General features: G+C 43.4%; 1 long non-coding RNA gene across 1 annotated transcript; it reads right to left on the minus strand.

Moving 5' to 3' along the window:
- Window positions 1-38,382: 38,382 nt before the first annotated feature.
- On the minus strand, window positions 38,383-206,068 carry LOC144822636 (uncharacterized). Its single transcript, XR_013608657.1, has 2 exons — window positions 204,847-206,068; window positions 38,383-40,662 (listed from the first exon to the last, which is right to left on the minus strand). It is a non-coding gene; the product is annotated as an uncharacterized LOC144822636 (long non-coding RNA).
- Window positions 206,069-288,358: the final 82,290 nt, after the last annotated feature.

Below are 288,358 nucleotides of genomic sequence, written 5' to 3' on the forward strand. Positions count from 1 at the left end.
GGCTAGATCAAGATCACGCAAGACATTATAAGACTTCCCCGTATGAACTGTTTTGCATATTCCTTTTTATAACTCTGTTTTTAGCTTACATATGAATTCGATTGATATAAAACTGTTTAATTGCGTTTTACTTGTATATACATGTTTTTATTCTCTTTGTATGATTTTTAACTAAATGGAATAAAGATTATTTGACTGACAGGAAATTAACAAAAAAATAATAATAATAATAATTTTTGAATGAGCAATCACACAGTCAGGCAGCTTGATGGATTGTCCACTCACAAGTATGAGAGAGTGGCACTGTTATGTAATTGACAGGGGAATACTGTGCACAGCGATAGGCTTTGTCAACTTATACTGTGCTTTGACACTTTAGCATAAATGTCGGGATCCCTGTATTAGGTTTCTCATCTAAATTCTCGTAGGGCACTCCTTTTGGGCTACCTTGATCCTTTCTTATGGGCCCACACTCGGGTTTCCCATATTATTTCAGCCTTTTCCGCCTCCGCCATCCTCCTTGTACTTGATGGCATTGGGACACAGTCCCTGAATGACTTATACCTTTCTCCCGTTTTCTTGGGTATTTTCCAATTTATTACAGAGATTCCTGGACGTAGGTTTATATCTATAATGCACATCTTTACCTCGTAGCCTTATACCTAACTATATCGTTACGCTTGATTATATTTTTATATATGTTTATCTTTTGTGCATCACGTGCCCAGCACTCTGCCTTTGCAGCTCACACTGGGAGTCTGTAGTAATTTAGAATACCCAACATACACGCTTACGTGATTCTAGCCACCGCAAGAGTCTCTAGTTTTCAGAGGACTTATTATCGTTCGTTACGCCTAACGAGTTAGCCGCGCAAGCCGCAGGGATGACGTAATTTGACAAGCTCGTACTGACGTCGGTTTTTCATCCCAGACCTGACGTCCATTCACTATCTGAGAGTTATGGTCTAGTAGTTTAATGACACTCAAGTATAAAAATACTTCCGGTTCATGCCAACGTTACCCCGGGATTGTTTCACAGACGTCAGGCTGGAAGAACATGTACAGACGAATTGTAAGTTTCTCGTTACCGCCAGAGATTTCTGCCCTGTTTCCTAATATGTTGGCACCTTGCCTTTTGGCTTCTTGGTACTTACTTCACTTCGCTTGCCTTTTCTATAGAATTTCGGACAGCACATACACTTGCTGCACCAGGAATGATCCGGGTGTAGAGGGGCCAGGTAAGGCCTACCACGTGGGCTAATTACTAACAAATAAACGACACGGACTCTAGTTGTAGGTTAGCCGGAAAGACCCCGAGCGGTCTTCCGCATGTTTATATATACCTCGGCGCGAGCCCGCCCCGAGGTTGTGCGTGCGTGCGTGCGTGGGGGAAAAGGATACATTGTGTGTGAGAGCCCGGGTGGCTCTCTACATCCCTCCTTCATTTTAGTCTCTCGCTGCCAGCACGTTCTCAGACTCATGTTCAGGGGGATGACCAAGCAAAGTCCATCAACCGCTGGCTAGGCCTCGGATTAGGCCTCAGGCTGTAGCGTTGGCTCCGGGTCAATGGCAGTTCGACAACCCCGACCGGGGTTGTCCTTGGACCTCCACTCGCCTCTTCGGTCATTGGCTGACTCCGCCCAACGTCGGGGCCTGGTGGCATTGGCCGCGGCGGAGTGTCCTCTCGTGGCGGGGCAGGCACCGTACTAGGAGAACTGTCAAAGTCCATATCCTCCGGGTCTCCTGGTTCCATTCTCCCTGCTCCCGGATGCCCAGCGGCCGTGCCAGTCACCTTCTTGAAACATGATACGTTTCTCGTCACAGTTTGGCCTTCTCTCCTTGCTGTAATCATGGTTCCTTGCATTCGTTCCACTATCCACACTTCGGGTTCAAAGGGAGTTCGAAACTTCCACTCTGGGTGACGATCTTTGACAATGACCGCGCCCCCTTCACGGATGGTCGGTTCCTTGGCGTGACGGTGCATACTTGCTTTGATGTTAGTAGCTTGTCTTCGGGCCTGTGTGGCCTCGGCGTCCCTCTCTTCCGGCACCCACGTGCTCGCAGTGGGGATGCCATCTCTTGGAGCTCGTTTGAACAGTACAGTACATGGGAGGGGGCACATTTGGTCGTTGAGTGGGGCGTCTGACGGTAGGCTCCGAGGAACTGGTCCAGGGCAGTCTCTGGGTCTTCCCCATTGTCTACTGCTATCCTGAGAGCTCTATTTAATGTTCGCATCAGCCTCTCCACTTCCCCGTTGGCTTGGGGCCACAGCGGGGTGATTTTCCTGTGCCTGATCCGGAGGGCCTCCAGGTATGACTGGAACTCTCTCCCTTGAAAGGGGGGTCCGTTGTCGGACTTGATTTCTTCGGGGAGCCCCATTGTGGCGAACACGCGGTTTAAAACCTTCTTGACCTGCGGCAATGCGGTGGACGCTATGACCTCCACGACTGGGAACTTTGAGAAGGAATCAACTAGCACCAGCATGTGCCGTCCGTCCGGGAAGCTGCCAAAGTCTATGCTGAGTTGAGCCCACAGCGCCTGGGGTGCTTCTTCAGTGAGGACGGGCGCTGGGGCAGGCTCTCCGCCGGTGATCGTGCAGGCATGGCAGGACCGTATCATCGCCTCCACTTGGCTGTCCATCGCTGGAAACCACACCTTACTCCTGAGGCGAGCTTTTGTCTTGGCCATGCCTTGGTGGCCTACGTGTGCTAGGCTCAGAGCTCGTTGTTGAAGGATTTCCGGCATGACAATGAGATGTCCTCGTAGCACCACTCCATCGTCTCCGACACTCAGTTCACTGCGTACTTGCCACAGCTGTTGCCTGGCGTGACTCACTTCCGGTCTGAGGCAGGAGGCGCCGTCGAGAAAATGAGCCCAGCGATTACCCTCGAGGGCCTGTCGGACCTTCACCAAAGTCTCATCCTCTGCAGTGGCGTCCCTGATTTCCTTGAGCGACATGTTCTCAGGGCACGCTGCCTGCGTGACCATGTGGACGATTTCCTCCACTTCTTCTCCGTCTTCGGCGAGGGGCTGCGGTGGGACGACATCTGGATGTTGTGACAGGTAGTCGGCGGGGTTGTGTGCTCCTGGCCGGAATACCACTTTGAATCTGTAGCCCTGCAGCTGGACAGCCCATCGTTCGATGCGCGGGGGAGCCAGTCGTGACGTCCCTGCGAAGAGGGGCAGAAGAGGCTTGTGGTCTGTGACCACCGTGAATTCCTGCCCACAGAGGTAGAGGTGAAAGTGCTGGCACGCCCATTTGATGGCCAGGGCTTCTCGTTCAATTTGGGCGTACCTGGTCTCGGTGTCTGACAGGGCCTTGCTGGCGTAGGCAACCGGCTTCCACTCTTCTGGCCCGTATTCTTGTAACAGAACAGCTCCCAACCCTACTGGACTGGCGTCGACGATCAACTCGGTCCGCCGGCGTGGCTGGAAGTAGGCCATAGTGGTATTGTCCAGAAGACTGGCTTTGATGGTCTGGAACGCTTTGTTAGTGGCTGCAGTCCAGTTCCGCAATGGCGGTCAGATTCGGGATGAACCGGCCACAGTAGGTGGCCATGCCCAAGAAGCTGCGCACTTCAGTTTGAGTCCGCGGGGTGCTGGCTGCTTTGATGGCTTCCGCCTTCTTGGGATCAACTTTCAGGCCTTCCCTCGTAAATGTGTAGCCGAAGAAATCCACTGACTCTTGATAGAATGCGCACTTGGCTCGGTGTAAAGTTAGGCCGCTGTCGGCAAGCCTTTGCAGGGTCGCCCTTAAATTGGCGTGGTGTTCTTCGAGGGTTGTGGAGTACACCAGGATGTCATCACTCAGGTTGATCACCCCTCGTAGGCCAGATAGCACCTCGCGAATGGCGTTTTGAAAGACTTCGGCTGCCGATGAGACACCGAAGCTGAGCCGGGTGTAGCGACGCAGCCCCACGTGCGTCGAAAAGGTGGTGATGTATCTGCTAGCTGGCTCTAACTCGAGCTGGTGATATCCTGAGTTGAGGTCCAGCTTAGAGAACCACTTCGCCCCGTTGAGGTCTGCTATGATGTCGTCCATAGTAGGGGTGATGTGCCTTTCGCGTTTGACAGCGGTGTTGGGGAGCCTCATGTCCACGCACAGACGGATGGCTCCAGGCTGCTTCGGCTTGGGGGCGACCACCAGTGGGGAGACCCAGGGTGTCGGGCCCGACACTTTCTCGATTACCCCCAGTTCTTCAAGTTTGCGAAGCTCCTCCTCCACTTGAGGCCTGAGGTTGAAAGGCACTCGCCGGTGCCTGAGAGCAACGGGCTTGACGGTTGCGTCGATGTGCAGCTTAAATTTCTTTCCTTTAAGCTTGCCGAGGCCCTTGAACAGTTCCGGGAAGTCTTTTAACATGAAGTCTGCGTGAGCTTGGTGCACTTGGTTGGCGAAGAATACCAGTCCCAGGTCCTCTGCCGTGTGGCAGCTCAGGAGGGTGCCCTTCTTGCCCTCGGTGATGTGAAACTTGGTTATTGTGGAGTACTCTCCGTTGACTACGGTGGTTTGGATCACTCCTCGAAGAGGCATGGGTTCAGTCCCTCCATAGGTGTAGATTCGTGCTGCGGACGGTGCCAATGTTGGCTTCGGGGACATCCTCTCGTACTGGTCCGAGTCCATGACATTCACGGACGCTCCTGTATCGATCAGCGCATTGACACTCGTCCCATCTACCGAGACGGAACACATGGGAGGTGGTCTTCTTTTCGTGGATGCCCGGCTCACATAGGAGATGACATACACTTTGTCGTCTTCATCGTCTTCGTACCTGGGCCGGCGGTCTTGTGCTTCGGTGTCAGGAGGGGGCCTCTCCTGGTCGAGCGACAGCTGTCGGACGCGCTGGGTTACTGTCCTGGCACGCGGGCCTGCTGATCGGAACTTCCCTCCCCGGCAGACGGCGGCAAAATGATTTAGATGCCCGCACTTGAGGCACGTCTTGCCCTTGGCGCCACACGTGGCGGTGGCAGGGTGGTCGTCACCGCAGTATCCGCATTGGTTGCCTCGTGGTGGGCCACTTCGCTGCTTCGCTGGTGTGAAACGTCTGTGGATCGCGTCCACTCGTTCTTCTTTGATGGTCGGGGCTCTTGCAGCGGGTGAGGCGATCACCGGGGTGCGCAGTGCCACCTCCATCTCCTCTGCTCGGGCATCAGACAGTTCATGCGATCTGGCCAGGATGAGAATCTCGTCGAGCGAAATCCCAGGTTGTCTGAGGATCAGCTTCCTCAGCAGCTTCGACTTGCACCCGACGATGATTTGATCCCTGATTTCATCCCGGGGGTTGGTAAACGGGCATGTGCTCGCAAGTCGCCGGAGTCGAGTGTAGTACATGTCGACTGATTCGGAGTCCATCTGCCAGGCGCGTTTGAACTTGAACTTTTCAAAGTCATTGTTAAGCTGGGGATCGAAATGTGCATTGAGGGCCGCGACAGCGGCATCATAGTTATCCTCGGGCCCAGTGTTAGGGAGCGACTCGAACAGATCATAAATCTCTTGCCCTCCATATAGAATGAGGAGCGACCTCTTCACCGTCCCATCCGTTTCTCTGGTGCCCTTGAAGTATAAATTGAGGCGTCCGACCCACGCCCTCCAGCGGATCGCTGCTGTCGCCGGGTCTGCAGATTCGCTGAACGGCGGGATGGGCGCTGCGCCAGTGTGCTGATGTGCGTGAGGCGCCGGTAGGGGAGGTCCCATTGGGGCCTGGGCTCCAGCTTGGCCTTGAACCAGTGGCTGCGCTGCGGGCACGACTGGCGGTGGCTGGACTGCTTGCTGCGGGGGCTGGCCTGCCCCGTCTTGGGCCGCCCCCGTCGGATTCAGGCTCATGGTGTGGCGTCACTCAGGCTGTTCTGGTGCTTTCCGGAGACGGTGTAAGGCAAGGCCGAGGTTCGTGGACGCGCCACGTGTCGAGGCGCCGTGAGGCCTGATACAAAGGAGGCGGCTGTGGAGTGTGTAGGGCACTTGGAGCACCTGGTGGTGTCAGGTTCCTGGCAAGAGTATTTGCGTTTGCCAATGCTTGTTTGGCTGCAGACGTGTTGCTCTCCCCCTTCCTTGCGTTTGCCAATGCTTGTTTGGCTGCAGATGTTTTGTTCGTCTCCTCCCTTTAATTAAAGTTGCTGACTTCCGGAGTCAACTGGGCAGGTCGCGGGCCACGCAGTGCAGCGGAGGTGTCTGGAGCGTAGCGAGGGCAGGCGTGGAGCGGGTGGGGCAGGCGCGGTGCTCCGCGCGTTTGCGCGCTTGCTCCCGAAGGGGAGGCGGGTCCGTTGCAGGCCGCCGTCACGTGGGGCGTCCCCGGTCCCTCTGAAAGCCTGCGGCCGGCAGGCGCTCTTCCTCCGCGCTGGTTGCCGAGAGGAGGCAAGGCGGGGACCGCGCAGGCGGGGCAGACGTCACACTCACCCGCAGGACCCTGCAGCAGCACGCCAACCTCACGAGTCCCGCCGGCTGAAGGCGCTCCCTCGCGGGAGACGCGTGGGCGGGTCTCGTCCGGAGGGGGAAACGGCACACCACGGCGGGTGGGCACCGCGGCCTGAGACAGGCAGCACAGCTGGTCGGAGGCACCGGGCACACGTGGGAAGATAGCCGGCCTCGTCGCCAATGTAGAGGGGCCAGGTAAGGCCTACCACGTGGGCTAATTACTAACAAATAAACGACACGGACTCTAGTTGTAGGTTAGCCGGAAAGACCCCGAGCGGTCTTCCGCATGTTTATATATACCTCGGCGCGAGCCCGCCCCGAGGTTGTGCGTGCGTGCGTGGGGGAAAAGGATACATTGTGTGTGAGAGCCCGGGTGGCTCTCTACATCGGGGTCATTATCCTTTTTCTCTAATGTGAGTTTTTGGTGCTTTAATTTACTTAGCTTAAGTCACACAGGGTTTTTTAATTACATTGTTTGTAAGAATTGTCCCCCCTTTTTTGTTCACACTTGATACTTAGGTATTAATTGCGGTGGCAACACACAGCCGAGCACCCGTACTGGCGTTTAGACCTGCAATATATTTGGATTAGGTGAGGTAACTGTATTTACATGGTGTACCTTCTTTGCAGTTTTGGCTACTGTTTGAAGAGTGCAGTTTTCGATGGGATGAGAGTTCCTTTACAATTATGATAGAGATTACTAAATATTTACTTTACTTGAATCCCACTGAACACTATTTTGTTTGTTCGTACACTGTTAGAGTGTTAAACTCGCTCATCTTGGGGCTATAGAGGTGGTGTCTTTCTTGGATGTTATTTTTAATCATCTTTCGTGGCCTCATCTCTGAAATAGCATCTGACCTTATCCACCCATCCCCCTTACGTGTAACAATACACGCCATCGCTGGTGCCTTACTGACTAGGTACCTTCATACAGCCCCACAAAGTGCATGTGTCTGTGTTTTCTTTACATCGCCTTGACACACCTTTCCTCTTTCTCTTAAATCCCTGCAGTTCAATTGCACACCAAAGCGATCTCCCTCACTTACAGGAAGCTAAGTAATAATTTACCAGACTCATTTGCACAACTAAAGGAGAAATGGGATGGTGATTTGGGGGTCATAGAGGATGAGGATTGGAGGCAGGTGCTAATGTCTTCCAGGGAGGCTGCCATCACACTTAGATGCCACCTTGTTCAACTTCGTGTTTTTCATCGATCACATATGACTGGAATCACTCTAGCAAGGATAGGGACCAAAACTGACGATCACTGTTTCAAGGGCTGTGGGCAACCTGCCACCTTTTATCACCTGATATGGGGCTGCCCAGCGATACAAAGCCGATGGGGTCGAATCACAACACATATGCATTCTGCCCTAGGGAATTCTGACTCCGAGGTTGATCCTGCTCAACATCTGGGAGGCGACAGATTTAACTGAAACGGAACAGCAGCTATATGACGTTGGGCTTCACACTATTTAAATGATAAAATTGCCAGGGGGTGGGGTGGAGTCAAGCCACCGGAAGTCTCAGTGTGCAATAGGGTGAAGGATAAATGTATGATAGCCGAGAAGGAAGTATTTATCGCTAGGGGGTGCCCGAAGAAATGGGAAAAGAAGTGGTCAAAATGGAATCTGTACAAAGGAGATATTTGCGTGTCACCACTGTTAGAGTTAGAAGTGCGGAGGACTGGGAATGGAGCACAAACCATTTAAAGTATACTTTTGCCTGAACTGAGTTTATCTATGTCAATAATAATATGTGATGTAATGGGATTATCAGCACATGAGTGAAATGTCTGTCATTCTTGTTAAATAAATAAAAATATTTTAAAAAAAAAAAAATCCCTGCAGTTCGTATTTTTACTCTTGTCAGGCAACTGCCCCATCAATATTGATCAGACCCTACTGGGTTGGAATTATCACCGGCTTTGGGGTAAGGATTTACTTTGGGATGGCCAATAATTTTTACTATTTACCTAAGACGTTTGACATTAGAATACTCATCCCCTTTTTGTTTCTTTCCTCCCACCTCCCCTCTCCCCCCTTTTACTACCTCCCTATCCTATTTCTGTTATCTTAGATACCACAGACTTTGAATTCAGCCACAAAGGTACCCGTTCTTTTTCGTAAGACTTGTCGGGCACTCCCGTTGTAGATTTAACACAGGAAATAAATTGTTTAATTCCATGTATATAGTGGACACATGCATGAATCGGCCTACTTCTTCCTTAATTTTGGTGTCATTATCATGCAGGACCTTTCACGAGATATACCTACATACTTTAGGTTTAACAATGTGATCTTCATGAAAGTGTGCGCGATATGTATATATATATTTTTTTAAATCAGATATTCATGTGTGACACTTAGGGGCTCATTAGGATGGCGGGCGGGCTTGGCCCGCCCGCCATTCTATCGGAAATCGGGACCGTCCGGCCTAAGGGCGGGGGTCCCGCATGCACCATTAGGATGTACCCGCCACAGTGGCGGGCACATCCTGTATTTATAGTATTGTGGCGGGCGGAGCTCTTTGCTCCGCCCGCCACAATACTAAAAATGCTTTGCATCATTTACATAATAAAAGCGGCAGGCACCGCGCAGTGCCTGCCGCTTTGATTATGCAAATGCAGGGTGGTACCCCCCCGTGTGCCACCCCCCTTGGGTCTTCACTCTGGGGGCCCACAGGGGGCCCCCAGAGTGAACACCGCCTGCCTTTCCGTGGCAGCATTGCCGCCACGGAAAGGCATTGCACTCTTGCCATTGTAATATGGCTGGCGGTGTCTCATAGACACTGCCACCATATTAATCATTTTCCGCCCCGGCCGCAATGCGACCGGGGCGGAAAAGTGGCGGGCGGTGTTTTGCTCCGCCGTGGACCTCCCCGCCATTCTAATATGGCGGGGGGGAATACAAGGAAGGATGGCGGGCGGATTGCCCCCGCCAGGCTGGCGGTGGCTACCGCCAGCCTGGCGAGGGCAATCCGCCCGCCATCCTAATGGACCCCTTAATTTGAGTATCAAAGAAAGCATTGAGTAGTTCACTTCACCACTTGTTGTGGGTTGTATTATATTGTTTTTAATTGGTTTCCACGCGTGTTGGGTGATGTTTGGACTCTTCACAATTGTGAGAAGTTGCAGCTTGCAATATGTTTTGATTCTATACCTTTGTTCGCAGGTCATCCTTTGTATCATTCCCAGCCCTGAAGAGTTGGAGTACTCTGTTTCTCTGACGAAACACATGTCGGCTGGCTGTTGTCTTTCTGTTTGATGACCAATTAAAGAATTCAAGAACAACGACGTTGGATTGGGGCCATTTGCTTCTACATTACGTCTACCCAATGTATTACTTGACTGTATGAGTGCACGGGACTGTTGCTATACCACAACACAATCATATTGCGTTTTAGCCCAATAGGCCCAGCCATTTGCCCCATACTCATTCGTATTTGGCCGGACACCCCCATGCCTCATATATCAGCTTTTCCTGCACTGCTCACCAATTCAGTCCTCTGCGTCAATGGGACACCGTGGGGGGGAGGCAAGTCTCTTCCATCTTGCCGCTATGTCTTGCTTGGCCACTATGGTGGCCATGCCCAAAAATGCTTTATCGTGCTCCTATGCCTTCTAGCAATAGTAGGACCAGAGGAGTGAGTTTGACCTCCCATCCCAGGGCCCCACTTAGTACACTCACTACATCCGCACAGTATTTCGCTAATGCTATGCAGACCCAAGTCATGTGCTAAAAGTCTGCGGGTGTCTCTGCAAACCGTGGTCAACTTGGAGTCTGGGGGTATCCCTCTCGGTGCAGCCTGGTTGGGGTGAGGTATGTGAAGTGGAGATAGCAAAGTTGGATCAGCCTCAGCCTGGATGAGATAGTGATCACGCGGATGGCCATGAGGGCGTCCCACCAGTCTTCATCGTCCACGGGCCCCAACCATTGCTTCCATTGAGCCCACAGGTGATCTAGTGACATAGGGAATTGTTGACAAGAGACCTGTAGATGTGGGACATCCCGCCTCCCCAGGTCACCCATAAGGAGTTTGGCTTCCAATGGGCTGAATTCAGTAAGTGTAGTACCCTCAGGAATGCGCAGAATAATGACATGCCGGAGCTGTAGGGATTTATAAAACTGAGTGGAGTTAAGAGAGTATAGGCCTTGCGAGTCCTGAAAGGTGAGCAGGTGACTCCCGACCAAAGATCACCAATCTGTGTAATGCCAATAAGATCCCACTTCTGGAACCCCTCTAGCACTGCCACTTTCCCCATCCATATGCCACGCCTCAAAGGTGTCTGGAGTATGGGGTTAGAATCTCAGTGGGTGTAGCGCACCACTGAGCACCACGCAAGGAGGTACGCTCAAGTCACTGCTGGGATAGCATGGGGGATTGGCGAACCATAGAGCATTGCTTGGATCTGCGAGAACCCCAGGTTCCTCAGTTCTAGCTGGTAGCCGGATGCAACCATCCCCTGGAGAACCAATCATTGATCACTTGGAGGCGCTTTGCAATATAATAAAGGAAAAGGTTGGCCATACACATCCCACCATCATATGCGGCTTTTTGGCAGCGGGTCAAATCCATCCATAGCCTTGAGTTACCCCAGAGAAACGTTGTGGACATTTTGTCTAGGGTATAAAACAGGTGGGACAGGAGATGGAGCGGCATATTCTGCAGTACATAGAAGAATCGGGGGAGTACCATCATCTTTTAAAAGGCAATTTTCCCCAGCGGGTTCAAGGGGACAGCCTGCCATTTACGGAGGTCCTCCTCGGTTTTCTTTAGTAACAGAGTAAGGTTGAGGGACCAGGTGAGTTCCTATGTGAAGTGCCACTCAGTTCCCCAGGTAGCGAGAACTGAGGCATCTAATCAGGATTTCTGATTGCCATGCCACACAATAGCGAGAGACATGTAGGGGCACCAGAATCGATTTGGACGGGTTGAGCCTTAGACCTGATGCTTCACCAAAGAGTTGCAGGATAGCGAGGCAACAGGGACTTGTACAAGTGGTGTCTGCCATGAACAAAAGAATATTGTTTGCATAGAGGGTGATGCCCTATACGTGAGAGGCGTTCCTTTGCCATCCTTGGACTTGGGCATCACATCTTATCATTTGGGCTAGTGGTTCTATCTCTAGGGTGAAAAGAAGGGGGGATGGGGCAGCCCTGTCTCGTTCCGCGACGGGGTGGGAAGCCTTCTGAGAGGATCCTATTGATCAAGACTCGAGCCGACGGATTGGAGTATAGCACTCACACAAGCCCTTGAAAGTATGGGCCAAAGCTCGCCCTGACCAGCACAACTTCCAAGTATTGCCAGTCCACTGTATCAAAAGCTTTCTCTAAGTCTTTCTGTAGCAAGGCCAGGTAAGGTGGAAGGAGGTGACCGTGGGCCAGTGCCACATGCAGGCACCTTGTACAACAAAGGGTCATGAACCCACACTGATAGGGATGTATTAAGGTGGCGAGTGCTTGTTTGAGATGGGCAGCTTGGATTGTGGCATAGATTTTGACCTCGGTGTTAATGAGTGAGATCAGATGGTAGTCCAAGTAGGCGGATGAGGGAGGCGCTCTAGGGATGACAATGATCTTGGCCACATCGACGTCCTTCGGAAAGGTTCTTCCTTCCACCGCTTCTCCGTACAGATCATGAACCCATGGTGTCAAGATCTCCTTGAACACCGAGTAATACTCCACTGGATAGCCATCAGGACCTTTCCTGCTACTTTCGCCAAGATGGCCTGGTCTATCTCTTACCGCGAGATGGGTTGATCAAGCAGTTGGATGTTAGCCCCCGCTAACTGCAGGAGCGGTACGTCTCGTGAGAAATCAGAATTGTGCTCTGAGTCTGGAGTTGAGGTCATTGATTAAAGACACCTATGATATACAGCGAAGGTCTGAGCGATGGTAGGTGAAGCTTGCTGGGTGCAGGCCTCCGCATCCACAATTTTAGAAAATTATCCGATTGGCCAGAGGGCGAGATGCCAGCCAGTACAGGGCTTGACATTTTTGTTCCCCCCGTTGTAGACTTGGGCTGTAGAATACCTCCACATTTGATTAGCCAATTCTAGGGAGACGTGAGAAATTTCTTCGCGCAGGAGCGCAAGCTGATGGGACTCGGTGTCCCTGTCCGTTACGTCCGTGGCCTGCTCCAGCCGGAGGGCACAGGCCTCCAGTTGAGAAAGGTTCTCTTCACAGGCCAGGTATTTCTTTCTTTTAGCGAAACCTTTGAGAGTGGCCTTAACAGCCGCCCACAGCATGCCAGGTGAACTGACCATGCTCTCATTGCGTTGGAAGTATTGCCTGAGCTCTACGTTTAGTGCCTTTCTATATTCCTTATCCTAAAGGAAGCAGGCATTGAGTTGCCATATGAGGTGCAACATGCCCGAGGGGTCCCCCAGGCGGAGGAGTAGAGGCGAGTGTTTGAATACTCACGACTGTGCGACATTCTGGAAACGGGCATGAAAATCTAATCAATGCGCAAGTGGATATGATGGGCAACGGAGGTGTGAGTGTATTGGCATAGAATGGGATTCCATGTTCTCCATACATCAGGGTGAGGTGTGGCACAGCAGCCAGGAAGGCTGACTCCAGAGCACGTGGTTCACGGTTCAATCACTGGCGGCAGCTCAGCTCAGCACCATGTGATTCTGAGCAATAGCTTGCTTAATCTACCCGACAGCCCCAGCGCCTTGAGACCCATAAGGGTGATTAGTTTGCGCTTTACAAATACTGAGTTGTTGTTATTACCGCCTAAGCAAAACTTAAAGGCCCATTCCAAGAGCTGCTTGGCGCCCGTACGTCAGCAATGGGAGGGGGCCCGGTAGTGGCACACGCAGTGTTCATAACTGCATTAAAGTTGCCCCGAGGGCTCGAGGATTGTCAGGAGTTTAAAAAACCGAGACCAGGTTGATCGTATGTCCCCCCATATTCTTCGCAAGAGCCAGGAAGCGTCCCAGGGGATCTTTAATGTGTTGGGTGACCACAAAAGAAAAAGAGTGGTGCAGAAGGATTGCCACATCTCGAGAGCCTCGTGTGAATCCAGCATGGAATACGCTATCATACCCTTGGTGTGCTAGGAATGGGCATTGGTTACCTAGGAGATGGGTTTCCTGCAGCATTAGGGCACCAAAAATGGATCTCTGTGAATATTTCAGATCCGGTCTAAGAGCCTGTTGACATTCCAGGAAAGGATGTGAAAGGGCTCCAGGTCAAAGTGGGACGACGCCATAGTTACTATTGATAGAGAGAGTGTGGTTGCTTATCTGTGACGCCCGTGGGTCCTTGGGTGTCAGATCTCTGAGATGGGAGCAGTGGCACCTCCATTTTTTACGGTCAGTGAGTGAATGGTACGGAAGTGTTGTGTCAAGTGCCATGGACAACTGGAAGAAAGCCAATAACATGAAAACAAATTCCCACACAATCCCCTCAACCAACCCTCCTCCCCATACTTCTTCACTCGAAGCATCTGTCACCCTAAAAGTAAAAACAAAAACAGAAGCAACTAGAGGGATTTAAGAACAGAGTGTTGGACACCTCCATGTTGTAGGATTTGGAGAGTTTAAAGAGTCTGGGAATGTCTATGGTTGTAGAGGCGGGCGTGAGCTCTCGTCTGCTACTTCCAGGAGCTTCACCTCAGATTGCCGGACTTTGGGAGAGATCTGTGTCCCCCTATCTATCCACATGAGATTGTCCTTGAGGTGTCCACCTGGCTCCAGCTCCCACAAGAGTCTGCTGCATGGCCCCATCTTCACAGGGGATTCTGGCGTGCTCCTTTTGGCCTCTTGATGACGAAGAAGCTTTTCTACAGGCATTGCGTCCACGACGGGAGCGTGTGCATATCCTCTGAGGTTTAGTAGCTCCTTCCGTTGCGATATTGAGATGCGCCCGCGTGTGAGGATGAAGAAGGAGTGCTTCCCAGGGTGAGAGGACATTCCTCCGTGGCCCAGGTCCAATCCGCCTCAGGGGGGTTGAAAAAGTAGCATTTATTGTTGAAGATCACTCTGAGTTGGGCCGGGAACAGGAGCCGATATGGAAGATTGAGAGCATGCAGTTTTTGCTTGACCACGTTGTAGGATCTTCGCTGCACCTGTACCTCTCTAGTGTAATCAGGGAAGATCATCACCTTACTTCCCTGTCAGGAGAGGTAAGGATGAGATAGGAGCTCCTGCAGAATGGCATTTCTGTCCTTAAATTTGAGGAAGCGTGCTATGATTGGCCTGTGTAGGACCCCCGGCAGTGGTTTAGGCTAGAGGGTTCGATGTGCCCATTCCACAACCATGTTGAGAGGTGGTCACAGGGCATCTATGTCTTGATCCAGGTCCCCATGAAGGCAGCGGCCTGCGCGTGTTCCGTTCCTTCCGCGATGCCCACAAACAAAGACTGTTCCAGCAGGAACGATTTTCAGAATTCTCTGCCCACATATGGAGCTCAGCTGTGTGGGATAAGAGCCGTGATACCTGTCCCTTCATTGTTGCTACGTCGTCTTCCACGGTGGATAGGCGGTATTCGACATCCGAGATTCTGGCTGTGGCATTGCGGAATGTTTTCTCTGTCTGTAGACATTCAATGTGCTGCTACAAATCGAGAAGCAAATATTTCAATTGATAAATTGAAGATAGGTGTTTTTAAAATATCTTTTTAATTGTTTTAATAAAATGGAATGTAATGTATAATTGGTATTGAGAATTCTTTCCATTGGGTTAAGTGCCTTTTGTGGTTCTACTTATAGCAAGGGGGTGAGTAAAGTTGAAGCATGATGAATATGTGGTTTTAACAAGAGATATTGGTGTGTGGAGTGAAAGTGATATGGTTTTATATAAAAAAAAATTCAGAGCAGACATAAGGATCCACCAAGGGTACACTTTTGTTTAATCATTGTGACTTACCCAGTTCCCTTCTGGTTAAAGGGTGACTCTCTATTGTTATTTCTTTGCTTTTCCAGCTCAGGACAATTCCTTGACTGTCCTCTAGTTCCAGCTCACACTGATGCCATTCTGGAAAGGAAAGCTAGACAACTGCAGCAGCAAAATGGGGTGTGAAAGCAGAGGTAGCATATGAATAAAGCTATCTATCTATCTATCTATCTATCTATCTATCTATCTATCTATCTATCTATCTATCTATCTATCTATCTATCTATCTATCTATCCATCCCCATTCCCCACATTGAAGGAATGGCATGCCCCTTGTTGAAAGTCACAGGAGTTTTTTGATGTTGCTTAGTTCAGTGGTACAAGATCTTCTTTTGACCAAGAGGTGATGGTGAAAACAACAGGAAAGATTCTCTTGCCCATAAATCTGAAAGTTACTTAGCTTTCTAGTTTCTTAATTATAGCCATGAATACTTGTATATTTATGAACATACTTTTAACATTCATATAAATCAAATAAATAATAATGAAGATATACTGGGTGAGTATTAAATCAAAAGGACAGTGTTTCTAAAAACGGCTGGTCAGTTCTAGTGTAAGATATAGGGGGGTTAAAAGAATGGAGCTAGGTTTGTGAACCTGTTGTAGCAGCCTTGGAGAATACACCATCTTACTTACTAGTTCCTCACAGTAACATAGGAAGGGAAGGAAACATTCTGTGCGGATGGGGCCTAATCTAAAACAAGACAAATCTTAAAATTATCCAAAAATGGAAAAATCGCACATTTGATGAAAATGGATTAATATTAGTTTTCATTCGCGAATTCAATGATATTCTACATGCATGTCTATATTATATATTTATAAAGTCTTTTGCGATCAACAGCAATAAAACAGCTTGAACTAAAATAATCAGTGTTTTATTTTACATTTGTGAGAAATGGGGCTGTTGGTTAAGGGTGGTGTGAACCTTTCTCAAGCAACATCCACAATACTTGCCAGGACGAACCACAAAAAGTCACTAAATTTACATGTGCTTAACCTTCGGGCAGCTTGGCACAAAAGCAGTCAGGTTTAACTTAGAAGCAATGTGTAAAGTGTTTATACAGCACACAAACAATAATAAAGTGAAAATATAACACAAGAAAAAATCCCAGACCAATTAGAAAAATAGAATAAAATGTAATAAATTATTTGGCAACAGAATGACATAAATCCAATTAGTAGAACCGGTGATATGCAGTTTAAAATACTTAAGCTAAATAAAGTACCTAAAAGCCACTCAGGGTTATCTGGTCGTGCGAGATCAGGTGAAAGTCACAAGTTTAGGCCGACTTCTCAAATCCTGTGCAAAGAGTCCAGTGTGTGATGAAGGAGTCCACGAGAAGCAGGTGGTCGTCGCTATAGCGCAAACAGCAGGGCGGGCGTTGAGGGCAGTTGCCCCTAGCACAAAGATTCAGTCGGACATTGCAGACATGTGTTGCCGCTGCTTTGCATTGGTGGTCACTGTGGCCATTGCTGCTGTGGCATGAAGTGCAGGTCGCACATTGCTGATCATCGCTTGCGTTTATGGTAGCCCAAAGAGTTAGGTTCACAAGAGCTTCGCATTGGTGGTCAGCTTGGGCAGCAAGATCTTGGCATGAACGGGCCCGTTTCGTGGTCGCAAACAGCCCAAAACGTAATGATTTCTCCCTTTGTTCCAGGAGGAGATCAACTGATGCCACACTACGGGTCCAAAACCTGGTAGGGATCTTGTGCGGATCAGGAACTCACTCCAGCAGAGTCTGGAATGTCCTGCCTCACTGCCCTGGACCCAGGATTTCTGGAGTCACAATGGCCTACTGTGAAGTTCTTTGTGTGTGTGCTGAGGCAGTGTTTTTGAAGTGCAAGTTGGGCTGTGCATAGCTTCGTCTCCCACCCTGCTTGGATGGCTCATCCTGCCAACACCCAGTCCCTCTATTATGTGGCTGTCTGGGAAGAATACACAAAGGCCAACTACACCTAGTCATGTGAACCAGGAACAGGCTGCAGGCACCGAATGGTTGGAAAGGAAAATGCCAACTTTCTAAAAGTTGCCTTTTCAGAATTGTGATTTTAAATCTGACTTTCCCATTAAAGGGGGTTTTAAATAACAATTCTTTAGACACCAAACATAATATTCCTACTTGTGCCCAAGCAAAAGTTAGCACTTATTTAACGTAAAATGGTAACCCAGCATTATCGTATGGAGAGGTAGGACTCACAATAGTGAAAACGAATTTATGAGTTTTTCACTCTCAGGAGATGTAAGACTTGAAAATACATATCAAACTTTTTAAATACACTGCGCCGTGTCCTATGGACTGGTAAAACACCTTTACAATGCAACTTTAATTCCGCATACCTTCACTCCGCATACCATTACAACGAAAGTACCATTACTCCACAATACTATTTTAACGCATGCCATTACATCTTATATGCTTTTACCACGCATGCTTTTACAACGAAATTCGTTGTAAAAGTATGAATGGTAAAAGCATATGTTTTTAATATTTAAGTTTAAGGTAAGTATATGGTTTTAGTCTGGGGTGTTGGGGTATATGTTTTAGGGGTTCAGGGGTATTTTAAGGGTGGGTTTGGGTTATGGGGTACAGGGTTTTTTTTAGGGTTCAAGGATAGGTTTGAGCTTTTGGGTACAGGGGTATTTTTAGGGTTCAGGGCTAGGTTTGGGTTTTGGGGTACAGGGGTATTTTTAGGGTTCAGGGCTAGGTTTGGGTTTTGGGATACAGGGGTATTTTTAGGGTTCAGGGCTAGGTTTGGGCTTTGGGGTACAGGGGTGGTTTTAGGGTTCAGGGCTAGGTGTGGGTTATGGTGTACAGGGGTATTTTTTAGGGTTCAGGGCTAGGTTTGGGTTTTGGGGTACAGGGGTATTTTTAGGGTTCAGGGCCAGGTTTAGGTTATGGGGTACATGGGTATTTTTAGGGTTCAGGGCTAGGTTTGGGTTTTAGGGTACAGGGGTATTTTTAGGGTTCGGGACAACGTTTGGGTTTTGGGGTCCAGGGGTATTTTTAGGGTTCAGGGCTATGTTTGGGTTTGGGGTACAGGGGTATTTTTAGGGTTCAGGGCTAGGTTTGGGTTTTGGGGTACATGGGTATTTTTAGGGTCAGGATGGGTTAGTGTTTAAGGGTGCTGGGGTATTTTAGGGAGTAAGGGTGGGTTATGATTATGGGGTGCAGGGGTATTTAAAGGGACTAGGGTGGGATTCGTTTTTAGGGTGTAAAGGGAAATTAAAAAATTAAAAATAAATTAATATATATAATAATATAAATAGGTAATATTAATATATATATATATATATATATATATATATATATATACATATAAATAATACAATTTAATTTTTATTTTTTATTTTAACAACAAAAAAGTATATATATATATATATATATGAAGGTCCGTACACAAAATAACACACGCTCTCAGTGACAGCCAAAGTAACACCAACAGCAAAGGTCCAAGGGTGTTTAATCGTCTGCTACATGTTTCGGCTTCTCACAAGCCTTGATCACGCAAACATTACATGGTGCACCGTGAATAAGTAAACAAACATGGTGCTCGAAATAGGACTGCAAATTAGTAAGGTGGCAGACATCTTGTAAGGGCTAAATCATGCTAATCCAAAAAAAAAAAGACCTGGTAAAGTGCTGTACTCAATACAAACAACGTAATATCCACCAATAGTACAATCATAATAAAATAATTAAAGAAATGCATGAAAATACATTGGTAATAATTGGTGGCGTCCAAATCAAATAAAGCTTGCGACGTTCAGCGCAAATATCATATAATTGTTACTGGAGAAATGTCAAATATAGATGCGCTTAGGCAAGCAAAAAAGCCCTGTGAAAATAAGTCACGGACAACTGTCCGAAACGGAATTAACCCGTGCTGTCTCTGCCAATTAAAGAGACAGCACCATGGAGGTAAATGGTACGGTGTACCTCAGTTCAAGGTGACACAGTGAAAGCATGCGGATCATAGGCAAGTGCCCGTGTGTATAAAGAACTCGGAACAGATAGGCCGAGCAAAAATAAGCTGCTATACAAATAAAGATACTTGCAGGGCGTAGCAGCAGTCCCAGGTGAAAAGGGAGTGGAAATCTGGTAATTGTTCATGCCCAGTGCTCACAAGGCAGTCCGTGATGTGTCCCGTTATGCCCAAGTGGGCGTGCTCTTAAAAGTATAGGCAGGAAAAGTGACTGAAGTGCCCAGGGAAAGTGCTGTGAAGGGCTAGTTTCCAAAAGTGCTCTGTAAAAAAGAGAGAAAACAAGATTAAAATCAAACGTGACACATCATGTACACATGTTATTAAACAGGTTCCAGCAACACGTAAGAAGGTACAGTACAAGAACTCAACGGGCAAGACTACAGAATTACAGATAATCATCTTTCAGGTGTACAGCAAGTTCCTCATCGTGATTCAGTCTTTCTTTTCGAGCCTTAATGTCCTCCTCGTAGTTCTTCAGGCGGTCTTTCATATCTCCGACCAGTTTCTTGACGTTCTCCTCGTCTGCATGTTTGCTGATTTCCTCCATTAACTCCGCAATTTCTTTTAATAGACCATCTCTGTCCAGCCACGCATATTTCACCAGAATCTCCAGCATTTTTCTGGAACTATTGGCAGAGTTGACTGACCATTCAGCCAGCATGTCAGGATTAGGTGCTTCGTAGGTCGGGGTAATAAAGATGCGAAGCCCCCTTGGTACCATCTCTTGCTCTATGTAATTCTGTAGAGAGGTTGCCTCCCACCACTTCGAGATTTCTCCTCTCTTTAATTTCTCCAGTTTATTTATTTTCTCTTTCATAGTTTGCGGCAGATCTTTTTGAGCCACAGTAGCGGTAGGGGTCGCCTTCTTAGTTCTAGTAAGAAAAAGCAGAAACATCAGGGACTTGTGTGTCCACAGTGACATCACGGTGTATTCTGACAGCCATGACATTGGCCTCAAGGGATTTTTTCCTTGTGGTCACTGCAAGGCGTGTCGTTACAGCACTTCAATCATGAAGGTTACACACAATGGGGTGACAAAAGAAATCAAGCAATTTCTTACATGCAGTACTATGTTTGTTATTTACGTCATTGTGTGTCCGTGCGGACTTTGGTATATTGGGAGTACTACCGCCCCTGCCAAAAAACGCATTCTTGAACACTACCGTGCCATTATACACAAGGATATAAAATATCCTGTGGCCAGACATTTCTCTGAACATCATTTTTCCAATCCCTCATTGATGAAATTCTTCATCTTAGAACAAGTTATCAGGAACCCCAGGGGCGGGAACAGATTACTGAAATTGAGACAGACTGAGTCAAAATACATCATTTCCTTCTGTACCAAGGCACCGGGGGGACTGAATCACGATGAGGAACTTGCTGTACACCTGAAAGATGATTATCTGTAATTCTGTAGTCTTGCCCGTTGAGTTCTTGTACTGTACCTTCTTACGTGTTGCTGGAACCTGTTTAATAACATGTGTACATGATGTGTCACGTTTGATTTTAATCTTGTTTTCTCTCTTTTTTACAGAGCACTTTTGGAAACTAGCCCTTCACAGCACTTTCCCTGGGCACTTCAGTCACTTTTCCTGCCTATACTTTTAAGAGCACGCCCACTTGGGCATAACGGGACACATCACGGACTGCCTTGTGAGCACTGGGCATGAACAATTACCAGATTTCCACTCCCTTTTCACCTGGGACTGCTGCTACGCCCTGCAAGTATCTTTATTTGTATAGCAGCTTATTTTTGCTCGGCCTATCTGTTCCGAGTTCTTTATACACACGGGCACTTGCCTATGATCCGCATGCTTTCACTGTGTCACCTTGAACTGAGGTACACCGTACCATTTACCTCCATGGTGCTGTCTCTTTAATTGGCAGAGACAGCACGGGTTAATTCCGTTTCGGACAGTTGTCCGTGACTTATTTTCACAGGGCTTTTTTGCTTGCCGAAGCGCATCTATATTTGACATTTCTCCAGTAACAATTATATGATATTTGCGCTGAACGTCGCAAGCTTCATTTGATTTGGACGCCACCAATTATTACCAATGTATTTTCATGCATTTCTTTAATTATTTTATTATGATTGTACTATTGGTGGATATTACGTTGTTTGTATTGAGTACAGCACTTTACCAGGTCTTTTTTTGGATTAGCATGGTTTAGCCCTTACAAGATGTCTGCCACCTTACTAATTTGCAGTCCTATTTCGAGCACCATGTTTGTTTACTTATTCACGGTGCACCATGTAATGTTTGCGTGATCAAGGCTTGTGAGAAGCCGAAACATGTAGCAGACGATTAAACACCCTTGGACCTTTGCTGTTGGTGTTACTTTGGCTGTCACTGAGAGCGTGTGTTATTTTGTGTACGGACCTTCATTAAATTTCCGGCGTGCTCGACCGGAGTACACGCCACCTCCCGAGGGGCCCCAGGCAATTTTCAGAGCAACTCGTGATTTTGAATATATATATATATATATATATATTTTGTTTTGTTTATAAAGTACTTTTACTAAGTATATGACTTCATCACACATGCATTTGCGTTGTAATGGCATGTGCGATAAAGTCATATGCATTGTAAAAGTTTGAGGAATTATGGCTTTGCGGAGTAATTGTCCCGCATTGTAAAAAATGTGGAGTGATGGTATGCGGGATGAAGGAATGCGGGATAACATCATATATTCCTATGGGCTATACCGGGCCTACCTTAGGGGTGAAAGCATTCAAGAGCTGCTCAAGTGGACGTGTTTTAGTAGTACTTTCATATAATGCTAATTGAGCTGTGAAATAGCAGGACTTGATGTCATCTGATTTACCAACTTATACCAGGCCAGTCACATTTAATTTGCCCAGAAATGAAGCAGGCAGATTATTATTCAGATTTGTATTGTATTAGGAAAGCAAATGCCATCAAACACTATTGCTATAGAAAGGGGTGAACGTGAATTAGATCCTATGTTATGTATTCATTCCCTTCTGTAATAAATCAAATTGTGATTGAAATTAATTTGTGTGAAAAAACAAATTGATTGATTGATAATGAAGTGTGAATCAATTTATCACAACAATAACATATGTGTTTATCAAATTGAAATCCAGCAACAACCACCATCTACTTTGGAATATGGTACATTGGTTTTGTTTTGAAGCTGATTTGCAAGTTGCTTTATGGAACAAAAATCACTCAGCCCTAGTCCTGTTATTGTAGTATACAATTTTAAACATAATTAGGAAGGATGCCATGTCCACTATCTCACAATGTTGTTAGCAATCGTTTAAGCCTGGTTCCATGCCAAATGGCTCTGCACTGCAGGCTGTTATGGGTGAAGAGATCCATTTTCTGAAAGCATTGGGATCAAGAGCCAGAAAGCCCTGGAAAGATGTTGAGTATTTATTATTTATACAAGTGGTAAGAGATTAATCCTAAATATTGTGTTGCAATCAGTGACTGTCATCAGAAGAACAGTGAAGGCTGAAGAATAGAAAGAAAAGTTGGAATACCGCGGATGGCAAATGTTTATTACATCAGACAGCAGCTGCTAACTACCATCATGTGTTAAATATTGCCATTTAAAGATGGAGAAAGTACCACCTGGTGGCAAATTCTTGATGCCTAGTCATTTAAAAGAAGGAAAAATTACTGTAGGTGGTACCATATGCTGCTGAAAGAAATTGCATTACTTCCAGAGATCCACTCAAGCTTAGATATACGCTGCTCTTAAGATGAGTTTCTTTTCAATTAACTACAGTTAAATAGGTTGGTGTACCATCTTGCTTTAGTAATCACTGTAGGCCTAATGTTGACATTGGTGAGCAATCTGCCAGGTTGGTGGCAGTGCTTTCCACGATACACCAGTGGAGGGCTGCCCATCCCATTTTTAGTTTCTTGCCATGCAGGTGTGCAAAAGAAACAATTGATGGACGGAATGCTGGACAATACAAACATTCACCCCCAGTCACAAGGATCTGGGTTAAATCCATCATTCTTTTGCTCACCCCACCACCCCAGTTTGGACCCAGCCATTTGCAACTCAGTCTTGACCCTGCTACTTTTAGGAACAGTCCAGCCCGAACTGCCAAGCCAGGTCCTCCCTGCACCGGAAACAAGCATCCTGGGACCGGTTTCAGGGCATCACCCTTCATCGGCCAGGCAAGCTTGAATACAGTGGTGTAGTGAGCCCTGGACCCATGTCTGGGCATACCCTTCCCACTTAGGGTGACATATGCAAAAGAAATTATTGATGGACGGAATGCTGGACAATGCATATATTTACCCCCAGTCACAAGGATCTGGGTTAAATCCATCATTCTTTTGCTCACCACACCACCCAATGCAGGTGTGGCTGTCTTGGGTGAAAACTGTCTATGAAGTCAGGTCTACCCTGTTGGCATGGTGGAACTGCTGTCACAAATGTGAGTACTGGAAATGTACCCCCCAAAACAGGGTCATTTCCCAAACCCACAGTAGAAATGTCCTTGGCATAGCTAGAGTTTTCTTTTGTGGCACACCTGGTATATTTTGAATGTTTTCTCTGTAAAACCACAAATGATTACAATGCATTTTGCACTACAGTGGCGCCACTGGAAATGATGGTGGATACCCGACCTTTGAGTAAGCAAAGGAGCATGTATTTCAAAGTGTCCCAAGACCACTCAAAACAGTACGTGCCTGTTGTTGAATAATTACTGATTCTTAATATGAAAATTGATGTTCCTTTATTGGCAGCACGATGTACATCTTGATCTCAGCAGAGTCCAGCATAAACTGAACTCCAACTGTGAAACAATAACAAGTTCCCATCCATATGGAACATGGAACACCATTAAAGAAAAACATGTTCCATGCAGTGGCATGTGACCATTAGTCATACTCTTAAAGATACACTGCTCTTATAAATGAAAATATAACACATCTCCCTTATTACAAAAAATACCTAGAAATAGTTATACATAAAATGCAATGTGAAAACTATATAGACTTATACATAAAATGCAATGTAAAATATACTATATAAGAAAAAAAAAACTCTATACACAATCAGCATATCTTTTAGGTAAATTGATGGTACGCCTTGCATCTTTGACCCTGTAAACAACATAATCATTTTATCCACATCTCTATTCCTGTCATAATGAACCCTGTCGTAATTATTAAACATGGGGCATTTGGCCAATCTTTTGACATTCCAAATTCTGCCATCTTGAGTCATAACACTATTCGTAAATACTTGTTTTATTTCAATGGGCTCACTAAACTTGTCAGAACCTTTGGCTAATAAACCCACTTGAAAATGTTGTGTTTTAGCATTCCATGTTTTATCATACCACATTTTTGTCTTCAATTGCTTACTTTCCACACGTTTAGCAATGTCATCAACATTCTCTTTATCAGACAACAATGCATTATTACATTTCTCCTTTAACCACCAGGGTAAAACTTTTGTTGCAGGATTGCGACCTTTAAAAAGTTTAAAAGGGCTCACCTCCATAGTGGTATGAGGCGTAATGCGATAAGTCCATAATCGTTCTCTTAAAGCACTTACCCAATTCGCTCCACACTTGACAGATTCTACAATGAAATTCTTCAGCACACGATTGAATCTCTCCACCTGACCATTCTCATGCGGTTCATATAAAGAAGTTTACCTGTGAATAATATTGCATTCTTTGAGAAAATTAGCCATTTCTACAGATGTTAATTGGACACCATTATCAGTAACCATTACAGATGGGCAACCTTTCCTAGTGAAAATTTATTTAAAGAAATTAATTACTGCCTCAGTGGTAGCTTTGGGAACAAACTTTACTTCAGGCCATTTGGAATGGTAATCGACAATCACTAAAGCATAACGTGAGGACTATGGTAGTATGTGGAAGGGACCTGAAATATCAAACACGATTTTTTCCCACGGTTTGGATGGCCACTTGACAATTTTGAGCGGTGGTGTAATTACCTTCAACATCCTTTCGCTTGATACACACTCTTGACACTCTCTAACAGTTCTATCAATAAACCTGTCAATCCCGGGCCACCAAAAATAGGATTTAACCAAGCGTTTCATGGAAGATATACCAGGATGAGTTTCATGTGCAATTTGTAGTATGATCCCTTACATATCCACCGGAGGAATACATTTTCCTGACTTGAAAATAAAACCACTTTCCAACTCTAATTCCTCTAATACATTATAAAATGGTAACAGTTCTGACTTAATCTTATCTTTGTTTGGCCATCCATTTTTAATATAACTCACAAGTTCTTCCCACTTGGAATCCTTCTGCACACATTCCTGCCAATGCGATTCAGTAATACTTTGGAATTTTTCTTGTAAAACGTCCTGAGTAGTCAACACAAAATCACACTCATTTTTCACACTAACTTCATTCTGATTGCACAGAAGACGTGACAAACAATCAGCGGTAAAAAAAATTTTTTTCCAGGAACATACACAGTGACGAAATTATATTCCTGTAACCTTAACGTCAGTCTGGCAATCCTAGCTGTGGAATTCCACCCACTTCCAACAGACAAAATATTAATTAAAGGTTTATGGTCTGTCCTGAGTGTAAATTTGGAACCCCACACATATAATCTAAAATGTTCGATTGCCCAAACACAAGCAAGCAGTTCCCTTTCTATCACCGCATATTTGCGTTCACACTCATTAAGAGTCCTTGAGGCAAATGCCACATTCCATTCATCGTTTCCTTCCTTCTGTGAAAGTACATTACCTAAACCATACAAACTGGCGTCCACCGTGATTATGCATTCTTTGTTGATGCAAAAAGGTTTGAGTGTAGGGGAATGTACAATATCATATTTAATTTCATCAAAAGCCTGTTGCCTGTTGCCCTAGCCCTAGCCTGTTGTTGCGAATCAGTCCATTCATACTCTACACCATGCCTTAATAATTTTCTTAAAGGTTCCATTTTAGTTGCAAAATGTATCACAAACTTGCTGTGGTATTCGCACATACCAGCAAATAAAAGGAGTTGATCTTAAGTTGTGGGAGTGGGAGCCTTAATAATAGCCTCCACATTGGATGTTTTAGGAATACCTCCCCTGCCAGACAGTGTGAGACCCAAATATTCAACTGATTCCTGAACAAGTTTACATGTGTGTGCTTTCAGGGTTAAACCACTACTTGCTAATCTCTTGCACACTTCTTGAAAATGTCTTTCATGTTCCACTGAATCTTTTGAGAAAACTAAAATATCGTCCTGAAAACATTTAACATACATGTCAAGTTGTCTGAAAATATGAAACATTATTCTTTGAAACACAGACGCCGCTGACGCTAGACCAAACAGCATGCGTATGTACTGAAAAAAAACCTTGTGGTGTTATAAATGCTGTGAGTTTCCTAGACTCTTCAATTAATTCAATTTGATGGTAGGCCGATCTGAGATCTAATGTTGAAATTTTTTTTGCACCATCTAAAAGTGTAACTAACTCATTGATGTTTGGCAATGGGTGACAATCAATAACGATGTTAGCATTTAAAGCTCTTAGATCTACACATAACCTTAATTTGTGGTCCGGTTATCTTACCAAAACTATGGGAGATACCCATTCTGATGATTCTATGGGCTCAATGATGCCCTCATTAATTAAGTCTTTTAACATAGTTTTAAGTTCTTCTCTGATATTGATTGATACACCTCTAAGTTTTTGTACCACAGGGGTATGATTTTTCTTTAAAACATGTTATGTGAGAAATTTTTAAGCTTCCCCAACCTTTCACTGAAAACTGAACTGAAAAATTTAATGAGATTACATCCTTTTTCAACATCCGTGATATTTCCACAAGTGGAAGCCTCAACCACCGAAACTGTACCCATTAAACTATCATCACAGAGGGATGCAGGATCTTTAGAACGAGGATTTAACAGGATTCCTAATTTCCATTGGTCATACCACCCTAACACATTGACTCCTTTGAGAGATATGTACAGCTTGATGTTGGCCTTCCTGTTTTTAAAATGAATTTCCACCTGAAAAAAAACAATAATGTCAGCATTCTTCCATATGGTTTAACATTTTAGAATTTGCTAAAGTGTTAACAAAATAATCTTGAGAAATATTGGTACACGGAGACCAGGAATCCACCATAAGAGACAACTCAATCTCACATACCCTGAACGTGCACTTTGGTGACTTGAAATGTAACTTAGTATGATTATTTGCAATAGATACCACAAAACCTTTTTCATTAGTACAGTCAACATCCTTAACATTATTTACATTTTCTTCCTATAGCAAGGACACAGCACCCTTCCTATGTAGTTGAGGGCATCTATCTCTACACATGTTGCTAAAAAGACCAATTCTTTTACAGAAATTGCACTCTCTTTTCAATGCCGGACTACCTGAAAATGAAGAATAATGAGACTTATTTCCGCATCTGTAACACATCCCCTGGAAATTGAAAGTATAATTTGTTTTCTGTAGTGAAAATTGTTTAGGTCTATTGAAAATTGGACCTCCCTACTGATTGAGAAGACTCTTGTTTAATCTCTTGTTTGTGTTTGATAACACAAATTTCTTCTTCAGTATTTTTCTTTTCTGTGTTGCTCCTAATAGTGTTCATCCAAAGATCAGACTGCTCTTGTGCTTTTGCTATGGCAATAGTCTCACTTAAATTCGGATCACCCATGACCCACAGTTTGTCTTGAATTTTTATACATTTCACATGAACAATGATCTGATCACGTATCATTTCATCTGTCATTGTGCCAAAAATTGCGGTGTATACTTAAAGACCTTAAAAATGTCAAAAAAATCATCGAAAGATTCATCATCCTTTTGTTTTCTAGTGTAGAATTTGAACGATTGAGCGCAATGCTTACACTTGGCTTAAATTTCTTTTCAAGTCTCGCTAAAGCCTCTGTATACACATTCATGGAATCTCCTCCTCTTTCACTCTGTGAAGTTATCTGGGGTAGGGATCTGACAATTACTTGACCCTCTGAACCAAGACATTGCAGAAGAATACTTTTTTTTCTTTCAGAACTCATTTTTTCACCATCAATAGCTTTCATGTAAGTCACAAATTCTTCCTTCCACCTTGTCCATGGCATAGGTGGATCACCTTTAACCTGAAGGAACTTTGCAGGAGAATCAAATTGGATTTTATACATTTAGTATTAATCCACAGTGAAAATAAGACACAAAAAATGTGAATGGTGTAGTTTAAACTTCATTAAACGATGAGGAAATAGAAAATAAGTACTTATTTCAGAGTGAATGAGAATTTCTAACCCAAAAATAACATACTGAACTGTAGGAATGTTTAAGAGAACTGTTTGAACCTCTTAAGCGTTGTACTCATAACAAAAGTATTTGAGGAATAAAAAAAACGTGTACTCAGACACTTATTGACCCAGTTTCATTGAAATTCCACCGTATAATTAGGATTCATTAAAATGGCACGCATCGTTGTTAAAATGATTGGCACACATCCGTGTTAAAATAATCTGTACTTACTTTCTCCTAACAATAACAGCCCGAAAATATAAGGAGCAGCGCTGGAAACTAATTCGTTCGGTAACCCCGGAAACCGAACTAAACAAAAAAACCAAAATGGCCAATGGGCGTGTGACGTATCACGTGAGAAGCGTGATGATGCTGCACTCGTCACAGCGTCGGCAAGAATTCAAGAAGAACGTTGGGGCTGAAAGGTATTTAGATTTGAAATGTAAACATGTCGTACTATGCCAATAGTTGCCGCTTGAAAAGACTGTGCATGCGGCTTGAATGCTTCGTTCCAGAAATCAATTAAAATGCGCTGAAACAATAGAAATCCATCATAACAGTTTCTTCCAGCGCATACGCTAAGTTCTTAAATGCGAAGTGCTTCAAACCATAATCATACGTGATTTAAATCAAATATATGTAGTTCCAGGTACCGCCGCAGGTGCAATCAAGGCACTATTACAAAATCTCTCAGCCGCAGGTACAATCAAAGTACTTTTGTAAAGTTTTACATACCATCTGAAGGTCGCTGAAAATGTAGAAAATAGTTGGGTTCAGGCCCCACTGAATCTCGTGCTGCACCGTGGTGATTTCCCTTGTCGCCAAAATTGTTGAATAATTACTGATTCTTAATATGAAAATTGATGTTCCTTTATGGCAGCACGATGTACATCTTGATTTCAGCAGAGTCCAGCATAAACTGAACTCCAACTGAGAAACAATAACAAGTTCCCATCCATATGGAACATGGAACACCATTAAAGAGAAACATGTCGCATGCAGTGGCATGTGACCATTAGTCATACTCTTAAAGATACACTGCTCTTATAAATGAAAATATAACACCTGTCTACAAAAAGAATATAATATCTTAAACTCAAAGGAAACACCCCCGCACTTCTTCCCTGAAAGTATTTGTTGCTCATAACATTGGGGCCTTACCTAACTACAACAATGGCTCTGGGCTAGCAGCCGCCCTTTGTATAAACAATTTGTAATTAGACCGATGTACCCCTATGGGAAACAAAAGTACTGGCCGTTAACTATGGCACGTGGATTACGTCTAATGTTTAAAATTTTCAAAATGATCCACAAGTTGCAACTAACACCTGGTGGTGACCTTTATGGAATTATTTGCAAGTCACAGTGGGTTGTTTGCTCTCCTCCGATTGTTGCAGCAACTCATTGTTGCAGATTGCACTGGCTGATTGTCTGTCAGTGTCATCTTTTTTTGTCACCCAAACTGCTTTGGGAGGGACTGACCTTCTGGGCTTGTTAATGTCTTCTTTACTGCCATCCCAATGGTTGGTCGCCAGTGGAGGCTTTGGGATGAGTGGAGTTATGTGATCTTGGGTGACGAAGACGATTGCCACAATCTTTCCTTTCTTCCGCCCAGTCCCAAGCCCCTACTAGTGTGTTGAAGAAGAAAGATTTCCTTGAAAATGTACCTTCAATTTTGCTGGAATCATTGGAATATTGTCCATTTGTTAGGCTCCCAGTTTCTGCTTTTCTGCCAGGAATGCACATTGCTTTGCTACGCGGCGGTAATCGGGAAATATCTTTATTTCATTGTATTGTAGATGGGGTGCTCTCTTCTTTCTGGTGACTCTAAGAATCCTTTCTCTATCTGCGTAGTTTAGAAAGCCGATTAAAATTGAAAGTGCCAGTGCCCCAAGGTGCTGGGAGGTCAGCATCAGGCCCAATGTGCAAGCTCCACACGGAAACATTTAGGTCCTCTGACAGTCAGTGATGAATTACACTAGTTTTAAGCCCTCTACTGCTTCGGGGAGTCCCACTACTCAAGGTTATATTTAATTCCTCTACTCTGTTTTCCAGTTGTCGGACCATAGATGAGCTCAGATACTCTTTCATTCATAACACAGGTTATAACTTATGTTGTGGAGATCTCCCCCCACTGGCTCGGTAACCTAATCAATCACAATGCATAAGTCCTGTCTGATTAGGGACATATCAATCTTTATTTCATAAATTTTTCCTATTTAAGGAGCATCTGTCTCTTTAAATTGCCTGCAAGATGGCCTCTCCAGAGAACACTGACAGATCTCCAGTACCCAAGCTGGCGGGATCAGGGAGCCCAACCTGCATAGTTACCTCAACCTTTGCACGTTTTTCAATCTTTGTGTCTTGATGGCTCACTGGGGCTTTATCTTTTACCACTCTGACACTGGTGCAGGTTGCAGACTTATGTGCTTATGGGGCCCGCGTGTGTGCATGTAGCACAACTACCTGCACACAAGTAGGCCCCTACATCCATCACTGATGCACCTTTGTAATATTATGGAGGAGTTCAACATAGCCCTCCCATTAAATGTCATACGTTGCCTCTGCTCATTGTCAATCAATCAATCAATCAGTACTTGTTAAGTGCGACTACACACCCGTGAGGGTCTCAAACCGATGGGGGTGGGGGGATGCAGGTACAACTGGGCACTGCAGTTCAGTCAAAGTGGCAGGTCTTGAGATTCTTCCTGAATTGGGTCAGCGACGGGGATAGCCTGAGGTGGAGAAGCAGGGTATTCCAGGTTTTGGTGGCACAATAGCAAAAGGATCTTCGTCCAGTCCTGGTCTTGCAGATCTGAGGGACGGTGGCAAAGGCCAGTTGGCCGAAGCGGACGTGTCTGGTAGGTACGTGAATGAGAGGCGGTGGTTCAGGTATGCTGGTCCGACGTTGTGGAGGGCTTTGTAGGCATGTGTGAAGAGCTTGAAGGTGACTTTTTTGTTGACTGGGAGCCAATTGAGTTCTCGTAGACATTTGGAGATGTGGCTGCAGTGGGGGATGTTGAGGACGAGTCTGGCTGCGGCGCTTTGAATGTTCTGTAGTTTCCTGAGGAGTTTCTGGGTAATGCATGTGTAGAGTGCCTTGCCATATTCAGGTTTGCTGCTGATGAGTGTGTGGGTGAACGTCTTTGTGGCCTTAGTGGGGATCCATCTGAAGGTCTTTCAAAGCAGGCGAAGAGTGTGGAAGCATGATGAGGAGATGGTGTTGATCTGGCAGTTCATAGTGAGTGAGGAGTCCAGTATGATGCTGAGGTTTTAAGTGTGGTCCATGGGTGTGGGGGGGGTTTCTAACATGGCGGGCCACCAGGAGTCTTCCCAAGCAGAGGTGTTGGGCCCCAGGATGAGGACGTTGGTCTTGTTCGAGTTGACCTTATGGCAGCTGTCTCTCATCCAGGTGGCGATGACCTTCATCCTGTAGTGAAAGTTGTTACTTGTGAGTGTGGGCTCATTGGTGAGGGAGAGGATCAGCTGGGTGTCATCGGTGTAAGAGACGATGTTGAGGGGGCCACGTAGATGTTGAAAAGGGAGGGGCTCAGGGAAGAGCCTTTGGGTACTACACAGCTGAATTCTGTGGGTTCTAGGAGGAACGGTGGTAGCCTGACTCGCTGTGTTCTACTAGTGAGGAAGAAACAGATGCAGACCAGGGCTTTGTCATTGATGCCAACGTTGTGGAGTCTCTTGCTTAGGGTATGGTTCGAAGGCGGTGTCAAAGGTGACCAAGAGGTCCAGGAGGATGAGGGTTGCTGTTTCTCCCTGGTCGAGGAGTGAGTGGATGAAATCAGTGGTTGCTTCGAAAGCCAGATTGATCTGTCCAGGACGTGGTTGGCTTCAATGAACTTGGAGAGTTTGCGGTTAATGGCCTTCTCTATGACCTTGGCTGGGAAGAGGAGCAGGGAGATGAGTCTGAAATTGTTTAGGTCTGTCGGGTCGACAGACAGTTTCTTCAGCAGGTGAATGCTTTAGTGTGATCAAGGTAGAACGATAACGCTCTTTTTGGGTCCAGACGGTGGAGATGTTCTTCTTCTTTAGAAGGATGCGGAGGAGCATAGAAGGTGGGCAAGGTGACAGATTGCCCTAGGTGGAAAGGTGTCACCACCTTAGGTAGAACAGAAGCCCTAGTGTGGAGCACTACTTTATCTGGAAAGACGGTCAGGTCAGGTAAGGACTCTGATAGAGCCTGCAATTCGCTCACCCTCCTGGCTGAAGTTATTGCCACTAAGAAGGCTGTTTTGACAGTAAGCAGCCGGAGGGGACAATCATTCAGTGGTTCGAAAGGTGCACTCATCAAAGAGGTGAGAACCAAGTTAAAGTTCCACTGGGGCATGATAAAAAGTGAAGGGAGAAAAAAATGAGTAAGCCCCTTCAGAAATCTATGTACAATAGTACATTTAAAAAGTGATGGTTGATCTGGCAACCGTAAAAAAGCAGAAAGGACCAAAAGGTAAACCTTTAGAGCTCCTAGAGCAGAGCCCTGTTGAGCCAAAGAGAGAATGAAAAGAAGAATGCCGGAAAGGGAGGCAGACAGGGGGTCAACAGATCGTTCTGTACAATATTTTCAAAAACATTTGCCATCGGCAGGCGTATACCAATTTTGTAGAGGGACGCCTGGCTGCCAGAATAACTTCACAGACTTCGGGAGGAAGGTCAAAAGCTGTCAGATGTCACCATTCAATCTCGACACAAGGAGGCAGAGGGTGGACACTTTCCGATGGAGAACCCTCCCCTTCTGCTGTGATAGAAGATCCTCCCAAAGGGGCAGGCTGATCGGAGAATCAATGTTCATCTGCAAAAGCTTGGATACCAAACTCTCCATGCCCAGTCCAGAGGTACAACAGTGACTTAGGCCTGGTTGCTCTTGATTGTCTTGAGCACTCTGGACAGGTGTGGTATGGGTGGAAAGGCATACAGGAGGCCTGTGCTTCACTCAAGTTGAAAAGCGTTTCAAAGTAAGAGCTGCCTTGAAAACTCCAATGTGCAAAACTGCTGGCATTGCTAATTCTCTTTGGCGGTGAACAGATCTAACCAAGGCTCTCCCCACTGTTGAAAGAGACCCTGTGCAACATCCAGATTGAGACACCACTCGTGATCTGCTAGGCATTGACGACTGAGTTCATCCACCCTGGCATTCAGAGAACCGGCCAAGTGTTGAACCACCAGGGATATGCCCTGTTATTCTAGCCACATGATGGTAGTGTAGTCTGTGAACACTTAAGCTAGACTTCCCTTGAAGCATGGTAAGACCAGTGCCAATTGGATTGTACAACACTCCAAGTTGATGTGGAGGCCGCTTCCGCCAGAGACCAGAGTCTTCTGATCTGCACTTCGCCCAGATGGCTGCCCCATTCCAGAAGCATCAATCACCACTGTGAGATCTGGGTGAGGAAGGAAGAAGGGTCTGCCTCTGACCCAATCACTGTTTGTCAACCACCACTGCAGATCTTTTACAGTGCCCTCCAATATCTGAACGAGGTCGGTGAGATTCCCCTGATGCTGCGCCCATTGGAACTTCAGCCTCCACTACAGTGCCATCTGGCATGATCTACCAACAGGATGCAGGAGGCCATGAGGCCCAGCAGCCTCAAAGTCATTCTCACCAAAATCCAAGATAGAGGCTGAAACATCAGTATCATAGCATGGATATCTTGGTCTCGCAACTTGGGAGGATAAGCCCAAAACTGCACTGTGTCCAGAACTGCTCCGATGAATGGGAGCATCAGAGAGGGAGTCAGGTGTGATTTTGGCACATTGATAGTGAACCCAAGTGAATACAGGATGTTCGCCTAAGTCTAGAGGTGGGAGAAGACTGCTTGGAACGAGCCTGCCTTCAACAACCTGTTGTCGAGATAGGGGAAGATCGGATCCCCTGATCTCTGCAGGTGGGTTGCGGTCACTGCCATCACCTTGGTGAACAACCAAGGGCCACTGGTGATGCCGAAGGGGAGCACGCTAAACTGAAAGTACTTGTGGGCCACCGTGAAGTGCAGGTAGCAGCGATGGGCAGGCACGACAGCAATATGGAAACAAGCATCCTGCAAGTCCAATGGTACCATCCAGTCTCGAGTTTCCAGGCTAGACAGGGCCTGAGCAAGAGTGAGCATCTTGAACTTTTCTTTTCTGAGTAAATAGTTGAAGGCTCTGAGGTTGAGGATAGGAAGAAGACCTCCATCCTTCGTTGGAACCAGAAAATAGCGGGAATAGCAGCCACAGCCTATTTCTGGCCCGAGAACCCTCTCTGTAGCTCCCTTTGGCTAAGAGAGTTTTGACTTCCTCCTGAAATAAGGTAAGGTGATCCTTCATCAGCCGATAGTAAGTTGTAGGCATGGAGGGCGGGATAGACTCAAAGGGGAGGGAGCAGCCCCTTCAGACTATTTGCAAAACCCACCTGTCCAAGGTGATATACCGCCAGTGGTGGAGGTGATGGCATATCCTGCCACTAACTGGACGCCCATGATCTGGGAGGATTGGACTAAGAAGGTTTGGAGGCGTAGAGGGAGGGGGTTGTGGCCTGACCTGACTTCTGGCCTTCTGACCTGCGGGTTCAGGATGAACCGCACCCACAGCCAGGCACAAGTTGCAAAACTTGTGTGGTCCTTTGGCTGGGGTAGGGCTGGCGCAGTTGGAAGCCCCTTCCGTAGCCACAAAAGGAGAGCCCCAGCGGACGCAGGCTATGATGACATTGAGAGGCCCAAGGGCTTGACTGTAGCCTGCTACTCCTTAAAGCGCTCTAGCACTGTGCCCTCCCTGTCTCTGAAGAGACAAGAGCGACCAAAGGGCATGTCCATAACGTTACCGTGGACATCCCCTAAAAAGCCAGATGTTCTTTGCCCGGGGTACCACCGAGCAGCCACCGTGATGAAATTGCTCTGCCCAGCACATCTGTCGTGTCTAGGGCACAGCATATGGCAAACTTTACTGCATCTCTCTCATGGGCAACAGCCTGGGAAAGGACAGCCCAGCCTCCTCCAGAACTTGTGGCAGCACTTGCGCAACCATTTCCCCTAGCGAATGGGAATAATGGCCTAAGAGGCATGCAGTGTTTACCAACCGCAATGCTAGGCTGGTGGAAGAGAAGAGCTTCCTACCAAAGCTGTCCAGCCTTTTGCATTCCCTATTCGGGGGTGTGTGACAGGGAACGCGCCATGGGGAGTAGAGACTTTGACCACCAAGCTCTAGGAAAGCTGGGTATCCGGAAAAAGGGCAATGGCAGCGGGTGAAAGTTCTGTTCACAGGAGCCCCTTAGCTGGGCTTGGACAGGTGCCCAGTAAAACATCTGTCAATGACTCCTAAATGGCAGCAAGGGTTCCAAGGTGGAGACACCAGGCTGCAGGACCTCTGTCAAGTCATTGGTCTTGACCGCCACTGAAGGAAGCTGCAGATCCAAGCGCACCACCCCTACATCCCTACGCACCACCATTGCAAAGGAAGGCCCCTCCTCCATAGCCAGGTTAGGAGGAGACAACATGCCAGGGTTTGGGGAGGTGTTCAACCCACTGGCATCACCCAGGTCCTCATACCAGTCCACTTCCTCATTGAATAGTTGGATCCTGCTGCCCCTCTCTTCAATCTTAATCGAGTTCTAGCCCCTCAGAATAAGGCACAGGTCATGACATGGAGCCCAACCGTTCAGTCAGCGCCGGACTTGGCGTCGGTGGGCGCCCAGCCGGCTCCATGTCATCCAGAACGATGATGGGGGTGCGGTGTCGGTTGGCGCCAGCAACATCAAGGGTCTTGGTGTCGGATGCGGTGTTGGGGAAGGTCGAAGTGATATGACCAGTGCCAGTCCGGATCCAGGAACGGATCCAAGAAGAGCCCGTGGCGCTGGGCTGGAGCTGAAGTCGTCACACCCACTGGATCTCCTTCCACAGACCCTGTGGGGCACGAAGGCGAGCTGGCATGGTCAAGCCACCCAAATATGGTGCGCATGGCATCATCGAATTCCTTTAACTGGGCGGGGGTTGTTCCTAGCCCGGTAAAGGGAGGGAAACACAGAGCCAACCCAGGGACCTTCTCTGCAGAGCAGGGCCTTAGACGCTGGGACTCCTGCGTCTCGTCAGGTGACGGATGGGCCAAAGTCAAAGCATGCTTCGACTTCTTATGATTTTTTTGATTTGGTGCATCTTACCTGACCTTGACGACTTCAAGTGGGAGGAAGAAGATTTCAATCACCCGGGGCAGTGTCGGACCTTTCTCACGATCGAGAACCGGAGTGGGAGCGAGATCTCTGGGGTGATTTCTGCGGTGGCGGCTCGCTAGCAGTTTTAGGGACCGCTCCCTTAAAGCTTACGGTGCCACGGCCTGGCAGTCATAGAAGAACATTGGATAGCATTCAAAGACATACCAGATGGGGGTCAGTGACCGCACGGTTTGAACCCAGAGGTCTTCTTATTGGACATCCTACGCACTAAAAACGTCGACAAAAAGTTGAAAAACATCTGTGAAAAAGTGACAGGGGGTAGCTCTCTTCGACAGCTCTGCGCTAGTTGGCGCGGAAAGAAAAGAACTGACATCAGTGCGCCTAGGAAGTGCCTATATAGACAACGCGGACATCATAATGACGGCGAACCCGCCACCTACGACGTCATGCGGAGTTGACCTATGCCACCTATTGGCACACAAGGGTACTGCTATCAAAAATCTTTTTGGATCCAGCCTGACGTTAAGTAAAGGAACATGCATCTAGATGCCTCTATCAGATACATCTGTCATTTGTATCAAGCCATGACCAGCCTCCATTCCCTGCAGTCCCAAGATCTAATTTCTCCCTGCCTTCAGGTCTTGCTCAGGCACTCTGAAGGCATACCCCTGCAGCCTAACTCTGAGACCATCCCACTCAGGTCTGGATGCCACACGCCCATACAACAGGTCACTGTTGCAACCTACAACAGGTCACAGCTGCAAGTATGTCGTGCATCCCCCAATTCAAACCTCTTCTACGGCCAACACCACCAGCCGAGATAACTGGCCACCTGCTGCTGTGAAGCTGCTTCCCCTGGCCTCCTCCTAGTGCACCCCTTAGAATCTGGATGGCATCAAATAGCACCGACAGGTGAGCCAGATAGTACCACTTGCCTAAGTGAGAATACATTTGATGTTTTAAAGTTTATTTGCCTGAATGTTGGCAGATGTTGGGGATATGTATTGGAGATGAATTATCTCACGCCCGCCATCTTCATGTGTTGGCCAGGTCCCCCACCCTTAATTGGTTCGTTAGTCCAATACCCTTTCTGATAGCAGAACACCCTCCCAATTGATCTTCTCCATGGCAGAGACATCAGGAACTCTTACCATCTTTAACGCTGTTGCCACTGAATTCAAAGTGAGGCAGAGGAATCCAGAGGTCGGGAAATGGGACATCCTTCAATTTTATGCCACATTTGCCGTTAGAGCTCACCCCTAAATCAGGCCTTGTACAATTATTTCTATCAATGAAACACTCCTGATGTTAAGCATGCCTTTTGAATATACTCCAGTGGCCACTGGTGCCTACAGGACTGACTGCAGACAGAAATGTATGCTTTGCTTTTGTACTGTGCTTTTGAAGGCAAACTCAAACCAAACACTGACATTAAATTGGGCTGTCAATATTTATGTACATATGCCTGAGCTACAATATGCAGAGCAAGCTCAGCTGCTATTTATTTAGCTCTCACAAAGAATTTTAAGTTCCAGAAAAGAAGCTGAGGATAAAAGAATGCCCAGATTTAGGTACATCCACATATACGGCAATAAACACATTCTAAAGCATTAACAGTTAAACAGTGATATTCAAGTAAACAGTGACAACTATAGTTTCCCGCAAAATATTTATTTCTACACTTTTACACTAACATTGGAAAAGTATGTTTTCATTTTAGATATAATGGTACGCCTACACAAACAAAATCTAGCTCAGAAACAAATAAGCACCTGTCCTGCACAGATAAAGATACCCTTGTTTGGTTAAGAATAAAGGCAACACAACCTTACATCACACTGAGTTGCTTCCGTATGCAGGTTTCATTTTTGGACTGATGCCTGGTACCGTAACAGTGCTTGCTTCAGACTGCATCGTACAAACCGTGTTGGAAAACGACAATATTCACATAGAGGCCATGATACCCTTAACAACATCACCTTCAATAACAAAACAAAAAAATCTGAAATAAGTGTTTGAACCCCAGAACCACCCTACTATATTATTGTTTATCTTTGATTTGAGACTTAAAGGTTTTTTGTGAAAATCAATATATACAGTCACTGCCGACTTCATAAAGGCTTGGCATTAGCAAGAGGTTAAAGATCCCGTCTAAGAAATGCCAACTGGTGTAATGGTTACACAGAAGATTTAGCTCCAATGTGCATTAGCATGCGTTTTGGCAACCTGTAGCAGGAGTTGTAATATAATTCAGGGATCATATCAAGTCTGAGCGGTACAGAATGAATGACCTGCATAGGCACCTAATTCCTTCTTTTTCTATCTTCTATGGGACCACCAGTGATCTGATGGCACAGCAGTATGCACAGGGCTTTACCACATATTCTCGTAGGCCTGTGTTAACTGTTTGCCATAGCTATATGAGCAGTAATGTGTAATCAGGAATGGACTGCCCATGATGGATACAAGGAACACACCTGCAGGACCCGAAGAAGGTGCCTGTATTGAGGGATACAGGTCTGCAGAATCCTCAGCTAATCCACTCATGAGAGAGCAATACACAATTGTCTCAAAGGCACATACATGGTTTGCTGCTGCAGAAGAAAAATAAGTTTCACAATACTGTGTTAATAAGTATTAGAATATTTCAGAAGTTTTTCTTTAGAACTACAAGTAAACCCTGGGCGCTTTTTATATACTATAGTTAGAAAATTGTGCTGTTAATAATGAAAGATTTGGACCCCTTTAGAAAGATTGTGAGTCGGTTGGGAACACTTACTGCAGCGCCCTAGAGAGGGTCAGGCGGCTCACTCGGTGCAGCACGTAGTGTATATTAAGCGATTTTTAAGATCTGGTCTACGTTCCTTGTGGTCGATTATCCAGATGTACAGCCTATGGATGCGCTTTTGTAATCTGTAACACTGCACATTGGCTGCTACCAAACTCCTTATGATGTGCAATTATTTTTCAAATATATTGTGGGCATTAAGTAAGCAGTCATCGTCTGTATTTAGACCTTCAGGTTTTACTGTATGTAACATCAACGAAGCAGGTCTTGATATTACAATGAAGCATGATAGCTAATGAATTGTGATCTACTCTTTGGTGCTTTGATTATTGTGCACATCAAAACTGCTGTTTTACTTCAGTGCAGTAATTGTAGGATGTGTGGCAGATTCACACTGAACTTCTTTGTTTCGATACACGCAGCAGACGCACTCAAAATCATTGCTGGTCACAAGTGACACTGGACTCGTCAGTTGTGCCTACTCTTTTGAAAATACTAACGCCCCCTTCTCTGGTTCATATGAAAAACTAATACAACTTTTTTACCCAGTGTTCCAGACCTATCACTTGCACAATTTCCTCATTGGGAATAGGTTTTAACTTATACTGGTGCTTATACCCATATTAAGTTAGTTCTGATGTTGATTGTGGTACAGCTTTGTGGCCAACAGTTACAGACAACACAGCACATAGTCCTTCAGTTCATGGTACATCACTCTCTATAAAGGGGATGTCGCTGTATTTACTGTCATTCTCTGCCCATTGTTTTACTGCAGTGTCTACAATCTCCTCAGAGAGACGGTGTGCATAGTCGAGCAGCACTGGGTCTGGTGCTAAGGATTCACTTTTATTCTCTTCCTTGTCGGACACCACCAAAGCCGCAGTTTCTTCTGGGAGCTTGTCGTTGCTCGTTTGTGTCTTTTCATTTTGGGTGGCGTTCTGAACTGTGTAAGTTTGCTTGGACTTTATGCATCCCATACTATAGTAACATGGGGTAGCATCAAAGAGTAATTCAGCAGTATCCGCTGAGAGAAGTTCATATAATCTCCACTAGAGGTGATACGGTTCCTCGGCTCTTTCCGGTGGGTAGGGACCTCTTAACAACCCAAGCACCATACACTTGGCGAAGTTTTCACACTGAGCGCCACCTGCCAAAAGAAACGAAAAAGAATGATTTCTCTGGTGTTCTGCACGGATTACGTTATATTCTGTGCTACAGCATAGCCCATAAATTGCACAGTCAACATTCACAAACCAGTTGTTAAAAATGCAGATTTTACTTTCAGTGAGATTATCTAAGTCTAAGGGGCATATTAGCAAGAACCTCGTTAAAATTAACACCGTATTAGCGGCAGGAAACTGCCGCTAAAACTGCTATAATGGGCTTGCTAATATGCGTTATAGAATTCCAAAAAAAGCCCAGGTTAGATGTCCTGCACATCTAACCTGGGCTTCTATTGGAATTCTATAACACATATTAACAAGCCCATTATTGTCGTTTTAGCAGCAGTTTCCTGCCGCTAAAAACGGCGATAATTTTAACAAGGTTCTTGCTAATATGCCCCTAAGTTTCTAAATAAAAAGTGGAGAGCTCAGTGACCGGTGAGCAGTGAGTTCCAAGGAGGTCTAATTCATAAGAAAAGAAGGCATTTGAATTAAGGAGCAACTATTTAAGAATGACCAATGATTAATATCTTTCACTAACTGTGTAACATCTTCCCTGTAACACGTAAGTTGGCCCCCAGCACAAAGCCTTTTTTTTCCCTGTGCTTTATTTGTATGTGTATAAAAAACATAAATAAATTTTTTTTTTAAAGAAATATATTGCTGATAACTAGGCCTGGGTGGTGAACTTCGCTCCGTTCGTGGAGTTTGCAGAGATTTCTGCAGTTCGCACTCCGCGGAGCTCATGGAGTGCAGAAAACTCTGCTTTGCGATGTGCAGAGGAGTTTTTTCCCTGAGCGGCAGGAATAACAGCACAAACTGCAGTTCGCACTGCACTACGCCACTCGCGTAACTTCACTGAGGTTTTTTGTAACTTCGCAGAGTTCCGCGTAGCAAAACTATGCTCAGGCACTATCTATAGCAAGACCCACGGATTTAGCTCGTACTACTTCTTATTTGTATTGTCTCTAGGACCATTCACTAATTTATTCATTCATTCAGCACTGCATGTAGCTTTTCATCCATTAAAGAGCAGTACTATGTTTAGAGCAGAGTACTGGCAAAATCTGTATGGGTATTTAGGGCGAGGTGAGATTTGAAATTCAATATTCCTAAATGATTATTCTTTAAGCTGCGGGTCCTGAAATGGTCCTTATAGCCTTATGAATAGCTGGAGGGAGAACCCTTAAGAGAGTAGAGGGTTAATATAATCTAAGCCATACCACTGCTGCAACAATCAATAACAAATCACATTTAAATGTATAGCCTCCTTCAACATAATCATTCCTTTACTGCCCTGTATATGGAAGCTTCAGATGGAAGCTTCAGAAGGATTTCCAAACATGGCATTTTTCCTGAAGACAGAGTATGACATTCTTTGTATCTTGCATTTCTAAGAATTGTTTCAAGGAAGCGACCCCAAAGATAGCGCAAACAAAGAGAAATACAATAAAAGTAAAGATAATTTGTTAATCCATAATGAACTGCATGTGCCCCGTGTATAATATATTTATACCCTGATATACCCTCACAGTTCTACTTTCAGTTCCATTACTGAAGGCGTGGAGTCGTCAGAAACAAAAAGGCAAACTGTCCCTGTGCACAAGTCTCTATATTGTTCGTTTCGAATTCGATATGGATTCGTTTGCTTCGCTTTTTAACATCAATTACCATGATGGAGCAAAAAGTGAGGCAAATGACACAATGGCCATTGTTCCTTTTTTGGGAAAATGAATCCACTCATACAGAATATAAACCCATTTCTCCTTCAGCCCTAGCATTTAAGGTATTTGTCTCATACCTTACACCCGAAAGAACCTTTGATAAAGATTATTACCACTGCTAATGCAATCGTCATTTCCCAGAGTGAGTTAGCAAGGGATGCAAGCAACCCCCTGGACGTGTGGAATTGGAAGGCTAACTGGAAACGTATACAGGTGTTCTAGGTGAAGTTTCAGAACACCTAGTTATTTTCAAAAGTAAACCGAAGATCTCTTTCAAGAGTTCCTCATCACATTTGGAATGTTCAGGCCAAACTCCAGATTTTCTCTCTGCTTCTGCTGGGTGTAAGCATCCAGCAACTCAAAGCAAGCATTATCTATTAACAAACACAACAAATAGACAGTAGATAAAGTGAAAATAATTAGCGTCCTAACTGCTGGGCTTATCCTCCCCCCACCCCCCCAACTCTGAGGTTTTTTTTGGCTATTTGAGGTAGTTTGCACATAAGGCTCTATAACTTTGTTCCACGCAAGGTATCCACATCAAATCTGCGTTCTTTTTAGGTCGAGAATTCGAGACCACTTATATATACTTTAGTATATACTTGTATACTTTAGTATATACTTGTATGTGTATGTACTTTGTGGGCTCTGGAGATCAGCCCTAGGACTTGTCTGCTTCCGCTTAGGGACTTTGTTTTCTGTTCAACTGCCTCTATTTACCTGTCTTGATAGAAAACGACCAGCAGAGGTCAGTAAAATACCAGAATTGCTTAGCATTCTCTAGATTCCAGTTCATAGAAATGGTCTCCCACGAGCACCCGTAGACAATATTTTTTTCAAATCTTGTATTTTCAGTGATATGACAACCGAAGGTCCTGATTTTATAATAAAAACAGAGCTTTGGACTATACCATTTCCTGCTGAAAGGCAATATTTCTCTCCATGTGTTCCCATACCTGGCTTGTCACGCAGTTTGTGCTTACTTTCCCTCCATGTTATAGAAGAATACAGTTTGTGCTTACTTTCCCTCCATGTTATAGAAGAATACATGTTTCAGCACCCAGGCTAATGTGCTCCATAGCTAAATACATATAAGGTTCCAAAGGTGAGACCAATTGCATTGCAAATGCATGTTTTCCTGAGGATTCTAAAGGTACCCAGGGTATGTGAATTCCCAGAGGGGCGAGAGGGAGGAGTGTGGAGTAAATAGCCAATATATAGCTACATTTTGTTTTTTGAGGGAAAATAGGAAAAATGTGCACCAAATTCTGCAGTGTCTGGTTTTTCCCCTAAAAATGCCATCAGCGAACGGTTTGCTGTGCTAAAGCCACCACCTTCCCAGCTTTCAGAAACATGCAAAGCTGAATCAAAAAACCTAGGGCTTCACTTATAAGGAAGTGGCATAGGGCAATGCCGCAAATCTTCTTGCTCCGCTGCCCTACGCCAATGTGGATGGCCAGGAATGTACCCTATTTATGCAAAAAAGTGCATTCCTGTCCTTTCTGCATGTGTTGGCGCAGAATTTGCTGCCTTGTGCCAATGTAGGCATCCTTGCACTATGGTGCAAGGAATCTTCTGTTGCAGGCAGTATTGTTTTTGTGCAGGAAGGGGCACCTTTCTGCATAAAAACAATGGAAAGAGGGGGTTTCTTCTTTCCATGTGTGCTGCATATTACAGCACACATGGAAAGAGGAAAAAACGAGGGAAAATAAAAATATTTCTCCTTATTATGCCTGGTCTGGGGAAGCATAAAGATTTCGCGCGGTCCCAGGTTTATGTGATTAAGTAAATCTGGGGCCGCACCAAAATCCATGGGTGTTGCGTGTGAAAACCCACTGCAACACCCATGGATGACTCCTTGATGCAGAGTAAGGCAAGGCAGCGACTTGTGCTGCTTTGTCTTACTCCATATCTATGAGGCCATGGAGAGCCACGCAGAGTGGTTTTGCATCACCTCATAGATATGATTGAGAGGCTTGCACCACCAGAGCATCAGAAAAAACTATGCTTAAGTGACGTTCCAGCCGTGCAAGCCTCTCATAAAAAAGCTCCAACATTTTTTACCACAGTTGTGGCACTTTTCAAAGAGGTAGCCCATTTTTCTTATTTTTTTGTGCTTTCATCCTACTTCAATGCAAGTCATTACGAGGGCACTCCCATTGATCTCAGTTTGATCCGTTCTTGGTGCGAGCAATAGGCCCAGCCACACAAGCGGCACAGTGTTATTATCAGCAGAAGTGGGGCAATGCTGGGTGTTAGGAATTTTGTGTATTCCAGCGGATTCCAGACGTTTCCATCACATAAATGTAAGTAAAATGTGTGATTTCAAGCAAACTCTGAGATTTGCTGGGCATTGTGGGTTAGAAAACCTTGTGGGATTCATGCAAGGCACACCACATTAGAATCACCTGGCTGCTAGTTTAAAAAAATGTCTGTGGTTAGTAGGTTTCCATGGGAGGCAGCCGTGCACAGACCCATATCCCACAGCAATCCCTAGCTAATCTCTCCACAGAGCACTTTAGGGATTTTTGTTTCAAGGTCTCTTGGCCTACCCACATAAGTGAGGTACAGTTTTTATCGGGAGACCCGGAGAAATGTTGTGTAGTAGGAAATGTGTGGCTCCCCGAAGATTCCAGAAGCTTTTCTCACAGAAATTTGAGGAATATGTGTGTTTTTAGCCAATGTTTGAGGTATAAAGGGCATTGTGGTTAAGAAAATGGTGTGGTATGCATGCGAAACCAGATGTCTAGTTTCGGAACTGTCTGGGTCTGGTCGGTTTTTACAGGTGGCACCCAAACCCAAAACGTACAGAAATTCCCCATTGCAAGTGGGATAATATGGGAGTTAGCCATACTCTCCCGACCCATATGTAAAATAACTCCAGAAAGATTCAAATGTCCTCTTGCTTGCCATTGGGATGGAAGCTTTAGTCTGCAGAGGAACAGAAAGACTTTTGAGGTTTTAGGGGTGAGGGTGTCACCTGATATTAGGATGGGCAAGACCTACCCAATTATTTTATGAAAAAATATATGCTCCTGCCATACAGTGGGCCTTCTGCCCCCAGGGGCTAATTGGGGGGCACGCCTTCTTTCTGCCCCTTTTGGGGACGGGTGTGGCCAATGCCAGAGTGCAACACTCACACCACTTTCTCTTGCCCCAAAGACAAACTCCCTGGTGTCAGGTGGAACCCCCCGAACCTTCACTGACGTCTAGTGGACTTTCTGCCCCCCTTAATGGGGCAGATCAGGGATATTTAACCCATCTGTTTCCCAGTGGGGGCAGAAAGACTGCTGCCCCATTTATCTGGGGTGGGGGCATGGCCATGCCCATGCTGGGCAGCCTCCATCTCTATATTTTACTTTTTAAATCCCTGGGCTCTAGTGGTTTTTCTGCCCCTGACACCACCGCAGAGCAGATCAGGGAATAATTACCCCATCTGCCCTGGGAGGATATAAATACTTTTGCTCCATTTAGCTAGGGTGGGGGCATAGCCATGCCCATGGTGGGCAGTCCCCACCCCTATATTAAAAAACAACAACTTTCCCTGGCATCTAGAGGGCTATCTGTCCTCACCGGAGGGAAGAGTGAGGTAATTACACTCATCTGGCCCCAGAGGAGGCAGAAAGACAGTTGCCTCATTTACTTGGGGTGGGGCATGGCCATGCCCATGCTGGGCAACCCCAGTCCTCTATTTGTTTAAAAATAAACTTTCCCTAGCGTCTACTGGGCTTTTTGCCTCCTGGGGGGAGGAAGACTGTTGCCCAAATTATATGGGGTGGGGGCATTGGCATGCCCATGCTCGACAGCCACGACCCCTATATTTAAAATAAATATCCCTTGCATTTAGTGGGCTTTGTGCCCCATCCCCCAGGAGGAAGATTTGGGATAATTACTCATTTCCCCCTCCTGGGGGGGGGGGGGGGGGGGGAAAGACTGTTGAACCATTTAATTGTGTTGTGGACATGGCCATGTCCATTGATGACTATATTGTTTTAAATAAACTTTCCCTGGCGTCTTGTGGGAATTCTGCCTCCCAGGGGAGCTAGAAAGACTGTTTCCTAGGAGTGAGGGAATGGCCATGCCCATGCTGGACAGCCCCCATCCCTATATTTTAAAAAGAATCCCTTGCATCTAGTGGGCTTTCTGCCATACGGGGGCAGTTCGGGGGAAATTACGCATCTGCCCTACCCCAGGGAGGCAGAAATTATGTTGCACCATTTAGTTGGTGTGGGGGCATAGCCATGCCCATGGAGGGCATCCCCCACCTATATATTTTTTGAAAAATAAACTTTCCCTGGCATCTAGTGGGCTTTCTGCCCCTGCCCCTGCCCCTTGGCCCCATGGGAGGTAGAAAGACTGTTGCCCTATTTACTTAAGATGGGGGTATAGCCATGCCCATGGTCGGCAGCCCCCCACTCGTATATTTGTTTAAAAATAAACTTTCCCTGGAATCTAGTAGCCTTTTTGATTCCCATGGGTGGCAGAAAGACGCTTGCCTCAGTTATACGGGGCCAAGCCCATCCCTGATGACCCCCAATCCTATATTTAAAAAAAATGTAATTCCTGGTTTAATGGGCTCCCTTCCCCCCTCCCACCCAGGGGTGGGTCGGGGGTAATTACAAAAATAGTGCTGCCCCATTCACTTGGGCTGCCTATGCTGCGCAGTCCCCACACCATATTTGATTAAAAAAATCATGCCATGCCCTTTGTCGACAATAGCTGACAGACGCACTGGGAAGTTGTTTGGCCGACAGCCGCACTTAAGAGGTAATTGATTTAGTTAAAGTCAGAGGGACCACCTGGGCGGGAATTTGAGTCTTTGGGATGTGGTGAAATAGTCTGAAAAATATTTATGGCCGAGATGTACAAATTTTTCATGCAAGACAGCAGAGTATCCAAATTAGCTGCACTGCGCTGCACGAAATGGAAATCACAGCGCACAGCCATATCTGTTAAGATTAGCCAAATACCGCTGTCACTTCTTCTACTGGGGCACAGGCTGTCTTCTGTCACGCCCAGCCAAACAATATGGCGCACTATTGAGAGTTTTCTGTCCAGTGTAGAATTTGTATTGCAAGCATCCCCTTCTGGTACAAATTTCTATCCATGTACAGCAGCAAAAGGCTCAGATGCATTGGACGCAAGTTGTGCACTGCACTACAGCTGCAATGTGTTGTTTTTGGGTCTTTTAAACTAAACATGTTATACTTGTTTGCACCCGCTTCTACTAGATGTTAGTTTTGGATGCAAATCGCAGTCTGACTGTTTTAGTAGATTGGGCTCTGTGTCACTGTGCATTGCCTTGCATCTCTTCCAGTCACGTTAGCACCGGAGGAGCGATAGTGAGGTACTACTGTGTGTCTGAATCAAAGTCACATTGGCTTGCAAGTATACACTGTACAATTGGGACTGGCCTTTGCCTTCATGGTCTGAGACACATTTATGGGCCTCTGACACCAGGATCAGTGCCGTAAGATGGTAGCCGATGAGGGATCAATATGGTTAGGAGGATCTCTGCAGTGGCGGGAGATAAAGTGCCTCTTAAAGCTGATGCTGAGGACATTGGATGCTTTGGATATCGGCTTTCTGTGGGTACTTCATAAATGATTGGCTGATTTGGCACACAAACGGCGAACAATGCATTTAAATTGTCTCATGGCGCTTCTTTGCTTGTTACTGTTGGGCCGAATTATAGTTATATTTTTAAAATGTAAGAAAAAATATACGTTAGAATCAGGACTTTACCAAATTGATTTCAGACTCAAAAATACATAAACATATACCAAAAATATGGGCATGTTGATGTGGTCACAATGGGAATCTTACATTTATACTTCCACTTCCTTTGGGCCTAAAGTGAGATACTATCAGGAATACCCAGACTTCTTCCAATTACTAGCCCTATATTTCTTATCTCCCAAAACCTTTATTTCTGGAGACTTTCATAACAGGATCAATTTTCTACGAGCAAATAAGCAAAAAACGTAATTGTTCACATGGCCCTTTTTATCGACACTCCCCCAAGAGTCACATATTCTAAGTATTTTGTACAAATAACCATACCTGCACTGTGCAATGTGGCTCCACTACCACGGTTTGGCCACCAACCTAATGGTAATTGAAACCAAGAACCAACACCACTGTACACTACAAAATATTAAACTGGAAAATGTCAAAGCACATTTGATCATTTGCCCATGTCCTCAAACAACAACGCCCATAAACACTTGTATGAGCCCTAAACACCAACAACAAAACCCACTTTACACCTTTACAGATCACAGCCCAATTAAATCTAAGAAAAACGCAAAATAAGGCCAAAAAGAAGTGTTAAATAATGACAAAGCATTCCCCAAAAGGTGAATGATTGCTGGAACACCTGGGCCAAAAACCCAGATGCCTAAGATAAGCCAATATGCAAATGGTACAACAGGGGTATATAATAAGATATGCATTTGACAAACCATTATATGCTGCAAAGCTTTCTAGTACGATAATTAACAAAACCTCTGAGCAAGGTTTTTTCCATGTAAAAACTGATGACATTTGAGAGTAATTAGAGCTAATAGTTTGGCGCTCCTGTGACCACTTACCTTGAGCACTATGCCAACTTGGTATAACTTTGGGTGGGGGTGGGTCGTATCGGGCAAGATGGCTGATCAGAGCTGAAATCCCATAGCTTCGACGGCCCTCCGAGCACTCTGTTAAAATCTTGTTCTGCGCAGCGGCATCGCCCATTGTTATTAGCTGGTCTGAACCTGCACGCTGATTTGCTACTTGGAGAAGCTGAGGCTGGCGCTTGTGGAACATGTGGAAACCTTTTATTGTTATATTGGGTGAGAGGCCCGGGTAGCTTGTTGTGCAGAAAATGGCGCCAGTGTACTTGAATCTGCGGTGCGGCCGTCAATGAAATTGTGTATCATCTATGGGTGGGATTGCTGTTGGGCGTCAAAACCTTGAGGAGGATAATAACCTGAAAGGCACAGCTCCTGTTGCTGTCCAGATGGGGCGGAGGTGAGAGTGACCGTGTGACCGTGTTGAGTCGCTGTGTACTATGCAGAGTGGACCAATCCAGACACAAAAGAAGTCTCTGATTTGTTGCTGGAGAGGACAGATCGGGATCCTGGAAGAACGCACTGGGTGGAGGTCAAATGAGCTCCACAGAACATGGAGAAGGCAGGTGAGGGGGACAGAAAGGGACATGTCTAGGGTGACCAACTGGCATTGGTGCAAATTCAGGACAGTGAGTGTAAAAATTCAGGACAAAGGGTCAAAATTCAGGACACAAATTCAGGACAGGAGGTCAAAATTCAGGACAGAACTTCAGGACAATAGGTACGTTTTACAGCGTTTTACAGACACATCAGAGGTCGCGCAATAGTATATAAGTAAGACCAGCCATTTCCAAACATATTCAACCATTTGCAAACCTATCCATCATGTATCCTTCCATCTATCATTTCACTCATCCATCCCTTCATCCATCCCCTCATCCATCCTTTCACTCATCCTCCATTATCCATCCATCCATCCACCCTTTCACCCTATCCATCTGTACACTTATCCATCCACTCTTCAGCCATCCATCTATTCACTCATCCATTCAGCCATTTACCCTTTCACCAATCCAGCCATCCTTTCACTTACTAATCCTTCCACCCATCCACTCTTTTAGTCATCCATCCATCCTCCCTTTCTCTCTCCATCGACCCTTTCACTTAGCCATCCTTCCATCCATCCATCCACCCACCCATCCATCCATCTACTCATCCACTCATGAATCCATCCATTGACCCTATCACTCATCCATCTATCATTTCACTCCTTCACACATATATTCATCCTTTTGTCCATCTACCCTCCCTTTCACTCACTAATCCATGCTTACATCCACCCTTTCACTCATACGTCCATTCATTCACCCTTGCACTTATCAATCCATCAATCCATCCATCATTTCACTCATCCACCTACCCACCCATCATCCACCCAACCACTCACCCACCCACCCATCCATCCTTTCACCCACCCACCATCCAATCCACTGATCCATCCTTTCACCCACCCACCATCCACCCACCCACTCATCCATCCATCCATCCTTTCACCCACACACTCATCATCCATCCATCCTTTCACCCACCCACTCATCATCCATCCATCCATCCTTTCACCCACCATCCATCCATCCTTTCACCCACCCATCATCCATCCATCCGTCCTTCACCTCATCATCCATCCATCCTTCCCCTCATCATCCATCCATCCTTTTCCCTCATCATCTATCCATCGATCCTTCTACCTACCCACTCATCATCCATCCATCCTTCCCCTCATCATCCATCCATCCTTTCACCCACCCCCTCATCATCCATCCACCCTTCCCCTCATCATCCATCCATCCACCCTTCCCCTCATCATCCATCCTTTCACTCACCCCCTCATCATCCATCCATCCATCCATCCATACATCCTTCCCCTCATCATCCATCCTTCCCCTCATCATCCATCCATCCTTTCACCCACCCATCCATCCTTCCCCTCATCCATCCATCCCCTCATCCATCCTTCCCCTCATCCATGCATCCTTCCTTCCCCTCATCCATCCACTCATCCAACAATCCTTCCCCCTCATCCATCCTTCCCCTCATCCATCCATCCTTCCCCTCATCCATCCTTCCTTTCATCCATCATCCATCCTTCCCCTCACCCATCCATCCATCCCATCCATGTATCCTTCCCCTCATCCATCCTTCCCCTCCATCCATCCATCCATCCATCCATCTCCTCATCCATCATCCTTCCCCTCATCCATCTTTCCCCTCATCCATCATCCAGCTACCCTTCCACCCATACATCCAGCTATTTACATTTTCTCTCCATCCTTCCCCTCACTCATCAATCCATCCATCCTCTCTCATTATACATGTATTCAATCTTTTATTCATCCATTCACCCTTTCACTAATTCATCCCGCCATTCAACCATCCCTTCACTTACTTACTCGCCCACCTTTCCATATTAATTTTGAGCTGAGCCCTTTTGAGAAGAGGCCCATCAAGAACTTCACCCTCGCTGCAGGGGCCGTTCCAGGACTGGGACAGAAGCCACCCAGGGCGGAGACAGGATCCACCACAGGGGGGGACAAGAGCCATCACAGGCGGGGTGGACTGGAGCCACAACATGGGGGGACAGGAGCCATCACAGGCGGGGGTGGACTGGAGCCACAACATGGGGGGACAGGAGCCATCACAGGCGGGGGTGGACTGGAGCCACCACATGGGGGGACAAGAGCCATCACTGAGGGGAGGGCAGGAGCCATCACAGGAGAGGGAACAGGATCCACCAGGGTGGGCACAGGGGTGGGCATGAAGTATTCTAGTATCATCTTGGGCTCCTCGCCCCCTCATGCACAAGACAACGAGAAGACAGGCTCTCTGTCCAAAATGCCACCCCCCACGGTGATGTACAGTACTTACAGGAAATACTATAAGAGAACTGATTGAACTGATTGTCCTCCATACTTTGTTAATCAGTGTGGGTGCGATTGTGCCATTTCTTTATTGTATTACATTATAGACTGCATGTTTGAAGAACCGAGGTTTGCTTACAATTTAGTGACAGTAATTAAGCTCGGTGAAGAGAAGCACATGCTGCCTCGGTGTAATCAGGGGTGTAATCTGGCCGAGTCTAGGATGTTTGGGGCCCTTGGTAGAAATGGAATGTGTGAGCCCCCTCTAAATAGCAGAGAAATGATGCATGATTCAGGGCTGTTTGCATGTGAATAGATGTCGCATCTTCTGAAGCTGCAGCCCCTCCCTCTCAGTCACCTTCGAAGCACACAGGTCATCAAGGGCTGGAGGTGTGAGGGTTGCCATCCCGCTGTGCCTCTCCAATGCTGCTGGGTATCTGAAGAGCTTTGGTGCAGCATCGGAGTGAAGAAGGGAGGTGGGTGCAAGCTGTGCCGGCTTTAGGGTGGGGCAACCGGTGCCCTGTTAAAATGACGGACAAATGGCGTCCGTTAAAGAATCCTTCACGGACAACGGAGAGACGGCCGAAATTACGGACTGTCCGTGAAATTTACGGACGGTTGGTCACCCTAGACATGGCAGGTAAAAGAAACACTTCCCGTAGCTGGGAAGATTGTCCCTCAACTCCAGAAGGGTACCCGGTGGAGCAGACCATTTAGGGAACACTGAGGATCCACTGTGTCTGGAGTACTGGTGTAGTAGGGATGAGCGGTGAAATGGGAACTATAGTAGAAATGCTAAACACACTGGGGCAGATTTACAAGCCCCTTGGCTACCAGTACGTCACTTTTTGTGTCGCACTTACAGAGCGTTTCTTTGCCCCATATTTACAAGGACAGGAAAAGCCATGCAGGGCGGCTTTTCCTATCCTTGTAAATATGGCCCCTTTACACGCAGCACTTTGCGTGAAAGGGGCGTTCCATGGGTGTTGCTGTGGGTGTTCCCACACAACACCCATGGAACCAGACACATTTCCAGATTTACGAGAAATCGTAAACCTGGAAATGCGTCAGTTTGCTATAGCACCCTAAGGGTGGCATAGACAGGCGCAACGATGAGAAATATTTTCATTTATCTTCTTTTTTTTCTCTTTCAATGCGTGCTGCATTCTACAGCATGCATTGAAAGAGGAAAATGCCTGTAGTGATTGTTTTTGTGCAGGAAGGTGCCCCTACCTGCACAAAAAACAATTTCCCCATGGCGCAGGCATCCTTGCACCCTGGTGCAAGGGTGCCAGCGCCTGCGCATGGCAGCTGTTTATGCACCAGTGCAGGGGAGAGCACAGGAATGCGACATATCATTGTAGATTTGTTGCATTCCTGTGCTCTGAAAGTGCTGCAGCGTTGAGCAGCCAAAGGGCTTGCGGTGCCGCGCTGCGGCACTTTCTTGTAGATCTGCCCTCCTGTATTCTTCAAAGGAGGCTCCGGTATAATCTCTGCCAAAGCCATGTACTGCTGTCAGTGTAATGGGCACCTGGAAGACAGTGCTAAGTGGTGACTACCGCAAACCAGAAAAGATAGAGGGTTTATTGGCATGTGAAATATGAATGCACGAGCTGCTGTTACTGCTCCTTAGTACTGTGCCACCTAGCGGGGGAGCGATCTGTACATCAGAACTGCTGGGCATTCATACTCAACTGAGAATGTTATGGATTAATAGAAAGATGGTGAAAACCAAGGCCAATAAACAATGCAGAGCAATCCAAACTTCACTGGCATGGAAGAGATAAGTGCATAATAAGCAAGCATCTCAAGGAGCAAGCAAAGTTAATTGGAGGAGCCATAGATGGCATATATCCTGAAGGCTATTTCCTCTTCCGCATTGCTCTTGTACATAAGATCAACCCTATCTCAGTGGAAATTATCTTCCTCCGAGCGGATTTAAAGAAAGTGATGGAAAAGACTAAGGTGGATATGGAGAATGTTGAAGGTGAAGGAAATGCATGTAAACGTCATAAAATAGGCAGAATGCCCCTGCAAGGAATTGTGAAATGATTCCAGCAAGAATGGATATTTGAGACATTAAAACATTGTTTTCAATTGAAAAAGCTCATCATATGTCCGTGCCCTAACCTAGACCTGGCTCCCTGCTGAGAGCAACAATACCTCAATTTCTGCATTTTTCAGACAGAGATGAGATCTTGCAGGTAACACATGCTGGTAACAATGGCCACCATGAAGGAGCAATGATTTAAGTATTCCCCTATTAGACACAGAAGTTCCAATGATTGAGGAAATGCTTTGATGCTGTGAGTGAAAAGTAGACTACATGACGAAAATCTGAAATACATGATGCTTTTAACACCAAAATGAAAGTATTTGAGGATAGCACCAGGCATGGAACATGTTAGATGGGTGGGAAAGACTCGTCTAACCTGTAGAGGAAACAGTTGTCCAATTGGAGTGACACAGGGTGAGGTAGAACTGGTTCCGGAGGAAATTGTAGGAGAGAACAACAGAGAATGTGTGGAAGTCGGACATAGACTTAGGGCCTTATTCTGATGCGGGTTGGAAAGCTTCCCGACTGAATCGGGTTGGAAATGGTTTCCAACCCACTTGGATCGGGAGAGTCCGACCGACGGAGTACAGTGCATCCGGATGTTTCCAGGTACTATTTGGTTGGACTCCCATTGACTTCAATGGGAGCATATGTTCCTAACCGCATCATAATTGGGCCCTGGGTAGTTCCCGATCCGATTTGGAAGATGCAAATGCCTTTAGGAGGCCTTCCTAACTGCATCAGAATCAGGCCGTAGGTGGGAATGCTTTCCTAACCGCATCAGAATCAGGCCCGGAGTGTTGATCACTTTGATCTAAATAGGAGTGTGGAACCCCTTGGTGTCTGCTAGAGATAGTGAGTGCCTCTCCCCTTTGATGTAACAAAAGGTCCCTGTATCGTACATGAGATAATAATGCTGCATATGAGTCCCCAAGCTAGAGTGTTGACATGCACAATAATCAAGGAGTTCCCAGAATAGAATGGACTACTAAGATATGACCATAGTAGAAATCTAAAGTTTACAATATTACGAAATACATAATAAAGTGGCACATGCTTTGTCGTACATTAAGGAAACCTTGAAAACTCACATAAATCTATTCTGTTGTACAGGTGCCGGTCAGCCAACATACAAATATTTAAATAATAAATTACAACCACGCTAGAAATGCATGCAAACTCTTCGAGGCAACCCAACATGATATACCAGGCTCAAATTTTGAAGGAGCCAAAACCATGGGTCCATGTGTGTCCGTTCTAAGAATATTCAGCGCCTCAGCACAGTGAATAACACCCAGTTGGCAGCAAATCGGAACAATCTACTTAGAGCAAGATAAAATATACATAGGACAGAAGAATAAAAAATGTGCCTCGGGTTTGCCAACTAACGGGTAAGAAGGGCAATCTCCTGAATCACCTTTAGTTTCCCTTCCATTCAGCAGGCAGTGAAATTAAAGGAAGGAAGCCAATTCTAAAACGAAAGTACAAGGTTTTAGCTTTATGGGGGCGTGATCATGTCTATATAGTGTTTGTATTCGGGTGCACACTTGTGTGTTAGAAACTGGTCTAGCAAACCCTCAGGAGGAGGATCACGCCAAATTTTCATACCGATATAACATCTTAATCTGGGCACTCACTGTGTGCGGGTTACAAAGGCTTGAATAATTCAGTGTAGGGCACATCCCCATACCCAGCTGGACAGTTGTATTTATTTGGCCAATTAGATAGCTGACAGGGCTGAAATATAAACAAAACTCACATTGAGTTGTTGTCCAAAGATTGACGGAATGGAAACATAAACTCCAAAGGACCAAGAAAGATTAACTGGAACAATATCTCCTCTTATTGTAACATGGTAGACTGAATAACTCGGGCAGCGCGTTCTCAAATGAGCACATGAGATTGAATCTCCCTGACAACGTGTCCTAGCAGGAATAGTCTGTATATGGAAGCAGTGGGAGATAAGGATGTGGATTGTCAGGATCAACAACATAAAGAAAAGGACAAAGCACATGAGGAGAGATGCCATCTTGGAGTGGTGTTCTTAGTACTGAAGAACAGATCGACTAGATCAAGGAGCATGGGTCAGTATTATTGGATGACAAAATGCAAATACAAAATGGAATTCCATGAAGATACAGCAGCAGGAACCATGAATTGTATGGCGTATGGAAAGATTCCATTGTCATAGTCTACTGTATAGAACAAATCACGGTCAAGGGGTGAGTTGATATACTTGGATAATACAATGCAATTACAAAACATGTAAGGGCATATTACCAAAACACAGAAAAGCAATAATAGAAGCCATCAATTGCATGGAGTGCAAAAAGCTTACATTGTCATAGTTTATAGTGTAGAACCAACCATATGTCATGAGAAAATGAGGAATTCAGACAACATTGACAAATAAAACCAAATAGTATTGAAGGATGCAGAAGTATTAGTGGGGATGCTTAGATTAGTGAATTTCATTAATGTTAAGTATTCAAACCTCGAGAACCTTTTTTGAATTATGGGCAATGTTAGAAATGGGATTTCAAGTTGGCTAGGGCATGCGACAAAGCCAGGCAGAAACCACCACTCTAGTCAGGGCAAGGGAGTTACACGCTGAAGATAACCCCTGCTCACCCACCCCCTTGGTAGCTTGGCACGAGCAGTCAAGCCTATCCCAGAGGCAATGTGTAAATCGTTTGTGCAACACACACACACAGCAGCAACACCACAAAAGAAACCCCACACAAGGTTATATAAAAATAGCCTTTGTATTATCCAAAACACATTTGAATCTTAATCACACAATGTACACTGTGCCAACTGGCACTAGGCAATATTTACATTGGATTATATATACATGACAGGGCCCATTGGGTGGCTGTCAGAACCTTTAGAAAGTACTAGTAACACACGAAAAACACAACCAGTAACTACTGGCAGAATACTGTACTCAGCATTAGCATGGGTAACATAAACATGTTATGTCTGCATCACAATTAGGCATAAAACACATTGTGCCTGAACTTCCTAAGCATAAACACATTACGCAATAGGCAGTACAAGCATACACACATTATGCAATAATCATATTAGGTATCACCATAAAAATGACCCCCAGGCCAACTGGCCTTTCACTGGGGCTCAAAATGCCCTCTGTCCAGAATGTCAGGGCTTACTGCTGGGTACCCAATTAGCCCTCTGGCTGCAAAAGCAAAGTGCGCATTGCCCTGGGGCAGAGGAGTGTATCTCACTCCTATCATGAATACCAAAATTCCCCTGTGTGGCAGCTGCCCGCTCTCTCTCGCGGTGCAGCTGGAATTCAGGCCTTGGCTCCACTGTGCCTCCTGGGTCCCCACTGGGACTTTCCAACAATTGTGCCCAACGTGACAGCTGCTCGCACTTATGCGGGGCAGCTGTGATTAGGAAGCCTGGCACCAACTCGGCCTTTTGAGCCCCCATGCCGGGACTCTCACAAGAATTGCCCCTGAGAGAAAATAAGCACAGGCACCACGGTGCCTCAGGGAGCGCAAACACGGCTCCGGTTTGCCCCCACTCACCGGGGTGTCTCAGGACTCCTCCCGTCTTCTACTGGGCCACCGCGGGGGAAAGGCACCGACATGTGCATCGGTCACGCCTGTGGCCACTGGAGCCCGCGAGGCTCCCACTCCGTTGTTGGCCACCCAATACAGCAACACGCGGGGCTCTCCTCAGCTCATGGGAGCCCTGCTCAGCAACAGGCCATAACTTTGCCTGTTCTTCCCGTCGGCCGCGCTGCCATAGGCAGCCTCCTTCTGTTGGCCTCACCCAGAGTTAGGCAGCTGGCCTGGCTCTCTGGTCGCGTTGCGGCGGCTCTCCGTTTCGGGTCGGGCCGCGACGGTGATTCCTCTTCCTCACAAGTGCGGGGTGGGCACCCGCCATAAAATATGCATAAATGCGAGGTGGGCGCCCGCTAAAGGAGCAGAAACGTGGGGTGCTCCCGCTATAAAGTAAGCATAAATGCGAGGTGAGCTCCAGCAAAAAGCCAGCAATTTGGGGGAATCCCCACGTCGGCATTCCCTCGTAACATATCACAGCTCCGTGCTGCGAAGCTCCAGCACTCTTCCAGGAGCATAAATTCAGCACTCACGAGGTGCGAAGAGCCACAGCTCCAGCAAGCAAAGTTCTAGGGGAACAGGGTTGGGCCCAGTCAGGCCAGCTCACAGAGCCCTCAAGCAGGGAGGCAGTCCCTTGTGGTGATTCTTCCTGGAGCCCAGCAGCAGCAGGGCCCCTCAGCAAAAGGAAGCACAACATTTTCATGGGGTGTCAGCCCCAATATTTATACCCATATTTGCTTTGTCAGCCCTGACACAGGGCTTGAGGGAACCAGCCTAAATTGGTTCCAGGGTTTTTTGGAGCAGTTTGTTGACAAGGCTCCTCTTCCCCTTTGTCAGGTGGGGGCTCATCATCAGTCACACCACAGGGGGTCAGAGCCAGCATTCACATAGGCAGGAACAGCCCTATTCAGGCACAGGGGACTACTCCAAATGCAGATGACCTATTCAGCCTAGTGCTCACTCACCCTGCCTTCCCGGGAGCCACACACAGCTCACCAGCCCCTGTCACTCCAAAACATCCAATCCACATCAGGCAGGCAGACACAAAGCACACAGAAATGCCAACTTCTAAAAGTGGCATTTCCAAAATAGGTATAATAAATCTGCGCACACCATTGTGTAGCATTTATTATCACTATTCCAAATATACCAAACTTGACCACGCTGCTCATCTCATATCAGGAATTACCACTGAAGCACTTATCAGGAAACCCCTAACGCATTCCCATGAGAGGGCACCCTCACAGCAGTGAGAAACCAAAATGACTGTTTGTCACTACCAGGACATGTCACACACTTAAGGTACACTTACCTTTTACCTACAATGCACCCTGCCCACAGGACTAGCTAGGGCCTACCTTAGGGGTGACTGGCATGCAGTAAAAGGGGGGTCACAGTCATGGCACACACTTTAGGTGTCTCGTCACAGCGGCAGTCACACTGCGTGCACATGCCCTGCAATGGCAGAGGCCTGAGACAGGTTTGAAAGGCTACTTTCGTAGGTGGCGCAATCAACCCTGCAAGCCCACCAGTAGCAGTTAATTTTCTGGCGCTGGGTATCTGAGATACCACTTTACAAGGGACTGACAGGTAAATTAAATATGCTAAACAGGTGTCGACTAATCTTACCATATTTATCACAGAGAGCACACGCACTTTACACTGAACAGCAGTGTTAAAGTGCCCAGAGCCGTAAAACCACCAACACAATGTCAGAAAAAAAGCTAGGAGGATGGCAAATTTGGGCAAAATGGGCCAAGTCCAACAGGCAACATTTATATTACAGGTGTTCTTGGTGTTTTGGTATTTAAAAGAACCTCATTATGGCTGAGGAAACAGCTTTTTTCTCCTGCCTTTGTAATCTGAAGTATACCTCTTTAAATCTGTTTCGCAGGGTCGCCTTTCAAAGGCAAATAATGTTCTGTATTTGCCAATTGGTGAAGAACTTCCATCCTATAGTAAGTATGATTCATAATCACAATACCACCACCTTTGTCGGCTGAATAAATGATATGTCCTTGTTATTTTTTCAAAGACATACGTGCCAATCTTTCCATTTTGGTTACGTTGTAATATTGAGCAAACCCTGTATATATCCTCCTGTTGGGGGAAGTTCTACATAGTAAATTAATTGGCATATTAAAGATGTTTCTGAGTGAGACATATTTGTAAAGCAAGCAACTAAGGGGGTGTTTAGACCCTGTCACCTGATACATCTTTTATGCTGAACTATTCTGTCTTTTATTTTTTGGGTAGTCTGGCCTATCTAGATATGGTTGCAGGGCACTTGATGGCATAGATGACATTTGACGCATTACAGTTCATGAATTCTTTAAGTGTGTGTGTGATATTGTTATCCTCAACTGTTTTTGTGTCTATGGTTTGGTAGCATACAGATCAGTTGCAACATTTGTAATGACCTACAGTGCGAGGCAGGCCCAATAAAACAGCTACGGGGCCTGAACTGGTTTCCATGACATGGCAGTGACCAGATGGTCCCTTACATTTCTACCTCTATGGAAGGAGAAAAGCATAGGATCATTAACTAGTCCACTACTCCTTAGAATGTTCCAATGTTTTTAACCATTTTGAGATTTTGTTAGATGATGCTGGACTGAACGCAGCAACACATGCTATGGAGGCAGTGGCCTTGTGGGTTTTGGGGTGAGCAAAGTCTTCCTTGAGCAATACTGTGATGATTTGAGTGAGCAGGATATGAAATGTTTGGGATAGTCTCTTTCTTGAGGTGTTTTAGATAGAGTAGCTGCCTCTCTAACTTAAACACTCCTCGATTTGCAGTTTCTGTGAATCCTGAGAAATTGCCCATCCTGCAATTATCCCGATGCCACAGGGGTGAAAACTTGTGCAAGATAAAAGGGTATTACATTCAGTTGGCTTTCTATATAAATTTGCTCTAGTTTGGCTTCATGTATCTGAATAGTTAAGTCAAGAAGGGGAAGCGGGGTGTCACTGAAGTTATAGGTAAAATGTAAGTGTGCCTGACAATTGTTTAACCATGTCATGAAATATGTGAAGTCAGTAATGCTGCCCCTCCAGATCATGATAATGTCATCTATATAGGGTTTCCATTGCCTAATATGGGTGTGGAGAGGTGTGTTTTGATGTATAATTATTTGATTCTCAAAATTATCTACGTAAATAGTTGCAAAATTGGGAGCAAAGTATACTCCCATTGATACACTTTTGCATTGTGGGTAGAATGTATTTTTGAAATGAACTTGTTTTCTGAAGGCAATTTCTAAGAGTGACGTAAGAAAAGGAATAGGGACCAGGTGTGAACTGGGTCTGTTATCCCATCTGGAAGCAATTATATATAATCCTTCCTTTTGTGGACTATTAGCGTAGAGTGATTTAAGATTTCATTCTACCAGAAGATCTTGCAGTAGGTCAAATTCAAAGTCCTCAATCTGAAATATCAAATCCATACTACCCCTTACATATATTCTAGTGGGAAGAACTAAGTATTTGATAAAAAGGTCAACATATTTTTCTATTGGTTTTAAAATAGAATCACATTCAGATACAATTGGTCTTCCTGGTTGGTTGGTCGTACTTTTGTGAATGTTGGCAACATATAGATTACAGGTGTTTTGGTATTTAAGAGAAACTCATTATGGTTATGGAAACAGCTCTTTTCTCCTGTCTTTGTACTTTGAAGTATACTTCTTTGAATATGTTTCCTAGGGTCACCTTTCAAAGGCAAATAATGTTCTGTATTTGCCACTTGGTAAAGAACTTACGTCCTATAGTTAGCATGATTCATAATCACAACACCACCACCTTTGTCGGCTGATTTAATGATATGTCCTTGTTATTATTTCAAAGAAATAAGTGCCTATCTTTCCATTTTGGGTTTGCTGTAATATTTGAATGTGTCTTTTAGTTTAGCTATATCATTAAGGACCAATTATTCAAATGTAAGTACCTCTCTTGGCATGGAGGGGCTGAGAGGGTGGAAAGTAGAAGGTGTAAGGTGGACGTAAGCCGGTACTATTGATGGAGCGAGATTTAGAAATAATAAATAAAAGTTTCCATCACTGTATCAACGCTTGGTGAATGTTATGTGGCTCTGACAATTTCGGACAAGGCCAAGGCCAGGAACCGGCAGGAGGAACATTTGATAACTTTGCATCCGAGGAAGCCAAATGACATGATGACAATTTTATGCAGAAAATGTTGCAACCTGAGGAAGCTTCGTTGTTCGAATGTTAGAGACAATGGACTCTAAGAAAGTGACGGAACTGATATTTTGAAAAATGAGGTGACACGTCGCCTGTCACTTCTAATCCATTGGGACTCCGAGTTTGTAGAAAAGTATTTCTTTTACTAAGATTAGTTTAGCGTAGAAAGGTATAAAAACCCATTCCCCGTGGAAGGGTTATGCTACTTGCTTGCTGCTGCTTTTGCTGACCTTTGGATGAGGGTGTCGTGCTGATGGACTTCTCTTGGAGCACGTAAGAGCCCTTAAAGACTTTACCTTTATTTTCATTTATTTAGTATAGTTAGGGACTTAGGTTTTGGAAAATGCCAAACTAATAATTTCAATTGCAAATAATAAACTTTTAAATATCATGATGCTATTGATTTACTTGCAATGATTCTAATAAAATGCATTAATAAAGATTTACAAATTACAAATCCAAAATAAATACCTAATAAAAATCTTACTTTAGAAATCAAGCTGGTCTTGTTATTTCATGAGTTTAGGTTATCATTAGTTAGATTCTATTGCCATAAGTGGCTTAATAATTAGTGGGGTTTATTGAATAATGATTTTCATTTACCGCGGTTGTATATAAATGTATATAATTTGTGAATAGGTTTATTAAGCCACATGATTCAGTTGGTCAAAATATGTCATGTATGATTAATGGGCCTTGGGTTTAATTTTATTTCATCGGGTATTCTACGGAGTTGGGTAGTGTAGTTTATGACATATTTCTTATAGGCCGCTGGATCAATTACCTTGGTAGCAGATTTGATGGTTGCTATGGTAACCAACATATAATATGGTAGTTATATAGGATCGATGTCTAACATATGTTGAGTCCGTTTTCGTGCTATATGTAAGGTTTTTTCCAGCAGCGTGAAAATTCCTTGTTGTACCGGTACAAATTAGTGTGATGAGAAGGTAGTCACACAGCACATTTGATCTGTTTCAGAGTAGTGGTATCGCCGTGTATCACAAGTGTTGTCGCCGTGCAACACAAGTTAGGGTTAGGAGTGAGTGTTGTATAGTGAGGATTATCTAAGAAATTTGAGCAGCATGAGTATAGGGACAATGAGCCTGTTGTAAAACTCACTGTGATAAAAGTAATAGTATATATTCGAACTTGAGTGAAGGGTAAGATAACGCCGCTTATTTTACTAACGGTGCATGATATCTATAAACAGGTGAGAGTCCTGTACGGATTTCATGTGTGTTTGATTAGGGATATTTTCCGTTTGAAAGTGTGTAATTGTTTTGTAATGGTGTTCAAGTTAAACTTTGAATTGTCACTTGGATGTGGATTCAGAGGGAAACAAGTTCATTATTACTTGTTTGAAGGGTAGAGTAAAGAGGTTACTTTATCGGCAGATGTATATTCTGTGAGAATAGCGTCGTCTATTCCACGCATAGAATTCTTGTATGATCGAAATTCTATCACTTTATTAGAGAAACAGACAGAGGAGTCTTTCTTGTGGTTGTTAAATTAATTTTCATTAAAAAGGCGTTCTTAAAATGGCGCTGTGAAAAGTTTTGTGAAGGAGGGGTGAGCGCTGAGAGTGAGACTCGAGAAACCACAGCAGTTGTGTACGTCACACGGTTCGCGCAGTGATTGGGTAGCATACGTCACAGGCTGTATTCTGATTGGCTATCGTAACTCTGACGTGCTGTAAGCTGATTGGTTCTTTGAGAAAGAACAATTTCTATTCGATGAGCAAGGTAGTGACGTAGCTCAACTCTGATTGGCTTGTTGGTGTGTTTCGCGCACGGATTGGCTAGTGTTACGGAACATCCAGGAAATATTTTTTCCGATTATTTCCACTAATTGGATTTGATTTGAAATATGAGTTATTATTTTAAACATGTTGAGAAAAAGCCTACTATGCTTCAGAAGTTAACATTTTTTATTTCACCTGACAAGAAAATAAAAACGCGAGGTGGTAAATTACTTCATAAATACAAAACACCTGCAGCGTATATGGAAGGTGAATATGGATATCATACTGTTTTGTGGTTTGATGTCTGGAAGCATTATACTAAGGACGATGGTGTTTTGACTTGGCCAGAAGATGGTTCATTTAATATAAAAAAATTAAGAAATTTGAGAGAAAAGATGAACGCTCTTGTACCAAATCAAGACCTACTCAATTTGAAGCTTTAGTTGAATGGGAAGATGAAATGTTTCAACTACAAAGAGAAGTGAGTGGTATTAAAAGACCTCCGAAAATATCAAGCTATAGACGAGAGACGCATGAAGATAGAATGCGTATGTGGAGACAGGGACACATGTGTGATGGGCTCTACCTAATTAGAGAAATGGTTTTAGGATCTCCTGGTGAAAAAAGATCTGAAAAGAAAAATAACGTAGTCATAGAAAGTGAATCTGAAGATGCAGTTTTAGAAGAATAAAAGGAATGAACCTTTGAGACCTCCTCGATCATGGTCTACTCCGATGGTTTCTACTGAAACCACACCAAGTGCACCTCCGATTAATGAATCATGCAAATTATACCCAAATAATTCTGAATCATTTGAAACTTCAGAAAGATTAGAAACAGGAACTAATGCTGATGTTTATATTGGAGGTAAACATTTTTCGATATTTCCAAAGGAAAGGGAAGCACCAAAAGTTTTAATAAGAGAAAATAGAGATGAGGAAGTTGTAAATACTTCAGAATAATTACGATCAAAGGAAGAATTAATTCGACAAATTACTAAAGGCATGGAAGCTGTGACAGTTCCAGTAACGATTGGTCCTGTTCAGCCTGTTTTTTGATCAGAAAGAAAATAACAGGACAAGTTTAGCAATTCCTTTAAATGCAGAAGTTCAAAAAGTTGCTGAAAAATTTTATTCGTATTTATCTGAAATTAATCATGAGAAAACAAAAATGCCTGATTTAACTTTCAATGAAGGTTCTTTTAACAAATCACCAATGGGTGCAGAATCTGATGCTGAAACTTCTGAAAGAAGAGGGTTAAGTCCAAAACTTGATGTTGCAAAATTAAAAGCACATTTAGAGGAGTTAATAATTGGCACAATTGGTTCTGACAGTCTAAAATTTTATCGTGATGATGATTTATTGTTCATCTGCAAGAGTATTCAGTGGAAAACAAAAAAATAAATATGATCAGTTGGAAGAACTGGCAGCAGAACTTGAAATTGATTTAAGCAGACAAAAGAGTTTTGGAAAGCATTACAGATTAGATTTTACAGAAAAAGACATTGAGAACTTGAACTCAATGGGAAGAATAATGCATATAAAGGATTTGATTGTTTACATCAAAAAATTAGGAGAATTGAGCAAATGGAGAGTTAAGGGGACAAGAAAGAAGGAGGATGAAAAATTAGAGAAATTATCCAAACAATTTCCAATGAGAGAAATTGCAGGTGGAGGTTATGTTCATGTCCCTTGGTCGAGACAAGATATTTTACTTTTCACTAATGATTTTCCAAGACTGAGAGAAAAACCTGTTGAATGGTATCGACAAGTAGACAGATTTATCAAAGTCTCAAAAGTTTTGTGGATAGATCTGGATGGATTTTTTGACTTCGTTGTTCCATCAGATCTCTGGACAGAATGTAAAATTGCTATAGGTTGGCCAAAAGAGGAACCGGAGCGAATTAAAGAAACAGGTGCTCCAGCTCCAATAGTAATGGACTTTTATGATAAAGTGATTTATTGGTTAAAACAAAAAATTGCCCCAAAAGAAGTTGACTGGGTTAAAATAGACCGAACGAATCAGGAACCAAAAGAGTCAGTTCATTCATTTTATGAAAGGTTACTGTTGGTTTTCAAACAATACAGTGGCTATGAAAAATTAGATGAAAAGGATATGAGCCATTTGATTTACAGATTTGTTTATGGTCTTAGACCAGATGTTGGAGAAATGATCAGGAATAATATTGTCGGATGGCAATCGCTTTCAGTTGACGATATCCTGAGAAAAGCAAAATACTGTAGTGATGAATTAGAAGTCAAACAAAATAAGTTGAAAGAGAAGGCGATGTGGGCACAAGTGAAAGTAGCGGAGCAACAAATTGCCAGTCTTGAAAATAAAAATGCAAATTTTATTCAAAATCAGAATCAAAATCAGGGACAAGGAAAATTTAAATTTAATAATAATAAAAGATATAATGCTAAAGTTGAAGATTTGAAACAGAAATCGCCTTGTTTTAATTGCGGCGAAATTGGACACTGGAAGAGTGAGTGTAAAAACCCACCCAGGAATTTTAAAAATCCATTGTTAAACCCACAGATGCAGAACGATGTTGATCTGCAGCAACAGCTACGATTGCAGCGTAAACTGAATGACCTGAGTCTTCAGCGACAGCTACAAAATCAATTGATTCAGCAGCAGAATCAAATTCCACAACCTCCCTTTCCTAATTCTGGGGGAAGTCAAAAATATAATCCAAGTGTGGGATTTGAAGGAGATGAACAGGTAATAAGGACTCAAAGACAAATTGTGCAGAATGCTTCAGGACAGTTTTTGTTAACAGAAAATCAAGGAAGTGATTCTGATGACTACTTCTGACGGTGCCCGAGAGAGGGGGAAGAGTGTGTGATTGGAGCCACTTTTGAGGTTGACCAGTCTGGTCCATTTGTAAATGGGAAAGTTAATGATGTAGACATCACTTTTCTAGTGGACACTGGTGCTACCCGTTCTACTGTTAGATCAGTGGAAGTTGAAAACCTACCTATCTCTGGGGAAACCATCCAAGTAGTTGGAGTAAGTAATCAACAAATTAAAACTGACTTAACTGATCCGGTGCAAGTTGAGATTGGAAATTTTAAAGACAAGCACAGATTTGTGGTTTGTAATAGCAGTCCAGTGAATTTGCTAGGGAGAGATATATTGTGCAAGATGAATTGTAGAATATATTGTTCTCCTGAAGGAGTTGAATTACAAACAATGGAGGAAGATGGTTTATATAGAATGACTATGATTTTAGTGGAAACAGGAGAATCTAAATTGTTTCCTGCATTTGAAAAAGAAAAATTACCTGAAGAACTAAAAGATACAGTTAAAGCTGAGATTTGGGATTTGACTGGAAATGAGATGGGTCTGATGAAACATATCGATCCAGTTAAAGTTTCGTTGAAGCAGGGAATAGAATTTCCAAACATTCCTCAGTACAAAATGAAAGCAGAAACCATAGAGGGTGTTATTCCAGTGATTGAAAAATTCATTAAACAAGGTGTTTTAAAAGAAATTGAGAGCAGCCCTTGTAATTCACCGATTATGGGAATTAAAAAATCTAATGGAACATATAGAATTGTTCAAGATTCGAGAAAGATTAATCAGATTGTCGTTCCATGTTGTCCAGTTGTTCCAAACCCAGCTGTAATTTTATATCAGATTCCACATGATGCTGAATGGTATACCGTCATTGGTGCAGAATTCCTCAAGGGTATACAGAGAGTCCTTCTATATTTAATGAGTTGTTGAAGAAATCTTTAGAAGATCTAAATCTACCTGGCAGATCGACATTAGTGCAGTACATTGATGATCTACTAATTGCAGCAAAGACAAGGGAAAATTGTGTGACAGACACAATTGTACTTTTAAATCATCTAGCAGATGAGGGACATAAAGTGTCTCCTGCAAAATTGCAGTTTTGTAAACAGGAAGTGAAATACCTTATTCATAGAATTGCAAAAGGAATAAGACAGGTGACAATTGAAAGAATTAAAATGATTCAAGCAATGCAACCTCCAAGAACACAAAGACAGGTCAGAATGTTTCTAGGAATGGTTGGTTACTGTCGACAATGGATAAGTGGATTTTCAGTAATTGCGAAACCACTACAGAAATTGACTAAGTCAGATGTAAAAGATCCAATTGTCCTTAATGAATCTGAGTTGGAAGCTTTTGAAAATTTAAAGAGAAGTTTATGTGAAGCTCCAGCTCTAGGCATGCCGAATTATGAAAAAGATTTTGAACTATATTGCAGTGAGAGAGAAGGATGTGCATTGTCTGTGTTAATTCAAGACATGGGAACTTGAGAAAACCCATTGCATATTTTTCAGCAGTTCTTGATCCTGTTGCAAAAGCCTTACCAGGTTGCTTAAAAGCAGTTGCAGCAACAAGTGTTAGTTTAGAGCAGAGTGAAGGGATCATAATGGGGTTTCCTGTAAAAGTATATGTTCCCCGGTCAGTTGAAATACTCCTAACAAGGAGTAAAACTCAACATTTGACTAGTAATAGGTTGACAAAATATGAGAAAATTATTCTAGGAGCAGATAATATTTCTATTGCAAGATGTGTGAATTTGAATCCCTCTACATTATTACCTGATTCAGAAATTATTGATGAAATTGATGTGGAGCATGAATGCTTGGATGTTATGGAATACTGTACCAAGCCAAGGCAAGATATTAAAGATGAACCTTTGCCTGAATCAGATTTTGTCTACTTTGTAGATGGCTCCTGTTTAAGGTCAGAGGGAGGTGTTTTAAAGGCGGCATATTCAGTCTGTACAGTTGCAGATGTAGAAGAAGCATCATGTCTTGAAGGAATTCGTTCAGCACAGGTGGCTGAATTGATTGCTTTAATTCGTGCCTGTGAAATATCAAAGGATTTGAGAGTCACCATAATAACTGATAGCCAGTATGGGTACGGAGTTGTGCATGATTATGGACAGCTCTGGTCTCAGAGAGGCTATTTAACTTCAGCAGGATCTCCAATTAAAAATGCGGTATTTATTAAAAGACTAATCGATGGCATACAGTTACCAAAAGAAATTGCTGTCGTAAAGTGTGCAGCTCACAAAAAAGGTGAGGATTTTATCACTAAAGGCAATGCTTATGCAGATGAGACGGCAAAGTATTGCGCAAGAAATGGTCGTGCATTTAATCGGGAAAAGAGTAAAGAACGTGATTCGAATTCATTAATGCTAACTACAGTGGTTGAAACATGGCAGGAAATCAGAGATTTACAAAATGAAGCTGATGATGAGGAGAAAGACACATGGTTAAAGGCAGAATGTAGACCACGAGATGAGGATGGAGTTTGGACTTACAAAGATGGAAGAGTGGTTTTACCTAATTGTATGATTGCTGACATGGCTAGATTGTATCATGGCCCTGGTCATATTGGAAGAGATTCTATGATCAGATTTTTTAAAGAGACATGGTTTAATACCAAATTCAGAACTATTGCAGAGTCTCTTTGTCAGAGGTGTTTAACTTGCCAACAAATGAACACAAACAGGAAATCAGTTGTAGGTACTGGAATCATAGGTCGGGAGGGTGGCCCTTTCACCAGATTACAAATGGATTTCATTGAAATGCCCTTACACAATTGTTTAAAATATGTTTTAGTGATTGTGTGTTTGTTTTCAAGATGGGTGCAGGCTTTTCCAACACGTCATTGTGATTCGATAACAGTGGCGAAATTGCTTCTTCGAGAAATTATCCCAAGATACGGTTTCCCTGTCACTATTGAGAGTGATGGAGGGGGACATTTTGATAATAAACTTTTGAAATTGATCTGTGAAGCTTTGCATATTGAGCAGAAAATACACTGTGCATACAGACCAGAGGCATCTGGGGTAGTTGAGCAAATTAATGGAACAATCAATAACAGGATTGGAAAAATGTGTCTAGATACAGGTATGAAGTGGACAGATGCTCTTCCACTTGTTTTAATGTCTCTGAGAAGTATACCTGATAAAAAGACAGGTCTGAGTCCTCATGAAATTCTTATGGGCAGAGTCATGAGACAAGCTTTTGTACCAGTGGGAAAATTGTTGAGCATTAATGACAGTGCTATTTTGGAATATTGCAAAAGACTATCTGACATAGTGACCTCTGTGTCTAATCAGGTGGGAACAGAAGTACAATCGAATGACAAAGTACAGACACATGATTTGAGGCCTGGAGATTGGGTCAGAACAAAAGTACATCGAAGAAGAAATTGTCTAGTTCCAAGGTGGCAGAAAGCTAGACAGATAATTTTGGTAACAACGAATGCAGTGAAGTGTAAAGGATTGAAAAGGTGGATACATCCCAGTCAAACTATTCCAATTCCTACTCCTGAAAACTCAGATGAAGAGAGTGATTCTACGGATGATTCAGATTCTAAAGTAGAAGGTGAAAGAATTCCAGATTCTGAAGATCGACAGAGAAGTCGACATCTGGAAAATTTGCAAGTGAATGGAGACTTGAGTAGAAAAGATTTGGAAATCATTGAAATAGACTCTGAAAGTGATGAAGAACTGCTAAAAAGGAAATCAGTAGAAGAGTCTGTCAAGAAAGTAAATGGAGTAAAGACAACTGAAAATTTTGAAGACAGAGAAGCTGAATCAATAGAAATTTCTGACCAGGAGAGTATCAAAAAGCAGGAAACGATCTCTGGAAGAAGGAACGGGATACCAGAAACTGGGAAGCTGAAGGTAATTGAAGAAGAGAATGAAGATGAATTGCCAAGTACCAGTGATGGAAGACTAAGTATAGTTCCTAACAGAGTGAGACTGCCGATTAGAAAAGTTCCTGAGTCAAGAATAGAAATTTCTGACAGCAATTCCGAAGAAAGTGTTGTGGATGGTCAAGAAGGAAGAGTGAGGAAAAGATCTTGGAAAACTGAAACAAACATAGCAGAACCGAAAAGAAAGATCTTGAGAAAAGGAGAATCATGGCCAAGTGAAAATGGAGGATTGAGAGTCAGGTTAATAAAAAAGTCAAAGGAGCAGGTGAACGAAATCACTAGTCAAAAAGAACCTGAAAAGAAAGTTGAAAAAGGGAGGAAAATAGAAGTAGTGACTAGAAAGACTAAAAGAATTTTGAGACCTAATCAGAAATATAAATCTCCTGAGTGGACATATCTGATTATTCCTCCTGTTATCGAAATAAACAGCAGTAGTCAGGAGGAGGTTGAGGAAATTAGTGACAATGATTGAAGTACCAATCTGGTAAAAATGTATTGGTTTTTGTTTTTGGCATAAGGCTGAAGATATTGTGTTAGGTGACACAAGGTTGAAGAAAATTTGCTTAGATGGAAATTAACTTGTGACATAAGGTCGAAGAAAAGTTGTTAAAGGATAATAATAAAAAAAAAAAAAAAAAAAGGGGGGTATATATTTTAGTCTGAAATTTAGATAATTTTAAAATGTTGTTTTCTTTTTATTACCTCTTTGAGATAAGATTTTCTTTTCAAAGATGCCTTATGTTATGGAACGGAGTACTTCAAAATGTTCCATTTTCAAGAAATGCTGTAAGATGACTCTGGTGTGCGTGCTCATGTTAATTCTGCTCTGGTTAGTTTTGGCTGTTGTCATTCCTTTTGAAATTAGTATAGATTTACATAAAGTTAACATGACAAGCAAAGTTTCAGTTGGTCAAAACAAACATAGTGCAACAGATATAGCTAAGAAAGTAATTGATCACAAACCTGAAATTCATCAGGATAAATCTGTTAGTGATTTTTCAAGCAATTCATTCTCAAGGCTTTTAGGAGAATATGTTAAAGTAATGGGCGTCTAAGATTGCTACGTCTGTGTAAAATTACCTGCTTCTGTTTCTGAGGGAGTAACATATAATATGCTTCCTCTCACATATGGGATAACTTGTAGTGTGTTAGCTAGCTTATTTTATCAGACTGGTCGTTTAGAATATTATTATTCAAATGTTGATGAAATTTTTGCGAATTTAAAAATTGAGAGTGCTTTGAATAAACATAAAAAAGCTAAACAGATGAGGGAATTCTTTTTAGTTACTAATGAACTCACTTATGAGTATGCTTACAAGAATAATTTAACCTGCAAATTAAGAGCTGAAGAAAAATCTTTTCTGAATCTTGTTGAAGAGAGAAGAGCAATCTATAAGAGAAATGAAATAGTCAAACAGACTAAATCTAAATTCTGGCAAAAAGAGGATGAGAAGCTTAATGGCAAGACTTTTGATAATGTTGCAATTCACATAGACAAACCAATTAGTGGTAAGCTTTGCATTAGAAGGGATAATACACTTTTTGATAATTATTTTGTAGGAGCTAGTAACTGTGAGGACACTTATCAAATCATGGGAGGTTGGGGATTCAAAGGTGGCAAAGATCCAATTTTTCCTGGGATTTATTTTATTTGTGGTGACAAAGCTTATTATAATCTTCCGGACCATTGGTACGGGACATGTTTTGTTGGGCTTGTTTTTCCAAAGATATTTCATGTTGATAGAAATGCAGAAGGATTATTTGAAATCAGTAACCACGCAAACAGATATAAAAGAGAAAGCTTTTCAGAAATTTTGGGAGATATTTTTGAAGCAGTAATACCTTTAGTAGGTATAACCTTGAATGCAGGAAGGATCAGAAAATTATCCACAATTGTTGACAGATTGTCAACTGACACAGCAGATGGTTTCCAATTAGTGAATGTTGAGGTCATCGCAATTAGATCTATGGTGATGCAAGATCGCCTTGCGTTAGACATACTCCTGGCAAAAGAGGGAGGAGTTTGTGGTATTTTACATGTTCAGCACTGCTGTACTTACATTCCCGATGAAAGTAAGAATATTGAGATGTATATCAAAAACATCACAGAAATGCACTCAGAAATAGTTCCATTAGAAGAAGATAATTCTTCAGAGCGACTTTCAAAAAGATTCCAAGCTATTAACACCTGGTTTCAAGAAATTGGTGGTTCAGTTCTTGGCAAGATTTTAACACCTTTGTTTGTAATAATATTTATAATAGTTTTGACAAAAATTTGTTGTATGTTACACAAGAGAAAGAAACACATGAAGGAAAAGAAACAAATTTATAAGATCAAAAAGGAACAGGAAAAGGAAATTGAGTTACAAGAATTACATAGAGTTCAATATGACAGTTGCAAAGATTTTGCAGAGACAAACGTTTAGAAATACTAATACAAATGAATTCGAACCATTTTCGGTTAGTCAAATTTTTCTAAATTTTGGGTGTGGTGTGGTGATTTGTTAATCACCAGATGAGGGAGTTGATGGAGCGAGATTTAGAAATAATTTTATTTCAACTCGTGAAGTCACACTTCCATAATGAAAAATAATTCTACTAATGTTTGGTGCTGTGTTTGTATTAATTCAACCTAGATTTAAGTCTCATTACACGCGGGATATTAACATGTGTGCTCATAAACGTGCATTATTGTTGCATCTTTTTGTTCGTGCAAAATAATAAATTAATACTGTCTATTTGTCATGTTATAACTAATTGCTGCTGTTTTAAAAGTAGCATGTGCTTGTTTTGCTTTCCCTGTGTATGTGGTGTTACTCTATTCTCTATAGGTGCATAAAGGATTTCGATGGATTAATGAAGACTGGTAGATATAAATGCTGCTTTATTTGTTTGCTTCAGCTAGGTAATTTAGACTAATGGGTTAATCATTAGCAATGGTGGGTGGCAACAGAACAAACTATATTTCTCGCATTAATTATTCTTTTGTGTTTGTTTATATAATAGTTACCGATAAAATGGCTGCTTTGGGCCTAGTTTACTCGTGTCTGCTAAAATTCTGCACGGAGCAAGAAAAAGTCCATTCTGAGAAAAAGTTTCCATCACTGTATCAACGCTTGGTGAATGTTATGTGGCTCTGAAAATTTCCTTGTCGGGCAAGGCCAAGGCCAGGAACCGGCAGGAGGAACATTTGATAACTTTGCATCCGAGGAAGCCAAATGACATGATGACAATTTTATGCAGAAAATGTTGCAACCTGAGGAAGCTTCGTTGTTCGAATGTTAGAGACAATGGACTCTAAGAAAGTGACGGAACTGATATTTTGAAAAATGAGGTGACACGTCGCCTGTCACTTCTAATCCAATGGGACTCCGAGTTTGTAGAAAAGTATTTCTTTTACTAAGATTAGTTTAGCGTAGAAAGGTATACAAACCCATTCCCCGTGGAAGGGTTATGCTACTTGCTTGCTGCTGCTTTTGCTGACCTTTGGATGAGGGTGTCGTGCTGATGGACTTCTCTTGGAGCACGTAAGAGCCCTTAAAGACTTTACCTTTATTTTCATTTATTTAGTATAGTTAGGGACTTAGGTTTTGGAAAATGCCAAACTAATAATTTCAATTGCAAATAATAAACTTTTAAATATCATGATGCTATTGATTTACTTGCAATGATTCTAATAAAATGCATTAATAAAGATTTACAAATTACAAATCCAAAATAAATATCTAATAAAAATCTTACTTTAGAAATCAAGCTGGTCTTGTTATTTCATGAGTTTAGGTTATCATTAGTTAGATTCTATCGCCATAAGTGGCTTAATAATTAGTGAGGTTTATTGAATAATGATTTTCATTTACCGCGGTTGTATATAAATGTATATAATTTGTGAATAGGTTTATTAAGCCACATGATTCAGTTGGTCAAAATATGTCATGTATGATTAATGGGCCTTGGGTTTAATTTTATTTCATCGGGTATTCTACGGAGTTGTGTAGTGTAGTTTATGACATATTTCTTATAGGCCGCTGGATCACTATCTCTTGGAGTGTAGTCAGGTATATCTTGGTAACAGACATGATCTAATGCTATGAAAGAATCTCAGCAAATCTTCCTGGAGATGTAAGAAGTCACTTCTTTCAGTGGGTACATAAGTAAAACTTTTTCTTAGCAAGTTGATCTCTTCTGCTCTTCAGAGGTCAAGATGTGTTTAGACAGATTACAAATGGGGATTGCAGAGGATTTCAAATTCTCATTTGATCTAATTTCAGAGTCTAATGTGGAAATCCTGATTGGTAATTTGTTTGTCTTGTCCTTGGCTCTACCAGATATTTGTAATATTGGTGGCCCAGGCCCCTTTTGCCTCCCGGCCTCTGCCCCTCTATTGCTGTTGCTCTAAAAAAAATCGTGGTATTGTCTTTTAAAAGGAACTGGTTCCTTTAAGTGAATTTTCTGTAGAACTGTTTGACGAATCTGAAAAGGTCCCTGATTTCTGTTTCTTATATTTTTTCCAAGGTCATTGTTGTGTGTTGGGTGGGGGCTGATTGTAAAAAGAGGGAAGGATAGAACTTGTGTTTTGTATATCGTTCTGTATTCTATTGATTTACCTAGTTTGTTAAATTTGTTCAAATTCAGTAATTGTTTTTTGCACTTGTCTAGTGCTCATTTGGCTTTGTCTAAGGCATCTGTCTCTCAAATAATCTTTTCGAGTTCTCCTCTTTCTAATGATGGGTTCTTTCCTTGTTATTTTTAGTCATTTGATTTATTTTTCTTCAAACTGCCCATCCCATTATGTATTTCATCTTCATGATCACCTTACTGTTTTTCTTTTTCACTGCACCCACTTGCATTGTGTGCTCCCGTATCACAGAGCACCATTATTACTTGCTGTAAATCCGGATGATTTTGAGATTCTTAATGATTCTGTACATGAAGCACTATTGTACTCCTTCCAGGTCTCCTTACATTTATATTTGCATTTATTTGTTTGTGATTTAATTAATTGACAATCAGCTGTTGTTATTGATTCCCTTTGATGAATGAAACCTAGAAGGATTTTTGTTGCTCCTGATTTTTATGGACTCTTGATTTGGGCACCCACCAAGGATGCCCTTTGCCACAGCTTTTCTTGGTAGTGAAACCCTATGATGCATACACGTCTCAAGTGATTGCTAGCTGATGAAAGGCAGATGTCCATAGTCCAAACAGATGCAAGAGTATTGATGACTTAGAATGTTATCAGGAAATGCGTGTATTGATGACTTAGCATGTTATCAGGAAATTGGTGAGCATGTGGGAAATAACACAGATAATAACAGGATAATTTTTCCTGAGGTGTGCTTGCATAACACCACCTGACCAAAACACCAGGTTCATATGGTACAAAATACAACACAAACTTGCATTGATAAAGTTATACCCAGATATGAAGGACCTTTTTGCATTCATTTGTGTACTGTCAGTACGTTTCCTTGTTGTAAGAAAGTCCCCAATGAAATATTTTTTTAACTATCTTACAGCTTTGAGCACTGAAGCTGTAATATGCATGTAGGCATCCGCAGCCATTGCTGGGCCATGTCCTGCTATATCTCTGAAGGAACACATTATTACTCTACTCCCTAAATTATAGCTAATGTTAATGCTTCACTAACAGGTGAAGTTCCCCAGTTCCTTAAATAAGATCTAGTTGCCTTCTCCTCTTAAACAATCTTTAGTCAAGTGAGCCTTCTAGACTGCCTGATATCCAACATCGTCTTATTTGGCAAACTAATAGATAAGCTAGTCGCTGATCAGATGTCTGGCCACTGTCAAACAAATAACAATATGCCTTATAAACAACCTTGAATGATACAAGGAATATCTTCACAGTTTAGAGAAGAGTAAATCTGGCCAGCATGACACTGACTGCTTGCCTACAAAAACACATCATATAGTTTTCCGAACCTGAGTGGATAATTCATCTCAATAGGAACAAACAAAACTAATCTAACTGGAAAAAGTCTTATCCAAATGAATGGTCATTGCCAGTGCAGACATTGCATATGTCCCACATTTTAACATGTATGTGCTGCCATTGCCAGTCAAACTTTACCTCAGTGGTGTTGTTAATGGATCTTTGTCTACACACACAGAAATATTGTTTCCCCGCTCCCATAGACTGATGGTACTGATGGTCTCTAATGGGAATATTGCAAATTTGGCCACACTGATCATAGTTGGGGGTGGTTCATTAGCTGTGATGGTTGCTTTATGTATCATAGACAATTGATGAGATCTTTTACAAATTGAATTTCTTCCCATCGCGTCAGAGAGTCCCCTTCAGTCCCAACACTCCTATTGTATGGGCACGTAAGTTGGATCCTTTCCTTCCTGCTCAAAAGTCTTTGATAGAGAGTGGCAGGGCCTCCTAGAGACTCCTCCACCTACACATTAAGGGGCATATTTGCGTGCCCCATTGGGCTGCTCTTCCACCACACAACATGATCCAAGAGCGACGCAACTCAGGAATTAGATTTATGAAGCCATGCAAAGCCACCAAGCATGGCCCTGAGTGGCTTCAAAAATCTTGAGTAAAGAAGGGGAGAGGGATTGGCCTAACGGCTAAGGCGCTCGACCTCGGACTTGGGGATCTGGGTTCGAGCCTCGGTAACGACGCCAAAAACCCCCTGTGATTCTGGGCAAATCACTTAATCTCCCGTGCCTAAAATGAAAGTGTGTCCTCATGTAACGTAACTGGTGCTATGTAAAGCGCTCTGATAACTGATTCGGTTCGGTTCTAGTTCGCGCTATATAAAACTCTGCAAAAAAAAAACACAGAGCAAATAGCTGAATTGCCTTACTCTGAGCTAGCGAGGCATTCCATGGATGTTGTGAGGGTGTTCCCCAGAACTGGTAAACCTGGGAATGCACCAATAAGATGCGCCTTCCCAGGAGAACTAATAAAGAGAAATATCTATATTTCTTCTTGTTACTTCACTTATCTATATGTGTTGCATTCAAATGCAGTACACATAGATAGGGGAATATGCCTTCCAGGATTCTATTTGTGTAGGAATGAGCCCCTTCCAGCACAAAAACAGTCTTGCATGCAACACAGGCACCCTTGCACTATGGTGCCAGTGCAGGGGAAAAGTCAGGAATGCATCGTATTCTTTTAAATATGGCACATTCCTGCCCTTTCCTTGTCAAGCAGTGCATCACAGCAAGGTGACTGTGTGACAATGTCATGTATATGCCCCTAAATATGCTCCATACAATTCTGTTCCTGGTCCCTGATCATTGGGGAAATCCTGCTGTCTGGAGGGGCTCCTCTGAACTAAAGATTGGCTTGATAGTTGTCAGTGGAAAATTAGAAAAAAACAGATGCCCATACTTCTTGCCATGATTAGGAGAGAAAGCTGGCCAGTGTGGTCGAGGATATCAGGAGAAGGGGAGATAGCTCGAAGGGAGGCATCTTGCTTTGGCGTGGCAGGGGGTTTAGCTTCTGATATTAAGGGCATAATTGCTGTCCAAGGCCTCTGCATTGCTGCAAAGCTGACCCTGAAACCTTGCCCAGATGAGATACCCTGGACTCAAAGGGAGGGACAACACAAAAGGTGCTAGAGCAAATGGATCTAGTAGGTGTGAGTGGAGGGAGCCAGTGGCAGTCCCTTTGTGGATGACTCCGAAAAGCAAAGGCCTAGAGGCCTGTGATCTATGATCAGGAGGCACAGTAACTGCATTAAGAAGATGTAATGACTTTCAGGTAAGGTGCAATAATGCAATACACTTCAATTCACCAAAATGGCAGGGGTAGCCCTTTGACCTTAATGACATCACAGGAAGTGACATCATTTGATCTTTGACTCGGGTGAGGTCACAGAAATTGATGTCCCACAATCATTGATTGTATGGTCATTAACGAAAGTGACATCACTGACATGTGAAAAACCTACAATAAGTGATAATGAAAAGCAACCGTAATGTACTAAAGTAGAAAGCAATTTTACTAGACTTCTGTGTTGATGTTTCAGAGGTGCTACCACAAAATTTCACCAGCATAGACAAGGCGGAAGACCATAGTAGACCAGCTCTAGCCACCTTCCTCTTAAACATACCTTCAAATGTTCAGGCACAGAACTGACATACCCGTAGCTCAATAATCGCATGGCAACTGTAACTTCCCTAGGCACAACCATAACATGCTGAGACATAGCCTCAAATACCACAATTCAGCCTCAAAAGCCATGGCAGAATCTCCCTGTCAAGGCAAAACAGTAGATGTGCGTATGCACCACAATGTGCACATGTACAAACCTTTCTCTAGTGTGCAGCAAGTGCTCTAGACCCTTCTTCACTAAGTCACATGTCACCTGTGTGCATGGTTTGCATACATCTCCTATGTGTGTGTGTTTGAGTTCCTTGTCCACTCACCTTTAGGCACCTGGCAACATCTTGCCTGTGTGCACCTAGAAACAACTCCCCTATGCACGACATACCCCTTTTAATAGTATGCAAACATTTATATCACCTGCATCCACATAGCACCTATCCTCTGTGTACACCCCGAAACCTTTCACTTTTGTGTGCCTATATCGCTCTCAGTTCCAAGCACCATGTTTCCCACATCCATTTGCACATACCTACCGCACTACTCCAGCTATTCAGAGTTAAGCAGGACAGCTTCAGAAATCCGGGGTCACAAAGTATGCATGTAACCCCACTCACCTGCAGTTCCGTTTCATCTCTGTACACCTAGCTTCCTCTCATATGTAGACTTTTAGCCCTTCTTACTTGTGGGTTTATAGCCCTATAACCAGCATGCACCAATCTCTCTAAACCATTTGCACCTACCACTTCACCCGTGTTCATGCACTCCTCATCATTTGCATTCAAGGGCCTCAACTAGGTGGACCTAGCACCGTCTCACCTGCAGAAACTTAGGCCCAATTCAACTTTATGCTCCCAGTACCCATTAACTGGTGAGTACAAAGCCTCCTCTAACAATGTGTCTAGCAAATCCTTCCTCACATGTGTGCCCTAAGTGCTCTGTCAGTTATGTATCAACACCTTCACTTGTTTAGATCTAGGACAACCAGACAGAAATACCTAAAACACACAGCAAACACACATTAAAAAAACTCAGTTATATATGTTCACACTTCCAACACATATTCCACGCAGAGACAGACACACATTTCACTGGCTTCCTGTCTCTCTCATACCCACACAAAACCAGCCATCGGCTGTGTTGAGGTAGGAGGAGTTCTAACTTTAAAATTTCACAAAGAAAGTGGGAGCATATTATCAAGGAACGGCGTTAAAATTATCGCCGCTTTAGAGGCAGGAAACTGCTGCTAACGCGGCGATAATAGGCTTGATAATATGCCCTTGGAATTCCAATGGAAGCCCAGGTTCTGGTGCTAACATGTTATCGCTGTTCCTTGATAATGTGCCCCGTGGTTCTAAACAGTTACCACTTTATTCAGACTGCATCCGGGGTTCTCACATGTGGAGCTAAAGTTATCTACCACCGAACTCATGCATCTTCGCTCCCTCTGAATATCCCAATAGGTGTAATATGAAACGCTTTTTGTTCTAATAAGTTACCTTGTATTGCCCTTTTTCCAATTGACATCTATTGTCTTTACCTCTGTGCCCAATGTTTTAGTCAACACATAGAAGGAAGCGATCTAGGATCACTCTACTAATTTTGTTTTAGGGCCGGGCAAAATTTAGTTACACATGCATAATCTTGCCTAATTTTTGCCATCTTTGTGTTACGCTTGCTAAGTGAAATGCCCAAAATTACACCAGATTGCGTAATTAGGTCATCATTCAGGCAAAACGCAAGCAGGGGGAAAACATTAACAAAATGTGAGTAGCTATTGTTTGTGGTTTATGAAATTTAGAGCAGGGGGACAACATTAACAAAATGTGAGCAGCTGTTGTTTGTGGTTTATGAAATTTAGAGATATTATTAGCATTCAATGTGTCCTTGAATCCAATTAATGCCAAAAAATACCTGAAAATACAGGATTTTGGCTCTTGCATAATTTTTCTGAAAATGTGCATGATTATGCAAGTGGAATATACGTGAATTTCGTACACCCCTATTTTGTTTGTCACTTTAAAGATAAAGTAGGCCTTTCAAAATTCGCTTCCCTTCTTTTTAATACAGTCAGTTGAGTAGGTGATACACTACATTCCCCTTTTGATAACTGTACTTCCTTTTTTTGCAGCAAAGAGAGCTTGTAATAATGCCCACGTTTTAAATTACAGAAGTCATGACTCCCAAATGCTTCATTAGTTGCTATAATCAAGGCGTAATCACAATATACATTATTTTCCATACTACCAGTTACACGTATGTCAAAATCAACACAATTAACAACAGAAGACACATTCCAGTTAAGAGGACTTATTTTAGTACTATCAAAACTAGATTCAAGAACGAAACAACGGTATTGGTAGTGGGGAAGCGCTCTCTTCGGTACTGACCCCTGTGAGTTTAATTCTGCACTGGTGAAGGTGTTTCCATGTACTAAAAACACATATAGCGGTGCGGAAGTTGATACTAAGAGGGTGTTTAGAAATACCTTACTCTTCTTAGTTGCTGGTTTTTGGCAGATACTTGTTTGGTTTGATCGCAGCATTTCAGATGTTTACAAAGTAGATGAAACAATGTATGTCGCAGCTCCAGGTACCTGGTTCTTCAGCCAAACAGTCTCTAAGCTACATGTTGCAGTGTGCGAAAGAGCGCCGATGCCTTGCGTCAAGTCAGGAATACCAGCAAGTTTGAGTTCACTCGTTGTGTGTGTGGGTGGGTGGGGCTTCAATATTGCAATTCAGGATTCACGGCCTCATTTACTGCAGTCTGAGTCTCCTGCACACAATTGCTGTGAATGAAACTGGACTCACCACACCAGTAAAATGCAAACTTTGTACAAGTTCGTCTTCTACTGTCTTAGTGTTAATAAACACACAACATAATGATGCTGTGGTTCTTAAAATTTAAGTTTGATCAAGTCCAATAAAATCTGTTTCGTAGCTGCCAAGTTTTCAGATTGCTTATGTGTGACATTTCCATGTTATTAATGTACTTATTAGTGACATTCAACTGCCAAATATGTGACACTTAAAGTGACACTATCACACTAGTAAATCCAAGCAATGAAGTCCATGGTAAGAGATAAGTAAGAGAAAACCCTAACACAACCTCTGCCCCTATTTTAAAATAATGACTTGCATGTGGGTGCCGCTCACAGTCGGGACTAAGGGCCAGAGTGAAATCTTTTGCTGCTCATCTTATTGGGACATACTGCCACTTGGAAGCTGACTCAGACGCCGATTTGGGGCAAGTGCGGCGTGCGGGACTGCGAGGACCAGTCTCCCCTGCAGCCAAGTGATCTGCCGCACCTGTGTTCTCTTCCCGCCCTCCTCCCACTTGGTGTTCATAAAACGACTCGCGGCCCCCGCTTCGCGGGAGCCGCTCGCAGTCGGGACTAAGGGCCAGAGTGAAATCTTTTGCTGCTCATCTTATTGGGACATACTGCCACTTGGAAGCTGACTCAGACGCCGATTTGGGGCAAGTGCGGCGTGAGGGACTGCGAGGACCAGTCTCCCCTGCGGCCAAGTGATCTGCCGCACCTGTGTTCCCTTCCCGCCATCCTCCCCGTGCACACGGGATGCGCGCGGGCGTGCGCCGGGCTAAGCCCGGGCAAAAGGCGAGCCGTCTGAGGCCGTCCGAGGTCGATCATGGCCGGGCTGGGCCCCCACTCTAATCGTTATCATACTTTCATAATACTTATTACTTATTTCAGTAGTAGTTACCAATTGTGTATTGTCTCTTGGCATGCTTGTATCCAGGTCATAGTTGAGGTAACTCATTGTTTAGCGGGCTCCTGTATCCCCTGTTTGTTTTCACAGCCTTGAGATATTATCCACCATGGCCTTATGCTCTGGGAAAGAAAGAATTGTACAGGTCTCAACAAAGACTGGGGTTGTATCTGGCACCCTTGATAATTTTTTTAAACTTGCATCAGGTATTTTAGAAAAGGAGATAGCCTTTGCAGAGAAGCGCTTATCAGTTGATCTCATTATGGGAAAGCGCTCGTCCCTGGGAAAAATTGGCTCAGTTGTATCCCCTATTAAATTAAGCCACCAAGCCCTTTTAGTGAACCATAGCCGAAGTCCAGACTTTACATCGATGGCTTCAGATATCGAGGCGGTTAGTCCAGTTCTAAATATTAATAGAACTGTAACTAGTACGCCCGCGATTAGCCCAACTAATAGTATTGGCGATTCGCCCCACCATCTTAGACCGGCACAAATATCCCAAACTGATGGTAAATTGAAGAATTCTTACCCCAGTAAAAGGAAAAGAGTGAGCCAACTCCAGAAAGGGGGCACCACAAAAATGCCAAAAACTAATGGTCTAACACAGCCCAGTATACCCCACATCCTATTAATAGCCCCCCAATTCCCACGGTGCCTCCCACTGCTACCGTCGATCAATGCCTGACTAACAGATCAGACGACGTTCTTTTGGGTAAAATAGAAATACTTGTGAAATCTTTGTTGCTACCCCTATTGGAACGTACGAGGCTGATCAGTTCTAAATTGGATTTACTGGAAAATCTTGTTACAACTAATTCCAATACGTTAGATAAATTAGTAAAAGGCAAATATAAAGAAAAGGAACTACTGCCCAATTCACTTAATAACGGGACTGCTCCAAATACGGCTCCTCTGGCTATTAATGACCCACTGAACAGCAAGTCGAGCCGTCTCGGAGTGGAGCTGCCTCATGGTTGCAATAATCCTTTGGCTCCTACTAAGAGCACGGCCACGAAGGATGGTGTGGCGACTACAACTCAGCCCGCTCCTCGAGTGCCGGCCACTAGTGGGTAGCCCAAGGGGTATGACAAACCGGGGAAGGGGGAAGTCAAACAGACGCTTCAATGTGTAAATTTACCCCCTGAGTCCGTTCCCTACACTATTATCTTGATGGGTGTTCCGGGCATTGGGGTAGATAAAACGGAATCATACAGGGACCTCAAAAATAAAGTTATCTTCTGGCTAGACAAGAACAGAACACTTCCCCCCCAGTCTAAAACAGAGATTCTAAATGTTAGAAGAGTAAGTTGGGTTGGATATTGCCCTAAAGATCTAGAGGGCGATTGTGTAATAATAAACTTCAGGGACAAATGGGTGGTGCACTTTATCCGTAGAGATCCAAGGTTTGGAAGGGTGGGTGATGTTCAATCCTTGGACCTTTACTACTTCTACCCCCAAAGAAGCAGGTATTCTCTTTCTTACCCTTTCAAGCCTCGAGGGAGAAGTCCTTTTAGAGGTCCCTGCCCTGATCAGGCAACACACTTCCCTTTTTTTCAACCCCTGTTTAACCGGTTTGAGCCCCTTTCAGGCTTGCAGGGAGTCGACTGACTTCTATCCAAGCCAGGCTGTAACATCCACCTCAGGAGTTCAACAGTGGATTCTGAGGGCATGTGTATGCCGCAGGTTGGGGATAATAGTAGAGGTGATTCGGTACTATGTAGGACTAAGGAGGTGGTCATGGAGAGACAGAATGTTGTAAATGGGATGCACAGGATGTCCCCGACCCTCTGATTAGTGACCTAGTAGACCGAGAGACACTGAATGTAGGTAGGAGGACATCAGACCATAATTTAGGGTCCCCTGAATCAAGCCAACTTATCCTTCAGGACCCTTTACTTAAAATTGCCTCGTGGAATATTGCAGGGCTGAAGGGGAAAATAGATTTAGCAGAGTGGGCAGACTTTGTAGAAACCTATGATATCCTGATTTTTCAGGAAAGCTGGGCTCCTGAACCTATTTTTAGACTGGGGTACCTTAACTTTTTTAAACCCGCCATCAGGGGGAAAAAAGGAAGAGCATCTGGTGGCTTAACAATTTGGGTGAGGCAGTCCCTTAATTATAGGCCCTTGGAATACTTGGGATAAAGCTTAGTAAGGACAAATACCAGGACATTTTCATTTTTAATATATATGCTCGAGGTTTGCCTGGTGGGCGGTGCCGGACAATTATTGGAGCATTAGACTCACTTTTGAACTCAATTGGAAGGGACACATTTCTAGTAGTGGCGGGGGACCTAAATTGCACTTTTGAACCACTCCAGTGTGAGGGTGAGGACTTGTATGCCGAAGAAGATGCACTTTGGAATGTCCCATATCTCGACCTAAGTCCAATTAAGAAGGGGACGGAGGCAGCTCTCCATTGGCTGGGATTGTGTCTCGAGTGGGGGTTGAGAGCGGCAAATGGCCGCTCAAATTCCGACAAAATGGGCTGGCCTACATTCGATAATGGTACTAGTACAAGTCGCATCGACTACATTTTTATTAAAATTTAGTTTTGGTCGCATCTCGATGACATGGCAATCCTCGCACGCCCAGAAAGTGACCACAATCCGCTGGTTCTAAGTTTTAAATCCGATGTTAATCTAGGGCGTAGTGGTTTGACGAAGTGTGTCACAGCTGAGGCTATCCTGACCAACGATAGACGTAGGGTCCGTTGGAGTAGGATAATCGAAGATCCTGTAATTTTAGGTGGGATATCACATGAAGTTTCTTCCACTCGATGTGCTAGTCAGGCTCTGATGAACTCCACAGGGCCATCTGATCAGCTAATAGTGCTCCACGAGCAGTTATTTGGTAAATTAAAAGTTCTTTTAACCAAAACCATTAAACCTGGGCAAGTTTTGGCCTTGCCGGCAGGTAAAAAATGGTATAACAAATCATGTCGACAGGCGTATAGATTCCTGACTAATGCCATAAAATCCAGGGTGATAGATGATGTTAGAAAGGCAAGGCTTATGTATAAGAAAGCCCAAAGGGATGCCAAGCGAGAGTGGGACGAAAACCGCTGGCAGGAGTTATATGAAGCGAGCAGGTCCTCTAACCAGATCAAGTTTTGGCAGATGGTAAAATGGGGTGGAAACATGAATTTACAAACCCCGGCCAATCATGTACCCGCTGAGAATTGGGTTGAGTACTATGCACCCCAATTTAAGGGCCACGATCCAGAACCCAGGTGTGGGCTGGTCACTTCCGCGCCTTTGTCCCCATTGTCATGCTCGACCTTAGTATTTGAAAATAATGACGCTGAGGCAGCTTTGGGATTGGTCCAAGCCGGTAAGGCACCGGGTATGGACTGTATCCCAGCTGCTTTATTTAAACATAACCTGTCGAATTGGGTGCCATATATTACTACCCTTGCAAATGCCATTGCAAAAGGGGCACATATTCCGGTCTCGTGGAAAGGGGCTGAAATCTTACCAATTTTTAAAAAGGGGGATTGGTCGTCCCTGGAGAATTAACGTCCCATAAGCTTAATAGATGCCATTCAGAAAGTCATCTCTAGAATGGTATTAGTTAAATACAGATTTGGATTGATAATGAGAACATTTTATCCCCCATGCAAGCTGGCTTTAAATCATGCATCAGCACTATAGATCAGGTGCTTAGATTCATCATAATATTTTAGAAGGTGGTGTTATTGGGTGAAGGAAGCCTATATGCAGCATTCGTGGACCTTAGGTCTGCTTTCGACCTCGTCCCAAGAGAAAAACTATGGGTTGCACTGATTAAAATGGGAATGCCTCGCGATTTGTTGGAATTAGTTATAAGATTGCATGAGGATAATTTTGCAAGGGTTAGATGGGGTAGACAGGGGCAGGTAACAGAGCGATTTTTTGTTAAACGTGGAGTTAGACAGGGGTGTGTCCTCGCCCCGACTTTGTTTCTGCTATTTATAAACCAAGTAGTGCAGTTTTTTGCAGACTCAACCACTGATGCCCCTGTCTTGGGTGGTAAAAAGTTTCCCCTTCTAATTTTTGCAGATGACACCCTCATTCTCTCTAAAACACGTAAGGGACTTCAGACAGCGTTAAACAAGTTTGAAGTTTTCTGTAAACTCAATGACCTACAGGTGAACGTGAGCAAAACGAAATTCATGGTCTTAACAAAAAATAGGCTGCTGAAGAGTCATGTAAGCTTGAATGGCATGAACTTAGAACAGGTGGAAGTAATAACCTACCTTGGAGTAACCTTAGAATATAGGTTAAAATGGAAACCACAACTTGATGCACTTGGTTTAAAATTAGCTCGACTAACAGGGTGCCTAATTAAGGAGCAAAGAACCTCACTCACCAAAAGGATAGCGCCGGCATTAAAAATATATGATGCAAAAATAAGCTCTGCAATCATGTATGGCGCAGACCTATGGGGCTTTTCTGACCTCTCCCAGCTGGCCAGAATTCAAAATAAATTCTTATGTAATCTGGCTGGTCTTCCACAGTCTACTCCTATGAAACCTTTATTGCTCGACATGGGGTGCCGCTCTATTGTAGATGTAGCACGCTTTAGGATGATAGCACTGTGGCGGCGAATATGGACAACACCGGAACTGGCTCTCTTTGCTAATGAGATCTCAGATGTAAGATCAATTTTGGGTTCAGGTAACATTCCCTGGTTTAGAGATGTGAATCTTATGCTGGGAAATATGGGCCTTAGCTCGCTGTGGACGGACCCCGGACATAATGCCTTTCCCTCAAAGGGTGATTTTAAGGCATTATACTGGCCGTCTATAAGATATCAAACAGTTGCCGAGACAGTATCTTTATCATTGACTGACAGGTTCCTGGATCATAAGCTTGACCCCTCATTGGAGGAATACTGGGACGTCATTACTAGGAGTAATGATAGAAAGCTTTATCATCAACTCAGAGTTGGGACGTTACCTGTGAGGACATTTACAAAGAAGTGGCGTGGTCAGTCCACTGAGTATTGCCCCTGGTGTAGGGAACAAAGGGAATCAATAGGACATATTTTCTTTGCCTGCCCTGCCTACCTCGCCCTTCGGAGAAAATGGTTAAAACCTATTTGTCTTAAATTGAAAACGAGGGTGAGCGCGGAGGCGCTTTGGTTATTAAGAACTAATACATCTGAGATTGTGACCATAGCAGTAGCAAAGTTTTTGGGGTGGGCCTGGATTATCAGAGCAAGGCACCCATCTACGAGTTGATTAATTGTTAGTTCTATATTTTTTAGTACAATTGTACATCTCTAATTGTAAATGTAATAATGTTTTAGGTTGTAATAACATGTTCAACCCTTAAACAGTGATTCCTTGTGTCGAAATCTATTGTCACACCTTAGGGTTGTTTAATTCAGTTTTCATGTTTTTACTTGGTGTATTTTTTCTTTTAACATTGTCAAGACCATGGTGTTTTATGTATAATTCTTATGTATGCTGTCTTTTATGATGAAATATCTCGAATAAAGACTTATGAACCATGACTTGCATGTTGATAGCGTTTTCAGTTGCAGACTGGGACCTTGTAGCACTATAAATACACAAGTCGGATTCCCCGCAGCACCAACAAGGATTCAATTCTGTTTATCTCTCATTACATACACATTCACCCCTGCTGTGATTGCATTAACTAATTGAGATTGAAGAACGTAAAAGAGTGCATTAATGCAAATCAAGATGATGGTGAGCTGGTTACTTCTAATGTCGGAAAAAGTGACAGTTCATTTACAGCGATGGTCCCTCCAGTTTTTCACCTTTGCAGGTGTACCGGAGCAGGGCACATTAAATGTTAACTCACACAGGGGGGTTTATGATGTGTGATGTGAGCCTGCCCCCATCCAGGCAAACTGTTGCTATGTAGCAAGTCTCCTTCATACTCGCAACAATACCAGACTACACGTTAGTCTCAACCTCAATTGAAAGCTCAGAGACACTCCCTGAAGAACAGGACAGCTCTGCAGCCATCAGGGTTACACGGGCTTGTAGGGCAATCAGGCAGTGCCCAATAGGGGGTCTGCCCCGGTCAGTGTATGGGCCATTTTATGGCCGTTTGTGGGTCTGGTTTATGGTCTGCAGGGCAGGTTTACTTTGTTGATTTCCCTTTTTTGCTTAAAACAGCTCATTTACTCACTGAAACTTGCTGAAAGTGTTTTACATTCTTCTCAGCCTACATCATGTGTTAGGAAACTTTAAAGCCAGTAAGCAGTTGAGGGGACTACAGCACCTGCTGCACACTTTTCAAACGCAACCCTGTCACAGCTTCGTTATCGCCCGTACCTCATTTTCTATATTTTGTTTGCTTTTATAATGCTTGCTTATAATTAATTACATTGTTTACCTTTGATGGTTTTGAATACAAATGAATTTTCCCGTAATCTCTGTTATAGGCAGCCATGTCCATATCTTAGGCTCAAAGAATATCCCATGTTACCCATATCAATTTCTCAGAGGTAATGTTGAATGGTGCTAGCAGCACTACACTCACCTTAGGGCCCCCATAGCGACTGTTCTTACCTGCAGTGAGAACACTGTGGCAGAAAACGAGCTGTTCTTGTTGGGCAGCAGCACAGCGTTTGCCAGATGCCAAGCTGTGCATATCTCTGTGTGAGTGGAGAACCAAGGCGCCTGCCTCATAAACAGAGCGGTCTCTTCTTTACTCACCATATGCAATTTGTATAGCGCCCAAATACCCGGAGGTGTCTCGGCGCTGGAAAAACAATAATACAGAGCAGATAGAGATGGTGTTTACTGATTAAAAAGCCAGTTTTTACTGACTTCCTGGGGGCATTGAACTTACCTGCCAGCCGTGAGGGAAACGGCACTGCACACGCCACCGGATGCCGTGAGGGGAACGGCTGGACCTACCACTCGCCTGCCGCCACACTACAATTCCCGGCAGGCTTGGGGGGTGTGACGCGCACTCCTGACGACGGCAGCGCGCCCGGAGGCGCTACAAGTAGCCGGAACACCTCTCGCCTCGCGAGTCGCGCGCGGGAGCTGCCTGGGACAAGGGCAGGCCCTTTGTGGCCCTCAGAGGCCTGAGGAGACTGGGCTGGGCCACAGATATTGGTTCTGTTGATAAGGACTTCATTACCTGAAGTGAGACTTTATTTTTTATTTTCCATATTCTAATATCTGGGTGTTTCTGTAAAGTGCTCTGCATTGTTGCAGATTGTTCCATTCAATTGCATTGGTCCTTACATTGAGAGTTATAATAAGCTGACGTGATGTCTAGATGTAAAGCTTCTGGGCTGGGCACTATGGATAATTATTTAGTTAAAAAGGTTAATCAAAATACCAATGATCGAAGGGCCTCTCTAGGACGGGGTAGTGCTCCATTGTTATAGGGTGAGGCGCCTCTCCCAATAGTGGATATACCTATGCCTGATAACTCTGATATCAGTAATGGGGATGTTTTAATAACTGTAGCGCAGGTACATGCAGAGATACATGAAGATCTGCCAGATACCTCTATTGAGGAAATAGAAACAGAACAGGTGCAGTCAGCACCAAGACCGGTGAGAAATTGTAGAAAATCACAGCCTAAGCGGGGGGGGGGGGTAAGCATAATAAAAAAGAGTGGAAATAGCTGCATCAGTTAATAATGGCCCCATCATAGGGTCTTGTCCTTCTGAGGGACATAACGAGGGCGGTACTAAATTACTAATTGACCAACTTACCCTCCTGATTAGTACCTTAGAAGGAAAAATTGTGAGAAAAATGGAAGAGCTGATTAGACCATTGTCAAGTAAGCTGGATACCTTGGCTCTAGAGGTAGATAGACTAGGTGGACTGTTAACAGCACACCTGTTATCGGCCTCGCCTGTCAGACCTAAGGTTGTGGAAACAGGTCAGGGACCCTTGAGCGAGTCGGCACAGCAGACTTGTCGGCCAGTCCTTGCAGCACGTAGTGCTCAATCTGAACCCCCACCAAAAATTGACCTGACTGTTCAGACATCAGTAGTCCATGATGGTACATCAGATTTCAGACAAATAAGAAGAAGTCGCTATATTAATCTCCCACCTGACTGCGCACCCTATGTGGCTGTTTTGACTAATGTTCCAACTATAGAAGACCACTCTGTCCAGTCACATGGGGAATCCCATGACTCATTAAAAAATAAAACAGTAGCTTTGTTGAATACTAACTGTGGATTCCCAATTGCATATTTGGAGCAAATACTTTCAGTTAGAAGGGTCAACTGGATTGGCCCATCTAGAAAGGTAAACACTGGGGATTGTATTGTTGTTAACTTCAGACATCCCCAACATGTGGCTACCGTTTTACTAAGAGCTTCATCTTTATTGTCTGATGCGAACAGTATTGTGACCGTCCACTTGGATATTTTTACACTCACCTGATCAAAGTCTCGCCTAAATACAGGAACCATAGGCCACTGTTTCAATCGCAGGCTCCTGCTCCGTTAGCACCACACCTGTATAATGTTGTTAGTCAAAATAGGAACGGGTTTGCGGTGGAAACACAGAATAGATTTGATTTACTTTCTGGCCTTGAGGCATGTGATTGACGTGAGGAGTCAATGGACCAAGGAAATGCAAAATCTGGTGAAGTGGGTCACACGGAGATTACAAAGGTGAAATTGACCAGAAATAATGTAATCTCTTGGAACATTGCGGGACTGGGCACAAAGATGACAGATTGCAATTGGGTTAGATACATTAAGCAGTTTCTGATCATTTGTCTGCAGGAGACCTGGTTAGTGGATTGTGACCACTTTCTGGAAGGGTACAAGGCCTTCTACGTTCCTGCGATAGCATTTAGCAGAGGCAGACCGAAGGGGTGCCTGGTCGTGTTTATTTCTGTAGCAATCTCTTGTAAAATACGCAGAGTTTTAACAGGCAATGATGGAATTATTGGTTTAGTACTAAATTGAGATAACTGTTTGGTGGGTCTGGTAAATTTTTATAATGCAGTTAACCTTTACTCAGCTTCTAGTTCTACATTAGCATTAAATGCATTTATTAGCACTTCAATGACGTTATGCCTCCATAATCTCATGATTATGGGAGATTTTAATGTCCATCCATGTGGTGACCCCCTGTTTAAAAGTCTCTCAGATTTGCACTGTGATCGTCTTGAGGGCTTGCATCTGGAACATACAGCGGAGGGGGAAGTTTTTAATGACTTTCTGAATAACCTGGATTTATCATTGACAATGGCATTGTGGGATCCCTCAAAGCGCTTTGAGATTCCAACTTTTAAGGGTCATGGGAGGGGTACCTTCATTGATTATGTCTTACTTTGTGTGTCAATGCAGACTTTTGTGGACTCCTTCACTATTGAACACAGTGAATTTAGTGATCATAATCCACTGACTGTACACTTGAAGGGCCCCTGGGTTGGAAAGGAAGATCGGAACTGTATTACTGGCAGGCTGAGCACTACTGACGGTAGACGGCGCCTTAAATGGTCTATGATCACACCTGACTTGTTGTATAAAGACATTAAGGACAAGTGTACCGAGGAAATTGCAAAATGTATTCGAGAAGGGTCGAAACCACGCCAGTTTTTTTGCTTTTCAAAATATTTCAGACAAGGTGTCTCAGTTGATGTCAGCTCCAGTAAAGCATACAGAGATCGGGGGACCATGGTGGTTTAATCACGATTGCTCTAGGGTGTCACGTAATTTAAGGATAGCCCTGGCAGCAAATCCCAGAATAAAGGAGAATATTCAACAGTGTAGGAAAGAATATAAATCCGTTATTAATAGACGCAAGGAATTTCTAAGAGAAGAGTTATGGAGTGAGATTCTCGACCCCTCTACCTGGAAGTGTAGCACTAGATTCTGGGCGGTAGTAAAAAGACCTTTTTTGGTCCAGGACCCAGGGGTTGATCTGGAATGCTGCATAACAAAGGAGGAATGGGAAGCACACTTCAAGCAACTGTATTGTTGCACGACGAATTATAATTCTAATCCTGCTCCTTGCAATAGCGGTGATTTTATTAGGTTTGAAAGAGGTGAGGTCATTGAGGGTATAATGGGGCTTACTGCCGGGAAAGCACCGGGTCCTGATGGGATTCCGCCAGATTTATATAAGTCTGAGCCCAGTTTTTGGGCTCCCATATTAGAATCGGTCTTTAACGCAGCTGCTAAAATTGGCTGCCCGCAGTCATGGGTGTTTCCACGATTGTCCCAGTTTTCAAGAAGGGGGACAAGGGTAGCCCTCTGTGTTATAGACCCATTTCTTTAATTGATTCCATGGTCAAAATAGTGGGCAGAATCCTACTGCAGAGACTCACTGACTGGGCGCTGGAAAACAGTATTATGTCCATTTCTCAGTATGGCTTCTGCAGTGGACACTCTACTGTTACACAGTGCCTTAACCTCTTTTTAATATTAAGTAAGTACACTGTTGTCCAAAAGGGTACTGTCCACCTTGCCTTCATGGATCTGTCATCAGCTTTCGACTGTGTCAATAGGGGAAAGCTGTGGCAGTCCATGAGGGACAAGGGTGTGGACAGTGGGATATGGTAACTTCCTTGTTGATTTACATAGCAACACTAGTGCCAATGTTAGATATTCTCAAGATTTGTGTGTAACTGGTAATTTTAACATTAGGAAGGGTGTGCGTCAAGGATGCATTCTCGCCCCCTTTCTTTTTAACTTTTATATTAATGAGCTAGATAACGTATTGCAGATGGAAAGGCTGACTGTCCCAGAGTCGGCAGGCGAGGTATTCCAGTTCTTTTATACGCAGATGATGCGGTTTTAATATCTAGAACAGAGAGAGGTCTTCAAGCTTTATTAAATGCTTTTAAGATATTCATGTCGGATCGAGACCTCCTGGTCAACAATTCTAAATCTTTTATTATGGAAGTTGGCCAACAACCAAGAAGGAACTTCTTATTTAAAACAGATGATGTAGCTATCCCCATTACAAAATCATTCTCGTATCTTGGGGTCCTTTTTGATTCCAAACTTAGTTGGGGTCCACACCTTGACAAAAAGAAAAGGGAAATGGCAAGGGTGAATGCTACTATTTTTAACTTTGCATCAAAACTGGGGAAAAAACCTAATAATGCCATGTTGAAACTGTACAATGCAAAATCAGTGGCAACTGCCGTTTATAGCAGTGAAATATGGGGCTATGTGGCCGGCGAGCAACTACAGATCGCTGAAAACTCTTTCATGAAATGTCCCAGCAGGCACATCCAATTTTGTAGTACATGAAGAGCTAGGGTTGCAATATTTATGTGATATTTTCTCATTACGCCCGTTGACTTGCTGGCTAAAATTGTGGTTAAATCAGGACATACCACTGACTCACCTGATTGTGAGAGATTACCTGTCTCAGGATAAGGCAATGGGCACACCCTGGTTAAAATATTTGAAATCCAATTTTTTAAGGCTCGGCCGTTTGGACCTTTTTGAGCATCCGAGCGGGATTGTAAAGGGTGATGTGGAGGCAGTTAAACGTGCCTTCCTTATGGACAGAAAGCTCAATAGAGAAGGAGAGGAGCTCCTGAAACCTAGTGTAAGAAAATTCGTTATGATAAAAACATGTGATTCGATGGAGCCTTATTTGACGGGCTCGTTGACTTCCCATGAGAAGTTCCTGCTAACAAGGTTTAGATTAAATCTCTTTCATCATCTGCTGTTTAGACCAAAAAATTATGTTTTTATAAACCTACTGCTCCTGTGGCTGCGACAGTAGGTCTCCACAGGATTTGCAGCATTTTATATTTTTATGTAAATTTTATGAATATCCTCGCAAACGCTATCTGATAGATCTTTTAAAGAAACTTAATTTTAACCAGATCAGACCAACATTACTGTATCTGCAACTTTTGCACAGTGACAGTATTCTTCAAGTTACTGAATTTTTAAAATTGTCTATTAAGCTGAGAAATTGTCTGGACCAATGATGGTACATTTATTGATTTGAATATCTTTTCAAATGAATATGTTATGTATGGAATTTGTTGTACTTTGCACTTTTGCACTTTATCGCTCATATTTTATAATCATTGCATGTCTTAAGTGTTTTTTATTGTCTACACTGTACATGCACTTTTATGGTTTGAACTCAAACCGAATAAAGTCTCTTACTACTACTACTACTGACTTCCTACAGGTGAGGAGAGATGGACTAGCCCGGATGTGGGAAGAAAGGGTGTTCCATACTTTCGCTGTGGCTATTGAGAAACATCTGTCTCCCCAAGACGATTTCTTTGTACGAGAGGGGATATAGCGCCCTAGTGACCTGCTTTAAGAGCCAGAGTAAGTTCCTACTGATGTCAGCCAGCAATGCCAATGGCAAACTAGGCCGTCCCTGGATTGCTAAACAAGACCTCGTTTTTAGGTCGAGCCTAAGCAGTGCGTGTGCTGTAATCAGTAAAACGATTTTATTTCTGCCTGCTGCTTACCATAGGTTCACTCCTGTGTTGCTCATCTTTGCTCCTTCCTTACTCGTTCAGGCAGCTGATGCCTCACTTCTGATAAAGGCTGAGGAGCACTGCCCAAATACAGTTGTCTTCCGCTTGCATTCTTTATCTGTTCTTTTGGGGAGCTCTGTAATTTAAATGTTGCCTTCTGCACGTTGCTGCTTGTTTAGTTGTTGGCTGCTATTCCATGTTTCTTTTCAGGTCGCATTCTCCCCTGCATACCTGCAGAGGTACTTAATCTCCTGTGTCAATCTCCTCCTCCCCGTGTCGATCTCTTCCTCTCCCCGACCCTGTTTTTCCCATTTTTTATGCCTGCACCTGTACTATCATGGCTGTGGTGATTGGGGATGATTCTTCAGTGAGTGCTGGCATGTTTGTTGAACCCTCCTCCCCCGCATACCTGCAGGGGTACTTAATGTCCCCATGGCGATCCCTGTCGACGAGGGCAAGAGTTGGCTACTGCCCCATCCGGTAGGGATTTACTTGTGTTGTGTTCGTTGGCACCCACTGTGTGGACTCACTACCCAGTGGCCTGAAAACTCAGCTTGTGTGGCAAGTACAAGAGACACTGTCTTGGGGAACCTTATATGGAGACAGTGCAGTACACAAAGAGAGAGAGGAGAGGTCCATTTGTCCATTAACCTTATTGGTGAAAGAACCAGTCCTATGGGTCTGTGACTTAGTGCTCGCCGCTTTTTTTTCTGTGATCTGCAGGTCTTGAGTTTTACCCCCGGTAAGGTGGAGGCAGCTTTCATTTATTTTTTAACTTTAAAAATACAGCTTCGTTCTAACATCAGCTGAAATGCAACTGCCACAAAAATTATTGGAGTCACCCTATTATAACCATTTTCTGATTTCATTTGCCAACCCATCTTTTCCTGTAAGCCATCGGCCTAACGCACCCATCCCCCCCAATCCCTATATTCCAGTCACAATTTTTTGAATATAGTGAAAAATCAGCTCCACGCATTGAAGCAATTTGCATGAGTGCCGGATTACATTATGCAAGGTCACCTTCATTTATCTACTTATTTCATAGCACTGCGGAAGGCCATATTGGTAAAGAAAGTCCTTCTCCTATCTTTATGTAAATTGGATTTCAGTGCCCTCAACAGTAAACCCATGTATAAACCCATGTAGGTTGCTTGACAAGGGGAAGCAGGAAAATAAAAAAAGGCAGCTTTGTTCTTAGCCGAAACGTAACAGCCACATATTATAATTAAACTGACCCTTTTGTTTAATTTTTCCAAATTAATTTGCCAAAAATTCCTTTCGTGAAAGGCAAGGGCAGCTATGACAGATTTTTAGGAAACTTCGGCAATTACATTACCAGATTAAAAAAATCAGTCACCGGACAACAGATTCTATATAATGTTTTCCTTGTATTTTAAATTCTTCCAAAACTACTGGGACTACACCAAACCAAATGAAAGACTTTCACCAAACTTATGATTTCATGTGCCATTTTATGGAGAGTTGTCTGGCTGCAGTGTTTTGCTCTCTTGCTTCCTGCAAAATTCCATGTGGACTTTCAAACTATTACCCTTTTGCTCTCCCTTTATTACTCTCCCTAACACCACTCCACTTGACCAATCAGCTTTGCTGGAATACATTTAGGCAATTCAAAAATGTAGCACTTTAAATAAATAGCACAGCACTAGTCCACGGACACCCTCATATAAACCGTGTATATGTTGATTGATAGGCAGGTATGGATGCAATTCACCATCTTCCTTAGAGTCACAGTGCTGCCTCGTGTGTCACTGTGCCTCCCTCTTCTGCCACTGTGCTTCCCTCTTGCGCCACTGTGCCTCCCTCTTGCGCCACCGTTGACTACAAACAACACAGTTCTTGGTGTTTGTGTGAAGGGAAAGGGAGAGGGAGTCCCTGCACTTCTATATTTCCAATTCAAGTACTGGGAACAATGAGTGGTTTCATCTTCAGAATGAAATGCATTGTATTATGTTATGTTACTGGTCCTTTCGTGATCTTGGTTTTTGAGCTGTGTGGGGCATGGCTCTCAGCAGTTTGCAATGTGTTTTGCAGCAAAACTCTGTGCTGCCTTAATTGAGGGTTGCTGCTTGGTTCTGCTATGCACACAACAGTTAAGGTGTTTATTACGATGTCGGGCGGCTCGCGTCTGCCCGACAGCATTGCGGATTGGGAACTGCCCGACCTTATATTGGCGGTTCCGACCGTAGTATTTGGGTGCGACTGCCCATAAGGCGGTCGAAAATATCCATTTTGCAATGGAAGCTTGTGCGGCGGGCAGAAAAGTCCTGCGGCACAAGCTTCTATTGAAAAATTGATGTTTTTAAACACCCCTGCACTGTATGACACAGTCCAGGGATGTTTAGGGGCACAATAGGTGCCCCCCCAGACCCCAGAGTGGAGGACCAGGAGAGAAGGGCGGACCTGGTAGATCTCCCCAATGTCACTTTCTGACAGCCTTTCTATGTTGGATGGTCGACATGGAATGGCTGTTGAAAACCAACATCATAATTCTGACAGTGGAGCCGTCATCAATATGGGATTATGAAAGGGCTCCTTTAGACTGTCAGAATGCGAGGGACGATCCCTCCGCCTGCTGTCTCCGAATGCACGCATTGTAATGCATCAGTCGAACCCCAGCAGCAGATGGTGGCTGGACCGCAACCAGCGAGCCGTCGGTTGCGGTCCGACTGTCATCATAAGGGGCCCCTAAGGGAGGATCAGTGTGCAAGGGTTATAGAAATAGAGTTGTATCCGTTGTATGTGTGCTTTCGTGTGAATGTGATCTTCAATACTTGCTCTTTTGTGTAAGACATCTTGCGTGATTGTTGAACGTGGTTGCCTCTGTGGTGTGGTGCTTTTGACAAGTTGGTGTTCATTATCCATACAGTTCCACCCCACACAATTTAACTCCACACATTTCCAATCCACACCACATAATTCAACACTAAGCCACATAATTCAACTCAACAACATACATACAACACACACCATGTACATCCAATCCACACCACAGAATTCCACATCAGGCCACAAAATTCAACAGCACACCACAAAATTAAACTCCACTACATACCACTCCACAACACAAAATACTATTCAACATTCCTTTCATCATCTTTTTGTGTTGCATTTTCACCGTAAGTGGAAAGGGTATGCCCAGACGTGGGTCCCGTGCTCACTACACCACTGGAGTCAAGCTATCCTGACTGATGAGGGCTGAAAGCCCGAAACCGGTCCTAGGATGCTTGATTCCTGTCTAGGGAAGACATGGCCTGGCAGTTCGGTCTGGTCTGTTCCCATTAGGCACAGGGTCAAAACTGATTTGTATACGGCTATGTCTGAACTGGGTTGGCGTGTTGAGCAAAATAACGATGGATTAAACCCAGATCTGTGACTCGGGATGAATGTTTGACAATGTTCAACATTCTGTTCATCATCTTTTTGTGTGCATTTTCACCCTAAGTGGGAAAGGTATGCCCAGACGTGCGTCCCGTGCTCACCACGCCACTGGAGTCAAGCTATCCTGGCTGATGAGGTCCGAAAGCTGGAGTCAAGCTATTCTGGCTGATGAGGGCTGAAAGCCCGAAAACGGTCCTAGGATGCTTGATTCCTGTCCAGGGAAGACATGGCCTTGCAGTTCGGTCTGGACTGTTCCCACGAGGCACAGAGTCAAGACTGATTTGCATACGGCTATGTCTGAACTGGGGTGGCGTGGTGAGCAAAATAACGATGGATTAAACCCAGATCTGTGACTGGGGTGAATGTTTGACAATGCTCAACATTCCGTTCATCATCTTTTTGTGTTGCATTTTCACCCTAAGTGGGAAGGGTATATGCCCAGACGTGGGTCCCGTGCTCACAACGCCAATGGAGTCAAGCTATCCTGGCTGATGAGGGCTGAAAGCCCGAAACCGGTCTTAGGATGCTAGATTCCTGTCCAGGGAAGACATAGCTTGGCAGTTCGGTCTGGACTGTTCCCATGATGCACAGGGTCAAGACTGATTTGCATATGGCTATGTCTGAACTGGGGTGGCGTGGTGAGCAAAATAACGATGGATTAAACCCAGATCTGTGACTGGGGGTGAATGTTTGACAATGTTCAACATTCCGTTCATCATCTTTTTGCGTTGCAATAATACAGAGACTGGTGCAGTATATGTGATATGTTATCCTAGGCCGTGGGAAGGCCAAGCATGCCAGAACCCATCATTGTGTTGTTGGGTCTGATGGATGAACAGGAGATGGGCGACATACCAGATTGTTGGTGGCTCTGGGAATCATCACTGTCGAGAGTGACACTGCATGGCAGCAGATGACAGGATTGGTTATGTCCGTGGTGGAGTTGACTCGTGGGATGGACTATTGTGTTAGAGCACAGCAGTTTGTATATCAGTCAAAGGGGTGCCTGGAGAAACATTAAAACATCTGGAGAGTTTGGACTAATTAATCTGCAAATGTCTATGTGTAATATCTGTGTGATTTTACTGCAGTGCTTGTTACAGCCAGGAAACTGTACTTTTAAAAAAAAACTTTATTTTGAAGTTTGCATAACAACAAAAAGAAGGTGCATTCAAATTCATACATCACAGTTCAGAGTAGCAATGCATACATGTATCTAGATCAACAGTAAATCAGAAAGTACATGTCGATAGAAAGCACGGAGCTAATGGAATATGGCTTCTCTCAGGGATCAGCGTCCGGGTTCAAGTGTAGAGGTTAAATGTCCATAGCAGTTACTCATGAATACATTGCACAGGCTATTCTAGATCAGGGCCACGCCCATTTACAGACACGAGGGAGGGACCATAGGGATAGGCAATCAGGCTTAACGGTCCGAGCCCGTGGCCCACGTGGAGCGCTCTGTAGGACATCAGCAGCCTACCAAGATTCAGAGCTGCAATTCCCCCCTGATACCCATGTGGTAAAAAAATAAATAAATAAATAAACTCAGTGCGGGTGCGCAGAGGATTGTTCCTCAGGGTGACCCACTTATGAGGAAGGTGGTATGTCTATATCGTTGGGGTCAACATTCTCCAACAGATAACACTTCAATGGGGCCCAAATATCAGTCGGCGTAGAAGAAACCGTCAGTAGTTCAGAATATGCAGCAATTTGTTCCTGACAGTATGTGAGATCACGCAACCAGTTCTTAAATTTAGGGGCTATGCCTCTTCCCTACCTGCAAGCCACCCTCCTTTTAGCCACCAAAAATGCTAGCGCCATAAACTTACGGTGTGCCGCCGGTATCGGCTCCACATACCCCAACAAAGCGAGTAATGGAGAAGGCACCAAGTCTGTATGTATCATGGTGGACACCGCCACAAATATCTGTCGCCAGTAGTCCTGCATTCTCTCACACTCCCATGCCAAATGTAGGAAGTCCGCCCCAGGGGCGTTGCATCTGTCGCAGGTGTCGGTGTCTCGCAGGTGAAATCTGTGCATAAGGACTGGGGTATAATAGAGTCTATGTATGAATTTGTAATGTATGATTCTGAATCTACTACTGGAGGAGACCCGTTCAGTTTGTTGGAGGCTGAATTCCCATTGCTTGTCCGTAATTACCATGCCTAATTCCCGATCCCAGTGGGTCTTAGCCGCAAGCGGTGGCGTACAGTTCGGTACAGCCAGGAAACTGTACTTGTTATGTTACTAGCATTCATGTTTGATACATGACTATATTTATTGCACTAACAAAATCAAAAAAGAGTGTTAAAAAAAAGAGTATACTAGGCCCACTACAATTCATGGCTTAGATAACTTTTTGCGTTAAAAGAAAGTCAATAGCTCGAGAGAAGGATTGGCAGTGATGTGAATACTGGGCTGTCTGTAAATAGGACAGTATCTCTCTCTGGATATGAAGTTATGCTTGAAAAAAGAATGCATGTTTGAAGAGTCACATACCTAATTTAAATAGGCCTTCATGTAGCTCTTCTACGATCTGAGTAAATTTCTGACTTTTTGCAGAATTTACAAATCCTTATTTCTACAACATAAAGCGTCCTCGAGCAGAGAAGCCTTGCCTTCCACCCCAGAGAACATAAAACGTATTTAATCTTTGTGTAGGTATATTTGTATGTGTGTGTAAATCTGATGTAAAAATATATAGGAAAGATTGTTGAATAGTCACAAAATTACAACTTTCTGAGTGTTCACCATTTTCTCAATGGCCACTGATCTGCCCCCCACATGTGTGAACCCTAGCAATACATTTATTACTATAGAAAACTTGCTACACTTCCGTGACAGTAGGTTTCATCCGCGGGTGTAAATATCCACACATATTACTTCTCCGAAGTTGAAAGTAGAAATTCCAAAAGCTACCATTTTGTGCTCACGCAAGTTCTTCAAGCGTGCATTTAAAATGTTTCAGATTGACAATGAAAACTACAGTAGAGCTATTTTTGAAGCTGCTGAGGGTGCACGCCAGCCCTATGACACGTCATACACTGAGAATTAGATGCAGATGCGTGGCTGCGTGGCGGGGGGAGGGGATTGTTTAAGGGTGTGCAACCTCCCAAATAAATGCATTCTTGCCTTGGTAGTAGGGTCCAGGGGCCCTGAGCTGGGTCTGTAATTTCTGCGTCGGGTTTTCATTTCTTTCGATGAGCAAAGAATGAAAGTCAAAACAGGGGCCTTTCTGTAAACGGGAGAGAGAGCGGCAGCGATAAATATCAGGTGCCCGAATCTCTAGATGTGAAACCAGACTACCTGGAATCAATACAGCCTTCCATGTTTGTCCAATTTGTGTAATTCTAGGAAAATATTGCATTTCATAGAGCGTCCTTTTCCTTTGTTATCAAATATCGGCACATATTAAATACTTGAGTTCAGAATGTGCCTGTACCTGCACCTCTTATGTCTGATTTAATAGACCACTTTGCTGTTCCATCTGCAATAGGAATGTAGGGTTTTCATGACTATTGACAAGCTTCTAAGTTCATTAATGTTATTGTGGTGTGGGAGAGCCATGCATGTTCTAAAAACTATCACTTTTGATAAATTCCTGTCTCTGCAGTAACATAATTTGATGTACTAAGGTAAAACACGAATGCATTTTAAACAAAATACTCATTTTTTAACACGAAAGTGATTGCAGCATATTTTTGGTTTATGTTTATTGCACAATATATATATATGCCAAACATTTTCATGGCTCTGCTCATGCACATACTCTTACAGCCAAGCCAGACCCATGGCTCTGTTTGCTCACCCTATTAATTTGCCAGCATGCCCTCCTCCATTTGCAACTGGGGCTTAGTACATGGGGCCATCAGTCACTTGATAAAATAATTTATAAAAGGGCTAAAATGATGGCGCCCTGCCCACATGCACTGGTTTGATAACTCTACCATTAAAGCTTCTTGTAGCAGAGACAAAGAAGAGTGTGTGCAATGTGAATACATTCAAATAAGTGACCCAAGGGAAGGGACGCTAAGCCTGTGTGTTGCATGTGACTGTAGTCATGAGTTCCAAGGGAGAACAACCAGGCCCAGCTGGGACGAACTGTAGCATAGCTTTAGTGAGGTGTTTGGAGTGTGATACTCCACAAATGCATTCTTGGTTCTGTAGTTGAGTTTGAGGGCCCTTAGTAGAGTCTTCTATGTCTATGTCGGGATTTTCTCACAGTTCTCAATTCACTCTGAGATTTTAAAGTGTTCGTTTTTTGTATTGGGATCTTACATATATAGTGACCGGTTTACCAAAAAAGTTTTAAATCTTCACTCACAGAAACACTTCTTGAATAGGTGCATAATGTACCACTTTCTGGAACTTTCAAACTTTGACAGTAGTAGGCTTGAAAAGCTGCTCCAGTCTAAGGTTTCCAGGCATGCTACCTGAAATCAAACACCCAAAAAGTGATGGGATGAATCTTTGTAAATAGTCTAGCCAGTGGCAATTGCTCGAGGTAACACTTCAACCATTTCACCATCTGTTCCAATCTAGGCAGAGGCCCATGTAACGCAAATCAGATATGAAAAAAATTGAACTCCTACCACACTGCATCACAGACATGTTGCACGAGCTGTGTTAAAATACCTATTCACTCTTCTCAGGGATAAGGTATGCCCTGTGGAGAATATAATCATTGATTTACTTAAAGCGGGCGTTTTTAAATACCTTGGGTACCCGGTACAATAAAGTCACCCTCAGGTATCGGAATCCTCAGGTCCTCCTCCTACTGAGTTGGTAATGTTTCCAGTGGTTGCTTTAAAAGTGCCCGAGGATGTAACTACCTATTGGCAGCTCCTATGGTGTGGTGGTTCTGGCACGGTACCTCCAATGTTTCCTGACCACCGCTGTCTGTGCTCTGTGGAACAGAAAGTGACCCTTGGCAAGTCAAATTCCAGGTGAAAATCCTCAAAGGGACGACTCCTGGTGACCCCCTGCCCTGGGCATCGCACCCAAACCAACGGACCACGCACGCAACCTGGGCTTCATCCTGGACTCCTTCCTCACGATGACCAAGCAAGTAAACGCCGTCTCGTCATCCTGCTTCAACACCCTGCGCATGCTCCGAAAGATCTTCCGATGGATCCCCACCGAAACCAGGAAGACGGCCACCCAGGCCCTCGTCACCAATCGTCTGGACTACGGGAACACCCTCTACACTGGAACCACAGCCAAACTCCAGAAAAGACTCCAGCGCATTCAGAACGCCTGAGCACGATTCATCCTGGACATCCCTCGCCGCAGCCACATCTCTGCCCACCTGAAAGACCTCTACTGGCTCCCCGTCAGCAAGAGGATCACGTTCAGACTCCTCACCCACGCACACAAGGCTCTCCACGACATGGGCCCGAAGTACCTCAACAGCCGCCTCACATTCTACACACCCACCCGCCAGCTCCGCCCTCGCCTCCGTCCCACGATTTTGGAAATCCACCATCGGAGGAAGATCCTTCTCCTTCCTGGCAGCCAACACATGGAACTCCCTCCCCACTCACCTACGGCTGACCCTGGACCATCTCTCATTCAGGAAACAACTCAAGACCTGGCTGTTCGAGCAGTAGCACCCCCCCCCCCCCTCAGCGCATTGAGACCCTTGCGGGTGAGTAGCACGCTTTACAAATTTTGTTGATTGATTGATTGAAAGGGGAGAAGTTTGTCAGCATGGAACAGGTCTCCCACTCGTGTCGCCCCTGTGGTCACACAATTATCCAGGCACTCCCACTCCCCATCATGTGATAATACCTGCAGCATGCTTAAGGGCACGTCTGGTGAGTACAGGACCTGCGTGCGAGTAAATCTCTGTTCCAACAGAATCTTAGCTCTCGTAATTTGGTATTGTCCCCAGCAGGGGGCTCACTAATCTTTAGTAACACTCAGGATAGTTGCAGGAGCTCAGGGATAAGTTGTCCCATCTCGCGCCCCAGGGTCATCCTGTGCGCCATTCACGAGGTGAACCACTGAACCTGAGCTGCAAGGTAATAGGTTTTGAATTCGGGGACCACTAAGCCACCTTCTGTTGGCAGTTGGACTTTGTTTATTCCTCCCAGATAGCCACACAATAGTGCAATTAGGTGTGCCTGGATAGGCTATCAACTGGCAGGATGGAAGGAGCAGAGCTGGGCACAGTACCACTTTAAACCGAATAGGCTGTGACTTGCCTTCACACAAAGGACGTGCCACCACTGAATTGTTCACGCAGCCAGCTTGAAGCAAGGACATGGGAGGCACGAAACTTCAACAACTTCAAAGGGAATTCTCTTGAAACTTCCCCAACTTCAGAGTTCAAAGGTATAAATATTAGACCCTGTGACACAATTCTTCAGTACATCTTTGGAATTGTGGTTACTACAGAAGGTGGACTCTTGTGCTGCTTTACTGCCAAAAAGACTGCTACTTTACTGCTATGCTACCCTGCTGCCCCACTTGCTGAGAAGGAAGATTTGACTCGTACCCTTCATACCAAGGGTCAGCTAACTGAATTCCTATTCTGAACTAGAGGGGCACAAGCTCCTGAGGCTCCCTGCAACTGCCCAGCTGTCCTACTGCCTGGACAGCCAACTGGACCTGCCTGAGCCCTGCTAGCCTCTGATGGATTTAGTTCACCACCCCCAAGATGTGCCCCTCAGCTGCTGGACTCTTGATGTGAAATCAGTTGAACTCCTCTCCACGGACAAGGATAAAATCTGAAGTTTTGGGAACTTCAAAAGGGCCTGTTTGCATCAAGATCTTGGCGCCCGCACCATTCACCAATGTGCAGCTCCGGTAAACCTGACTCTTTATGTAACAGTGAACGCCGGCAATGTCCAGCAATGTGAGCTATGCACTTTGTGCTACAGCGTCGACAGCCAACGGTGACTACCAACGCGAGGCTCCAGCAATGGCCGTTTGCAACTCCCCCGGCAGGATATTCGCGTTACAGCAATGACCATCCACAACGCCCGGACTGCTCTTCATGTTACATCGAAGACCATCCAAGACACTTTCCTTGCTACATGTGGGCGCTTCTACTGTGAACAGAACTCTTTCAGTGGGACTATCCTGGTCCCTTTATCTGTACTGAGCTCCATTGTAGTCGGTCTGAACTTAAGAGTTTCACTCGGTCTCGCACAATAGAATAACCGTGGTGGGCGCTATATGCTTTTTGGCGGTATACTTACCTGAATTGTTTCACGTGCATATTTCCAGTTCTACTGATTGGATTGTTATCATTTTGGTGTCAAATAATTTATTAGATTGTTGGTGTGGGATTTTTATTTATTTATTAATTCTTTAAAAAAGAATTCAATTCCACAATGCAAAACAGGTATATGTCAACAATTCATACAGACTGTGGGAATTCTCTTTGTTGTGTTTTCACTTTAGTACTGTATGAAGTGCTGCATAAATACTTTACGCATTTCCTCTAAGCTAAGCCTGATTATTCTTGGCTGTGCCAAGCTACTAGAGGGTTGAGCACAGGTTAATTTGGGATTTGCTTGTGTTTACCCTGACAGGGATTGTGTTTGACGCTAGAGTAGGGTTTCACTCCCCTCAAATAGAAACCCAATTTCCAACATACAGATTGTGCTTTTTATTTTATTTACTATTTTTTCGCAGAGAGAGCTGGACTACATTAAACATCAGGTAGTGCTAACTTACACTGGAGTGCTATTTAACACCACATTACAAACTGCAAGTGTGTGCCATTTTGCTCTATATTTTTTAGCAATGGTCAGTGCTGTTTTCCAGCTGTAAATCTTAGGGGCATATTTACAAGCCCCTAGCCCCTGTCACTGTTTTTGATACTCCCATGGCATTGTGTGCTTGGCCCATATTTACAAGGCCATGCAAAGCCACTTTTCATGGCTTTACGCAACCTTGTAAATATGGCCCTCTTTTACTCAGTACTCTGCGTCAAAGGGGAGTGTCATGGGTGTTGCTGTGGGTGTTCCCACCGCAACACCCAAGGCTTTTTGATACTGCCCCAGGTTTACAAGAATCCGTAAATCTGAGGCAGCGCCAAAAAATAACCCTTTTCCAGGAGAGGTATTAAAGTGGCGCAATGAGGAGAAATACATTTATTTCTCCTTGTTTCTAGGTCCTTCTATGTGTGCCTCCAGGGGAGGTGTTAAAGTGGTGCAATGAGGAGAAATACATTTATTTCTCCTTGTGTCTAGGTCCTTCTATGTGTGTTGCATTCTGCAGCACACACAGAAGGAGCAAAACGCCATTAATTATTGTTTTTCGCAGGAAGGTGTACCTTCCTGCACAAACACAATCATTCCTGCAATGCAGGCACCCTTGCAACCATGGTGCAAGGGTGACTGCCTTGGCGCACTGCTGCTGTTTGTGCACCTGCACATGGGAGAGCACAGGGGAGCACTGTATTGTAAATATGGTGCATCCCTGGGTTTTTTAAATGACGCCGCACAGCGCAACAAATTGCTTGCGGCGCCGCAGCGCCATTTCATTGTAAATATACCTGTCAGTGGCTGTATTTCATCAAACATATGCATATTCTGAAGGAATTGCAGCACTGCGACTATTTCTACACGTGTCTTGTAAACGAATTAGAGTCGGATATATTAAGAATGCATTTTCTCCTTTTAGTACTTTCCTACATTCAGTGCTTGCGATAAGCATCCTTGAAAACCCACCCCCTACTATGTTAGTGGCTGTCGGGCCCTCCAGCGAGGAGCTTTTATCCATATGGTGCTTCAATAAGGATGAGAGAGCATCTGGCTGTCAATCAAGTAGGCTCTGGCAACTCGTCAGCATGGGAACCAAGCAAGCTTCATCCTGGGCGCAGAGCTCATCTGTGCCAGCATTGGCACAGTGGCACTGCTGGGAAATAAGTGATTTATTTAATTGATTTCCTTGAAACGGAAAGACGAGAGGGAAACCAATTGCAGCATATGCCTGAAAGTTAATTCCTGCTTCTAGAGCTGAACTCCAGGAGCATCGAGAAGGAGTGACTGCAGTGAAGGGTTTGGTGCCTCAGGCAGGCACAGAACGATTTTTTACTTCTGAACAGGGCCAGACTGAGAACGCAAACTGGTCATGGCAATTGAGTCTAACCAACCGCGGGGGGTGGGGCAGGAGGAAATGGGGTGGTTGGGGGGGTTGCTTTGAAAACACTGCAGCTGCTTTTGTTACAGGGGACAATATTGCAGCTATGTTGCAAAACCGGTCCCTGGTACCAAAAACGGCCCCCCAGGGGCCCAAAACCAGCCCCACCCTGGCGGTCCACCAGGAAAACGCCCGGTGCCCGATACGGCTAGCCCAGCCCTGTGTCTGAAAGTGCTCAATGTATGGCTTAGAATTAGGCCTGGGCGGTACATTTTGCGTGTTCGCGTTTTCAAAATGCTTGTTCGCGAGATATTTACCCCGAGCACGCAAACAGCAATTGTGAACAGTAAAAAGGCATCACGAACAAGCAATTCCGCGTGTTCGCGGAATTTTTGCTTGTTCGCGGAGTTTTTTACCGTTTCGCGGAGATTTGCGTAACGCGATTACGCAGATTCCGCCCACCCCTAGTCATTCAGACTACTTGTCATGGCCCGGTTCCAACTTACTGGCATTGAAACCAATGCCAGTAAGTTGGAACCGGGCCATGACAAGTAGTCTGAATCCTAGGTGTTGCTACTCACGCCGCAGCTCTCAGGCCTTCGAGGACACCCCGGACAGCAGGGTACTGGTTGTGCTTGGTTCTCACACAATGGAAACTCGGCACAAGGATCACCCATTCATGAATGTGTCAGGAGAAGCCCTGAGCGATTTCGTGCACGTATATTGATACTCGCAGCTGCGTCTAGCCAAGACCTGCGTCCTTAGATCACCAACTGGCCTGTAGGGACCGGGAGGAGTATTACACTTGGGACTGTAGAAGAAAATACTGATTTCATGAGGGTCCAAGTTTTCAAACAAGCAATATGTATTGAAGGTCCTTACACCGCCCCAAAATATGTTTTTGAAGCCATTCAAATGGATATTTTCTAATGCACGCTTGGCAATGTTTCTCATTAAATATTTGTTTCAGACCTGTCGAGCAGCTCCTATAGATCGATTTTTGATAGTTTTGCATTTCAGGGTTGAAAAGTCCAGCACAAAAGAGTCACTGATGGACACACATGTACAGCTTTGGTTCAGCTGATAGTGACCGATCGGGGGGAAGTATGACGGCATGATTGTCAGATCGACTTTATGACTTAGCTGTATGATTTTCCTACAGCTATTGCCATAATGGAGAATGCCCTCTTACATCTTCCTTTATTGCAGCCATGATGGTGAATTCGTCCCTCCTGAAGCATGTGTAATGCTATAGACTTGGATGCCTGCTCTTCTTCAACAGATGATGCTCCTGTATGCTCCAACTAGATCACTTTCACTACATTACCTGACACTTATGCCACCCCATTAAATCGACAGAACACCATTGTGGATAACTATATCATTGGGAATTACATCATCAGAGGTAACAAACAAAAAACATTTTGGAGAATAGGTTATTAAACAAGCATTGGCATAGCCAATAGGTCTTGCCTTTAAGACCTTATACGGGTTTAGCCACAGCTATTGGCTTAGCGAATGGCTTTCAGCTATGTTATAGAGCAGTATGGCTGCTGTGCAGCATGTTGAAAAATTATAATAAAAAAGTGTTATAAACATTTTTGTTACCTTATTTATAACCAAGAAGACAATATGTACAGCTGAACGGTCCGATTAAACAAGTATTGGAAATGCAACATGTTTTGCGTTTGCTTGAGTTAGAGCTATTGGCGTTTTAATGGACAATGTTTATTTCCTATGTACTATGGAGTGTGTATATGTTGTGTGTAGCAGAATTATGTAGTTTGGATAGGAATTGTTAGTTGTGGAATTGTGTGGCATGAAATTGTGTAGTGGACTTGTGTAGTAGAATTATGTGGCATGGTGTGCAGTGGAAATATGTGGATAGTAGGTTATGTGGTACCGAGTGTAGTGGAATTATGTGGAGTGTGATTGTGTGTTATGTAGCATAATTACGTGGAATGTATTTTGTGTTGTGGAGTGGTATGTTGGGGAGTTATGTGGTGTGATGTTGAATTTTGTGGCATGATATGGAATTCTGTGGTGTGGATTGGATGTATTTGGTGTGTTGTGTAATTGTGTTGTTGAGTTGAATTATGTGTTTTGGTGTTGCTTTATGTGGTGTGGATTGGAAATGTGTGGAGTTGAATTGTGTGGTGTTGACCTGTGGATAGTTTTGCCTTTTTGATGATGAAAAAATCAAAATGGTAGGAGCTAAGCTCCAGATCTGTGTTTTTGGACGTTTAAAAAAAAGAAACATTCAAAAAAGTTTCTTTTGTTAGCAAAGAAGCTTTGGCAGTAGTAGGCACAGAGATGTGCACTGATATGCATTGTTTGCAACTGTCACATTACCAGAAAAAGCAAGGTATTATTATACACTGGAAAGTGGTGAACTATTTCTTGACATGGGTTTTGCTATTGGCAACAGTACACATTTTGAGGAATAGAATAGAATGCTATTATGCATGATTAATTAAAACCGTTGCATACAATAAAACATAATTTTAAAAAAACACATCTGTTCATATATATTTAAAAATGCTGTTAAATAGTCCACATATTTAATTTTCGGTTAGTCATTAAAAAAAAAAGAGAAATAAGGAGGAGGAGGTGGACGTTTGCCACAGTTATTTGACCTCTTCCAATGGGCCATTTAGCCTTTTTCCAGTGGTTCGCAGTGTTGTTGTAAAGAGGACCGTAGCCAACATAGGGAGACTCCTCAATGTCGTTGCCTTAACACTTGTTTTCCGTCGACAACTTGCAACACTTCATCAGGAGGAACCCCTACGGAGTGGTTATAATGAAGATCACTGAGGCAAGCCTTTTTTACCACTTGTTACTATTTTTAATTTAACGAAAAGAGGAAGAGTTTTTAGGACATTGCCTCCGTGGATGACTCTACTCTCTGTTGTTCAATGTTCCAAGGGCAATGTGCGTGAGTTATCAGTCTCTTAGCTGTTATGTCGAAAAACTTTGTTAGTCGACAATTTAGCTGCACTCTCTCTGGGTTGAAACACAGCAGTGCTGCTTGTCTACAGGACCTAACTCCGTACTGTCTTAACACAGGTTTTAAAAGGCTTATTCTTATGTCCCTTAGGTTATTGCAGGTGCAGATAACATGTAATAGGTCCTTCACCCCGCAGCCACAGAGGCGACAAGGCTGATCACCGACTTTTCTCTCCCAAGGGTGAAGAAACTGATTAATTACATCAATCCCCAAGCGGAGTTTTAAGAATTTTTCCTTTGTGGTAGTTTTTATTCCGATTTTGAAGTATGATTGTGGTTTTAAAGCTTTGTACGTATTCAGTACTACCCAAGCGTGAGTTCGTTTGGATAGCGTGTTTTTATCTTCTGTGACTGACAATTGTCGGGATACCTTTGTTACGTTTTTTTTAAAAATACAGAGTGTGACACTGTAATGCTCTAGAGGTCTGTCAGTCCTAACAGTTTGGTTGAGTCCTGCAGGTAGTCTCTAGCTGCTGATTTTATAGGGCGGAGTAACTCTGTCCATATTTCGCTGTTCAGGGATCCTTCTGCTGCTTCTTTGATTTTATGCCAGCATTTTACGTATGCTCCCCTTCTTTCAATTGATTGTTTTTGTAGCCCAAACTCCAACCGTATTTGGGCCGGTGAAGCATACCTGGGGAGCTGAAAGATGGCTCGATATGCGTTAGTTATTGTATTCTCTACGGCTATTGCGTCTTTGCCCTTCATTGCTGAGCTACCATATGTTATTGTAGGATGAAGTTTTGCTTGCAGGATTTTTATTAAAGGGTCAAGTGTTAGGTCCGGCAACTGCTTCTTTAGCGGTTTTATAGCCAAGTATATCATTACCCCTTTCCTCCGCAAGGATTCTATCTGTGGTTTGAAAGAGTTGTTTTGGTCTAGTATTAATCCTAGGTATTTGTAGCTGGATGCTTGATCTAAGGAATGACCGTCCAGGAACCAATTGAAGCTTTTCTTCCTATGGTGATTTACTGCCATTATTCTTGTCTTGCTATAATTTATTTTCAGGGCGTTCTGTTCTGAGAAGTTGTGAGTCACATTCAGGAGATGTTGTAAACCAATGGGGGTTCGACTTATCAGAACCAAATCATCGGTATATAACAGGTTTGATAAGGTTATATTTCCTAGTTTTGGTGCATGATTTTTACACTTGTCCAGTTCCCCTGGTAAGTCCGCAAGGTAAAGATTAAAAAGCTAGGACGCACCCTTGTTTGAACCCTTTTGAGGTAGGGATTTCTTTTGATACGTAAGTCCCTGCACCAAGCTTTATCCTTATCCAAGTGTTTGTGTGCAGGTTACTTAGCTGTTCCAAAAGCGGAAATGGTATTCCCATACCTTGTAGTTTTTGCCAGAGCTTTGTTCTGTCCACATGGTCAAAGGCGGCTGTAAAGTCTATGAAGCAGAGAAACAGGGGATATTTTCCCTGTTTTTCTGCATCCATTAGTAAAGTTAGGGCCATAATGTTTGTTGTTGTCCGCTGACCTTGTCGAAACCCGGTTTGTGTTGGTGAAATAATATGGTTATCTAAAGCCCAAGTTGTTAGGTCATTTAAAATTAGCCCCGCGAAATATTTGGCCTCTATGTCTATGAGGGCTATCAATTGGTAGTTTTTTGGCTCAGACCTCTTCCCCTGTTTGTAAATTGGCCTTATGATTGAGCCTCTCCAAGACTGTGGAATTATAGATGTTTCCGAGCAAAACACAGCACTGAGACCGCCCTCATCGCAGCAACAGACGACATTCGAACTCTACTGGACAATGGAGACACAGTCGCCCTCATCCTCCTCGACCTCTCTGCAGCATTCGACACAGTCTGCCACAGCACCCTTTTACAACGCCTCAGAAACATCGGAATACAAGGAAAAGCACTTGAATGGATCACATCGTTCCTCACCGGAAGAACCCAGAGAGTCCGCCTTCCACCATTCAAGTCCGAGGCCTCTGAAGTCATCTGTGGCGTACCACAAGGATCCTCACTCAGCCCCACCCTCTTCAACGTATACATGAGCCCCCTCGCGGCCATCGCCCGCCAACACAACCTCAACATCATCTCTTACGCGGATGACACTCAACTGATCCTTTCTCTCACCAATGACCCCAGCACCGCCAAAACCAACCTACACGCAGGAATGAAAGAAGTTGCCGAATGGATGAAACACAGCCGTCTGAAACTGAACTCAGATAAAACAGAAGTCCTCATCTTAGGCACATCCCCCTCTGCATGGGACGACTCTTGGTGGCCGGAAGCCCTTGGAAAAGCACCCATCCCGACAGACCACGCACGGAACCTAGGCGTCATCCTGGATTCTTCACTCTCAATGAACAGACAAGTCAACGCCGTCTCTTCATCCTGCTTCAACATTCTTCGCATGCTCAAAAAACCATTTCGCTGGATCCCCACCGAAACCAGGAAAACAGTCACCCATGCTCTGGTCACGAGCCGACTGGACTACGGAAACACCCTCTACGCAGGTATTACCGCTAAACTCCAGAAGAAACTCCAACGAATCCAAAACGCCTCAGCCAGGATCATATTAGACATCCCGCGCAACGAACACATCTCTGGTCACCTGAAAGACCTCCACTGGCTACCCGTCAATAAGAGAATCACTTTCCGACTGCTAACCCACGCTCACAAATCACTCTACGACATCGGATCAGAATGCCTCAACTCACGACTGTCCTTCTACACCCCCTCCCGCCAACTACGTTCTTCCAGCCAAGCCCTCGCCACTGTACCCCGCATCAACAAGACCACCATGGGAGGCAGATCCTTCTCATACCTGGCTGCTAAAACTTGGAACTCACTCCCCACTTACCTTCGCCTTACCCAGAACCACCTAGCATTCAGAAAGCAACTTAAAACGTGGATATTTGACAAGTAATCCTCCTCCCCTTCCTAAGCGCCTTGAGACCCTCTGGGTATGTAGTGCGCTATATAAATTACTTGACTTGACTTGACTTGACATGTTTCAAATGCATATTTGACAGGTTCTAATACATTGCTCCAAAATTCAGGGTCATGTTTATACAACTTTGGAGGAATGCCATTGGGGCCTGGTGCCCCTGCCTGTCTTCACTTTGCTATTTGTTTTCGGATCAAGGTTGTTTCCAGGCTATTGGACTTCTCTTTTGAACTTGTATCATTACTTTGAGCCAGTCTTAAGTCCGTTTCCCTTTGTTATTGGGTGGAGACGTGGGAGAATTTTTCATCTGAATGGACGCGGTTTTGGTTTAATGTCTCCTTTGTGGATCTGATGACTCCCTCAGTACTCGGGCTAGCGCTTAGAACAAATGTAGAGTTGGTTTCATTAAAGTGATTATAAAGAAAGTCGACCCAGGCCGCTTCGGAGATGTTAGAGTTTATACCAGGATGGGTTGGGCGTTGAAGTCTGTTAATATATTGCCAAAACTTGGCACTATTTTTCATATTCGATTCGTAAAGTAATTTAGCCCATAAATCGTTGTTCATTGATATTTTCCTGTCCCATCTCCTTCGCTTTAAGAGAGCCTTAGATTCACGGAGAGATTGCTGCAGTTTTTGATCTGCCGGTGATTTATGGAGTTTCCTTAAGGTGTTGTTTATGATCTATTTCATTTATTTTTAGACAGGGCTCGTAGCAATTTTTGGTAAATAGACAGCCTTGCTACTCTGTTTCTGGTTGGTCCCAGTTGGAGTTTTGTCTCCAAGTGACGTGATGAATTTATCCCAACTGCCCATTGGATGATTTGAGTTTTCCTGAGCACGGATTAGTATATTTTTTGCTGTGCTTAATACTATCTCCATATTGGTCGAATTGCATCTTAGTCGCTTGAGGTTTATTGCTTCAACTGATACTATATTTTTATCAGCCTCCAGTAGTAAGTATGTCTTTGTTTTTAGCATCAGCTCCTGTGGCATATGGTCACTCGATACATTGTTGCCTATTTTGAAAGTGGCTATTATTTTGAACAAAGATAAGGACATTGAAGTGAAATCCAGATGGGACGATGTTTTTGCTGAGTGATATGTGGGAGCTGGTGGATTGTCCTCCTTGCAGCGACCGTTTACTAATCTTAAGTTTAGCTGTTCCAGTTCCTGAATAAGAAATTTGGAGCACCGTGTTTGCTTCACTTTATTTATGGGGCCTTGAGCTGGAATCCCCCATGTGTCTGTAAGTTCCTGGGCGATGTCATCATCATAATATCCCCTAGGAGGTGCGTGTTAAAGTCTGACTGCTGTTTGGCTGGAATTCAATTGACAGTAGGTCCAGGGTGTTAATATTCGTGAGGTTGGGAATTGATTGCAGTAGTCTTAGTACATTTCCTCTCTTTAAAATGTCTCCTCAACCCCTTGATTTATAGTGGGGAGAAAAGATTATGGTGTCTATCTCTTCTTCATTATAGGATTCATAGTTTGTGTGCTGAGGGAGCTCCCCATTAGTTGTAGTGTGCTCGTTGGCCTTATGTTATTGGTGCTGTTTGTCCTACGTCAGTGCTATGTTGCAGCGTAGACGTTGTCTCATTAGGTTTCCTGGTGATATTCTGAGCCATTGTGCCATGTTGGAAAATTGTGCTTAATGAATGTTGAGGCTCTTTTAATTTGTCCTGTGTGTGGCTACCCCGCTTCATTGTTGTCTGTTGGGCAACTTCGGTTAATGCTTTGCTAGCTAGTAGGCCCTTGCTAGACGCACTTTTCTTACAATCATTCTCCTGGTTACTCTGGAGGTTAATGTTTATTATTTGTTCTGTACCCGGGGTTATACTCCGTGCCTTGTTAGTTCCACTCTCCCTTCTTTGTGTTTTTTGTGAAAGGGAGGAATCTCCTAGCTGTGTCGTCATTGGCTCCCTAGATCCTTCTTCCACTGCTTGTTCTGGAGAGCCTATGAGCTGAAGAAACTGATTTGCTTGGGGCTTGATCTGAAAAATTGTTTTCTTATTCCTTCCTTTCTTTTTTTCTTTCACCGGGTGTTCGTTGTCATGGAGTCACTTTTTGGTGTTCTGTTCATTCTCTCTCCCTTCTGGGGAGGGATCTCTAGATGCTTTTATTGTCTCCAAGACTTCAGGTTCTAATTCCTTTTCCCTGAAGGTGGGCGGGTCGTCACTTACTATATTCTGGATTTCATTTTTTGGTTTCATGATAGATAGTAAATCCCCCAGTATTTATGGTAGCGTGAGTAGTTTGTCTACTATTGGAGTGCGAGTGCATTTTTGTTGTTGTAGCCTATCATTAAGTACTTCCTCTTGCCCTCGTTTTATTAGCCCGTTCAAGTCGGCTAATTTCCGGTCAATCCCTGACGTAAAGTCAGCTAATGTTTGAAGTACTGTTAACTGAAGGTCCATTTTGTGAGATTGGTATTGCAATGCTGCAGTTGAACATTGCATTGTACTCAGTAGTGCAGCCCAAATCGTGTCCTGGGTCTTATTGTTTTTTTCCTTGGTTCCTGGGTTTGCACAATTTGTTAGTGTTTTTTGGTCATGAGTGACTATACGATGCAACTAGTTTCTCCCATTCTTGTGATGCTAAAAAAGACATATCGACGTTAAGGTTATAGTTACTTTCTTGAGGAAGCGGCTCACTCCATTCTGGTATTGTAATGTCTAGAGATTTACCGCGAGACGTTTGTAGTGTTAAGGTTTGTAATTGGTTAATTGGCTGTTGTGGAGTTATGGAAGTTTTATTTAATGTTTTTTGCTCCCTTGGTTTGTTTTCTTCCTGGTTGACTGTTTTGCTGAAGGTGGATTCGTGAAATCTGGATTCGGTCGATTTTATTGGACTAAGTTGTTGCAATGCTTTGCATGCTTTAGAGGCAGCTTGTGTCTCCTCTGCCTGGCAGAGTGTTTGATTAAATTTGGAGTCTGTTCTAATTTGCGACCTACCCAGCTGTTCCGGTTCTGGAGTTGCAGGCTCTCTCCCCTCTGTGCCAGCCTTTGAGGGCTGTGAGGGCTCTTCGAAGGTGTCTGTGATGAGCAGAGTGCTCACCGCAACTTCCTGCCTCACCTGCCTTTGCTCAATTTCAATTACCCTTATTTGTTCTTCATGACTGATATTTCCGTTCTCTTTTTTGTTTGTGAGCCCCCTAATTGATTCTGACTTGTCAATTTCTTCTGTTTTTTCTGGATTTTGTTGAAATTGTTGTATACTCCTGCTGATGTTTCCTCTTCCGTTGGTTTGGGGAGATTTTTCTGAATGAATTAACACAACAATTTCATTTGTTCCCTATGTTTGGTTTTTTGTTAGGGGTTGCAGGGGTTGCAGGAGTTGATCTTGGTTTCCTGGTTGCAAAGGAGATTGCAGCCCTTTTATTTCTCCTGTTTTTGTTTTCTAGGTCTTTTAGAAATGAAAACTTGGTGTATATCTTGGGCTGAAATAGGCTGATGTTTCTTAACTGCGATGAGCCCTTTATGCTTATTAAGTCAAGCGTGTCGGGGCCTGAGCTCGAGGTGGCTGTTGTGTCTGTTTTTGCCTCTATTTTTGTTCCTTCTTCTGATAATGATTCTGATAATGATTTCTTTTCCTGTGTAGTTGAGAATTTTTGAATTAACGTTTTGGTAAGGATGTTTTGAGGGAAGATCAGGGTCTCATTAGCTTCGTTGGTATGTTTCTTGTCTAACTTCCCACGTTTTGTTTTTTGTCCAGGCGGGCTGCTGCCTTTGCCTTTGGTGCTATCCCCATTTTCTCCCTCTTGTTTTCTTTTTGTTGTTTTTTTCTGTGATCTTAGATTTATTAGCAATTTTCTTTCTTTTTCAGACCTCATGGTCGCCTTCTAGCTGTAAATCTGTGTAAATCCGAGTTATAAGCGTTGAGGTGTTTTGGGATTTTTTTCTTTTTTCTTTTTTTTTTTTTACCAATTCCGAGGTGGAGGTAGTTGCTCGCCCTCTCACCTAGCTGTGAATCTGTGTAAATCTGAATAATAAGCGTTGAGGTGTGTTTAGGTTTTTGTTACTTATTCCACTGTGGAGGTAGTTGCTCACCTCGCACTCCGCACCTCACACGCCGGGCTCTCACCTATCCTCTTCTCTCTTCCCCCCTCCCTTTACTGTTCCTGGGTTTTGTCAGTTATTGTACTCACTGTAGTTAGTAAGTCCTGGCCTCAGATCTCCGGCCTGATGGACCACTGACCCCTCCACCTGCTCCACGCTCCTGGCTCCACTCCACTTCGCTCACTCCCCGCTGTGATTCCCTCTGCTGCACGGCCACCTCCTAGAATCGCACACCTGCGAGGGGGGGGCAGGGGCCATTAGCAGCTGCTATCTTGGTGTTGCTGTAGTGCCCCAGGGGTCCAGCCTCACCGTTTCTCCTTGGTGCAGAGGCTGGCACAGCCCCGGGGTGGTGCCTGCGCTGGTGTCTGAGCGAACTGCACATGACTCAGGCCGGTTGAGAATCCTGCAGGGACTAAACGCCGGCACGTCTCGAATGTCTCGAGAGTCCAACAGGAGTCCTGTTGACCCCGTCGGCCCTGTACTTCCCACACTCTGGAGGGGCTGGGGACCACGGCTGGAGCAGGCTGCACGGGGGTGCGGTGTCTCGGCTCCGCAGCTCTCCGCAGTTCTCCCAACAGCTTGACTCCGCACACACCACACTCACCTGCGTCGGCTCTCTGTCTGCCTTTTGAGGAAATATCACCCCATATTACAGAGGTCCAAAAAAGCACTGACTTAGATTTGCCCTTTAATAAACAAAGCTGGACATGGAATAAAAAAATAAAATAAAATAACGAGCTAGAAGGAATAATCCAGTGGCAGTTGTTCTAAATAACTACTCTTCACAACTGTGTGTTTATAATTATGCAGACCTATAAAAGTACTACTGTACTACTAATCAGGCTCCCCCACCCCATATCATGCCAAGCATAGCCTCAGTTTTCCTTAACAGTCTAACTGACTTTTTTAACTGTCTCTAAACAGTGCTACCTTTTCCATAATCTGGAAGGCAGCCAGGGTCAAACCTATACCGAAAAAGGCTTCTATCGATCCTAAAGAACCTAGCAATTATCAACCAATCTCTCTCCTTCCCTATTTTGGAAAGGTTTTAGAGTCCTTGGTCAACAAGCAACTGACAACCTTTCTGGAGAATAATAAACTGCTGGACCCCTCTCAATCAGGGTGATCAGATCCCACAGGGTTAAAACAGTGTCATATGCAGATGACATGCAACTACTGGTCACCCTGGACGCTGATCCATCCAGCACTAAACTCAGATTCACAGACTGTATGGTTCGTATTAGCTCCTGGATGCAAACTAACAACCTCCAGCTAAAGGCGAGTAAAATTGAGATCATTCACTTTGGGAAGGCCAGTGAACACTGGTCTACAGACTGGTGGCTACGCAACATAGGAGTGATAATTGATAACAAACTGTCCGTGAAAGACCATGTTAACCATGTAGTAGGAATCTGCTATGGATTAACGCAGAGCCTACGCAATGTTTTCCAATGGATCCCAATTGAGTCAAGGGATCCGCTTGTGCCGGGCCTAATAATCAGCCGGCTCGATTACGAGAATGTTCTTATGGCCTCTATTAATGAAAAGCTTCTCACTAAACTTCAGGTGCTACAAAATACCGCCACCAGACTAGTACTAAATCTACCGTCCTGGTCTCCGTCGGCTCCAAGCCTGAGAGCCTGAGAGCCCTCCACTGGCTTCCAAACAGAAAACAAATCCATTTTAGGATCATCAGTCTGGTGCATAAACATTTTTGGGGGGAAGGGGCCTAGCTATTTGGCAAAAAAACTCAACTGGTACCAGCCCAATAGAACACTTAGATCAGGAACCAAGTTTCTCCTTAACCCTCTTAGGATGCGCACTGCCAGAAAGGGTGGGAGATCATTCTCATATCTTGCTCCCACCTTGTGGAACGCACTCCCATGGAGTTACGCATGGTCATCGATCATCGCCTATTCCGAAAAAGGCTAAAAACCTGGCTATTTTGATCACCTTTCCCTCTTCTGCTACTCTTTCCACCTTCCATCCATGGTTTTAGCTAGCGCTTTGATATGTGCGCTTACTAAAATCTTGTAACGTAACATAACATAACTTCTGAACTGTTTTAAAGTTAATAAACTATATTCTGTGGTACATAATTGTACGGCAGACAACACATCTGTGTAGTAACTACAGTTCTACACGAGGGCTTATTGCACTGTACGTCACTACTAGATTTATGCAGTGATTAATACTGAGTACAGCGCATTGAAGTCGTTTCTTATTGGGGCATTTAAGCGAGTGCCAGTCATGAGTCTAGGTCTATAAACCATGCAACTGGTTGTGCTGGCTTGGCTTGTGGTGACAAAAGAAGCAGTGACATGTTATCATTAGGGAAGATATGCAACATAAATGTAGATGCCTGAAAGCCCATTAGAAGTGAAACTCCAAAATCTATTGTAAAGGTTTGAAAAGTACTGGAAGTGGTGAATATAGTTTTAAATAAAGGTGGAACTACGTCAAATTAAAAATAAGTGTTCCAATTACTTGCTTCACATCTCCTTGGGCCAATGAAAGATGGTGGGCTGATAAGAGATCTGCTATTTTCCAGAAATGAGAAATACAGAAGAACGAGGACAGGGTAGGGGTGCGGTGAAGGGGACAGCACACGGAGAAACAGTGGGTGGGAGTGGAAACCAGTAACAGGCAAAACAAGTCATTGAAAGTAATGTGAAACACAGATGTAGATTCATGAAAGGCCATTAGAAGTGTAACTCTAAAATCTATTGTAAAGGTAAGAAAAGTACTGGAACTGGTGAAAATAGTTTTAAGTAGAAGTGAAACTATGTAAAATTAAAACTAAGTACTCCAATAACTTGCTTTACATTGCCTGGGGCCGGAGGCAGATGGTGGAATTATAAGAAATCCGGTATCCCTAAAAATGAGACAGACAGAAGAATGAGGACGGGGCAGGGGGTGAGGTGAAGTGGGCAGCACATGGAGAAACGGTGGGTGGGAGGGAAAGACAGTAACAGGTAAAACAAGTCAATGATATTAACGTGCTGATAAAACAAAAGCCTTGTGTGCTGAGTGGGTAACCTACCTAAAACGTTTATAAGCTTCTGTTCTGACCTATGTGGAATAATGCCAAAGTCCCTGTAGGTTTGCAAATCTGTGCCTTTTGCTGCTGCTCCGGGCCCCCAGCCCTGGCCATGACGTGCTGTCATGGTGGAAGCTAGAATTCTCTCAAAGGGTTAATTTACCCTTAGTAAAGACGAACAAGGGTTAATCTGTGGGAGTGCTTTAGTTTTAGGAAGAGGCTTAAATGTTTTGCTAATGCCTCCAGAGCGCACCTAGCCCTTCCCTAGAGCCATAAACATACATAACCGCTGGGGTACAGGCCCTTGGCTGGCATAATTTAGAGAAAGAAATTGTATCTAGATTTGAATATTAATTAACCCGTGGGCGATTAACATCAAAACGCTGCACGAGTGTGGACAAAGGCTCCTGACGTTTAAATGGTGGCTTCCTGGGTGCTGTGTGGAAATAACTGCTGATAAAAAGACATACAGGAAAAATAAAAGTGAAAACATTAGTGTAAGTGTACAGGACATACCATGATTGCTGGGCAGGCTTGTGACAAGATTTACAGGGCTATTTTGACTCCTGCTTGAAATAGAAAGGTGGGGGAGAAACTGGGCCTGAGGAGAACCTTCCCACACCACCGTGCAAACACATAAAAATGGGAAGGAACATGTAGTGCCAAAACTAACACAAGTAGACGGGAGGGTAGTGTACATGCAAGAGGGGCAGGCGCCATGAGAGGGAACCAAGCACACAAAGGAGAGTCAAATACAACCGGTGGACCAATGAAAATCTAGCATTTCAGAGCGGCACACAGCATAAGGAATGGAAATCGAGGGCAGTGCCAAAACCACACAGAGAAGATACTGCATGTCGTGAGACAGCGCATGCGCGCTGGCTAGGCTCGGCCTATAAACAAATTAAAATAATTTACATTTGATAAAATATTTGAAGTCTCAGGGATATACATTAAATTATTATTTTAAATATTATATGACACATTAAAAAATAAAGAAGGGTTTTGCTCAGTTTGCCCTAGGTATTTTCATACATGTACACATATTTAAAAAATGCAATTACATTTTATTAAATCAATTTATGGAAATCATATTAATTTTAAAAGACTACAAATACTATAAAAACATAAATAACTGGGGGTTTGGGAGAGTTTTCACCTCCCTAAATATACTATTTTTTTAACTGTTTACTGATTTTGCAGTATAGTATTTACATTCACTTCCAGTGATCTCTGTGTTTCATCTTCTATATAATAAATCTTTCATTGTCCTTTCTCGTGTTTCATCACTGTGTTCCATGTTTAAGTGCACATACAAGGCTTGGACTGAAAATAATTACTTTTGTCAATCAAGAGAACATTTTTAAACCAAGAACCTATCGGGGCAGATGTTCACCTCCCTAATTATACTAACTGTAAATATTTATATTTAATAAAACAAAATAGAAAATACTACTTTGACACACACTAGTCCAAAACAATTACAAATGCCATGTCTTTTATTGGGCTAACCAAGATTTGTATGAGTAGGAAGTATAGTTTATAGGCTTTTAAGAGTCACAGACGTTTTGTTCAAGAGGTTAAGTATCCAGATTTGGAGAACATTTTTCACAAAATCAAAAGAAGTCTGCTGTTGTACCAACAAGAGTGGAGACGTAAAGCAGTGGATGTCATGCTTTCCTCAGAGAGGCACACATTTATGAAGGTAACAAATTCTAAAGCTACTCAATAATTTGGGTTGTTTTGAAGAAAACCATCTTTCCAAACTGTGGGAATGAAAGCTTGAGAAAAGCCTGAAAGTCAACATAAAAAAAATAGAAGGTAGGTCAGTCAGTCAAGTAAGGTTTATTCGACAAGTGTCATAAAAGCATAGAACAGATAGGAAATTCATCTTTCGTTTAAAAAACATAAAATTCATGATAAAAGAGTAAAAATATACAATTCATTTCTGCTATTTAAATAGGCTAAAACCATTACCAAAAATATTGTGCAACATATTATCACAAATACACATACCAGCAAATCACCCCTTCAGCAATTTCCTCCTGATATTCCAAGACCAACCCAAAAATGTAGCAGCTGCGACATACACAGGTGGATTAGTGCTTGTACGAATAATTCTAGTAGCCAACATTCCACTCCTAGTGCCCAGTAATTTACACATTGGGCGCAACCAAACGCTCCTCGGAGCAAAGTACGCCAGGCACCCAAATAGCACATGGCTGATTGTTTCCAAAGGGGCCGGGCAACACGGACATGCGGCGTTTCCACCATTTGACCACCTAGTTGTGAATGCTCTAATAGGTAAACTACCAATTCTCAATTGGAAGTAGAGTTTTCTATCTAGAGGCTTTGTTATGTCGTCCCAAAATGTCTCAAAAAGAATCTCATCCTTGAAATCCAAAAAAAAACCTGTGAGTGAAAGTGGAGGAGTGGTTCTAAAAACTCTTGAGGCTACCATTCCCAAATATAGGCCTTTTAGTACCTTCTTTGATGGAAACGTGGCGTTAGATGGATCCTCCCATATTTCCAGCAAACCCAGCTCTATGAGTATTCCACCAATGCCAGAAAGCCATTTAATTCTGTGGAAGCTATCACTTTTAATTATATCCAAAAAGCCAGAGGCAAATATTTTTTATCCGGTGTTAACCATAAGCGCCTCCAATACAGTACAAGTCGCAAATTGGCAATGCAGTCAATTGGTCTCATGCCCAAGTCATAGAAAACAGGACCCATGGGAGTACTCTGGGGTAAGTTAACAAGACTACGTAGAAACCTATTTTCGGATCCTACCATCATCTTTAGGTTCCCGAACCCCCAGATCTCCACACCATAAAGGGCAGCGCTTACCGCCTTTGCTCTATAGACGCAAAGGGCAGGGGCTACTGGCTTTGTCAATGACTTGGCGTGCTCTTTGCTCAATGCTCCCGCCAATTGCCGGTGCTTGTGCGTAGCTAGATTAATCTGTTCATTCCAGCGTGTTGGATGGTGACACCCAGGTAACTGAATGATTTTACTTGCTCCAGGGGTAATCCGTTCATATATATATATGGTAAACAACCTTTACAACGCAACTTTTACCACGCAGTGCCTTTACAACGCAACTTTTACAACGCAAACCATTACAACGCATTGCGCTGGGGGGCGCTCTAGGATAGGGAATAGGTTTAATGTACTATCCAACACCTTCCCTACTATCCACGGGGACTGGAGTTGGAATAGTAAATTAAACAATTCACTATCCAGCGCCTAAAAGCACTATGTGTTGTAAAGGTATTCATTGTAAATACCGCGTTGTAAAGGCATGCGATGTAAAAGCATGCGTTGTAATGTCATACATCCTATATATATATTGCCTTTGTATGACTTGTGCTGGTTAAAAGACATACATTTGGTTTTTAAAACATTTATTTCCAGGCCACGATTGGTGCAAAAAGCCTCAAAAACATCTAAAGCTTTTTGCAATCCACTTGGGGTCTTAGAAAACAATAAGACAGTCGTCAGCAAACATTAAAATAGGTACTTTGGCCCCTGCTAGAATTGAAGCATCAACTTTTTCCTCAATCAGTACTTTAGCCACATCATTAATGTATAAAGAAAACAAAGTCTGGGCAAGTACGCAGCCTTGGCGTACCCCCTTTCCACTGGAAACTGGCTAGTAACACTTCCAGGTCGACCCCATCTAATCTGGGCAAAGTTGTGTTCATGGAGTCTCATGATTAATGAAAGGAGGGCGGGAGGCATACCCATATCATTCAGGAAAGACCACAGGTTTGAGCGTGGAACGAGATCAAAGGCTGCCCTCAGATCAATGAAGGCAGCATATAAACTACCGCCCCCTAATTGCACAGTTTTCCAGTAAAGCGTGGCAAAATGCAGTACTTGGTCGACTGTGCTAATGCGAGCTCTAAATCCAGCTTGTAGGTGTGATAGTATACTCAATTCACGCTCCCTGTCCTGAACCTTATTTAAAGCCAGTCTGCCAAATATCTTCTGCATGTTATCAATCAGACTGATTGGGCAGTAATTACCAGGGAGTGACTTATCACCCTTTTTAAAAACTGTGATAATTTCCGCACCATTCCACGATACAGGTATGGGTGCCCCTTTGGCTATTATGTTTGACAACAAAAGTTTGTACCTCCCCCAGGATTCTCTATCATACAAAAAAATGTCTGCCGGGACGCCATCCATATTGGCGCCCTGCCTACTATTACAGAGTCTAGGGCGCATTCTACATCCCCGATATTGAACGCGTCTTCGAGCCATGGTGTGTATATAACCTCTGCTCTGGGTTCTCTACTTAATTCAGTCCCCTTAGCATATTGGGGCCAGAACTAGGCCACCCATTCTTCCTGTGAAACCCAGTTTTGTGGCTCTTCAGACGGGCCCTCGCATCCCATCTAAGTATGTTCCAGTTTAATACAGATTTGTAGGTTTCCCTTGCGAGGCGAACTTTGCCACTGGGTCCAGATTTTATTGCCTGACCCAGATCAGCTTGTGCCTTTCTACAATCCTTAGTATACCAGTGTGGTGAATTTTTAACTTGGGCCTTCATTGGCTTGCACGGTCTGAAAAACAGTTCTTTTAGTTGAAGAAATAACGTTCCGTGTATCTTAGTACCATAATCTATGCCCGGTTCTGTGTCATTGGTTCTATAATAGGAGCTCAATTCCCTAGTTGCTTGCTCTAGCTTACTTGAAATATAAACAATATTTTCCTGACATTCGATCACTTTGAGCCATTTTACGTGGGGCATGTCATTTGTGGGGACTACACTGGGGGACAGTTCTTTAATCAGACCCCTATCAGTCATGGGGGGTTTCCAATAGGACAGAGCCATACATAGAGGGTTGTGGTCACTCTCAAGGCGGTCAACAACCATCATGTCCTCCAAGTTGGGCCACATTTCGAGATTCACAAGTATATAATCAATCCTACTAGCTCTTAAGCCACTTTTGAAAGTGATAGCACCCAGCTTATCCTTCAATGTCCTGCCATTGGCCGCTCTTAACCCTTTATTTAGACAAATTGAGTTAATCAGGATCGCCAGTTCAGTCCACCTCCTGACTGGCTCCAGCTCTATTTTAGGGACAACCCATTGCTTATCTTGTTCCTCTGTTAGGTCACAGTCGCCGCTTGTCAGCGGCTCAAAAGTCATGTTAAAATCTCCTGCTACTATTATGTGTGATTGCGCAGAGTATCTGTCTATAAGGTCTTCTAGGGCAGTAAATGTGCCGGACTTCTTCTCCCCTGTACTCCTTGCATACACATTATAGATATCTACAGGTTTTACATTTGTGAACTTAAGTGAAACAATCTGTATATCTCTGTGGTTTGTGGGGAGCACTTTTATTTTAACGTCTAAGTCCTGTCTAATCCAAATTGTCAAACTTCCCAAAGGTCGACCTCTTGCACTTTTTTCCGCAGGAATACTAAAGTTTAAAAACCCCGGGAAGTATAGTGGTTCGAGTAACCAAGTCTCTTGGAATATACATATGTTATAAGGATTAACAAATAAGGCCCATTCCGGGCATTGTGTCTTAGTGTTCATCCCTGCAATATTCCAGGACATAATTGAACCAGATTTTCCAAGTCCATCTGGGAAATTAACATCTGCACGTGAATTTGGATTCTCTGAAGGACAAGCTGACGTAAATTCAGCTTGGCCCTTGACAGCTCGCGGAGTTACCATTGGACAAAGGGACTGCAAATTGCCGTTTGGATGCACACTTAAGGTTTCCCCTACGGTATAAACTGGGGGGAATAATTAATCATTCTCTTTTATCAGTCAATCAATTGACTCCAAGCTCGGGCCACCCTGCCCTCTTCCTGGTGCTCGCTTCCCCATTTCTGCCAACCATTGATGAGGGGGAGAAGATCTCAATTGTATCAGGGAATGATCAGGGGAACAGCTTCTAAACTCTAATAACATCAAACTTTGTGCCATATTTGCCAGCCTAAGGGTCAGTTCGATGCAATCAGTTCCCCCCCCCCGCTTTAAGAGAGCCTTTGCGCTCTGGTAATATCATCCCTAATCACAGATCGACATCCACTGATGTGTCTGATCCAGTGGATAGCTTTATTCGTTAGGGAGTCACTTGTTTCTGTATCCTTGCCAGGAACCAATTTTGGGACGTTAACCATGTAGACTTTAAACATATCGTCCCGGTTGGCACAGAGCTGTTGGTCGCATCTATTTGCCAATGCGGTGTTACTATCAAGTTTTTTCAGCAAGCTAGTGTTAATACTCGATCCCAGTTTAGGAACGCCAGATATTTCTCTAGATTTTACATTTGAATACCCAGCGGTTTCCTTAAACACAGCTTGCGGGGGCCCCCTTCTTGCTGCAACCGCTTCGCAATGCACCAGCCTGTCTTGGCAAACTAGTGCTGCCCCTGTTAATCACAGTGCATTGGGCTGTCACTTTACACTGGTCTGGGGATTTATCAATCAGTGGTTTTGTAGCCGGACAACAGTTAGGGCATGGACCACAGCCAGATATACCTTTATTTACTGTGGTAGTGAGAACTTCGATCTTAACTTGCATATCCTCAATTAGCTTACACAATTGGTTCACTACACAAAACAAAACAGCACTATCACCCCCCAAGGGAAAAGAGAGTGTGGAAGACTCAGGAGAACCCCCCTGTCTCAGGTCGCTAGGTCCTCGTATGATATCTTGGGTGCACAACTGGTTTATATGGCCTTCAAGATAAGGGCTTTCAATGTTTGCTAGAGCTGAAAACCTGTTTTTACAAAGTATGACGGGCTCAAGCACTGGTGGACGGATAACTCCTAGTTCTAAATCATTACTACCATTCTCATTACATCTAGAAGCATTATTCCCTCCACCACGATCAAGATTACATTGCTTCTTCCCTAAAAACATATCGGGAACCACTATAGAGCCCTGTTTAGAAGGTAGGTATCTTAGCTGCTTCTGCTGCTGATGATATGCTACTTGGTCTACGACATTGTCCTCAAGAAGATTCATAACATATGAAAATAACACCTATGGTTCACGTACCACAATGTATGCTTACAATGCATGCCCCCTCACTGTATTGCAACATGCAACAAGAAATTGGAGGAAGAAATTAAGGAGATGCTTACGAAAAATGGCATACCACCACATCAGTACAGGGACACATGTCATTCGAGTCAAACTGCCTGAAAAAGATTTTTACGCAAAGGATGGGAATACTGATGAGCATAAAAATGGCATCCAAACATAAATACTTTTTTATGACTGGCCTGAATCAAGAGTGTGCACTACAACTATCCCAAAACATGAACATACCTAGGTGCATATATGGCAGTTTTTAATTTGCATAGAGAGAATATTCAAATAATAATTTTACCAGTCATCTTTATCTTCTATCATTTTCTGCTATTCATCATTGCAAAGTCCTTGACAAGCATGAGCCTCCTACAAACCACGCTACCTGAAGGTAGTAGATAAACAGCCACTTGCAGTAAAATCTTAAAACCACAAACAGGAATGTACACTTGCACGAGCTTTCAACTAGCCACAAAAAAATAATTGTGATATAGCCAGTCAATAAGGTACCAACATATTTGTCTTGGTGAGCTGGCATGATGATATGAAGGAGTTATTATCTTACGCCATACCTTTTTTGCAGAAGGCACCGTCAATCATTCAAAATGAAAGGGAATAAAAATGCACCTCAAGAATATAAACAGAGCTACAGATCATTATCTCTGGCCCACAACGATAAGTGAGGACTTCAAACCTATATTCACCAGGGAAATGACCGTAAGCACATTATTGTACAGAATCTTTCTAATTTCCTACAAGTAGCAAAAAATATCTGGCAAAATATGTGTCACGGTCCGTGTTGGAATTTATAATATTTTGAGTGGTGAGCCCCCAGATTTGTGCCCTGTCTATTTTTGCTGGCTGTAGCTCTTTATCCCTGCTAGTTATTAGTAAAGTGCACATGCTCCTACTATAAATATGGTTGAATTAGTATACTTCTAAAAGGCATATTTAACTTACTTATAAGTTCCTAGTATATAGTCCAAAGTGTACCCCAGCGCATGTAAGTTAAAGGTCACTAGTGGACTAAGGGGCAGCGCAAACCTTGCATCAGGCCTAGCAATGTAGCCTGACTGTCGCAGTTTAAAAACTACTATTCAACCTGTTCACCATTCTCTTAATCAGATTCATATTTCTTTATGGATTTGTTCTTTTCTTGTAGCACCTTAACATATTTTTCTTCATATTCCTTTCTTTTGGAAGTGGTTTTCCTTTACAGATCTCCTCAGGGTTTTCTATAATTACAGGCCCACACCCTTACCATGTTCTCCTCCTGCTTGACATTTGTTTAATATATTTACACTCTCTGAAGGTAAGTACTTTAACTCCATTTCTCCTAGGGTGATTGTCAAACTTTAAATAACGAGTCAGTGTTCTAGAGCAATTCTAGGGTAAATGTGTACCAAAATTCTGTTTTCAGCATTGTATTGCTCCTTTATTCTATATCGTTATATATGGTGATGAACATTTTGAAAAGGCCATTAAAGACTCATCCATATTCTATAGTAACTTGTAATATGTCATTCTCATGAAATGTATGGTATTAGTGAATGAAAATGTATTAGAACATTGAAATGTTGAGAGCTCTACTGAAGACAATGTAGTGGTTTCTGGGCTTATAATGAAATTAGTAACGTACAATTACCACAAAACGTTAAGGCGCTAAAGAGGGGAGAGGCCCAAAGAAAAAGAATAACTCCTAAACTTATGAAAATGGCTGGCAATAAAATAAAGAGTGAAAAGCCAGGTCTTCAATGCTTTCCAAAAACTGTTGTGCTCTAGAAGAAAAAAAGCCCTGCCCCTCACCTGGTCTTCCTAAATTTAGGTGCGGCTACAAAATTGTAGCTAGCTGACCGGAGATGTCTAGTGGGAATCTATCTCTGCAACATCTTAGTCAGTCCTCTGGGACTGATATTTTGCACCGCCCTATGATCAATGCATAAAGCCTTAAAGGTAATGCATTTATTCACCGGTAGCCAATATAATTTGGAGATCCCTGCTGAGACTGATTGATGTTTGAGAATTTCAAGTATATGTTTCACAGCTGCATTTTTTACTAACGGTAGTGGAGCAGTTGCTGATTTATTGATCCCCTGAATAGAGTGCATAGCAGTAGTCTGGCTTAGAAGAATTCAAGGCCAGAACTACCTGCTTGTGAGCTTCAGAGGGAAAAAAGAACACCTTCCTCAAAGTTCTGATAATCCAGAAACAAGTGGATACTGTAAAATTAACCTGAAGTTAAACGATAACTTGTTTTCCACTAGTATTCCGAGATTTTTGTCTGAGTCTGCCGGGGTTGGCAGTACTCCTAGTATAACTGGCCATAAGAAAAAAAATTCAGATGGAGGACTGATGGCCTAAAATCAAGATCTAAGTCTTATCCCCATTCAGTCTAAGATAGTTTACACCCGTTCAAGTGGCTACTGCCTGCATACATTTCTTGAAGTTGGTAGCCATGGCCTCCATATCCTTGTTGATGGAAACAATAATTTGCGTATCATCAGCATAGGAGAGGGCCTGCCGTCCAAAGGACTGTATCAACGTAGCCAATGGGGAGACATAGACATTAAAAACTGTTGTTCTCAGGCAGGAGCCCTGAGGAACCCGCATGGCAAAAGTATGGGATCAGAACTAAATTGTTTCATAACAACCATCTGGGATCTATTATTCAACAAGGAAGTTAACAGATCTAATGCTCCAGGTTCTGGAGTCTGTCAGCCAGCAGAGTAGAGGAAACAGTATTGAAGGCTGCAAGCAAAAAAATCCAAAAGGGTCAATGTCGCAGCCTGCCCTGCATCAACTACAGAGGGGATGTTATTGACAGCTGAGTCCAAATCAGTTTCAGTCCCATGATTGGTTCTAAAACTAAATTGAGAGGGATCAAGCAGTGGGCAGTAGAGAAATGGGCCTATAATTTTTCAGATCTGTGGGATCCAAGTTCGTTTTTTAAAATAAGAACCTTAACAACTACTTTTTTCCACAGTTGAGGGTACACTCCGGAGCTAATGGATTTATAGATAGTAATTGCAAGATGAGGAGCAGCAGTCTTAGCTACCAGCTGCAGGACTTTAGAGGAACATGGTTCAGAAGGATATGTAAAAAATGAGAGGATAGTAGTGTTCCCGAGGGAAATGTCCGCACTATTCTATAGGCCACAGATATGTATCTTGAAATGGTACACGAAAAGTTAAGAAAAAGCAATAGAAACAATAATGATGTCTTGGGTGCTAAAGAAAATCTATGCACCTACTATCCAAAGGTGCTATAGGCAAACACCGAAATGTAAGCCCGAGTCAGTATATGTGGGGAAGTTCTAATTACAGCACTCCAAATTAGTAAAAATCAACAACGAGCTCTAGTATATAGCCCTCAGCACTCAAGCTTTTATACACAGGAGTGTTCAAACTAGCAAACACAGATGCAGTTCAAAAGAACATATTGGGGTTATTTCGGCCACCTCGTTATATACTTTTATATGCTGCTGTCCATCAATCCTGTGCACCAATCACCTTTCTTGGACGCACTAGGATCTACACTGTTCCACACACTTCGGTGTTCTATCCTTGGACTATAGCAGTGCACCCTGACTTCACGAGTTTCACACATGATTTATGCCTTGATAAAGTCTCAGCAAGAGACGAAACACGTGTTGGCGAACAATATGCTGGAAAAATCTTTAGGAAATGTTGAATAAAGAAAAATTGTAGAATACAGACTTGGATCTCAAATTATATTGGCGTGACAACTGCTGATCCCGTACTATATATAAAGAAATTGTTCTTTTGAACTGCATCTGTGTTTGCTAGTTTGATAGCCTGACTTCATACTAAGAAGATAAACCTCAAGTTGCTTAGGAGTCAGGAAAGAGAAGGTGGAGGATCCTACTCTGTGATAGATGCTTGATTCTCTAGACTCTGGCAACGTTCCTCTACACATTTTCACACATAGAAATACTGGAGTCTGCATTAAGTGAATCAAGTTCCGTGTAGAAATTTAGAAGTTCACCAACCTGTTACAAAATTCTTGGGTGGCTTCTATACTGGCGTAAGTAGGGGGCATAGCAAGCCGATTGATCAATTTAAGAGCTCTCTTGGGGACTTGGCTTACTCAAGTTTGTTGGTGCAGAAGCACGTTTTCTCTGCGTTAATAACTGCTTTATAGTCTTAAATAAGGGTCCTACATAGATGTTTCTCCTGCAGATCATAGCTAGGATATGTGGCATATAAGGTTTGATACATTTTAGCTGGGCCAAGCCAAGACTCTGCGTATGGCCCTGTTAAACATTAAAATTTGTATCTGTTTCTGTTCAGAAGTACATCAGAGTACATCGATAACATAGAGATGTACCAATAACGGTATTCATTAGATCTTACACCGTTTCAAGATGGCAGCCACTTATATACTGATACATGATAGTTCAAGAAAAGGAGGATTTTATACTCATGGTTATGGATTTTTGGCCTTCTCATAAATGTGCGTAAACAGCTGCTCAATAGGCACTGTAAATTGAGTAGTTTAAATGTTTTGGGATGCCCATATCGGTAAAAGAACAGAGTTGTACGTCCAATCTAACCATTTCAATATGGTCGCCAATTTTCTGGCATTCGTTGAGATACGAGCAGACATGAGCTTTTATTGTCCACACACCTGAGCCGACTCAAGGATGGTAAACAAGTTGCTGGCAACGTATTTAACAAGTCTTGGAATCGCTCGGAGCCCTTTCCGGCAGCAGAATAGCGGTGGTTAGGTCGCGCAGGAGGAAGAAAGCCCCCACCCGTATAGATACCAGAGCCATGCAGTAGCTGCACAAACACACAGAAGCAGACAGTGTTCAGCCCGAGATCGGGCATTCACAATGCTGTAGCTCGGCTGAGCTACAAATTTTCCCTGCTGCTGCAATCACGGTACAAATTGTGAGCCAGGTAACAACTCATTCAGAGAGCGGGAGTCGTGATTAGTTAGATACCCCATTAGAGCTAGAACACACCATGCTGGGAATAGAGTGACTGAAATCTTCAGTTTCTGTTCCTTTCAGGAAACATCCCATTGTTTTTCAACTTCACTTTCTGCATCCCTTTTCTCCTCATTACAGGTAAGATCTTAGATGTATACTAAGTATTTACTGTTACCCCGTGGAGGGAAGATTGAAGGAAGATTTTAATTTTGACCTTGCTCCAGGTTCTAGGAATCCAGATTAAATAAAGAACGACCTCTGAGAAATTATGGCTACATATTCTGCAACTGTTGTGGTGGCAAGATAATTGCATGTAAGAAAGGGGTGATATGTAACCCCCTTTTCAAACTTAGAAGATAGCTTTATTGTATCATTGGCCGCTTCCGCCCACCTCCCCTTCCCCCTTTTCCTTACCCCCTCTTTCCCACCTCTACCCCCTTTTCTCCTCCCACCCCAATCCCCAACTTTCTTTCTTTCCCCTCTTCCTTCTTTCATCCCCTCCCCTTTTTTGAATATTTGGCAAAAGGATTTGGGGCACCAATGGCATGTTTTTAGCATGTGCACGCGGTTAAGTTTCTTCTGATATACTTTTTTGACCACGGTGGTGGTGTTTATAGACCCTGTATTCACGTGCAGTGATTACAATACGCATGTTGGTTTTAAAATATTTGCTTCAATTTCCTTTGAAGCTTTTAAGTACTTGTGTGACGGGGTGGACCGACTATACGTAATCCAGATGTTTTTCAATACACTTCAGATGTTTATGATGTCATGGCTTCCTGGTGAAGGCTCACAGTCGAAACGCACATAGGAAAAGAACCTATAGCCATGTGAATGCAGTTCTGTTGTTTTTTTACCTATAAAACGAAACGACTATAGCATTGTGAATGTTTGTATTGCTTCCTGAATAACCAAAAATAACAATACCATGTTGTGACCCCACTTGGTTAATTCAAATACCATATCCCTCTTGGTCTATTTAAACAACATATCTAGTATTGTGACAGAAAACTCCTAATTAAAATGAGAAAACTGTATTATTGAATGTAATATTATGGATAAGAGGATGGATATAGATGCACATATTTAAATCATCAAAGTATAAATCACAAGTCTGTATATATCATCCTAGGAGCTATGGAAATGTTAGATATGGCATGAATGTGGGAGTATGAATGAATAGGATACTTAGAATTATTAAACTAGAGATGTGGATTCAGAACATGACTCTATTGATTGTGTATGAATATGTAATTATTGAGAATTAATCTGTAGCGAGTTTATATGAATAAATGTATTTCAAGATAAAATATACATCTGGGTGTATTCATATCTTTTTAAGAATCTTTGAAGGTCCACAAATTTATTATGTTCCTAAGTGTCTTTTTGTACAATTGAGATCATAGCTTTTTTGCCACACCCTTTCTTTGAGCGTATAGGTCTGTCTTAACACGCTGAACTTCTCAGAGAACCATGGGGAAGTTTGTAGCTTCCTATGAATGTGACTTTCCTTAATGGGTGAGACAATGTCATAAGACACAACGAACATTCAGGTGTGTCATGGCTGGTCCAGCTACAATCCTTCAGAACTTGGGAAAGAGTTTCTTCAGAAAGCCCACTCCAGCTCATGTTAAAGGTTTTAGTACTATGAAATTTAGGATTCACTTGAGAATGGTGTCCATCCAGTGGAAAAGAGACAGCATAATGATCACACCAGAGTAATGGAACACCTTCAAAACCTTAAGATAAGTACCATTGGAAAAATACCATCCAATGTATGGACTGCCTTATGAGTAGGGTCATTGACCTTTTGAGAGAGGCCATAGCTTAACATCCCATCCCTAAATTCCTGCGATTCTCTACACTTCTTGTCCTTATAATGGCTGGTATAAGTTTGCTTTAACATGCCAAAGTTTGTCTTTTTGTTTCTCCTTTATTTAAATAGAAAATTCCACTCTTAGTGGCTAGAATGTTCTAATAGCCTTATACCCCTTCTGACTCGGGCTATACCTGTTGTTAAGGTCCTCACCCTCATCATAGGCACTCGCCTATGGCTCAGACCTATAACTTGGGTTCAGGGCCTTTAATAACTGGTATAGCCCTCGGCATCAGGCTATAAGGCTACTGTTTTGCACTATTAAAATTACATGTTTATTATGTCTATACCTTTGTGTTCTAACAATCATTGGGCACAGTTGTTACACGCAAAATGCACTTACTCACCAATTATGATGCTGGACTATATTCTTTTCTGCTTTAATATTGTTGTGAAAAGTTAACAGAAATGTACACAAATGCAAATCTACCATAATAGGTACACCAATGGATGAGTGCTGTGCGCTGTGTAATGAATTACATTGTCAAAGGTCCTGTGATCTGATTTTATTGCTTTTTCGATACTAATACAGTGTCAGGAATTGCATTACTTTTTCAGTATCATTTTGTTTATTAAACTTTTCTCTATATTTATAAATTGTTGGGATTTTTATTGTGGTGTGTTTTTTACTTTTAACTGTTTTGTTACTTCTAAATGCTGTGCACATTTTTGCTGAGTTAAGCCTGTCTGCTCTGTGCCATAGTAACCAGGGGTTGAGCTCATCTTTAAATGACTGAAACCTGTTCCCCAGACTCAATTTGTTAGCGACTTTATTACTTGTGATGGACTACCATTCACTCCAATTAATAAATGATGTTGTTACACTGTGCATTCCTAACGGCCAACAAAGATGTATTGGATGTTGTCTGGATGAACCCATCATACTTACATGTTGCATCTCATTTCAAAATCAAATGCCTTGAATCAAAAAATCGGTCTTTGTGAAACACATACATAATAAATCTAAATGTTCTCTACTGTTTGCATAGGTGCTGCTAGGAACTCCTTAGTGTGAACACAGGGAAAACCTAAAACTGAAGACAAATTTAAGTTATAACAGAGATAAGCGAGGCACACTTTTTATTGCAAAAACAAAACATATAAGCTTATTTTGTGGAGTGCAACAATGTGTATTTTTGCAAAACCAATTTTGATCGGGGATGCAAAGAATGTTAATATTAAAGGGTATAGCTAGGTGTTCATGCACACACACAAAGTCATTAATTTGTGATTAATGGCACTTTGAACAAAATCTTAAGAAAGTGTATAATTTGCTTTCTAGGTAAATCTTTGTATATTTTTAGCTTTGGCATTCCTTTATAATCAATGGTACTAACCAAAAAAAAACGTCAATTAGATTGAAAGGTTCACTTTTTAAATTAATAGTTAAAAAGATAGTTAGAGTTTCACATCTGCTAGATAATAAAGCCATTGAACGAATTGAATTGTTTATCTTTAAGCATATTCTGTACATCATAATTTACATTTTCTTGCTATATATTTGCATTTGCTTGCTGAATTATGTAGTCAAACTTGTCGCAGAATTTAATCCCCTATTGCTACTAGTCCTGGCCCCTTGACATACCTCTATAAAAAATTGTTGTGCAGAGAATTTTATTCTTGATTTGTGTTTTTATGTCATTAGAGAAGTAATTTAGCTTGGGTAGACATTGCTAATCTGGGCCGAATTTTTCAGGATGATGTTTTTAAAAAATGGCGGTTGTGTTGCTGTAATGATGTAATATTTAAGGAACCATGATACCTATACACTTCATTTTGGTGTCAAAACATAGGTTTTGGGGGTCAAGTAGTCATTTAGAGACAGTAAATAACTCCTCAGAGCAACCCTTCCAGCATTTTCCAAAATGATGGCTCTATAATTATGTGTTTTATCCATCATATTGGTATTTTATTTTAATATTGTTTTCCTTTCTGGTTTTCTATTCATTCAAATTCGGTAGCAGGCGGTAGCAGAGGACCTGACAGAGTGCTGCTAACTACAAAATCTCCTTCAACAAAAAAAAAATGTCATATGCCAAACTAATCCCAAAGAAAACCTAATAGCAACTGTGGCTGGACAGAAGAGAGTTTGAGATGCTGCAGAAATATGGCAAGACGAAGTTCACAAAAGATTGAAACTGATGAGTGAAGAGGAGCAAATATTTTATCATTATAACAAGTACTACAAGTCACATACAATGGAAAAAAGCCAGGAAAGAAATCATCAAAAAATAGCTGAAACCAGTGAATCACAACAAGAATCTAAAAAGGCATATTAGCAACAAATAACGATATTTATCGCTAAATGGGATTTGCGCATTTTTTTTATCGCTGTCTATCGCCGGATATTATCGCAGAGATAACATGCTATTAGCAACGTTTTTCTCTAATGCAATAAAATATCCGGCGATAGTGGCTCAATGCGTGAATATCGCTGGGAATCCAGCGATATTCAGGCATTAACGCTAATTTGGACTTAACCTGAATATCCACCTCCCATTGGATATACAGGTTAAGTCATGGTCTGAGCAGGCGTTAGGTTCTGGCGATAATCGCGCTTAGCGCAACTTTTGTAATCGCACAGCCTGCCTTACTAATAAGCGATAACTGTGTTAGCGACTGCTTCCAGTCGCTAACAGGTTGGGTACGCCCACGTTGCATGTCATTAGCGATAAATATCGCTGACATGCAAAGTGGGCCCCAAACCGGTCGCTATCGCCTAACAGCTGTCGCTAACTGCTATTAGCGACAGCTTGCTAATAGGGCGATAAAATTATCGCCGCTTTAGCTGGAAAAAGTCCAGCTAAAGCGGCGTTAGTGCCCTTGCTAATATGCCCCTAAGTCTTCTGAGAAAGCGATGACAGCCAAACCCAATACCCATCCACTTAGAAGATTGATGCCTACACCTTGTCCACCCCCAACAACTGGTCAGAATGCAGATGATCTTCAAAGTGTTGTCTGTGGTTTACCCAGAACAAGGGCCAAAAGGGATTGACAAAAAGAACAACGTACAGAGTATGTGAGTCTCAAAGGGCAAACATGTGTTTGTCTGCACTAGTTTTTGCCCAAGATGAAGTTTTCAACTGAGTAGCTTATCTAAACAGCGAGGTGAATGTATTTGTAGCAGATTTGTATGCCCACCCAAACTGCATACGTGCATACATTCGAAAATATGAATGTATAATGAGTTCCCAGCAGCAACGAAACCGGCAGCCTTCAGTTAAGTTTGCACTTTTTGAAAAAGCAAATGTAGTTTTAAAGACAATCGTCAGTGCTGGCTATGGGTTCACATTCAGTGAGATCAGAGAAATAATGGTCAACATCGATGAAACTGTATTGATCATAAATAATGAAATTAAGATTTTTCTGGTGAGAAACATAAAATGACAATATTTCTTTTTGTCAGTCTAATGAAAAGAATTAGCTACTTATGGTTTTCTCAACTGATTTCACTCCTGAAGTTCTTGCTGCCAAAATAAAATCATAAGATGCAGTAAAGTCAGCTGGAATCATTTTAAGAAATATCCTGACAGATTTCGATTTTTGACAAATTTTGTGATCCCCCAGAGCTCCACTTATCAGAAGTTCTGATGTCTTAACATTTCTTGCATCATTGTTTAATATCAGCAAAGCAAAACTGTTACAAACTACAGTTCTTGAGTACGGAACAGAAGCCAACAACATTGATGATGGCTTTGAAGATATAAGCGAAGAGGTGGAAGATAATCACATGAACCAACAGGCTGATGCTGTGCAAATGTACTGTATTTTCCATATCATGTTTTATGAATTACATCACAGCAAAAAGAAAACTCTGTTACACATGATGACTTCCCACGCAATCTATGACAAGTGCAAAAGTAGAGAGATGATCACTTCAATTAATAGTATTGGTGTATCAGCAAGTTATAATGGCATAGTATGGAACAGGAACTTGTTAGGAGCTTGTGCTGTATAATCTTGTGAATCCGACAGCACACAACTTCCAAGTCACTTCCCAGGAAATGATTTACAATTGCTGTTCTTGATAATTTTGATTTTGAAGACATATGATACTGCCAGGGTGCTTTTTCAAGACTGTACCAATGAAGTTGCTGCTGGAAAACAAACTGTGTCAGTTGTAGTAATAAGCAAATGAAGCTGCAAACTTATAACCCAACTGCCTTGCCAACTCGTGCAAAACCACTATAAACCATCAACACATCCCGGTCTGTCAGAAAGTTTCAAAGTGGTTGAGGACATGGATCTTCTTCTACCTAATGCTGCGGTCAGCAAAGCTGATTGAATTGGATTTATCATATTGCTTATTCGGTGCAGACTGAAGGATGAAGAAAAGTCATGCTCTGATCTCCCAGAATACTATCCCACTGAAAAAGGTTGGGTTTTTACCAGTAATACCATCTCCAGTCACACACTACACAACAGTTTACACAGCTCTAAAAAAATTCCAAAATGTGCGTGCTCAACGTGAAGACCAGCTTATCCTGCCAAAGTTCTGCGATGAAGGTGTTTTCAGTATTGTACCTGACATTTTTTATGAGCAATTCAGTAGGATGTTATGATCTTTAGCCAATAATGGGCGTTTTCCACATGACAAAAGTTGTGTGTTAGAATACAGAACGTTATCTCAGTAGATGTGACAAAGGCGGTGCACTTATTGAGGCTGAAATCTTTTGGAGCAAAACTGTCTAGTCAGTATTGAGCGAAACATATTGCGTTTGTTCGTTACAAGGCATGCTTGTGAATTGGAATGCTTTCTGGAACAAGATTGACAAATTAGGTTTTGCATATCTGATCTCAGAAGTGAACAAGGCGCAGGGTGCACTTCACTCAACAGACATAATGCCAAGAGATTCAATGTTCAATACAGTCAGGTCAAAGTCAGAAAACCTGAAAACCAAGTTTGCACAGTTTGTCAAAGACAATGAAAAAAAATCAGAACTTTGCAAGTACTGAGGAAATATTCTACACATGAAAGCTCTAGTGAAAAACTTGGTAATGCTGATCGGGAAGTTGATTGGGAACTACACATGAAGACTGTGGTGTCCCTGATTAGTGTGCTTCACGCACGTGAAGACTGTGGAGTCACTGAATACTGTGTTTCGGGAATTCTATTGCATAAACTACCAGAGATGTGGGTCCTGTTATTTGGAAAGAGTGAAGAAGCTAGAGGTGGGATATCGCTAAAGAAAATTCATCCAAAGACATTTTGTGGTGAAAGACAGAGAGGGAAGGTTCAAAGTTGTGTCTCCAGATATGAAAATGGAACAGATGATACAGAGATCACAGAAAAACACCAAGGGAATGGTTGGTCAGACATGTAAAAGTGAATATGTTGCTAAATGGCAGCTAGTTTACCATGATGTCCTTTCTATTTGCAATGTGTTCAGAGAGATTACAAATTCAAAATGAATGGACCATTGTGAAACTGTGCCTCACCACCAACTTGTGGGAAAGAGAGGGTAACATTTTAATAAACATGTTGACAGCCTTCTTCCTTTTATGCAGCAGCAAAGAAACCCCTTTGAAATGACTGAGCCTGCGTGATTACACAACTTTCAGACCAAACAATATGTGCATAACAATGTAAAGACATGTCTACTGGATGTCCTGGAAAATGGGTTGAAACTACATGGAGAACTGAAGCAGGAGAGATTTGTGTTGAAAGAGAAAAAGCTGTTTGACAGAATCACTAAAGCTAAACGTCCACACTTTAATTGCCATAGTAAGAGTTTCGTCCAATCAGCCACTCCAAAACATATTTTTTTTAAAACCACTTTCATAAGCTCATAGAGAGATGGATTGAGCAAAAGAAAGTGATGAATTTATCAAGGACATTCTGTTGCATGATCTTCTCCCAACAAATGCATTTTTTGATGGAGGTGCTGCAACCAAACCAGTGAAGCAGAAACTGGAATAAGAGCTTGGAAAAAAAACTTTCACCTGAAGAATTTCAATTAAAAAAAGTCTCCTAGTTGGGAAGATATTGATAGAAAGCTAAAACCTACAACATTTCTAAAGCCTCTACCCACAAAATGTTCACGTACATGTACTTGCAAAACCTGTGCTACCAAAAGATGTACTTGTCGATATGCTCTTCTCAAATGTTCGACATTCTGCAAATGTACCACAAGCAAGTGCCAAAACAAATAAAGAAAGTGAACTATCAAAATGTGTCTAAAACAGGAGTGATAAACATTATTTTGTTTCATATTCAGACCATAAACATTGTTTGGTGCATACATAAAACGATTAAAAAACATTATTCCGTTTTATTTCTATACTAGCAGCCCGCCCCAGCGTTGCCTGGTGCAGAAAGGGGCTGGGGGCAGCATTTGAGGCTTGCGTGCACTCCCGCCCCCGGCCCCCTCCCGCCCCGGCCCGGCCCCCTCCCGCCTGTGTCCCGGAGAGCCTGATCGTTACCTTAGCCGCCGGTCCCGCTCCAGGCACCCCGCCAGCACAGGCCGCCACTCTTCAGGCGCCCCGCCCGCACAGGCCGCCACTCTCCAGGTGCCCCGCCCGCACAGGCCGCCACTTCGCCCAGCAGCAAGCAGGGCCGCGGCAGTCGTCCCAGCAGGTCGCGATCTTCGGTGCCATTTCCTGAAGTGTTGCCAGGGAGCGCAAACGCAAATGATGTCATCACGCAGACGTCGCGGCCGGCGCTACTTGCAAGGGACTACTTTATTTTTATTTCAAAAGTTTTTAAACAACGTATATTTTTTATTTTTAATAGCCTATGTCCTTCTGCTTGCCCTGAGGTTTTCAAAGATGTCTTGGGTGTTTTGATTGGTGGTGTACTTTTCGAGTTTACCTGGCTCAAAGGTTTGTGTTCTCTCTTTATAATAGTAGTATAGATGTGCCTCTTCTTCCTCTATTATAATGCCATTTTAGAAAATGGCGGAAGGTTTGCTCTGAGGAGTTATTTTCTGTCTTATAAGACTAACTGACCCCCAAAACCTATGTTGTGACAGCAAAATGAAGTATACAGGTCTCATGGTTCCTAAAATATTACATCATCACTCCAATACATCTGCCATTTCTAAAAATGTCTTCCAGAAACATTTGTCCCGGATCAGTAATGTCTGCCCAAGCTAAATTGCTTCTTTAATGACCCAAAAACATAAATCAAAAATGAAAATATCTGGACAGCAATTTTTTTACGGAGGTATATCAGGGGTCCAGGATTATACATAATTCCACTTGGCCTGACCTCTATTTATACTTGAATGTATTTGGTACACTTCCTGCAATTATGTATATTATTTATTTTGACTGCTTTTCAAATTATTAACATGGTATTAATGCAATAAATCTAAGAAAATACCTATTTTACCTTGATACTTGTTCATTCCATTACATCATATTTATATTGTTGTAAATGGAACATAGGTTGGCTTACAAGAAAGGCAACAAAGGATTCTTTCAAACCGATTCATATTTCTATTTCTATAAGTGGCAGAAGTTTAAATATGCCCATACTGTGTCCTTCATATCTACTTGGCTATAGATTTCTGACAGCGGTCCTTGACACCTTTTTCAAATTGTCTCCATTCACCGTTACATATGCTCAAAACCACCCTATTATTTTGTAAGAGTGAACAAAGAATGCCCAGGCATCTGATGGAGGGACAATAAAACGATTCTGCTATTCTTAACACTGTACCGACTGCAGCTTAAATAAAAGGGCAAAACAACGCTTTAGTGGGAAACCTCTTACAGTTTATTTTTTAACCTTTTTTCGCACAGAACAAGTTATTTTTTTTTACTAAACTGACAAAAGAATGATAGGTTGAATCTGGAACAAATGTTTAACCCTCAACTTAACTAGACCTTAATGTCTCCCATGTGATGGTGGTCTCCAATGCTCCTCTGTCAAGAATCAATTTATCCTGATCCTAACTTTAAAGAAACGTGTGCAGTTACTCGCACGTGTGGTTTGTTAGCTGTCACTATGTCGTAAAACGCAGTTAGAATAATCCAACAGTCACACTGATAATTCATTAGGATGGTGCCAAAAGGCTCAATGATTTAGAGGCCGACTCACAAATAGAGAAAGCGTAACAACTGACCACGTACTTCATTGACAGTTACATAGAATACGCACTCACACACTCAACGCTCCGAAAAACATCAAAGCATTGAATAAATTAAGCTAGAGAAATTAAGGGATTCCCCGACTCTCACTGTAATTCCCTACCATACATTCCACAACAAAAAAACGCCTAAGTACACAGAAAGCACCTAATTCTTCCTGTATCTACTTTCATTACAGAAAACAAATCAACAGCATAAAGGAGAAAAAAGAATATACACTAGTATAAAACAATATAATGAAATGTAAAAAGTTCAATGATCATAGGTCTTTGATTAGCCTAATGGACAAAATATTCTGCAACTTTTTTGCATGTCTTCCAGGCAAACTCATTAAGGATCCTTCTCTCATTTAATTTGTAAGCCTAATCTCTGGGCATCTCGTTTTAAATCTTTAGATGCAAAAGTTGGACAGGGTTGTCATTCTTCATCATCTTACCACGCTCAAACACAGCCTCCCAGATGCCATCATCCATTAAATAAGCAATCAACCACGAGAAGGATCCGAATAGTTAGAAACTCCCTTCCTTACAAAACCCCCAAATTATTCACCATATCTTAAGAATGAAAGTGTTTCTCTTCAACAAAATTCCTCCAATCAAACTTCTCCCTCGTTGCTCTTCCAAGCAATTCATGTCTTTGCCACCCTTTTCTCAAACCCACAGCCATTTGAAATAGTGCACCCAACCAGGAAAAATCTTACTGCACCTCTGCATCACAACATCCCACCATGTTTATGGTTTCATCCCATAAACTTTACGATTAACAATTAGACCAGTAACTTCTATGGGGAGGAATTTACTTAACATGTCATTTGTAATTAACGTAAAAAGTGAACCCGGATCTACCATTAACGTGACACATAATCTCACAATTTTCACTTAGCAAAAAGGTGCATTGTTTCCTTCATCTTTAACTCCTAACATCTATAGTTTTTGTTCAATCCCTGCCTTTTGATCTGCCTTCGTGTAGCTTTTCATTTTTCACACATCGTCATTTCTGCTTCCCCAGGTATTATGTCTCCTACCCTAAATGTTCATGCATGATTCTTACAGCTGTGGCCGGTACAGGTAAGCGTGGTGTGGCGGGGCATGGCAGGGGGGAGAAGTCGACAAACGACGGAATAGGTATTATTGATTTAATTAGACCTATTCCTTCATCTGTTGACTTCCCACCACTACCCCCCATGCCCCGCCACCACCCCACCGCGCTTACCTGTGCCGGCCGCCTCTAGATTCTTATATGGCAGGACAATACTTGCCATTCCCTAGATAGAACCGGGCACTACAGTAATAAAAAAAAACCTTGATCCCTCTCTTGTTTGTTTGTTTGACCCAACCTTTGCAATGACCTCCATTTTAACTTCCTAAACCTTGACATTATTACCTCCTCCTTCCCACTGCCTTGAATGCTAGTTGTGGATTAGTGTCATCTTGTCATATGTGGGTAGAATACACACAGATTATTAAGGCCACAGGTACATCTGTTCGTCCACAGGCAATAGTGTCCAGGCAGCAACTGCCCAATTCAAATTCCACATTCCAAAAGCCACCCACGAGTTCAAAACTGGAATCAGTATTGTCACACAGTTGGAAAAAGTACCCTCTCGACTCTACAAGTTTCTCTATATTTTGTAAGGTTAAAACTAAAGGTATGTTTAAAATAACCTTTGAAGCGTTGCTGCTGTAAATCATTACAACAATATTATGGAACAGTGGAGTAGATAACATCTCTCCTAAAGTCATTTTTATATATAATGTTCATCTATGTGGTTAAAGCAGGTAGCTTGAGGGAAGATTGCTGGTAGACTTTGAGTTCATTTGTTAGTGCAGAGGTTTAATATTTTCATGTGTGCATGTTTTCAGAGGTACATATTGTAAATGATGTCACGATGGGCCTCAAAACACAAACAAGCATCAGTAAACAAAGGAGGATTCTGGAATGCATGTTGTTTTTGATTCTTAGAAATGCACAACTGCTGTTTGACCTTGCACCCCTGCTTGGAAGCTATTCTTTCAAAGCATTTAATGTGAACTGAAGGGGGAACATTATTCATAATTTAAAAAAACCATTATGCCACATTAGAATGATAGGACTTTTTAATGTTGAAACTACTGGTACAGGCCCAGCTAAGCCATTTAGCGTCAGAGAGGGCTGAGAGAGGTCTGCATTGTAGTGATGAGTCTGGTTCTCTGGTCGTGCGAGACCTTGTGAAAGTCACAAGTTCTGGCCGAACGCGGTCGAGCACGTGCTGGATACAGGGACCAGGTTAATCCTGCTGAAAAAGTTACCTTCTAAAGTCAAGTGCAAAAAGTTCAGAGGCCATGGGGAGCAAGAACAGCAACATGAATGGGCATCACTGTAGTGTGAAGAGCAGGCCGGGCATTGTGGACAACTTTGCTGTAGCACGAAAATCCTATCGGGCATTGGGACAGTCGTTGCTGTCGTTTTGCAGTGGTGATCATCACGAACTATCAACGCTGTTGCGCAAAATATAGATCTTGTTTTGCCAGTCATTGCTGGCAGTTGCTGCAGTTTGGGCTGAACGGTTCCCATTGGAGCAGGGTGAAGACTGATTTGCATATGGCTGGGTCCAACTTGAGGTGCCAGGGTGGGTGAAAAATAATGGTTTGGGATGCAGCACTGAGCAATTGCCAGCGGCTGAGATTAATTCAAGCATTCCATCCATCACATTGTTGTTGCAGTTGACGCCTATGTGAAGTGGGTATGCCGAGACATGGGTCCCGTGCTCACTGTGCCATTGGAATCAAGTTATACCTGGCTGATGAACCCTTATCAGTGGGAAACTGGTCCTAGGTTGTTTGTATTACTGTTCAGGGAGTACGTGAGTTAGCAGTTCAGGTTAGACTATTCCCATTGAAGTAGGCTCAAGAATAATTTCTGTATGGCTGGGTCCCAATTGAGGTGAACACGGTAGTTGAAAAATGATGGAATGGAATGCGGCCCGAGCGATTGGCAGTGGCTCGGATTATTTAAGCATTCTCTTCATCACCCTGTTGTTACAACTTTCTAAAAGTGGCATTTTCAGAATTGTGACCTAAAATCCAACTTTACCATTCAAGAGGGTTTTAAATTACAATTCCTAAGATGCCAAACATGATATTTCTACCTACTTCTACAAAAACGTTATCACTTATTATATGTAATAAGATAACCTGATGTTATTCTATGGGAGTGGTAGGTCTTGCAATAGTGAAAAAAGAATTTGAGAGATTTTCACTACAAGGACATGTAAAATATTAATAACTTATGAATCCACTGTCTCCCCAAAAATATTAAATTCCCATAACACTGCATACTGGAGAAGAGGATGGTTTAGCAGATGAGCTCTGCTTGAACTCACATAAAATGTTATGATGTAGCATAGTTTCAAAACACAGGAGTAAAAACAAGAGAGAGGAAAAAAGAGCAAAGAGCTACACGTCGAGGGGAAAAAAGGAAGATCACGGAAGACAACAGGTAGTAGATGGGAACATAGAACACAAAAGAGTGAAGAGAAAATAAAGAGATAGTAAGCAAATAATGAGAGGGAGAGAACTGAAGAGAAATAAGAGAGAGAGAGGTAAAATAAATGGAAGAGGGGAGACTGAAGTTAGGAAATGGAGAGGAAGGGGAATAGATAAACACAGAGAAAGACACACAAGTGGGTCAAAGGTCCAGAGAAGCAGAGGAAACAGATTGTGAGATGGATGGAGATTAGTATGAATACAAAAGCAACCTAAGAGAGAGGGGGAGACAAGCAGAAAAAGTAATATCTATCGTAATGTGGTTGTTAAAGCATTTTTTTATTGATACCATTATTACTGGTCAAATATCTTGTCAACCCTGCGATGTTTCCCTACTTTCCAAACTATAATGTTTGGGATGTGGGTATCACATAATCAAATAAACAATAATTAAAGTTGCCAGTGTTTTGGCCAATGGTTAACCAGTGGTGCATTATCATGTTTTGACTAATGTTGCTGATCCAGTATGCTTTCAACTAAAATTGTGGTACTCATTTCCTAAAAATATTCTTGAGATACAACGCTCCTGCAAAGTGTGTGTTACAGTCCCATCAAAGTCTAACCAATGCTATTGCTGACACATTTCTTGTTGGGTAATCTCCTTTTCCTCTCCACCACATTGCTAGTAAAGATACTTCCTTACTGAGAACTAAAGTGTTCCAATAAAAAGATCGTACCCAAGCCCGGAAATGTTGGTACTTTCATTGAAAGTACAGCAAGCACATTGATCAATTCAACTTCACCTAAGGGGGCGCTAGGATGGATTGCCAATGTACATTTCCAAAATGTACATTGGTGCCTCATACCATGAATCCTGAGCTTCATTTGGGCTGCTAGAAAACCCTGTCAATCCTGCTGCAAGTAAACACGTTTCAATTCCAATGAAGAAAGCAGGCTCCTCAACCTTCTGCAGTGATAGTGAAGATGAGGGCTCCTGTTCCGTCAGGCACTCATGTGCATTTCTATCTAAGTAAGGTTAACGGAATAGAGGGCGTCACCCTGAGGGGTCTGTGCACAGTGCATGATGCATGTGGAAAGACTGTTCATTTTCTGAGTTGTGGAGGTCTGATTTTCACCTACATTGGTAGCACCATGAAAGCAGCAACTTAGAGAGGTTACTTAGCACAGCAGCGAGCAGGATCCCAGGTCTAATCTCCAACCCAATCACCGAGTGGCAGTCATTGGCCCCTGCTGCCATAATTGCAAGCCTTTTATTCATAATTTGTTGAGGGACGCCCTACACCCTTTCCCCTTCCTCCTGTAAAATCGCATTAAATTATATTTCGTTTTCATTGATGTTGCAGGGTTAGGCTTCTCGTCCAAGTGCCTTGGGAAATTGCAGGTACCATGTAAAAAGGTGTTTAAATGGGTGTTGTAATTACCAAGTAGGTCAGAGTTTTTCCACATGCCTCAAATTCCTCACCATCTAAATATGAGCAGGTCAAACCTACCGATGTTTATTGGGTAAAAAGGCCCGGAAAGTACCAGGATATGTGGTTTGGGAGCACAAAAAACTAAATTCATATCTTATTCTCCATTTTACCTGCGAAAACACATAATAGGGGCTATTTATCTCAGAGTTAAATGCCGAACCCTAGGGTATCGATATTGAACAGGTGTGATAAACATTACAATGATGCCGGGACACTCATAATCATGACCTAAATGTGGTTAAATAACACTATTTACCGTTCACTTTCCACAAACGTCCTTTTGGATCCTATACAAACTGTACTGCACACTTTAAAAAAGGAGTTACTATGCATCTCCAATGAGAACAGTGGTGCGGGTACCACTTTAGTAGTGGGGGTGCTGCCATCAATGTTACGTCAGTGAGGTTGTAAGGATGGTGACAAATCCAAGCATTGTACAAACAACACGTGTAGCAAATGGGCCACGCCTCTTCAGCAACAGGATGACGGGAAAGTAGTGTGTGTGCTGTGGTGCATTTTGGAACACATAGCTACAAATATTACTAAATTTACTTTGAGCACATTTCCATGGAACTGTCCTCTAAAAGTGGCCACTAAACTAGGATCAGACATGGAGCTTTACTGGTTAACCTACATGGTGCCTCACTCAATAATGTGTAAAAGTTATATGTCTGTACAAATCCATAATTTGTGAATCAAACTTGTAAAGTGTTTTCTTTTTATAATTCAATTGCAATCTTTGTTTTTATCATACTTCAGAATAACAAATAAGTTGACCTTGTTTGTATTTCCTTTGCAGGTAATATATTTTAAAATATTTTGTGTTCCTTTACAAATATTTAAACTTTGAGGTGTGTTAGAAAGCACTTCACAGTCTGCAGCTTTCCTTTCTTACTTCCTGTACTCCAGCAAGATCGTCACTTGGTAACCTTTACAAAATCCTCTCACTTTGCAATGAAAGAAAGGAAAAGTTAACACCAATCTCCTAGTTAAATAAGCAGCAGGTTGCCAAAAGGCATTGCCTGACTCCTGACTTCTGGTTTGAACTAACAGCAAGTGGACAAGTTAAAAACAAATATAAATTAAAAGGCCGCTTTATTGCTCATTACCTTCTGAACTCTGAACTGCAGGGTTCTCTTGGGGGTCTGAACTGCAAGGTTCTATTGTTGCAGCACCTCCTGCACCCTTACTTCCAGCACCCCTGATTGAGAATATTGTGTTTGAATGGTCCCTGACTGAAACTGATAAGCACTAGTTGCATGTGGAGAGGGTGGTGATGGCGACATGGAGGGAAACCTGAAGGTGAAATTTGGCCCAAGAAACACCAGAAGCTGATTAACTCATACCTTGCCACACTAACAGCTATGACTCTTTGGGTTTGTAATAGGGTCACACTCAATTAGGGTCACACTCAATTTGGGACACAATTCATTCTCCTCACCTCCTCTTCCATTATAGTTACCAACACAGTTCACATCAGCAGAAGAAGCAGGTTCTTTTAATGAGTGGAGAGAGGGCATGTAGAATGATCTCAAATGTATTTCAATTTTGAATCCAATGTGAATTGACTCATTCGAACAATGCACATGGTTTCTGGCTAGATTCATATGAACAACTGTGTTATGTGCAGCTTAGACACTGGGTGATGCACCCTATATTGAAGGTAGCAGCCATGAGAGAAAACATCATTTGATTAAGTGTTCTCTAGGATATTAGACATAAAGAGAAGTGTGTCCAAACTCATTGCAATTTATTAAAAAAGAGCTATTTCTCAGAAGTTCTCATACAAAGAAATAGGAAGATCTTTTAATGGGGAAATCAAGCATAAAGAAAGGGAAAAACAAAAGAGAGCACAGTCTGTTTCCACAATCGAGAGGCCCATTACACGCTTTTATATGACTGGTATTTAACATAGGAGAAACTGTCTTGGATATACCCCAAACTATGTGCAAATGTTTGGCGAGGTGCTGAGCACTACCCTGTGTATGTGGTGGGAATATTCTAATGTAGTTCCCTTACCTTCAACACGAAGTCTGGCGGTCATTTAATACTCCACAAAATCAACAATGTGACCAAAAACATCTTTAATTATCTTTGTCACCTCCACTTCTGATACTGTCAACTCTCAGCAAACCATCCTTGTGGTTGCCCTCCCATGCATCTATTATCGCACTGGAACTTATGTAGGGCAAAATAATGTACATGCTCGACAAAATACAAAACTCTCATCACATTTGCTCTGCACAGTGCACAGGTGATTCTCCATTGACTGATGGGTACGCAGAGAATTAGATTTAAAACGATCCACCTTACGCATACAACCTTCTACAGTTGCGCTCTGGAGTACTTTTCCAAACTGATTCCATACCACTCAACCGGATGCCTTTCATTATCATGCAGAACTGCCTCTCCTTGCTCCTTACGAGACACAAGAGATTTGGGGGGAACAACCTTGCATTCCTAAGGCTCATCTCTCTTGGACTCCCAACCTTAAACTTTCATTTTGAAGAAGGCGTTCAATGATTTTGAAAACAACTGAAGACCTACCTCTTCCACCAAGCAGACAAACTTGACTCACGATAAGTCTTCCACCAGATCCTCCACTCTTCCCAACTTCCTCCCCCTCAAGTGTGTTGAAGCATCTAACTAGCTGTGTTTGTGCTATTGAATAACATTGAAATAATAAATAAATAATAAGTCAACATTTTCAAAAATCCATAAGATTCACATCCCACATTGGAAGTCATGGCATCGCTGGCAGATCTAGGCAGAAGTGTATTCCTAAAATCCTTTAAAGACCATTTAACTCCACTTTCTCATGTCCTACCACTTTCGCATGCACCTTTCAAAATGCATTCCATCTGGCACATGAACAGATCATGTACAAGACGTTTCTGTTAAAATACCATTCAATTCTTTGGTGGGACCTGTAGTACTGGGGCTTGCAAAACCTATGAACATTTGTTAGGTTACCGTAAGAGTGTTACTACTCAGCATGACTTGTGACAGTATATGTGGTGCCTAATTTGTGCCGGTGCCCAAAGCTTTGCCCAGGACTATTACTGGTTGGGGCACCAAAGACCAATCTCTTTAATCATCTCCCAGACACTCCCTGACCATTTATCTCACTCCGACAGGTTCTTTCTTTCTCCCTTTGTGGGGGGTTTTCCATCTCCTTATTTCTCCTTCTTTCCCCTTTGGGTGATTTCCCCCTCTCTCTCTCTCTGAAAATGTTTACTGAGGAAAAGTAAGTGCCAGTACCCAGAAATGATTTCACGTGGACCCCACCAGCACCTACCAGCTCAAATTAAGCACCAAGTATATGTTGCTAATATTGTTGAGTGTAAAACAGAGCACAGCATACTGCAGTTTGTAATATTCTAGAAAGCCCTAAAGAATGATCTCTACAAAGAGACCTTCAAACCCTAATTCAACCAGAACCCCCCATGCTCTCCACTGATGCAACAGTCCCCATTTTTCAAACAACCCACCAATGACTTTGAAGGCTTCATGTGGATGACCACATGGTCCCCGACAGTAGGGCCAGCCCAGCCATTGGATTATGAAGTTGGCAAACTTATGACGTACCCACGAGTCAAAAAGCATGTGTTTTTCAAGTCACTTTAATGTAAAATCAATACGGCTTTTAGAACGACCGACAGATATGAACAAATATTCACTGAAATTCATTGTATATACATTTTATCATAAATTATCATTGTGACTATTCTGAATATCTGACTGGAGGATTAGGGGCCGCGAAGCCGAGCTCAAATTTGAATCCAGCCTGATTCTGCAGGTCACTGAGCACAGATGTACAAGCTGGCACGCAATACGACACTGAATAAACAAGGAGAGCAAATACAACTTAATTATACACTCAGAAAAATAGACTGCAAAACCCCCCCAAAAAAACAGAACTTTGGCCTAAAGTGGAGGCTGTCCAGGAGGAGCTATGTCAGGTTTCCAGAATAACCGTGTTACGAAAGGCAAAAGTTAAAGTAGCTCAAGTAGCTTTAGAGTTTTTACAAAAACTCCCCACAAAAGAGATCTGTTACGTAGTTTTACATTTTATAAAGAAAGCTATGGGTATCAGGAAAATATATGAATTATTATTTTAACATAATTTTATATGTATTGCATGCCCTTTAAGAAATGCCTGTTTTATGGTTTGTAATCTTAGTTGATACATATGTTTTATGTCATTTATAATATTTGCATATTGAATTGTTTTCGCTGAATTAAGTTGTTTTGACTTACCGTATCTTTTCTGAATATCTTCAAAATGTGGCACGGGTTCGGCCCTACTGGACGTGTGTCTGACACCAGTGGTATAAGGTATGTGTAAAAAGGTACGTTTACTATCCAATAAATCATTGTTTCTAAAGTTTTTCTACGCCTCCTTCCTCAGTCAAAGGAAACGCCTGGGAGTATTTCGTTTGTATATCCTTGGTATGGTAGCCTTGTCATTCTCTAATAAATCCTTTATGTTATCTTTATGTGGTGATTAACTTAGCTGCTTCCGAATCGACATGAACAGGCTTCATAGCTGGAAGTAATGGACACACACCAACATTATTAATGCAGATTGCTGTGACGACACGTGTTGCCCATAGACCGAGGAATAAAGTGACTGGCGCAAATGTGCGCAGTCAAAACACATTTCCTGCAAGACCGTCCCTGAAGTACAATTCTGTTCAGAAAAACAAGGCAGTAAAAGCTTTTACCACAACATCTCTTCAAAGCACTTAGTGATTCTTCCTTTGATGAATCTGATGACGATGACAGCACTGGCAGTGAAGGGCTCTCTGGCAAATTGTTTACCTCAAGTTTCTCCATCAATGTGAGATGGTAAAGAGTGGAGATAAGATGCCTGAGGCCACGCCAAGGGCAAGAGCCTACAACAACGGGTGTGTTAGTAACCCCAAAGTGAGGCCTTCTGCCCTAAGTTCACAAACAGGAGATTGTGCATGGCAGCCTCAGACGCCCTGTGTGACATGTCCCTGCCTGGTCCCACCCCTCTGCGACTCGTTATAGTGCACTCTTTATTACATCAGCCAGCAGTCCCAGCAGTCTGTGCAGCCAGAGGTAGGGTCCTGGTGTTCTGTGTTGCTCTCAGGGCTTTGCTTTCCTGTTGCTTCATCACACTTGGAAGGAGAATTGCTAAGATTTAGTGCCATGTTTGCGTCACAAAAGTGACGCAAATCGGCGCACATTTTTTCCCCCAATTTATTTTCCAAAGCTATAATTGCTTAGCGCTGAAAATAACGGAAAAGTAACGCGAAGCAGCGCGTACCCCTGCTTTGCATTATTTGTCGCAGTGGGGCATACCAAGAGTGGAGCATGGGCGCTTCCATGCAACTGAAAGGGCGAGATTTTGATCGATACCTTATATCTATTGATCTAAACCTCGATCTGGTCGACTGAACCTTTGTTGCCTGTCATTAAGGTACAAGGTACATCCATTTCCAAGTTAGTTCACCCAATAAAGGACTCTGCTCTCAAAGATCACGGACAACTTCTAGGTTTCAAAAGTTTATTGTAAAGATATAATGAGCTGCAAATACAGGCATCTCAGAATGAGATTCACGAGATACACAGGTCCAATTACATACATGTGCTCTCGAAAAGCCCTCAGACGAGCAACAGAAATCACTAACACAAGTTCTAAGAATAATAAAGCTATCAGCATAGACGCATATCTCTCCTTCATTTAGGTTGGAGGAAAACACACACAGGTTAGGCGTCCCTACCCTGTTCTAGATGGTATCCCTACTTAACCAAATCCCAACCTAACAAAGGTGTCAGCAGTGAATGACCCCCAAGGGAAGTCACCCACTCTAAGTCTCTTGGTGAAAACCTATAGTTCTCCAGTCATGACCCCTCACTGCCTACCCATCCGCTCTCTAAAGGGTCCTCAGGTATCTGCTCTAACTCCACCCAGGGGTGCTGTCCCTAATACAAAACAGTCAACAACATTTGAGACGCCCCTTGCGAAACGCCTCTCACGTGGTGTAGCTTCAGGCTTTTTCCATGATGCTTTGTATTGGGCCTCAGACGTTAGAGTTGACCTTGCTTCTCAGGCTCTTCTCCGGCCCGCTGATACCCCTTAAACATTCCAGAACCCTCCTCCATGTCTGGGCCGTCTACTGAACAGACCTCTATTCATTCATTTATAATTGGATCCCCCCTTTCCTGTTGCAGACAGATATCTGCCGCCAAGAACCCAACTCTCATAGACTTCTAAAAAGGCTTGCAACATTTCTCAGCCCAGACATGTACGTGTAAATCAACGTTAAAACATTTCAGGCCTACAATATTTCTCATTATGATTATAGCATTCAACTTCTTCATTTAATTAAAGCATGTTAATACTCTTATTCTATTATTCAGTAAACATTTTATAAATCATGGCCCATTTAATACGATGGCCAAAACGTTAATGCAATCTGTGTCGTGAAAAGAACCACCTTCTCTTTTAGCTCCAGCCCTGGCCCTGAGGCCTACCACGTTCTGCGTTTAACCACCTACCATCTTACATGTTAACAGCTACACGACATAAAATAATCACGTCTACTAAAATCATATAATGTCACACATTTCTGTATTAGTTCCACTTCTACTTAAATCTCTACATTAGCTATACATTTTTGAATATATTTGCAGATACTATTAGCACTCATGGCATTTCTCTTCATGATTTGTGCTTACTTCAGGTAAGTGTGGTGTACTCATACATTTAAATCAGTTTGCGCTCTCTCAGTTCCCCCCTTTGATGACCTCTCGGGGTCATCACTAACATTTAAACTGAAGTTATGGGTAGCATTCTCTGCGCTTCCAGAGCTCTCAGGCTCCTGTACTGATTATCTTGTATGGCAGCCAATCTCTGCAGCTGTTCTCTTTGGGCCCTTTCTGACCTTCTTGCTCTGTACCATTTGAATACCCTCACCAATCCCCACAATATTATCCCACAGATCAATATTATGATGATAGGCTTTAGGATATACCAAACAAAGCTTTTGCCTAAGGTGGAAAACCACCCACCAACTGCACTCATTCCGTGGCCCACCTTTTCCCAGACATTTTCTCTACTCAAGTCTTCGATCTCCTTATGAATATCAGTTATGTTCCTAATAACCTTCTCAAGGGGCTTCGAATTGTCTGGAATGTAAGTGCAACATTCCTGGACCTTCAAAGCCTTACAGACTCCGCCCTCTTTTGCTAGTAGGACATCTAATGCAAGACGATTTTGAAGAACCATAGCCCTTATCGATTGCATCTCTCCTTCTACCAGCATTAAGGACTGAGCAGTGCTGGCAGACAACCTGTCGACAACTGTTGCCAGTCGTCTAATTTTAACATCATTAAGGATTATTCCCAAAAGAGGGAACATAGCTCCAAAGACATCTCCAACCATTTCGGCATCACCTACATCTCTCCTTCCCCTCGATGAGGTCTGACCCTCAATGATCACTAAGTCTTGTGCATGATATATTTTGGGGAAGACAATTGCCAAGTAACATGATCCATACCAGTTGTCAGGTAGTCTCACGTAAGCATTTCTTCCACATACAAAATACACATTTGGAATCACTTGCATTCCCTTCAGGAAATCCTTAGTGTAGTACTCTAAATTAAAAGCATGCTCACAGTCAACTTCACCCACGTATACATTTTCATAATACGTTTTGGCTCGGTGAAGACATAACTTTCCTCTCTGCGCTTTATCTAAAGCTATTGGACCACTACTACCCTTTCTCTTATGTGACTTCTCTTCCTCGGTCCAATCTATTTTCCCTTGTCCTGATTTTTTCAAAATCTTTTGTCTCCTGTAACGATCATCCACCTGCCCTATGAACTTCTTCTCGACTTCTGACACCTTGCATGTCAGGTTATTTCTACGGGCATGTGAAGTATCTAAGGTAATCCAAGGAATGAAGAACTTGGCCAATCTGTCTTCACTCTTCCAGTAATCCCATTTATTCATCTGCTTATAATTTGGGACTTCTGGCAACACTGAATCATAATTAGAGAAATAGTATTCAAAACTATCTCTCTCATAAAATATACTAAGCAATAAGCTACATGTAATGCCATATGTCAGAGGGAGGTGATGGTATCGAATTCCTTCATCTACAGACGCCGGCAACTGCATGCAGACGTAGCAATCCTTAACCTCCATGGCATCCACGTATTCATATAAAAGTTTAGCATAAGCATTTGACCTAAAGTCTCCTTGGGACTCGTCTACATGTAACCTGCGGGCTTCTGCAGCTAATAACGCTTTCTCTTGAATGTTTTCCCTTTTCACACCAGCAACAGTGGGTGTAAGCGTTACTACAGAACTCACATCAGTTACCTTTACCTCTTCCTCATGTCCCTTTACATAAGAAATTGTTACCACTAAAGCTATTAATATTATCACTCCTACTATTAGTGTACCTATTATACGTTTAGCTCTGCGGTTCGGGGTGCCGGCCTCCATTTCGTCAGATATTATAGCTCTCTCTTTATCTTTGCAAAAGTTCTTTTCCTCTCGTTCCTTTACAGTCTCTTTTCAATCCTTTTGTCTTTAGAATCCACACAACTGGAGGCTGACAGCCTTCTTCGCAAAAGTCCTTTAACAGTTCAAAAAGACAACCCTAGCCCTTCTCCATCCACTCAAGGGGAATTCCCTAAAAGTCTCTGCTTCCTGGGCGCTAGGTAATCTTCTTTTTCTGCTTGCTTTATTTACAAAGTCCTTTAACAGTCTACTATCAGATTTGTGGTTGCAGCTTCAATAGCATAGTTCAGTATTTCCAAGCGAAGATTGTGTTCTTCATGTGCTGTTATCGTTGTACCAAAGTCGGGGAATTGCAATTCTGTAAGAAACATATGTTTTAACTTGCTGAGGCGGGGAGGTCTGGGGAGCACGAATGTTAGTGACCCTTCTTGTTCGACACCGGGTACCAACAGTCGTATTTCCACGGTGATAATGGGCTCAGAACTGGACACCACCACCGCTCGGATCCTCCCTGTCTCCGGTTTCACAGACATTTGTCGCCAGATATGTCCACTCAGGTGTGGAGTATCTTCTGTTAGGCACTCGCACTCTTCTTGACCTTCTTCGGTCGGGTGCTTCAGCGCCCTGAGCACCTTCTTCGGGGTCTGAGTCTTCTGATATCGGAGGAAGGGTTAACTCTGGAGTTGACCTCAGGCTAGAGCTCCTTCTTTGCGGCCAATTAGCTTCTCCACGTGCCCTTCTACTCCTTCTCCTTCTGGTCTGTTCTCGCTCTCTTTCAGACCTGTCAGGGTCAGACTCGTACTCCCAGCTACTTTCTCCTTCTGTAGCGTCGTCTGTTTCGCTGTTGTACTGACCGTCCTCAGCTTGGTCAGACTCGTTCCCTGCTTCCGCTGGCACCTCTACAGCTTGGCTAGCCCCCTCTATGGCTTCTCGGTCCTCTGCTGGACGTCTATCCGAGAGAGGAGCTGTTTCCAGAGGTGCTGGAACCCTTTTCGTATGTGACGCGTGGATCCAATTGGGCAGGCCTCCCACCTTTACAGCTGTGTTTGTAATCAGGATGACCTGGAAGGGTCCACGCCAACGAATATCCAAGCAGCTTCTTCTCACATGTTTCTTCACCAGGACCCAGTCCCCAGGATACAGGTCATGGCACGGGCCCTGGCACGCTGGAACCTCTGCAGCCTGCACCTGAAGGGACACAGAACGCATGGCGTCAGACAGCCCCTTACAATAGTCCAGGATCATATCATCTGTGATATTTAACAGTGCAGTAGCTGGAATAGATGGCAGCCTCATTGCTCTCCCCATTAACACCTCATGTGGTGACAACCCTGTTCTTCTGTCTGAGGTACTACGAAGGCTCATGAGGACTAATGGCAGGGCATCAGGCCAACTCAGGGTCGTTGAGGAGCACACTTTTGCTATCCTGCTCTTGATCGTGCCATTGATCTGCTCCACAATTCCTGAGGCTTCTGGTCGGTAACTGCAATGTAGCTTTTGGTCAATATTTAGCGCAACACAGATCATCTTCACAAGCTCGCTGTTAAAATGTGTTCCCCTATCTGATTCCAAAAAGGCCGGCACCCCGAAGCGAGGGATGAGTTCTCTAAGCAGTAACTTGGCCACTGTGAGGGTGTCGCACCTACGTGTAGGGTATGCCTCAACCCATCTGGAGAACACACAAACAACCACCAGGACATAGCGGAGGCGGTTGCACCTTGGCATTTCAATGAAATCTATCTGCATTCGATTAAATGGACCTCCAGACCTTCCTATGTGACTTAGTGCAACTGGTGTTCTTTTTCCTACGTTCAGCTGCTGGCAGGTCACACAACGCTGGCACACTGCTTCTGCTGCTATTCTAAACTTAGGATTGTACCAAGTCTGTCTAAACACTCTCAGCATAGCATCTCTCCCTAAATGTACGGGACCATGTATGAGCCTAGCCATTGGACTCACCATCTCATTGGGCAACACTGCTCTGCCGTCTGCTGAGACCCAAAAATGAGTCTCACCCATTACACATCCTGCCTTTTCCCATGTTTCTTTTTCAGAATCAGGAGCATTTTCTTGTATGGTTGACAGTTCATCCCAAGTATCAACAGTTTCCAGTATCATGGCTAATTCAGTTCTTACATTTATTCCACCCACATCCACCTCTGTGAAAGAGTACCCTTGTTCCGCGCAATACCGCGCAACTTCATCAGCATATCTATTGCCTTTCGAAACAAAGTCCTCATTTCTGGTATGTGCGATGCACTTTACAACTGCGATACTTGCTGGACATTGCAATGCTTCTAACAACAGGCGCACAAACTCTCCATTGCGAATGGGAGAGCCTGAAGAGGTCATGAACCCTCTTTGAGACCATAACTGCCCGTAATCATGAACTACCCCATACCCATACTGGCTGTCGGTGTATATGGTAACTCGAATTTGATTGCCTGCTAAGCAAGCACGTGTCAGGGCAATAATCTCGGCTACCTGAGCGGAGTGTACTCCTTCCAGGCACCCAGCTTCCACAACTCCTTCAATTGTACAAACAGCATAAGCTGCTCTCAACTGCCCAACTTCGTCTCTTACACATGAGCCATCGACAAAGAAAACTTCGTCTGGGTCGGTCAGTGGCTCATCTACGATGTCGGGTCTGGGTTTGGTACATAGTTCAGTCACATCGAGACAGTCATGGTCTGTACATTCATCATCATCATCGATATCATTTGGAAGTGGCATCAAGGTAGCAGGGTTCAAAACAGAGCATCTCTTGAGGGTCACGTTCTCTGCAGCAAGAATAACTTGCTCATAGCGCGTGAGCCTGCTGTTGGTCAGATGCTGGGTTTTGGTCCTGGTCATCAACAGTTCAACAGAATGGGGCACGCACACCTCTAACGGGTGCCCCATGACGATATTTTCACATCTCTCAATGCTGACACCCGTTGCAGCAACGGATTTGAGACATCCGGGCAACGCTGCGGCTACTGGGTCTAAAGTAGCCGAGAAATAAGCAACTGGTCTACGGGCATTCCCATGGATTTGGACCAACACAGACAACGCACAACCTTCTCTCTCACAACAGTAAAGAAAAAATTGTTTATTGTAATCAGGCATTCCCAATGCCGGAGCACGACACAGGTCCTCTCGCAACTGTAAGAATGCCATCAAACAGTCTTTGTCCCATGGTACCGGATCACTCACCTCCTTGTGCGTCAGTTTTTGCAAGGGCTTTGCTTTCAGTGAAAAGTTCACGATCCACTGTCTGCAATAACCCACCATCCCTAGGAACATCCTGACCTCTCTCTGTGTCTTAGGCGCATTCATTTTCATGATCGCCTCTATCCTGTCTGGTGACACTTTTCGTTTACCTTTCTCTATTCTGTGTCCCAAGTACTGCACCTCTGTCAGGCAGTACTGCAATTTTCCCGGGGACACCTTGTGCCCATTGGCAGCTAGGTGATTTAACAAAGCAATGGAGTCTTCCCTGCAAGCTTCTTCTGTTTCTGACGCCACAAGAAGGTCGTCTATGTACTGGACCAGAACTGACTTCTGGGGCAGCACTAGACTTTCAAGATTTTTCTTCAAAAGCTGGTTAAAGATCGATGGACTCTCTGTATACCCTTGTGGGATACGACACCATGTTAGGACGCGATTTTCCAGCTTAAATGCGAAAAGAAAATGGCTATCTTCGTCCAGAGGGATCGAAAAGAAAGCCTGGCAAAGATCGATCACAGTGAACCACTCTGCTTGGAATGGAATCTGAAACAGTATCACTGATGGATTCGGTACCACTGGACAACACGAAACGACTATGTTATTAATCTTTCGAAGGTCTTGTACTATCCGAAATTTCCCATTTGGTTTCTGCAGACCCATAATCGGGGAGTTGCATGGACTACCCACGATTTCTTTCAGTATTCCCTGTTTAATCATGGACTCGATCACGGGTTTTATGCCTGCAATCGTTTCCGGAGTCAATTTATACTGGGGTGTTCTTGGGAACTCAGCATGCGGTTTCACTACAATTTTCACTGGGTCCACCCCTTTGACCAATCCAATCTCTTCCCCAGTGAAATCCCATACTTCTGATGCCACTGTCTCTCTCAAGTCCCAGGGAAGCTCGTCTACTGTCAAAGTAGGGTACAGCTCCACACATATTCTGGAGTTTGCAACTTTGAAATCTGCATCATCATCATTAGTCAATACCTCCACTCCCTGGGGTGTACAATATATAGTACAATTCAATTTACACAACAGGTCTCTTCCTAGCAGACACACAGGGCTTGAATCGCAAACCACAAACTGGTGCTCATCGCTGTACTTCCCTATTTTCACCTGTACCGGTTCTGTCAATTGGCTGGTTATTCTCCTGTTTGCGACCCCTACCACCTGTATGGTCTCTCCAGACATGGGCAGGTCTGGAACTGCAGCTGATCTGATCGTGGACCTAGTGGCTCCTGTGTCCACCAGAAATGTCGTAGGGCACCCTGCTACTTCTGCTTCGACATAGGGTCCCCTCTGATCTACCTCTAAGGCTGCCCCGAGGGTGCAGTCTTCTCTTTCCACTCTCTGTCCGGTTAATGGGTCCACATAATAGCACTCTTCACCTTCCACAAACAGGGGCATTTGTCTATAGGTCTTACCCATACTCCCTACTCGAGGAGGTTGCGGGAACTGGGCTCGGGGAGGAGCCCCCCCCCCTTTGAGCACCTTTCCTTGGTATGGCGTTACCCCTCTTGTAGGTGCGCTCTGAACCTCTTCCTCCTCTATCTCTTGCTCTCCTATCTCTACATTGTAGGGGCACTCGCGTTTCCAATGCCCCAGCTCGTTACACTGGTGGCACCTAGTCGTTTTCTTCAAGGTAGCTATGTCTATCCTGGGTCTAAAGGTGGAACTCTCCTCATTACCCTTGTTCTGACTGTACTGCTTCTTTCCTCCTGTACCTGTTCCTTGCTGTTGTTGCTGTTGTCCCCCTTTCCCTGCTGCCTGCATCTGTACCACCATCAACTTTTCTTTTAGTTTCTTTGCCTTAGAGTCTATCTCATCACAGCAATACCTGGCATATCTCAGTATTTCATCTAGGGGTTTAGTTTGCCAACAAATCGAGTGTTGCTGAATCATTAAACTAATATCCGGTCTCAGTCCCAGGACGAACTTGGACACAAATTGCCCTATGTCTTTTGGATCCATTACATCCAAGCCGCTATACTGTTTAAACGCCTTCAGCAATCTCTCGTAATATTCATGAACTGTCTCTTTGGGTTCCTGTCTTGTTCGGTCTATTCTGACCCAATCTATGTCTTGCATTGGCACCTTCTCTTTCAGCCAAGTCATCACTCTCTCGAATTTTGCCATCACAATCTCGGACGGCCCATTAGTCTTGGCATCTCTCTCTGGCTCCGTTATGGGCCACTCAGCGCTAACCTTGCATGCTGTCCACAGATCTCCTGGTACTACAATGTCAAACAGCGTGTTCAGATCTATCCAAAGGACCTTTGAGATTTTTACAAATCTCTCCACTTGCTTGTACCACTCCACGGGGTTCTCTCGTAACTTGGGGAAAGAGGTGGTAAAAGCAGCTAAATCTCCCCTACTCCAAGGGACATGTACATAGTTCCCATTTGCAACTTCACGCAAAGGGTAAGCTTCTATTCCCTGCTGTCCTGGTGTCATACCAATCATGCTTCTCCTGCCGGTCCCTTTCTTGGACCACCTCTCTTCCCACTTATCTAGTGCCCTCCATGTCCTTATTCCAGTAATCAGTTCCCTTATGTGTGTTTTCAGCCCAATCGTTCTCCTCTCATCTAGGTCTCGATCTGAGTAATGTAGCCTGTGGTTACCCTGTAATGCTTTGGTTCTTGACAAGTCCACCATATATTTGCCTGCTAGTTCGACTAACTTCTCATGGACTGCTCTCGCCTTTCGAGTGATGTCCTTTGCCATATACAGTATTTCATCCTGTTCATACATTTCCATTCTTTCTAAAGGCAGGGTACCATCTACCATGTCATCCAGATCTGACCTTAAGCTGGAGACATCAAGTCTCTTGGCTTTTATCTCAGCTCGCAATATGTCTTTCGAAGGGGGCTCACTGGTCTCCCTACCATCCCAACTTCGAGCTCTACGTTTGGGCTCGGGAGAGTTAATGGGTGGCCTCCCTTGCTCCCATCTCTCCAGGTCCCATGCTCGGCCATCCGATCTTGGAAGGTGATGGAACACGGGCCCGTTACCCCTACTCTTACTCTGCCCACTCTCATCTTCTTCTCTCCTCTCACCGCACATCTCTCTGTTATTTTCCCTCTGGTCGCTACACTCCCTTTGCCTCGTATCGCTCAGTATCCGATACGATCCTTCCTGGTTCCCCATATTCCCTGGGCTGCGCTCATTTCTGTCATCACAGGGACTATGGTGCGACCTCTCACAACTCCCATTCGGTTCTCTGGTGCCAGGCACACAGTGTGGACACTTAAAGCTGTTTCTGTACTCTTGTGCTCTCCTCTCCTCTTCACTGAGTATTGGGCGCGCCACCCCTTCACTCCCGGGGCCCCCGTTTTCCAGGTCTGTTCTACCTCCATTCCGGGCCCAATGGGTGACTCCCCTACTCCCTCTACAGTCCCACTCCGGGCTACTCTCCCCAGCCCCGCAGTGAGTCCGTGCTCTGCTGTCCTGACTTTCCCTTTCAGCTTCCGCAGCATTGATGCACTTTTGAGCCTTCACTGCCTCATCCCACTGCTTCATGTACTCATTTAGCTCTTGAAAGGATTTTTGTCCAGATCCCCTCAAATCCATTGGCCATCTAGGGCCCCCAGGATCTCCTCCTGGGTCCCCTGCTGTGTGCATCGGGGTGCTCCACTCTCTGGGTATCGGCATCTGACTTGGGGAATTAGTGGTATCGTTCCTCCTTGCCTCTTCTGCTCTTTCTCTGTCTTTCCGTTTCCGTTCTTCCCCTTTTGCTCTCTCTTGGTCATATATCGATATTATAGGACCTATGGTAACAGGTACCTGTAGTGCATCTGGTAATGGGTAGGATGTGGCGCTTTCCGTTTCCGGCGCTCTTTGTACCACAAACCTACCGACTACCTGTTGCACCTGACTAGGCTGGAACAACTCTTTCTTTGGCTCAGGATCCCACTCTGAACTGGGAAGCGGTCTATGCTCTCCTGCATTGCCCCCCTTTTCTCCTTCTCTATTCTCGACCTCTCCCCCTGCTCTATTATACGGGGGTGGCCTGTCTGTCAGTAATCTGTTTATCAGGCTGTCCTCTGTTTCGCTCTCATCATCTTCTTCCAGGGGACTTTTATTTACTGGCGCCTCTAACACTGGGTACAGTTTATTCACTTCCAGGTTATGCACTCTCCATCTTTTAGCATCCGCATCCCACCTGGCATCCTGCACTGCCCTTACCGATCGTTTCACCCTTTCTTGTCGTCTGTTCATATTCTTTTCATGCGCTGCCCTAATCCATGCTTCAAGGGCTTCAAACTGGGTTGGTCTAGGCAAGGGTCTCTTTGAGGTCATGACTGATTTCAATCGATGTAACACCTCTAATCTGAACGTCCCGTACTTCGGGAACGTCAGTTCCTCATTTCCTTCAGTAATCTTACTCCACTCTGATATCCAAAGGATCGTATGCAGCCCAACATTCACTGCCATATAACGAGCTGGCGTACCCTCCGGCGGGGCTTCTTCCCCTTCATACGATCCCCGCTTCTCTTTCTTAAACACCGCTTTCAGCCATTTAAAACACTTCATAATTATGCGCACAAAATCCAGCTTCGCTACTCTGTTTACTTCCTGATGACAATCCACCAATCCTGTCGCGGCTTTGCTAGCTTGGCCTATCGCAGCGCGGTCTTTCTCCGGTCGGCCAATCACGTCGCGACCCTGTCTGACGTGTTCGCTAGCTGGCCTATCACAGCGCGGTCTTTCTGACGTCACTTTTCTCCGCTTCGCAGCAGCACCCCTCCTTTCTCAACTCGTCTCCCGGTTATGCATGCGTCCCATTCATACACCGAAAAATGACTACTTCCGACCAAGCGGTCACTTCTCTCTCGACTGTACGTCCACAGTCTATCTGTAATTGTCAACACAACTGACGAGATGTCTATCGTCTCTCTGATAGGTTGCTTACACACACAGTAACTTCCGACCAGCGTCCGTTACTCACGCACTCACTCTTACGTTCCCCCTATCTCGGTCTCTCGGGTGATCAATGGTACCTCATGACCCCCTTCACACTAGTTGACAATTACTCTGGGTGTCCGATACACCCGAACCACTTAAGCTCTCCTTGAACTTAAGATTTCCACCGGTTGCGCGCGCTCACAACCTGTTCCACAGTCACTCTACAGACATTCAACTCCGCCAAACATTACAACATAGATACAATACAAAAACACCGCAATCTAACACGCATAACCCTTTATACTCACTCTCGACCGATACTGCTGCTTTTTCTGTCTCACGTCATCCGGATCTTCTTCAGCGGGCTGTTCTTCCAATCATCGGATTCTAGGGGCCTTGGGGTAAGCTAACCTGGCCTAGGTCACCGTCCTCAAGAAGGCAACCATCCTCTATAGCTACCAACTGAAAGGGCGAGATTTTGATCGATACCTTATATCTATTGATCTAAACCTCGATCTGGTCGACTGAACCTTTGTTGCCTGTCATTAAGGTACAAGGTACATCCATTTCCAAGTTAGTTCACCCAATAAAGGACTCTGCTCTCAAAGATCACGGACAACTTCTAGGTTTCAAAAGTTTATTGTAAAGATATAATGAGCTGCAAATACAGGCATCTCAGAATGAGATTCACGAGATACACAGGTCCAATTACATACATGTGCTCTCGAAAAGCCCTCAGACGAGCAACAGAAATCACTAACACAAGTTCTAAGAATAATAAAGCTATCAGCATAGACGCATATCTCTCCTTCATTTAGGTTGGAGGAAAACACACACAGGTTAGGCGTCCCTACCCTGTTCTAGATGGTATCCCTACTTAACCAAATCCCAACCTAACAAAGGTGTCAGCAGTGAATGACCCCCAAGGGAAGTCACCCACTCTAAGTCTCTTGGTGAAAACCTATAGTTCTCCAGTCATGACCCCTCACTGCCTACCCATCCGCTCTCTAAAGGGTCCTCAGGTATCTGCTCTAACTCCACCCAGGGGTGCTGTCCCTAATACAAAACAGTCAACAACATTTGAGACGCCCCTTGCGAAACGCCTCTCACGTGGTGTAGCTTCAGGCTTTTTCCATGATGCTTTGTATTGGGCCTCAGACGTTAGAGTTGACCTTGCTTCTCAGGCTCTTCTCCGGCCCGCTGATACCCCTTAAACATTCCAGAACCCTCCTCCATGTCTGGGCCGTCTACTGAACAGACCTCTATTCATTCATTTATAATTGGATCCCCCCTTTCCTGTTGCAGACAGATATCTGCCGCCAAGAACCCAACTCTCATAGACTTCTAAAAAGGCTTGCAACATTTCTCAGCCCAGACATGTACGTGTAAATCAACGTTAAAACATTTCAGGCCTACAATATTTCTCATTATGATTATAGCATTCAACTTCTTCATTTAATTAAAGCATGTTAATACTCTTATTCTATTATTCAGTAAACATTTTATAAATCATGGCCCATTTAATACGATGGCCAAAACGTTAATGCAATCTGTGTCGTGAAAAGAACCACCTTCTCTTTTAGCTCCAGCCCTGGCCCTGAGGCCTACCACGTTCTGCGTTTAACCACCTACCATCTTACATGTTAACAGCTACACGACATAAAATAATCACGTCTACTAAAATCATATAATGTCACACATTTCTGTATTAGTTCCACTTCTACTTAAATCTCTACATTAGCTATACATTTTTGAATATATTTGCAGATACTATTAGCACTCATGGCATTTCTCTTCATGATTTGTGCTTACTTCAGGTAAGTGTGGTGTACTCATACATTTAAATCAGTTTGCGCTCTCTCACAACCACCCAAGTTTTCTCACGCTAAATCCAATTTACTTAGCATGAGAAAAGTGTGCCCTATTCAAGTAGGTGCAAGGAAGGAGAAATGCTTTCATTTCTCCTTCCTTTTTTGACTTTGCAAATGTGCTGCACTGTACAGCACGCATACAAAGAGGGAAAAGGTTTGAAGTGAGTCTCAGCATACTATTTTGTACTGGTAGGGTACCCTTGAAGTACAAAACCTATGCTAGACTCACAGAGACACCCTTGCACCATGGCGCAAAGTGTCTCCGTGGGGCACAGCAGCTGATTTCAGCACTGGCGCTAGTGAGAGGGGAGAAGAGTGCCTTATTTTAGTAAATGGGGTACTCTCCTCCTCTCTCCTTTTCATGTAGCGCAGTGCAGCATTTGCTGCTGCTGCGGTGCGCTACGTGAAACGCAGTAGCATGTTTATCCCCGCTACAACATTAGAAATGGGGAGGATGCAAGCGGGCTCAGTGCCATCTCCAGAGAGTGAGGTGCCTTCATTTGTAGTCTCGGGGTACACAAAGTTCCCCTCAGTATTTGTCAATGTCTCATTTACCTGTCATTGAAGAGGTGTGCTCTAGTGGCAGAAACTGTGCCCTAGAACCAGGATAGCTGGGTTCTAATCAAAGCTTCTCCATGTTAACACATTCTGTAATCCCGGGCAAGTGACTTACTTGCTGAATTGGTACACAGAAACATTTCAGGCTTTCCGAGCAAATATTACTCCTAGCGCTGGTTAATGCTTCTACTACGTCATTTATTCTTGCAATGAGACATCCTATTAACCTCAGCCAATGTGAGATCAGTTCCACAGACAGAGGTCAAGCACCCGGAACCATAACCACAAAGCATAAATATTGTGGCGCAATTATCTCCTCCTGATCCTGTTTCGGTTGTTCTTGGAATCCTTCACCTCTTGTCTGGTGGCATTTTTACCTTCCTTGCCACACCCTGCCATTTCCCAGTTATGATTATCAACATTTATGGTAAAGACGTTGTCGATAGCCTATGGCAATCTTTGGACACTGCGGGTATATTCACTAACATTTCATGCAAGGCAACAAGCAAAGTTGCTGCACTGCATTGAATGAAAGGGAGGCAGCAGAAATGTGCCAAATACTAAGATATTGTGCATTTCTGCAGGCACCTAGTGCTCGCGCACTGTTTGCTGCCTACTGCTTATGTGGGCACCCTTGAACCATGGTGTCTGCGTTACAGGAGGGACTGGTTTTTGGTAAGAAGGCACACCTTTCTGCACAAACACAATCCTTAGAAGCAATTTCCCTTTTAGGTCGAGCCTGGGCATCGCATGCGCTGCTCTGCAAGCTATGCTGTATTGGGGTATGGACTTGAAGCCACGACCATGCTCCGCCCATATTTGTCATTGGCTTGTGTCATTGTTCTTCGTAAACACTGGCTTCTGATTCGTTCATAGGCTGTTAGTCCATCCTTAGTACCGTCTTGTCTTCATTTGTAACATCCCATGAGGACTGGCCCTTTTACTTCTGTTGTTACACAGTAGGCCTCATTTAGTCTGTAAGCACAATTTTCTTGATGAGTTTCTCCTACTGCAGGAATGACATGCATTCCTGCAACAACAGCTGCTCTCTCGCTCCTTGGCTACACTTCCACCCCTCCCTGCTTGCCACCTCAACCACCTCTCTGTGGTCTGTTTATTTTTACCTTTTACATTCTATTCCCCCAACTGACCAAACAGTTTTTTTAAAATTTACATTAAAGTGATTTGATGTTGAGCCGAGGCCGAGGCTTGAGTGCTGGTCCTCAGCTTCTGAGTCAGTAGCTCTGACAGCATAGCCATATCATCTCCTTTTGGGAGCAGCAATATGTTATATATATTTGCTTGTTTTTTAAAGCGACCCATGTGGCACTTTCACTTTAATATATGCCAAGCACCTTTCTTTACATAAGCCGCGTCAAAAGATATGGTCGTGACGGACATTATAATGAAAGCGCGGCGTGGGGCGCTTTTACACAATCAAATATTTGTTTAGCAACTTAACAAAGAAATGCTTTTTTGTTGTAAAGCCCCGTGCCATGCTTCACTTTAATGTTGGCCACGCCAATTTCTTTAGACTCACCTCGGGTGGCACACATTAAAGTGAAAGCGCCACATGGGTGCTTTGACAAACAAGCATTGCAATACAATAGGTCTCGCATTAACAAGAGTTTCATAAATGCGATACCTTTTGCATTGCAAATGCTTGTTTGATTCCCCACGCATTCGTGGTTTACGAATTGTTAGACCTGGCATCAATGGCGTGAGTCTCCCTTCCATTTTGACGGATTGCCTCCTCTGTTTTGATATGTTTTTGCTGGATTTATGATTTGGGCACTGTGCCACTGCTAATCAGTGCCAAAGTGCAAGTGCTCCCTATGTTAAATTCATGTACTAATTGGTTATTCCATAATTGGGTTATTTGATTTATCTGTCAGCCCCTAGTATAGTGCACCATGTGTGCCCAGGGCTTGTAAATCAAATGCTGCTGGTGGGCTTGCAGCACTGGTTATGCAACCCACAGGAGCAGATTGTAAAGTGTGTCTCAGGCCTGCCATTGCAAGGCCTGGGTGCATTCTAGCACTGCCATGTTGACCCACTTGCCAGTCCCTAAACCTTCCCTATGCTTCATATTAGACACCCCTATGGTAGGCCCAAGGGCAGGGTGCATTGTAAATATAAGGTAGGACATGCTCTGATGTGTGTAGCATGTTTTAATAGTGAATTATAGCCATTTTCGTTTTTCACTATTGAAGGCTACCTGTTCTCCATAGGTTAGAATAGGCAGTTAGAATATTACATTCCTATAATCCTAACTGACTCAGGGAACATGGTAGAAATTCGAATTTGGTATGCCTGAACTCAGAATAATAAAATACATCTTTTAGTAAAGTTTATTTTGTTATTCTGTGTTCGCAAATACCACTTTTAGATTTGCTTGCCTAACCATTTGAGCCTACCTCTGCTGGGTTGTGTATTCCTTGTCTGGGTTTGAGAGTGACGGGTCTGGGGGATTCCATCTAGATGGGAGGGAGATGTTGCACCTGGGACCTGAATAGGCCTGGGCCTTCCCTCTACAATGCTGGCTCCACCTCCTGTGGCTCGTCTGATGTCTCTGCCCTGCACTGTGAAAGGAGAGGATGAATCATGTCAACAGAGTGCTCCAGAGCTGTATCTTCCCTCCCCTGTGCTGGCTCCACCTCCTATGGGGCGGCTGATGTCCCTGCACAGCGAAAGGCAGAAGAGAGTCATGCAAACAAAGTGCTCAGGAACTGGTTTGGACTAGGCAGAGGCCTCTCTGCTTTGAGAGAACAAAGGATTTGGGGGTATAAATATTGAGACCCTTATCCCAAGAAGTTAGATAACTTGTGGACAAGAAACCTTTCTGCCAAGGAGAAGAACCAAGGCAGCTGCAGGAGTTGTATTGCCCCTCTGCCAGTGTGCTGTTTGCTGGGTTGGCCTGCAGTGGTTGCTTCATTGCCAAGGGAAAGGAGAAGGAACTTTGTAAGGACTTTCATCTACAGAATATTCTCCAAGGGCTTGTACTGTGCTTGCTTCATGCTGAAGTCTTAGGGACAAAAGACTTCACCTCCAGCTCCCTCCTGAATTTCCTTGCTGGGAATTCTGATTCCAGTCACTTGCGTGCTGCTGGGAGCTGGAAGCGCGACGCATCGAGAAGAAGCGTGTCGCCGCCGCAGCTGAAACCATCGCAACGCCGGTGAAGCAAGCTTTCGCCGGATCTCCCTGGAAGCCTGTGTTCATCCAAGCTGCGTGCTGTTGTATCACTGGAGAAGCGCGACGCCATTGTGAGAGTCGCCATCGCATCACCGGAGAAGGGTGTCGCAGGGCCTGTCGTGGCTCCAGAGTACAGAGTCATCGCAAGGCTGCCAGGAGGTCATCGCATCGCCGCATCAAGGGAGCCATCTTCTCGCATCGCAACCGGATCATCGCATCGCATCAAGGCGCCACCGCAACGGGCCCGCAGGCTGAGAATCTACACATCACCTCCGCATCTGTAAGGCTCATGACGAGTTCCCTACTCTGCACAAGCATTGAGGAAGGACGCAACCGTTCCCCTGAGTCACGGAACCGACGCAACTCCACTTTTGCGAGCCTTTTGTTCACTTTGCGTTATGCATCGAGGTACTTTGTTAAGAACTTTGTCGCATTTACCAACAACTTGAACTACGGGACTCTAATCATATTTTAAGTAATCTTAAGTGTAGTATTGTGGATTTTTGTCATTTGTGGTCTTGTGTTTAAGTCTATATAAAGAATACTTATTTTTATAAAACCTGTGTTGTGTCCATCTGTAGTATTTGCACTGTATTACTGTGTATATTCACAATTGCTTAATACACTGACTCTGAGATAAGCCTGTCTGCTCAACCTACCAAGAGGGTGAGCAGGGGTTATTAAGGAGTGTAATCCCCTTATCCTGACTTAGAAGTAAAGGTCCCTATTTGGATAAAGGTGAATACAATTGCTAACTAGAGACCCCCGATCTAACAGGCAGGAATTGCAGAATCAAACAAGTTTGTGAATCCAAAGGTTTCCAAATTCAGAGTGTAGTTGCAAATTTAACGAGATAGCACCTTTACCTAGTCTAGCGACTTGAGCTTTCCAAGAAATAACTTCTACCTGGGTTTTATTTTAGTGGAAAGTACAAAATGCAGATGCATGCATATAAAGGTTGCTGAATTTACCATTTATTAACCTACTGTGTGCACTCATTTCATATGTATATATATATATATATATATATATATATATATATATATATATATATATATATATATATATACATATATATATTACCTACTGGCGGTCGCCAGTAGGTATATATAGTTAGGATTTTTTCTCTATGGGTTTTTTGAAAATTCTATGTCTAATAACTTTGGCGTTTGTGGACGGAATTGGCTGAAATTTTCAGGAAAATGGCACATTTTGTTTCTGAGCAGCCCTTGAAAATTTGGGGGGGGTTCGTCCAGTGGGGGCCGAGAAAAAAGGGGGGTCCCAAAACGTGTTTTTAACATTGAGTTTTCCATAGGGCGGTTGGCCTCACTTTTAGCCCGAACGGCTGAATGGATTTGCACGAAACTTGGCAAAATTGTAGGGACTGGTAGCCCGATGTGCCTTTTGTAGGTCTCAATATATGTGCTCCAGTGGATTTTGAGAAATTAACGTTTAAAAAAAGATATATATCTGTAACAGCGGACCGGTTAGCGCTCTGGTTCGCGGACTTTTCGCGCAACGGAGCTTTGTGAAGCGAAGCTGATTGGTTCTCCGGCGTCTGTCAACATTCCAAACAGTCCGTAGCGGCCGCCATCTTGTCTCTCGGTAGGATCGAGAGACAAGAGGAGGTCAAAACAAAGGGGGAAATAACTATAAGGGGGCATAGTAGATCCTCGCTGACCCCCTAGGTTTGATGTGGAGGTTTTAAAAGGGCCCCGCGGGGCAAAAAAATAAAATAAAAATAATAATTGAACGGCTGAATGGATTTGCACGAAACTTGGCAAAATATTAGGGACTGGTAGCCCGATGTGCCTTTGCTAGGTCTCAATATATGTGCTCCAGTGGATTTTGAGAAATTAACGTTCAAAAAAAGATATATATCTGTAACAGCGCTCCGCTTCGCGTAACGGAGGTTTGCGAAGCTGATTGGTCATTCTGTCACTGGGCTATAGTTGGGCTACATCTGGCTGATATTTGGGCTACATTTGTTTTTTTGTGTGTCTGGCGGCCATCTTTGGGCTACATTGGGCTACATTGGGCTTCATTGGGCTACATTCGGCTAATTAGCAAATAGCTCATCGCAAACTAGGAATGGTAAAGAATCGCTATTTATTCCTTAAAGTTCGCTATTTAGGAAATGCAAATAACTTTGATGATACATATGGCGGTTCATCTCTAACAAGATAAGAAGCATAGGGATAGATTTATGATGACTGGCGCATCACCAGGGATGTGTTAGTCATTCTGTGCCGCTGTTCCGTCACCTATGGTGTGCTGCATTTACAATGCGGCGCATCATGGGGCAAAAACAGCACAGATGCGTGATGTATCTGTGCCGTAAAGGTGGCGCATTGCTGGAGTTGTATCGCAAGTGTGATGAAGGTCCAGCAAGGGTCGGGGGTGCCCCTGTCGCAGGGTTTCTGTTCTCACACAGAACTGTGGACAGAGGATTGGAACCTCGGCGAATTAGGGTGTCCCAAAACTCACGTTAGTAATCAAAAACTATTTAGCAAGCTAGGTACAGTGTCACATTGGATATAACAAACTCTCAATGTTTAGACAATCCAGAATATGAACTTATAGTACCTCAGGATACGTGGAACTCATGAACAGTCGGTCGTTATATATTTCTTAGAAACCAGAACATGGAGTTAAGAAGAACACATGTGTATTTGAAATGTTTATTTACTAATGCCGTCTTCTCAGGCGTAGTACCTTAGATAATAAAAGTACACATATTATCAGTAGCAAAATTACCAGCATAGTTACTAGTACATAAAAAGTGAATGGTGATAGTATGTTAACATGCTGTAAATGAATAAGAGTTAGCAACACTTATAAGCAGCCGCGGGCCGTGGAGGGAGTTACGGTGAGGCAGGGAGGCGGGGAGGGGGAGAAGCAGGGTGGAGAATACAAGTACACATATTATCAGTAGCAAAATTACCAGCATAGTTACTAGTACATAAAAAGCGAATGGTGACAGTATGTTAACATGCTGTAAATGAATAAGAGTTAGCAACACTTATAAGCAGCCGCGGGCCGTGGAGGGAGTTACGGTGGGGCAGGGAGGCGGGGAGGGGGAGGGGCAAGGTAGAGAGGGCTCCACCCTGCTTCTCCCCCTCCCCGCCTCCCTGCCCCATCGTAACTCCCTCCACGGCCCGCGGCTGCTTATATCTCACCCTCCCTAATACACATATTATATTATTTGCTAAGAAGGTCTCTTTGTGTTGGTTTAGGGCGTGCCCATACTTTAGTGTCTTAGATTTGAAGGAATCACATCAGCATACACCAGCTCTCTCTTCATGTGAACCGCATCAACTGTTGTGTATGTGTGTTCGGCAAAGCAATATAAAACCCGCCTCATGCCCAGAATTGGCAGAAGTTGCACTTATGTTATGAGTATGAAGTCGTGGAGATCAGACCTCATAACAATTCTGTATCGTGTTGTTCTTGAAACTTTAGCACTCGCTGTACAGATATAGTTTAACAAGTAAAGCAGATAGTAGAGCAATAACATATTATTCTCATGTAAACCACGATGAACTACTAGGTGGAAAGCTAAAGCAACAACTAAGTGTCGTGTGCAGAAGTTGCAAAAAAGGAAAAATGGCGTTTAAACCGGTAATGAGCCCATGCTAACTTAACACGGTGTAAAGATATCCAGGACCTAGATGACACCTCCTCATGATCCGGAAACGAACTGAATAAGATAATAGAAGTGCCATCTCATGAGAGCAGATTGCAAGTTTATATGTGGACGGTCCGCAAGGTAAAGCATTAAAAACTAGGAAAATTCAATGCTAAAGAAAAATAAAACAGCCAAGTACTTTATCGAGTCTTAAGCCAATAGGCAAGGTAAATAATAAAAACTTGACAAATAAGTCAATGAATTGTCAATGAAATGCTAGTACTCAGCATATGAAACATGAAAAAGGTCTATGACATAACTGTGTATGCAAAATAAGCTGCAACAGCCTCCAATAGGAAGTCACCGTCTTCATCCGAAAACAGTTCAGCCATCCAATTTAAAAGCGGAAAAGAACATACGTGCTCTCCCAGCACCGGATCCTCTATCACCATCAGAGGACAGCTCGGTGGGTTTTCAAGAAAGCTGTGTTCCAAGAAAGACTGTGCTGCCGCCAGTAAATTCCAGGGACCAAGTAGTCCATGCATCAATGCCACAGCCATAATCCTTTCGCCAGGACAAATCAACTCGTGAGTAATGATAGGAGTCATCAGCTGATTAAAGTCGACGTCAGGAGAAACCGGTCCGCAGAGACACAAATCAATGGCCCAATCGAAATCACAGGTCAGGCAGTGAAATACAGGCTGGACACAGGTGAAGTAGGAGAACCGAAAAGATAATCCATATGCCGTGCTTAATATCGCCAACGGCATTGTGCCATAATATTCTAGCATGCGATTGCGGAACAGTGTCAGCAGCTGCAGGGTCGGAGGTTGCATAGGAGGGACATCCATATTTAAAAATGTAAAAAAGCACAAGAGCGTCCGCTGGTAATGCAAGTAAAAATGCAATCCACGAACCAGAGTGGAGAAAATGGAATGAAAGGGAGCAGGGATGACTCCAAAGATTTTCTCAAATGAAGTCACGAGACCACTGGTAACAACTTTAAAAAAGTGTGCCAGGGATTTTGTGGAGGATGCGTTAAAGATAGTCGGAAACATGTTGCTGAAATTGAAAGGCAAACCTGTGTACGGGTGTTCGCTATGTGAAGTACGAAAGTTTCACGGGCCGAACTCAAGGCCACCTCTCTCTGAGACAAAAGAGCTCTTATTCTTGTCATGCCGTTGAAACGTGTCCCAAGGTTGGTATTTGTGGCCAGATTGAAAACTCCCTATGTTCATGTGTGGGAGGAAATAGAACATTTCTGCAGCAAATAACCCGTTCACTTACTGTTACGATAAAAGGAATACTTTTAATTAACTCAGAACAATCTTCATTATTGAGCATCAAATAACTACCATTTTCCAACAACTTGAACGTGGGGATGATAGCAGGAACTGGCGTGCCTTGCAACACGCAAGCCATATTTGGTCGGTGTTTGTTGCATGAATCGTGTAACTGTATGTGCCTACACATTAGTGAATGATCTGGCGTCTCAGTGCATTCCTCTCCATTCAGATAAACTTCTTGATCATCTTTGAAACATCTGTATGTGTATGGAAGCGACCAGACCTCATGAACAAAAGCACTACCTAAAGGTTCATAAAGACCTATTGGTATATATTTCATACAATTTGAAAACTTATATAAAGCAAAAGGCAGCGTTATTAAACCGTGGATAAGGCATGTTGCCAAAAAACCCGCAATCCTCTGCTGATGATGTCACTGAGCATGTCATGAATGATGTAATATGTGACATCATCAGTAGTGGATTATGGGTAATAGTATCTCTAGTTTACTCCCCTATAGCTGTCTTTCTTTTAACATAAGTGTGTGTTTCCTTCCCTTATACTTACTGTTTTTGGTTCGCTTCCAGTTCGCGTACCAGCGAGCGAACTAGGAAGCGAACTAAGAGAAATAGAGGTTGGCACAGTTCCAAATATTGTACCAATTTTTTAATAACGGGGAGGTAGTTCTGAAAAGAACTTTTTTTTTTATTTTTCTGAACATTTTTTTACTGTTTTTGAATTTTTCGGAACAGTTTTATATTTTTTTGGGTTTTTCTTGGAGGGGGCAATGAAAACGATTCATTGTAAAGGGCTCAACAGGAGCAACAAAACAAAAAAAAGAAGTATTTATTATTTTGGGCGTTTCGGACAAACTTGCATATGATAGTCAATAGCTCTGTTGATCAGAGTGATGCTTCTTTCTCCGTAGGAAATGAATCCATCGCAAAATACGCAGGTGTGTTTTACTTCACCAAATCTCATTTGTATATTTGGCACCATCTCCCTGCCCTCTGGTCCCGTTACTTCCGGTACAACAGATCTTCTGGCCATAATAGGGAGATTATCTAGGTCGTTCCGAAACTGTGCAGCACTGTAGTTGTTAGGATGCCACCTAGTCATATGGCGATGCATTGTGTAGTTTCCGAAACTGTATTTTTTGTCGGTCCCTCTGGACAGTCTATCTTGACATATAAGGCAAGTTACGTATCTTGCATTTACTTTTTTCTGACCTTTGGGAATTTTAAAAAATTGCCAAATGAAGTTTTCTTTCCGGTGAGACGTCTTGGGCTGCTCAGGCAAAAACTGCCTCTCTTCGTGCTCGTCCTCCTGTTCCTCTTCTTCTTCTTCTTGTTGAATTACAACTTGAGCAGGTGGTCCACTCTTCCTTGGATGTGGTGGAGGTGGTGGGGAAGCACCAGCTGAAGCTACTAAAGAAGCCATTGCTCAGTGATCACAAAGGGTCTTTCTCTCACAATGATGAAAGTCAGAGTGAGGAAAGAAGGAGGGATTTTCATCATTTGGGAAAAACAAGAGTTCTCAACCAATCAAAAGTGTTCATTTTAGATTATATGACCTAGTCTTACATCATTAGGAAACCAAAAGTGAAATGAACCAATGAAAAGTGTTATTACCAAGTCACATGACTTGCTGTGTTTACGTTAAGCGCTTTGCAGGGCCTCCCTGTTTGCTTCCAGAAACCTGCACTTTGGCACTCGCTTCGCGTACCAGTTCGCTAACGTAGCACGTCATATGACGTATCAAGCGACAACGTGGAACGTCATGCGGACGGGAGGCGTCACGATGTTGTTTTCTAACGCGGCACTTGCGGTAAAGAAACGTTTACCGGCTCGCGGTCTATTTCGCGGCATCAAGGTCAGCTAACGGGAAGCTTCCTGATTCGCGAAGCGGGAACGAAGAAAAAAAAATATTTAAAAAAAAAAATATTCATAAACATATAAAATATATTTTTGGATTTAAAGAAGAATACATTTTACAGCTACAGATATTAGCTGTTAAAAAACCAATGAAATTCACAGAAAAAACCATAGGTTATAGACCATATATAGTTAGGAATTAGCATTTACAAAACCTTGAAAATTCACTGAAAAAACCATAGGTTATAGACCATATATAGTTAGGAAATAGCATTTAGAAAACCTTATTTTACTCACACAAAACCATTGAAATTCCATATATAGTTAGTTGCACTAACTATATATCGCGCACCTGCAATCCACTGCTGATGATGTCACATATTACATCATTCATGACATGGTCAGTGACATCACTGATGACATCACTGATGACATCTCAAATGACATCACTGATGACATCACTGATGACAACATCCAGTGACTGTATGCTTCTGTAAAGTTAAAATATGTCTTACATATTGAAGAATGAGTGGATGTATAAGTGTCTGGATGAAGGATTTAGTAGGTGCATGACTGACTGTATAAGTGAGTGATTAAATGTGTCTCACTGAGTGCATGGGTTAGTGACTAAACTGTTTTAAATTGTGCATCATTGTGTCTGTTGTTTTGTAATCTGATGCATGTGTTGATCATTAGCTATATGACTAACTATATGGGTTATTGATTAGTTGCCCAAGTATTTGTATGGGAGACTGAGTGTGTGTGTGGGTGTCTGGGAGGTGTATGACTCTGTGCATAGATGTGTGAGCAGTTGATTCACTAGATGTATGGGTTCAAAAGTGCATGTGGAAACATCTGTATGGGCGGTTGACTGTGTGCATGAGTGTATTGGTGAGTGAATGGATATCTCAGTGCTACATGTCAAAGTAAGTACATATGTAAAACACAGTACATGTGATAGTTGACATATATAAATAACTGTGCATAAGAGCCAGTGAATGTGTGAGTGGCTGTATGGATTATTGTGAACTTGTATCAGGGATTGTATAACAGAGTAAATATGTGTTATTATATGTTCCAATAAGTAAGGTGTGTATAACTATATAGTTGAGGAAATCGAGGTGTGATTGATTCTTTGCAAGACTGACTAGGTGTGTGAGTAACTCCATGGATGAGTGACAGTCTGTGAGTGTCTGTTTACACTGAGTGTATCTAAGGTTATATTAGAGTCTGAAGAGGTTCATTGTATCATCACATGAATGATGTCATCAGTGATGTGATCAGTAATGTCAAATGAGATGTCATCAGTGATGTCATCAGTGATGTCATTTGAGATGTCATCAGTGATGTCATCAGTGATGTCACTGACCATGTCATGAATGATGTAATATGTGACATCATCAGCAGTGGATTGCAGGTGCGCGATATATAGTTAGTGCAACTAACTATATATGGAATTTCAATGGTTTTGTGTGAGTAAAATAAGGTTTTCTAAATGCTATTTCCTAACTATATATGGTCTATAACCTATGGTTTTTTCAGTGAATATATATATATATATATATGTATATATATATATATATATATATATATATATATATCCACATTCTCACTTTTTACCCATTTAGAAGAGCCATCATGCAGGTAGGTAAAGGAATCTTCGTTTTATTTTGCAAGGAAACAGCGCAGTGGAAGAAAACAAAGTCCAAATTCATTCATAAGCCTGACGCATTTCATGCTGCATTAGCATTTCCTCAGAGGCTTCAGATTCAAACACTGTGTGAGGCACCGGCATCTTTTGTAATCCTTAACACCTGCCTCAGTGGGTGTTGGCTCTCCCAGAGCCTGCTGGTATTAGTAGTGCCGTAAATCTTGCTCCAGTGAGCTGCCATTTCACAATGTACCATTTCGAAAAATATTAAAACCCCAGTGGGTCTGTAAAATGTCACACTCGATCTGGGCTGCAAATAACACCTTGCAACACGACCTTCCTGCCCTTCACACTGCTTGTCAAGTAACTGCAGCTCGGTCCACTCACATGTGGCAGGGCTCTTCCACGACCGGGAACAGCCGTCAAAAATCCACATTCTCACTTTTTACCCATTTAGAAGAGCCATCATGCAGGTAGGTAACGAAATCTTCGTTTTATTTTGCAAGGAAACAGCGCAGTGGAAGAAAACAAAGTCCAAATTCATTCATAAGCCTGACGCGTTTCATGCTGCATTAGCATTTTCTCAGAGGCTTCAGATTCAAACACTGTGTGAGGCACCGGCATCTTTTGTAATCCTTAACACCTGCCTCAGTGGGCGTCGGCTCTCCCAGAGCCTGCTGGTATTAGTAGTGCCGTATATATATATATATATATATATATATATATATATATATATATATATATATATATATATATATATATATATATCCTACTGGCGGTCGCGAGTAGGTAGTTATAGTTAGGATTGATTTCCATAGGGAAATCGTAACATTCTATTTGGAATAACTTTGGTGCCGGTGGAGGAATCTGCCTGAAATTTTCAGCAACTTTGCTTCGCGGCGCTCCGGTCCTTTCCTGAAAGTTTGGGGGGGATTCGTCAAGCGGGGGCCGAGATAAAAGGGGGGGTCCCAAAACGTGTTTTCCCCATGTTAATTTCCATAGGGCGGTCGGTCGCACTTTTAGCTCGAACGGCTGAATGGATTTTCACCAAACTTGGCAAAATTGTAGGGACTGGTAACCCGATGTGCCTTTGCTATGTCTCAAGATATGTGCTCCAGAGGATTTTGAGTAATTTAGGTTCAAAAAAATTTATATATCTATAGCCGCGCCCCGGTACGCGCACCGGGGAACTCTCCAGGCGCGACACGCAACTTGCGCACGGAAAGCTGATTGGCTCTCGGGTGTCTGTAAACATTCGAAACAGTCCGGAGCGGCCGCCATCTTGTGTCTCGGTAGGATCGAGACACAAGAGGTGGTAAAAACAAAGGGGGAAATAACCAAAAGGGGGCAGGGTAGACCCCCCCTGACCCCCCTAGGTTTGATGTGGGGCCATAAAAGGGTCCCTCGGGTAAAAAAAAAAATTACTTTTTTTTCGGTTTTCGCGGGGGGAGCGCCCGGTACGCGCACCGGGGAGCGTACCGGGGAGCGTACCATGGGGAAAAAGAATGACAGAGGTTTTAAAAAATGTAGTATTTTTTTATAAATTAGAGGTAGTTCTAAAAAGAACTGTTTTTTTATTTTTGTTTTATTTTTTTTATTTTTATTTTAACATTTTTTATTTTTTTGGCTTTTCTGAACAATTTTATATGTTTTTTTTAGTTTTTCTGGGGTCAAACAAAACACAGGGAATTGCAAACAGCTCAACTGGAGCAAAAAAATATAGAAAAAAAATTAAAGTTGCTTGCTGCAGTGATGGTTGTCTGCAGCTCGATTGAGTAAAGTGATGCTTTGCTCACCATATGAAATTGTTTTGTTGCAATATATGCAAACAAATTTAAATTTTGCAAACTTGATTTGTACATTAGGGACCATCTCCCTAGCCTCTTCACCCGATGGAGTGGGTTGATTGGAGGCGCTTGAAGAAGAAGGATGGGGAGGGTTCCTGGTCAGTTCCCTGACCTCTGCTGCCGAATAATTGATTGGGTGCTTCCTCTGCATATGTCTGATCATAGTGTGGTTCCCAAAAGAGGACTTCTTCTTTGGGTTCCCTCTTGACAGTTCCGCGCCACAGATGAGGCAAGTCACCTTAGCTGCATTCACTTTTTTTGCACCCCTTGGCATCTTGTGGAGTAGTGTGGCTCACTGGTTAGAGGCGGCAGGCCTGAGAGCAGAAGTCAGCCTGGGACCAGGGTTCAATTCCCGACGCGGCAGGGTCGTGGACCTTGGTCAGCGGACTCGATAATTCTCGCTTCGGTGCTTACTCTAATCAGGGTTCCACTCGGCAACTCTGGGCATTAGCTTGCCTAATCTCCACAACGGCCCCACCAATTCCGGGGATGCCTGGCTCCACCTTGGGGACTCCCAGCAAGGGACCATCCCACAGGGAAAGCCAGGACGGGTTCCCCAGAGTTATACAGCGCCGGGACGCCCCGTTGCTGGGGCAGCTGTGCGCTTTACAAGTATACTACATGTACATTTACATTTACATTTGTAAAACTGCCAAATAAAATGTTCCTTGGGTCTGTATGGGGGATTGTCCTCACGCAGAAAGTGCCTCTCCTCCTCCTCCTCTTCGTCCTCCTCTTCTTCTTGACCACCAATGTAATCTTGTGGTGGTCCTTGTGGTGGTGGTGGAGGTGGTGGTGGTGCAGATGCACCTGCAGCTGCTACTAGTGAAGCCATTTCTCACAGAATGAATGCAGGTCTTCTTCACTCAAACAACAACGTGAGAATAAGGAAAAAGGAGGGGTCTTTCATCATTTGGAAAACAAAACTCTTGTGAACCAATCAAAAGTGTTATTTTGAGGTCACATGACCCGACGCGCTTACGCTACGCGCCCCGGGGCATGCCCGAGGGCGCGTCGCGTAAGCACGTTAGGACGTTGCGCGATCGTATGCGCTCACGTGCTTCCGGGTGCGCTTACGCAGTGCGTCATATGACGCATCACGCGTTTACGCGAAACGTCACGATGTTGTTTTCGTTTGTGAGAATATCGCTAACGGGACGCTCCCCGGTACGCGCCCTGGGGCGCGCCGTAACATTGCGCTTACCCGTGCGTTCACCGGTACGCGCCCCGGGAGCGCCCCGGGGTTAAAAATAAAAATAAAAAATAAAAAATTAACATAATTATACAATATAAAATTCGTTTTAAAATGTATTATTTTTTATACCTATAAAGATTTGCTATTAAAAAACCATTGAAATTCACTGAAAAAACCATAGGTTTCACACCAGTTATAGTTAGGAATTAGCATTTAAAAAACCTATTAAATTCACTGAAAAAACCATAGGTTTCACACCAGTTATAGTTAGCTGGAAATTTTACTCGCATAAAACCATTAAAATTCCCACGTTATAGTTAGTTGGACTCACTATAACTTGCGCGTGCAATGCACTGCTGATGACGTCACATATTACATCACTCATGACATGGTCAGTGACATCACTCATGAACATGTAGAACGCAAAAAGGGGGGCAGGGTAGAAACATCAGTGATGTCATTTGAGATGTCATCAGTGATGTCATGAGTGATGTCACTGACCATGTCATGAGTGATGTAATATGTGACGTCATCAGCAATGCATTGCGGGCGCGAGAGTTCTAGTTAGCTGAACTAACTATAACGGGGGAATTTCAAAGGTTTTGTATGAGTGAAATGTCCAGCTAACTATAACATGTGTGAAACCTATGGTTTTTTCAATGAATATATATATATATATATTCACTGAAAAAACCATAGGTTATAGACCATATATAGTTAGGAATTAGCATTTAAAAAACCTTATTTTACTCACACAAAACCATTGAAATTCCATATATAGTTAGTTGCACTAACTATATATTGCGCACCCGCAATCCACTGCTGATGATGTCACATATTACATCATTCATGACATGGTCAGTGACATCACTGATGACATCACTGATGACATCTCAAATGACATCACTGATGACATCACTGATGACATCATCCAGTGACTGTGTGTTTCTGTAAAGTTTAAATATGTTTTAGATATTGAAGAATGAGTAGATGTATAACTGTCTGGACGAAGGATTTAGTAGGTGCATGACTGAATGTATGAGTGAGTGATTAAATGTGTCTCACTGAGTGCATGGGTTAGTGACTAAACTGTCTTAATTTGTGCATCATTATGTCTGTTGTTCTGTAAACTACTGCATGTGTTGATCAGTAGCTATATGATTAACTATATGGGTTATTGATTGATTGTCCAAGTATTTGTATGGGAGACTGAGTGTGTGTGTGGCTGGCTGGGAGGTGTGTGACTCTGTGCAGATCAGTATCAATGATTGTATAAGAAAGTAAGTATGTGTTACTATATGTTTGAAAATGTAAGGTGCTCTATGTTTAACTGTATAGACAAGAAAATGGAAGTGTGATTGATTCTTTACAGGACTGACTAGGTGTGTGAGTAACTCCATGGATGAGTGGCAGAGTGTGAGTGTCTGTATAGGTTTATGAGTGCATATGATAGTGTTGTAAAGATGAGTGATTGTATGTATGAATGATTGTATGGGTGAATGAGTGAATGTGTGTGTAGACGTAGGAATCAGTGAGTACGTATGTAGTAACTAGTATTGGTGTGTCAATGGTTTCAAAAATTATACTCTGTTTTTAACACTGGGTGAAACAGAGGTTATATTAAAATGTGAGGAGATGCATTGTATTGTCACATGAATGATATCATCAGTGATGTGGTCATTGATGTCAAATGAGATGTCATCAGTGATGTCATCAGTGATGTCATTTGAGATGTCATCAGTGATGTCATCAGTGATGTCACTGACCATGTCATGAATGATGTAATATGTGACATCATCAGCAGTGGATTGCGGGTGCGCAATATATAGTTAGTGTAACTAACTATATATGGAATTTCAATGGTTTTGTGTGAGTAAAATAAGGTTTTTTAAATGCTAATTCCTAACTATATATGGTCTATAACCTATGGTTTTTTCAGTGAATTTTCAAGGTTTTGTAAATGCTAATTCCTAACTATATATGGTCTATAACCTATGGTTTTTTCAGTGAATTTCAATGGTTTTTTAATAGCAAATATCATAAGCTGTCGAATGTCAAGTACGTGGTAAGAAATTTTTTTCTTCGTGTTTATGCACACTGATCTGCTTTGATTGCTGCCCCCTACCCCTCATTTCTATTAGGAGTACTCTCTCTTTGCAGATAGTGAAGGGTAGTTAACGCAGCCCTTTCCCCCTTTGTAATCCGTCGTGCCTGCTTCTCTCTCCATTTGATTGATTGTTCTCTTTGGTTCATTCTCTATTTACAAACAAGCACAGAGTCGCAATACTCTGTTTAGTCTTTGCAGATAGCGAAAAATCGTGTAAAAAAACAAAAGGAATCGAGCAAAATCAGTAGGCCACTAATGGGATCTCTTTTGACCTCGCTAAAATAGAAACATTAGGAACAACCTGTTGAAAATAGCAATGCGTATGTGTATAAGCGGCGTTCATTTGTGTTCACAGTACCCCTTGTTGATTGTTTCAATCGAGCATTGAATTGTTCGAAGTTAATTCTCTTAACGATCTTCTCTACCTGCAAACGAGGAAGAATAGGAATATTCTATCTCCCTTTGCAGATAGTGAAGGGTAGGTAACGCAAGCCTTTAACACGTCGTACCTATTTCATTCCTCATTGATTGATTGATTGTCCGAACATTGACTGTTTGGGAATTAGTTCTTTTTGGAGGTATTCCCTGTTTGCAAATAAACGTAGGAAAATCTTTGCAAGTAGTGAAAGGGTACGTAATGCGGACCTTTCTCCCCCGTTGTAATCTGTCATGCCTATCTACTCCCCACTGATTGATGCACCTTTTTCACCCGGACCATTTACTAGAGATACGTCATCTGGCCCGACCAGAGAGCACCCCTAGTGAAAAGGACATATGCAATAATAACGAAGTGATCACTGTATCCTGTTAACAGAAACTTTACCATGAAACAACCTGGAAAGAAAAAAATAGGAAAACGAAAATCAGTAGGCCACTGATGAACATGAACTTTTATTAAACAACAAACAAAGAAACGATAACATAACGTAATGATAAAACCTATTAATGTCCTAGAAACAAGAAAACGTTAAAGTATGCCAGTGGTGAGAGACCAGAAAAACAGTCCGAGAAACCAAATCACCCCTCGCTGTCCCAACTCATGCACTCTGAAAGTTCAAAGTTTTGAGGAGTGCTTGTAACATTGTCTGAAGCCTATTTGCAATTGCTTCATCTTCACTATTCTTAAAGTAAGTGGGGGCTGTTGTGATGCGGTGCCACCCTGAACCGCTTGACGGAGGCCCCCGAGGGACGGTGTCATGTCGCGGACTCGGAGGGGGCGCTTGGCTCCGGCCCCCTCCCCAAGTCGTGTTGCCCTGGTTTTGCCTGAGATCGCCCCCGACATAGGTGGCCGGCTCCCGGGGTCAAGCGGAACTTTTTTCCTTTTGGTGACTCTTCCATTCTTCACCTTGTCCCACAATCCGTTTCACCTAAAGACACGCTGTAGTGGGGCACCCCTTTTCCGTTTCATTTGCCATTCAGCCCGCTTTTGCTACACTGTGCCTCTTCCGCTATTCAGCTGTTTACCGCCCGCTCTTTCGACTACAGCGTCTCGCTCACCATGTACTTGAGTTGCTCCCGCTCTTGCGGTGCAGCGATAGGCGGCTGCCACAGGACTCTCAAAATGGCGGCCATCTCTTCAGATTTGGGCGTGGTCCACTAAATGGGCCTGCGACACCTTGGAACTCGGACGCTTGTCTGCTAGAGCTTGGGCTCCATTCTCGAAAGCGTCCCCTCATCCTTGAAGATTCTACAAAAGTCTTGGGGGCCCCCGACTCCCGCAGGCTTCTGGTGGGGAGCGCCTAGCATGATTGCTCGTGGAATGGCCACGACGGAGCTACGAAATGGTGGTGCTCTCATGCTAACGCCAGCTTCAGTCTGAAACATCCAGAAACACTGTAGACTACCAATTCGATCAGTTCCGGTAGCGCTCCAACGTCACCCGGTAGAGAAGAACTTGCCCTCCCCTCTTTGACTGATGGTTCTTGTTGCCTGTCCCTTCTGTTGTCATTTAACAGAACTATTTAGCCTGCTGAAAGGGGTTGTGTGCCGTCCGCTGGTTGGTGGAGACATTTTGACTATATTCTGGACCTGCGTTGTCGCGTAATGCGTCATATGACGCGCCGCGTTAGAAAGTTTAATAAATTATGAAACACAATAAACAATCCTTAAAAAATAAAAAAAATAAAAAAATAATCAACAAAAGCAACAGCTAGGTAATACACATATAATTTTATCTCCGCGAAGCGGAGCGCTGTTACAGATATATATCTTGTTTCTGAACGTTAATTTCTCAAAATGCACTGAAGCACATATATTGAGACCTAGCAAAGGCACATCGGGCTACCAGTCCCTACAATTTTTCCAAGTTTCGTGCAAATCCATTCAGCTGTTCGATCCTACCGAGAGACAAGATGGCGGCCGCTACGGACTGTTTGGAATGTTTACAGACACCGGAGAGCCAATCAGCTTCGCTTCGCAAAGCTCCGTAACGCGAAAAGTACGCGAAGCGGTGCGCTGTTACAGATATATACTTTTTTTTTAACGTTAATTTCTCAAAATCCACTGGAGCACATATATTGAGACCTAGCAAAGGCACATCGGGCTACCAGTCCCTACAATTTTGCCAAGTTTCGTGCAAATCCATTCAGCCGTTCGATTATTATTATTATTATTTTTTTTTGCCCCGCGGGGCCCTTTTAAAACCTCCACATCAAACCTAGGGGGTCAGCGAGGATCTACTATGCCCCCTTATAGTTATTTCCCCCTTTGTTTTGACCTCCTCTTGTCTCTCGATCCTACCGAGAGACAAGATGGCGGCCGCTACGGACTGTTTGGAATGTTGACAGACGCCGGAGAACCAATCAGCTTCGCTTCACAAAGCTCCGTTGCGCGAAAAGTCCGCGAACCAGTGCGCTGCCTGGTCCGCGCTTACAGATATATATCTTTTTTTAAACGTTAATTTCTCAAAATCCACTGGAGCACATATATTGAGACCTACAAAAGGCACATCGGGCTACCAGTCCCTACAATTTTGCCAAGTTTCGTGCAAATCCATTCAGCCGTTCGGGCTAAAAGTGAGGCCAACCGCCCTATGGAAATTAACATGGGAAAAACGCGTTTTGGGACCCCCCTTTTTTCTCGGCCCCCCCTTGACGAACCCCCCCCAAATTTTCAAAGGCTGCTCAGAAACAAAATGTGCCATTTTCCTGAAAATTTCAGCCAATTCCGTCCACAAACGGCAAAGTTATTAGACATAGAATTTTCAAAAAACCCATAGAGAAAAAATCCTAACTATATATACCTACTGGCGACCGCCAGTAGGTAATATATATATATATATATATATATAGGTCCCCATATCTCGGAACCCCTCTTGGCAGCAGATTTTCACTTGCACATATAACAAGCACTAGCAATGCAATAGGTCTTGTATGTGCAAGAGTTTGAGCTATTAGAATTGTAAATGACAATGCCTTTTATTAATGTGTTTTGAAAACGTGTAAGCGGTATGTAAACACGCACTTTGTACTTATAGTTGTTGCTTATGAGAAGCGAGGCTGGCAGTAACTGCGCATTTGTTAGAGAAATGTTTTAAGTTTTGTGTGACAATGAAGTCAGTTCATAAAAAAATATGTGTAAGCATATTTCTTTCCTAAACACTTTAAATTGTCAGTGATGTTGTAGTTCTCTGCCTGCCCTGAAAAGTTTGCCAGACAGTTTAAAAAACAGGAGTGCCTCCACCCACTAAAAAGCTGGTATCTGGGTATGGATTCATTGGGAATACTTCAGCATCAAGAAGTACCTGACAACAAGTCAGCAACACCTTATGAGGGACATGATTTTAGAACACATTTTAAATTAAGAACAAGGACAACACCCCCACACCCATACTCAGTATCGCAGTCGGTACTAATTGAGGAGTCCTGCCTACCAAAACAGCTATTATAATACATATCCTAAAGATGAATGCCTTTCTTTCATTTTTATACCACCGGTCCTCTGCTCCCTCCACATAACAGGGCCACCTCCTTGAGATCCTGAGGCTTATTTACAAGCCACTTGCTCCGTTGGTGCGTCACTTTTAATATGGGGAAAAGTGACATACCTGCGGCCGAAGGGGCTTGTAAATAAACCCTCCTGTTTTTTGTTCCTGTGTCTGACAGCATTTGAAAATGTCTTGATCTTGGGCTACCAGATAAGAAGGATGACATTAAATATATTTTAAGAAATGTTTGTTTTCAATAACCGCTTTGCAGTAGCAAGCACTTCTGCATGGTGCAGGGGTCCACCTGCTCCCCCGCATCCATGCGCTAATCTGGGACACAGGGATTTATAAAGCAGGTTTGGAGCGCATGTAGCCAGAGCACCACCCTTCATAGTACGGGAGTTGCACATACCGGGGCAGCGCATTGCAAGCTCGCAAAGGTATGAGGCTCAGTATGAGAAAGTTTTCTATAGGAACTAAAATCTCGCAAGAAGAGACTTGGTTAGTATAGAAAACCCTTAATCCAGGAATTCCACAGCTGGGAGTGGGCTGGGAATTCTTTCACCATTATCATGTATTCCAAGTGTGCACAAAAGAGGCATCACATTCAAGAGTATGAGACAGAGGAAGGAATCTCTGACCCTGGAGTGATTTGCAGTGCATGATTCAGGAGGCGGTTCCTTAGCCTTGAATGAAAACAATTGATAGACTGTGTAACTGATGAATACCAAGAAATTACCCCAAAAATGAAGTAGGTAGAAGTAGCACACTTTCAACAAATGCTGGTGAACATCAGGGATGGTATTTGTTTGATTTTGTATTTAATGTGATGTCTTGTGTTCAGCATCTCATTGACATCTCTCAAAACCACTTGTTAAAATGCAAGTCTTTTTGGAGGTAACAGGTGTGTTGGAGGACTGAATGTCGGAATGGGTTGGGGGGATTCAAACCTGTGACCTTAAATTTCTGTTGGATTGAGACCTCCACCCCAACATTCAGCCCTCCAACACACTCATCACTCAGTGTTTTTTTGCGACATCAATGGGATCCTAAAAAACAGACATTACTTTAAATACAATACCTTAACGTAGAACATCTAGCACTTATCCCCTAGATAAACAATACGTATATCGTTGTGAAGCGTGCGGGTTAGGGTGGGACTATAGTGGCACAAACACTGCAGTCCATGTAGTGGAGACACTATGTCAACTGTCAGCATCAGAGCATTATAGGAAGCTACGTACAGACCGGACGAAGGAGAACTTGCTCAAGATCTTAGCCGACTACACAAAATAGGATTCCTAAGTAATCATGAATATGCATTTCTAAACACTAAGCATCCCCTATACCAGCTACATACAACATAGGATTACTAAGTAATCATGAATATGCATATCTAAACACTAAGCATCCCCCTATACCAGCTGCATACAAAATAGGATTCCTAAGCAATCATAAATATGCATAACTAAACACTAAGCATCCCCCTATCTCAGCTACATACAAAATAGGATTACTAAGCAATCATAAATATGCATATCTAAACACAAAGCATCCCCCTATACCAGCTACATACAAAATAGGATTCCTAAGCAATCACAAATATGCGTATCTAAACACAAAGCATCCCCCTATAACAGCTACATACAAAATAGGATTACTAAGAAATCATAAATATGCATATCTAAACACTAAGCATCCCCCTATCCCAGCTACATACAAAATAGGATCAATACGTAATCATGAATATGCACATCTAAACACTAAACATCCCCCTATACCAGCTACATACAAAATAGGATTCCTGAGTAATCATGAATATGCATATCTAAACACAAAACAGGATTCCTGAGTAATCATGAATATGCATATCTAAACACAAAACATCCCCCTATACCAGCTATATGCTACAAACAAAATATGATACCTTAACGTAGAACATCTAGCACTTATCCCCTAGATAAACAATACGTATATCGTTGTGAAGCGTGCGGGTTAGGGTGGGACTATAGTGGCACAAACACTGCAGTCCATGTAGTGGAGACACTATGTCAACTGTCAGCATCAGAGCATTATAGGAAGCTACGTACAGACCGGACGAAGGAGAACTTGCTCAAGATCTTAGCTGACTACACAAAATATGATTCCTAAGCAATCATAAATATGCATATCTAAACACTAAGCATCTCCCTATACCAGCAACATACAAAATAGGATTCCTAAGCAATCATAAATATGCATATCTAAACACTAAGTGTCCCCCTATACCAGCTACTCACAAAATATGATTCCTAAGCAATCATGAATATGCATATCTAAACACTAAGCATTCCCCTATACTAGCTACATACAAAATAGGATTCCTAAGCAATCATGTATATGCATATCTAAACACTAAGCACCCCCCTATCCCAGCTACATACAAAATAGGATTCCTAGGCAATCATGAAAATACATATCTAAACACTAAGGGGCCCATTAGGATGGCGGGCGGATTGTGCCATCCGCACCTATATTCCCCCCCGCCATATTAGGATGGCAGGGGGAACCGCGGCGGACGGAAAGACCGTCCGCCGCTTTTCCGCCCCGGTCGCAAGGTGACCGGGCGGAAAAGGTTTAATATGGTGGCGGTGTCTAATAGACATCGCCAGCCATATTATGATGGGCTGCTTTGTATGCCTTTCCGCGGCGGCGATGCCACCACGGAAAGGCATGCGGTCTTCACTCTGGGGGCCCCCTGTGGGCCCCCAGAGTGAAGGAGAGGTGGGGGTGCACACGGGGGGTACCTGTGGTACCCCCCTGCATTTGCACAGACAAAGCGGCAGGCACCACACAGTGCCTGGCGCTTTGTCTATGCAAATGCTTTAATGCATTTTTAGCATTGTGGCGGGCGGTGCAGATAGCACCGCCCGCCACAATGCTAAAAAAACAGGATGTGTCCGCCACTGTGGCGGGCACATCCTAATACCCCCCCATGGGACCCCCGCCCTTATGGCGGGCGGTTCCAATCCCCGTGAGGATGGCGGGCGGGCAAAGTCCGCCCGCCATCCTAATGAGCCCCCTAAGCATCCCCCTATACCAGATACATACACTCGAGAATACATAAATGCCTATTGGCCCCACTAGAAAAGCCCACCATATCAGCGTATGGATCTATCTTACATACCTTGTGTAAGCATGTTGTTTTATGGAGCAAATATTTGTAACTAAAACGTAGGCCTACATCAGAGACACGATGGACATTGTCAAGACAACTGAAGACTACCAATCCCTTCAGGAAAATAAGTTATTGGTTATAATGGTTATTCAATCATAGTAAACTAAAATTCCACTAACTGATGACCTCAAGCGTATCAAATTGACTTTAGAACATAGTGAGCACATCTTTATGGTACCCACTAAGTTCATAATTTCTCTTTTAGATTTGACAGTCACCGAAAACGTTTTACTTTTTTCAAAACAACTTGTACTTTCAGATCAAAGAAGTACTGGGAGGGGTCTTTGCTCCAAACGTAGCTATCTGCTATATGGACCACTATGAACATTGTAAGGACTGCGAGAAGACAACAACAAGAGGTCTTTTTTTTAGTTTATTGGAGAAAGAGTAGAGCAGTCCAGAGGGACCAGGGCACAGGGAATAGCCAGCAACTGCCCAACAGGACAAACACAAACATTCTCAGAACTGGATGACATAGGTGGAAGCACCAGGACAATACAAGGTTACAACCACTGTCATATAATAAAAGGTACAGTGGAAATACCAACAAAACATATATTACAAGGCATAGTAGTGCTGTGAAGAAATATACACACCACCACATACATCTATCTTTATGTCTTTCATGACAAGAACCCATTCATTAAAAATATAACTATGCGGGGAAGGTACACTGATGATGTCGTTATGATCAGGATGGGTAACAGCACTACTTTTACACTTTTCCTGGATTGATTAAATGGGAGAACACAGGACGTACAGAGCATTATGGCTGGTAGCAAAGATGAAGTAAGCTTTTTACCACTATGTACTACAAACCCACAGAGTATAACACATTATGAAGGTTTTCCATTCATCAAGCACATAGCTCCAGAATAGCTTCCAACGTGGACAATTCTTGAGGCTAAGAAGAAATTGTGTTAGGAAATCAGATTATTTCTCCATCAGACATCGTGTTTACTAAGCTCCTAGAAAGAAGGTACACAAAGGAGCTACTCAACAGATTAAGAAAGAGAGCATACTGTTGCATGAAAGACTCCCTTTTGACCACTAAACTAAGCACCAATGATGGACAACGTGTAGGATGTGTTACTACATTGTACACACAGAGCAATGCCAGAAAAACAGTCGCTAACAAACATTGGAATGTGGTCAGAAATGAGCTGGACATACACAGTCCACCTCTATTTGATTTTAAGCATGGTAGTAACTTTAGGGACTTTGTGGTCAGGTCACTCTTGCCTAGGCCTGAACAACCAACAATCCCCTCACAATGGAATCTCCCTCTACTTGTGGGTTAGATTCAATGTGGCAAATAACAATCTTGTAACTACTGTATGGAAACAAAACTTTTTGAATAACAAAACAAACAATATGCTTGAAAGTGTCATACGAATTGCAATAGCATGAATGTTCTCTATTCTATATTATGCTCATGAAAGCAGTTATATGTAGGACAAACTCAACAAAAATGTAAAAAACGCATCCTAGAACACTGCAGTCGCATCCGATGCGCAGAACCAGGAGCACCATTCACGGAACACTTTAACGAGCGTCACCACAATCCCACGGGTATCCAGCGGGTGGTACCGGAGAAGGTTACAACGTGGCTGTGACACTGGGCTGCTATTGAACATATGGGAATGCAAACAAATGCACTTGGGACTCAGTAAATAGTGGACTGAATGTATATGAGGAACATGGAAATCTAGGAGGGAGCCTTCTGAATGGCTAATCCATAATTATTTGATCAATTGGTATTTTTGTTGTTGTTGGTGTCATTGCAACTGAAAGCTAGAATTCTAACCCACATACATATTCTACTTAGGTCCACATCTTTTAGATTTCCTATTAGTTCCTTCCCCAGTTGCCATTCCTTGATTTATCACATGCCATCAGCCAACTTCCGGCTAATCAACAATCACTTGATCACTTGGCATTGTTACTGTGATCTGTGTCGGTGTCACTTTAATTTGGACTCTGGGTTTACCCACATATTCTCCTATTGTCCATTTCTTCCAGAATTCCTAACTGTTCCCTTTTCATCTGTCAGTCCTGGTTTTATTACATAAGTTATGCATTGATACACTCTCTATTTACAGATGCGATCATAATTCTTTATATGCTCTTAATGTTTCGCCTGCACATTGCTTGCGTCGTGCTGGTGAAATCTATTGTATTCAATATAAATCTTAATAGGGGCTTACATCCCACCCCTCTCTTTCCTGGCTTTTCCTTTGTTCCTGTACATACTACTTACTTTCTGTCCATTTCTCTTGGCTGTAGCATATTTTCCTGTATTTATCAATGTTTTTTTCTCGTCTGCTTCTCTTATCAGTTTCCTGTAGTCAAAATACTGTTAACATCCACTTTGTGGAACTATTTTTTCGTAAAGTTTTGCCTCTTTCTGCTTTATCCTCTTGCATCAGATTTATATAGCTCAACTTATCAACGGAAAGTGATTTGCCCAGGAATCACAGGATGTTGTGTCACTGAGACTCAAACCGGGATCCCCAGCTCTCAAGCCAGCAGCCCTGACCGCTGCCCAACATCCTTTCCACTCCTGTGATACTTGTTTCTTATGTTAAGGCTGCACAGTTTATTGATACTTATGTTCCCCAAGCTGCACGCATATAAAGCATGCTTGTCAACAGGCCTTTTAACTAATTTTCACATTCATATGTTAAGAAATGTTTTCATGGCAGCTCACATTTTACCCGTGTTTTTTGACCGCATGTAGAATGGGGTTACAATGTTAGTCACAAGCATGATAACAACCTTTAGAACTATGCTAATTCTCATTTGAATTGAGCCAAGGTGATTGTAGTCCGAAAGAAATTTGATTTTTGTTACAAACGGCCTGCCGACCCAGCTTTAGCCATCTCAGCTGCGGTGGTATGGCCAATGGAGGTGGGGATATTTTGGTCTCCCACCTCCACCCACCCCCTCCTCCCTCTAGCTTCGCTACTGGTGAGGGCCAGCCTCACGTGTATTTTGCTGTTGGGAACCTTTACCTACAAATGTCACTGTGCCTTTAAAAAACACATATGCTGCTTACAAGAACAATAACAGTCTTCACAGGTAGGCTAAGTTTCTCTTTAATTCAGCACAGATGTCTGCAGGGCTGTAAGTGGGACTTAAGTTCTAAAATGCAGGTGCTGAGACAGGTCCCTATCGGGCTCTTCACTTTTGCCCTAGCCTTCAGGGTGAATTTTTTTTTTTTGTGGCTCAGCAGCGGTGCCACCCTTAACTGCCATTGATGTAACTTCAAAAAGACTTGTTATAGTTATATCACAGCCTCATCATGTCAGAACTGAAGCATTTTCAATGTTATATACAACAAAGCCGTATTTGGTGCTAATTTATCACATGCAACTAACAACCATTGACAAACTCAATAGTCCTGGCGTGTTGTAGCTGTAATGTTACTTGTATTATATATCTTGATGCAATGACAGAAGGAGCAAAATACCAGTCGGGCGGCACACTATGTTAAGCACAGATTTTTATCCTATGTGTTTTTAAGGCATGCCCTTAATTACTTTTTTTTTTTTTTACTTTTTCTTTTATTTAATAAAGGGCACAACACATCATAAATTAAACTTTACAACTTTTAAAATAAAAATAAGAGAGTAAAGAAAAGAAACGAGAAAAAAAAAATTAAGAATGCATCAATAATCAGTAAAAAGAAGACAAGGAAAAAAAAAACGAGAAAGAGAGCACAACAGTGTATCAAACATCTCAATATACATTCTAGCTACCCCTACTGTGCTTTGAGTCGACGTTATTCGTCCTTGAAACTACCAGGCCAACCTAGAGAAGAATTAATCATCATTATTCTCATCCTTCCACCTAGTTATTGGTTCCCAGATTTCTGCTCCCAATTTCCTTCCCTTTTTCCCTTTTCTTGCATAGATAGCCTTTTCCAAATTATATATCCTAAGTATCCTGGCTAGCCACTGTTGATATGTTGGCGGTAATAAATCAAGCCACGCTGAGGCAATACAGCCATTGCGACAAAAAAAAATACACCCCTTCCCTCTGGGTTCCATCCACGTTCACACCTAACAATATTATTGTGGGTGTCAGATTAACACATATTTCTAATGGATTTTGAAAAAAAGCCTCAATCCCTTTCAATATAGGAGATAGCTGGGGACATGTTGCAAATACATGTATTATATCCGCCTGCAAACTTCCGCATCTTGGGCAACTAATACCCGTTACTCCCCCCCATTGCGCTATTTTTGCCGGAGTGTAGTATAGCCGATATAATGTTTTATAATGTTGCGCCTGGAGGGCTGCGGAGCAAAGAACATTCTGACCCAACTCTAATGACAACTTAAAACATTCTCTTTCTGTCCCCAGTTTCTCTGCCCAACTCCCACTCCATTTTTCTAAATCGTCCTCTCTTGTTTCTGTTAACTCATGATAAAACCTAATAGTGCAATTTACTCCCTCCTGTAATACCTCCATTATGGCATTTTTTTCAAATCCCGCAGACCCCCCTGTTTTATTTATTAAAAAACTCCTAATTTGCAGGTATTTGAAAAAGTGCCTTGTATCCACTCCATATTTTACCTGGATCTCGGAAAACTGTAACAGGCCCTGGGGCCCCATAAGATCACCAATCTTCGTGATTCCCTTTCTCACCCATATAATAAAGACTGTATCTGAAAAAATGTCTTGAGGAAAAGCTGGGTTGTTCGCCATTCTTGTATATCTATTATTATTACCTAAACTATATCTCTTACTAAATGCCTTCCAAATGTTATATGCTGCCATAATTGTCTTAAAACGGGTTCTCTTATAATAGCTTGAATCTAGATGTCTAAGCATAAAATTTTTAGCCTCTTCACCCAGCAACAGGCCATATATTGGCAATGTTCCTAGTTCATCCTCCCCTTCTGCCACCGCTCCACCTAACAGTCCCACCATATATTGTAAAGCAGCGGCCCAATAATAAAATTTCAAGTCTGGTAGTGCCCACCCCCCTCGTTCTCTCGGGAGTGCCATAAACCTTAATGCTCTCCTAGTCTTTCCTTTGGACCAAATGAATCTATTAATCATTGCTTCTATGTTCTTAAACCAGTTATTACTAAAAAACAGCGGGATTGCCCTAAAGATATACAAAAATGTTGGTAATATCATCATTTTGATAATATTAGTTTGGCCAACTATCGATAAGTGCAGATTATGAAGCCTATCCAAATCTCTTCTGACTTTAGCTATGATCTGTATTATATTTAATTCCACAACTTTCTCCAACTCTGAGGTAATTATGATACCAAGATATGTACCTGTCTGGACCACCCTTTGATCCTGGCATACTGTACTTTTATTCATCACGATCTGTGTTTTAGTGGTGTTTAGGGAATAGCCAGACACTTTACCAAAATGTTTAACCTCCAATTCCACATGTATAATAGCCTCCGTGGGGTTTGATGTAAGAACTGCCACATCATCGGCGTATGCCAGTATCTTTGACTCCCTCCCATGCGTTATTAGTGGCGCAATATTGACATTCATTGCCATCCTACGTATCAAAGGATCCAGATAAATAGCAAACAGGAGGGGGAGCACGGGAACCCCTGCCTTGTTCCCCTCTTAATTTGGACTGGCCTAGTTAAACCCGCGTTTACCCTAACAGATGCTACCGGGTCCCTGTATAAAGCAAAGCCTCAGGCCAAATGTCACTATAAAGATGTGGAATTTTTTGCAAGGCCTGACTTCTGCCACACGACTGTGGAAAGGAGATGGAGGATGAGGGAGCTAATCTCTCCATTTCAAAATATAGGATGTGAGGCATCTTTGATGTTTCCCAGTCGTCTCAAAGTGGTTAGAAATGGTCAGTTTAAAGTCTTCTACTCTGAGATTAAGGCCCAAGAATATTTGGCATGGTTAAAAGAGAGTAGAGCACAGGCAGGTACGGTTGCCTTGGCAAGGCAAGGCAATCGTAAGTCACAGCATTAGGTGTCCTGAAAGAGTGGATTAATTTTTTTTGTTCTTGAATGGGGGGGGGATGGGAATGGGAACTGGGAATGTAAAAGGATGGTAAAACGATGTATCAGCACCATTCACAAAAAAAAAAGAAAGAGAATAGGGGTGAGGGGAGGAGTGGGGGTGGCAATTCCAGGGGTCACAGCTGCCACATATAGGTCTTATGGACCTATTTGTCAGTGAGGGGGAGGGCTCATCAGGGGGGGCACCCAGGGGAGGGGGAGGGGTCACGGGTTAGGAAGGGGGCACAACACAAGGTATTATATTGGGGAAACACAAAGAAGGCAATGGGTGGGTAGGGACAAGCAATCTCGGAGCATACAAGGTCTAAATAAAATGTGTGGGTGGAAGCGGCTTGGTCAATCACCTGAGGTATTTTAATGGGTACCCGGATAATGTCTTGGAATGTGTGTGGCTTGAATGCTAGGCAGAAGAGACCGGAGGTTTCTATGTTGCTAAAAAATATGAGGGTTGACCTGCTACTCGTTCAGGAGACACACATTATGGCAACTGAAATATGACTTTTGGAAAAGTTGGGTTTTTCAGTTTTAGCTTTTTCAAAACAAGGGTCTAGAAAAGGAGGGTTTTTCAAGCGGTTCGCTCTCTGGCAAGAAATAATGCTTTAATAGATGTTTGGGATAGTTTAAAGCCGGAAGAAAAGGGATTCACATATTACTCAGCACCCCACAGGGTGAGTGTAAGACTCGATTATTTTTTGGTCTCCAGTACTTGCTTGTCTATATCTCAGATTGAGAGACTACCGCGCTTATTATCTGATCATAACCCCTTAGTGTTAAGTCTATCTTTGTCAGTAAATAATGGTGGGATGAGGGCATGGACTTTCCAGAGAAGCCTCTTGGAAGATGACAACTATATTCAACATTTGTCACAGTGGATCGAGGGATTTCTTGCTATAAATAGGGGTAGTGCAGCAGCAGGTATGGTTTGGGACAGCTTTAAGGCAGGGGTGCGGGGGGAGACTCTGAGTTATAATGCAAATAAACGTAAGCAAGAACAGGAGAGGAATCTGACATTAAAAAGCGAGATACTTGAAGCAGAAGGGGAACTGAGTAAATGTGCCATCGACGGTAGACCAGTTGAGCAGGCACTTAATAAATTAGCAAAGTTAAGAATGGATGCAGAAGCGGATATCGCAATTAGAGCGGCGAAAATATATATGGTAAATAGAGAAAAATGTTATGAGGTTAGCGAAACAGTGGGGCGAACTTTAGCGGTACGGGCAAGGCAAAAGGCCGCTGTAGGAGAGGTAAGGGAGATCAAAGACAATTTAGGTAATCTAGTGACGGATACACAGGGGGTAAGGGATGTCTTTAGACAATTTTATACAGAACTATATGACGAGCGGCAAAAACAGGATCCAGGGGAGATAGAGGAGTATTTACAGGGTATTCCAATGATGACGTTAGAAGACCAGGAACGGCATAGATTGGACACCCCCCTTAAATCCAGAAGAAATAAAGATTGAACTAATGAGCCTCCCATCTGGAAAGGCAGCGGGGCCAGATCAAATACCGTTAGAATTTTTTAAGATATTTTGGAACGTGCTGGGGAAGGATGCGGTAGACATAATGCAACAAGCACAGGCTGGGGCATCGGTGCCAGGCTCTTGGTCTGACGCAGAAATTGTCATCATACTAAAAAAGGGGAAGCCACCTAATGAACCCGGGTCCTATAGGCCTATAACCTTGATGAATGCTGACACTAAGATATATTCAAAGGCACTGGCAATAAGATTCGCAAGTGTTATAGGCACATTAGTTACCAGTAATCAGCATGGCTTTATACCAGGGCGGGGAGCTACACATCACACTCGGAAGCTCATTACTTTATTTGACACCATGGAGGTCACAGGGGACCCGATGGCGGCAATGTTTTTAGATGCTGAGAAAGCATTTGATCGGGTCTCCTGGGACTATCTATGGTGTGTTTTAACTAGGGTAGGGTTCGATGGGAATTTTGTTAAGGCATGCCCTTAATTACATTGGCTACGCCCCTTTGAATGACCTCCCCAGTTTTGTCATCCCACTTCAAGGCCTGCCGTTCTGATTTCTAAACAAAACTTCAAAGATTTACCCTTGGTGTTGTGCGGGGTTAAAAAATTTCTGCAGTTGGCTTACAAGTCAATTGTGTTTATAAAAGCTTTTAGGCTATGTTTATCTTGTCTGCTTTTGTAATACATTTTCACCTTTTATTTTTTCCAAACAAAAATGATGCGACAGGGAGTCTGCAGTTCCATAAGAAGGTTTCCTACATTGTGCTTTTTTAAGAAAGGAGAGAGCTTTGTTATATAAAAAATGACATTAGCCTAATTGTTAAGAACCTTATCGCTGTTAAAGTTAGCATATGTGTGTGCTTTCCACGTGATTTTAATGTCTGTAAAGCTTTGCACACAGACTCAGATTTTTTTCTTAAATTGCTTAGTTTTTTTTGTGGTAAATGACCAGTTACATTTTTTTGGGGGTGGAGGGGGCTTATTGAAATGTATAAATTACTGTAGGATAGTGACATAGTTATACTATTATTGTAATGAACAGCAAAGGAACAATCAAAGTGTGGGTTTCCTTTAAAAGAACAAAACTTAATCTAAAGACAACTAATGTGACATAAATGATGCATGCTATGTTCTTTAGCAAACCAAAACAGCTCAGTCAGCATGCAGCGCTGCATTATTGACTTATATTAATAATAAAGGGCAACTTTTGGAGTATTTTTTTCCTAATGCTGTTGTGGAGAAAACAGACCAGAGTTTGTACTGTATGGTGGGAAGTGCCAGGCCTGGACTGGCCATAGCGGGCAACGGGCAATCACCCGGTGCGCCGCACGGGTGTGGGTCCGGGTTTGGACCCTTGGGGGCCGTTTTTATTACAGGGACGTTTTTGCAGCATAGCTGCAAAATCGGCCCTGTAACAAAATCGGCCGAAAACCGGGCCTGGCAAAGAGCTCGGCGGTACCCCCAACCTCCCCGTAGGGAGGGGGGGGCGGCGACCGAACACTTTGCCAGGGCCGATTTTGGTTCTCAGTCCAGCCCTGGGAAGTGCCCACCTGTCTAACACCTCGTCCTATGAAAAGCAAACACTACAAAAATTCTAATTATTTTGCTAAAAACAGGCAAACTACACTGGTTGTATGCTTTAATTGATTGCGTGAATGTGTAGAGTGGTGGCAGGTTAGTTTGGGTGGAGTGATGGTGTGTGATTACTACAATGTATAAGTTTATAGAGTGCATTTTTATTCATCTATTATTTTTTTTTTTAAGTCATAACGTTAGAACATTGTTTCAGTAACTTATATTGCACAATTGTTCACCACGCTCCAATTTACACCAAAAACAGCTTAATATTAATCACATAGGCGAAACCTAATGCATTTAGCAATGTTTGTTTGCAGTGCAACCTGTATCTACTGTTACACACTGATCGCGAAGTTTAAATAACATTCTATTTAGGCGCCTCCACCTGGACCTTGGCCGCAGGCCGCTCCAGGGTTTCCATGCACCGTAGGCGGTGGCTTTCCCTCACAGGTCAGCACGCACGTTGAGGCGTGGCTCGCGCCCGCCTTAATGTGACCCATCTACTGACAGCTGCGTCACGCAGCTCTTCATTTGTGGCACGCGAGCACAGGCCAAGGACCTCTCTCCCAGCCCAGCTCTTCTGCTGATGTATTCTGAGCGCGTTCACTTCTAATGTTAACAACTGCAACTCTGCTGCCTTTCAGAGTATGTGGCGGGTGTTTACCCAGACACTTTCACCGAGTGTTGGTGAGTAAACTACGCAGCCTCTGTAAGAGCTCCTATTTGATTATGTACCTACATTAAGCCACAGGTGATTGTTTTCCAAACCTTAAAAGGCATTTCAAAATAGCCTATGTCATTATTTTTGATTGAAATGCAATTCACAAGCCCTTTATTTTGGCTCCACTCGGAGTGTTTTCTTAATATATTAAGGTTCTGTTTAAAATATGAACATTTTACACGTTACACTCTGCTAGGATAGTTGTATGGCTCCAGAGCGCTCGTTTTGCTCATATAAAATTCTATTTCTCAGCCCAGCACCTTAATGTATTCTCAACGTGTTCAATTTTTACTGTTATTGGTTGAACATTGTTGCTTTTCAGAGTATTGTGGAGGTTTCGACCCTGATACTTTCACTAATAGCTAGGGAGTAATCCCTACTGCCTCCATGAGAGTTTCAATTTGAGTATTTACCTAGTTTTTACACTATTTGTTTTTCAAATCAAATCTTACAGGACATTCCTAGTAAACCTATGTCATTATTTAGGTAGCTATATGGCCCCACACTGAGCAACTCACCGGCAATGTTTTGCACCTTTGCTAATCTTCATTTAATTTGCACTGGAGGTGCGACATTTTACACTCATAATCACTGGGATACACTATTCATTTATTATAGTATACTGACCCAGTATTTTTCATCATGCAGGGTGTATCCTATCTCTTTAGACCTGATGAGGACACAGTTCATAAAATCAACCTTCCATGGGTCGAAACGTTAATGCTAAAATCATCACATGCCTGTATTGTGCAGACTAGGAGTGGGTAACACTTTGGGCCAGGTTTATCAAGGTTTTGCAGCGTCCTAGCATCTCATATGGGGGTGCGATGCAAACCCTAAGTGAGATTTATCAAGACATTCACGGCCACTTTGTGTGGCCCTGAGGTGCTTGATAAGTCTAGAGTAACGCAAGGCAGCGCAAATCGCTACCTTGCGTTACTCTGCCCCAGGGAGACGTTCTATGGGTTGAGCGTGGGTTTTCCCATGCATCCACCCATGAATATTTGCACATTTTTCTTATTTACCATCAGTGGTAGATCTGGGAATGTGTAAAAATGCTACGCCTTCCCAGTGGAGGCGTAAAGAGGAGAAATATCTTTATTTCTCTCCGTTTTTCCTCTTTCTACATGTGCTGCATTCTGCACACATAGAAAAAGGAAAATGCCTCTCAGGATTTTTCTGTGTAGGAGGGTGTCCCTTCCTGCACAAAAACAATCCTTTCTGCAATGCAGACACCCTTGCACCATGACACAAGGGTGCCTGAGTTGGCGCTAGGCAGCCCAAAGTGCCCCAGCACTATGAAAGGACAGGAGTGCCCCCTATAATGTTAAATACAGTGCATTCCTGCCCTTTCCCTTTCATGCAGCGAATCAAGGCGGTTTGCTGCATTGCTCTGTGTGAAAAATAATAAATATGGCCCTTTGCTTTTTGCAGTTTGCAAACTATTTTTCTAGACTGTATTCATTGTAGTGGGGCATTTTTAAATTTCTTTGTGGTTTTCTTTTTGTATCTTGGCATCATTCTTTCACATCCACGAGCACTGCGCCATTGCACTTATATATGTTTATGTTTGGAACACCTACCTTGCAAAGATGCATACCTTATGTGATGTTTGAAAAAAATGTAATTTCACGTATAGTGAAGAACTTGAAAGTGGTGAGTATTTTGCTTTCATTAATTGACAGAAAGAGGACTTTCGGAAGCCCTTCCATGATAGAATAATATCCTTTACAAAAATCGATGACAAAATCATAGTTATAAATACCTATCGATTTGAGTTATCGGCACCCCAAAGAGTGTTCATGAAGGTAATGGCACCTGCGGTAGCCTTTTGCATCTGGAAGCAATACATGGAATGCCTTGCTGGAATGACAAATTTATTGTGTTACCTTCTCTTTTAAAGGACTACGAGGATGTCTCAAGAGTGTCGAAGTGTCTGTCTGGTCAAGGGTTCGCTCTGAACTTGAAACATTTCATTACAACACTGTAAGGGAGTGCCCTTAGTCCCTTTGATCCCACTAGTGAAAACATCAGGTGTAAGTCGGTGAGGTTGGGGTGCGGCTTTGGGAACCATGGAGGTAAAAGATAAGGGGTACCCAGAAGCAGCCCAGAAGTCATCCCATCCAATTGGAGGGAGGTAGCAGCAGTGTAGAATGCCCTTCATTCTTTTACTGCTTACATACAGGGAAGAGCAGTCTGGACAAGGACAGCCAATCAGGAAGCTCAAAACTACATAAACAGAAAAGAGGGAACCAAAGTGAGTTCGCTGGATCACCTAGTACAGACCACGTGTCTTTTGGTGCCGAAGAACGCCTGTTATCCCTCTCTGAAATGTTTATACGGGGCAGGAGAATCATCAGACCGATATCCTCAGCAGGAACTTCCTTCCTTGATGAACATTGTTTTTGCTTCCTGGGATCCTTTTATGGTACTCAAGTTTTTACTGGAAGATTTTCAGAAAGGGCTGTCTCCTTCCACTGGGTGGCAGTTAGAGGATTTGGCGAGTCTTTTACAGACTTCTCCCAGATTATGCCTCCGGTAAAAAGGTTACTGGCAAGTTTCAGTGTAATGAAACCCCTTCAGCCAGAGAGGGTGTCTCCATAGGATTTATCCACAGTATTAGAAGGTTTCCAGGAAGAAGCCTCTGGACATTTAGAAACAGCTTTACAGTGGTTAGCTGCCAGATTGATTCCTCTAGTGGCAATCACACCGGCCAGGAGCCTGATTGAGTCTCTCATCCTCATACATTAGATTTTTCCCGGAGCGGGTGAGCCTTAAAGTGGATACCAGATTCGGACCCAAGACCTCAATTTCATGCAGAACAATAAATATTAGTTCCAATTGACTTATCTGACAGAGTTCATAGTTCTCTGGATGTTAGGAGAGCTCTTTTGATTTATTTAGAGAGACATTAGAAAACCGAATTCGCTCTTTGTTTCTTTTGGTCCAGCCAATCGAGGTAAAAAGCCCATAGCCTAGTTTCTCTAGGTAGGTGGGTGTGGCAGCCATTACAAAAGCGTATGCAGTAAAGGAGCTGCGGGTTCAAGGGGCCAGACAAGGAGGGTCTACGTAGGAAGTGACTGTGCCCTTGGCTGGAGCGAAGGGTGTTCCATTGATAGAAATGTGCAGGGCAGCGACATGGAGTCCACACATACATTTGTCAAACACTATGGTTGGGAGTATGAAGATACGGTTCATTTTGGTTCACAACAGCCAGAAAGCGATGAAAGTTTCTTTCTTGCTTCCACCGTGTTAGACCCTAAGGGCTACATGCATCATTTTTTGTATTTGCAATTCCTAAATTGCGAAAATTAAGGAATCGCAATTTAGAAATCGCAAATACCTATGCATTAAAAATCCGCAATTTTTTTGCGATTTCTTATTTTTCCTTATTTGCGATTCCCAATTTTGCGAATCGCAAATAAGGAATCCCTTTACATTGATTCCTATGGGCCTAGAGGCCCATAGGAATCAATGGGAAGGCATTCTCATTTTGCGATTCGCAATTAAGGAATCGCAAAATGAGAATGCAATTTCAAGGGTGCAGGGGGGGTCCAAAGGACCCCCCCTGCACCCCTGAATTGTAACTTACAGTCCATTTTTCACACATACATGCCCAAGGGCATGTGTGAGTATAAAATGAAAGTGTCAAAAATGCACTTTTGTGCATTTTTGAAACTTTTCTTAAATTACCATGAAGGTTGACTTCATGCTAATTTAACACTTCTAATTTGGGAATTCGCAAACTTTTTCAGATGATGCATTGCATTTAAGAAATCGCAAAATTGCGAATTCTTAAATGCAATCGCAATTTAAGAAATCGCAAAAAATTTGCGATTTCTTAAATTGCGAAAAAACAAAAAAGGTTAATGCATCCCAAAACAAAGAATTGCATTCGCAAACGGCCGAATTTTGCGATTCGCACCGTTTGCGAATGCAATTCTGTTTGATGCATGTGGGCCTTACGGCCTGATTCATCAAGCTAAATTGCACTCGCAAAGGGCAAGATTCTCAGAATCTTGCCTTTTGCGAGTGCAATTTTTGCATTTGGGATTCATCATCCCAAATGCAAAAATCGCTATTTAAGAATTCGCATATTTGCGAGGAATTGGATTTAAGGAATCTCTAATAGAGATTCCTTAAATGCAATTCATCAACCAATTAGAAATTGCGAAATTGCAATATTTGGTCGCAATTTACCACCAAGTCTGACTTGGTGGTAAATAGTGTAAAAAGCACTTAAGTGCATTTTTTTCTTTTGCATGTTACACACACACATGTCCTTTGGACATGTGTGTGCGCAACACCTGTTCAAATGTGCATTTAAGGGGTGCTACAGGGTGTCCTTTGGACACCCCTGGCACCCTTCAAATCGCTATCTTATTTGCGAGTAGCAAATTGCTAATCGCAAATAAGGAATACTCCCCATTCATTCCTATGGGCCTTTTGGCCCATAGGAATGAATGGGGAGTTTTTCCTTATTTGCGATTAGCAATTTGCTACTCGCAAATAAGGAATGTGTAGGAATCGCTATTTATTTAGCAATTCCTACATGAATACCGTTTTGCGAGTCCTTAATAGCGATTCGCTATGATTCGCTATTAGGGGCTCGCAAAACGGCCCCTTGATGAATCAGGCTGTTAGTGCATTGGAGTCACTTGAGGTATTGCAGGAAAGAGTATTGTGGAACTCTTCACTCAGTTCCGACTGCAAAGGGGAGGACGATTCTGAGGGTAATGAACATATTACTTACTGATAATGACGTTTACCAGTAGGTCATATTTTCAATGCCCTCGACTAAGTCACTGTGAGCCATGCCATGTGAAGCACACGGGGGAGTGGTAGCAGAGACCACAGCCGGCACTCCTATGCGGATACCATCAGCTGCATGTCTACAGACCCCTGCTCCAAAAAAAGACACAGATCTTTAACCACTGGCACAAGCACCATCTCCACTCATTCTAGGAATTAAAAACCGTATTCAATTATTGCTACTGATGCAAATCATGCGAAAAACTAATTGTGGTAGGACCACTGGAATCTACTGGGTTATTTTCGTAAAGTTTACAAAATGAAGACAAAAGACATCAATGGCACGTTCTACACATGAAAGACAGTTCTCCTACATGAACATAAGCCGAGCATACTTAGGTACTGAACAGAGTATCTTCGAGCATTTACAGTACCGGAAACAAGTCCACTCACAGCAGGATCGTGCGGGTCCCAAACAAGAGCAGGTCCGTGATTAACGCAGGCCAGCAACAGATCCCGGGAGTAGAAAAACCAGCAAACAGATCCTTATGGCAGATGAAACCAGAAACAGATCCCTGGGAAAGTTGCAACAGTAACGGATCTCTGGGGCAGAGACACCTGTAAACAGATCCTCGGGGCAGGTTTAGCAGCAATTGAGCACGCGGGCTACAGATCACTGCGACAAGTAAACCACCAACGGGATCCCTTAGGCGACCAGACCGCCTGCTCTTTTATCATTGCTGGTCAGCAACAGATCCCTCAGACAGGCGCACCAGCAGCGGATCCATAGGTCAGGCACACCGACAATTGACCCGGGGGGCGTGCGCACCAGCCAGCGGTGGGTCCCTGGGGAATTAAGGCGCATCAGCAACAGATCCCCGAGGCAGGCGCACACCCAAGCGCAGCATTGTATTCTGGTAATTAATTGGAGAACCCCAGCGCAGGTACAGCAGCAGCCCAGTCAGTGATCCCTACTCCGGTACACCAGCAGCCCAGCGACCAGCAGCCCAGTGACCCCTACTCCGGTACACAAGCAGCCCAGCGATCCCTACTCCGGTGCACCAGCAGCCCAGCGACCAGCAGCCCAGTGATCCCTACTCCGGTACACCAGCAGCCCAGTCACCAATGCAGGTCAGATAAACCCCATCTCCAGGGCGGGCTGTAGCATTCCGACCCCGGGCAGCTGTAGTTTCCCGCGCAGGTAGAGGGACAGCTCTGACAGCACGCTGGGCAGAATTCAGAACCAGCAGCATAGCATAGACATGCACTGGGTGTAGGGAATACAGATCAGAGTGCGGCGATCCCTTCCGTCCTCCGTAATCAAGCCCAGCTCTTCCTCTTTACCTTTACACCAGACACTTTTGGCCCCATCCGGGTGAGTTAAAGTGTTCCTCTTGCGGGCGTCAGTCCCTTCTCGCGCCCTCTGCCGGCGTGCTCCTGCTCTGCTGCTGTTGCAGGGGGGCGTCCGCAGGCCGGCCAGCAGGGCAGGGCAGGCTCGGGTCTGGAGGACGAGGCGTCCTTCTGCTATTCTCAGCTGGAAACTCCCTCAGTGGCGGCCTCCCCTGCATAGCCACTGCTGCTCTCACCGGCTCTCTGCTGCCTCTTGTGCCGAGAAGGCAAAGGCCGCCTACAAGAAGCAGGAGAGTTTCCTCTTGACATCAGCTCAAAAGTAAAACGAATAACCGACTGAGCTTGAAAAGAAGGTCCAGATAATAAAAACGCAACTTCATTTCCATTGCTTTACACTGGGGACAATATTGTTACGCAAAGAAATGATGTGTGCAGCCAGCGCCATCTTGCGGGCAAACGTGGTGGGATGGGCAGGTAAAGTGATAACTGCAGAAAATATTTTGGCTTTGAATAATATTTTAATACAGTACGCGTTGATAAATTATGCGACAGTTGTTTGGAACTGGCACAATGTTCATCTTTATCATATATTGTAGCACACAGGATGCAACTAGGTCGGGTTCTAGTTTTTCGGCTTACTCGCAGTTGCATCTTATTAGCCCCACCACAGCCCTGGTGATGTGGTGTACGCGGCAATCGACGTGCAGCAGCCTCATTTTAAAAGTATCCAGGGTTGCTGCCCAATCTGCACTGCACTGCTGTACACGCGCCAAACGCTCATCCTAGGGTCGAGTTCAATGCTGACCGTTTACATGCATGCACAGAAGAGAAGAGACCCTTCTGAAGAAACCCACAGCGGACCCCAAAGACCTCAATCAATCAATCAATCAAGAAATTTGTATAGCGCGCTACTCAACCGGAGGGTCTCAAGGCGCTTGGGGGGGAGAGAGGAGGGGGGCCGCTACTTCTCGAACAGCCAGGTCTTGAGTTGCTTCCTGAAGGAGAGGTGGTATTGGGTAAGACGGAGGTGGATGGGGAGTGAATTCCAGGTCTTGGCTGCCAGGTAGGAGAAGGATCTTCCTCCCATGGTGGCTCTTCGGATGCGTGGAACGGCGGCGAGTGCGTGGCTGGTCGATCGTAGTTGGCGGGTGGGAGTGTAGAAGGTCAGGCGGTCGTTGAGGTACCTGGGGCCTAGGTTGTGGAGGGCTTTGTGTGCGTGGGTGAGGAGGCGGAAAGTGATTCTTTTGCTGACGGGGAGCCAGTGCAGGTCTTTCAGGTGTCCGGAGATGTGGCTGTGGCGTGGGATGTCCAGGATGAGTCGTGCGGAAGCGTTCTGGATGCGTTGGAGTCTTTTCTGCAGTTTGGCTGTGGTTCCAGTGTAGAGGGTGTTTCCGTAATCTAGTCGGCTGGTGACAAGTGCCTGGGTGACCGTCTTCCTGGTTTCGGTGGGGATCCATCGGAAGATCTTTCGGAGCATGCGTAGGATGTTGAAGCATGAAGCGAGACAGCGTTGACTTGTCTGGTCATCGACAGGGAGGGGTCCAGGATGAAGCCCAGGTTGCGTGTGTGATCCGTTGGTTTGGGTGCGCTGCCTAGGGCCGGGGGCCACCAGGAGTCGTCCCAGGCCGACGGTGAAGGTCCAAGGATGAGGACTTCCGTCTTGTCTGAGTTCAGTTTCAAGCGGCTGTTCTTCATCCATTCTGCTACCTCTTTCATCCCTTCCCGTAGGTTGGATCTGGCGGTGGCGGGGTCGTTGGTGAGGGAGAGGATCAGCTGGGTGTCGTCGGCGTAGGAGATGATGTTGAGGCTGTGTTGGCGTACGATGGCTGCGAGGGGGCTCATGTACACGTTGAAGAGGGTGGGGCTGAGTGATGATCCTTGTGGCACGCCGCAGATGACTTCGGAGGCCTCAGATCTGAACGGGGGGAGGCGGACTCTCTGGGTTCTTCCGGCGAGGAACGAGATGATCCACTCCAGGGCCTTCCCTTGGATTCCGACGTTGCTGAGGCGTTGTACTAGGGTGCGGTGGCACACAGTAACGAACGCTGCGGAGAGGTCCAGGAGGATGAGGTCCACTGTTTCCCCGTTGTCGAGCAGGGTTCGGATGTCGTCAGTGGCTGCGATGAGGGCGGTCTCGGTGCTGTGATTGGCTCGGAAGCCGGACTGTGAGTGGTCGAGGGATCCGTTCGTCTCGAGGAAGGCGGCCAGCTGTCTGTTGACGGTCTTCTCAATGACTTTGGCAGGAAACGGGAGGAGCGAGATGGGGCGGTATTTCTTGAGGTCGGTGGGGTCTGCCGATGGTTTTTTCAGGAGGGCGCTGAGTTCGGCGTGCTTCCAGCTCTCCGGGAAGGTGGCGGTGTTGAAGGAGCAGTTGATGATGTCCCGGATTTGGGGTGCGATGACGGAGTCGGCCTTGTTGAAGACATGGTGAGGGCATGGGTCGGTTGGTGAACCGGAGTGGATGGTGTTCATCATCCGAATGGTGTCGTCTGTGTTGACTGGGGTCCAGTCGCGGATCTCTCTTCTCCCCTTCCCGGTTAAAGTCATTGAGAAGACCGTCAATAAACAGCTGACTACATTCCTCGAAGCAAACAACTCGCTCAACCCATCCCAGTCCGGATTTCGAGCCAACCACAGCACCAAGACCGCCCTCATCGCAGCCAGCGACGACATCAGGACCCTGATGGACAACGGAGAGACAGCCGCTCTCATCATCCTGGACCTCTCGGCAGCCTTTGATACCGTCTGCCACTGCACCCTAATAACCCGCCTCTACAACACTGGGATCCAAGGAAAGGCCCTGGACTGGATCACATCGTTCCTCTCTGACAGAACCCAGAGAGTCTGCCTCCCCCCCTTCCGCTCCGCGGCCACCAAGATCATCTGCGGCGTACCACAAGGCTCCTCACTCAGCCCAACCCTCTTCAATATCGACATGAGCCCCCTCGCCACCATCGCACGCAAACACAACATCAACATCATTTCCTACGCCTACAACACCCAACTGATACTCTCCCTCACCAAAGACCCATCCACCACCAAAACCAACCTCCAGGACAGAATGAAAGATGTCGCAGAATGGAGGAAGCACAGCCGTCTGAAGCTCAACTCGGACAAAACGGAGGTCCTCATCCTCAGACAATCCCCATCCGCCTGGGACGACTCCTGGTGGCCCACGGCGCTGGGCACCGCACCGACACCCACGGACCACGCACGCAACCTGGGATTCATCCTGGACTCCTCCCTCACGATGACCAAGCAAGTCAACGCAGTCTCGTCCTCATGCTTCAACACCCTGCGCATTCTCCGAAAGATCTTCCGGTGGATCCCCACCGAAACCAGAAAGACAGTCACCCAGGCCCTCGTTACCAGCCGACTGGACTACGGGAATGCCCTATATGCAGGAACCACAGCCAAACTCCAGAAACGTCTTCAGCGCATACAGAACGCCTCCGCACGACTCATCCTCGACATCCCTCGCCACAGCCACATATCCGCCCATCGGAGAAACCTGCACTGGCTCCCCGCCAACAAGAGGATCACGTTCAGGCTGCTCAACCACGCACACAAAGCGCTCCACAACATGGGCCCGAGTACCTCAACAACCGCCTCTCGTTCTACACCCCCAACTGCCAGCTCCGCTCCACCAGCCTCGCCCTCACCACCGTCCCACGGATTCACGAACCACCACCGGAGGAAGATCGTTCTCCTACCTGGCAGCCAAGACATGCCCTCCCTGCACACCTACGACTGACCCAGGACCACCTCACCTTCAGGAAACACCTCAAGACCTGGCTATTCGAGCAGTAGCTGCACCCCCCACCCCCTTCAGCGCCTTGAGACCCTCACGGGTGAGTAGCGCGCTCTATAAATGTCATTGATTGATTGATTGATTGATTGATTGATTCCTCCCATTCTCTTGGAACCAACAAACAATGGCCCTGTATTCTTAAGATAACCATACATATGAATGTGAGAGGGATGCAAAAGGCACAAACACTCAAAGTATATATAAGACTACTCCTCACCAAACTGTAATATTTCCTGTTCCTCCATTACCACTCATTAAACATATTTTCCAAATCAACTTTGCCCCCACCCTTTTAATCTTCATCGTCACTCTTATTCGTCTGACCCACAATCTGTTATCATCAACCTGTCTGAGCAATGTACAGAGCTACCTCCTCTCATCAACTCATATGAACTCTTCTCAGTAATCTCTGCTGTTGGCATACGGTATGTACACCCACAGCAATCTATTTCTACGTTGTAATTAGTTGCTTCACATAATGCCAAATGCGGGCCTTCTTTCAAAACACAGTTCCAACGTTTAACCAACCCATTTCTCTGAAGGTAATAAATACATCGACTTACATATCAATTTTTATTTTCCTGAATATCAGAAACCTATTCATCTCATCTGATACGAGCTATAAGCATCAGCCAACGAGGAAACCCTGACAGTTCACTCTTCCCAGAAAGCCACTATAATGTCAGTACAGATTTTCTCAATAAACCATTCATTCTGACCAGCATGCACAGTGCTCTTGGGTGCAATGCATACTTGAGAATACTACGAATCGAATTATGTGGCCAAGAAATATCTAAATCAATGTTATCCTATGTATCTTCTGGTAATTCCTTTTCCTCTGGTGGGTAGATGACAGTGTTTTGTGGCTTGTCGCTCTATCAATACAGAACACAGTGTTGTACCTCAAGTTCAAGTTCAAATGTTTATTGTTTCAGTTAGTTAAAACCATAACAATATAGATTCAAACAAATAAAAAATACAAATAAAAAAGAGTCATTTTTTGGTTGTTAATTGCTTAAAACCATAAAAGTCTTTTGTTATCAATTATTAATATTCAAGTATATGCAAACATGTCAGTTAAACAATGAATAGATCAATTAATAATATCCAGATATTTACAAAAATATGTGATTAACAATTAGGGGATCAGAAGCGTTAATTAGTCCTTAATCCGCTGTAAAACGAAGAGGATACTTTTCAGACGTTCTCGACATACTTTTCAGTATTCTAGATTGACCAGCAGTCACTCTCAAAGACCAATCAGTCTTGTTAAACATTACCGGGCAATGGCTCGAGATTTAGTTTTTAAAGTTGCTCATGTACGGTAAGGAACTTTATCAATTGACAATTCATTAAGGACTCCAGAGGTGATTCCGACCTCTGTGTAACGCGCTGAGCGGGAGCCTTTGCTTGTCCTGCTGGAATTCATTACAAGGAAGCAGGCAGCATTAATCTGTGACTTTGATCGTTAAAAAAAAAAAATCGCTGCATATTTTAAAATCGCCGTTTTTTACCAGGCTCACATCCCCCACATACCTTTACTTTAAAATTTGATCTGGGCACCCGCCGCTTGAGCGGGAACATTCACTACCCCCACACAGCAGCTCCATCTTGGCTGATGAGGCAGGCCTTACAACAGTGGGCGCCATAGGCTGGGAGGCGCTCTAGTCTTTGGGCCGGATTTCCACCTCCTATATATTTAATTGGCCATGCTGGCGCGCAGCGACGGTGCGCAGCAGGCGCGCCAGAGGTAAGCTTGTTTGCGCCCGTTCGCGCACGGTTGGGCCCAGGGACCAGGACCTCTGTCCTACCAATTGCCCCCCCACAAACATACTCCCGCTCGACACTCCTTGCCCTTAAGAGGGTAATTCCATCCTCATGCAGCCATTCTGTGGACCTTGTGCTCCACCGCTTTTCATGTCAGCACTGTTCTTTTAGGGCGACGGAGGTGGTCGAAAATAATAGGAAAACAGAGGTAGATCTGAAAATTGCATTGATAAACTGCCGTTCATTACCGAAACATGCCATCGAAATCTCCCTTTTAATTCAAGACCTGGACCTTGATATTCTTTTTATAACAGAAACATGGCTTGGATCCAATTCTGGCCCAGATATCGTCCAGGCACTCCCGCCTGGATACCTGATCCAACATAGGGACAGAGTGTCCAAGGTTGGAGGAGGGATTGCCATCCTTTATAGGGATCATTTAATTTGCCGTATGACTGGTAGCTCTATTCCAGATTGTGAGAGTGCGCAGTTTTCTATTACATTATCTCCGGAACTGTCATTCTCAGGTCTTTTGATCTATCGTCCACCTGGCCCGATAGGACAATTTCAGGAAGGGCTAATCGAAACTATTCTAGATTTAGCTAGTACGGTCTCTAATTTTATAGTGCTGGGAGACCTGAATCTCTACTTTAATAATTTGTCAGATCTCACCGCAATGGAACTGACTAAGGATTTAGCCTCCTGTGAACTGAGTTTAATAGTCTCACATCCCACTCACTCCAAAGGGAACCTTTTAGATCCCATATTTTCAAACATAGCGGAGTTAACTTCAGCTGAGCCATATCCGATCCCTTGATCAGACCATATGGTTATTCCTTTCATATGGAAGGCATATAGACCCAGTCCAACTATATCTTCTCACAAAGCCTTAAGTAGGTGCTGGACGAAACTAGAGCTAAATGAATGGCTAGAAATATTGAAGAAGAACGAGCCTCACCCTCACCACCGTCCCACGGATTCACAGAACCACCTCCGGAGGAAGATCGTTCTCCTACCTGGCAGCCAAGACATGCCCTCCCTGCACACCTACGACTGACCCAGGACCACCTCACCTTCAGGAAACACCTCAAGACCTGGCTATTCGAGCAGTAGCTGCACCCCCCCACCCCCTTCAGTGCCTTAAGACCCTCACGGGTGAGTAGCGCGCTCTATAAATGTCATTGATTGATTGATTGATTGATTGATTGATTCCTCCCATTCTCTTGGAACCAACAAACAATGGCCCTGTATTCTTAAGATAACCATACATATGAATGTGAGAGGGATGCAAAAGGCACAAACACTCAAAGTATATATAAGACTACTCCTCACCAAACTGTAATATTTCATGTTCCTCCATTACCACTCATTAAACATATTTTCCAAATCAGCTTTGCCCCCACCCTTTTAATCTTCATCGTCACTCTTATTCGTCTGACCCACAATCTGTTATCATCAACCTGTCTGAGCAATGTACAGAGCTACCTCCTCTCATCAACTCATATGGACTCTTCTCAGTAATCTCTGCTGTTGGCATACAGTATGTACACCCACAGCAATCTATTTCTACGTTGTAATTAGTTCCTTCACATAATGCCAAATGCGGGCCTTCTTTCAAAACACAGTTCCAACGTTTAACCAACCCATTTCTCTGAAGGTAATAAATACATCGACTTACATATCAATTTTTATTTTCCTGAATATCAGAAACCTATTCATCTCATCTGATACTAGCTATAAGCATCAGCCAACGAGGAAACCCTGACAGTTCACTCTTCCCAGAAAGCCACTATAATGTCAGTACAGATTTTCTCAATAAACCATTCATTCTGACCAGCATGTTCAGTGCTCTCGGGTGCAATGCATACTTGAGAATACTACGAATCGAATTATGTGGCCAAGAAATATCTAAATCAATGTTATCCTATGTACCTTCTGGTAATTCCTTTTCCTCTGGTGGGTAGATGACAGTGTTTTGTGGCTTTTCGCTCTATCACTCCAGAACACAGTGTTGTACCTCAAGTTCAAGTTCAAATGTTTATTGTTTCAGTTAGTTAAAACCATAACAATATAGATTCAAACAAATAAAAAATACAAATAAAAAAGAGTCATTTTTTTGTTGTTAATTGCTTAAAACCATAAAAGTCTTTTGTTATCAATTATTAATATTCAAGTATATGCAAACATGTCAGTTAAACAATGAATAGATCAATTAATATTATCCAGATATTTACAAAAATATGTGATTAACAATTAGGGGATCAGAAGCGTTAATTAGTCCTTAATCCGCTGTAAAACGAAGAGGATACTTTTCAGACGTTCTCGACATACTTTTCAGTATTCTAGATTGACCAGCAGTCACTCTCAAAGACCAATCAGTCTTGTTAAACATTACCGGGCAATGGCTCGAGATTTAGTTTTTAAAGTTGCTCATGTACGGTAAGGAACTTTATCAATTGACAATTCATTAAGGACTCCAGAGGTGATTCCGACCTCTGTGTAACGCGCTGAGCGGGAGCCTTTGCTTGTCCTGCTGGAATTCATTACAAGGAAGCAGGCAGCATTAATCTGTGACTTTGATCATTTAAAAAAAAAAAAATCGCTGCATATTTTAAAATCGCCGTTTTTTACCAGGCTCACATCCCCCACATACCTGCACTTTAAAATTTGATCTGGCCACCCGCCGCTTGAGCGGGAACACTCACTCCCCCCACACAGCAGCTCCATCTTGGCTGATGAGGCAGGCCTTACAACAGTGGGCGCCATAGGCTGGGAGGCGCTCTAGTCTTTGGGCCGGATTTCCACCTCCTATATATTTAATTGGCCATGCTGGCACGCAGCGACTGCACGCTGCATGCGCGCCGATGGCGCGCCGGAGGTGCACCAGAGGTAAGCTTGTTTGCGCCCGTTCGCGCACTGTTGGGCCCAGGGACCAGGACCTCTGTCCTACCAATTGCCCCCCCACAAACATACTCCCGCTCGACACTCCTTGCCCTTAAGGGGGTAATTCCATCCTCATGCAGCCATTCTGTGGACCTTGTGCTCCACCGCTTTTCATGTCAGCACTGTTCTTTTAGGGCGACGGAGGTGGTCGAAAACAAAAGGAAAATAGAGGTAGATCTGAAAATGGCATTGATAAACTGCCGTTCATTACCGAAACATGCCATCGAAATCTCCCTTTTAATTCAAGACCTGGACCTTTATATTCTTTTTATAACAGAAACGTGGCTTGGATCCAATTCTGGCCCAGATATCGTCCAGGCACTCCCGCCTGGATACCTGATCCAACATAGGGACAGAGTGTCCAAGGTTGGAGGAGGGATTGCCATCCTTTATAGGGATCATTTAATTTGCCGTATGACTGGTAGCTCTATTCCAGATTGTGAGAGTGCGCAGTTTTCTATTACATTATCTCCAGAACTGTCATTCTCAGGTCTTTTGATCTATCGTCCACCTGGCCCGATAGGACAATTTCAGGAAGTGCTAATCGAAACTATTCTAGATTTAGCTAGTACGGTCTCTAATTTTATAGTGCTGGGAGACCTGAATCTCTACTTTAATAATTTGTCAGATCTCACCGCAATGGAACTGACTAAGGATTTAGCCTCCTGTGAACTGAGTTTAATAGTCTCACATCCCACTCACTCCAAAGGGAACCTTTTAGATCCCATATTTTCAAACATAGCGGAGTTAACTTCAGCTGAGCCATATCCGATCCCTTGGTCAGACCATATGGTTATTCCTTTCATATGGAAGGCATATAGACCCAGTCCAACTATATCTTCTCACAAACCTTAAGTAGGTGCTGGACGAAACTAGAGCTAAATGAATGGCTAGAAATATTGAAGAAGAACGAGCCTCTGGGTAATCAGGACATAGATAGGGCAAACAAAGACTTCAATCAATGGATTGAACAGTCGTTGGATACCGTGCTCCCAACAAAACTTATTACAAACAAGAAAGGCCCTACTAAACAACTCTGGTTTAATTCGGACCTAAGGTCCCTTAAACAGGAATGTTAATGGGAGGAGAGGCAGTGGCGGAAACATTTTGATGAGGAGAAGAAAAATAAATACAGATCCACCATAAAAAAATATAAATCTGCCCTTAACATGGCCAAATCCACTTTTTATGCAGGAAAAATTGAGGCTTCCGCAAACGCCCCGAGAGAGATGTTTAAGATAGTCAAATCTCTGCTGAAAGCCCCGGACCCGCCATCATCTTCTGATGAATCTGGTATTCGTTGTGACGAATTAGCAAATTCTTTTGCCACCAAAATTCAAAAGATCCTTCTCTCCCTTCCCCCCCTACCTATGGGTGAACTAATTCCCCTCTGGTAGGTGGGATTGACTCTATTTTGCCTCAGCTTTTTTATTTTCTCCCCCCTCACTGTAGAACTTCTACCCCCTCTCATCAATTCCATAAAGAGTGGTTCTCCGCTCGATCCTGCCCCTATGACCATCTTAAACTCGGCTTTGCCCCACATTAGTACGCCCATCATCAACTTAGTCAACACTTCGATTGAGTCAGGCACTGTGCCACGAGACTGGAAGTTTGCTATGGTCAGGGCTTTGTTAAAAAAAAAAAAACTTTGACCCTGACGATTTTTCTAACTATCGGCCTATCTCCCTTCTCCCTGGCATTAGTAAGCTGACCGAAAAATGGGTGAACAAACAGCTGGTGTCTTTTTTAGAGACATTAAGTTATGAGGATAGAGTCATCTATCCTCGAGGCTGAGCGCAAAATCAACTTTGAAACAACCAGGTTTCTAATCAAAGTTCCATGAGTTTTATTTGCAGCTTTCAAATGCTTCAAATGTGCATTACGACATCATATGTCAACAGAATTTCCTTGCGTACATAATTACATTCTTATGTAGCGATGTTGGTAGTAGCGTATCGATTTTCAATTCACCCAATGCATTTTGGGTCATACAACTGTGACCCTTCGTCAGGGGTCTGAAACAAGGGACAGACAGGACTGGATTAAGCACTCCAGATACATATATGAGTGATAACAACATAAAACGTGATGAACATGCTGTGATGTGACATGCAATCTACTACTGCCAAGTAGTCGCCAAGATGAAATGGAAATTTGAAGGAAGGATGGATGAAAAAACGTGCTAAAGGTGAAAGAATGATATATGCCACCAAGTAAACTAAACCCATCGTGCGCCCAGTGCACCATTGCTAAACCGAACTGAATACGACTGTGTAAGAAAAACCCAAATTAACCGCGCCAGCGTGAAATAATACAACTAAATAGATAGAAAGTGTAAGATAAGCGAGCAACATCATTGCAAAACTTACGAGCAAACGGACGCCAACTCGTGTCGAGGAATTAAGCCGGATACCGACATTACTACAACCATGCATATTATAGGCTGGTTGGACATCATGTGATCGCTGTGAGAAGTTGGCCTGATATATGATGCTCACTAGTTCTAGTGATCACCTTGTATCATGCCAAGCAACCCTTATGGTGCAGGTTGTAAAGTCAACCTTATAGACAAGCTAGGGGTAGCATGGACTAAGCAGTCTTAGGCTAAACTCTGTAAAGGCATGTGAAGCAAGCTGTTTTACCATACACAATCCCTTGAATACCAAATGAAAGGACACCACACAGATATATATTGAAAATATATATAGATTTATTACTACAAATATCCCTGATACTCTTTATGAGCACAGAAGCAAATGCGTTAAGACAAAACACAGTTAAAATACACAAAAGTTGCACAATATGGATGAGCCCTAGGGGCCACCTAAACCATATACTAAAATAGTAGTATAAGAACCACTATGGGGAAAGTGAAGAGGCATAGGGCCTGGGGAGTCGCTGGAGCTGTTCGGGATTAACAGTGAAGAAGTCAGGAAAGGCCCGCGGGACTCGGGTGCAGTGTTTAAAGTGCACGCACTCACCAATGCAAAGTCTATGGTGCGTAAAAAGTACAAAGTTAGTTAGAAAGGAACCTTCCGAGTGACCTAGAAAGCTGAAACTTGAGACACAGACACTAGAGGTGTGTACCAGTGTGGGAACACCGGCGGAGCTGAGTTACCTCACCCACAGGAAGCGGGTGCCTACGGTCGAAGTAGTGTCGGGTTTCGTCACGCAGGTCGATGGTGCTTGGAGCTGGAGATGCTGCAGGCGGCTCGATGTGAAGAGTTCCGGTGGATCCAAGGGTGGATCTGAAGAGGTGAAGACCTGAAAGCAGAGGGGACAATGTTCAAAGTCACTAGCCAGTGACTACCGTGGAACCAGAGTGGAACCAGGCGATGTCGGGTGCTAACAGGCGTCAAGGTGTAGCTTCTCTCTGCAGCCACGTGGATACGAGGGGTCGAAGACGTCCAGGAGTCGGTCACGAGCTGTCCCACGCAGGCTTCTCGCTGTTGGCGGTGTCGGCCACTTGATAGAAGCAAACAGGCTTTGGCTAATGCAAGCCACGCAGGAATCGAAAAAGGCTTGTTACTCAGACCAGCAAGGTCAGAGCAGGGGCTCCTTCTTACAGGAGCAAGGGCAAGTCTGGAGCAACCAGACCCGCAGTGAAAGTTGTAGGTTTCGTCGCCAAGATGGCCGCTAGCCACGTGGCAAGTGGCCGGGATGGCGCGTCAAGTGGCACAATGCAAAAGGGCCCCACGCAGATCGTGGAGATGCTGGGGGGCTGATCTTTGGTGCAAGGGCTGCTCGAGGTTAGGGCTTCTTAAACCCCAAAGCACAGCATCGAGGGTGCCTCTGATGCTGCGCAGTCAGCGTTTCGGGGGTCTTCCAAGATGTCCGGTCCCACGTCTCTCGGTGCCTCCACGGGTCCCTTCTTTGCAGGGACTGTGGATCGGGCGGTGAGAAGTCTGGGAGTCTGGGTCTTGTCAGGCTCTGGGCTCGGGCTCCGGTGGGAGGTGGCGGCAAAGCAGATGTCGAGTTGCTGGTTGGTGCCTGTGTTCACAGGGTGGTCACTCCTTGGCCACAAGGGAGATTCTCTTCCGTCTTCTGTGCAGCAGAATGTCGAAGTCCAGTCTTCTTCTGTATTTCAAGTTGATTCAGGATGATCTGAAGTCTCAGGACACAGCTCCCACTCTTATTTGAATCTGGGGGGCCGGATCACCTACTAGGTCCCTCCTCTGGGTGGGACCAGGAAGGGGGGTGGTTACACCCCCTTTCCTTTGTCCAGTTTCGCGGCAGGACTGGGGCTGGAAAGCCCCAGCACCGGTTTGAACTGGCCTATGCACAGGGACACCTTGTGTGCCCCAGGCATGTCTGATTCTATTCAGCCCTGTCCTACCCAATACACAAAATCCTGTCTGGAGTGGTGCTAGCACCTCCCCAGGCAGGAAACCCTTTGTCCAAGCTGCCCTCGCTGGAAGGACTCCCAGCAGCAGGAGGTCAGACTTGTGTCTGTGGTGGCAGCATCCATTTTGGGATGCTAAGGCTCTGTTTAACTTTAACCGGGGTTCAGGCTAGGTACATGTCGTGTCCCTCTAGAAGGGTGGAATGCTACCCCCGTCGCCAGAACTGGCGAGGGGGTAGTATTCCAATTCGTATGACACCTTACTCGACATGTTTTGATAAAGCCAAACCTAAGATAGCATTTAACCGCGAGGTTCATAATGCACTTAAGAGTATATGGTATGGCAATATCATGGAACAGCTAAAGGACATGGTTCCGAAAGCTGCAGTCAGGCTCAGCTCATGCCAGAGCACCATCTCACATATTTCCAAGCACTCTGCCTCCAGGATTGATGAGGTCTTCCCTAGGAGTGGCTGATAGGAACATATGTGTCCATTTTAGGTTAGGTATAGGCATACTACACCTAAGTATGGGGTGGTTACACCGACTTACCCCAGCTGAGTGATCAGCCAGTTGTGTCAAATATGGAGGCCAGGCCAGGGGTGGCACAATACATGCTGCAGCCCCTGGTAGGCCTTGGAAGCACCTATGCCCTGGGTACCTGGGTACACTGTTACAGGGGCCAATAAGGTGAGCCAATTCCAATTGTGTATGTACCTAAGGTACATGGAGTCCATTTTAAGGAGAGAGCAATTAGCCTGGGGCCCTGAATAGCAGGATCCCAGGCCAACTATGTCAAAAACCAGCTAAACACCAGGCAAAAAGTTTGGGGGTAACCATAGTCAGATATCCACCTTCCTACAATCGCGATGTTAGCCAATAACGGAATAGGTACCCGAACCTACCCCCATCATGTGACAAGAGTATGGGAACATCACAACAAGGAAATACAGAACTCTCCAGAATACTATTCGCTATGGAGCCATGGTGTACTACAAAAACAATGGTGACGTACACGATAAAACACATATAATAAAACATACATAAGAGGAGAAATGAACATAATGAACCCAATTAGATGACATTCCTAAAAGCAAAAAGGCATGTCAATTTTAGTATATCATGGGGATCAGTGTTATTCAGAAGTCAATGCTGCATAGATGCTGGATTATAAAAAGCACAAATGTTCAACCCGATCATTCAAACCAATCGGATGGTTGGAATTCAATTTTTTGATCCAGTAAAATTCCGCTCTTAATCTTTGTTTGACTGGATCCAAGTCTTGGCGTTGTGAGATGGTCTCGAGAACCATGAATTTTAATTGGGAAATTTGGTGACCAGCTTCTTTCCAATGGCATGCTAAAGAAGATTTCATATTCGCAAGTCTGATGTTGCTTTTGTGTTCCGTAATACGGACTTTGATTTTGCGTTCGGTTTGTCCCACATATATTTTGCCACATGGGCATTTAATGGAATAGATACAATTAGAGGTATCACAAGTGCTGGAGTGGTACAGTTCAATAGGATAACCTTTAGTAGAATGCATGAGGATTTTGCCGGTGATCACGTTGTTGCAGTGGATGCAATTTGAGCATTTTGACATACCTTTCCATATTTGTTTCTCCTTTTTTGGTGTATTGAGTAGCTCTCTTAAGTTTTTGGATCTTTGGAATGCGAATGTGACTTTATCGCAGTATAAATTGTTCAAATCAGGTTCAGTTTGTATTAAGTGCCAGTGTTTGTTGACGATGCGTTTGATTTTGCTCGAATCTGTAGAATGTTTCATCACACAGACTGTTTTTTGCTCCACACTTTTGACTTTGGGTTCTAATAGGATATCTCTGCTGATGTTTCACACTTTTTCCAAAGCAGTTTGCAAGATGTCAGGAGGACAACCTCTATGCTCATACTTCACAGTTTGTTGCTTAAGTGAGGGTTGTAAATCATCTTCACTTGACGTGATCCTCTTGAGTCTGATATATTGTGAAGTGGGAAGATTTTTTTTAGTGAATCAGGATGGAAACTTTGAAATAAAAGGCTCGCATTTCTGTCAGTAGGTTTTTGAAAAACTTTAGTTCTGATGTCATTGTTGTCAAGCATTACTTGTACGTCCAAAAATGCTATTGATGCTTTAGAGATGGTATAAGTGAACTTAATCCTTTCATTATGAGAGTTAAGTATCTCTATGTTCCTTTCCAATTGTTCTTTAGATCCTCGCCAAATTAAAAAGATGTCATCAATGTAGCGTTTAAACATGATTAATCCTTCAGTCCAAGTGCGATTGCTTAGAATGTGGTCTGTCTCAAATTTATGCATGAAGATGTTCGCATATGAGGGGGCCCCCCCAAAGCCCATTGAAGTCCCATTCGATTGGTTAAAGAACTGGCCTTTCCATTCAAAATAACTGTGATATAATGCAAATTGCATTAGTTCCAAAATCAAAACTTTTTGATACTCTTCAAGATCACTGTTCAATAAACACCATTCCAGTGCTTCAATGCCCTCCTTGTGCGGGATAGAGGTATACAACGCAATAACGTCGATGGTACATAGCCAGTATGTACCCCCTTGTTGTAAATCTACAGTTTTCAACATGTTCAAGAAGGCTGTAGTGTCTTTGATGTATGTCTCACTGGTTTGCACCAGGGGTTGTAGAAATTTGTCAACAAATTTACCGATAGGTTCCGAGATGGACCCACACGCCGAGACAATGGGTCTAAATGGAGGGTTGGTGGGATCCTTGTGGATCTTGGGCAACATATATAGTTGCGGTCTTCTGGGATATTTCAAATTGAAAAAAGCATGTGTTTTTTGACTGATCCATTTCATGGCTAATGCATGATCCAATATTTGTTGCAAGACGAGTTGATACTCTCGTGTAGGGTCTCCTTCCAATGGTAGGTAAATGTCATGATTATGAACATGATTGTTGACACTCCTTGTGTAGAATTCAGTGTCCATGACTATAAGAGCGCCGCCCTTATCTGCTTTTTGAAAAGTAAGGCTTTTATCTTGACTCAAATTTTTAAGCGTGTTCCACTCTTTAGTTGATAAATTCGTTTTCTTAGGTTTATTGAAAGAAATTTTCTGTGCTTCCGACATGACCGCTCTTTCAAACGCTTCGATAGTTTTGTGAGATGTGGGTGCACAAAATGTGCTGGGCGATTTAAAAGCCTTATCCCATGATTCTGATATTGCTGTTTGATCACTGTCCTTAAAGAAATACCTTAATTTCAAGTTTCTGAAGAATTTGAAGAGTGCTATTTCAGTCTCACCAGGATTAGATCTATATGTGGGTACAAATGTGGTACCTTTATTCAAAAGCTGAATATGTGCTTTAGTGAGTTGTTTTGATGAAATGTTTATTACTAGGTTGTTTTCTGCATCTGACTCCTGGTCCTTTTGGCTACCTCCTCTTCTGTTTCTTTTTGCCCTTCTTGTTCTTTGCTTGTTGTATGAGGGGCATTTGCTGCCGGACTTATGGCTAAAAAAGACGGTTGTTGTGAAGTAATTTGGCTAGTAGATGGTTTAGTGATTTGTATAGTGCTGGTGCTGATAGGTGGTCTAGATTGTGCAATCTCGGAATCAGAAACAACACTTCCCTGTGAAGATGCTGTACCAGGTTTATGAGGTTGTTGCTGAGGTTGCCATTTCTTCTGATTATAAATTTCCGCCCAAGTGTACACCTCTTCTAGCTTATAGTCCAAGGTGTCTCGACGGTATTTGCGTACCTTTCTTTCATTCACCTCTTTAGCATAACGGTCTAACTTTTGGTTGATCTCTTCCAATATTTTATCAAGATCAGGGATTTTGTTCATTTCTGCCTTAAGGGTGTTGATTTCTTCTTCGATCTCAAGAAGCGCCTTTGAAAGTTCCTCGACTATCAATAGGATCAGATCCAGGGAACATTTATTTAGTATTTGATACCATTTTTTGAGAAATTTCTTGCTGTTTTTGCAAAGCATTGGCTTGAGAGCTATCCTGAGTCCCCGGGGTATTCTTTGGTTTTTGTGGTAGTGAATAAGTGTGGCTAACATAGCGATCACATGATGTCCAACCAGCCTATGATATGCATGGTTGTAGTAATGTCGGTATCCGGCTTAATTCCTCGACACGCGTTGGCGTCCGTTTGCTCGTAAGTTTTGCAATGATGTTGCTCGCTTATCTTGCACTTTCTATCTATTTAGTTGTATTATTTCACGCTGGCGCGGTTAATTTGGGTTTTTCTAACACAGTCGTATTCAGTTCGGTTTAGCAATGGTGCACTGGGCGCAGATTTGGTTTAGTTTACTTGGTGGCATATATCATTCTTTCACCTTTAGCACGTTTTTTCATCCATCATTCCTTCAAATTTCCGTTTCATCTTGGCCACTACTTGGCAGTAGTAGATTGCATGTCACATCACAGCATGTTCATCACGTTTTATGTTGTTATCACTCATATATGTATCTGGAGTGCTTAATCCGGTCCTGTCTGTCCCTTGTTTCAGACCCCTGACGAAGGGTCACAGTTGTATGACCCGAAATGCATTGGGTGAATTGAAAATCGATATGCTACTACCAATATCGCTACATAAGACTGTAATTATGTACGCAAGGAAATTCTGTTGACATATGATGTCGTAATGCACATTTGAAGCATTTGAAAGCTGCAAATAAAACTCATGTAACTTTGATTAGAAACCTGGTTGTTTCAAAGTTGATTTTGCTCTCAGCCTTGAGGATAGATGACTCTATCCTCATAACTTAATGACATTGCAAGGCACGACTTGACTACGTGCGACGACCGGAGCGCATTCTCTATATACGGAAAATATTCAATATCAACAATTGTTCAATCGGAGTGCACAGGGATAACATACTTTCTCTCTGTCTTTTTTAGAGACCCACAACTTGCTCCACACAACTCAAACAGGGTTCCGGAGAGGGCAGGGAACCGAGACAGCACTGTTGAGGGTGATCGAGGACTCCAGGAGGATTCTGGACGCTGGTGGCAGTGCGGCCATTATCCTCCTGGACCTCAGTGCCGCCTTTGACACGGTCAACCACCGTGTCCTCCTATCTCGCCTTGGAAGGATCGGGGTCACGGGCAAGGCCCTTATGTGGCTTGAGTCTTTTCTTAGAGACAGATCTTTTAAGGTCTTCTCGGAGAACAGTTGTTCCCTTCCAGTACCATTACAGTGTGGGGTGCCACAGGGCTCCTCCCTCAGCCCCCCACTGTTTAATGTGTACATGGCGCCTCTGGCGGAAGTAGTGGCCTCCTTTGGAATTCAATTAGTAAGCTACGCTGACGACACCCAGCTAGTTGTCTCTTTGAATCAGGTAGAGCCCCTTCCGACCAACCTTTGCAACTGCCTGGAAGCAGTTGCAAAATGGATGGACCTATCCCATCTTAAGTTGAACGGGGGAAAAACTGAGCTGATGCTACTGGGGAAACGAGCCACATTTAACAACCTGACACTCTGGCCTTCCTGCATGGGGCCCGGGCCCACTACAAAGACCGAGATTAGGAGCCTCGGATTTTGGCTGGATGCGGAGTTGTCATTCAAAACCCAGGCAAGGAAGACAGTAGCTACTTGCTTTGGGTTGCTGAAGACAATCCGCAAAATCCTTCCTCAGCTACCTGAAAAAGCCAAGAAAACCATTGTCCAGTCCCTCATTCTATCTAGGCTGGACTATGGGAATGCGCTTTATTTAGGAGCCCCTGTCTCGGTTATTTGGCAACTTCAGGTTGGCCAGAACTCTGCAGCGAGGCTACTTACGGGTGCTAGCTATCGCTCCTCAGCTAGACCCGCGTTGAGTGTTCTGCATTGGCTTCCGGTGAGGGAGCGGGTTCATTTCAAGACCCTCTGTACGGTCCACAAAACACTCTATGGGAGCGGTCCCCCCATCCTGGATGACATGATTAGTCCTTATAAATCATCTAGGAACCTTCGTTCCAATCAGCAAAATCTATTAGCAATTCCCAGGATTTATAGGGCCCGCACAGGGGGCCGTCTTTTTTCGTATGATGCGGCTAAGTTATGGAATGCCCTTTCTCCATCCCTCCGCCAAGAGCCTAACTTACTTGCATTTCGAAAGAAGCTGAAAACTGTTCTGTTTCCCAGGAGCTAGAGTCTGGGCTTCCGCATTGCTTGCAATCCACTTCCCTTTGGTCAGTCCTAAACGCTGGGATGCTCTCGAGTAGCCATGCGCTATAGAAGAGCCTCTACAATACAGAGCCTCTACAATTAAGGTATCAGTTGGATCCAAGCCAGCTATGATGGCAGACCTGCACGTCCTTATTCTTCTGATATTCATAGCGTTTTTTAATAAAGTGACTCGTGCTTTTAACAGTTTAGGACATGTGCAGACTAGATGAAAGAAATCCTCTTTACTGCTTCAACATTATCTACATTCTTTTGGCCCTTTATGGACCCATGCTGGCTGATCCGCGATGGACGTCACTTTGCCTAAATGCAGGGCCATTAGCTGTAAATTTCGATATACCGAGAATGTGATGTTTAGATATGGTGATGGGGTAAGTGTCTTATAGTTGGTGATTACCATCTAGGCGTGTTTTCTCTTACTGAGGATGTTTTTATCTACTAGCAAAGAGTGAAATTTTGCTAATTTGTTTATGGCTTGTTTGAAGGATGAGTAGGGCAAGTTGGTTTTCCAAAGCTCACCTGTACATGTTGCTGATAAAGCTCTTTGTAGGTATTATTGTAGGGAGACTTTTTATCCTTCTCTAGTTCCTCCCACAGAGCCCTATTCAGTTCTGATTCTGCTGCATTTTGCTTCAATGTGTACCATTGCTTAATGGTTGCGTACATTCTCCCCAACGTTTTGTTGATTACCCCAAATTCTAATCTCACCTGAGCTGAAGACGCAGACTGATGGATTTGAAAGATCCTTTTATTTGTTAAAACTTGTAATTTATTTAGCAAGTCGGCGTCTTTCCCATGTAATGCAGTACTACCATATGATAAAGTCGGTAGCATTTTAGCTGTTATTACTGCTATTAAGGGTTTAAGTGATGGCCCCTTCAATTTTTTTGCTAAGGTCCTGAAGGCAAATGATAGGGCGTGTGTCCTTTGTTCCCCACGCTATGATCTCATCCTGACCACCAGAAATCATATCTAATGCATCTTTTGATGGCACTTTTTTCTGAGGCAACAAAAAAAGATGATGGATGGAATGTTGAACATTGTCAAACATTCATCCCAGTCACAGATCTGGGTTAAATCCATCATTTTTTGCTCACCATGCCACACCAGTTTGGACCCAGCTATATGCAAAACAGTCTTGGCCCTGCTCTTCTGCTCCCCATGGGAACAGTCCAGCCCAAACTGCCAGGCCAGGTCTCCCTGGATCGGAAAAAAGCTCCCTTGGACTGGTTTTGGAGAATTACCCTTCATCAGCCAGGCTAGAGGTTGAATCCAGTGGCATAGTGAGTAAGAGGCCCACGTCTGGGCATACCATTCCCACTGAGGGCGACTATAGCATCACAAAAAGATGCATATGGCTGAGTATAAACTGGAATGGCATGGTGAGCAAACAAATGATGTATTTAGACCCAGATCTCTGTATTGGGTGAGAATGCTTGACATTGTTCAGCATTCCGTCCATCAATTGCTCTTTTTTGCACGTATTCCTGGGTGTTCCATATGCCAAGCCAAAATTCACTCATTTAAGCCTACGGCAAACACTAGGACTTCTTTCTATATAAAATACAATTCCTCTATCGTGCTTAGAAATGTTCAATATGTGCCTGTATCTATTTTCTTGCTCACCACTTATTCATATAATTGAAAACGTTTTCTGTAGTCTTCTACCACGTTTCTTCAGACATCCTCCCTTCAGTTATCTCACTCACACACTCTACATCCGTCAACCTCTATCTTCCTATTGGATGTTTCCATAAACATCCTTGACAGACATTCAGGTATACTGTTCTTAGTTCCAGGTATACACTTCAACCTGAAACAAAATTCTTGCAATCTCTTTTAGTATCTTGCACTCATAGGATTTACCCTCCCCAATCCTTTGGTAATAAACATTTCTACTAGAAGTAAACAATCTATTCTGATTGTAGATTCTGAACCCCCAACTACAATGCAGACAATATGCCACTCCCCACCAGCATGTCAATGTATCCTTTTCGATGATGGAGTAGTTCTGTTCAGATCCTCTTACAGGACTCGATGCAGATGGCATAATCTCTCCCCTTCCTGGCATTGGCACGGCCCCCTAGTCATTGCTGACATTGAAAACAATTACGTTCTTATACTTGATATCGAAATACTTCAGCTCTAGAAGAGAAGCCACCTCATTCTTTAACTGATGTGTCAGTAAGTGTATAGCAGTAAGTACAGACGTACTATTCTTAACTCCACAGCTACCTACCTTGGCAATATATTTATCTTCAACATACATAGATGTGGAGTTTAAGAAACGTAAATCTATACTTGCCTGAATATATATTTAGCTAACTTCAAGACATTATAGTAGTCTAGATTCAGAAAGAATATTTTGGCAACACAATATTTAAAAGTCAATATCGCAGTAGAACACCTCTGAAAACAGCAGTGGATTTTTTGTTTATTCAAGTCTAATTTAGGATTGTTTGAGGAACAAAGTGGTGGTGAAATCCAGATTGCAGAGTGTGGCTGAAGATCAGGGCCGGACTGGGAACCCAAAACGGCCCTGGCAAAGTGCTCGCCCCCCCTCCCCTGCGGGGGTATTGGGGGTGCAGCTGAGCTCTTTGCCGGGGCTTTTTTCGGCATATTTTGTTACAGGGCCGATTTTTCAGCTATGCTGCAAAAATGGCCCTGCAACAAAAACGGCCCCCAGGGGCCCAAAACAGGCCCCCACCTGAGCGGCACACCGGAGGATTGCCCGGTGCCCGCTACGGCCAGTCCGGGCCTGCTGAAGATACTCAAGACATTTCGGACTGATACTTCTGTTGAGTACACTAAGAATAAGATTCGAAGAAGAAAATCATTCAAGTATAAATTTAATGATTGGAACCATAACACAAAGAAGAAAAATAAAGAAAATGTTAACGTTTGCAAAGAGTTTCTGTACGACGCTGGCTTAGTGTATGATGCACACGTATTTAAGTGAAGCATCTTGTACTAATCCAGACAACCCTTATGGTGTTTTTAGTGGTCTTAGACAATCATAGTAAGCTCTCTAAGTGGTAGCTGTGGAGAGTAGCCTTCAGGCTTAGTTCAGGAGGAGTGTTAAGCAGCTTGTTTTACCAGAACTAATCATGTAGTTTAGGTTAAACATAAAAAGAACCACACAGTGTAGTTATAAAAAACTCACTAACACATTGGTATGTCTCCTACATGGAGATATAAACAAAATACACACAATACTTCAAATGTAAAACTGGTAAGTAATCACAAATACACAGTGCTCTCCATTGGGAGACCAAAGCATGGGGCATATTATCAAGGACAGGCGGTACATTATCGCCGCTTTTATCCGCAGGAAACTGCCGATAAAGCGGCGATAATGGGCTTGATAATATGCTCTATGGAATTCCTATCAATCAATCAATCAATCAGTGACACTTATAAAGCGCGCTACATACCCGTAGGGTCTCAAGGCGCTGGGGGGGGGGTGCCGCTACTGCTCGAACAGCCAGGTCTTCAGCTTCTTCCTGAAGGAGAGGTGGTCTTGGGTCAGGCGCAGGTCGGTCGGGAGGGAGTTCCAGGTCTTGGCGGCCAGGTAGGAGAAGGACCTTCCTCCTGTAGTCGCTCTTCGGATGCGGGGGACGGCGGCGAGGGCGTGGTTGGCTGATCGGAGGTGGCGTTTAGGAGCGTAGAAGTTGACTCGGCTGTTGAGGTAGCTCGGGCCTTGGTCGTGTAGGGCTTTGTGTGCGTGGGTGAGGAGGCGGAAGGTGATTCTTTTGTTGACGGGGAGCCAGTGAAGGTCTCTCAGATGTCCGGAGATGTGGCTGGTTCGTGGGATGTCGAGGATGAGTCTGGCTGAGGCGTTCTGGATCCGCTGGAGTCTCTTCTGGAGCTTGGCGGTGGTACCGGCGTATAGGGCGTTGCCGTAGTCCAGACGGCTGGTGACGAGGGCCTGGGTGACGGTCTTCCTGGTCTCGGTGGGGATCCACCAGAAGATCTTCCGTAGCATGCGTAGGATGTTGAAGCACGCCGAGGAGACGTTGTTTACTTGCCTGGTCATGGAGAGGGAGGAGTCCAGGATGAAGCCCAGGTTGCGTGCATGGTCTGTCGGTTTGGGTGCGGTGCCCAGGGCGGGGGCCACCAGGAGTCGTCCCAGGCGGAGGGTGAGGAGCCCAGGATGAGGACCTCCGTCTTGTCCGAGTTCAGTTTCAGGCGGCTGATCGTCATCCACTCGGCTACCTCTTTCATCCCTTCGTGCAGGTTGGCTCTGGCGGCGGCGGGGTCGTTGGTCAGGGAGAGGATCAGCTGGGTGTCGTCGGCGTAGGAGATTATGCTGAGGTTGTGTTTGCGTACGATGGCCGCGAGGGGGCTCATGTAGACGTTGAAGAGGGTGGGGCTCAGAGATGATCCTTGGGGGACGCCGCAGATGACTTCGGAGGCCTCTGACTTGTACGGTGGTAGGCGGACTCTCTGTGTTCTTCCGTCGAGGAAGGAGATGATCCATTCCAGTGCCTTCTCCTGAATTTCGACGTCGCTGAGGCGCTGCACTAGGGTGCGGTGGCAGACAGTGTCGAATGCCGCGGAGAGGTCTAGGAGGATGAGGGCCGCTGTTTCTCCATTGTCCATGTTAGATGTCTTCACATCTAACATGGGCTTCGATAGGAATTCCATAGAGCATATTATCAAGCCTATTATCGCCGCTTTATCGGCAGTTTCCTGACGATAAAAGCGGCGATAATGTACCGCCCGTCCTTGATAATATGCCCCCATATACTAAAGAAGTGGAATGCGAACTGCAACTGAAGTCAGTACTCGGACCAGAAGATTTAGAAGAGCTGGGGACCCAAAGAACCACCCATGGTAAGTATCTAGAAACCGCATGGAAGCTATGTGCAGAGTGGAAACACAGTGTGTACTCAATGCAAGTCGATTGGAAAGTCGCAGTTGCAGTTTTCAAGAAGAAGGACCCTTCCCAGTGGACCTGGAAGAAACCCTGTAGAAGATGGAAGATTGGAGAGTAAACCCATCTGTGGATACCCCAGGAACCAGGATACCTACACCAGGGAAGCCGGGTGCATAGGTGCGAATTGACGTTGGAAACCGCCGTAGACCACAATGGAGGACTTCAGAAAAGATGCAGCTGGCAAAGAAGGTGAAAGAGTCCGATGGAATCCAGGGGTGGATTCTTGAAGAGGAGTACGTGTAAGCCAAGGGGACAGAGTCTATGCCACTCGGGAGTGACCATGAGGCACGGATGACCAATGACCCCCGATGACTGAAGTTGCAAGAGAGTTGACAGTGACCTTGTCGCTGCAGCTGTGGGGACCAGACATCACTGTGGAATATCAGGAGCTGTTCACAAGCTTTTTTACATCGTAAGTCGAAAACCAGTGGGTCGGTGTCTGGCGGGAAAACAAACAAGCCTTGGCAGCAGCAACCTATGTGGCGGACAAAAAAGATGCAACGTTGGGAGCAGCAAGGTCTGAGGGACTCACCAAGTATAGGAGAGTCGGAGCATGCCCCGAGCAAGCAGGGGAGCCCACTGAAGCCTAAGAATACCTTCAAGAGGACACACAGACCGAAGGCAGTAGAGTCGCAAGAGAACCTCGAGCAGCTCAACAAAGACGCAGGCCCACGGTGCAGAAGATGTGGTGAGGACAAAGACCGTGGTAGGAAGAAATGCTGGAGGCTGGACCTTCTTGTAGCCTGAAGATCTCTTGAGGACAGAGTCAACAAACCTTGGCAACGGCAAGTCGACCCGGTGCACAGGGGTGCTGTTCCATTGGTTTCCGAAGAGGGATACTGGCTCAAACTTGCATTACAGGCCTCAAGGGAACTGCAGAACCATGACCTGTGTTGCTGAACCTTTCAGAGTCAGTTGCAGCAGACCGGTCAGCTTAGTTGCAGTGCCTGAAGATGCAGAAGAGTGACTCCTTCACTCCAAGGTGTCTTTGATGCCCACAAGCCTGGAAAAGAACCTAGATGAAGCATAGGCACAGACAACATAGAAGACTGACAGGATGACAAGACCAGGAGCAGCAGGAGTCTTCCTTGATGCAGTCTTGGTTACCAAAGCGCAGTCCAATGAAGTCCAAAGTGCCCAGACGGTAGAAGTAAAAGTGGTTTCGGGACTGAATCTTGTCCCACAACGAAACTTTAGAGCCACCCACAGGTAAGCCCTTAAGTACCCTAGGGAAAGAGTTGGGACGATTCAGGGTTCCCTCCCAAAGTAGGGGCTGGACAGAGGGGAGGATACTCCCATGTCCTTTGTCCAGTTTCACGGCAAAGCGGGAGCCAACGGTACCCTAGACTGGTTCCAACTAGATTATGTAAGAAGGGCACCAAATGTGCCCTTCAAAGCAGTCTGGTGATGCTGGCAAGTGACCCCACCCCAGTCCAATACACTAAGTCCTGTCTGGGAGGTGGTAAAACCTCCCTCTGTCAGGAAACCTATTGTTCTACCTTCCCCTGCTCGAGCTCAGCTCAGCAGCAGGATGGAAGAATCTTGCCTGCAGTCGGCAGCAGCACCAGCTTGCTGTTACACCCTGAAAAGGCTGGTACCGAGATTACAGGGGGTCTCCCTAGGGGAGCCCCCCAGTACGTGCGATCCTACATCCAATACTGGAATCGGAGTTTGGGTAGGATTCCAACATGTTTGATACCAAACATGAGCCATTTCCTTGCAGACATTGACTTGATATCCACTATATGTATTAAATGGCTGATCATATTTACAAAGCCTGGAGTTTGTAGGGGGTGTCCTGCTCATGCAGGGCACCCTCACACTTATAACTTAGCACCCTGCCTTCAGGATTGAAAGGCCTGCCTTAGGAGTGACTTATAGGTTTTAAGTGCAGTGACCTCAGATATAAGGAAACTTATATCTGTTGTAAGTGGTGCTAGCATCAGCTCACAAAGGCTGCAATGGCAGGCCTGCAGTCACAGTTTGAGTGGTCTCTCAGTAGTGGCATAATACATACTGCAGCGCATGAGAGACGCCTGGTGTACCTATGCTCTGGGTACCTTAGTACCATATACTAGGGCCTTAGAAGGATACACCAGTTGCCAATTGGGAAGGTACCAAAGTACTTACCATCGTAAAATGTAGGGAGGAAGCACAGTGACTGGGGTCCTGATTATCAGGCTCCCGGTCAGACTAGTCAGAAAACAGTATGACACCAGCAAGGGTAACCATGAAAGCAGATCCTACTTTCCTACAGCTACAATCTGTGTTCAAAAGATGTTGAAAAAATGTGAGTCTATATCACAAGGAGTGAGTAGCTTTAATACATGGCCTACTCCATACTTTGGGACTGTTTGGGGTCCTGAAACACTGAAGAGGTGGAACAGTGGTACAATATCACTTTTGGCAGTGCTAATGGTTGTTTTCACTGAAACATACTGTATGCATGCATGTATGTATGTATGTATATGGTATTTCTACAGGGGAAACCTAGCCAAAATGCAGTGTACAGGGTCAAAAACAAGTCTAAAGTCAATAGGTGTTAGGAGAGGGAGCTGGGTGCTAGACAAATAATGCATTGTGATGTAGTATTCTTCAAAGAGGCAAATCTTCTTTATGCTGGAAAGAAAGCAGTATTTAGTGAAGTATGTAAAGGAACTACATAACACCAGAAATCACAAAAGCACAACTCCGAAGGCCTTATCATGTATCACTATTGTTGCATCTTTAACTGATTGCTTTTTTATGATGGTGGTGTTGTATGAAAGTTCCAAAATTGTCTTTCTTTCATCACCTGAGAGATTGGTAAACTGTCTCCTTCGTTCAATGTAAATTCTTTCCAGGTATGCTATGACTGCTTGTTCAAAAGTTATCTGTTTGTGAGGGATCATATGGGATGCTGGCATGAACTTGGAACTCAATCTAAAGTTTGTTTTGTTTCCCCTTTAAAATAATAATCAAACTATAGCTTCCTGAGTTACTATAGCAACTCAATCATCTATTCAAAAGGGGTGATATACATGTATTGGCATAGCCCAGACCTCTACTGATTTCTCTCAATTTAATTGTGCTCAAGGTGCAGCTAGATTAAAACGTTACTTTCCTTTGGTAACACATTATCTGGTAGAGACTCTATCTAGCCACAGATACTTTATCTTAGGATAAACCCCAGGCATCCGATTGGTTTTGTGTGTAAAAATAGGGGTACCCCTGACACAAATTCCTAAATCAGGGAAATTATCTAATGTGTAAATATCACAATTTAGGAACGATGAGAATACTTATGGACCTGAATATCAAATGTAAACAACATGTACATGCAACCTCAGTAGAATAGTATAAAAAATATTTTTATTTGTATTGTTTTTATAAATTAGTGAAGCTAAATACAAAACGGAGAAGTAAACCAATTCGATGATCTTGTATTTGAACTTGATTCAAACAATTCCATTACTATTTATTGAAACAATCTAAGAGTAACTATGGTATATACAGTGTCTATCATGGATATATGGAGACCTGTCCTCAAATATTCAAGTTACATCAAAAACATAAGGACAAAATAGTCATATCATTAGTACAGAGGACAATCATTTCTGGCATGGCACTTGAAAATCTGTGTCCTACGCGCGTTTCGGCTGTGTGCCTTCATCAGGAAGCCAAGTACATAAAAAATTGAAACCTCATGGAGTCCCACAGGTGTTGAAGCTGGGGGTAATGTGGACCCTGACGCCAAGTAAAATGAATCTATCGTGGAGGTGGACCCAGCGATAAAATTGAGTCTGGAAGTAACGTTTTAGATAATCCAGGTCAAATGAGCAGAAGATGTAAGGGGCTGTGATCAAGCCTGCATTGAGTAAATACCACTGCATAGTGTTCAAAGACGAGGAAGGCTGACATTCTCGGCATACGCAATGTCACTATGATTAAAAGTTTTGTGTCTGTTCCTCTGGTCACCTTCCAGAACCTAGAAGGCTGGTAACCATGACAAGAATGCAAGAGTAGTTGCTAGGACAGAACACATCTTCCTTTCCAACAATAATAAAACAATCTTCAAAAATACACAAGTAACAAAAAAAACATTACCTAATATAAATAACACACATAATCATCAAGCCATTTGGGACTCTTCCTGACTCGTTTGGAACTCATTTGGAACTTTTCCACAGTGGTAGATTTGCCGTATTTATTTATGTCATTCTCCACCTTTTCCGCTTGATCACCACCCATCTTTTTCAGCCACACATCACATTATTCGTCATTGCACAAATTAATGCTACGGATATTCCACTTCTTCCCATCAGACAACCATACAATGCTGCCAGCAACCTTAGTAATACACTTGGTCACCGACCACCTTCATAACCCTCTTTTTTGAACACCCATAATGTTAGTCCTTATCCAGTCTCCAACCTTGAACACTCGTCAACCCTTTTTTGAACTGTCATTTTGTCTACATACATTCTTGTCCTGGTGCTTTTTAACCTTGTGTTCCAAACACTTTTCACATACATTATTTGACAAACCCTTAAGCATCTATGAAGGAGAAACTCTTGTTCGTGGTTGTCTCCCTTTAAGGAGTTTAAATGTGGTCTCCTTGGTGACAGAATGGGGGTAGTACGGTAACTCCACAACATTTCTTTTACAGCATCCTGACAATCCCCACCACTATTCTTATTGAATTGTACACACTCCTTTAATAATCTATGAAATCTCTCAATGAGGCCATTTTCCCTGGGATTGTACACAGCAGTGGTGTGGTGAGATATGCCCATTTTGGATAGATATGATTTCAATTCTTCCGCCACAAATTGAGGCCCATTATCCGTAACTAATGTGTCAAGACAACCCTCCCTGCGGAAATTTGGTCACAAAATTCAATTACATTAGCTGCTTTAATTTCTTCAGAAAATGCTACCTCTAGCCTCTTGGAATAATAATCAATGAATACCACGGCACATTTGTTTGTGATCCCCTTGGCATACAAAGGTCCACATATATCCATAGCCACTCTTTCCCACAGCTTACTCGGAAAATTAGTGGACGCAATGGGAGATTCTTTCACACAATGAGACTTATCACTGCAAATACAATCCAAGCAACCCCGCACATGCCATTCCACCTTCCTGTCCATCCCGGGGCACCTAAATGTTTCCCTTGCTTTCCTCTCCATACCAGACATTCCGCTATGCCCTTCATGCAGTAATCTTAAGAGCCTAACCCATAAGCCTTCTGGCACCACCAACCGGCCGTTCCTGCGCACCACTCCATCCTCAACCGAGAGTTCTGTCCAGACTGTCCAGAGCTCTGCAAACTTTTTCTAAAGTATCACATTAGAACCTGAAGGGTTGGCCAACTCAATCATCAACTCTTTAAATGTGGCATCCTCATTCACAGCAGATTTCCACTATATATAAGGTAACAAAAATGCTTATAACACATTTTTATTATAACTTGTCAACTGCTCTACAACCTAGTTTAAAGACATTGGCAAAATCAATCGCTCAGGCTAAACACTAAGGTCCCAAAGGCAAGACCTATTGGCTATGCCAATGCTTGTTTTGTATTGCCATTGTGATATCTGCATCGATCCTAGCTTGAGATCAAGTAACAGTGGGAACCGCCACCTTTGCAGCTAATTCCACCTTACAGTTCTCTTTTGAATATTTTGTTGCACTTTTAAGAGACGTGTGGGCTGCATGAAGTCTAACTGTACCTTATCCTATAGGACAGCTACCTTCCCCGAAGCTACTAGAGTAAATAGATTTATCATTTGACTCTTCGATTATGCATAAGCATCCATATCATGTCTACATTATATCTTTCTATCCGCTCGAATAGTCACAGGACAAGCGGTGGGCACTGGGCGCATGGGGGGTTGAGGTTGTTAAGGCTCTGCAAACTCACCTAAGTACAACCCCTTCAGAACTAGACTCTCAATGGAAGTGACGGCAAGCAGTCACAGGCTTCATACGAGTCTAGTGTGGGAATGCTCAAGTTCGGGATTCAACTAAGCCACAGCAGCATAATAACTGATTTTCCAACACAGTGCTTGACTTCCAAGAACAAGCGTACACCAATGCACAGTGGAACTTCATACTACACACAAACTATATAATGTCATTTCCTGGCACTGGAGTAGGTCGGTGCCTCCAACTGCTGGTGTATCTAGCATGAATAGGCTCTGATATAGATTATCCCCATAGTCTTATTAATGCTCTCAATCTCTAAATTCACTGGTTCGCACACAACAAGTCTCTCAGCGCAATATTTTATCTGTAAGTCTCCCAGTTTATCATTTCTCATTCAGTGTGTTTTTCAGTCCCGGCTCAGTCAGCATTGCCAGAAAGCTGCCTTGCTTCTTATTCCACGCTCCCCTTCTTCTGGCATTGGTGTGAGCAGGCTTTTGTTTGCTGCCTTGGTGGTGGTCCCATCGCTGTATGATGCCGCTGGTCTGATGGGTGGGGATGTGCTGGAAATTACACAGTTTGTTTTATCAGCTGCTCGGTGCAGCTCCACTCGGGTTGCCCAGGTTCTGATTGATGCTGCCACGAACAGGCTGGCTCGAACAGGAGGTAAGACCCTGTATAGGCCTTAGGTACTGGATAGGGACACCATGGTTTCAGGTAGGGCTATAATTCATGATTTAGTCATAGCGCTTGATGTCACACTACAACTACTCAATTGAGGCACAAAGGCTCAGATCACGCCGCCACTTCACATTTCAGGCACAGTGGCTAGGGTCAAGCCACGACATTACAGTTTGAGCACAGTGGCTCAGGGCACACATCAACTCTGTGATTACCGCCTGCCTGGAATCCTAGGGGAGAGTCTGGGGGTTGGCAACACTGGACAGTTTTGATTTTCTGCAGACCCACTGTACCAAGGACACTCTGAGGCAGATTTATTAGCCCCTTGCGCTACTTTTGCGTCACTTCTCCCATGTTAAAAGTGACGCAAAAGTGGCGCAAGGGGCTTGTAAATCTGCCCCTTTGTACCTCACTACTCCTGCAGGTTACGCAGGTGCCTTTCTTCTCTCAGCAGGCAGACCAGCATCTAGGTGCTTGAGGTCAGCTAAACAGCCCTTCCTGCAAAGGAGAGATTAAGGTGATGCCTCTTCACCACTGGAAAGTTGCCTGTCAGGCAGTGTTGTATAGCGTTTCAGGACCCTAGTGTAATTTTCCTGATTCATGCCCTTATATAAGTATAATTCACATTACCCTTATATAGGCATAGAAATCATACCCATATTTAGACATAGCCCATGCAGTCCTAATACAGGCATGGCTACTTCCACTAGTTCCATAAAGCCACAACGATTTCTTGGAAAACTCGGCTTCAGCAGTCAGGGACATCCCCTTTCTTGAGTATTGATTTGTCCTAGAAATCATGGCGTTTTCAAAGAACTACCGTTCTTTGGTGACATTATTATGTCCGACTTTACATCAAACCAGGCACCTTCAAAGTAAAAATATGCCCACACTTGCCCTAGCAAAGACACAGTGGTTTGGAGCAGTTCGACTATCTACATGCCCGACGCAGCTTGCTACAGCAAGTGCCGAAGGAAGCTGATCCTCCTGCTGACGCATTGACAGAGAGGCATTTTCTCTTGCTGAGAATCCAGCTCCAGTGTTTCCAAGCTCCCCTTGCGGGGTGTTGGTAAATCGAGTCCCGAGACAGAGATACCAGACCTCCTTCATTCTAAACCAAGGTACGGAGCTGATTAGACCCTAAGACAAATCTTGGATAGATTGTTGGCAAAGAAACTAAAACTATGCACTTACTTCTTCCATGATATTAGACTTAGGTTAGGTACATCGGGGTAGGCGTATTTTAGAAACACCAGTTGAGTACTTTTAGTCTTTGTTATTTATGTATGTATCTTATGGCTTAGAAACCATACCATGCTTTTACAGTATTATTTTAAAATACTCTTCTTGCTGTACGCATTATACTATACAGCCAGTATTACGATTGTTGCAGTTAATTTCTTCTGCATGAGAAAGAAGACTGTCCAATAAATACTTTTATTGAAAACCCCCGTCTTTCTATTTCTCTGCACCTCTGATGAAACGAAGCATGCATGACTGACTGAGTGAAATATCTATCTATTGTTTCCACGACTTTGAAGATACGTTTTATCTTGGGGAAACAAAGTTGTCATGTTTATGCGGTTGTCAGAAACTAATCCCTTCTTGTGTATTCGAGAAAGTTTCTAGTGACCTCTGAGCTAGCTGGAACTCACAATTAAGTCTAATATATTCGATAGAGACCTAGTCGACCAAAGTCCTGCGTCAAATCTATAGGATATATTATTCCAATGCGCAGAGCCTATTGGGAATATAGGAACTACACTACATGGTGCCCAACATGGGGCTAAGGCACTTATTTAACGCTAGATACTAGAGTAACTCAGTCGTGCTTTTCACAGAAACCCTTTTTTCCCGTAAAATACTCTGGAGTGGGTTAAAGGATAAAATATCCGCCATAACTGAGTAGGACGAAAAATCCTATGTATTAGTTTTTGGTTTGTTCAACGTTGAAGGATACAGTGTTCCAAAATATTGTGTACCTTATCTTTGTTTCCTTGAGCCTTGCCTCTGCAAGACTTTTTCAACAAAATGTCGGATAGCAACACCGAGAACGGTGGACTGGCAGGCAATAACGCAACTGGTGGAACTGCAACTGCAACCTGACCGGGCTTTGACGTTACAGGGTTTAATGAAGACGATGCGGATGCTATAATCATCCCGGAAAAATGAAGGAAAACCATAACTATAAAGCTTATAACAAATGGCCTATCATCAAGAGGTGGTAGGGTAATTTTTGTCATAGAGGCACACGAATATCGGCAGACAGAGGTATTCTACTCATGGATTGTCTTCCCAGAAGCAAATCCATTAACACATGTGTTCCACTTCTACAAAATAGAGGAACCTCCAACGGAATACGTTCCTTTCGAGGACATTGAAATTCCACTAACTTACCAAGAGCATCAGCTCTGGTTTAAAGGCGCCCTACAACATCAAAATCACATTACCAGGCTCGGTCCACTAAGTAGACCAGGAGCAACATGTCCGGTACTAGCCAGCTATACACCACATCCTGCCATTGAACGAATGACAGGTCCAGAACTATTAGTTCAACTAAAACAATTAACAAAAATACATAGACAACTGGTTCAATATGTCATGCGGACTCTAACAACAGTCCAACCTCCTATAAGGATACCATAACAAACCCTTTACCAGGGGAACACAAATAAAATTACACTACAGACTATACAATCAGTGATTGGCAAATTACCCGCAAAACGGGAACAAATTCCATTCTGGTTAGCTCAAAAAATTATTCAAATAGAGGCAGTATTTCCAGATAGTACACCTCAGGAGAAACACAGAATTTTAACAATCTGTTTACCAATGGGGATCGCACCTCATTTGGAGGACTGCGACACTTGGGGTACAGTCTTTGCTGCAATCTAAAACTCATGGTGTTCCGTCTATGGCGGTAATACCAGACGTCCTCAAACAGATTCAAAATGAATATGGGCAGAGCCTGCTTTAAATCTGGGTATGAAGTTACTTAAAGATTTCAAAGAGGTCTCAGCTATAATATTAGCTAATATTAAGGGTGAAGCAGCATCCGTGGCGATCCGCCAAAAATTAAAAGAACATGATGTAACTGAACAACCATATGAAGTTGCCAGAATACTTGAAAATCCTATGAAGAACTTTGTAGAGATAGTTTGGGTGGGAAACCAGTTAAACCCCAACTAACAGAAAATCCTGAAAAGGTCTTTATTAATAACACTCTCACTACTCCTAAAAAGAAGTGGGAAAATACTAGACAGACACTTCCTAAAGAGAAGCGTTCTCAAACCAGAGGTGGGTCTCCTCAAAAGGAGCCCTCTGAAAAGTGGTATAACCTCAGGAATAGGGATAATTTAAGCAAACCCAATTCACCAAGAAGAAGGTAGCAGGTCTAAAAATCAGACATGCTGGGCATCTTGAGGACACAACTCAAAAACGGGGAGTGGGCCCAGACAATGCTGGAGAGCGCAGCAGAAGTTACCACAGCTCGCAAGATCCTGAAGGATCATCTGGAGACAGTGGACTTGAATGAGTACATTCAAGTTGAAACTGCCGATACCAGGGTTAGTGTACCCCATAAGTTATGTGAAGTAACACTTCGGATGGAGGGGGACATAACTTGGAAAATAAGAGCACTCTTTTGGGAGAAGCTCTCTAAGGGTTATGACATTCTTCTAGCTGAAAAAGACTGGCCACCAAAATTTGTCAGGGAGTGCCCACATGGCGAAGACATCATTATGCCAGCCTTCTCTAATCATATTCCAATTCACTTAAAATACACATATGCCAGAAAATGGGCAAAAGCCCAAGCTCCAGCATTATATAAAAATCATGTAGGATGGGAAGAGGATTCTCCTCACCATAAAATCCAATTAAAAAATCAACCAACTGCTCAGAGGCAGTATCCGGTTAAGCAAGAAGCTAAAAAACAGGTCAGGTAGATCTTAGATCAACTTGAATACCAAGGGGTGATTGAAACATGCACCTCGTCCATGAACAATCCTTTGTTTTCTGTCTCCAAACCAGACAATACATATCGTCTAGTTTTGGATTACAGACATTTAAACTCTTGTTGCAAAACTTTTGCAGTACAAAATGCACAAAGTGCAGCACTAATGAATAACATTGTGCATAAAAAATATAAAACCACATTAGATATTTCAAATAGTTTCTTCTGTCAAAATATCGCACCTGAAAGCAGGTACTTGACCTCTTTCTCAATTATGGGGACACAGCGTCACTTCTTCCGTCTCCCTCAGGGATTCAAGAATAGTCCAGGGTTATTTTCAGCCAGAGTAACAGATTTACTACAAACGTATGATGATGAGGCATTATCTTATGTCGATGACATCTTTCTAACAGACGATTGCTTGGACAGGCACTTGAACAGAGTGAACACCATAATACTTGGTCTCGCCTCTGAAGGGTACAAATTCAACTTTAAAAAATCAAGAATTGCCCACCTCAACGTCCTATTCTTACGATATGAACTTTCAAGTGAAGGCAAAAGCCTGGCAGCAAACTTTTTAGAGAAATGTGCGCTGCTCCAACCTCAAAAATGCTGAAAAACTTACAGTCAATTCTAGGTTTCCTAAATTTCGAAAGAACTTACATTTTAAACTATGCAGAAAGGGTAAACCTCTCTACGAAATTAATCAAACCTGGTTTTAAAACAACAAATTGGACTAAAAAACACACAGAAAGTTTGCGTTCAGCACAAACAGACATGTTAGCAACATCACATTTACAGACACGTGTAAACATACGCAATCTTGTAATCCGAATCATCCCAGGACGATGCGGATTCACATACTTAACCTTTAATGAAGGAGAAAAGGTACCAATTGCTTACAAATCACACTTGTACACAAAAGCTGAAATGAGATTCACTTCAACATAGAACATTCTGACAGCGGTTCAAACGGCAGTAGCAAAAGAGAGAGCTCTCGCACAGGGTAAATGCATAAAGGTCGTTACTCCTGTACCTGCCTTAGATGCAGTGACTAAAGCAAGCATTCCTAATGCAAAGGCTTTACATCCAAGATGGATACAATGGGTTAACTCTCTTGCTGCAACAGACGTTGAATACGTTTTTCACCCCTACATGAAGACTCAAGAATTTTTACAATATGAACAAGAATGTCCTCTGCCCACTGAGATTCTGCCTCTAGAACAGTACGAATGTATAATTTATACAGACGGATCAGCACAGCCCGCAATTGGGGGGAAACAAGCTTGCAGTGCTGCGTGCGCAATTTTTAAAGGTCGCTGGCGCGATGGTAAATTCATACCTATGGTCACAAAAACTCAATCCCTAGGAGATTGTACAGCTCAGCGAGCTGAACTACAAGCTTTTTAGATGGCGCTCGAAAATACTGATTGCGAATTCCCCACACTCATAGTGTGCGATTCGTATTACTGCGTGCAATCTTACAATGAATACTTGCAGAACTGGGTTCAAAACGGTTTCAAAGATGCAAAAGGGGGCACAATCAAGCATAAGTTCCTTTGGGAACAAGTAGTTCAATTACAGAAAGTACTACAAAAAACTCACGTGATCCAGTCACCAGCGTGATGGCGTTCACGTTGAAGGGAATTCATTGGCTGATGAAGCCGCAAAATCAGCTGTGCAAACGGCTTCCGTAGCTGCAATCACTTGTTCAAAAACAAAAATAGACAGTGAAATAATGCAGGCTGTCGCCGCTTCCAACAAAGACAGCGGTAAAACATTACCAAAAGGTTTTCCACTCAAGTACTCATATATAACTGATGCAAATAATGTTCCTTTTGCTCGAATCCCTGGAGTGGGGGATAGAGTAATTCCAAACATGGAACATAGATTAGGACTAATCTTAGCAGCACATGAAGGGCTTGCCTCTGCACCCGCAGGTGTTTCCGCCACAGTGTCATTACTAAAACAAAGATACTGGTGGCCACGCATGAGGAAACAGACAAGAAACTATGTTTTGGAATGTGAAATCTGCCAAAAAATGAAGGTTTCAACCGTGAAATGCCCGGCGCAGACGCCCCTTCTACTTTCAGATAAACCATTAGCATGCGTTTACCTGGACAACTGTGGTCCCTTACAAAGGGATGGCAACTATAAATATATCATGGTCGCAGTGGATTCATGCTCAAGATTCATTTGGATGTGGCCTCAGCGCTCGGCTGACGCCAGAACTGTTATAAAAGATTTGCGAGTCTTTATCGGCACATACGCAATCGGCACACTACATTCTGACCAGGGTCCTGCATTTAGTTCTCAAGCTTACAAAGAGGCCATGGCCAATCTGGGCGTTGCATTGCGGTACTCAAGTCCATTCCATCCTGAGGGAAATTCTGTAGTGGAAAGAAAAAACCGTGACATAAAGCAATCTATAACAGCTAGGGTACTAGGCTCGGGTGACGGGTGGGTCAAACATCTAATAAGTGTCCAACGTAGTCTTAACAATCTGCCAAGAAATTCTCTGGTTTCAATCACTCCATATGAAATTCTTTTTGGTACTAGAATGATTGTCGAAGACCTCAATCGTCATACTTCAGTGGTAGAACAAAAATCCTTTGATATCAAAGACCGTTTGGCTGTTTTGCAGGACTTAAATGAAACAAGAAGAAGTCTAAGCAACTTATTACAGAAGCCAACGACCACTAAAGAAAAACCACCTGCCCCAGCAAGGCCTGTCTGGATTCCAAAGATTGGGGATCTAGTCAGACAAAAGATTGCGGACAAGAAGGAATTTGGTCCTTCTTACAGAAAACCAGTACCTGTGTTAACAATCCATAGATCAAGGACAGTGTTACTGCCGCCCCTTGCTGGAAGAAAGGAGAACCGGTTCGTGTCCATCGATCTGGTAAAACCACATCATGTGGCCCGATAATAAGTAGTTGGCCCAGTGGACTCCAAAGATGTAGCAGTTGACCAAATCTTGCTACTATCCAAGAGGTTCAAACGGAAAGACTCATCACCTTTGAAGAATCTGCAGTGAGAAAAGAAGGGCTATGCAACAAAGCAATGGAACTTGTGCCTCTTGAAACCCAAATAACAGTTCGTCAAGACACTCCTGTCTACAATGATATAGCCTTGGACTATACTAATATGACAAAGGAGCAAGCAGCTCCAGCGATTTCAAGTATTCCGGATGCAATACCAACAATTGACAGAACTGCCTCTGGCTATTTCATCAACTTTGATATGTTTTCTGAGGATCCCAGTGAGCCCGAAACAACGCCAGAAAATAAAACTTTCAAAGACCAAGTAACAGAGCTTTTTCAGCAACTAGAAAAGACTTATCTGGTTTCACCATGGGTTGAATTTTGGATTGTGTTAGGTGTACTTTTCTCCTACTTTGGCTCATTCATGTATTAAGTTTGGGAATGCTGATAAATGGAAAATATAGTAAAACGGACACAGCAAGTACGAACATCAACTCGCTCCTAAAGCCACACAGATCATCTTATCGTGAACAAAGAGACCTGTCATCAGTGAACATCACAGCCGTTCCTATACTTGGTGGTATAGCATGGCACAGAACTGATTATGACATTTATGGTCCGGCCGAGCTGCTTAAAGTTTCCTTAAGTGACTTTGTTTCACCCAGCACATTTTCTAATTATTGGGCCTTTGAGACTGTTAAAATTGTAAATGTAAATGTAAATGTGTGTATACTTGTAAAACGCACTATCACCTGAAAGGTATCTTGGCGCTGTATACCGCTGTGGAACCCTTCCTGGCTTTCCCTGTGAGATACTCCCTTACTGGGCACCTCCAAGGTGAGGCCAGGCATCCTAGCGCTTTCGGGGCCGTTGTGGAGATTAAGCAAGCTATTGCCCAGAGTTGTAGAGTGGGACCAATGAATAGGGTAGGCACCTAGGCGAGAATTATCAAGTCCGTGGACATTGAGCCCAAGACCCTGCCGCGTCGGGAATTGAACCCTGGTCCCGGGCCAGACCTCTGCCTCAGGGTCTGCCGCTCTAATCGGTGAGCCACATTTCTCCTAATATGATGTCAGACTTAGAAATGTCAGCAAAATTTACAAACCATGAATATTTAGAAGGTTTGTCAGATTATGAACAAATGTATTGTTACAATCACTATGGTCATCATTATTTGCACAAATCTACAAATCTTAGAAATGTATATACTTTCAATGGTAACTACAAAAAATATCGAATTCAAAATATCGACTGACATTAATATCGAAGTAAAAACATAGAATGGACAAAATATCGAATGGACAGAATATAGTCAACAAAAATATTGAATTTAAGGTAAGTAATTTAATATCGATTTAAAAAAAAATATAGAAAGTCAAAATATCGAAGTACATAATATAGGTATTAAAATATATCGAAATTTTAATAATATCTTTTTTTTAAAAGTATTTTGTATGTTAGTATATGTGTGAAAAGTGTATATTTTTATTATAATTTATTTTAAGTAATGTATTTTATGCTATTTCATTTTTGTGTAATTTAATTCTGTAGCGGGTTGTGTGTTTATAGGGGAATAGGGTGGGAAGTAATTTATATGTAATTAATTAAATATTTCAATTTTTTTGGGTATATATTTTGAATTAATTGTTAATTAATTTTTAATTGCTAATTAATTAATGTTTAATTGGTAATTCATTTTTATTAATTGGATAATTGATAATTATGTTAATTTTATTAATTTATTTTCCCTAGCGGGTTGTGAGTTTATAGGGGAATAGGGTAGGAAGTAATTTAATTGCAATTAGTTAAATATTTAAATTTATTTATTGGTATTTATTCTGAATTAATTGTTAATTAATTTTTAATTGCTAATTAATTAATTGTTAATTGGTCATTAATTTGTATTGATAGGTAATGAATTTTAATAATGAATAGTTATTTGTAATTTTATTTGATTAATTATTATATTATATTAAATTGGTAATTACTGTTTATTGGTGTTGGTATTTAATTTATTTTTATTAATATATTAAATATTTACTTTCACTACTGTTGCACTCTCTGGAGTGGGAATAGTAATTTTAACCCCTACGCTATCCAACGCTTTCCTTACTGTTGCACTCTCTGGAGTGGGAATAGTAATTTTTACCCCTACGCTATCTAACGCTTTCCCTACTGTTGCACTCACTGGAGTGGGAATAGTAATTCTTACCCCTACGCTATCCAACGCTTTTCCCTACTGTTGCACTCACTGGAGTGGGAATAGTAATTTTAACCCCTACGCTATCCAACGCTTTCCTTACTGTTGCACTCTCTGGAGTGGGAATAGTAATTTTAACCCCTACGCTATCCAACACTTTCCCTACTGTTGCACTCCTGGAGTGGGAATAGTAATTTTACCCCTACGCTATCCAACGCTTTCCCTACTGTTCCACTCTCTGGAGTGGGAATAGTAATTTTTACCCCTACACTATCCAATGCTTTCCCTACTGTTGCACTCACTGGAGTGGGAATAGTAATTTTTACCCCTACGCTATCCAACGCTTTCCCTACTGTTGCACTCATTGGAGTGGGAATAGTAATTTTTACCCCTACGCTATCCAACGCTTTCCTTACTGTTGCACTCTATGGAGTGGGAATAGTAATTTTTACCACTACACTATCCAACGCTTTCCCTACTGGGGCACTCACTGGAGTGGGAATAGTAAGTTTTACCCCTACACTATCCAACGCTTTCCCTACTGTTGCACTCACTGGAGTGGGAAAAGTAATTTTTACCCAAACGCTATCCAGCACTTTCCCTACTGTTGCACTCTCTGGAGTGGGAATAGTAATTTTTACCCCTATGCTATCCAACGCTTTCACTACTGTTGCACTCACTGGAGTGTGAATAGTAATTTTTACCCCTACGCTATCCAACGCTTTCCCTACTGTTGCACTCACTGGAGTGGGAATATTCATTTTTATCCCTACACTATACAACGCTTTCCCTACTGTTGCACTCACTGGAGTTGGAATAGTAATTTTTACCCCTATGCTATCCAACACTTTCCCTACTGTTGCACTCACTGGAGTGGTAATAGTAAATTTTACCCTCCCGCTATCCTACGGTAAAAATATTGTATATGTTTTATTAATATTATGTTAATATATATATATGTTTTAAAAAATAAAATGTTATGTTTTTTTATAACTTAAATTAATTATTTAATACTTTTTAAGTATATTTTAGTTAATTATTTTTAATATTTCATAAATTTTAAATTATTTTGAAGACATTTAAAAAAAATGATATTTTGACTAACTATATTTTGTAAGCGATATTTTTGATTCAATATTTTTGTACTTACCTGTTTGTAGATTGGAATTCGATATTTTTCTATTCAATATTTTATCCTCGATATTTTTGTAGTTCTATATTAGTGTAATCGATATTATGTCAGTGATCCACTTTCAATCAATAGGAACAATTTCCAACACCACCAAAGGGTAGCTCCAAAAACATTTTATGAAAAATGTCCATACTTCTCAGGTTTTAATACCACAAATGCGGAAACATGTTATTCTAAAAATGTTAATAAGACAGGAATGAAAAGTATGTTAACAAATACAAAGCAAATTTATTCAGCAGCCTTTTATGCCCAGCTGTCCTCATTAGCCTTTGACTTTTGGAGTGACAACATAGAAACAAAAGCTGTCTGGGGCTTAAAAGAATGGCAAGTGCAGGGAATAGAAGCTTTATTTTGAGCCTGCATTATTCCTGAGCAAATAATGTTTTTGAATGACACTGTTCAACAAACATCCTGTCTTGGCCTAGCTAAAATAAAAGATTTAAACAAACCGTCCATACCTATACCTACAGCTGATAGCAAAAACTTTTCAGAAGGAGGGGTCGACGTAAAAACTATTTTATTTAAAAACAGAACTGATCCTGATTGGAAAAAATAGTTAATCTGGCCCACAGACACGAATAACTGTCAATATAGATTCCTGAACAAAACACAAGGGTTTACAGTAACTAGGCCAGACCCAAGATAAGTCTAGAGACAACATCCAGGGATAGTAACAACATACAGTGTAGGTTAACTGTGCCTTGAATGGCTACAAAAATCCACACTACCCGATACAAACAGTTAACTTTACTTAAAGATGGCGATGATTTGAGAGACTTTTTACTAGGGCCTCATAAACCATGTCATAAACGTTTCACATACGCCGGTATTTATGCTGCTTATAATGTAGCATGGAAAGTCATGTAAATGGAAACTGCAGAACGAATACGAGAAATTGATCGTATTAATTTAGAGAAAGGTCTCTCTGTAGTTGACAATGGGTTAACGACCCTGTCATCGAGAATTTATTCTTTGGACAGCATTGTATCCTCTGCCATAGACATAATGGAACAGGACTTGCTCATGTTACAACATGGACAGTCTCAATTTCGTTCTATAATGCTGCTAGGCTGGACGTTACAAAATCTTTGTTCAGGCTATGTGCCGAGGCGTCTAATCAACACCACATCATTGTTTACTGGATTTAACCTTACAGATAAACAAATCTCTTTGGCACAAAGGGGAGCAGACTATACGGTGCTGAGCATAGAAAAACTGGAAAGATTACCCTTGACTGTTGCTGAGGAACCAGCCATAGAATGGATAATACATGGCACCATTACGTTGCCAGTGACGATTTTCCAGTTTCAGTATTGCTTGAAACACATACCAGCAGGCCTGCATGAAAGGTTGGGTAAAGAATACATTAAGTCAACCTGGGATTTACCATACACAAAAAAATGTTGGAGTGGGGGAAAATAAGTATTTCTTAGTGTTACTCAATGTAACAGCACACTAAGTGGTACACTTTTATGTCAGGGTATTAATTTACCCGGAGCCTGGGATGGTTCTTCACCAACTTATCGTGCCACCTGCAAGGTTCTCCGGCAGCAGTGTTAAATCCAATTTTTAGGCAGCTTTCCAATGAGAGCTACATAATGTTGAATGATCACAGCTGATGTGGAATGATGCCAGGAATTGCCTATCTCGTAAGTGTGTCAGCCAGGGTACCTTGTTGTGTGCAAGTATTGTTTCCTAAAGCAAAGACAGATGGGGAGTCGCCGTTATGGCCTTCACTGAACATCTCTTCTATTCGAAGTGATACTTTAACCAGAATGAAAGCCATTCTTTTACAAAAAACTGTGCTACTGACCTCGTCCAAAGAGACGTATGATCTGCAAGTTGCAAGGTCCTCTGCGGAGATACATGCCTTATTATCAACAAACTGCCCCGTACATTTCGCAGAAATGTTAGGACGTATCTTAAACATGTCTGATACCAGTGGTATTGTACATGTATTTAAGACTATTTTTTCGGGACTGTTAGCACCTTTTGAAGCAGTCCTCGGCCTATTTCCAAACTTCATGCACTTGGTGTTTGGTGGACTGCCTCTCATTTTGGGATTTGCAGCAGGAATTTTATTTTTGCTACTTCTGCTTCGATATGGCAAGCCAATCCACCAACGACGCCCAGATTACCATTGAGAACACTCTCCTGGCAATGAAGTGTCGTGAGCGCATAATTCAAATTTTGGGCTTGGCTCGTTTAAGAGATCTGAATACCACATGGTTTCTTTCATTCAGACCAATCTGGCAAGATTGCATCTTACCTGTTCTACGATGCCTGCTATGTGGAGAAGAATGCGTGCTAGACATCTGTCTAACACTTCCATCAGCACTGCCAACGGATGTTGATACTTTGCTTGGTTCGGTAACGGCTCATTGCTTTGTGTTGTCCCCAACGGCTACCAATCCTGATGACGGCATTCATGGAGGTCTCACCAGCACAACAAGCTGATGGTGAGATACGTGGACCAACAGGCACACAAGTACCATCTACTGCGAACATTGCTAAAGCGACTGACGCTGGCGGCGATGCTTTCATCTGTGTACAATTGATATGCTTAACGAGGTAGTCCAACTTTCACCTACAGTAATAGACAAATTCTTTTCAAACTTAGAAGACTTGATCTTTTCTCCTAACAGCGAGAATGATTTTCGAGTTGGCACACAGCGTTCTGTTGAACTCTGAATTCGACCTTCACTTTTCAAAACAAAACTTCTAACTTTAGAACTCTATTTTTCTTTCATTTTTCCAAATTGAAGCTTTTTGGGCACAAAGTAATCTGCTTAAAGTAGAGCTATTCTTAGAGAACAATAATTCTTTGAACACTTCCAAGAGACAATATTTGACCTCATTCACAACCAAAACAGTTTTTATATTCTGTCATGAAATGGACTCGACCTTTTTTCTGTATTTCAGAGCCATTTCATAAATGGTATTTCATGTCTCATTCTGATAAGCATTTTTCCAATGTCACACTACATGCTTTGGATGAAAATAATGCCTTTTTTCTAAATGCATACATCACAAATGCTCATTTTCGTGTACAACCAATTTGAATGCATTTTTTGTATTTTGAGAGGGATTGTAAACACATCAGTCTTTAGATATGTGTTTAATGCTTAGAATTTAGTAATATCGAACATAATAAAGTGGAGTGGGTGTTGTATAGCGTTTTAGGAGCCTAGTGTAATTTTCCCAATTCATGCCCTTATATAGGTATAATCACATTACCCTTATATAGGCATAGAAATCATACCCATATTTAGACACAGCCCATGCAGTCCTAATACAGGCATGGCTACTTCTACTAGTTCCAAAAAGCCACAACGATTTCTTGGAAAACTAGGCTTCAGCAGTCAGGGGCATCCCCTTTCTTGAGTATTGATTTGTCCTAGAAATTGTCCAGCGTTTTCAAAGAACTACCGTTCTTTGTTGACGTTATTATGTCCGACTTTACGTCAAACCAGGCACCTTCAAGGTATAAATATGCCCACACTTGCCCTAGCAAAGAAACGGTGGTTTGGAGCAGTTCGACTATCTACTTGCCCCACGCAGCTCGCTACAGCAAGTGCCAAAGGAAGCTGATTCTCCAGCTGACGCACTGACAGAGAGGCTGCCTTTCACTTGCTGAGAATCTAGCTCAAGTGTTTCCAAGCTCCCCTTGCTTGGTGTTGGGAAATCGAGTCCAGAGACAGAGATACCAGACCTCCTTCATTCTAAACCACGGTACGGAGCTGATTAGACCCTAAGAGAAATCTTGGATAGATTGTTGGGAAAGAAACTAAACCTATGCACTTACTTCTTCCCTCGTATTAGACTTAGGTTAGGTACATCGGGGTAGGCGTATTTTAGAAACACCAGTTGAGTACTTTTAGTCTTAGTTATTTATGTATCTATCTTATGGCTTAGAAACCATTCCATGCTTTTACAGTATTATTTTATAATACTCTTCTTGCTGTACGCATTATACTTTACATCCAGTATTACGATTGTAGCAGTTCATTTCTTCTGCATGAGAAAGAAGACTGTTCAATAAGATTGAGATATTACACCATAAATGCATCGCACACTTGACGGGGAGGATACGGTGAAAGCAATGTCAACTCGCTGTTATGGGATCTTCTTCACTAAATAGCCCAGTCTGATGTGTTACATTTTCTCATAAATGAACACATTCATATTAGACCGAATGTGTATATATATATATATATATTACCTACTGGCGGTCGCCAGTAGGTAGTTATAGTTAGGACCTACTTTCCATAGGAAATCCAAAACATTCTATTTGGAATAACTTTGGCGCTGGTGGACGAATCTTTGCGAATTTCTCCAAGAAAATGGCCAGCTCCGTTCCGCTCCTTCCCTAAAAGTTTGGGTGTGATTTGTTAAGTGGGGGCCGAGAACAAAGGGGGGTCCCAAAACATGTTTTCCTCATGCAATTTTCCATACGGATCATAATGATATCTAGAGAAGAAGTACTGCACGCGTACGGAAATCTGTACAATTACGAGCACGAGCTGTATCCTAATTGGATGTCAACTGTCTGTCAACACTCCAAACCAGGAAGTGTTGGCAGCCATCTTGTGCCTCGGTAGCACTGAGTCACAGGAAAACTGTAAAAGAAAGTTGAAAAATAAGGAAAGGAGGTAGGGTAGAAACATGTTGACCCTCTAGGCCTGCTCAGGGGTCCCACATGGATCTTTGGCCCAGAATTATTATTATTTTTTTTTTTAAATAATAAAAACGCGGGGTACGCGTATGTTACACGTACGCGGTGGAAAAGGAAAAAAAAAACTAGAAGTCAGTTTTATTCTTAATTAGCTCCCGGGGGGGGGGTGGGAATCCCAGGGGCAATTTTTTTCTAAAATGGGGGCTTGCTTCCTGAAAATGCTGCTGTAGCAGTTGATGTGCTTGGTGCAGTAGCAGGTGGGTTGTCTTGCAACCTCCGTGTTGCAGCTCGAGCAAAGTTGTTGGGGTGCAAGTTCTTCACATGTCGCTCCATATTTGCTGTGCCAAAGGAGTATGTTTTAGATGGATCACCCCTTGAAAGAGTTGTTTGACAAATTTTACAGGTTATTTTTGGAGCATTAACCTTTTTTTGCCCTTCCGGAAAAGTAAAAAACTGCCAAATTAGAGCTTCTTTCCTCTGTTTTGGAGGTTCTTCAGGAATGAAATATTCCTCTGAAGAATGGCTGGAAGATGAGTTCATTGCTGTTATTATGGTAATAGTCCTTCTATTTGACAAGATTCTCAGATGAGATGCTTCTTCTTAGAAAGTCAAAGTAGAATGATTAAAATGGGACGGAACTTTCAACAGTTGGAATGGGAAGTGTTATGAACCAATCAAATCTCTTCTTTTAAAGTCACATGGCTTTGCGTACGCTTACACTGTGCTTACGGTGCTCTTACGATGCGAGTACGCATGACGTTCCAGCGTGATTTGTGTAATTGCTTTTAAAAGTAATATACGATTGTTCAAAGTTTAATTTTTTTTTTAATAACTACCCTATATAATGTTTTCTGTTGGTATGCTCATTAAATACATAAATATATGTTTTTAAATAATTAAAAACATTCGCGTCTTTCGCGTACGGGCGCCGTACATGACGTCACACGGAAGCTTTGATGCGATGCGTAACGTGAAAGCGTATTCGTAGCGTATGCTGAGAATGATTAGCAGTACAAACTATGGTACGATCACTCTCTCACTGTGAAATCAGAGCACAGGGCGCGCTATGAGAATGGTTACAAGTGGTCATTCATTGGAGATCCGATTCAGCTGTGTGGCTTATCCACGGTATCAGAACGTTACCTTTTAGCCTGTTTAAGTTTGAGGTTTGCATGAAATACTATGCTATAAGCAGATATGGATCTTTAGGCAGCGCTTATCTCCATGAAGCTTGGTTATTACCATTTACATATAGGTGCCTAAGGGAGGGAAAAGAAGTTTATCTGAATGGCGAGGATTGCACAATAGCACCAGATCACTCCTTAAATTGTAGACACAATTGTATGGCTCTTGTAATCGAAATTTGGCCTGAGTTTTGAAAGGCACTCCGACACCCTCTATCATAACAACGTTGAGTTTACTGGCAAACAGGAGTTATTTACTTTGAAATAATGCAGATTGTTGTGCGATGTTAGCAGGCATCGCTATCATGATTACGGTAACTGAGCGTGTGGTTTGCTATTAAAAAGTTGTGTTGCTCTTACATCTGTTAGAGAAACATTTGTCCTTCATGTAGCAAACACCCGCACAGAAGTGCATGCTTTATTAAATACAGACGTGCCCCTGCATTTTGGGGAGTTAATTCAGACTACCTTTAATGCGTCCTTGAATATGAAGTTACCTTACTTTTTTAAAGTTATAAGCAGTGGCCTTGTGACTTCTTTTCAAACTATATTTGGTGTCTTCTCGGCATTTTTCCATTCGATTTTTTCCAGCATCTTTGGTGGATTCCCCTTAATACTCCCATTAGTTGCCGGTGTGCTTTTATTAATTTTTTTACTTAAATGTGGATGCACATCCTGCAGCACACAACAATATTTCTCGTCTGTTGCTGGTCCGCAACCAAATGCTTAGTTATTACGGAGCGCCGCCTCTGGCTACATTGAGTGCAGCTTATGGATTATCGTTTTGATTTTCCTTTTTCACATGCGTTCAACCTGTCTTCCATTGCCTGAGCTGCGATTTCGACTGGGCCCTGGATTTGTGTCTCTGCAGTACGGTGTCTCCCAACGTGGATTATGACCAGCTGATGAGCCCCTTAGTGGTTCATGACTTGCTCTGTTCTGGCGGCGGGATTCTGGCCTTAGCAGCGATACATGGAATAATGGGACGTTGGAATGTTTTTGCAGCGGCTCATGACTTCTTGCCATGCAGTTACATTGAAGATGACTCGAGTTTTCCTCCGATGGTGATAGAGGCTCCGGTCATTGAGGAACATGTATGTTCATTCCCACTATTGAATTGGATGGCTAAAATGTTTTCAGATGAGAACAATGACTTCCTCTTGGAGGCTGTTGCTACATACTGTGCTGATACGCTGTTGGAAAAAGAGTCTTTGATTTTTCTACCTATTCTTTATTATTTAGTTACTGCTTTCTATGAAACAGCAAATCGTTTTTTTTAAATTTTGAACTTGACTTTGCTTTTCAGGCTTGGCCTCTGCGTTCGTAATTCGCCCACATTTATATCACGTGCTTCAATCAAGGAAGGGTGCCGTGGGGCTGAGCCTTGCACTCACACCGTGTTAAGTTAGCATGGGTTTATTAGAAGCTTAAACGCCATTTTTGCTTTCCTGCTCTGATTTGCACACGACACGCACTTGCGATATTGTTTAGAGAAGGCTGATTATTTTGCTTCACATGAGAATAATTTGTTATGCTACATTGGTAGACTGCCTCACTAGTTTAGTGTATATAGTGAGAGCATGGAACATCAAGGTTGTCTTGAACACTGTGTCTGTTATTCGGAATGATCCTCGCACGTTCGAGCCATAACACATATGCAGCTGTGGCCACCTCTGATACTGGCGTGTTTAATAATGCACTGTGCAGGCATGATTACACACAGTTGGAGAACATTCAGATCCTGACAGTTTGTGCAGAACTCAATGTGATCCACTACTGCTGAGTACCAGAGGTATGGGTCCGCCCATGTAATCCTATGAGACCTTCCATAGTTATAAACTAACCTGCTAGGTAGGGAGGGTGAAATCTAGGTATATATCTAGATGTATTAAAAGGTAAGGAAAACAATCTTTAGCGGATACCTTTTAGCAGTCACATGCCTGCCTGACGCGTTTCGATACTTCTTCTTCAGAGGCTTCTGGCGGATGAAAGGCACAACCGCACCTCCCTTTTCACTCCTAAAATAGCGCGCCTCCCGATAGGCTGCTTGAATAAAACAGCGCTAAGGATTGGGAGTTGAAGTGCCGGTTTTGATGTGCAATCTTCTGCTGGATTATTAAAGACCCACACATGGGCCTCTGCAGCCGGTGTTTTCCTAATCCTATGCGGTGGTGCCCCACAGCGGGGCTGGCTCCTTTGTTTCTTAATACTCTCCCTTCTTTTTATACTGGCTCCTCTGAGCTTTTAATCCACCATCTCTCATCATACCTCCCTGCTAAGAATTCCTCAGTCAGAATACATAGACTGCTACATACAGTTTTAGGCAGATTCACAAGCCTATTGGGCCTGTTTCTTGTTTTATTGTGTCTCACTTTTGGGTGTAATGTTGGTAAAAAAATAATGCTGCAAATCGGAAATGTTTTTGGAAAATGTGTCAGAATTGTCAACTGAAATGTAGTGGTTATATACATAGAATGTTTTCAGTCAGTTAAACATTGTGTGGGAAATGTGTTTTGGTAAAATGTATGGTTTAAATAATTTGTCTAGAATCACAGTGAGCATCTGTGTAAATTAAGGATTTATAGTTGTACCTTTTTCCATAATCTTCACAGTTTCTGCATGCACCATCTCCCATCTGTCTGCATCATCTCTCCTTTTGCCTACACTATCTCCCCTCTGCATGCACCATCTCTCCCTCTGCCTGCACCATCTCTCCCTCTGCCTGCAATATGTCTCTGTATGTCTGCACTATCTCTCCCTCCACGTGCACCATCTCCCTCTCTGCCTGTAGCATCTCATTCTCTGTCTCTACCATCTTCCTATTTGTCTGCACCATCTCTTGCTTTGTGTGCTCCATCTCCCCTCTGCATGTAACATTTCTCCCTCTGTTTGCTCCATTTCCTCTCTGATGCACCATTTCACCCTCTGCGTGTACCATCTCTCTCTCTCTGCCTGCATCATCTCCCCCTCTGTCTGCACCATCTCCCCTCCTCCTGTAACATCAGTACCTCTGTCTGCATCATTTCTGCTTTGTGTACGTGAATGCTGGGAGATACCACAGGTACCTCTTATGTGCACTCCCAATTACACTTTTACTCTGGGGATGTGCAAGGGGCCTATGTACTAAAGACTGCATACCTTTCTGTGGTGGTATTGCTGCTACTGAAAGACATCTGCAGAGGCCTAGTATGATATGGCTGGTGGTGTGTATTAGACACCGCTACCAAGTTAAATCCTTTCCCTCCCTGCGTGTAGCATCTAACCCTCTGCCTGTACCATCTCCCTCTCTGTCTGCACCATCTCCCCCTCTGTGTGCTCCATCTCCCCTCTGCATGTAACATTTCTCCCTCTGTTTGCACCATTTCCTCTCTGGTGCACCATCTCACCCCCTCTCTCTCTGCCTGTACCATCTATCTCTCTGCCTGAACCATCTCACCCTGTCTCTGCACCATCTCCCCCCTGCCTGCACCATCTCTCCTTCTGCCTGCAGCCCTGCACCACCTATCCTCTGCCTGCACCATCTCACTCTCTGCCTGCACCATCTCCCTCTCTGTCTGCACCATCCCTTCCCCTCCGCCTGCACTCCCACTTCCGCCTGCTGCTATTTTAACGGTTTTCACATCAGGTTCTCCCACCCTCCATAGTTTGTCCCTCACAGTTCTTGACTTTTCTTAAAGTCATATATGAAATGTGCTTTGAATTCGTGCGTGCGCTGTTGAAATAAGTTTAAATAGACACAGAGCAGAGGCGAGGCTGGGGCGCTAGGTGGCGCACTAGCAGATGGCTGCTTTGTAGTGAGCTCCTGCCGCCTGGCGTAATTAATCCTTTTAATATCCTCTAATTGGGCCGACTGGAGGAATCGGACACCCCCAATAGATTGGGGATACTGAGCTGCATCTGCGGAACGATTTTCGCCGCATTTTCTGGCTCGCCGACCCTGAAACTAGCGAGAAGAAAGCGCCCCCGCCGAGCGACGAGACCTCCGGTGCGCAGGGGCCGGCCTCAGACACTACTCTCCACCAAGGCTGCGGCGAGGCTTACTGGGCCGCAGGGGCCGCACTCATACCCCACGGTCGCAGAGCTGACCTCCGACTTCCTGAAATAACACCGCAGCAGAGCACCGCTCACCTGGGGAGAAGCCTGGGAGGCATCGAGCTCTTTTGCCGGTGAGGGATGCAGAGAGGAAGGTCGCTGGATCTGAACTGAGGCGAGATCACCGGGGACGCGCACCGAGGGCCCGTCACGCGCTGGTTCCGGGCCTACACGCGGAGCTTCTGATTCCACGGGACGTGGTGAGTGCAATCCTGTAACTGGCGCTGATCCTGGACTCGCTGGAGCCTGGTGGTGTGCCCATCCCACTTGGTGGGACCCCCTGCCCAGCGAACGCCATGGGAGCTTCATTCTGACCCCTGAGAGGGAGCCTGGATAGCATTAAACCCCTTGCCTGATGGGATAGATGAACGGAAGATCCCTAGCGCCTTAATTTAATCCGCATCAAGGCACGGCCTCTGAGTATGTCCACCTGGGGCCTGCCACGCGGCTGTTCCTGGCCTCCGCACGGCGCTTCCATCCCCGCGGAGCGGGTGGGAGCGCGCCTGGCACCGGTGCTGGCTCTGGACTTGCTGGGATCCGGTGGTTTGCCCATCCCACTTGGTGGAATCGACTACCCAACACACGCCGTAGGGGGCTACTCTGACCCCCTCTCCACCCTCGCTACTGATCTTGGGCAGCATTGCGCAGCTGCTGCATGCTGCAGGGGTCTGCTACATAAATCCGGTCCATCGAGGCACTACGTGGAGGAAGAGGGATTTCCAGTGCCATAATGGATCCCAGATTGAGTCAGCGCGGTGAGACTTGGTGGTGCTCCTTCACCAGTGCGGACACATCTCTCTTCCCTGCTTACAGGGGGATGTGAAGACTCAACGTCATCCATTTGGGGCCTGAGAGGCGGAGGGATAGCTGCCTTGTGGAACAACCTGGACTTCTACATAGAGTCCTTGTGGGGAGTGCGTAACATTGAACGACTTGCCCTTCATCACCCTACTATTCGTGACTCCCTTGTCCCCGTGGATCATCTTACTGGGCTTGAGCGCTGTTGGGGTGGTGACACCGAAGCCCCTAGCACACCCGAATGACGCAATGGGTAGGCAAGACGCGCGTCAACCCAAGATCTCTTTTGATGCAACCAAAAAAATGCCCCGGCTTAGCCAGGGGGGTCGTGACCCGCCTGGACGGGCTACGGAAGACGCAGTAGCGCCGCCCCCGGCTTCTGAAGTCCAGGACATCCTCAGAGAAGTTCAGCAAGAGTTCGCCACTATTGTTGACAAGGTGGACAGGCTATCGTCTCGGATGGACGCTATAGCCCACAAATTAGACGGACATGATGAGAGGATTAAAGAGGCGGAAAGACGCATTTCTGATACTGAGGACATCTCTACCACTCACACATCCCAGCTGTCCCGCATGGACAATCTGTTACGTACAATAGCGATGAAGAGCGAGGAGTTGGGGGCGCGCAGTCGGCGCAATAACATTCGCCTTATTGGCATTCTGGAATCCACCAACACTGGGCGCATGGAGATATGTAGGCGCTGACGCTTTCTCTGCCCAATTTATAGTTGAACGGGCGCACCGCTCGTTGGCGCCCCAGCCCAAGCCCGGAGATACTCCTTGTCCAATAGTAGCGCGTCTCCTCAACTACAGAGACCGAGATGTGGCATTACGGGTGGCGCACAGCGGTCGAACACTGGTCTATCAAGGAGTCACTTTTTCCATCTATCCCAACTTCACTCCTCTGGTGCAGGAAGAACGCCGAAAGTTCCTAGATGTTAAAAATAACTGCGCAAGGCACAGAATGACTACGCGCTCCTGTATCCGGCAAAACTTCGGATTACCCATCAGGGGAAGCAGCGATTCTTTACGAAGAGTGGAAGAGTTTTTGAAACATCTGAAAAAATCGAACAGACGGGAGGCGGATGCAGACGATCCTCGAGACCCCCATTGGCTGACGCTGACATGGAACACTAGTAAGACCCGTGCACTCTGTGACTTTTTGTAATATGGGGTACAGTGCGGGCTATTCTGATCCTTTGGAAGCTGATTTGATGTATGCCTCCCCTAGATGTGTATGAGAGAAGGGCGGACTTATTGGTTCCTTCGATATGCAATCCTCTCCTGTTAGATTGTCTGATCCCCATCAATCTGCAGCCCTTTCCCATGTTGTCTCGTTGATAATGGTCCATTTGCTACTTTACGTTGGGGTGTCTTGGATAATCTAGTGCGGGCCACAATCTCTGACACCTCTGTCTACCTGCTCGGGGCCCTGGTTTCTGGCTGGCATGATAGAGGCAAGGTTGTGTTGCCACCTTAGACGACCCCCTGCGGGCATTACCCTGATTTGGTCCACTACATGAGTCTAGTGAGACCTGACTTGTTGTTGTTCTATTTGTTGGGGGCATTGGGAGGGGGTACGGGGGAGGGTGTACGATGATGGCATGATTGGGATGCTTCAGTGGGTGGGGGGCAAGGGGGGATACGGAGAATGTGTGAAAGTTGTGATGAAAAGTTGGATGCGCTACTCCACATACTTTTGGTTTCTAGAACTGCATTTATTAAGTGGTCTTTCACACTCTGCATTACACAGGATGGTCTTTTCTTTGTTCTTACACACTGTGCCTCTGTTTGGTCACACATGCTTAAATCTACTTCCCATATACACAATGGCTCACAGTGGAACCCCACTTAATGTCCTCACATGGAATGTCCGGGGGACCCACGCAAGGGACAACAGATTATAGCCTATTTAAACCGCCATCATATACACATTGTGATGCTGCAGGAAACCCATCTTCACCCCTTACGGACCTCCGCCTTTGCTTCCCACTGGTCAATGTACAGAGTTTTTTCTTCTTATTCTACTTATGCCAGGGGCACGGCCATACTGATTAGGAATAATGTGCCCTTTGCAGCGGTGGGCTCCTTCAGTGATGAACAGGGAAGGTTCTGCCTCACATGGGGGCGACTGGGACAGACATCGGTGACACTAGTATGCTGTTATGGCCCCAACACAGACACCCCTGATTTTTTCTCTTCCCTATCAATGAAATTGGCTCGCCTAATGGAATTTGGGGAGGGGATTTTAATGTCACCTACGACCCTTCTAAAGATAGATATAACCCTGCGCCACACCACCGCACCAAGGCAGCTGCAACACTTCATGATATCATCTCTGATAACTACTTGCTAGATGCTTGGCAACACGTCTATCCACACCGACGCGAAGGTACACACTTCACCGCCCATGCCGCCTCTTGGGCGCGGCTGGACATCAGGCTCTTGACTCGGGGCCTTGGCCCCCTGATCATTGCAGCACAACACTTGGCCAGGACATACTCCGATCACGCACCTGTCTTGCTTACTTTTTCCCCCTCAGCTTTTGCATGCCCACGAAGAGCATGGCGGCTGAATCCGCGTATGCTGCTAGATGAGGACTTCCGCGCGGAACTGGAAGATGAGGTCCGGGAATTTTTTGAGATCAACAAAGGCTCTGTACAGAGTGTGGAAATGATCTGGGAAGCATCAAAGTTACCATCAGAGGGGTGTGCATATCTAAGGGAGCGGGAGTCTTAAAGAACATCACTTCCACCCTCCAGAGACTAGAGCTGGAACTACGTGGGCTCGAAACCCTCCTGGCTAATCGCCCAGACGGAGATACTCAAAGTAAATTCAGGGAGACACTAGCGGAATACATAGAGGAAGCTGGTAGGGAGACACGATTTTGCGGCAAACACTGGGTGGCGCGACGATATGGTGAGGGAGAACGCCCCGGCAAAGCTCTTGCTGAGGTGATTCGACACCAACGACACTCCAATTATATAATTGATTTGGAACGGTCGGATGGCACGAGATGTTGGGATACCACTACCATCCTAGATGAATTTACCAAGCACTACGCCACCCTCTATACGAGTGTTGGCCAGCACGACCTGGATCTAGACTCCTACTTAGGAGATGTAGCTTTAGGGTGGCTTAGTGATGTACACCGAGAGTTTTTGAGTACACCGTTCGAGCTCGACGAAGTCCGAGTCGCCATTATGGGCATGAAATCGGGTAAGGCCACTGGCCTGGATGGCATACCTATTGAATTTTACAAAACCTACATTGAACTAATGGCACCTATCCTGCGTGAGGTCTTCGAGGACTCCCTTGAAGTGGGGATCCTCCCGCCATCCATGAGAGAAGCGCTCATCATCTCCCTCCTGAAGCCCGACAAACCATCTCAATTATGTGGCTCCTATCGCCCCCTTTCTCTACTCAACTGTGATGCTAAGATACTGGCAAAGCTTCTTGCCAACAGACTGACTTTATTACTTGACCGCTTAATATTGCCGGACCAATCTGGGTTTGTCCCAGGACGATCCACTTCTCATAACTTACGTACGCTTTTTACTGTCCTGGACACTGTCACTCCTGAACTCCCCCTGGCGGCGGTCTTTCTTGACGCCACCAAGGCGTTCAACTCTGTTGAATGGGACTATCTATTTGGGGTCATGCAAAGGATGGGCTTTCCCTCAATATTTATTTCATGGATCAAGCTCTTATATTGCCAGCCGGGCGCTAAGGTACTGATTAATGGCCATATGTCCACGTCTTTCCCAATTGCACGGGGCACTGAACAGGGTTGTCCCCTGTCACCTCTTTTATTTGCGTTGGTCACTGAACCACTGGCGGCTAGACTAAGGCAACGGCATAATGATATGGCTCTGCGGTGTCATCTGCGGCAGATCCTTGTATCTATGTATGCCAATGATATCACGCTCTATGTCTGTGATTCCGGCACCAATCTCAATATACTCCTCCGAGAGTTTGTTATTTTTGGCGGCATATCTGGAGTCCAGATTATTTGGGGGAAGTCATGCCTCTTCCCTCTCACAACCTCGACGTCACAATTCCCCCTAGATTACCCATTGGACTGGTATGATGATGAATTCCGGTATCTGGGGATTGGCATTACGAGAGATAAAGAAGAATTGATTAGGCTGAATTATGGTGTCGCACTATCCCGTATCACCGACAGAATCTCCCGGTGGATAAGACTCCCGCTGTCTCTGGCTGGACGGGCCTCTTTGATCAAAATGGTCATCCTTCCACAACTGCTCTATGTTTTCCTTAATATTCCGGACCATCCAGGGCGCCATTTTTTCACATTGTTGAAAACCGAATTGGTTAGGCTGGTATGGGGGGGAAAACAGGCTCGCCTACAATGGTCGATACCAGACCCTATTCTGCGGGCAGGTTTGCCATCCCGGATCTGGAGCTGTACTACATTAACGCGCAGGCCCACTATCTTTACTATTGGGTACATCACCACCACGTAGAGGCCGAACATTGGCTCGCTCATCCGATTCCCATAGAAGGAGTACTATTGGCTGAAATCCCAGCTAGAGAACGTACTCAGAACACTGTTTATGCCACAATCACAGCTTGGCGCCGCATTGTGACCCTTTTAGGAGCACACTGTTTGTATTCTTCGCTTTTACCCCTGGCATATCATCCTGCTATGCCACTGCTACAGGAGACGGTCTTTCATAACCTTAAGGAAAGAGCAGCTCTGCTGACTTGGGGAGCCTTATACAAAAATGGGCAGTTCCGTCCATTGGACAATCTCTTTTGAGATTTGTCCCACACGCCACTGGAGAGCTTTTTATATTTGCGACTTAGGCACGGACTTCGTGCCTTACATGCGGATTTCCCGGCAGAACCCCCCACACTTGCACCTCCCCACTTGCTATTGCAACGAGATGCACCTACGAAACTAGTCTCCTTACTGTACCGCACCATCCAGGAGCAACAGGTGCACTCTGCTCCGAGTGCCCGGTTGCGATGGAGCGAGGAACTTAGGGTTGAAATCACAGACGACCAATGGGAGTTTTGCTGTCTCCAGACTGGGCGCGTCTCGGCTAGTAGCAGATTGCTCATCATACTCTACGAATACCTCCACAGGTTGTATTACACACCGGCCAAAATGCATCGGTTTTGACTGCGAGACACAGACACCTGTGACAGGTGCCATGCACCCCATGCAGATATGTAACACTTAGCTTGGAGTTGTCCGGTGGTCTGTACTTTCTAGAGAGAAGTCTTTGAAGCTTTGCATCAGATGACTGAGATACCACTAGACGCTTCCCCACTAATTGCGCTCCTTGGCTGTGTCCAGCCTCTCCCTCCGTCATCTCGTAAATATATAGCATGGGTGTTGTTGATGGCTAAGAGATGGGTGGTATGCCGTTGGGGCAGGGGAAGAGCACCCAAATTTAAGGAATGGCTGGATGACATGATCTATTGTCAGGAACAGTTGTCCAATTATGCTGAATTACTACCTACTTCCTCTCGGCCTCGTGACATTTGGTCGCCTTTGACAGCTTATCTTTCAGCTAGAGCAGCAGACGTTGATACGGCGAGAGTGGATGCTCCCCCTGTGTAGTACCCCCACTCTTTCTGCATGAAACACCTGTGAAATGTACACTGCTCCACGCTCAATGATGGGGCTAGGCACTAGCAACCACAAGTGCTGCTCCTGTTGATGTTGATTATTGGACTCCTTGAACAGACGAGGACTCTCCTGTCCTGATGTCTGGCGAATGTATCCACGCCTCCTCCCCTCCCCTTTCCCCCCCTCTCCTGCTCCCCCTCCCCTTCCCCCACTTCCCGTGTGTTCCTCCTTGAGCAACCCCATTTTTTTGACAGATTGCATGTTATGTCTGTGAGAACGTTTGACATATCGACCACCTGTGCCCTCACTTCTTTCTTCTTTATTCTAGAACCCTTACCCACATTAGGTAAATGCAGAATCACTGTTAGATCATGTTTCAATGTTACGTGTTACACTGCAGAGGCTCTCCACTGACTACTTGATGCGGCCGGCCCATTGTGTTTGTAGGCGGCTTGATGTGTACCATAATGCCTACTATTCTTGTTTGATCTGATTTTTTGTTTCATATTCACTGGCAGCCAGCCACTTGGTGGATGTAGGCTAAAACCCTGTGTTTGTCTTTTTATCACTATTAAAGCCTTTAAAAAAACAAACAAACAAAAAAAAACACTATATTTCTTATAATTTTACCGCATATACTCATCTTTGATTATGGGTGCTGGTGTTAGGTTACTCTTTTTCACGTGACGTACAACATTGGATATTTTTCCTCTTTCTCCCATTTTCCAATTTCATTGCCTTTTTTCTCAAATATTCTTTTCATTGTTACTTTTGGGACAAGGAAGATGGTTCTGCTGGGAACTGCTTACCACTACATTGCATGGTATCTCTTTGGTGATGGAGACTTTGTTGCATAACACAAGGGTGTTTATGTTCACTTTGTCTCCAAATTAGGAGTATTTATGGTTTATGGTAACATCTTTTATTTGGAAATACAGCCCTGAAGAAGTCAATGTGTGTACATACACACAACGAAATACGTGTTGACGGTAGATTGCTTTGTCGCATATCAACATTTGTGGTAGCTGTACACTGATTGAAAATGTATAGTTGAACATTGGACTCTGAGTACCCAAATAAAGAAATAAAGTGGAAAAAAAAAGAGCAGAGGCGAGGCTGCAGAGCTGTGTTACATACATAGCGTAAGCAGATGGTATCACCCCATGTGAGGGTATCACCCGGTGCGGTCTGCACCCTCTGCACCCCTCTAGTGATGCCACTGACAAGCTCTGTGGGCCTGTTTCTTGTACTATTGTGTCTCACTTTTGGGTGTAATGCTGGTAAAAAACTAATGCAGCAAATTTGAAATGTATTTGGAAATTGAGTCAGGATTGTCCACTGAAATGTAGTGGTCATATACATGTAATGTGTTTAGTCACTTAAACGTTTTAGTGTAGTGTGGGAAATGTGTTTTGCTAAAATGTATGGTTTTACATAATTTGTCTAGAATCACACTGAGCATCTGTGTAATTTAAGGAATTATAGTTGCAGCTTTTTCCATAATCTTCACAGTTTCTGCTGACAGTCTACCTCTCTCTGCAATACTGTCTCCTCTCTTATGATATTTTCCCTCTTTCTTTATTTTCACTTGCCTTTCGTTATAGTGCTGCTTGTTCTCACAGTCTCTTCTGTACTCTTAGTGTGTTTTTGTGCTCATTGTCTCCTCTGTCTCTTAATAGTACCCCTTCTTTTTATAAACCGTTGTCTGATCTTTTAATCCTCTCTCTCTCATTATACCCCCCTCAGCCTGCACGTTCTCTCCTCCGTCTGCACTATCATTCTCTTTGTCCACACCATCTCCCTTCCTCCTGCATCATCTCTCTCTCTGCCTGCACCATCTCTCCCTGTGCCTGCACCATCGTAATGGGCCCGTTAGTGTCTCTCTGTCCTCATTGTCTCGTCTGTCTAACCTCTTTTTATACTGTCCCCCTGTCTTCTCATACTCTGTATCTTTCTTCTTATACTCTCCCTTCTCTCCTCATACTGCTACCTTTCTCCTCATAATCCTCATTATCTCTTCATATTTTCCAGTCTATTCATACTCTATTTATCCCCTTATACTCCATTGTCTGCTTATATCCTCTTTTCTATATATATTTCATATTGTCCTGTAGTCCTCTTTCTCTTGTTATAAGTCCTTCTATTTTCATATTCTTATGTTTGTTTTCATAATCTCTCCTGTCTTCTTATAAGTAACATAATTGTGTATTTGATATAATTTATTTTTCTAAAGAGATATATATTTTTTACAATAGATTCTTTTGTTGACCACTGAAAAAAAATCATCATGCCTTCTAAAACAGAGAAGAAGAAAGGACAAAAGAAAGCAGTTTATTTAAAGAGGACTCATCTACAACATTGTAGATCAATGTAGTAACAAAAAGAAAAAAAGTTCTGGTAACAAAACTAAGACTTTCTGCGAAGATTGACAAATGCTAACAGTAGTTTGCGCAAAGTAAACAATACTGTGACTGTTTCTGCAACTAAGAGAAAAAACAAGAGTCATGGAACAACTTCAGAAAAAAATGTATATAGTAAAAGGAGGATCAATCAATTTAATGACATAAGATGTTTTTTAATAGAATTTTGTTAAATTTGAGTAAGTTAATAAAGAATTGTAAGAAGAAAACCACATTTTATAAGAATAGAAAATGTATTGAAAATGTAGTTGAGAGAGCTTTTGAATTAAAAAAAACTTTTTGTTTAGTAATCAATAGAATTCAATCACTAGATAAGCCAATCCATTTAATGAAGAGCAAAAGTAAGTGGAGAAGAGTAATTAACATAAGTAATTTTTCTGAAGTTTTTTTGGGTGAATGGAAACATAGTTCAAGTTCTGAGCCTTTATTAAATGAGGAGAGTTATCTTCAGAGTAATGACTTGTTGCATGCAGTTGACACTACAGGTCGTGCGAGAAAGAGAACATTGTTCCTAGAAATGCAGAAGAGGTGTTAGCTGATGAGGTATTAGGGAGAAGGCCTAAAGCTCCAGTGTACACTTGGAATTGCAGTATTATTTGTAGTGTACGGCAGAAATCTATTAATTTTTTACGCAATTTCTTACGTAACTATACTAAGAAAAGTGTTAAACAAAAGATTAAGATGTTGCAAGGATTAGACCCTTGCAGAGTGAGAGAAAATACTGGTTTGCAAGGACATTCTTTGGCTTGTCTTTCTAAAAAAAAGTATGTAGAAGTGTTTTTCACCATTTCAGGATGTTGGCAGTACATCATACTGAAATGAGGAAATTAGTCAGAACGTTGTATTATGCAAAAAGTCCAGCTCTAATGTTAAAGAAGTTGAACAGTGCTCTTTTGCATGGATCTGTGTCAGCTGTAAAGAACGTTTGTGGTGAAATTCAGGTTAGTTACTTTGGTGCAGAAGAAGATAGTGCAGAAATTGATATGCTAGTAGAAGGAAATGTAGAAGAGAATGTACAACATTGCAGTACAGAAACATTTGAGCAAGAAATTACAACGTTCAAGGTGATTTCAGGTGAAACACCAAATCATTCTTGTATTTGTTGTCGACGTACTCATTATAAAAATCACACTAGGAATGTTGATTTGTATTTAAAATGTGAAAAGGAAAATAATAAGGAGTGGATGGAATTTGTAACTTATTTGTTGGTAGAGAATACCTTTGATTTGGGTTGTGATCAGTGTATTTGTAAATATTGTTATAACAAATTAGACAAAAATAAAATGCCTGCTAGAGCTGTGCATAATAATTTTGAGTTGATAAAAATTGCTTCTGAACTGGTGGATTTAAATACCTCTGAGTCTATTCCTATTCAATGTGTGCATCCTTTTCAGGCTATTGTTCGTATGGAGCCTAAGACAGGGAAATTGCCTCCTTCAGATTTACAGAGAGGATTAAAGGGAAGAGTTGTGTATTTGCCATTATATTTAAAGAAAAATATTGAAACAGTTGGTGTAGAAAATGTAGAAGATGAACCTTTAGTTATTCTTGTTAATGGTGTTCCTACTAAGAGTAAGAAAATCTGGCAGGAATTAGTGGATGTTAGGAAACTGAAAAAGGCAACATTGTATCTGATAAAAAATAATCAATATTATAAAGATGTGTTTATGAGTGAAGAAGAAATAACTGTTGAAGAAGATAATGACTTGCCATCTGGACAAATTGAAAAAGCGGATGTGTCCAGAACTGAAGAAATTTACGAATATTACAGTGTTCATCCACTGCATTCCAAAGAACTGATGGGGAATACCATAGAGTTATTCCAAATGAAAGAAGCACAGGGAATTCCCATTAGTGTATGGAAAAAAGCTTGGAAGCTCGTTGTTTCCCTCATTTGTTTCTCACAGGAAAAGGAGGACGATATGATGACCGACCTGTGCAGATTCCTGTATCTGAATACCGGACATTAAGATTGTATGCAGAAGATCCAAGATTTCGACAATGTATTCCGTATTTGTTTCATCTTTTGTTTGAGAGTGATTTGTCTGGACTTTCTTATGCAGTAAACCATATATTGAAAACAGGTGTACATCTGCAAAATGTTCCGGCAAAGGAATTTATGTATAAAGTACACCAGAAAGATAATGTTTTGGAATATCAGCTATTTAATCTCATGGCATGTCAGCGTGGTACTAATGAGTACTGGTACTGTCGTCATGGAGAACTTAAATGTATGCTAAGGAATTTAGGAACTCCTACATAGTTCCTTACTCTAAGCTGTGCTAAATATGCTTGGGATGATTTACTTCAATTTCTTCGAGAGGCAAATCCAAATATACTAAATATTTAATACAAGACACCTGGAGAATTGTGCTCTTTGGATCCAGTTAATGTATGCCGATATTTCAATCATAGATTTGAAGCTATGATGTATTTTATCACCAATAAAAAAAATCCTCCTCTTGGAGAGGTTGTGGACTTCTTTTGGAGAAAGGAGTATCAAGCAAGAGGTGCTCCTCACATACACATGCTAATACGGATCAAAGATGCTCCCAAATTTGGACCAGAGTCAGATGATACTCTGATGTCTTTTATTGAAGAATACGCTACATGTGATATACCCAAAAGCACACAATATAAGATTGTTGTTTTTTTTTTTTTAAGATAATCTCCTTGATTGTTTTTTTTTGCCCACTGTTATGTGATGAGTACTATTGAACTCACTGTTTCTTGTGAAATTCAATATATTATGAGAACAGCAAAAAAGGCAAATGGAATGCTTTAGAAATTATTTTGTGTTGTAAAAGATAAATTGTAACTCTATTTTTTTTTCTTCTACAGATGCTAAATTTGTAAAAAAAAAATAATTTAATTTGTTATTTTCAAGGTAAGTATAATAACTGTCAAAAATAATCCATGGGATGTACTTCTACAGAGGTGAAGTAACAGAACGTCCTTGGTGTACAAAAGTTTGTAAAGACGGTTTGTATCTTTGAAACATATTTGAAGAAATTAAAAAAATATATATACTGAGTGTACCTGTGTTCTTTGTATTTTACTACAACACATCAACTGCTTTGGAACTGGTAAGCTGAATAGATATTTTTTACTTTTTTTAGTACTGCATTTTATTATAATAGCCTTAGTTTTTTTTATAGTGATAAAGAGTGACTGGTTTGAAAATGTAAGGAAATGTTATAACTAAAACTTCATATAAGCACATTTTATAGATATAATCATATAAAGTAGTTGAGAATGGCTTTAGCATATTATTTTTTAAGATTTTTTAAGATGTCATGAGTGATGTCACTGACCATGTCATGAGTGATGTAATATGTGACGTCATCAGCAGTGCATTGCTGGTGCGTGAGTTTTAGTTAACTATAACGGGGGAATCTCAATGGTTTTGTATGAGTGAAATGTCCAGCTAACTATAACATGTGTGAAACCTATGGTTTTTTCAGTGAATTTCTAAGGTTTTTTAAATGCTAATTTATAACTATAACGTGTGTGAAACCTATGTTTTTTTCAGTGAAAAAAAATATATATATATATACTAGCAGCCCGGCCCGACCTTGTCCGGGTGCAACAGGCTTCCCCGACCCCTGCCCGCCCCGACATTGTGCAGCAGCCCGGGTCCCCGCCCGGCCCGTCCCCCGCCTGCCCCGACCCCTGCCTGCCCCGACCCCCGCCTGCCCCGACATGGGTCCCCTTACCTGAGCCACCGCTCCTCCCGCCTGTCCGCTGCTCGCACCGCTGCTGGCCTGTCCGCTGCTCCTCATGTCACCGCTCCTCCCCCGCGCCATGTCCGCCGCTCCCTTACCTCAGCCGCCGCTCCTCCAGCCTGGCCGCTGCTCGCACCGCCGCTGGCCTGTCCGCTGCTCCTCACGTCACCGCTCCTCCCCCGCGCCATGTCCGCCGCTCCTCGTCACGCTCCTGGACGCCGCTCCTCCCCGCGCTCCTGACGTGAGCACGCACGTTGCGGCCGGCGCTACTTCGGAGGGACTACTTTTTTTTTTTTACTGTACAGTTTTTTAAATCACGTTTTAAAAAAAATGTATATAGCCTATAACCATCTACACACCCTGACGATTCCAACGGTGTATCGGTTGTGTGGATTGGCGCTGTGGTTCCCGAGATCACCCGCCTCAAAGGCTGAAAGTTCTTCCTTTATTATAGTAGTATAATTATATATATATATATATATATGTATATATATATATATATATATATATACATATATATATATATATATATGTATATATATGTATATATATATATATACATATATATATATAATACAAGCTCCTCCTCGGATTTCACAGCGTTTTAGCAGCAACACACACCGGCAAACGAGGGAGACGGACCACAGGAATCAGCAAAGGTGATTTATTGTTGCAACCACACAGAGAACAGTTACGCGTTTCAGGCTAACTCGCCCTTGTTCACACTGCAATATTACAACACATGAGATGCTTGTTTTATATTTGCTCAACCATGTTGACACCCACTCTTAGTGACATCACCAATCACGTGATACAAAAATCAAAAATGAAGAAATACAACTACTAGTAGTATAAGCAGCAAGGAATTGTTGCACATTTAAACAATTGAAATAGCAGGATAAATCCCAGTAAGACATGTTATATAGTCCCAGTCGACAGGCATGAATGTAATATATTTTGGAAATAAATATAGAAACACAGTTTAAATAATATTTCATATAGATGGCAAAATTGATTTAAAAATAACTGTATGAATACATGTATAGAACTTCTCCTAAGAGACTTTTAAATTTAAAAAGTATGGTAGGTATATACTAAATGTCAAAAACCTTGTCAATGACTAAAGTCTCCATGTGCAAAATACAACCAAGCAGCAATAAATGGTCAAAAGTGCAAAGGTTGTGCAAATATACGTGCAAAGTAAGCAGAAAAAAGTGTAACACCGACAAAATTAAGAGATAATGTCATATTCATATTTAGAGCCTCTCAGATCCCTGAGATGTAATTGCTACAAAAATTTCTATGACTTTCATCTACCTCTAAAAAATAGTCAGTATCAAAAGGTATCAAAAACAGTTAAAAAGCCCTCAACCTATAAATCAGTAATAAATATCTATATATATATATATATGTACAAAACTTAATGCAAATAGAATATCAATACGATATCATAAATAGTAGTATAAAAAGGTAATCAGAAAATACATACTATGTAGAAATATATTATTACAATTGATTTCATCAGGGAATAGCAACATAATCATCACAGTAAATGTATGGAATAGACACATATAAATAGAAGGATACAGATTAATTACAACAGACAGAATCAATTCATAGTAAATAAAGTGCCAAATGAAACCTTCATGAGCCACCGCCGTCTCAACCTTCAATAGGGAACCTAACTGAAAGGGAGCGTTATAAGTGACGGGGTCAAAAAGGACTATGAGAAAATGGTACCAGTAACTGAAGCTCATTACAAAAAGTGGTGCATTTCTTCTAAATAATTTAATCCATTCGGCCAACGGCTATCAAATTCCAGTATCATCTTAGTTTCAAGCTGTCTCAATAGCGATTCACGGTCACCTCCTCTTTTTAGTTGGGGAATTGCTCCCACCACAAAGTAGTTTAAACAGGAAAGGTCGTTGTTGTGGACTCTCCTGAAATGGCGGGCAACAGGATAAGCCGGATCATTATGCAAAATTGCACGTAAGTGTTGTAATATCCTGACATGCACCTGAAGTTTGGTACTGCCAATATATTTAGGGCAACAGGTGCATGTCAGGACATAAACGGCATGATCCATTTTGCAATTGTAATTGCCATTAATCGATCTAAGATCAATACAAAAGGGGGTGGAATAGTGAGTAGTATTGATGCCAAATTTACAGGCACGGCAGCTAGAACACTTGAAAAAGCCTTTAGAAGGTTGAAGCCAAGGGATTTTGGATTTAAGTTCTGGGGCTGCTTTATCCAAAGCAGTACCCATACTTTTAGCACGTCTGAATGTGATAATAGGGTTACTGAATAGTTTGTGATTCAGCACAGGATCACTTAGAATGATAGGCCAATTATTTTTCATGATAGCTTTGAGCTTTCTGTCTTCACTACTAAAAGTAGTTATCATGCGTGGACTGTCATCTTTTGACACAGATGGTGCCTCCAATGCTGGATTAATAGAAGGGCTAGGAAATAAGCTTTCTCTAGTTCTAGACTTGGCCTTTTCTAAGGCCTGCCTAAGGATGTTGTCAGAGTAACCTCTAGCCCTGAGTCGTGTTAGCAATTCTTTAAGACAGGACTCAAAGTCATTGGGAGAACTGCATATCCTCTTCAGTCTTAGGATCTCCCCATACATATATATATTACCTACTGTCGCCAGTAGGCAGTTATAGTTCGGACCTATTTTCCATAGGAAATCCGCAACATTCTATTAAAATAACTTTGGCGCCGGTTGACGAATCTTCATGAAATTTTCAAAACTGGTGGGGAGCTCTGGTCCGCTCCTATCCTGAAAGTCTTGGGTTGATTCGAGAAGTGGGGGCCGAGAAAAAAGGGGGCCCCAAAACGTGTTTTCCCCATGCAATTTTCCATAGGAACCGTTCATCAACAGGTAGTCCTTGGTTCAGACTTGTGCCTTTTGCTTAAATGGTGTAAATCCATTCGAAAGGTCCTGAGAAAATTACAATTAAAAGTACATATATATCTATGGCCTCGGTGGATCCGCGTATCCTGCGTGCACTCTAAGCGCACCATCCCGATCACGCACTGAATGCTGATTGGCTGTCAAGTGGTTGTCAACATTCGAAACGAGGAAGTGTTGGCAGCCATTTGTGCCTCGTAGAAGCGAGGATCTAGAAATTAGTGGAACAAAACGTATAAAGGGGGCAGGTAAGAAATATTTTGACCCTCTAAACCTGCTTAGGGGGTCCCACAAGGACCACTAGGGCCCAAAAAAAAATATATATTTTTTTTAAAACTGAGAAATGTGCGCTGGGTGCATGGATCTGCTGTAAAATTAATAAAAACGAAGTATGGGCTCCTGTGCTTGTTTAAAAATTAGCTACCTAGGAGGGCCAAATCCCGGGGGTCTAAAATATTACTTTTGATGGGGGTTCAGTGGGGCCCTGTAGCCGGGGACCGCCATTCCTCTGTGCTATAAAATAAATGGGTGAGGGAGCTCAAAGGTCCATCTAAGTCCCGGGGATTACCACCCTCCGGGTCTTTTTATTTTTTGGGAGGTGGCTGCGTGTTCTCCATTCTGGAGTAGTCGAAAGCCTTGGGGAACACCCCCCTCCAGGAGTGGCTCCTGATGTGTCTTGGGGTGCCTACCCCTGGGACACTGCTGTTTGCTATGGCAGTTAGGGATTCGAGGTTCCCGCTTTGTCATAGCAAACTTGAGGACATATTATCAAGTGTCCTTCCGCCACATTTTTTTTTTAAAAAGCCAAAAATGCGGTGAAAATTATATCGCCCTATTTACTAGGCGACGCTAAGATGCATTAACGCATGTTAGTAGGCGGTTTGCTAAAGGCTCACCTTGTATCTCCAATGAGTTGCAAAGTAGGCGTTCCCAGTGGCAAGGTAGTTGTTCCTATGACAATATAACATGGAAGAGGGAGGTATGACAACAGCCTTGTATTTACAAGTCGGCCCTGGATTTGAGGACCGATAGCAAAACTCTTGGTAATTGCGGTTTATGTCGGATCCTAACATCTGTTCTGATGTAGACTTAAGCATGTTTAATAAGCAAGGTTGATTGATATGTTAAGTCCACAGTCTTATATTAACAAGCTTTTCACTTGCAAACATGAATTATCGCTGTATTTCTCGCGATATTAGGGGCATATTTACAAGCACAGCGTTAGAATTATCGTCGCTTTAGCGTTAGGAAAGTGCTGTTAAAGCGGCCATAGTGGGATTAAAAATAGGCTTATGAGAATTCGTGAGAATTGCAATAGAAGCTCACATCAAAACATTTTAACGCTGTCCTTGTAAATATGGCCATTACAGACTCCTAATTTTACCGTTAAAAAAATATCACCTACTACTAATTTTTATTCATCCTCGGGATCCCATCCAATGGGCGTATATTCAATGTTGGGGACTGTGTGTGGACGCCCAATGTCCCTACGGTGCCAGTCAGCTCCCTGCGTCCTTCGGAAGCCACCATTACCTTTCCACACGGGGACCTGCTAATATGCAGCTCCCCGTGGGGAAAAGCATTTTGATTCGCATTTTAAAAGAGAGAGTAGGTTTTCGTGTTCTCTCTTTCAAAATGCTAACCAAGTTTGCTATGGCAGGGTGGGAGCCTTAGCTCTCATCCTGCCATAGCAAACAGCAGTGTTGAAAAAATCTTCCGGTAAGACAACAAAGGATTTTGAAGTCAGTTATCGCCGTTTTAACTGTAGTTTTCTGCGTTAAAGCGGCGATAATTTTAACACCGTCCTTGTAAATATGCCTCTAAGTTTTGGAATGTCGACAATCCCGCCTCCCATTTAAATAGGCACGAAGTATTTAGTGAAGTGCACACTGTGAATCGTGAAGCATCAGTGTCTGATTGTGATCGATAAATAATTGCCCATTGTTGAGTACAGAGTAGGCAAATTGTACATGGGGTTTTGTAACGTCAGTGGCTATTCCTCAAACCTTCTCTTGAGGTTAATTCAAAGAGTTGTGTACTTCTTTTTCTTTTAATGTACATAATGTTCTTTCGTCTCAGTTTGCTTTCCCCTCTGTCATGTAGAGGATCCTGGGTAAATATAACAGCTTCTGTACAGCCAGTACCTTTCAACCCTACCCCCAAAATGCTTACTGCCTGTTACTATAGTAACAGTTCATGGAACACTTAACTGAGCACACAGGTCACAAGTTCACCATACAATATTGCTAATCCAAACAGCAAGTGTGCTGGACTTTTAAAAAATTTCCATAGGAACCGTTAATCGCAGCTACAGACTCTGGTAAAGAGCTGGTAAAGAGTTAGCCTCAGTATCATACTTCTAGTTATAAACATCATTTCTACTTTTTAAATTTTAAATCTTCTCTAAGCATATGATTATCACACTAAATAATAGTGAAATGTTGTCAGAAAAAGAAGACGTATACACTCAGTTATTTTTAAATTAACTTTTATTAAAACAAAAACAAATAAATAGAAACGTAACTTTAACATAACAGTATAATGAACAAAATGTGAGATGGACTCCAATGGTAGGAGCATAGGTAACCTGCAAAACAAAAATGAAAATAAGTCTTTAAAATTAGATCAATGTGATTGAATGAGGTGAGAGATTACATCTTTACGAAAGGCAAGATCGTTTTTTCTCACATGCACACTCAGGGTAGTACGCCTTACCCCTCCCACAGAATCACCCTCAACAGGAGTCTGTAGGGCAGCGCTGCTTGTAGGCTTAGGCCTATCTTATGGTATGGATGGTATTTAAAATGAGACAGAGATGTGACTGAATGAGGTCAAAGATCACAAATTAACATAACACTTGGTAATATTGCTTATTCGCACATGTGCAGTGTGCCTGATACATCGCACCCCTCTCATAGGCCCGCGCTGAAAAGGTGTCTGTAGGGAAGTGCCTGCTGGGTCAGATCTACAGTATGGTCCAGCAGGTCTTTAAAATGATTCAGAGATGGGACAGAATTAGGTGAGAGATCACGTCATTATGCAGGATAATATCGTTTATTTGCAGCGCGATTAATTGGAGGCATTGTTTATCTAGGCTGCTCTGCTTACCTTTTGGAAACACTGTTTTCAGCAGAGCTCACAACTTGAAGTCTTCTTTAGTTCTATACAGCAGACTGTATTAAATTCAACCTTGATTTATTTATGTGCAGAGTGGACAGCAGCGTCCATAACTTGAAAAGAGAAAGAGAAACAATGTGAGCAAGAGGGAGAGAGAGAGAAAGAGAGAAAAAACAACATTGAAAGTGTGAGTTATTTAAAACTTGCACAACGTTATGAACTTGAATAGGTTTTAAACTTTTTATAACATGTTTTTAGGTATTGAACTTTTTAACCGGTGCTTAGTGTTTTATAAGTGGAATTGGTACTTGAAAATGAATTATAGATCTGTCTTTTAGAGAATAATATTTTAAAAATAAGTATAGGTATTTATTGTATACACCCCTTATTATGTAATGTTCACTGCTTTGTTTAAAGAATACGGTCATAATAAACATACATTTTGACTTGGATGGAGCAGGAGAGGTAGTATTGATACTGGAGAAAATCTTCGTAAGCTCACCTTTTTGCCTCCGGTGTGTTTCCAAGCATGTGCCGGTTCATAGTGCACCCTCAAGTTTAGTGATCTGAAAGATAGTATACGGTTAGTAATAGCAGAGTACATACAACTGCACACGTATATTTCTGCGTTATGCCTTTGGACACTCAGGATACTGTATTACATCATCTTCCACTGTGTGCTCTTTTTCTCACAGAGTACTATACCCATGCACTCCCACTGCATAGAGGTGAGTTCTCATTAATGCGTACCCAGATTGTTGCACCCCATTGACTCCCAGTGTCCGGAGGTGAGTGCCCATTCTTGCGCACCCAGACTCTTGCAACCTATCCACTCCCACTGTCCGGAGGTAATTGTACATTCGTACACAGTCAACTTGCTGCACACTATCCAGTCTCTCCTCCCACAGGTGACTTCTCGTTGCTTCGGAAACAAGCTTCTTTGCTCACCTTGTGCCATTGGCGTGATTCAAAGAGGGTCCACCACGTGTCGAAGCAGCCTTCTTATCTGTTGTTACGATGGCCACGTATCATCGCAGAATCCTCAAACGCTGAGCTTTGGAGGTGTTGGGGGGGACGCCAATTTGTGAAACATAACCTGTTAGATAAAAAGGAAGATAAGATTGTGCATCATTTCACACACCTTCCCTCCCACATTAAAAATGCAACTTATTTGTACAGTTTCAACTTGTTTAATGGGCTTCGATTTATGAAGAATTAGTAGAGTAGTAATGTTTTCCATCTGGTTATACAAAACAAGTGGTGTGCAGTGATCCACGTGGTTTCAATCATCACGAGCGACGGACTTTTGACGACTATAATAACTTTCCTGCTATAGGAAAAAAAATACAAATGCAATAAGATACGGTATACAGGACAGCGTACGCCTAAATCGCAGCATCGCCTTTTTGCATCCAGTCTGCTGCACCCCATCTACTCCCTCCGTTGCGCACCCAGTTCTCACTGCTCACCTTTGCATGGACAGGGTATGTTCTACATCATGCAGTCCCGCTCTGCCACCAAGAAGTCTCACATTTGGTGCTGAGTCTTGATATCACTATGGCAAAGGACATACTCGTGCACCTATCTTCATCCCAGGTTCCTCACCCGCTCAGTCCTTGCGGTACCACTAACTCAGTGACCAAAGAGGCCATGCACATGGTGGTGGGCCCCCTGTTTGGTAGTTCGTGCCAAAATGCGGCATCCGAACCACCAGGATGGGCCATCACAGCACTTGCGATGGGAGCAACTCTACAATGGAGCACTTGTGCACCGTCTTTTTTATTGGTAGGGTCACGTGTGTTGTGACGCATGTGCTGGCTGGGTGTGGTGTGGGTGTATACCAGCCATGAGGGAGTGTGTGTGTGCCGTTCTGACAACTAGACCTGGAACTAAGAAATCACTACAATGGAAATCTGGGCCATGTAGCGTTGTTGTGTTTTCCTGGAAGCGTAAGCGGAGTGGGCTGGACTGACATATGGCAGTGCTGCGTGAGGCTGTGAACGATGACTCCGGAGCTATGGACATGAGTCCGTCGTGAGCTATATGTGAAATCAACTGATTAGGGTGTCTGTGTTGTAGTGCTGGCGTCACCCGGGTCTTACCTGTAAATGTGTCATTATGTCTGTAAAGTCCCACAACATGGTCAACAATGAAGGTACGGGGAATCACTAATCCTACATTCATCCATATTTGCACACATAAAAGATGGTGTACATAACGCATTTCTGCGAATATGAATGTGTGTTGTACATTCAGTGGAGTGTTGTAGCTGTAGTACTACAGGGCTATGAAAGCTTTAGGTTGCAGTTTTTGGCACATGAAGGGCATCTAATATATATATGTATGTGGTCATTCTGTTATACTGTCAAACTTGGTGCTGGAAATCAGTGTTCGAGTCTCGGAGTCGCGTCCACATCCTGTTATTGTAGAGAAATGACGTATTCTACGCCAGCCTGAAAATGTACTGTAAATACGATGCGCATGTAAATTGCTGATATAGTTTTGGGTCGAGTTCGCGCTACATAAATATGCTAAAAAAAAAAAAAGAATCGAGCAATAGCACACACGTATACATTTACTTTACACTTTGCAGTATTGTAATGATCCAGTTTGTACGTTCGTATTTGTAGAATGAGCGAGAGAAAGTTATATATTTGAAGTTTTTGTTACTCGCAAAGTAAGATGGTTGCATACGCTATTTATAGCACAATATAATGTGGTAGGGCACAGGAGCAGCATTTTACAAACATAATAAATACTCAGACACAGATAGACAGTTGAAGTGGGTACGTGCAATTGTGCTCGACTCCAATTTATTACGTTGCTGTTGGTAACAAGTAGAATAGTAATCATGATATCATACACAGATTTTCAATGGTAAATGGTTTATGACTTCTGCTGTACAAAGGTAGGAGAACTATGGGGCATATTATCAAGGGTGGCGATAGGGAATTTTTGCCGCTTTAGCGGCGATAATTCTATCACCGTATTAGCAAGCTGTCGCTAACAGCAGTTAGCGACAGCTTTTAGGTGATAGTGAGCGGTTTGGGGCCCGCTTTGCATGTTAGCGATATTTACCGCTAATGACATGCAAAGTGAGCGTACCCAGACTATTAGCGACCCAAACTGTTAGCTAATAGCTATCGCCTATTAGCAAGGCAGGCGTAGCGATGGAAATATTCAAGCTAAGCGCGAATATCTCCAAATACTAGCACCTGCCCAGACCAGTTCTTAGCCATGTTATCCAATGGGAGATGGATAACATGGCTAAGAGCATTTTGTCGCTAATGTGTGAATATCGCCGTATTCTCAGCGATATTCACGCATTTTGCCATTATCACCGGGAAATGTATCGCTTTGGAGATAAACGTTGCTAATAGGACGTTATCTCAGCAATATATTCCGGCGATGCTCAGCGATAAAAAAATCGTCGCTAAGCCTATTTAGCTATAAGTATCGCTACTTGTTGGTAATAAGCCCCTATATGTGAAATAATACACAGAAGATTCTATCGTAAAGGGTTCATGAGTTGTGGTGCACTGAGGTTGAGGCAGTTTGTGTGGAGCCTGCGATGATGCGTGGTTCAGGCAGACCGCACTGGTAAGAATGTCTTTTGACTACTGATTTTTGCCTTAATAAGGCCACGTGGCGATTATTTATGGTGTACTGAGTTAGTGGTACGTCTGGTTTTAGCGTGTGCTCATGCGTGGTCTGAATGGGCTGCACTAAAAGCATTGACTGTTGCATACTGGACTTACTGAACTTTGAGGGGGAAAAAAACTACCATCGATGGTTATCGATTACTCTGCAAACTAGGTCTACTGATTGCTCCCCATAACAAATTAAATGATTGTGCTTCACGCATTCAGTGCATTCTAACTTTGTCAAAATGGGGACCTGTGTCTGGTGGCGATGTTGAAGGTGATGCCCCAGAGGTACTTGGAATTGCCGGTGGTGGAGGTACATTTAGGTGCAGTTTTCTACATTCTTTGTGAGCATAGTTCACAGGATGCAGGGATTGAAGGTGCTTGCGCATACTAGCAGTGCCACTGGAGTATTTTTGTCTCTGCCTTAAATAAATTGAGGCTGAATTCAATGCTGTCTATAGTATAGATCCAAAGCTGAATTCAAGTTGTGAACCCTACTGTCCGCAGTGTACATGGAAGGCAGTAGTTAGCACAGTTATAGAAGAATGTTTTTTTCACTATTTTAACAAAATCTGAATACATACATTATAATTGCCTCTGCATTAAGTAAATCAAGGCTGAATTCCCTACTGGCTGAAGTGTAGATGCAAACCTGAATTTAAGTTGTAAACTCTGCTGTCCGCAGTGTAGATCTGAGGCTGGACTGCATCATGTGTAATCACGCTTGAAATAACGGATGAAACATGTATGGAATATATTTTCGAAATATGTATGTTTCAGGGACATTATAGTATAAATTGTGAGCTATGCTGTCCGCAGCGTATACTGTCATTAAGTGTGCCTTTGCACTTGCAGCGTGAATTTTATTTTATTATTCAACTAAATCTATAATTGATATTAAAGATGTTTTTGAAGGAAGGCTACTAAAGGGTTATTGTGTAGGTTTGATAGGTGTTATACTTATTTTGGTTTGCACTGAGTTAGTGGCACCTGAAATAACCAGGTTCTGTGGAGCATGCGATGATGCATGGTTCGGGCAGGCCGTACTGATAGTACGCCATGCGGCGATGATTTTTGGTGCACTGAGTTACTAGTACCTTTAGCGCTTAGCGTGTACGCACCCTGCAATGATGCGTGGTCGGGGGGCACAGTAATTGGAGTATTGTCTTTTGTCAATTGAAATTCTGCATGAATTCCATTTAAAAGTGATAGTATGCCTCATTGCTGACATAAAACTGTTCACTCTTCTTTGCGATGAATTATGGTGCACTGAGTTTGTAGTACCTTTGGTACTGAGCGTGTAAGTAACCTGCGATGATGGGTGGTCCGGGCAGGCCGCACTGGGAGCAATGTTTTTGCCTAGTAAACTCTGCCTTAATAAGGCCACGGGAGATGACTTGTGGTGCAGTGAGTTAGTGGTACCGGAAGAACTCAGCGTGTGCGCACCCTGCCATGATTCGTGGTTCATGCGGGTCGCACTGGTACAGTGTCTCTTGCCTACTGGAATGCGTCATGTGCAATCGCCATTCCACCTGAATCGTGAGCCCTCACAATGTAGATCGAAGGCAGTAGTCAGCACAGACATCAAGAAATTCTTTTTGTCATATCCTTTAGCAAAATATGAGGATATAAAGTACAATTATCTCTACCTTAAATAAATCAAGGCAAAATTTCATGCTGTCCGTAGTATAGATTCATAGCTGAATTCAAGTTGTGAACCCTGCTGTCCGCACTGTAGATTGAAGGTAGTCAGCACAGATATCGACGAATGATTTTTGTCACTTATTTTAACAAAATCTGAACACATACAGTACAATTGTCTCTGCATTAAATAAATCAAGGCTGAATTTACTACTGTCCCTATTGTAGTTGCAAAACTGAATTCAAGTTGTGAACCCTGCGGTCATCAGTGTAGCTCTAAGGCAGTAGTCGACACAAACATCGAGGAATGCTTTTTGTCACATACTTTAACAAAATCTGAAGACTGAGTACAATTGTCTCTGCCTTAAATAACTCGAGACTGAATTCAATGTTATGTTATGTTATGTTAACAGTTTTTTGTAATGCGCGTGGACACCCAGGGGCTTCATGGCGCTGACCAACAGAACAAAACATCCTGATGAAAAAGAGGAGGGCCTAAGCTGATGAAAAGAGCCAGGTCTTAAGCTGCTTTCTGAATGCCACAAGGTCGGAGCAGGAACGCAATTCCAGTGGGAGAGATTTCCAAAGTCTGGATGCAAGAGTAGCGCACCTGCGACCGCCTTGGCGTTGTAGTTTGAATATTGGCGTTACCAGAAGATGAAGATTAGCAGAACGAAGGTTGTGGGAGGGGGTGTACCTGGGCAAAAGGGTGTTAATAAATTGAGGGCTACGGACGTGGAGGGATTTAAAAACCATGCAAGCTGCTTTGAATTTTACTCGCTGGCCAAAAGGGAGCCAGTGGAGTTGTTTCAGCAGAGGCCCAGCTGACTGCCAGCGGAGCTGCCGATGGATCAATCTGGCAGCCTGATTTTGAGCCAGTTGGAGACGTTTACCCAGATAGAGAGGGAGGCCCAAAGAGATGGCATTGGCATAGTCCAGGTGGGATAGTACAAGCGCTATCACCACCTGGATCAGGGCTGATTGGGTTAACATCCGGCTGATCTTCCTTATCCTACGTAACTGGTAGAAACAGGAGGATACCACCGAGCTCACCTGGGCCTTCAGTGAAAGTTCACTGTGAATAATTACTCCCAAGCTCTTGACTGAGGCAGAGTGGGTGGGCAGGAGGCCTAAATCAGGGAGCCAATAATGTGGGCCCCAGAATATTTTGCTATTGCCGTTGAGAATGATTTCTGTTTTTCCCGGATTCAATTTTAAATGGTTCGAATCCATCCAATGAGAGATGTGTAGCATGGTCTCTTGGAATTCCTTAACAGAAGCGGTAGAGCCGTCCACAGTAAAAATAAGCTGTAGGTCGTCCGCATAGTTAAATGTGGAGACCTTAAACTTCCTCAACGATTGAATCAGAGGGACTAAATAAAGATTAAACAAAAGAGGGGATAGGGAGGACCCTTGAGGGACCCCACAAGTAATTGGGAGTTTAGTGGCAGTGAAGGGGGCCAGGCGGACCGCTTGAGTGCGGTCACTGAGAAATGAGCTGACCCAGCTGTGTGCTGGGCCTCAGATACCAGCTTGTGCGACACGGTCGAGTAAGATGGTATGGTCGACCGCGTCGAACGCCGCAGACAAATCTAGAAGGACCAGGGCCTGAGGTATTGCCTTGCCTGCGTTTGAACAAAGCGAATCCATAACGGCAGTTATGGCAGCCTCCATGGAATGGGCAGGCCGGAACCCTGCCTGATGGGGGTCCAGATGGTTAACTTGCTCAATGAAGTTTGAGAGATGGCTAGTAACATGGGTTTCAAGTATTTTGGCCAAGTAGGGGAAAAGGGAAATTGGCCTATAATTAGAGAGGATCAAGGGGTCTGCTCCTGTTTTTTTTAGGAGGGGTACAACCACTGCCTCTTTGAAGGCTTTGGGAACTACTCCTTGAGAGAGGGAGGCATTAAGGAAGGTCAGGAAGGGAGCAGGAATAGCCGAAAGGATTTCCAGGGGGGTAGCAATCTCTGGGGGATCCAATCTCTGGGGGATCCAGATTTTACCCTTATGGATAAGGTACGTACGGAATCAATATTGAGGTGTGGAAAGTGGTAAAAAATGTGGACACTAGAGCTCGAAGAGATAGTGTGCGGTTTAAAGCCGGTAACTGGAATGCTGGCCTTTATTGCAGAGATTTTGTCCAGAAAAAATGAGTTGAGGGAACTGCAGAGGTCTTGGGTCACAATAGGTTTTGGGAGGGCTCTTTCCATATTGGATAGTTTGTTGACGATAGAGAAAAAGTCTTTAGATTTGTTTCCGGAGCGAGTTATTATGTCAGAAAAGTAAGTTGCCTCAGATTGAAGTATAGCTTGCTTATAGGCAGTACGGGCAACTATATAGATAGTTTTAGCATGGGGGTCATAATTACTCCTCCACTTACGTTCCTTCTGGCGGGTATCGAGTTTTTTTGCCCTCAAGTCCTCAGAAAACCATTTCTGGGAATCCGGGTGGCGGCTTATTTTAAATTTCTTCAAAGGGGCATGTGAATTGCTTGCTGCTAACAACCAATCGGAAATGTTTATTTCGGCCTGTCCAAGATCAGTGTTGTCAGCTGGAAGTGTACTTGCTAAGCTATCTAAGAATGCTGGTTTATTAAGAGTGCTCCATTTGCGGTAAAGCCTCCTGCCGTTGCACAAGGCTTGCTGTCCGATGCGATGGAAATGGTGAATTTTATCAAAAAATGGTCTGACCATACGCAGGGGCTTATGGTGGGAGTAGAGATGGTAAGATTACTACTCCACACCTGATCGAGAATATGGCCCTTAACATGCGTTGTCTGTAGTGCGAAACTGGTATCAAGTTGTAAACTCTACTGACCGCACTGTAGATTAAAGGCAGTAGTCAAGCACAGATATCGACGAAGAATTGTTGTCACTTATTTTAACAAAGTCTGAGGACATAGAGTACAATTGTCTCTGCCTTACATAAGTCAAGGCTAACTTCAATGCTTTCCGTAGTGTAGATCCAAAGCTGAATTCAAGTTGTGAACTCTGCTGTCCGCAGTGTAGATCGAAGGCAGTAGTCGATACAGACATAAGTCTGCGGTACTGTGGCGCTGAGTTCGCAATGGGCCTGAATCGAGGAGGCACGTGGTCATGCCGGCAGCCAGGTGGCAGAGTGAAGACCTTCGCTGTGGCAGAGTCTTTTCTCTTTGTAGAAGTGAACCACGCGTAGGCTAATTATTTATACTCTTATGCTGGAGTTGCGTACGTTGGACCAACCCATTTCGCTTCTGCTTCAGAGGGGGGGGTGGAGACAACACAGCTACATGACCGAGATATTCCCCAGAGTCTAAGATAATATGGTTGCGTCCACTGTGCAGTACACTTCACGTATCAATAGTATATCTACACACGGAAAGGTTTTTGGTTTGTATAGTGAGTGGTGTATAGCATATCACCGGTAGTGTTAGCATTGTGTACATTATTGCTGATGTGCGAGTTCCTACCCTTATACATAGTTGATTGCCACATCTCTGAACATTGAGGGGATATATTATTTTGGAAGGTCCATTGTCCTGTTTTGCGCTGCCTGTGAGGTAGTAGAGGGGGAGGGGTCAGGAGGGATGGTTGTAGTGGTGGTGGCGCTAGGTGTTGTGATTTTGTTGGGTGTTGGAAGTGCATAATTAGTCCCTCTATCACATATCTGTCTTTAGATATGGGTGTGTGTTGGATGTAATTCACACACTACATCGACGTCCTTACACTAGTTAAATGTTGATATTAATTTGTTAGTGTTAAATGGAACTATCGCCTGGTTTTTAGGTAGCATTGTAGATTTGGTTTGTTGATGAAAGTATGGGAAGTGGTGTTTTTTTTGTTTCTTTTCTATGAGAACGCCAAGTTTGTATATTATTAACATTAGTTGTGGTTCTGGTTTGTATCGATTTTTTGGGAGGTATGAATAAATTGAAGAATGGTAATAGTTGCAGTTTTTACTACGTTGAGAACAGGATGATAATTAAAAAAGATGGAAAACAACAGATATGCTTAATGAACATTATAATTAGGAATTATCATTTAAAAAAACCTTGAAATTCACAGGAAAAACCATAGATTTCAGGCAGGTTATAGTTAGGAACCAGCATTTAAAAAACCTTAGAAATTCACTGAAAAAAACATAGGTTTCCGGGGCATTATAGTTAGCTTGACATTTCACTCATACAAAACCATTGAAATTCCTCTGTTATAGTTAGTTGTACTAACTGTGACTCTCGCGCCCGTAATCCACTGGTGATGATGTCACATATTACATCATTCATGACATGGTCAGTGACATCACTGATGACATCTCAAATGATATCACTGATGACATCAGCCACGTGACAATCAGATACACCTCATCATATACTAGTATAACCTTTCATCACTCACTGTAAAATACAGAGTACCATATTTGAATCCATTGACACAGCAATATAAGCATCTAAAAACCCACTCAGTGATTCCTAGATCTACACACACATCTAATCAATTACCTATAGATTCACTCATACATGTTGTCAATGATCAATAGTACACTATCAAATATACGTATACACCTATATTGACATTACACACCAGCACTCATCCTATTCAGTTATGCAGTCATCCTACTCACTTTTGCAAACAATGTATCATATTTACATTTACTCAGCTACACACTTATACAAATAGCACTTCATGTATTCATATAGATAGTAACTCATACTTAGTGTGTTATGAAATCACTATTACAAGTATACAGTTATCTATAGAGTCACTTATGCAATTAATGAAACTTATGTATACTTATTTGTATACAAAAACTGTCACATACACTGTCTTTTAATTTTTTCTACTTTGTTGGACATGTACCATTGAGAAATATTTTTGCTCATCACCACACCCATAAAGATATTCACTCACCCCAATAACTATTATAACACGTAGTCTTAATGTCATATATATCTACTGAATGAACTATTTACATATCTTTGGGCAGTCACAGATCCCCCACTGAACCACACACACATTCACTCTCCCATACAAATAGGCAGTTAACTAATCAATAACTAATATAGACTTTCACATAGCTAGTAACTAACTGGTGCAGCAGTTTACACAACAATTGACAAAGTAATACAAATATTCACACAGTTTAGTCACTATCCAATATATTTAGTGAGACACTATAAATTAGTCAAGTAAACAGTCAATCACACTGCTACTAAATCCTCCCTCGAGATAGGTATATATCTACTGATTCTTAAATGCAAATTGCTATATATATAATACATATTTAAATAACAAACCAAACCACATTCACTGGATGATGTCATCAGTGATGTCATTTGAGATGTCATCATGATGTCATCAGTGATGTCACTGCCCATGTCATGAATGATGTAATATGTGACATCATCACCAGTGGATTGCGGGAGCGAGAGTTACAGTTAGTACAACTAACTATTATGGAGGAATTTCAATGGTTTTGAATGAGTGAAATGTCCCGCTAACTATAACACCCCTGAAGCCTATGGTTTTTTCAGTGAATTTCTAAGGTTTGTTTAAAGGCTAATTCCTAACTATAACCTGCCTGAAACCTATGGTTTTTTCAGTGAATATCGGGAGGCAGACTTTACCATTGACAGTAGTGTGGCTTCAGGATTCAAACCCAAATCCACCTTCATTCCTACCATGGCACATGATGCCATAGATACCTTTCATGAGTGCGTTAACAAACAGCTGAATACGTACCGACACACCAAGAGAAAACAGGCACTCATGCCTAACAATCTGTCCTTGAGTCAGAGGAATGCCCTCAAATCCCTGATTGATGCCAAGAATGTGGTGATTTGCCCAGCTGATAAGGAGGGCAATATTGTTATCCTAGACAGAGAGCATTATGTAACGGAGGCACAAAGACAACTATCTGATCCTAAATACTATACCACCAGTACCCTAGATCTGTATAGAAACAGCATTACTGAATTGGGGTAAAAACTTAGCATATGGAAGGATAGGGGTATTTTGGAATGGGAAGAATACAAGTTCCTGAAAAATGATAATCCCATTCTCCCTGTTCTATACCTCCTACCCAAAGTCCACAAGAGTAAGGATAATCCCCCCGGAAGACCTATTGTGTCCTCGAGGGGTAGTGTGGCCGAACACGTATCCAAGTACGTGGACCATTATCTACGTGAATGGGTACATGATCTCCCTAGCTATATCAGGGATACTAAAGATGTTTTGACGAAATTGCAGGACGTGACATGGGATGATGATTGTCTTCTCATCACCATGGATGTCCAGGCCCTATATACTATTATTAACCATCAACAGGGCCTGGCAGCATGTAAACATTTCCTCGACTCGCGTCCACTACGTTTCCGCGAGCACAGTAAGATGCTGTGGGAAATGATGGAATTTTGTCTCCTGAATAATAATTTTTTCCTTTTCGATGGCGTCCTGTACAAACAAGTGACTGGGACCATGATAGGTTCTTGCTTTGCTCCCAGTTTTGCGAACTTGTTTATGGGGTACTGGGAGCAGAGCATTTTTGCGAACCCAGCCTTGACAGAATACATCAGTCATGTGGCAACCTGGTGGCGCTACATCGACGACTTGTTTATGGTGTGGAGGGGATCGTCAGAAGAAGCTCAGAGTTTTATTGATTGTCTTAACATCAATGACATGAATATAATTCTGACCAGCAGCATTAGCAAAGTGACAGCTGAATATCTTGATGTCAAGATCGACTACATTGACAACAAGATACATACTTCTCTTTTTCGGAAAACCAAGGCCGGTAACAGTGTGTTACACGCCCTCAGCAGTCATCCTGAACCACTCAAATGGAGAATTCCGTATGGTGAGCTGCTGAGGGCGAAAAGAAACTGTAACACAGAGGCCGGATACCAGCAAGTTGCCACTGAAATGTTGGATCGCTTTATCCAGAGAGGGTATCCGTCATGGGTTTTAAAAAAAGCTAAGGCCAGGGCAGATACCACTCTGAGAAGCACAACCCTTCAAGCTACCACAACTGAAGAAACTGATAAGGAGGATAACAACACACGACTCATCTTGACGTACAACAGAGAGTCTAGGCAGGTACAAAAGATTCTAGCCAAAAACTGGAATATCCTAAAAAGTGATGGTACCATAGGTGACCTGATTTCTGATAGGCCAAGCATCACCTACAGGAAGGGCAGAAATATCAGGGATCTCTGTGTCCACAGTGACATTACTATCTATCCCACATTTCAAGGCCTTGGCCTACAAGGGTTCTTTCCTTGCAGTCACTGCAAGGCGTGTAAAAACAGTACCCTTGTTAAGAGAGTAGAGTACAATGGCATTAAGAGAGAGATTACCCAATTTCTTAATTGTAATACCATGTTTGTAGTCTAAGTGATTGTTTGCCCTTGCGGTCTTTGGTACATTGGGAGTAGTTCTGCCCAGGCCAAAAAATGCATATTGGAACACTATCGTGCCATAGTCCACTGTGATGTAAGGTATCCCGTGGCTAGACACTTTAGTGAGTACCATTTCTCCAATCCTGCACTTATGAAATTCTTCATCCTAGAACAGATCAACAAGAATCCCAGGGGTGGAAACAGAGCTCTCAAGTTGAGACAGGAGGAATCAAAACATATCATCAATTTCCAGACCAAGACCCCGGGGGGGCTTAACTTTTATGAGGAACTCTCTGTTCATCTCAAAGATAATTAACCCTATATGATCTGTCCATCCTGTTGATACTGTACATTTTCCTGTATTTATGTATATTTATTTTCCTTCGTCTTCTGTACATCTCCTTGGCTGCTTGTTTATTTTAGTGCATACATACTTGTTATCATGTTATCTTACATCTTGTTCCTTTTCCCTATAGGTGTAAAGGTGGGGACTGGGTCACGTCACAGCACCACTGCTCCAGCCCCTTGAATGTAATTTCTTCGCCATCACTTAA

This window comes from Lissotriton helveticus, chromosome 3_1, assembly GCF_964261635.1.
Source record: "Lissotriton helveticus chromosome 3_1, aLisHel1.1, whole genome shotgun sequence".
NCBI classification, from domain to species: domain Eukaryota; kingdom Metazoa; phylum Chordata; class Amphibia; order Caudata; family Salamandridae; genus Lissotriton; species Lissotriton helveticus.